The sequence below is a fragment of the Corvus moneduloides genome, chromosome 1 (genome assembly GCF_009650955.1).
Source record: "Corvus moneduloides isolate bCorMon1 chromosome 1, bCorMon1.pri, whole genome shotgun sequence".
NCBI lineage: Eukaryota > Metazoa > Chordata > Aves > Passeriformes > Corvidae > Corvus > Corvus moneduloides.
The window spans coordinates 122,424,431-122,712,788 of record NC_045476.1 but is presented as its reverse complement, the minus strand read 5'-3'; the positions used below and the strand labels follow the sequence as shown (position 1 = coordinate 122,712,788).

Below are 288,358 nucleotides of genomic sequence, written 5' to 3'. Positions count from 1 at the left end.
TGTTAAAAAACAAACAAACTAAAGGAACACAAGCAGAGAGGGGAAAAAGATCAGGAGGAAAATGTGTCCTTTGTGCACTGCAGCACAGTCAAAGCAAAACACACCCATGCTACCCCCTACTTTGTTGTTCACTTTTCATTTGTGCAGTGTCCAACAACTGAAAGCTGTCTCGCCGCTGGACTGGACACAGGGATGTGCCAGAGAATCCCTCTTGCTCCCATGGGTGGGATGTGAAGAATTCCTCTCTTCATAGCTGACATTCCTGCTGCACTGAGACAATAGCGTACAATTCTTGTCCAAACAATCCTAGATAGACACTGTGATTTTTCCTAATCATATAAATATGAGCATGTCCATTAGATATGAAGCTTCCTGGCCAAAACCTGTATTAAAAATGGAATATCCCATGCTTACCACCTGCAGTTAAGTGACATACTAAGAGTGTTCTTATCCTACCTTCCCAAGATTAATTATTCAAGACTGGGAAGGGGATTCAAATTCACACATAGCTATTCAAATAAATTGTACTTCTGAGAGAATCCAGAGTCAGTAATATGGTCAACTGCTCATTTCCCCTAATAGCAACTGGCACAAGTACTAAAGTCTGTGGTGGTGTGTATTGTACTTAAGCATAAGCCAGGTGCTTTACCATAAAGCCATAACATTTTACCAGCAGCTTTAGAATAGAGTGTCATTTTTTCTGACATGGTTGTGCTGCAGGGATGGGGTAGCAACAGAAAGCTCTGTGGTTGTTTGGGGTTTTTTTAGGTTATTAGTTGGAAATACAAGCATGAGTCAAAACTGAGTATGGGTCACAAACTGACAGGGTGCTGTTTCTGATCTGAAGACATTATTATAGATAGCTGAAAGCAAATTTCACTGTTATCACTGTCATCATTCTTAGGTGAGATTCTGGTGGAACCCAGTGCAGAGAAGTAGAGGAAGGAGATGGCTCTGATCTTCAGTTCCGGTTCTGTGTGTTAACAACCCACAAAAATGGAGATGTTTATGTTTGTGGCTCCAGAGCAAACCAAAATGAAAGAGAAGTCTTAACTGCAAAATTAGGGTTTGGGGGTTGGACAAATTCCCAATGCCTTGCCAGGCTGAGGTTGTCGATATCAGTGATTAATGTCCATCTGGGTGGTGAGACAGTGTCTAATCAGGGACAGCATCAGAGCTCTGCGTGCACTGAAAAAACACTGGGGTGTCAGACCTGTTTCATTGTGTGAAGTACTCACCCCTGATTAGGTTATGCTTTATTACACTCTTAAGATCTCAGCAATATTCTCCTTGTACCTTTGCTCACATGAAGCTTGCTCCTTTCTGTCCAGATTGCCCAAACAGAAAACCATTTCTTCTCTCAAGATTAATTAAAAGTGTCAGCTTTTCATTCTGTGGGGTTCATATATTTTATTCAGTTTTTAAAATCTTGTTCCTTTTTTTTTGCCCTGGAATCTGATGGAGGAAGTTTGGAATGACAGCATAGCAGATCCAATGTAGCTTGTACTCCGTGCAGAGCAAGGTTATCTTGCCGTTCAAAAGTAGACCTATGGAAAACAACAGGATTAATTGCTTTAAAAAGTAAATTTTCTTAAAGTAATTTAGTGATACTGTAGCCCATAAGTGAGAGGTTCTGGCTCCTCTACAGAGCTGCTCCTTTATGGAGCAGACAGAACTCTGTTGATCATGGCATACTCTTGAAACATTCCTTGAATTCGTGGGCTCATATCTCAGGTCTACTTACTGGTGATTCAGTCTTTCTGATTTTATATACACAAGATTCAACAGCTTCAGTCCCTCCATGAGGTCTTGGTTTCAACTATGCAGAATAGGAATAATTTTAGACTGCAGAAAATTTAGTGGTAATCAGATATAATTTTCCATTCAGTTTATCCAATTCCCATAGAAGAGACAAGACCCTCCAAATATTGGCTCTGCCTCTAACCACTTGTCCAAAAAGGAATTTGGATTCTGGGTGACTGGAAATATGTCAACAGATGTTATGCACAGATAAGAGTTCTATCTTCTGCAGGGAACATAAGCAGAGTATCCACGGGATAAGCTGTGGGAGCTATTTTACCATAAAAAGATAGATTTATCAGTGCCCACTTACAGACACTAGAACACATAAAAGGGTATTGATGAACAGTACAAGCTAATTTTCACAGAGCAGACATCATTTTTGTTCAGCATCTTTCTAGGCAAATCACTGGCTTTCGGCCAAGCAAATTTTTTTAAACACAAACAAAATGAAATCACTTACTGGAACAAAACTACTGAATCATTTTTGGTCACTTTCACCACTCAGTCCAATGTCCAGGCAACAAATGACTCCTTTTCCTGAGCTGGTCAGGACTATGAGATGCCAGACAAAGCCAGGTTCTGCAGAGCTATGTGAGAAGGGGAAGCCTTTAGCATACAATCTGTAGGTGAGGAGCTCACTGGGAAGTGGGGCTGGACCCTACCGAAGGCGAGGCTCTTTATTTATCTAATCTCTCATCAAAATACAAAACTTTAGATACAATGCAGAAACACACACCAAAGATAAACTAATGTTTTAAGAAACATTTACTTACCTAGTATATAAAAAAAAAATCTTTGCTCATTTTTTGCCTTTTTTTCTTTCTTTTTTTTAGGAAAACAAAATCAAAGGCTAGAGTGCAATGTAAGGAGTAGTGGTATGCAATACTATATGGTAAGCACATGTTCTTTACAGAAAACTTGGATGTGGCTTTAAAAAGCACAGCAGTTACAGCTTTACACCCCACAGAAGGCACGGTTGCCACACCATGACTGTGGATGGGTCTGAGCCGTTTGGTTTTTCCAGTCATGATTTCAAGGGTCAATATATAAAATCTCTGCCTTGTCTCCCTGTGTAATGAAAAAAAGACTTCTCTGGTGTTTTTGCTGTTCTTCCTCCTCCTTCCTAGTAAATTTACTAGTAATGTTACACCAAGCACGGATTTGATGTGGTAACCAAACTTCTATTAAAGAAAAAATTTGTATTGCTCATTTTATTTGGATTCAGAATTAGGCAGTTAAGGTGTTGCAAACAATCCTATGTGGCCACTAAAATTATTATATTGACAGTATATCAATAAAATTATTATAGTGATAGCAAATGCCCATCAACATGCAAATGTAAAAAAAAATGTGCCAATTGCATTTTTTCTTAAACACAGAAGTAATGCATATTAAGTTACTCTAGTGACCACATGGGAGTAGGTGATTCATGTAGGGAGAAGTGATTCATGGCTACATAGCACTTAAACTTCTTGCAGTTTCTCCTTTCTGTCTCTGTATGTTCACATTTGATTTTAAGGCTCTAGTTAACATTGTTTTGACTAAAAATCATCTAGCGTTTTCTATCTAGGTACAAACCCCTTTACATTAAAAAATGGTGCATTTAATAAAGAAAGAATGTAAGATCTTGTCTCTCACTTTTTATTTAAAGTGTTTTGCTTTTATTCCTCCTCAAAAACACAGAATACCTTCTTGCTGCAAATATCTCTGGACTACATGGGTAGTTTTTTGTAGATTGTAGAAATTTTTTTTGTAGATCATAGGTTTGCAGATTTTGTGAGCTCCTTCGCCACTAACTTGTGCATGAGCCTGCAAGCAGGAGCAGGTCAGGCAAGGTTCCAGGTGCTTCATCCACAGCACTGTCTTTCTAATGGAAATGTGGAGCAATGCATCATCAGGAGAGTTGATGAAAACTTAGATTTCTTTGTTCAGGCTCTGATGCACTCATTTAGTGTTGACAGTAGCTTTTAAGCTGGGTGTTTCTCCAAATACCTTCCATCAGTTGACCAGAATAGTGGTTTTGGTCCTGTCCCAGGAATGATCTCTCTTAAACAGATGGTGGTGGATCTGCAGGAGCAAGCAGCTCCTATACACACTTTCTCTCCAGTCAAAGGAAGGGGAAACAAGGAACAGCCATGATATGTTTCCAACCACAGCACTTGCTGCTTGCTATCATTACCACCATTACATGACTCAGTGCTGGTTCCAGGTTGCTCTGTAGATGGTATCACAGAGGCATCAGTGGGTGTTTCACTGGGGAGGCACTGATTGCACTGCTGATAATGAAGATCTGACCACTGCTTTCAATGTGATAGGGAAAAACAGATGCTCTGAAACAGAAATCAAATTCTTGTGATCACCTGTACATTTCTTCAGCTTCCACCTTCTTCTTTCGCATATCCCCTTTACATAAGCATTTTACAGACAGCTTTACCTGCATTTTGTTGTAGAACCATGTCATGCTTGCTGCTCCCCCTTTTCTGGTGCATGTGTGTGTGCTTTTGTTACTTGTATTGTATAAGGTGCCTTGGGATATTCGCATCCTGTGCATTGTGTGGCATTGTGTTGAATAGGAGGTACAGAAATTAAAAGCAGGTCTCCTCCTACCCACATATGCCTTTTCTTTGCAGGTTTTCCTGGAAGTTTTGTGCGGGGAGGGAAGGGAAGAGGTAAAATATGACTTGGCTGAGACTGCCGGATGCTGAATCAGCTGCGATTGCCTCACGTTTTCCTTTCTTTTAAAATAAGGGGTACAGTCTTCAAAAGTGCCCATCTGACTTCTCTACAGGCCTTACCCAGCCCATCACTTCTCAGTAAGTCACTTTTTGAAAATGGTGTATATGCCTCTAAATCACATGGGACTCTGGATAACATCTTTATAATGCCTTTCTCCTGGGTTAGAAATATGATGCTCTGGGATTACAAGGACCTGGTGCAGCTGTTGCAGGTTACCACAGTGCTCATGATCAGTCACACATAGTTTTCCCCTCCCAGAAATGTTCTTTGGAAAAACAGATGAGGCAGCCATCCTCATTAACTCAAAAAATGCACTACCTCCTAAACTCCAAACCACACAACATCTTAAAGCATAATTTTGTTCCGCTGCACTGCTTTGGTTAAAGGAGCTGATGCCTGAAGTGCTGGCTCCGTGCTGCTTGCACCTGCACACACTGGCACAGAGCACCTTGATGAGGCTGGTCAGCCACAGTGTGGTGATGCAAAAGTCAATGAATGGGGAAGCACTTCAGAAGAAGTAAACAAGGAGTGTGGCATCAAAATCCTAAAAGCCCCAGAGATGGCCATTTTCAGGAGGCTTACCCATCCTGAGGTTGCAGACAGATGAAATTAGGCATTGGTTAGAGGTTAATAGCAGCTCTCTGGATGTGTGTCATCTGTTTTTAGCAGGGGTCACTATTTTACTTCCACAGCATCCTTATCTTTATAAACAAAGGAGGAGTTTGATGTCTTTTAGATAAAGGACAAACAAGCCCATAGCATCCAGCCACATACATGGTGTTCATCTTTTCCAAGGCTGCTTCCCTGCTGTGCACTATCTCACACAGGTAAAGGTTCATCCAGTCTTGCCTGCTACTGTAACTGAATGCTTGAAACCCTGGCAAAAGAGCAGAGGAAAATGGAGCGTTAATAAGGGCTGTGCCTTCCAAGCTCTGCAAGAAAAAGGAACCTGACAAACAATGCCTTTGCATTCAAAGATGACAAAAGTAATTGTTAATTGCTTGTTTTTCTTTTTTTTCTCCTTTGTAGAAATGTGTATATATTCACCTATACATACAGCTAGCATTGAAGGTCTTGAGAGCTGGTTTTATACGCTTTCCTAAAGGTTATTAATTCTTCCTACACTGTTCCCAGTTAGATGGGGTACCTTATAATATAACTTCCTCATTAACATCAAGAGCTGTGATTATACAGTTGTGTTACCAAGGGCTTCAAAGACATGAAGCCTAAATATAATCTTACAGTACCTTGTTACAATACAAAGCACATCCTCTAATACATTTTTTTTTGTTTGCATAAAATGCAGCACAATAATGGTTCACTTGACCTTTGCCCCTCTGTATAGTTCATTTTAACATTGTTTGAGGAGCACAGAGTTTGCATTTTGCAGGGCACAGGTGCTCTGCCCCACACTGGAGGCTGAGGCTCAGCCAGGCAGTGTGGTGCACCACTGCTCCCCGCCAGCAGCTGGACTCAGGGGATTGCTTTTGTGGTCCACCAGGAATTTCCTGTGATAGAATATCAGAAACCTACTGGTGACTAGTAGGAGGTGACTTCACAGGGCAAAAGTTCTCTCCCTACAATAAACATTCTCAGCACCACTGTGGAGATTTCCTATGCAGACCTGACAGCCGCCAGCGCCTTGTCATCCCGACAGAGAATGGCTCAGGGAAGGCATCGTCCCTGTTTGCAAGCGCCTGCCACAGTAAAAGTGAAGCTGCACCCCCACTGCCATCTTATTAATGCCTCCTGAGAAAAGGGAGAAATCAAACTGCCCGTGCTATTTTTAAAAATGCCCAGAATATTGAATGAAAAGACTTTTACAAATATACAGATCCACAGTCAAAGACAGAATATACTGGTATCTATATAAACATACAGTCCATAGATAATATGTCTTGGTGTCTATAGGTACCATGATACACTTATTGTCCATATGTACCATCTATCCTGGTACCTGTAGGTACCATGGCACACATGTGGTCGGAAAGCTAAAACAACAATTGGGAAAACACTGTACTCTCTCTGTATAGGGTTGCTTGGGGAAAAAAAATCACAGGGATATTCATCCACCAGATCTCTTGCAGGGCACTGTCATTTGGAGGATCCAAGTAGTAAATCTGAGCCTGACATATTTCCCTTGGCTAACACTACTAAAAGGACTGTCAGGGGCACTAGATTTGTTTGGCTGGCTGAAATATCGTGCAACTGGGCAGACTGCAGTGAAGTTTAGAGACTGAAATAGCTTTGGGGAAACAATACATTAATTTCCTGTGGAAAATACATCTATTAAAATGGAGACTAGCCTTGGTTGAGTCCAACATGGTAAAAAAGTGTGCTGTAAAGCCTAGAAGAAAATATAGCTCAGTGTTGGCTTGGAAATAGGAAAGTGCTGGAAAGTATTGTTATCCTCAGAATCAGGACTGTGCAAATGTCCACCTTGGTAGAGGAGTAAGATAGAGCAAAGATTTCCAGAATATATCTTTAAGCTGTCTCACCAACTTCTCTACATGCTCGAGCACTTAGGAGCAAATCCTGTGGCCATGGTCTTCACCATGCACTTTCTGAGGTTTCCAGTCTGCTGGACAAAATTTGACTCAAAGCAATGCTGATTCATTCTGCTACTGAAATCTCATCATCATCTGGGGGCCATTTTCACAGGTGAGTCTTCATAAGGGCTGGATAGAACTCACCCATCTCACATCTCACTTGGCTCTGCATCTTTTGCATCAGGAAGAAGAAAAAAGGCAGCAAGAAATCTGTAGGAATGCTCAGCAACACTGGAGATGTTTGATGCTGCACTCCTTGTTTGCTGTTCCTGAAGTGCTTCTATACTCACTGGCATTTGCACAGAAATCACTGCCCAGCCTGGTCAGAGCAGCCCGTGCCTGTAGGCAGAGGTGTGAGGACTATGGGGTCAGCACTTCAGCTCCTCTAAGCATTGCAGTGGGGAGGGATCAAGCCCTGATTTTAAGAGTTGTTTCTTCTCTATGATCACATAAACTTTTCTTTTTCCCCAAGCCATGTACAAACTATAAACCAGTATGATTTCCATGAGAGCTCTGACCATTCCCCCTTGGAGGGACTAACTTGAAAAAATAACATCCACCTTACCCTGCAGCCTGTTAATGATGCACTGGGAGATGAGAGCAGTGTACTCACCAAACTTTTAGTGGCAAATAGATGTTTGTGCTGAAGGAAGACTAAATCCATCTGTCAGGTGGTTTTTTTTTTTGTGTTCAAGGCTGATATTTTTAGTCTCAGTGATTGGATTTCCAGTCAGTCACTGTGTACTCAGGAGGACGAAACCAGTTTGGTTAGCTTTTTTTCTGTTTCGCAGCAAGTAGAACACTGTATTCCATTTCTGTGGACCGTGACATCCCATGGCACATTAAAAGCCTTATTCAAACCACAAGACAGCCATATTTAACACTCAGCAGGAGACTCTAGGAAGAAGTATGAGGCCAGGGTTATTCTGACCCTGGACAGCTTGTCAAACTGGGAATTAGGAAGAAAGTTGAGGACATTCTCTACCAGTTCATGTGATACTGAAATAAATAAGTGGAAGATTGCCTCAGTAGGGAATTTCTTTATGTTACAAGAGCCTCTGCATAGAGGAAGGTTTAAATTCAGAAGGAATTGAACCTGCCCTTGTGCTTTTGTTCTAAGTCTCCATCCATTTTGAAAGCATCGCAAAACCTGTGGAAACATCAAGGGCAGTTCTGAAATAAGCAGGATTTTATTTTCCGGTCTACACCTGAACAGAGCAATTGAACAGTAAGATCTCAGCTGAGTTCATAAACCAGGTTCCCTGGTATCTGGGTACTTGTCTTCTAACCTGGGCCATATTTTGTATGCTGATCCTTAGTTTTCCCTCAAAACATAAGAAATTAATCAGATAGTTGGAGAGCTTGAGAAGTCCTTTATTAGTCTGCTCAGCATTTTATTCTGATTGATCTTTTCAAAGAAATGATGACAGAAATTTCTGCGTTCTGGGACAATAATCTGTATTTACTGAACTCTACAGCAAAAGTCGCAGGCATTGTTCATCACATAAATGCAGAGTACATCATATTTCCTATGCCTATCCAGTCTATCAGACTGGAGAGGGGTCTTATATATCACACTTATATCAGCAGCAGAAATACACTGCTCCCACTTTTTGTCATCCTCAAATTGGCCATTTTGTGCTTGGGTCCACAGAATAGCAAATTACTTGATTTTTGGGTGAAAAATATCCCTTTTCTGTAGGATATTTAGAGTATCATGTAATAAACAGGGACTGCACATCACAAAACTGGTTTTCCACAACACTTTGGTTATGGAAATGAACATGGAAATGCTGTGTATTTGTATTGCATCTGTTTTCCCAAGGACACTTGTTCCCATATTTGACTGCTTGGTGCTGTTTCCCCATACAGAAAATTAAGTCTCAGCATACCTTCAATTCTTCAATTTGCAAGCAGAGCACAAGAGGAATAAATTTACTCCCACCAAAGAGTAACTTCACAAGCAGGTCAGTGGGGGTGTTCAGAGAGTGATGTAGCTTAATGTAATTCTAAGCCTCTTGAAATCTGGTCCAAACAAACACATCATGCTTAATGAATACTTTCCATCACCGTTTAAATCTATTAAGAGAAAGAAAAGGTGCCTTTACAAGAGACCTTTGCTTTTTGTATTGCTAATACTTCTTTTCCTGGCAATCTTAAAGGGTTCACCACCACTTCATTATTTCAGTGTAATAAGAGTATTCATCTTACTCTTGCTGACTTACAGATATCCTCAAGGATTGCAGCTTTTAACACCAGGAAATGTAAAGGTAATATAATGGCAGCTTTCCCATTTACTAACCACTATCTTTCAAAACTCTCCTTTCCTTCCCCCCCCCCGCCAAAAGCTGTTGCTTCATTAATCCCCACGCATGACTGAAAGCGTTTAAAGCTTTCACGGGCAATTTATTACCAAAAAAAGGCTTCTGGGGGACATTTCCCACCGTTTTAAAGAGCTCGCTCTGCTGTGGTGCAAAACACTTTCTGAAGTATCCGTGCTTCGGAGCCCCCCCGAGACGTCCCGCCCCAAATCAGAGGCTTTTAATGCCGGAGCCCGGGGTGCCCGGGGGAACATCTCCACCCAGCGGCCGCTGCGCCGCTCTCCTTCTGCCGAGGGTTTGGATGTTCGTTTAGGGGAGAAAAAAACCCCAAACAAACACGCTTCAGCCTTAATTATAATTTCTTAAAAGGCAGTGGAGGTGATGGGTGTACCTCTCACTGTATAACTCCGCGTGCGTCTCCCTAGCGATAGCGACAGATGCTGCTGTACTCGCAAAGCCCTGCAGATCACCACTGTGACTGGCAAAGCTGTTCCGAGTGAATTAAACTCAACTTCAGTCCCGTGAATTGAATCTTTTCACGCTGCTTTGTATCAGTCTCCACTCTGCGCATGTTTTCACTTGCCATTTTCTACAGCAGATTTTGTTAATCAGTGTCAGAAAGAAACACACTTGACCACCTTACACACCAGTGGCAGAAACCCTACAGTGAAGCAAAACGTCTGCAAACTGGATACAGCTGCTGCTGCCTTATGTACTCCTGGCCCTTGCGGCTGTGGGAGACATCCAGCTCAGCCCCAGCCCTCACAGGGCAGCTGGCTGCTCCACTTCATTGGTGCTGGTGTTTGAGCAACAAGCATATTTTGGTGGCTAGATCCCCTTGGGAGATGCCAGGAACTACCAGCCAGTCTCTCTTGAGCAGTGAAACCTGCTGACCCTGCTAGCCCCATGCACAGCTCAGTTAGTTCCCTTCTTGGTTCGCACCAAGTCACCCCGGCAGGGGCATTCTCCCAGTTCCAGAGCTGAAAAGAAGCTGGTTCCTCTCACAAAGAAGACTGTTAGCAATGAAAGAAAGATATTTTTTAGGCAATTTGAAATTAGCCTTCATTTGCAACATCAGTTTAAGCAAAACATTATTATTTATGGTTGTCTGAGTAATCAATAAAAGTAACCACCAAGTCTTGCATGGCATAAGTTAGGAAGAAGAATAAATGTGCCTTTGACAGAAATTTAGGAAATTATCCTGTTAAGGAGAATCTTCTAGGCTGATAGCAGCTACCAATTAGAACTTTTATTCTCTGTATTGATTTGTGCTTTATACCTATCTGGCACTGACCAACAAAACATCTCCCTTGTTTAGAAGTGGCAAGTGGAAAAAAACCAACATAGCAGCAAAAGTGGAGGCAAAACTGGAACAAAGTAGCATGTAAAAAATCAACTTACAGAGCTGAATTAGTGATAAATACACTTGTAAAATTTTTGAAAATTTTAGGCCTGTTGATATGAAAGCAGAAGGTTATAGCTCTAAATTTTCCAATCTTAAAGGGCTGTTAAGTTTGTATAAATCACAGCACAACTGAAAGTAGTTCTTACTACTGTTACAAGCAGTATTATGACTGTAAAAATATTTGGGGGAAAAATGTTTCTATTTTACTTTTGATGGGATATTTTGTGGATTTGAGTTCACCCTTTCCCTCTCCAGCCAGTACCTTTGTGTGTAGATCTTTCCAACAGCACCAAGGGCAGCAGACATGTGCTCTCAACCATGGCTTATGAGCAGCACCCCTGCTAAAGCCTGGATTCTCCAGCTGAAGTCGGAGAGCCTATGTTTGCTTTCTGGTGAGGTGGTGTCTGCTGAGAGGAAAAGAATTCACTTTTAAGCTCCAGTCTATGGGGGACATGTTAGCCTCCACTCTCAGCTTTCTGCTTGTCTTCATGAGGCTTGTGGGACCTTTCCCTAATGCTTCTCCTCCTCTATAAAGCAGAGCTGAAACGTTTCAAAAGATTTCAAAAGAAATGTCGAGAGAGCCCAATGGATACACAGACAGGCAAGTGTGTGCTGTTGCTCAACACATTTTTCCTTAGGAAATCAGACTAAAACAGAGAAAAAGTTGACTGTAGCATTCCCTGAACCTGATTAAGGGAATCAGCTTCTGACTGTGTGTGGATATCATAAGAAGCCATCATATTCTAGAAATGTCAGCTGACACTATTGTTAACTACCAAAGCATATTTCCCCTGCCTCCCAGGTGGGCCTGCAGCAGAGAGCTCTGCTATCTAGTGAAGAAGTGGCTATGCCAGCATGGCCAGCTCTTGCTCTATCTGTGCCTTCCAAACATTGTGAGCAATGGAATACTAGTTATCGACCTCCCAGAAATTCTATAGACTGGCAGGCATCCAGGTCAAAGTTTTTACTTGAAAACTCTGTTAGATTATATCCAAGGATGATGTATTTTCAGCTACCAGGCTGAAGTTTGATGATATCAGTGGTTTATGTACACTGTGATTTCTACCAAAACAAAGAAGTAGCCAGGGAGTAGCTTGCTGATTGGATTTTGATTATCAGTCAAGGGGCAACAAGCTACAGTATTTTCATAGTAAATAAGGGACACATTTGTTTTCAGACTGGATGTGAAAAAATGCAAGATATGTAATCTAATCAAATGAACAAATTGGTAATCGGAATAGAAACGTGCCATGAGTCAGGATGACCTGTGTCCTGTGGGACTCTCAGTCATTTCTCTCATTTTTCTCCATGTCGTAACAACTTTTTCTTTCATAACAGACCTTTGACCTACTTATTTTAGTGAGCATTTTATGTTCATGTTAATAATTTGAATAAATTGATCAGACATACAAAAAGAAATTCATTCATTCTCCAATGATCACAAAAGTTCAATCATTATTTAACACTGTATAGTATACACTGTACAGTATAGCTTAATGCATGAACCTATACTTCACCATGATATCTTTATTTGGACTAGTTGATAAGATTTTATAGGAAAGTGGAACTAGGAATTTTCAAAAACTCCTGTTTCAAAAAGGAGTCAATAACACTATAGGCAGAAATTATCACAAACTGTTGACTTCTTCTGATAAAGAGTATTAGTGGACAGAGATACAAAGCAGTTTTTCAGTGTAGAATTATGTATTTCCTGGTGGTTTTCTGAAAAAAAAAAAAAAGCAACAAAAAAACCCTCAACAATAAACAATCTCAACACTGTAAATTCTTCTATCTAAGGTTTTATCAACTGGTATTCTTAGAACACAGCTGTGTAAAATACAAGGGAATGTGCAGTGGGGACACATCCTAAGTCACAAGAAGAAAAACTAAGATCAAATGGGTACATTGAGCTTTAACTTTCATTTAACTGTAACTTTGGCTGTAAAGGAAATTAGGAAATGCCATTGTACTTCATATTTGCAAGTGTATGATGAATTCAGTAAAATTGTCAGTAAAATACAGGCAAAATCCAAGTGAAGTGGTAGTCAAGCTTGTTATATAAAAGGGAAGTATTAGTAGCCGGATTCCTTGGATAGTAACAAGTATCACTAATGCTCTGGCAATTTTGAATACAATAAAATCAGAAGAGCCACAGAGCTACCTGCTTTACTTGTTGGCTCCTACATGACTGCAGGCAGAGTTCTGACGAAGGCCTGTGAGTCTGAAAGATCATTCTCTGCTTTAGTATGGTGGTCGTTGCTCTTACGAGCATGCAGAGCTAGGCCAGTGACTGTCCTGACTGGGTTTGATATTGCACAAAGAAAGGAAAGCCAATTTTTCTCCCCTTGCCATGTGGCAGCTGATAGTGGGGTGATAGCAGGAGAGTTCTGTCAGAGGAGGACTCTTCCAAAACCCTGTGTTAGGCCAGGAGGCAGGTCAACCCTTCAGCTCCCAATCCAGCCACAAAGCAGTTCAACTCAGAGATCTGGGGCAGGGGGACACAGGATACTCCCTATGCAGGTCACAGCACTGGAGAGAAGATGGGAGCACCTGCCTGGGTCACAGGGCTGTCTGTGTCAACCATCTCCGGGCTGGTACACTGCTGGAGGACTGTAGTCACCACATGGAACAGGTTTTGGGGGGAGTTTTGAGCACAGGGGATTGCTCTGAGTGGTTTTACTTGTGTCGTGGTTTAGCTCCAGCCAGCAGCCAAGCCCCACACAGCCACTCTCTCACTGCCCCAACCAGTGGGACTGGGGAGAGAGCTGGAAGGGTGGAAAAGGACTCATTAATAGGGAAAGTAAAGGCCATGCACACAGCAAAGCAAAACAAGGAATTAATTCACTGTTTCCCATGGGCAGGCAGGTGTGCAGCCATCTCCAGGACATCAGGGCCCCATCATGTGTAATGGTCACTTGGGAAGACAAACACTATCACCCAAAACATCCACTCTTCCTCCTTCTTCCCCCCACTTTATATACTGAACACCCCCAGCCTCCTCACCAGCGTGGCAGCACAAAAAGCAGAGAAGGCCTTGGTTCTGTGTAAGCCCTGCTCAGCAACAACAAAAACATCTCTGTATTATCATCACTGTGTTCAGCACAAACCCAAAACACAGCCCCTCACCAGCCACTGGGAAGAAAATTAACTCTATCCCAACCAAAACCAGCACACCTTGGCTCTGCCTGCATGTGTTCCCACATCTGTGCTGCTGAAGCTGCACACCACGTGTTATTTTGGAGCAGGTATATGGACCTGGATCTACCCTTGGGCACCTGCTACTTGGCTATTCCTGCTACCAGTGCAAGAGCACAGGACTGACAAAGACTGAGGCTCTGAGTAGGTTTTCCAGAGGTCACATCTACCAGTACATAGAGATGGAACTCTAACAAATACCCTGCTTCTTTTGTGCTTACTTATTTGATACTAGAGAGCTTTATTTTTCCCCTTTGCTCTGAACAAAGGCAGGAATCCTACACTTGTAATCTGAAATAATGAAAACAATTGGCTTAGCCTGACCAATTAACAAAACTTCCATTACATACCAAAAAAAAGAAAAAAAAAAAGAAGGGTCATTATTGTATACAGAATTCCTTATAAGCTCAAGGATCACCTTCAAGGCGTTCAGCTCTTCAGAATCCCCAATATTTCTTTCAAAATGAATAATTTGAAGTCTATTACTTAGGCGTGGTCAAAGCCATGTTTACCTGTTCTAAGGCTCTTGTTCAGATTAATTAATTAATTAAAATTAAGTTTAAAAGTCAGCTTTTGTGAATTTTAAAAATAATTATTCAAAGTGATTATGCAAATGAGCTACCCTATAATCTTGTTTGCGAGAGACACCAAAAATGGCTGCAAGCACAAGTGAGAAAACACAACTTTTGCCTCGGGCAAACAGTACTGGATGATGGTTTCGAGACATGGAATTGCAGCATCAGTTTTCAGAAAGGGAAAAAGAACTTCAGTGTATGTATGTGCTTGGGCAGTTTTGCTATTCTCATTCCTAGTGACACAGCACTTGGGAATATGCTATGCTTCTCTCCAGAGGCTAATCCTATCAACAAGAGTTAGCAGATGAAAAATCAGTGGATTTTGGAACACAGACCTTTTATTTATTCATGAGCTAATTAGAAACATGCAACAGATACAGAATCAGAGCTATACATAAAGTTCTGAGTGAGATATAAAAGATTATCTTGAAGAAAAAAGCTTGCCTTTTCCGTTCAACAACACAGGGCTTGTGCAAGTTCCTAGTTATTTCATTCAGGAAGAATCAAAGTTTCCTTTCAGGCACAGAAAAACATTGAGCTCTGACTCTTTGTATAGTCAAACACAGCGCTAGTAGCAAACAGATATGTTGTATCAACTTTATTTCCAATACTTCATTTAGAAGACAAGAGACATTTCAAAAACAAAATATTCCTCCAATCCCAAGGACTGGTCCAGGAATGCTTTTTTAGGGCTTTGGTAGAGGGCTTTGTGTGAAACCCATTAGCATGGGGAACCACTGAGACCCTCTGCAGTCTACTTTTGGAGTCAACACGAGAGATTACTCCTTTGGTTCATGTTGGGGGGCTGTTTTCCTAAATTTACCTAGCTTTTGGTAAAGGTCACAAGCAATTCTCATCAATATGTTATACCCTTGAAATGCTAATCTATGTAACCAAAGAAAAGTCAGAAGCATTCTGGAAGAGTCTTTTAGCTAGGTTTTACTCTTCCTCTTTAATATGCAGTTTGCTAAGGCCCAGAACTCAGAACGCTTCCAGCAGGATCTGCAATGATGATGGAACAGGTAGTGCTCTCCAGGTGGCAGCTTAATTGTAAGATGTCACCTCTGGTCAGCAGACATCTGTAGGAAGAATATTCTGCAACTCAGAGAATTTCCCACTACATTTGATTTTGGATTCTTCAATATAGAATAAGCAAAAATGATACGAATACTGCAGTTGGCCATGATTTTATAAAGGAAAAGCCAAAAAAGCATGATGTTCTGAACTTAGTGTTGATTGCAATCAGCCACCTTGGTCTGCTCAGTGCAGCTGGCATGAACAACTCCCAAGAGACTACACACAAAATCCTCTACAACATCAGCCGTGAACAAGCCTGCAAGGTAGCTGAACTCCATCTTCAGAGGAGAAGATAGAACTAGAAACAATGAAAACAAAGGCCAAAAACGATGATGAAATAAACTGACTATTCACTCTGAAGTTTAAACCTTCCAGACCTAGAAAACAGTGAGTCGTGACTGAACCAGAACACAGGGAATTCCCATAGGAATAAATGCGTCTGGTCACTAGGTGTCAGCCTTGCCTCTACCAGGAGGACACCGGACCTTCTCCCTGTCCCCACCAAGCAGATGCAACTCTCAGCTCTACAAACAGCCATAGCAGTCTCGTTAATTGGGGGAGAGTAGCAGATGGAGAAGGACGTTTGTGCGGGTTGCTTGTCTGCCTGGTAATATCGTATTTGTTACCCTCAGGTTTGGACGCTGGAAACAATGACAGATTTCTTTCATGCTGAGGAGATGTAACTGGATGTCAGCTGCAGAGACAGCAGAGAAATTATGCTCTCTAACAATGAAAATATCAGCAGGGTATAAGTAGTGAATGAGTAAGTGTTTTGCAAGCCTCACAGTATTTACTGTTTATCCTACAGCACCAGTTCCTGGAATAATGCCATCATATGAAAATGCTGGCTCCCACTTCTTAAATTTGCTTCTAGTCTTGCTGGATACAGGAACAATGCTTGGAAACAAGATCCCTGCAGAGCTGAAAACTCTAAGGACAACAAGGAAAACCTAAAATGTATTCTTTAAATAATTTCTTGAATACTTACAGTTCATAACAGTATAGTCAGCAAAACCAAAAAGTAATTAAACATGCAGCAGAGTTTCAGTGGTGTTGAAGTATACACATATGTTTCTGACTTTGGAATCTCTTCAGGCAGAGTTTCATACCTCGATTCTCATGTTCCCAAGTCTCCAAAATTATCTTTTCTTTTGCCCCAGCCAGCTATGCTACCACAGCTGTGTGTCAGTGCCCATGGTGGTCTGCTGCCATTGCAGTTTCCTAATACGCCGTACGCAAAGTCACTGAGCTCAGCCAAGAACAACCGGAATTGGGAAAACATGCAGTGGAATACATGCAGTTCTCAGAAGAGGCAGCAAAAATTACTTGAGAGCTTTTTGCCTTCCATTCTCTTCTTAGGTTCTCTTAATGGACAGACAAGCTTTCCCACATCAAAGACAAAATCAGAGCACCCCAGTGCTTCAACCCCCTCAGAGACATACGAATGAATGCAGAAAACTGAGCCAGGTAGAATTTTACTACACAATCACATCCTCACTATGGTAATTCATTTCATGATCATCCCACAGCAAACACCAGTCTTTAATGATGAACTTGGAAGGGCTGGAGCCTTCCAAAAACAACAATAACAACAAAACCCAACAACAAAGTCACAATTAGCCCAGACATTTTACCTAGAAGTCAGGATGGCAGCAACGTCACATCAGCCAAGTCCAACATAAAAACAGTAGAATAATATTTTGTCTGGAACAATCTCAAGCCTCGTACATGGCCCATACTCAGACTGCCTGCTGTAATAAGTGTGATGGCCTTGCCAAGAAAAAAAAGAAGAAAAAATGAGAAAAGAAAAAGAGGGGATAAATGACTGCGCACAAAAGACAAGCACATCAGTACCAAATCTGTGTTTTATGCAAACATCACAAGCTGTCAGAGTAGCTGTAGGGGTACCCTGTGAGACACACTGGATGCATCTTCTCAGATAGCAGTGAGACATCTGTGTTTAAGCATCTCAGTCACCTTCTCTAGCCATTACAAGCACCACTTGCTGAAGCAGACCCCTCAAGGGAGGCACCACCCTGCTCTCTCATTTTTTATTTTGCAAATGGAGGCCAATTTAATTTCTGTGCTTTGCTTATAGAGTAAACATATAGATTAGAACTAGCGCAAACATCAGCACATATTACACAAAGGGTCAAAGAAGGCAGGCCAGCAAATTTGAGTTGAAATATTAGTGCAGGGCTGGCAACTGGGAGTCATCCACCTTGAAAGTCAGAGGCTGCCAGGTGGGGATGTCACCAATTTCTGTATCCTGGAGAAGCTGCTGTCTCCAATAGTTTTAAAATAACACTGATTGCCAGCATATCACCTCTTGTGGCACCAATATATCCTCTAGGTTGCTTTTTTCACTAAATGATTAAAAAAGAATGCTTCTTTTCAAAGACAGATACAACCTAGTACATCAAGCCTCACAAGTTCCCAGTGGTGAGCTAAGCAATCCACACTGGTGATCCCGAGGAGAACTTCTGAAAACCGTCATTGAAAACAAAGAGTGCGATTCAGCTCCAGATGCTGAAGTTTTGGGTGCATACAAGAGTGCTGTGTTACAGCTCCTGTCAGTCAGTGGAGTCTGGAGTGTCACTGAATTGCTCAGATGTCTGCTCCAGGCTGAATGGCAATTCTCTAGGCTCTAGGTACTGACTCTACCGATCACATTACTACAAAGGGAGTGAAACTCCTATGAGAGGAGCTTGAAGTTTTGTCTACATGTGAGCAATAAAAATTTAGACTTGCATTAATTTTGAAATTAACACAATACCTCACTATATTAACTTTACAGGGAACTTGGATTCAATTTTTGAAGCACTGAACCACAGCTATGTTCAAGTAAAAATGCATCTCTCTTGTCAGATACCAAGTGAATTTATTTTCTTAATTTAAGGTACTCCACACTGGGAGCAAACTACAACAGCATCAGAAAAAACCCCTAGAGAACTAGTTTACTATAAATTTACGCATCAGCTTACTTTTCATAGACTGCTCTATGTCTACAAACTTCTAGCTATCATTACCTACCCAAGGAATAATAAATGGCAGATTTTCAGGCTAAATATACATTAATCTATCATTACCTGCCCAAGGAATAATAAATGGCAGATTTTCTGGCTAAATAGGAATTCATCAGCCCATATTTATAGACTAAAGCTCAGACAGGACAATCCTACCATGACACAGAATGAATCTTACAGAGGCTGGAGAAAAGTGCAAGGAGAGACAGATTTGGGCATTGGTGCATGGAATGTAAAATTTCCTATCCTTTCACATTGATATCTAGCATATGCAATTCTGATTTAAGTGCATAGGCACTCTTCTAGGAGTGTTCATTGACTGATAAACACCAAATCCAAGCCCATTGCTCAAAGGGCCCTCCAAGTTGCTTGGCATGTGGCTTGGAATCTACAAGGTTAACAAGTAAACAACATTGCTGTTGACATTTTTAACAACAAAAGCCAACACCAGTCCAGGAAACTCAAGCCAACCCCCCCCCCACCCCCCCATATAAACAGATGCAGGAATGATCAACACTTTTCCTGCTCCAGAGGCACATAAAACAACCAGATTTTCAAACTCAGAGTGGGCCAGACAGGATGACACTGTGAGAATGATTGAGCCCTGTAGTTCCCACCACTACAACGGGAAAGGTGAGAAGAGACCTTGGGAAGACGCATGTGCATCAGAGGGGATATTAAGCACAGGAGAACAGAACAGATCTGAGGGTAGTTTGCTTCCACTGAGAGACCATACTTCTTTAGACAATGCCATATATTTCAGCTACAAAAGACCAAGATGAGCCACCTGGGCAGGAGATAAAGGAGCTTAAAAAAGTTCATAATTTTGCTCTAATGGGCAAGAATCCTGTCACACTTGCACCTCTCTTTTCATAGATTAAACCAGAACATTAATTGTGAGTTATATAAAACTATTCCTGTCTGATCACCTTTTCAGAAAATTTTAAAACACAAAGCTGCATATAGAATATTAAACTGGACATTTTGGATATACAGAATATCTTTCTTATTTTAGATATATGTAAATATAACACTTAAATATTTAAAATATGGGACTTGTGCAACAATTTCAAATTACTTACAGAACTTGGGAGTGTTAAACAGTGCAAAATTAGTTTTGCATTAGCATTTAAGGTTTTAATATAGAAAATAAAATAGAAATAATGGTAGAAAATAATAAAATAGCAATGGGAAGCTATCTTCGTAATTGATCACTTTTATATGACTTCCTGGAGGACTAACATCAATTATGCTTCTATGTCAAAACAATGCTGGCACAGTGCCAGAGAAGATTCAGATCGGGGCCAGTGATTCATTAATTTATTCGTTTTTGGAAATCAGTGGATTGTACAGTCAACTTTAGACTGTTAAACACAAATTCCATATGAACTATAATGAAGCCAGGTTATCACTGTCATACATATGAGCAAAAGGGAAATTTAATTCACTGCATTTTGAGTCTGCAGCCAGCTACCTGTAAGTATAGCATGGACTGGCTGCAGTCAGTAGAGTCTGTTCCTAAGAAATAGGTGATTTCTAATTATCACAGTATGAAACAACAAAGTATGTACTTGTTTACAGGCCTTTATATTGATTGCAGTCTCACATCTGTAATCAGTTTTATCAAGTAATCATTCAGAAGTATGATGTTGCTGATAAAAATGGACATGGCTTTCAGTATTTTGTGACACAAATGTAAGTTCCTTTTCCTCAGCTACCTGATAATGCTTTTCCAGCTACAGCAGATTGGGCGCTTCTTGCTGTGTCACACATTGTTGCACATGAAAAACCTGTATCAAAACAGGATATCCAAGGCAATCCTTTATCTTATGAACATGAAAACATCATCCATATACCTAAGAAAGGAGAATGGCCTTAGATGCCAGCACAGACTTAGTCTTGCACCAGGAAGTCTGACATATAAACAACAGTCCTTTGGGACATTGTTTATTATGGGTTTATTAGAAACCTTGTCAATAACTTACTGGTGCTTTTGATAATTCTGTATTTGGTTGCTAGGAGACTTGTGTTCCTGATGAGATAAAGTGAACAGGAAATCCTCTATAGCCTTGTGACTTTTTGCACTAGTAAATAAAAATTCAAACAACTGATCTAAAATACTGGCTACTGTTAACAGAAGTGAGAAAAAAAGACAAGCATTGCATATTTTAAATAAAGGAATGCATAGCCCTTTTTTGCCCTCTCCAATTATAAGATGATAAAAGATCACCTTTATAAAGTAGAATGACCGGATTTTGTGGAACGTGGCTGTTTTGGCTCCAAGGTATTTGTACCGTTGTAGTATCAGAGCCAGGATACAGCTGCCTTGTGACTAAGACACCGTTCACTGAATAAGTGCTATCCAATCCCTCGACGTCACCAGACATCTGTTTCCTGTTTTCATTCTTTCTTTCACTGTTATCATTTTATCCAAGTTACCCTTTCACCTGAAAACCATTTAGAAACCTACAGAAACCAGCGCGTGCACGCGTGTGTGTATCAAAGAAGTTGATTTAGAAAAAAAATTGCTGAGAGCAATTTGTTCATTTTAATACAAAGAGCAGAAATGGAAACAAACTTGCCTTCCCCCGTCTTCTCCTCCCCAAAATACACAATGATACATAAACACTTTTGTCTTCTGGTCTTCACTAATATGACTAACTTCCTTCTTCACTTCCAGTTAAGTAGCTTTCCTGTTGAGTACCACCACCTCCACAAAATACAATTGTGAATTGATTCATAAAAACAGAAACATTATGGCACAAATAAGGGAAGGCAATAAATACTCTTCCCCCTCTCCAACTCCTTCCCAAATGGAGGCAGTAGTAATATTGTTATTGTAAAGTCATTGTAATAACAAAAACTTGAAAAAAAAAGAAAAAGAAAAAAGTACTGCTTGTCATTTAAGGTTCCAAACCAACAATCATCAGGATGCAGAACAGGATACATCTAAAGTGAGAAAGTTATTTACTTCACATTCAAGTTAACACCAACTGTACTTTTTTTGGCACACAGCATTATTCTTAACGTGCCAAAAAAGTGTTGGGCACCTTATAAAATATGAATGTTAATGCCACTAAAACAAAATTCCTGCTATTCATAGTCCAATTTTATATTGCTGTTGTTTTGCTATGTTTCACCTATACTTAAACTCCAAGCTGGGAGAATGACCATTACTGATAGCATTTAACACACATTAACAAGGAACAATAGAAGGTGAAGAGTAAATTGTCAAAATTTAATGACTTTCTATTCTTAATCTCTTGATTTCAGATTATTTAATCAGAGTGAGAAAACTTGTTTTATTTTTTTCTGTGATTACAGATGCTCATGTTAATTGATAAGGCAGGTTGTTGAGCAAAGGAAAAATCTGGGTTGGTTGACAAACATCAACGAAAATTCATCTGCTGCTTTTTATTATCTGAAAGAAAAGTAAGATTTTTCTTAAATCCTCCCCCATTGAGGTATACCAGCAAAATACAGATGTCATACGGGAGAAAGAGGAGTCTAGCACACAGAGGACGGTTTGGCAGCTACAGCAAACTCTAAGTAGCATTTCCAAAGGCACATGAAAATTGGAAAACAAGATGACTTCTCGTGTTCTGGTCGCCTGGACTGCTTCCTGCATTCTTATAATCAAATTATGACTATTTTAAAACCAAATTCAGCTTCAATTAAACCATGAAATTATGAAGCAGCTCATTAACTTCTGAGCAGTCAGAGCATGTTCTGATACATTATCTTGGCCTCCCCCGTCATCCTTCTTTAGTGTCTGGCTCATTGTCCCAAATGTCCAATCCTAAGCTTCCACACAAAACCTAGAATACTCTTGAATACTAATAACGCAGCACTCTGGAGAGACTGACAAAAGAAACCTTTGTTGGAAAATATTTTTCAAGACTTAATCAAGTTGATGTGATTAAAATGCTGTTTCCTATAAACACAATTTGTTCATAACTTTTCACAACATTTAAATTCATTTGTCCACTGTCACACATGCAACCTCTGATCAAGCTGAAAACTGAATCTTAACTGTGTACTTCACCCATCACATCCCCATCCTTCATAATCTGTCCTTCATTGACTCTGGATCCTGCTATGCAATTTTATTAATGAGATTACATTTGTGTCAGGACAAGTTTTAAATTATGTTTGAATAATAGAAGTCATTGAATTAAGACAGCTATCTTCCCCCCTCCCTCCAAATTTACATAGAAAGTTATTTTAAACTGCACACCCTGTCTTTCTCAATCGCATATGAAGAAGTAAGATAAAAAAATCAAGACCTCTCAGGCTCTGGTGCTATTAATGGCAATGGGAAAACCCAAGACATGGCTATGGAATTTGAGAAGTTAATGAAATCTTTTGTACTTTGTAATTTTTGGTTATTTTTATTTTTCCCCAACCAAAAATACCTCTTACAGCTATTCAATACACATTTGCTAGAACTTGTAATTTTATGCAATATGACTCTAAAACTAATTTTAGTTTTGTACAGTCATGTTTCTGATTTTAAATTGGGGGGGGGGTGAATATAAACTAATTATTAGGTCAAATAACTCTTTGGAATTATCCTCTAAAAATAAATGCAACACCAAAACCTTTTGTCTGAAACAATAACTGGCAAACCATTGGAAGAGAAAGTGCCCAGACGCACACTTTATGTCAGACTCCACATAGTTTTCAAATGTTAAGACTTTTGATACACTCTATTATGACAATAAAAAAGTTGAGAGCTACACCAGAAGATTACATGAAGAAAAATTTATGTGTTGTCTAATATAATAGGAGTCTTAAAAACAAACAAACACACACCACTTCTATCCATTATTTCATACCCAGGTGTTTCCTGTACACCTGCAGTTGTCTCCAGTCCTGAATTCATGAGCTATAGTATTTCAACAGACTCTCATCAGTTGGTTTTAGAATTTTCTTGTCTGCCAGGTTTACAATCCATCCTGGAGCAAGACCAAAAAATATCTGTCTGGGATCCTTGCGTGCACTCAACATCTTAAAGAGTTCATCTTTAGTTATGTCTGGTAAAACATAGCCATATTTCTTGGCAAGTTCCAGCCTGGCTTCTGCAACCTTAGAAGGATCTGCCAGGTACCCCCGATTCCTGGGATCTGTGTAGTACCGGACGAGGTCTTCAGGTGGGAGCATTCGCTTTGGGATAGGTTTGCCACGCAGGAAAAATACTACTGGCTTGCATAAAATTTCTGTGGGCAAACATGAGAGAAAATTAGTGACTGCACCTCATAATACAGATTTAAAAATATTAAATGACACCTTCTTATTTTCTACTAAATTAAGTACTACATTCATATCAAAAAGTATCAAACAAAAAAATCAAATCTCAAGAATATCCTTGTTCAGAATGAGACAGTGGTTTGCAAGTTTCACTTAACCAAACAACCAACTCTGCTTTAACTGGTATTTACAGCATCAGTCTAGAGGAGTTGATACTTGTAATACATTTAGAACACCTGCTTGGTAAAGATAACCATAACTAAGCTAGATGCTGCCATTTATTTAAAGGTCTATTTCCAAGTTGGAAGCAAAGCACTTGCATGGCTACTTACACAGTGTACCAACAAGTGCCAAATTTAGTGTTTCTATAAGTATTTTAATTGAAGTATCAATGGCACATGTACCTACTTAGTCCTTTGTGGGACTATCATCTCTTCCTCAAATTGTACTGATTTTGGCAAATTAAATTCCAGAATCTTTAAACTTTATTATTTTTATTATTTTCTGGAATGAAAAAAATCCCTTGTATCACTCCAGGGTAGCATATTTTGCACACTAAAAACATCTATTCCTCTTCTTCTCAGCCTCATTCACACATGAAAGCTGCATTATTGTCAATAAAAACTGCATGAATGAATGCTAAGCAGGATGCAGCCTCAAGCAAAGCAAAGCCTCATTCTTCAGTGAAAGTTCTGAAAACAATAGCCATTTTAACTGGAATGATTCTGAGCTTCTGTAACTTACTTCCTCACTTTAAGTGGAAAAGCATTTTAAATTAAAAATATAAACACCCACAGTATTTTTTAAATCTATTTTTTCCTGAGTTTTCTTAGTGCTATTAAACATGGGAAACAGAAGACAAAAATTCAGCTAAACACTATTTTTAGGTCCTCTATTTACAAAGCTATTCAGATTTCCTTAACTGGTTGATTGGTATACAACTACTGACGCTGGAAGGACTAAACAGGTGAATGGTTGAAAAAAGCCAAAACTGAGGATGCATTATCATTCATCATTGGGGGCTGGAATAAGATGATCTTTAAGGTCCCTCCCAACCCAAAGTATTCTATGACTCTGTAAATATACACGTAATTGGTTTTGAAGCTTTTATAAGTTGATGACTTTCTACTAGGAAATGTGTTAGAAACTTTGATTTGGATCATTTAATTTTGGCACATTAAAAAAAAAAGGCAGAAATTAAAAGAAGTTCTTACCCAAGCTCCTTGGGTCATAGAATGACGTTGTTACTACGCCTCCATTTTTTTCTATGGCTGCAATTGCTAATTCAGATGCCCTCTGCACTTCAATATTTACTTTTGCTGCAAAAATATCAGCACCCTGTAAATTTCAACACATATTACAATAACATTAAAGTGAGTATTTTAAGATATACATTTATTCTTCTCTGAAAACTTGTAAGGAACATTAAATCTTGCAAAATAATATAAATTGTCTGTTCCCTGCACCAAGATAGGTAACCAAATTGCCTTCAGTCACTTGGGTTGAATTAAAAAAACCTTTCCATTTCCAAAATATTCATACATTTCTTTCACTACATTTTAGCTTTCTGTTGTAAAATACTTCTTCAGCCTTTTGTTATGTGCTCCTTAACTCTCATTTTTGCAGCCCCTCAGGTATGAAAACATCCTCCTGAGTTGTTTCTTTTTTTGCTGACACACAGTGCCCTCTAGTGGATTTATGATCCACAAAAATTTCACAGCAAACTGATCTGGAGAATCAAAGATGCTTCCGAACTGCGGGAATGACAATCTGAAAGCCTGAAGTACTAAGTGTGCTGTCTGCATACCTCCTCCACCAGCTGGACACCGTAATCCCTCTTGAGAGGCTGCACTGTCACACCTCTGGCGTTAATGAGCTGAGTTAAGTCAATCGGCTGTGTGGGGTCAACTCTGCCCAAATCAATCAGGTACTGCAGCCTCTGAAGACTCAGAGGTTGGTACTGACGTCTGAAGCTGGGGAGAGAAAGACAAAAAAACCAAACACCTCAAACAAAACAATGAGAAATGTACAAAATTGAAGCTTTAATAGCAACTGGTCAATTGAGATATTCTGGTTTTTACCTACTCCTAAACTAAAAAAATACTAAGACACTACAGTGTCAGCATTTCTTGGCAAACCAACAAGATTGTAAATAACTACCACCTTCCAAGTGAAGCCAGCTTGGGGGCTTCACTGATAGACAGTCAAAAAACCAAACATCTCCTCCCATACAAACTTAGTCAAAGACTATCAGACAAACTCTGTACTTGCTCCTGCACAGCTTACATCCAACATTTTCTGATCCATTACCACTGTACCTGACCTCTCAGAAGTATTGAAAGGAATCTCCCTCAAAACACCATCAAGGAAGAGAAATATTGAGAAAATATGCATTAACCCACATCCCCAAAGGGAGCTGGAATCTCTTGTCAACAGCCATTGGCTTCAGCAGAACCTACTTTTGTGTTTTCTGAAGTTCTAACTTTACTGTACAAACCAATCCTTAGCACAGTTTTCTAATACCAGAGACTATTCCTGTCTATGCACACCATCAATGCTGATGCTCAAAACTTTCTCCTACAATCCATTTGATGGCTGCTATCAGAAGTCTCTGAGCAGCAACTGAAAAATTGGGAAGCAGCTGATCGCTGTCACTGGCAAGCCACTTACAGAATTTGTGCTGTCAGATAGTTCCCTACAGAGAAAAAGTTCAAGAAGTGGAGGCAGGAGGAGGAGTGAGGTGAAGGTAAACAGGCAGAGACATTGCTTGGTGTGCTCCCCCCTGCCCCAACAGCGTCACTCGAGGGCACTTACAGTGGTCACTACAGAAACATTTACAGTAGCCTGACACTTAAACTACACTGACATTGAAACTACAGAGCACTCTTTTTGTTTTCATATGCTGTCAGACGTTGTCAAAAACAGCAAGATCCTAATAATTTCTTGTCACTGCAGGAGGCTGGATTTTTTTCTGTTGGATATTTATGAACTTGTGACCACTATTAACATAAGATGCTGAGTGTCTGCATTCTAGAGCATTTCCTTTGCAGGACTGTGGATCTACACTGCTTTCAGCTATTGAAACTGCTTCTTGTTTACTCTTATAATAATTTAAGCAATCAAGAGGAAATAACAGTACCTGAAAATAGAATTTGAGTCACATTTCCAAACTATTAAGATTCAGAGAAAACTCTGTAACAACTGGGACAGGTCTGTAAGTCTACCACATGCATAAAGAATGGAAATATAAAAGTGCTCAGCTATTGAGGCAGTGGTATCAGGAAATGGAACATGAAATCAAGTCTAACAATTCACAAATACACATTAGTATTTTCATCCTTGAACTGTCTGCTCGGTGTAGGTTTTTGTTACTACTGCCTGTAGCAGCATTGTATGGACACAGAAGTTTTCAAGACCACATCTAAAAGCAACAAAATGGTTACTGACCCACCTAACACAAATGCTATCTGATGAAACAAGCCCGGCTTTAAAAAAACCCCAAACAAATAAAAAAAATTTAATCCAAATTTTTTAATTATCAATATAAGTGAAGGAAATTTGGAAAATGCTGACATACATCTCTCCAGGTGAGAACAGTGACTGGAGAAAAGACATGTTAGAAGAATAACCTTAAACATTAGAAAGGTGGGATAAAGACATGGCACAAACCAGTGCAATGTGCAAAAAGGACAAAAGTATTAAACAGGGCAGAATGCCCAAGGAGAACAATGGTGAAAGATGACTAAATGCCTCATCCAGCAGATTTGGTACTAAAGAGCTTGTTAGGATCCTAGGTGGAACAGGTGGGGCACAGATAGACAAAGACCACAGTGTCAGAATGCTGAAAAGGTACAACCATGAAGAGAAGCAGAATTGTTTGGATGGCAGCTTCTGGTGAATAAAGTGAGGAGAAACAACAAAGCAAGGCTTTGGATTACACCTCCATGCCTAACATCCTCACTCCTGTCACTGGGACTGTTCCCACTCAGTTCACTGGGTTATGAGGGAAAGAGAAAAACAAGCAGGAATGAAGGAATAGTTTCAGAGGAGAAATTCACTCAGCTGGAAGAGGAGGGTAGCCTGCTACACATGAAGGATTATGAAGAGAGTAAATAAGCAGATGTGCAAACCAGGAAATAATTAAAAGAATGATCTCACAAGAAATGGGAGATTCTTCTGGTAAAGTAGCTAACAACCTGAGAGAAATTTGGGACGCCGAACTTTTTTCAGTTAGGCCTGTTCTGGCATATTAGATTCTTGCTTCAGGAGAAGGATCAAGAAAAGCAGACAATTATTAATTTCCAAGTAAACGTGAAGAAACTTACCTATGTCCCTCATTAAATCCGTATTTTGGTATGGCCAGGTAAAATGGAGTTTGACCACCCTCAAAGCCTAATCGGGGGCGATTCCCTCTTTGTCTTTCTCCTTTGTGACCTCGGCCACACTTCCTACCTCCGTATCTTCCACGGCCACGTCTTCTTTCCTTCAAAACAAGCAATGATACATTTAGTCGACTACTTCAGAGACAAGTATCTATAAAACATTAGATTTTTGAGATATAAGCAATTGAGCGAAATGCTGATTCTTGAGGAAAAAACTATGTTATAGATCTTTTCTAGTGGAAAAACAGAAAAGCAGTTAATGGTTTTTGCAGAGCACAGCTTTAGGCTGGCACCACAAATAGTATGGGGACAAGTCAGCTTCCTTTGGTGGCAGGGATGGCCGTGTCTAACACAAAGCTGCACTTGAATTCTATACTATTTAGTAGCTCTAGGGAGTCTTGAGCACTTTTAGGAGAGTGCTGCTTGCTGTTCCCTTCTCCGTTCCTACGGTTTCAGCCTTTGAACCTCATCCCCCTGTTCAACATTCCCCCCAAATCCCCCCAGGGTTTCTCCCTGGTTTCTTGTCTTAATTTCTCTACCACTTTATAAGGAGACAGGTAACAGTTTTGTTTCCAAGAGACAGTAAAAAGAATGCTAGCTGGCATCACATGCCTTTTCCTCGTAAGCCTTCTGACCTTCCCTTTCCAAACATACTACTCCATCCCATTAACATGTGGAATGAAAAACCTTTTACTATTTCCCTCCAGCCCCACCAATGGACCTGAGGTTCAGCCAGCACCACTCATCAGCCAGTTCTCTGTGGGGATGGCCACACACATCGGCAACAAAGCACGCAAAGGGCAAGCACGGGGCCAACACACACAGCAGTGCCATCCACTCCTTTGCCTTTCCACGCCTATTCTGGCCAGGTCGCTCTCCTGGTCCTGCCAGGGTGATGTCCTTCCGACAGCCCTGGGGGCGAACCACGCCGGGACCGGGCGCGCCGGCTGCCTAGAGACAGTCCTGCCACCAGGGCCCCCCCGGCAGGCTGCAGGCACTCACCCGCTTTTTGGAGCCGGGGTTGGGCCTTAGGTTGGCCAGGCTGACCCTGGGCAGCGAGCGCAGCAGCTCCAGGGCCCGGTTCCCGCCGCTCCCGCTCATGGCCGCTCACTCTCAAGGGCGCCCGCGCCCGGCCACGGCGCTTTACGGCAGCCCCGTAAACCGCACCTCCCGCGCCTTCCCAGCAGTGTCGCGCAGCCACCGGCGGGGCGGGCCCGGTCTTTTAATGGTGCCGGAGCTCGGAATTCCAATGGTTGAGCAAAGGGCTCTCGCTACGCTTGGTTTCCCAGCACCTGCTGTTTTATTACAGAGCCAAGTGTTTCAAAGCCGAGTCCTTAAAACCAACAGGCTGCATCTAAACCCGAGTGGCCGGTGCTGCAGCCCGTGCCGGTACTGGAAATACCCATTACGGTCGGAGGCTGTCGAGGCTTAACCCCAGACAGCAACCAAGCTTCACGCAGGCTCGCTCCCCCACCAGTGGGACCGCGGAGAGAGCTGGAAGGATAAACAGCACAAAACTCGTGGCTTGAGATAAAGACAGATTAATAGGGAAAGCAAAAGCTGTGCACGCAAGCAAAGCAAAACAAGGAATTAATTCACTGCTTCCCATGGGCAGGCAGGTGTGCAGCCATCTCCAGTAGAGCAGGGCCCCATCATGTGTGATGGTTATTTGGGAAAACAAACGCCATCACTCCAAATGTGCCTCCTTCCTCCTTCTTCCCCCCACTTTACATACTGAACATGATGCCATCTGGTCTGGAATATCCCTTTGGTCAGCTGGGGTCACCTGTCCTGGCTCTGTCTCCTCTCACCCTGCCATGCACCCCCAGCCTCCTCACCAGCGTGGCAGCCCAAAAAGCAGAGAAGGCCTTGGCTGTGTGTGAGCCCTGCTCAGCAACAACGAAAACATCTCTGTGTTATCATCACTGTGTTCAGCACAAACCCAAAACACAGCCCCACACCGGACACTGTGGAGAAAATCACCAAGCCAAGACCAAGACCGAGACTTTCTTAGTACTGCTGCAGTACTTGATCACATGTGTTATTTCAGTCTTATAAATTTAAATGTGTACCTACTGGAAAACCATACAGCAGTTTCCATCAGTGTAGTGGTCTGGTGGGAAGGGTGTGCAGAGTGCAGACTTAAGTGCAGTGAAGAACTGAATTGTAGATGCTGCCATTGTGGAGTTACAGAGCAGAAAGGCCAGTTCCCATTGTGAAAGCTGATACTCCTTGGTGTAATACCCTGCTTTCCATCCGGAAACTTCTGTTTGACAATACCTTCTTCCATGTTGAATGTCAGCTTCAGATTGGAGAAGAGATCAGGCAGCAACTCTGCCAGCCCTGAGAGTAAATGGGGGTAAAATGAAAATCATGCTGCAGAAATCTGTGCGTTCCAGTATGAAATCTGTATAGCTTCTTACTCTCTTAAAAAAAAAAAAATTAAGAAAAATTACACTGTAACAATACACAAGATGCTGGTATAGACAAGCATCTTATTAAAGCCCATTTTAGCCTCTAGGGCAGGGGAAACAACATAATTTAGAGAATGCTTTGCCTTCTAAAACTCTCACTGCTTTAAACAGAAATTTCAAATCAGATAGAACAGTATCATACATATGACAGATATCTCACTCCGAAGAGACAGCCAATGTACCAGTTTTTGAAAGGTTCACAGCTCAGATGTTTTCAGCAATTTCTTCGGGATTCCTGAAGGTCAATTTCTTGAACACTTGCCTGTAACCAGCAGACTGCCCCATGCCCAATCCATGCAGAGCTCACATTGATCCAGTGCCCCCAGGGCCATGCTAGCAGCAACTGGGAATTCAAGTAAGATCATTCCATCTCTACTGACTAAAATATTAAAGTCTTGTTCTGTTTGTGAGCAGACTATTGACTTCTTAGGCTGGAGGTTCAGCAGCAGCTCACCTTAAGGAAGTGACATTTACGTGGTAAATAGCAGAGTAGAGAGGGAAAGCAAAATTTTATTCATGTCCCAAAAAGATGATCTAGAGCAGGAGTCAGGTTCAGTATACTTAATAAGCACCTGACATAATGTGAAGTTCCTAGTCTTTGAAGAACTTTTAATGCATAAACTTTTTTTTAATGTATTTTCTTAATGGACTTGAATTGGGCACAGTACATGAGGCAGGAGCACACGCTAAATTAGAGACAAATCAAATCAAAAAGAGCTACCTGTGAAGTAATCCAATTTTAGTAACAACAGGGATGCTCTGGTATAAATACCATGTATCAAAACATCATGGCAAAAGAGGATGTGTATTCAATGCTACACAATTGGCATAAAGGCTTTTCCAATAAATTTTATGCAGCCAATGCTGGTGATGTTGATGAGCAGAAGCTTTGTGAAAAATCGTCCCTGTTTGATATGGAACACAGCAGTGGGAAGGATGTGAAAGAAGTATAGTGTGCATTCAGCTGCTGTTGGAGCTGCCAAACAAGCATCCATGCCAGCCAGTTACCATCCGGCAAATACAATGAACATATTGATTTTCTGGGAGTAAATATCTGACAAAGATGTATGGAATAGAAGACAAAAAACAAAGTATTTCGTTTTGATAGACATGTGTTTGCCATACATATTCAGAGTTGATCTAAGTATTTGGAATGGACTGGAATGATCCAGTAACTTCAATCAGAGTGCCTGAAGAGCCTAACACATTTCAAAATGAGTAAGAATCAGTGACTTGTGAGCTGTAAGCCAGATTTAAATCGGTGGTGAAGCCATCTGATCCGATGAGGACAGATGAGCCCCGTCTAACTGTGCTGTTTGCTATATTTCTGCTGGTTTTCCTGCCTTCCCTTGACTTAGCCTTTTATATTTTACCTATTTAAGGACACCGTAATTTCCTTTCCCCCCCGGGCCTTATAGCACAGCACAAAGCGCCCGCCCGCCCGCGCCCCTCCCACCCGGCTCCCGCCGCCCTCCCGGGCCGCCTCCCCGCCGCTGGCCCGTGTCCCGCCGGCCGCCCCGCAGCCCGGTGTATGTGCGGCAACAACATGTCGGCTCCTCTCCCTGCCATCGTCCCGGCCGCCAGGAAGGCGACGGCCGCCGTGAGTGCGGGCGGGGGCGCGGGCAGGGAGCGCTGCCGCCCCGCTTTGTTGGCGCGGCGGGCGCGGGCGGGGAGCGAGGCGCGGGCGGGGAGCGCCGCCGGCTGAGGGGGATGGCGGGGGGCCCGTCTCGTTCCTTCCCTGCCAGAGGCGGGCCGGGCTCGGCACCTGGAAGGTCAGCGGTGCCCGCGGGGAGCGGCCGCTGATGGCGGCGGGGCCGGGGAGGGGAAGTGAGCGAAGCGGAGTTTTCTTGGGAGAAAGTGGTGCCGTGCTCCGAACTGTGCCTGACCTTGGGTGGGCGCCTGGGGCCCGTGGGCGAGGTGCGTTGGTTTGTTTAGTGATCCTAAACCGCTACCTTTGTTGTCTTTTTTTTTTGTTGTTGTTTTATTTCTCTCAGGTCATTTTTCTTCACGGATTAGGAGATACCGGGTGTGTATTCTGATTTGTTACATACTCAGTAGCTATTATACTTTCAAATATAATCTGCGTATTTTAAACATGTGAGCTGTTAAAATTTACTTAAGTTTATTTTGCCCTTTACTGAATGCAGCGGCCAGCAACAGATAAAACTTCATGTGTCCTGCAATGATGGTGACAACTATTTACTTAAAATTTTCCACCAAGTCCTCAAAAACTTTACTCATCTAATTTGGTCTGAATGTGATCTCTCTTTTGTTCTTGTGACAAATTTTGTAGGAAAAGAAGTCTGTGGTTTTCTGATCATTTGCTTTCCTGGGAGTGGGTTTCTGGTTATTCCTATGCTTGTTGAAATTTAGGGTTCTTTTTTATTCTAGACTTGTGGATTGTTGGTTTGCCAATAGGTGCAGTTAGTCCGTGGTTTCTTCATCAATATATGTTGTACTTACACTAAAATCCAGACCCCTATGATTTATCTAAGCAAACTCCAAAGTAGTCACCTAATGTCTACAGATTGCTGTCTGTGAATAAGGTCTTCAGACTCCAAGAAAACCCACCCAAATCAAATGTGAAATGGCCTGTTGCTTTGTTCCTGTTATTTCCATGTTTGAGGAGAAATGGAAAGAGTAGTAGGGAATTTCTGGGAGGCATTCTAGCTCTGGTGTGATGTTTCTGTTTGAAGCTTGTGTGTGCCCAGAAATAAGCATGCATTCATTAAAGGCATTGAATTAACAAGAGAGTGTTAAAGCCTTTTTAGTGGAAGACTTTAAATGAATTGGCACTTAGATACTGAAAATAAGTAGCATGAATGCTTTGTCTATTGTGCTCCCTTGTGGGCAAAATTACATAATATTTTTTAAGAACTTTTGTTACCTGGAGCTTGAATGTTCCCTCTCAGTTGAAACTTGCTATGTTTAAGATGTAATTTTTTCCAAAGAACTGACAAAACTTAGCTGTCAGAATTAAAACTTGCATAACCAGGGCATTTAGCAAGTTAAAAAAGAGTCAAGTCCATGCACTTGGCAGTATTCTACAAGTGGAGATTTTTGCTCTGATTTGTTGTGCTGACACAACGCCGTGTTTGCATTATCCCTCTTCCTTTCTGCTGCTAGAACGCAGCTGAGACAGCAGTACTGCCTGCATCTTGGCACCAAATGTTCAGCAAGTGATTGCAGAATCTTTTGAGCTTTTGGAATTTGAGTCCTTGCAAATCAGGTTGATGTTGGTTTTGGCAAGGGGTGAAAAGGAGAGACTTGCTCTTTACATAAGTTGTATTCCTTAGACAAGGTGGCATTTCCATTTCAGTGTCGGAGCTAATGCACAGCTTCAATCTTGCAAATGCACTGAGCGTACTGGAATGTCTGCATTTAACAAGACATGACACGTCTGTGGAAATACAGTGATATAGTTGTATTTCTTCTTCTAGTCTGCTGCAGATTAGATTAGATAGGCTGCCTTTGATGTACTGCTGTTTGGGGTTTTTTTAAATAAAACAGTAGTAGTGACCCAAAAAATTTTCTGAGGTGAATTTATTAACAATTTTATAACTTCCCTAGTTTAAACTGACCTGTTCCACTTCACATCAAGTTTTAAATTCATCACTTCAGTTTACTAAGTGTATTTCTCTTACTCTGGAATATGTCTAACAGAAGTTATGTTCTTTTTCTCTCTTAGCTCCTATATAAATGGCACTTAAAGACTGGTACATACTTGTCAAAATCTGAACAAAAGGTGCAACATAGAGAATTGTTCTAAGGAGCCTGCATTAATGTGCACATAATGTTGCTTTCCAAATTTGTCAAATTAGTCTTTATAGTAGGCTAAAAAGTGTTCCCAAATTCTTACGTAACTATTTTTTCTCAGTCATATTTCTCCTTTAGATTCTTATTTGACCTCCTGTGATACTGCAAATATCGTGCAAGTCATATTACCTGCAATTTGTTAATAATATATATAAAAAAACTGGTAAGAAGTAGGCTGAGATACACAGCCAGTGCTTCAAATGTCTGTGATACCAGTGTATTGGAAATGCCTTTAACTTTAGGTAACATACATTAACTTTTCAGGATGATATTAAAACTAAACCAAACATGCATTTATGGCTGGTCTGCTGTTGGTCTGATTAGTTCAGCTGTGTCACTGATGAATTTGTTAAAGACGTTTCCTGCTTAGAACCAAATTTCCAGTGTCTAATTCAGTGGGTGAGTTAGGAATACTAAATGATGAGAAAAATCAGGAAATGCAGGTGCTATTGAGTGTTCTGGAAAGCCATGTGCAGGCACGTGCAGTGGTTCTGCATGGGTTCAGATTTGGGTCAAGGTCAGTTCCTATCTAGATGAGGCTTGGAGTGAGTCTTTACATTATGCTCTCCAGTGTTCTGGTTTGGAGGAAGCTCATTAACTCACCTGCTGTGCAGATCTTGTGTTGTTGTGGACATTCATATACAGTATCTGCTTGAGATTAAAAAGCTGCTGCAATCTGGGGTGGTGTTCAGGACTGCCTGAATCCAAGAGCATTCAAGCTGAGCTGAAGTTAATAGGGCTGATTGATTAGGTGGGCTCCATGTGGAGGTAGCTTAGGTGTCAGTTTGCTACTGTCCCACATAGCAAATGTGGTTCACAGAGTGGCAAGTTGATTGTCAAAGAAGCTGTCTTAACTCTGCAGGAGCAGCACAGCAGCCTCTGAGCTGCCTGGAAGCAGGATACCTGTGTGCATCTGTTGTGGCACACAAATTAATAAAGCCAGACAGATACAGAGCAGGCTTTGCCTGGAGCCAAAGTGGTATTTCTGTAGCTGTGCCACAACTATGGCAGTCAAATTAGATCAAGTCTCCCTGACTGTATATATGTCACAAGCATTCAAGGGCTGAACAAACCTTCTAAGTTTCATATTACGTTCATAGCATACTGTGGTTGATGTAAACATTTTCTAGGCGTGTGTTTGTATTGATCTAATTCAGCATATTTCATGCTTGGTCCGTGCTGATACAGCAACACAGAAATAAGAGCTAAGCCACCACATAAATGCAATTGAATATATTTTTGTTAACAGGCACGGATGGTCAGAAGCACTTGCTGGTATCAAAAGCCCCCATGTGAAATACATTTGCCCACATGCGTAAGTTTGTAACTTTTCTTGTTTTACCTTTTACTGTAGAGTTGCATGTTAAGGCACTTGCAGCACTTGCACAGGTTATGAAGTCAAATTGTATTTGGCTATCTCTGCATTTCATTTTTTATATAAAAGCGCACTCTAAAATAATGTTGATGCTATTAAATGTTTCTTGTTTTTAGGAACTGCTGTGTGATTTACTTTGGGGCAAAACTGCATTTTTATTTGTATTTTGGTTTTGTTACTAATTCAGATTGAAAACATATTTGGAAAGTTTTATGTGCAAAATAATATTTTGACTTTTTTTCGCTGGGTTGTTTGTTCCTTGCTCCCCGCCCCCCCCCCCCAGTCTTTTGTTAAAAACAATTTTGTCAAAGAATATTGGTTTTGTGTTTTACTTACCATTACACATAATTTGTATTAGGTATATGTACTTAAACTTATGTGTATCTGTACAGTAGATTGTAACTTGCTGTAGATTACAAAGAAATTTAAAGATTGACAAGTTATTGATATTTTCAGCAAATAAAGCAATTTGAGCTGTCTTTGTGCAATGTGAGAAGTTAAAGACTTCTAGGCATGGTCAGGTATCAGTAAATAAGGCAGTAAGATCTATCTAGTATTTACTTGGCGGTAGAAAAACTAATAACGTATAATCTTAATTTATTCAGATTGTTTTTTGCTCCAGCCGTCTTGGCAGATGTGGAGCAGAGATGATAGGGAGAAAAGGAAGCAATGTTTTGGTGCATTACTGAGCTGTGATTTAGTCATTTGTTTTACCACATGGCCAAGCTTTGCCGAGCCATTCAAAAGGAGCTTAGCAATATCTGCTGTTTTCTTTGCTTGCCCTTTGTCTTCTTTCAGTCCTTCCCTGCAGAACTTATGCTGCTCAGTTCCTACAGATTAAAACTAAAGCCAGATTTGATCCATGGCATGATCCATTGAAGCTGCCTTAGTATGGCTGAAAAGATGCCACACAGCAGCAGAGGGGTGGGAAGGAGTCCAGCAGTGAAGGCAGGCACTGCCTAAGCAGATTCAGCTGTTGACAGAAACATGTGTGGCCAGGCTCCACCACGTGCTGCATTTGGCTGCTTCCTGCTGATGCTGCTGTATAAGGTGCCATAATCCACTGAACATGTGTGTGGAACTGTGATAAATAACTCCTACTGAGAAATAACTAAATTATGTATGTATATTAAAAATACCTGTATGGGATTTATGGACTCACACACACACATTTAAGGCAGCCCATTAATGTTTTGGTTGCTCTCCATAGAGAGTGGTAATTCAACCCTGAATATTAAATATGTTTGGGCTGGCAGGTTTCAACAGAGTTTCTTCAACAGATGCTGCAAAGCAGCTAATGTTAATTACTGCTTAAAAATAAGACAGAGTTAGGGGATATGTAATTTCATGACATTACTGCATCTGCATTATTGAATTTCAGTATATATCTTATGTCAGGAGTGTTCATTCTCATTTCTAGGCCAGTTATGCCAGTTTCTTTGAACATGAACATGTCTATGCCATCATGGTAAGTATTTGTTCAAATGCAGATGGTTCTAATCAAATTATATCTGAGGGTATGAACTCATTGTTCTTAATTTAAAATCATGAACAACCTGAGTGTCTGGTTTTAATCACATGCAAGTGTAAAAACCTTTTTGCTTTAGTTCTGTTCTTATAAAAGTACTGTCATGAGTACACTGTAATTATTCTTTTGTACCTGTGGTAGTGGTTATTCCTCAGGACTAATCTGTGTATCTTAGAACAAAATCCCATTTTATTTTACAGGTATGGTCTGTAGTATGCATTGTGTCTGTATTCATAGTCAGTAGAAGCAGAGACTTGGAGTGGAAATATTATTGCTACTAGTGAGTGATATTTGGTGGGTCAGTAGGATATGTAGAAACTGTTCTTTAGAACATCCATTCTGAATAGAGAACAAGAAGAATATGGTAGATTTCAATGATCTTAAACCAGTCTTCGGTTTTGTTGGGTTTTGGGCTTTTTTTTCCCCCTTAAAGTAACTTGTGTTTGCTTTTCTTGTATTTCTTCAAACCATATTTTAATGTTTACACGCAGCAGAATTCCTGCTAATATTTTTGAAGCAAATATCGCAACTGAGCTGCTTGATCTTCAGTAAGTTACAGAAAATGGCAAAACTCAGAAAAGCCTTGCTGGTTAGTCTTTTAAGCCACATTTGCAGATTGTCCTCTGTTTCTTGTAATCCATGGGTAGTTGGTACTAAACAATATGACAGCTAACATTTTTGTCTGGAAAACATCCAAATTTTACTATTTGTGTATTAAGGAAGTGGAATGGATGCTCTAATGAGTAATGCTCTTGTTGATGTTTTTGTAAGGTTTGATATCATTGGACTTTCTCCAGATTCACAGGAGGATGAAGCTGGGATCAAGCAGGCGGCAGAGAGTGGTATGCTTAGGAGTATTTTTTGTGTCTTAAAAGTACTTCTGGGTGTTCTTGAAAATGAGCTATCAATGTGAAACAGGTTTTCCAAAAGACATTATTTCTGGGGAAAAGAATATGTGTATATGGTATTATCCCTGACCAAAGTTTAGCTAGATGAGTTGTTTATTGTTTCTTTGTTTTTTAACTTTGTTAGTAAGTAGAGTAACTCACCAATATAAACACTTCATGGTCTGAAATATGGGAACAAATGTAGGGTTTTTTTAAGAGCTTTTGGGTAGTGCAACAGGTTAGAGCTGTATTAGCATTCAGTTGTGTTGCTTTTACTTGGAAGAGGATACCGTCTTCCCAGCACCGGGGCTTTTGTGAGACTTATTTGCTTGTTTTTCTCTTTGGAAATGATACAGTGGCACTGAAATTTCTGACTGTGCTCTAGATCTTTTGGTACTTTTAATGTATAGCAGCCTAGATTTTGCTTTCACTAACTTTCTGTTCATGCTAGGAAGAAGGCATCTTTCCTTGTCTGGGCTTTCTAGAGAATGGAGGGGATTTTAACTACTGGCCTTTATTTATGTTGCAGTTAAAGCACTGATAGATCAAGAAGTAAGAAACGGAATTCCTTCCAATCGAATTATTCTGGGAGGCTTTTCTCAGGTAAGGTATGGTTGGAAAGAACCATTGTCTTTTTTCTAGCAAAGTAACCTAGCTTTATTAGCTTGGAAACCCAGACACTTAACTTGAGATCAGCTGATGTTAGATGCCTCTAAAAATTTAAGGTGTCAATTTTCCTTTGCTTTAACAAATGAAGTTTTTTTGTTTTATGCAAAGAATTACTGTTCACTGGAAAATGAATATGCATGTGTAAAAAAGGTACTAAAACTAATAGTCTGTTTAAAATCTTTATGCACATAACCTACAAAGTTTTGCTTGAAAGTCTTGGTAGTATTTTTAATTGAATTTGGTAGGTATTTGGTGGTCTGGATTTATTTGGGAAATCTTTTCCTTCATACTTGTAAGGCATCTGTGGTAGGTAGGTTAGAGGATTAATTGGTTCGTATATCAACTCCCCAGTCTGCATGTAAATAAATTAAATACTAAAGTAGTGATAATACTGTTGTGAGTAATAGTCTGTTTGGGGTTTTTTGGACAGCTGTTAGTTACAGTAAATTTGCTGGCTTACTTCTGAATTGACTGCATGGACTTGGAGGAGAGGAGAAAAAGCAAAACATATGTTGTAAATAAACACTGTTTTTAGTGTTGTCTCTAAAGAAGAATAGATTGGAATAGAAAAAGACTTTTAAAGGAGAAATCAGAGATCTTGAAACACATTAAAAAGAACTTTACTGTCATTATTCTAATACTTATATCTTTATTTTAGGGGGGTGCTTTATCATTGTATACAGCTCTTACAACACATCAAAAATTAGCAGGCGTCATAGCCCTCAGCTGTTGGCTTCCTCTACGGGCCTCTTTTCCTCAGGTATTTGTTTCTTTCCTAAGATAATTTGCACTGGGAGAAGGAGTATATCTGAAGATGGCATCTTGTGCAGGAATTAGTGGTCATTGTTATTACCTGATGTTGACAGTTCTTTGATAACTTGGAAGTTTTTAAAATAAGGCCCTGAAATTTTAGATTTTGTTAAATAAGGAAAATGGAGAAACACTCAGTAGCAATTTCTGCTTAAAATGACAGTACTAGAAAGTATAAAGGATATAACAAATTTTCCTTGAAGATTAATTTTCTGTCTGCCATTTGTTCCATCTGCAAGGCACTGTCTTAGAGACTGGATGTTTGAGCAAAGTTTCAGGTTTTTTACTTGGCTAGAAATCATGACTTTCTGTTATAAAACTTTTTGCCAAATTTTATTTTCAGGTCTTTGAGCTTAATGTGTTGTCAGGTACAGAGTTTACTTCATTAGAAGCTTGCAGACTATGTACTGTACTTTTTTCCCCTCACAATTCAATTTTCTTTTCATGCCACAGGGTATAGTCCCATGGGATTATTTTGTTTCAAAGGTGTTAGCCTTATCTCCACTTAGTGTTTCTTTCTTCTCTTCTCCTGTCTAATTCCACACCTCCCAGGGCCCTATCAGTGGTGTCAACAAGGATATTGCTGTTCTTCAATGCCATGGGGACTGTGACCCTCTGGTTCCTTTAATGTTTGGTTCCCTCACTGTTGAGAAGCTTAAAAGTATGATAAATCCAGCCAACGTAACCTTCAAGACTTACTCTGGCCTGATGCATAGTTCGTCTCTTGAGGTAATTTTCTTAATACACTGTTTTAGCTGGGTATAGTTAATTCTTTTCCCTCAAAACATATTTATAGGCTTTGGGGAGGGGATTTAGTTTTTGTTAGTTTTGATCAGTTGGTTTTGGTTTTGTTTTGTTTTGTTTTTTTTTTCCAATAACAAGTCCTTCCTGCTACTTATTTTGGTGAGTAACTGAATTCTGGGCTAAAAAAGCATCCAGAGCAAAAGTTCATGTGACTAGTGAGAACTTCCTCATAAGATAGTACTTTGGGACTAGGCAACTTGGTCTATAAAAGGTTCTTTTTCCCCAAATTTTTATTATTTCCTTAGTAAAAAGAGAAAACAACTTAACCTGAGTTAAAAGACAGATTCTCATAGCATAAATCCAAGATGGTATTTTGGAGAGAAGAATCCTGGGAGCTCTGTGGGTGGAGACATTGAAGGAATACGTAGGGAGGGCTGACACTATGGAAGAGGCAGCCTCATAACCTGTATTTATGGTTGTGGCTCAGCACAGAGCTGAGCTGGTGTAATAACTTCCTGCTGCCAGAAAGGGGTGGACTCCCTCTGCTTGTGACCTTGTGGCCCTCACTTCCTCCTTGTACCGACTCTGGGGCAGATGAGAAACTTCCTTGAACCATTTCAACTTGCTAAAACAGCAAAAGCTGCTGGCTCCAGTGTTTGCAGCTGTAGGGAGCTGGAGCATCAAAACTCACCTAAATTAAGTGATAGGAGCGAGAAATCAAAGAGGAGGCGAAGAGCAGATTTGCCACTTGTTGGCAGCAGTTAATTTATTTTAATAAATATTTGTTAATTTGGATTATTGCGTCTTGTGGGAAATGTACCTTTGAACAACCTCTTTGCAACATTTACAGAGTTGTATTGCATTTAGGCTGTAATATTGCGGAGTTGTTACACAAATGTATTAGTAATGTGTTGTTTCTTACAACAGTGACTTTAAAAAAATGTTAACATGGGTTAGTTTCTCAGTCTAGTTTGCTGCATTGCTTTTCCTTAAGGAAGGAAACGTGGTGAAAATGAAGCGGAATGGTTAGGAGGAGGAGTTGCTGGCTTTTCATGCTGCTGCTAACTTGTAAAAGTTTAAAGTGTACACCAAGCTATGGCCTTAGCTACATTGAAACCCTGTACATAGTCAGCCTGGTGCTGTCAAGATCACTTGATTAATATGTATCTTGCCGGTTCAACTTCAGAGAGAAAGAAAAAGTAGTCTTTGCTTTTTTTCTTGTATTTTAGCCACTTCTGCATGCATAGTGCCTTGAAGTTATCAGCCTTGACTTGTGTGCAGAGTGGTAATCAAGTAACTAATTGCTCAATATTTCTAGCCCAGCTGCTCATTATAACTGAAATGTTAAAGCATGATTTAGTGTAGCTGATTATGTAGTAGTAGAGAACTTCAACTAATGCATACTTTTATTTCTAAACAGGAAATGATGGATGTAAAACAGTTCATAGACAAACATCTACCTCGCGTAGACTGAACTGATCTGTGAGAAGCCTTCTACATAAATACACCAGCATCAACTGTGGTAGAGTGTTCAATCTTTTCATATGCCTGATAAGAAACATTATTTCTATACCTGCAGTGTTACTACTGTGTTGCAAATTTATACTTACAATGAAGATTAAATAATACACATGTACAAGAAATGATAATCTTTTTAGTATTCATCACCCAGTGGTGGGAAGGATACGAATGAGGGAACTAGGTACCAATGACAGAATGTGACTGTTTCAAGATGTCTGATTTTTTTTTTCTTGATTGCAGAATTTTAAACTATTTGTACAAATAATAAAAAACTAAATTTAAGTGAGCAACATAGATGTGACCACTTTAGTTTTACTTGAGACGTGATTTGTTCTTAATACTCATTGAAAACATATGAAAACATTTATTTTATGTAATGAATGCATAAAGAACACGACCTAAAACACAGTGGGCATAAAGTACAGAACATGTAATGTAGTGGGCATATAATGGTAGAATAAATGCTACCAAGGATAAAGCTTTAAGGATTATATGTTAATTGTTTAACAGATAAGGAGGGTTGTTCTATAATGACTAGAAGTCAGCAAAGGTATTTCTTACATTTAAACCACCTCAATTTTAAACTGTTTATATAGGTAAATACTGTGGAAATTCTAAAGGGACTCATTCCTTATTAGACTGTTGTTTGTCACTTATTGTCTTTTTTCTTTTAAACTCATTGCAAATGTTGACTTGGAACAGAATTCTGAAGAAGTGCATAGGATTGATTCGAGTTTCATTAAAGAATTCTTGTTTTCGTACTGTATTTTCATCTTTTATTTTAGTTGTTGTAGTTTTCATTTGTTTGTGTTTCACATGAACTACAGGATATAGTTTTGAGTTTTTTCTGTCTGCTTTGGAGTAAATAACTGAAAATAGTGCAGCTTCTGTGTATTGTTGAACTCTCATCTGTAAAACACACATCAACTTATTTGAATTATTTTTTACTAGAAATAAAAGTGCAATTGGGATATAACTTAGGTAGATTTTAAATTGATGCTTTTAGATGATACTAAATAATACTTTGTCTTATTACATGTTGAGACTTGATTTTTTTTTTTTTCTGAATAGGAACAAAGCATTTTATTTTCAGATCTATCCTTCTGAATTTCCCTTGATCAGTATAGCCTAGGAATATGAAGACCTACCCTGGAAAAAAAAATTAAATTTACAAGATACAGAATGTTTCTTCTTTCAGAAGCTTAAAATCATAGAATGCACTGATTTACAGGAGTTGATGCACACTCAATAGCTTTTTTCAGTTAAGAGCTATAATTTACTGCTGGAGACAGCTGTTCTGTAGCGTTCAGAGCCTGTCACCACACTAGGAGTGTTTAAAATAATGCACTACACTTTTTACTGCATAATATGCTGCATAACAATGTTTTATCCTATAATATGCTTTCAGTCAAAGAATATTTCTATTTTGGATGTATCTGTCATGTCAGCACTGTGTTTCACACCTGCATTTAAGGTACTTTTCCTCTCCCAGGGATCCTCTTACGGTGTATGTGGATTTACATCAGGCATCACCAGTACAAATACATACAGGAGGAATTGCACCTTTATATTTCTCCTTTAACATTGCTGCTGCCAGAGATCTGACCTGTTTACCTAGTCTGAGTTACCAGTTTTCAGTGCTTTTTTTTTTAATGTGTTGCACTTCATTTTTAGCAAGCTGCTTTTCTAATCCAGTTTCTCTGGGTTATTAAACATCTCTTAACATGTAAAATTGAAAAGGAGGTTTTTTTCCTAAATGGTAATTAAACAGTTTTAGATATTCCATCTGTGTAGTTAAGAGAGCATTTTTATTAACTTTGAAGTTTAATTAGACATTTCTCTCAGTCACTCTCTTCTATAGATTGGCCAATTTGTCTTTCAGTTAATTTAGTTCACAGAAGAAACAATAATATTCTTATTGTAGTTGTGCCAAAGTTCTCTTGAGAAAACATTATGTCCTATCTTGGATTCATTTCCAAATTGTATTAGCTGATTTTGCAATTCTGCTGAATTGCTGTCTTGGTGAGCAAACTATATGTTATTTCTCTTAGTCTTTAGATTTATCTTCATTTCCCTGTTGTCTAAACAATTCCCTGAGTATTGGTGTGTTTCCAAAGTTCTCGCACAAGCTTCTAATTTTTCCTTCATTATTTTCATGTTCTGTTTGTAGATTTGTCGATAACGCTGTTCATCTGTCTTAACTTCTAATTGACTGTGTGCTCATTTCACATATTTTTCCTTTGGCAGGAATTAGTTTAAAAAAGTATTTCTAAGGTGTTAAAATGAGATCTGCCCTAGCTTCATTCTGTGTTAGCCTCATAACACTTTCTTCAGTTTGGTGAACTGTGTTTACAGCTTGTGGTCACTTTCTAGTACTTAGACACTCTAATCCAAGTCAGCTTCAACTGTCACTGTCATGATGTTTTCAGATGTTTTTCTAGAAATGGTTTTTATGTGTTAACTTTGTTCAAATATTCAGCTATCATAACAAGATTCTTTTTCATATTGTTGTTTTGCTGCTTGCTTTATCTACAATGAGCTGTGTTACCAAAGTAAATATAAGTAAATGTTTTGACTTACTTGGAATTTCTGTATTCTAGGAAGAATTCTCCTCATTATTTTTTTCTTCAGGAGTGTATGTTTATATTGTAGTTGGGGGTTCTTAAAGAGCGCAGAAGCTAGAGGAAACTTCAAGTCTGTCTCCTCCCATATTACACTGTGTATGTTGAGCTCCTGTCTTTTGTAACTTCCCAGCTGGTTTAAAAGCTTTGTGTATGATCTTGAAGCTGAACTTCTTCACCACCTGAAGTGATTTGATGCTGGGATTGTTGTTATAATGCGTGTATTTGAGGCTGAATAATAGCTCAGTCTGATGGGGGAGTTTTCATAGTATTCTATTAAAATGGAGAAGTTGGACTGTCAGTGTTCTAAATATGAATGTCCTGTCCTCAAAAACTAAAATTTGAAACTGTCCAATAATGTCTATTTTTTGTAATGTTAGACTTTCCACCAAAGGAGATGATGTCTATAAAACGTGTGAAAGCATTGATAAGAAAATACCTTGCTTGCAGATCAGTTTGTTTCAATGGGTATCTAACTCCCTAATGCATTCTTAATTTCAAAATGGTACTTAAATTTAACTGCAGTTTTGTACTGTCAGAAGTTGACTTCTTGTTAGACTGTGTTGCCCACTTTTCAATAAACATGTTGAATTACATATTATAAGCCAAATTTTCCAGCTATTCTTGAGGTAAAACTGTACTGGGGTCCATACTGTGATGAGGGCTGTATGATTCATCCTATCTTGTATAATTACAACACAGTAGATTGATAAAAGTACTGTACACTGTAAAACTGGTATTAGAACTATTAATTAAAACATGTTCTCTCTAATGGAGTATTCTGCACTTCATTGAAATCATTTGGATGCGTCTTTTATGTAGAGGTGCTATTTGGATTGATGGATGTGACTGAGGGCAAACTGTAAGATGTTAACAAAGCCATGTGTACAAGGCCTGTGTCTCTTGAATTTTATAAACAAGTGCTGAATGCTTACTCCTTGTGTTAAGAAGTATAAGTCATTTATATTTAATATAAACAGCTAAGATGTAATTTATTTTAATGATTTTGTTTATGATAAGAAATCTTAACTTTGGAAATTATTTCTGTAGTAGGGAAAATGTAAAACCTTTCCATTTTTAATCATTGTGAAATAAATTTCGATCAGCATTTGGGCAAGTATTAAAGACTTTTTCAATGCTTACCTGAAGGAAGTTGAGCTTTTACATGCTGTGAAACAGGCACGCTGGAGGCTCCTTGCAAATATATTGCATGGTAATATATGCATACAGAAGAACAATGATTTGTAGTTAGTGGAAAGAAATGAAAATCACTTACCAAGTTATGTTTTGCTACTTTGTTGAAAGAATCCTAAGTATGATTGGAAGGTGGTTTTCATATTCTGGGTTAATTTTATTTTAACTTGTTTTCTTGGAATTTGCAATAACTTTGAAAGATAGAAGAAATTAAGGTATTTTCCAGCAGAGTTATTCTAGGGCGCTGAAGAGCCAAAGTCTTCTCTGTATTGCTACACCTTTCTCTGGGGGTTTTGTGTTGTTGGAAAGGCTTTGAAGTTGATTAAGGTTTGGCATACACACCACTTAACAGATTTGTTAAAGAAACAATTTTCAGGTCGGGGTTACCTGTGCTATTTAATTTAATACTTGAGGGTGAACAGTGCTATACATAATGCAGGGCACTCTAGAGAAAATGTGGGATTATCTGGGAAGAGAGGGAGTGGGGTGTGCATGTGGTAAGGGCAGACTTCCCCCCTCAAGCAGCTTAAAGCAACTAAAAGGCCGCTTGGCTCCACAGGCTGCAGTGTCTAAAGTCAGCGTGGAGTACAGCGAGGAATTCCATGAATGTGTGGGAATGCATGATAGATGAAGTGCTCTATGTTAAGATGTTGTGGCACATCAAGAGTCTAAGAATAGCTAGTAACAATAAAGATGCAATATTACACAGGGTAGTCTGCCAGTTTATATTTCATGAAAAACATTTTGAGTGATGCTCAGTTTCTATTTACTTTCAGCCCTGGCATCCCTGATAAGGTAATTGTGAGGAGAAACATTGCCTGAAACTAGCATAGTAAAAAACCCCCAAGCAACACAATGTAATATTGTATTAAACTTTATCAGATATAATATGAGAACAGTGGTGTAAGTGAAGAACATGACTCAAGAAGTTTTCAGAATGTCTGTTGGTTAAATTGCAAATGTGGTTCTTTGAAGATTAATAGCTGTAGTACAGATTCCTCCTTCCTGCCCCCCCACCTCCTTTTTCTTCCTTTTCATCGCTTGCCACTCTCATTTTACCACCATTTGCTTTTGGGATAACAGGTTTTATTAATTCTCTTTGAGTTGAATGAGTGCCTTTCATATAGCTGATTAAAGTTGATTTAAACAAAGTACTTGTATAATTTAATGGACATCCACAAAGTGAACCAGTAGATAATGTTTTTCTTTTAGGACCAATTGCTAGAAAAGAGCAACCCATTGCATCCTTTTTTATCTGCAAAACTTAAAAGTTTCCAGCTGGTTTGCTGAGGTGTAGTGAACTTGCTTCAGGCATCTAAGTGGGAGGTTTAGCTTGTGTGGAGAAACTAGACTTCCCTTGTTTAGGGTTTGTTTTAAGGAGCTACTTCTACTTCTCTGTATTAGCAGATGGAGTCTGAATGTTCCTTGGTTGTGAATACAACCGAACTCTTAAAGTAGTTTGTGCTTGAAATAATTTGCTCCTCTGCAAAGGTTGGGGACCACTTGGCTGATTCAGCCCTGTTGAGATTCTGTTTTGGAAGATCTAAGATGTTGCACTCACGGCTCAAATAAAGAGTTAATAGCCATAACGTGACTCCATAAAACCTTTTGTAATGCTGTGAATGTTATATTTTGCACAGTTGTGTTAATACCTGATTAGAGGAGCTTTTTCCATACAGAATATCATTCCTGAAAATGTAGGCTTTAAAGTGCCTTGATAGCAGTTCAGAGATCCTTTACTACAAATTCTGTTGTAGTAAAACGTGCTACTGTTGCCCCTCATGGCCCAAATTTCTGAAGGTGCTGTCTCATGTCAAATGAGACTAGTCAGTAAAAATCATTATTTCATACATGCACCCTTTTAGGAGAGTCATCTCTACCTGCTAAGTCTTAGTATTGTAGAAGGTCCCATGGTCCAGCAAATGACAGGCTCTTGGGAGTTGGATACAGGCTTTCTACATGAGCAGGTGTGCAATACCCTTTAGAAAATGTTGCAAAGGAATGGTGAGGATGTGCCATAACAGGTAAGTGCAGGGCAACAAACAGTGTGTTATTTCTTCTTTCTAATGGGTTAATTTAGGAGAAAGATGCTAAACAGAAAGGAAAAGGTCAGGTAGGTCACTTTTCCCTGTTCTACTCTTCCTTGGACTTGCAGTGACGTGTTCTAGAAGAGATTGGTGCTGTACAAAGCTGCTTGATTTAGAACCAGCTAAAAGAGAGCAACTATGTGGAGTGCTGTGTGTTTCTTTTCAATAAAGACTTGCTGTCCCAAGGTTGATAGAGCAGCTGATGTAAAGAATCTGGTTTGCACTGGTTCAGTTAATTGATACCATTCTGGTATTGTAGCATACAATATCAATAATGTATTATGTTTTCTTTTAATGCATCTACTCGCAAAAAAAAAAAAAGGATAAGGATTGTTCTTTGAATTCCCTACTGAAATATTTCTCTGATGCTACTTTTTAAAGATTATATGTTAAATAAGTGTAGTGTGCTTTGCCTTTTATAAGGGTTGTGATGGGATTTAATTTACGGTTGTCAGTTTCTCACCTGATACATTTTGGATGCTAATAGATTTCATCTGCATTTTGAACTCTTTCCATGCATTTCCAATGAAGTCGGTGTTGAATTGTATTTTTAAAAGAAATTCTAGAAAAGTCTGGGTGACTATTCCAGAGCTTAAATACCTTTAAACTAACCAAACTGACTGATTCGAGATTTCTAGTTTTGTGATTGTGTTGTCCCTGACCTAACTTGCACCTACTGTAGAACCTGTACAAGCTTGTTAATCCTGTAGTGTAGCAATAGCTCTGAGCTGCCATCACCCAGTGCGTCGCTCTTATCATTGATGTGATTGTGGGCAAAAATGATGCTAAACTTCATTTGAGGTTAGCATCAGGTTAAATTCTGGTGTTTGATTATTACAGGTATTAGGTAACTAAATCTAGATAAAATGAAATTAAACCTGAACTGGCACGATCCCTTAAATATTGTGACAAGCAGCAGCATTTTATTTTTGTCTCCCCAAAAATCTGCTCCTGAATGAAAAGGTATTATTTTCCTTAAAAAATAATTTCTTTGTTCTTGTGGGGTTTTTTTGCCCCCTGTTGGGCAGAATAAATAAAAAAGCTGCAGACAAGGTTTCTGTATGCTTGTCCAGTTCATAGCCCAGATCTAACCTGGGGGAAGATCCTGTATAGGTCCCAAATAATTTTAATTGCTTCTAATATGTCTGTTTCTCTGCAGGCCTTACAGCTGACAATTGTGTGCATTGAGCAGGGTGTAGCAGTGCCCAAAACCCACCTGTCTTTATTTGGCTTCAAAACACAGGACAGTCTTGCGGCCCAATGCATTACAGACAAGTGTATTGACACTTCTTGCATGATGGCTTCCTTGAGTGTTGTTCAAGGAAAGGCCTGCCTTGCCTATTCTCCAAAAGGTACATATTTTGCAGTCCTCAGTTCACAACTGGGGCATCCACAGCATTCGACTGCTTCCTAATAATGCATTTATTAGTATAAGCACCCTCCTGGATCTCAGGAAGGAATAATGTTTCTGTAACCTTCAGATGTGCCTACTGTTTTTGTGAAGTAGACACTCCTGTTTATGGCAAAAATGGTTTCACGATGCTGTTCTCGACTAAAACTCGCAGTAACGTGGCATCTAGCTCAGTTGATAAACAGAATTCCATTAGTAATGATGTGTAAATGTCAATCTTTAGAAATGTGATATGTCCCATTGGAACACACAAGATTTAGACTAGATCTAAGAAGCACGGTAGCACCTCGCAGTGTGATGCTTGGCCAATGCCAAAGTTTGTCTCCTGCTCTGTTGTACTGACTCGGAACTTGTATCTTCCAAACTGACTCTGAAGTTGCGATTTGAAACCCTCATTCCATTTAATATAAAAGTAACCCTTAGGCTTCTTAAAAAAAAACCAAAAAAACCCCCGAAACCTCGAAACGTTTATATATATATATAAACCTTTTCTGTTAGAGGGGAGAGGGGCTTTTCCCCATCCCTTTGACGCTAATAAAAATCAAGTTCATTATTTTCATGTTCTGAGCCTCCTGCCAGCCGAAGAAAAGCTCGGTCGAAGGAAGGGGATTCCCGGCGACGTAGTTCGCGCTGTGTTAGCGCGGTACAAACAGGGGCAGCGTTAGCAGCACTGCTGAGAGAGGGAGAGGGTAAGAGGTTCACAGAATCGCAGAAGATCTGACTTAGAAGGGATCCACAAGGATCATGGAGTCCAACTCCTGGCCCCGCACCGAGCACCCCAAGAATCACACCATGGGACTGACGACCGTTGTCCATACGCTTCTTGCACTCGCTCAGACTTGGTGCAGTGCCCAGCGAAGGTTGTCAGAAGTCATACACCTGACTGTACTTTTGCTGGGTTTGGGGCTTTTTCGGGGGGAGCGCGCTGCCAGAACGGCCGCAGCCCCGCCCCTGCTCTCGGCGTGCGGCAGCGCTGCCTGGCTCCCGCGGCCGGCGCTCGACGCGCGCTGCCTGGCGCCGCCCGGGCCGCCGCCGCCATGGCCACGGAGGACGAGATCATCCGCATCGCCAAGAAGATGGACAAGATGGTGCAGAAGAAGAACGCGGTGAGCGCCGGGACGGGACGGGGCGGGAGGCGGATCGGCGGCGGTGCCGCGGGCCCCGGCCGGCCCTGCGCTCCCTCCTTCCAGCGGGCGCGGGGCCTGTCCCTTCCCGCCGCCGCGTTTCTCCGCTCTGCCCGGCGGCCTCGGCGCTTCCCTCGCCGCCCCGCGGGGCTGCGGCGCCTCCCCCTGCCCCGCCGCCAGAGCAGGGGGGCCGGCAGCCGGGTCTGCTCCCCGGCGGAGCGGCCCCGCCGCCCCCGCTCTAGAGCATTCGGCCGAGAGGAGGTTCCCGCCCGGACACCGGCCCTGGCTGGGAGCGGCTGCGCGCTCCGCTTCCTGCTCGCTGGAACCGCGGCGTTGGCCTTGCTCGGGGCTGTGGGGGAAAGCCTGCCCCCGAGGAGAGTGCCTGCGGAGATGGTCCCCTGTGCATGGGGCGTTGTCGCTTCTAGGCCTGAAAGCTAGAGTTTTAGGTGGGATGTAAAAACTAAGATATGAGTGAAGAGCCCAAACCCAGCTGCGGCAGGGCCAGAGTTGAGTGGGTAAACTTCACGAACAGATGGGGAATGTGAGCCTTTTTTCCTTCTTTTTTTTTTTTTTTTTTTTCTTTACCTGCAACATTTTTAATTGTGTTTATTAATCTGGAGAATAAATTGTGTCTCAGTTAGGTAGGATTCAGTTAGCTTAGCTCAAGTGTTCTTGTCGTGTATGCCCTTCATACAGAGCTCAGATAACATATGGTGTTTATATGATGCCTACAAACACATCAAAGTAAGTAAAATCAGAATGTAGAGCAACAGCCAGATAACTGATCATGGTTATGCATAAAACAGCATGCAAGTAAATTGTGAACTCTGTTTAGTACTTCTTTATCAGGTGGGCACATTGCTATTCTCTGGAAATTTGTGCTTGCATTTGTGATTGTTCTTCCTGCAAGGTACTATTATATACATAAAGTTGAGGGTTTTTTTCTATATGTTATGATGGTACATTAACAGTGATAGTTCAGAACGCAGCACTATGGAATTCCACTTCATAGATAAAGTATTTTTGTTATTGCTTATCACTGGGCAGTATAAAGAGCATTATTAATAATATTTACATATTTCTAGAAATACTGATTTTATTAAACCAATGAAATTTGTTTAGTTCAGAATACAAACAAATTCATTGCAAGTACACACAAGCCATGCTTCAGTTCTTGAGGTTTGAACTCTCGAATGATACTTGTGGCAGCAGGAACCTCGTCTGGAGGAAAGAGTTTTATGACCAGCATTCCTTAATTCCATATTTTTTGTCTTTGTTTTTATTTCTGTTCTCTGTGCTTTTAAGCACAAAAGCATTTGGTTTCTCACTTTCTCTAAAACTGAAGTAGGCTCTTTCCTACAAGGTGTTGAAAGGGTGAAAACTTACTGATTGAAATGCTTAAATATTATGGTCATGGGAATGACAAAGGGCAGCCAGCTCAGTTTTAAAAAGAATGACAGCTCTCAGATAATATGAGAACGACTGTTGATCCTGGGGAGTAGCAATATCAGGGATGCTGCAGGTGACCACAGGGTATTTCTCTGTGATCTGAGAGGCTTAGAAGTTTGGATAAAATTCCTAACAGCAGGTGAGAACATGTATTCACACTCTAGCATGTATAACCTAATTAACTTTCAGAGCTCTGGGGAGCAGTGACTTCTTTGGGGTCAGCATAGGTCTGGTGGCTGAGCACAGCAGGCACAGCTGGGCCAGGCTGTGCCTGGCTGGAGCCAGTGCTGGACCTTCATTTTCACCTCCATCCGAGGAGTGAGAGCATGGGACCACCAGAGGCAGTTGGGCTTTTGCGCTGTGTTGAAACAGAGCTCCTTCACTCCAGCTCCTTACTACACACAAGTGGCTCTGTTGTTGGTTTGATGTCTTCTCAATGAGCTGCCACTGTGGCCAAGAGTGGAAGTCTGACAGTTTGTCCAAGGCACATGTGTGTAGCATGATAAAAACTCTTACCTGTATCAAAGGAGAGGAGGTACAATGGTATTTAAACCAGGAGATGTCTCTGTGTTTTTCTTACTAGTCTTTGTTGTTTACAAGATATTTCTTTAATTGCACAAAGTGATTTCCTACCCAAGTCTGCTCTGCAGTTAAAATGCTAACTTTAGCAAAATTATTAAGGCAGTCTCTATGAAGAGGTACTTTATTGTCTCACAAAGATGAAGAAGAATTAGAAATGCATTCTTACACAAGTACCCACTGAATAATGATGCTCTTGACAACCTCTTGTGTTCCTTTCTCCATTTTTACTCATCAAGAACAGGTACTTGGTCTGTGTCTTTGAATGAGAATGATTTGATGAAACGCATCAATAATAAAGGAAAAAAAAGCTTTGATACTTGCTCACTCTGAAGCTGTCAAGAGTCAAATGACAAGAAATGTTTCATCTCTCATACAAAAGGCGACTCTGGCTTGTGGCAAAGCACTCTGTGGTGTTTCTTTTGATGAGTTGAAAGGGCAGGCCATGCAGACACTCTTTCTGAGTCAGTCTCTTGGTGATTTGCTTTGACTAAGGATTTAATTGTAGCTGTGCAAATTTTGTAACTATTTTAGTGAAATGATATATGCGGTTCTTCTGTTTTGAAGGAGGAAATAATATGATTTAGTATTTCATGCACTGTGGGAGACATATTTCTGCTGTTGCTTCAAACTAAAATAGGTATTACTTCTCCTTCAGAACTGTGAGTGGATTAAAACCTGTAGTGCCTTCCTTTGAGCTTTTGTAGTAAGCACACCTTACTTTCATTAAGCTGCTGTAATGAGTAGGTATGAAAACTAAGGCTGCACCCATGGATTAAAAAAATCAAGAATGCCTGAGTAAGTTTAGAGAAGAAAATAAAATTATCTGTGTTATTAAATCTATAGTCCTTTAAGTAGAACAGAATTATATCTGGATAGCTCTGCTGTCTTCAAAAATGTACTCCATTTTCTACTGCCTGAAGCACAGCTTTAAAATACGACTGTAGAATACCATTCTGTGGTGTTGTGATCTGACCAACAGAAAGAAGCTGAGAGGAGTAATCTACTGAATCTGTATGAAGCTGACTTCTGCTAATTTAAGTGACAAGGTAAATTGGAAGCCAACCAGCCTAGGAGAATGGGGCATTGCCTTTCATTTTGTATAAAATTATAGAAATGCCTTTAAAAGATTTCTAACAGTAGTCTTAATGGTTGGGGGTGTTTTTTGAGCACAGAAGTCTTCCATTAAGAATAAAAGTAATTACAGGTTGTACTGTGCAACTTCCACACTGATTTTGAGATACAGAGAGCATTTGACTTTATGCTAAGAAAAGTGGTTATGAAAAACTGTTTAGTTGGTATGAGTTTAAAACCAATTTAAATTTAATTTTAAAGCATCTAATTCTAGGTACACACTATAATTGATTAGAGAAGTATGAAGGCTTAGAAAGGATTAGTGCATTATAAATTTTGGTAATTTGTACAGAAACCAGCGCAAAATCTAGATAACATCTGTTAACCTGTTGTTTTTTGGTTAGGTTTGGTTTGGTTTTTTTTTTTCGTTTTTGTTTGTTTCTTTGTTTTGTTTATTTTGGGTTTTGTTTTGTTTGTGGGGAGGTTTTTTGGTTGTTTTTAAAATTTTTTTTTCTTTCTGTTATATTTTTTTTTTAATTGTTGCATGGTCCGTTAACCTATGTATCAAGTTACTAGTATTGGAAAACATTTACTTCTGGAATAATAAATTTGTTTTCACATGTACGGTTGAGAAGGGATATAACAGGCAAAGGAATTTTGACTAGACTGTATTTCTAAGATGAGATGAAGGGAGTGCTACTTTGCATTACAGTATTATTTTTGTGTTGAATTTGCAGACTACAGTAAGCTGTGTTTATTTTGAAATTACATGCTGTGTACAGTTTGCTAATAACTTAATTGGTGTGGAGGTAAGTCTTATCAGATTATATTTTTAAAAATGGCACATTGGCTTCTGTCATTAGTTTTGTTTTGGCTAAGAAAATTTTCTTGAATTTGATTTTGTTTTGTAGCAGTGAAGATAATTAACTTGCTTTATTTGGATCTGTGTTTGCACAGAAGAAACCACATTTATGGCTGTTGAGAGAAAAATATGGTTTAGTATGCCAACTCAATTTAGCACCTGAAAACATTGTGACATTTCTCAGTCTTGCATCATTCCTGCTAAAATTGTGTGGTTAAGACTGGAGAAGTTTTATATATCATGAATAAAAGTTAAATGAGGCTTTTGCTATCATGGCAAAATAGTAAAACTTTAGCTTTATATATTAATTGAATTTGTGTAAGGTGGGATTTGGTGAAATGTTTGGGTTTGGAGGCTTCTTTGAGTCAGAAGTGTTTGAAAAACAAAGGTTGTAGCAAACATTTGAAGGTGTCCAGAGCTGAGGGTTTTTGGATGTGACTCCAAAGTTCCACTTTCATTTTTCTCAACCTCCTGGTGGTTATTTTATCTTTAGTGGTTAAATTGTAAGACTGCAGATGTCGCAGAATATTTGAAGTTTCCTTGCAACAGGTGTCATATTAGAAGTTAATTAGGGAGAATTTGAAAAGCAAGCAAAATGCAAAATAAAATAGGATGAGTTGAGAGGTAAGGAAAGAAAAAGGAATCAAATTCCACAGATATGCAAGATGGAAATTTTGTGGGATTTATTTCCAAACCTCATGAATTTAAAAAAAAAAAAAAAAAAAAAGAAAATAAAAAGGCGGGAAGGTAATGAACTGAGCCTGAATAGAATGGCCTCTTGGATGCACAGGCAGTTGTTGCCTCCCTTCTGTTCATAGCTTCCAGGTTCAGCACCATGTGCACTTGGATAACGGCCAGATCATCTCAGCCTTTTGGGGATTTATGTAGTCTTACAGCCCACGTGCACAGTCAGAAGTGGCTGGTGCAGAGCTTTGCTGAAGTAGAGTTGGTAAATCATCAAGGTTGGAGAGGTTAAAGAGAATTACACAGCTCACATGTATGAAAACTTTTAAGTAAGGCCTACATTGCTAAAGAATGAGTTGTTAGAGTAGCTGGGTATAGACTTTGTTAATGCCTAATAGTACAGTCTCTGAACTTGACTCATCTATCTAGAAAGCTGCTAACACAGAATTAGTTAGTACCTTTCCTAACAGTCCTAGCAGGGGAAAAAGAAAAACCCATGATGTGTGGCTTTACCACATCACCACAAATACAGTTAAGAATGATGTCTATGTATGTTTTATATATATGTGTGCGTCATTGATGCAATGACTGCGGAGCTTCTCAGCTCCAAGTTCTTGTCCTAAAACTGTTGTGCTTGGTCTGAACTGAAAATTGTTGCTGTTTTCTGGATTGTTTCTGATGCTGTTAAGTGAAGTACCCTTGAAGATATGTGTTGGTTAAGTAGTATTTGACAGAACACTTTGACTGTCATTTGAGTTACATGGGGTAAAACTTCCCTAGTCTTTGAGTGAATACTTTGATTTCCAAGTTAAGGCCTGTAAATGCTTAGAGATTGTGAAGTGGAACATTCCTTGATCTAGTTCTGTGGGTAAATTGAGAACTGATGGTTTGAACCCAGTGTGTGACACTGAAGGCAGATAAGATTATGTTGTTGATATTATATTTGAAATTCCTGATTGCTACTAAGTTGACTTTTTTATTTTCTTTCTTTCTTTTAGGCTGGAGCTCTTGATTTGTTGAAGGAGCTTAAGAATATTCCCATGACCCTTGAGTTGTTACAGGTATGATTTTCTTACTGTTGTTATGTTGCAAATGTTAGCTCCATAATGATGAAGGTGGAGCCAGCAGATGTGAAAGAAGGTTGCACTATTAAAGTAGATTTGTAGGTTGAAAGTCCTTGGAAGCATTGTTTTTGTTATATGGCAGTCTAGTCTCACTTGAAGTGAGTGCCTGATTTAGGGCACTTAAGTATTTTCTTCCAGTTGCAAACTCTTAAAGCTTATCTTTCTGATTGAGAGTAGTGAATTTTGTCATGGACAGAGGAGAAGAGCTGCTTACAAATTTACTGTACATAGAATCTTACATTTTTACTCTAACACAAATGTGTGTTTCCTTCCTCCTGAAGGAAAATGCACCTGACTACAGCTGATGCCATTTTTTTTAATGAAGTTAGTTCCGGTTTTGCATTGTAAGTGAGGAGAAACATAGTTGATGCCTTTTAGGCAAGTTGTATTTGACACACACTCTGCATGTCCTCTCCCCCCACACTGAGTAGGGTATTTCTTAAGATAATTATACTCCACTTTTACTCTCCTGGGCTGGAGTGATGGAGTGGTACAGTCTTTCCCAGTTGCATGGATACTCACACTAATGTTGCTTAGATTTGCATCTCTAACAATATTTCCTATATTATTTGTAAATTCTTTCAAAAATTAAACTTGGTCAATTTTCCTTACATGTCAAGTTTCAGAGCTTGTCATGTAATTGATCAGTGAGCCACTCTTGTTCCAAAGTAACCAGATATTCCCTATCCATGAAAATTTTCAAATGGCAGAGTTAAATCTGAGACCTGAGTTGCTGTGGTAGCCACTTAAATTGGAGAAGACTGAAAAGTAACTTTTCTAAGGGGCATTAATGGTCACAGATAAAGAATTACCTATAAAGTTCAAATCTTAAAAGTGTCAGAAGCAATGACATTCTTGATTCATGCATCCTATATATTTGCAGAATGTACTTAATAAGTTATTACTAATCCTATTTCTGACAGAAAATAGAAATTTTAAGGTGTCACTTTCATGCATGAATGCTGATACAACTCTGACTTTGTCCTCTATGTATGACCTTCTTCTTTTAAAAGAAAACAAACTCAAAACCCCACAGAAAAAATATCCCCCACAAAACAAGAACAAAACCCAGAAAACCCCTCCGTTAACCTGATTCTGTGGAGTTTCTTTGTGCAGGTCTTAATGCAAATTACATTTTGCACTAAGTGTAATAATGTTCTTTTACCTTTGGAATTAAGAATCTCTCTGCAAGTGCTCTGGAAATTCAAGTACTTTGGGATATTCTTTCATAGGGCATTGACTGTACCTTAATTAGGAAGTTTTTAATAAATATCCATTGCTGTATTCAAAACAGTTCCACTGCATAAGATTGCATTTAGCAACATACTTGGATTCAATTTTACTTTTTTTTTTTCTTGAGAGTTTGATAAATATATAAAGTCTGACATAAACTTTCTTTGTTGGCATCCCAAATTTGCTTAAGCAATGGAGGACTCTGAGCAAGTGTTGAAATGTGAAGTAATCATACGCATTGGTCTGGCAGTGGATCATTAGTGTGCCAATGTCAAGAAAGGTAATGGTCATGAGGAAGTGGAAGCACTATCTTCCTTTACCTAGATCAAGAATTCTGACACATGTGTTTGAATTGATGAAATGCAGGACACAAGTGAACAGCATACTTCCATACCCTTTTTTAAGAAGTTTCGAAAGCTTGCTACATTGAGAAAAGCTTTGCTAGCTCTCTTATTCCTGTGTAATAAGAGAAGCGATGATTTTTCTTGTAACATCACTGCTACTTCAGCCTGAAATGACAAGGTCCTCTGACTAGTTTTACAGGTATGTGGAAGAGGAAGGTGAATATCATAGTCTGGACTCGTGCTGGTGTCTTGTGCCTTTCTTGGCACATTTTTTTTCACAGAAAGCTGAAGTGGTTACAGGCAGTAATACCACTGTGTTAGATCTAATGAGTTTTATGTAAGTAAGTTGATCCGTGCTCAGCTAGGCAGGGAGCCAGTAGGCTTCCTCACACATGATTTATCCCGTGGTCTGACTTGCAAATCTGTTTAGCAGCTTCACAGCATTAAAGGCATCGTGTCCCTCGTGCTAATTGTGGTTAGTGCACAGCCAAACAGTGAGTGAGTCAGGCTTTATTTTAACAAACAGGTTTTACAGGAAATTACACACACATGTGCAGAACTAGGCTGTGATGTGCAGCCCTTGTTAATGATTTCAGGGCAGTTCACTGGCAAGCTGTGGAGACCTGGGAACCCAGAGGTGGTTATTCTTCCGTGGTTGGTTTGGCTCTGCTTTGGTCTGAGTGTTCACCAGTTCTCTATCCTCACACACAGTTTAAAGTTGGTAGCACCTCTGCTTGCTTCAGTGGGTGCTCTTCCTCTCCAGCTATGTTCCTTACATTTTGCATTTGTTCTGGTTTAGAGAAGACTTGCTGCCACCATATGCTCTGCTTTGTGGTCAGTCATAGGTTACTTATGCTCGCTGCTGCTCACACCTACTGAGGGCTGCTGGCCAAAGCTTCAATGCTTCAGGGATGAAAACAGCTGTCTTACACTGTCTTTGACTGTCTTTACTCTGAAAGCAGGTGAAAAATGCTCTAGAATTTAACAAGGGGAAGAATGAAAGTACTGGAATTTTTCACTTAAAAACGGCAATCAGAAGAACAGCTCCCCAGGCAGGAAGACTGAAGAAATTTCAAATACTGCCAGCTGGTTTGTCATTAAAACATAGTCATTTTGAGAATATAACACTGATCTTTTGTGATTATCTGTGTCAGTTAGCAGGCAGATAAATTAGTGGATCACTACTTCCTCTCTTCAGGTAGACCTGATCCAGTGCTCTATAAAAGCAAACAAATGAGTTGTTTTTAGGTACTGCTTTAAGAAAGCTGGCAGTTCAGACAGTTCCCATAAACTGTCTTTCTTGTGTGATTAGAAAAATAAATTTTTCCAACTAGTTTCGTGTTTTCCTTGAGTTTTTGGATTTTACTTAGCTAAATAAGTCCGTGAGTTTGTGCGTTTTCCCTTTGCTGATGAGCATAGGCTGTTGTTATGCCCAGGTATTAATGGAGGGTTGGGTTTTTTGGTAGATACATTCTTCTCATCCAGATGTGGTATTTTATGGATTTTCAAGGGCATGTTATTCTTTATTGTCTGAACATAATTTTGAGATTTAAGTGTTCAAAATATCAGGAGAATTGGCTAGTACCATTAATCTGAGTGAACAGAGTCCGTCTTGGAACACTTTAGTAACAGGTGAGTAACCATCTGTTTTCTTTAATCCAAAATATGTGTTTAGAGCTGATGCTCAGGCCTGAGGTTATTTGATGTGTTTCCTTGGCTAAAATAGCTACGGATTATTTCAGTATGTTTCCAGTATTTAACACATCCATGGTGCCTCAGAAAGTGTTGTTTGGGTTGTAAGAAGTAATTAACAGGAACAAATCATACCCATTTTTAGCAAGCCACAAAGATTTAAATTTTCCTTTAAAGAAGAAGGAAATTTATGATGATCTGTAGCAAAAGTAAGTAGAATAGTTTATATTTAGTGAGTCCTGTAAATGGTAATGCAGCAAAACTAAGCATCCTAAGAACAAAGAATTCAGTCATCAGTCAAAATACAAAATGATAATAAAATCCTTATTTATACTGTTAAATGCTTTTCTCCTCTTGTGAAGCTAAAAGGGTGGAAATATTCTCTTTGTTGCATGAACACATTAGCCATAAATCTTTGAAAACGTTACTGTTGAGCTAAATTTATATCCCCATCTTCTGAGTCTTGAAAGGTGTGGATTGTAACTTACTCCCATATTCACTCTGTAGGTGGCAGTAGGGGCAAAGGCTTAAAGCTTGTCACCGCCTTGGCCTTTTCAGAGATAGGATAGCTCATTTTTAAAAATCGTAAACACAGAGAGTTCTGCTTCTATCTGAAGTCAGAACTCTCTGTGCTAAGGATTCTAAAGAATCTCAGTATCGCCAGAGTTTTTAGATACCTAAAACATGCCTGCTCCCAGCTGGTATTAAAGCTTTTTCCACAGCCACTAAATGGGAATTCTAAGAGTATGATGTCAGTGAAGAAGATAGTGAGCATCGTATAGTGCCGAAGTATAAATACAGTCTTTACCCCTTGTGCCCACCATCACTGCCCACCCATTCCCAAACCATTGTGATGAAGACAAATGGTAATACTGTTGTATTTCTTTCTAAAATGTCCATGTTGTTAAAATAATTTTTATAAAGGCTTGCAGTATTTTGTTCTGATAATCTCAAGAGAAAAGAAAATAAACCCACCAGAAAAGAAAAAAAGACCCTGTAAAAACTTACGTCAAAGTACAAATTTATATGTGTTCATTTGTTAAATTGTCTTTGTGTCACTTGTGATAATGTATATTTCTATTTCTTTTGCAGTCTACCAGAATTGGAATGTCAGTGAATGCAATACGCAAGCAAAGCACAGATGAAGAGGTTACATCTTTAGCAAAATCTCTTATCAAGTCTTGGAAGAAGCTGTTAGGTATGGCAACAGAAACGTCCCTGCTCTTGCATGTTTTAATTCTGTGTAGCCTTGATGCACATCCTTGACATGCCTTGCTTTGGACATATTTGTGCTCTTGTGTGAATGTTGAAACTTTCTACACTGATGTAATTGGTTTTACTCTTTGGCTGTCACTTGGCCATTACTGTGAGAGTATTTTATTGGGGCTGGCAGGCAGTAGGAAATCAGCTGCTCTGATGTGATTCATTTCTGAAGTCTCACTGCATGCAGTTGAGCTGGAGTGACTGTACTGTAGCACCAAGCACTAACAAGCCTCTTCTTGACTATTTTCTTTGTCAAATATAACAAGTACTCTGAAGAACTGCTGCAAAATCTCATGTGAGAGGGTGGAGGCTTTGAAGTTTGGTTATGAAGTGATTTGTGAAGAGAAAAAACCAACAAAAATTATGTTAAAATCTGTTAGCACTTACAGGTAGTGAGAAACAGAGCTGCACTTTCTAAAACCTTCATAATTTTAAACAGCTTACTAATTAGTGTCTTAATACTTTTTGTTTACTTTCCCTTAAAGCAATTAATACACTTAACAAAACCTTTCTGTTAGGGTTTTATTCAGGGGTATTTGGTAATACTTAATATATCTGAAAACGCTTACGTCTCAAACTGTGTCCAGATACATTTGTTCATATACTGTGGTGCACTCTATTTTGTTTCTTTGTATGTAAGTTTAGGTAAACTAAGGTTCTGAAGCTTAAAATTTAAAATAGAAAACAGTTTACATTATGATTTAAATATTTACCATTCTGTCTGGAAAAATGTGCTAAATACCAGGAGAGTGTTAGAGTCCCCTACCATTTAAATTCAGCCTCATTTTTATCAGTTGTGAAGTATTTTATCAGATACTTTATTACTGTCTTGTAAATGATACAGAAAATACTCTGTCTGTAGAAATGGACAGTTTGTGCATTTTAAGAACTTTAAACTTTGATGTTCTAGTAAGAAGCAACAGCCCCTACAGCAAACTTTTTAAAGTTTCCTTAAAGACTTTTAACCTACCTACTAGTAATACTAGTTTTAGTAAATTTATTAAGTTTAGCTAAAATTAGATAACGCTGAACATGCTGATAAAATACCTTTAAATTCATAATGACCTTTACAATAAAAGTAAATGCATATAAAGGATATTAATGTAGGATCTGATCAGAATTAAATGGTAAATAGTAAAAATAATATACTTTTTATTTTTTAACTTAAATGCAGAAGTCCAACTTTATTATATCAGGACATAAATGTGGTAAGATATGTAAGTGGAGAAATTGACTTGCATATTAGCATCAGTTACTCTAAAGACTTCCAAAAGTAGCTGCTGGATTGAGTGATTTAGCTCTCAAGTTATTAGAAGTTATTAGTCTAAGTTCTAAAAACAAAACCCTCTCAATATTTGGTGAGAGTTAATTTTTTATTTCTTGGAAGTTCAAATTTTTAATACTGCAATTTAGCTTAGACAACATAGTAGAGAAGATACTCTCATTTCCAACAGAATTCTCAGCGTTTGGGAGTGTGCTCAGATGCTGCTCTCTTTGGGGAGTGGGAGATCTGCCTGATTATTGCTGTGCTTTGACCAAAGGATTTGCCATTTGTTTGTTGAGATACTAAAAATAATTACCTCATTTTTTTAGCACTTGAGTACCTTAAGTCAGTCAAAATTGTCTTAATATGTTGTTACTTAAAGCTTACTGGTGTTTAAGTGTTCCAGCATTGTAAAACATGGGGAGTGTCCCTCCTCCTGGAGGGTTTTCATGCTGTAGAGGTCTGGGTAAGAATGTGGTTCCTGATGGGCATGGCAGGTCAATCTGGGTGTAGGCTGCTGCTGAAAGGAGCAGTCCTGACTTCCCTCCAGCCCTTTGCTCCCTCCTGTGTTACAACTAGTGCTGGAGTGGCTATCTAGAAGACCAAAGCTGGGAACTGGCCAGTTGGAAAGTAATTGTTTTGTTCATTTCTTCTGGCTTAAATTTCAATTATCATTTTTTGGTCCAGCCTGTTTGTGGTTACTGTTTCCTGCACAGGGATTGTAGCAGTAACAAACAGCTGGGGCAAGTGGACCTTCCCCTTTTGTAGCTTGCTAGTTTCAGATTGTTTTAACACAGCTGGGAGACTCTACCTAAGGTTTCTTGCATGAGGTAAAGTCAAACATGTGAGGAGCTGGAAAGCAAATAAGAAATATTTGGCATTTATCAGAACTGAATTCTTCTTGAGGCAGTGGGTATGTGACCTTCATTCATGTGCTAATTTTTGTTACAGGACAGATATTATTGTGTGTGCATTATTGTGCCAGCTCTAGTATAGTTGTAGTAATGCACTTACAACATAAAATCAAATTATTCCTGAAAATACAGTACTGCTTACATTCAAAACTTAGGTAGTTAAATTTTCATTGGTTGCAATGTAGATCTGATAATAAAGCATAGTAAGGCAAATGTTTTGCCTCTTTTATCACTGCTCAGAAATTCATTAGAATGTAAAGTTTCATAGCTGTGAAAGATAGGGTATAAGTATGGGTGGGAATCTTACAAAGTACTCTTATTCTGTTTTGTCATTAGTTTTGACTTTCTCGGAAGAATACGAAATACCGTATGTTGAGCTGCTTGAGAAATCAGTTTCGATTATGCTGTTTATAGTGCATGTAAAGTGGTATGGAGCAAAGATGGCAGCAGAAGCGGACAGCTGTTAATCGTACCAAGCATTGTACTCAGAGCTCTGAAGTCTTTGTGAGTTATTTTTATAAATGACATTTTGATTTAGGCAAGAATTGTTGACTGTTCAGGCTGCATGTAATGTTTCAGTTCAATGCTATCAGAGTTTAGTTTTTAGGAATGCATGGGAAACATGAGAACAAATCAAAGTGAGTTGTGAAGCACCAGATCTTTGTGGCTTGACTTGAGTCTTGCCAGGTTACCAATGTTTTTTTGGAGGGGTCGGAAGCTGTGCAGCAGAGGGGCTTGTGACCATTGTCTGAAGTGACTCACTGGGTGAGCCACAGTGCAAGGCCCCTTCAGATACTTTCTGAAAGTTAAAGCACACAGCAGAGATGGTCACAATTTGCACAACGAGCTAAATTCAGCTCTCAGAGTAAAATGCTGTTCAGTTATAACATGGGATTTACAAATAATTGTTTTGCCAAGTAGCTGAATATACAGAGTATGCTGTGCAGATAATGAATCTATGCATACTCATTTAGGTTGTCAGGAGTGTTTCTTACATTAGAAAAGTAACAAAAATTCCTTAAGGAATATAACCCTCATAACAAATAATTACTTGCAGAACTGAAGAGTATACAGCGAAAAAGAATGTCCAGACCTCTAAGTAAACTTTCCTCCAGTAACTTTATATACTGAACTAAAAATGCAGAATCACAACACAATATTCTTAACATTAAGTGATAATCTGTTGCTAGTATTGAAAACTAAAAGTGAGGCCACAAACATTTTGAAATTCCTATTTCAAAGAAGGGCATGCCTGAGTAATTTTATTTTAAAAGAATGTTTAAGCGTTAATAACACCAGTCAGGCATCACAGAAGTATTTTACTCAGATTACTTTGCTCACAAAATTCTTCATTATTTTGAATCTGGGTTTTATTCTCCTGGAGCAAGCAGGTACAGTCAGTCTAGGACTATCTTACAGGTACGTTAATGCTGTCACAGGGTGAAGTTGTTCAAGGATATCTCAAAACCTACTGGCTTTGCTCAAAAAAAGAAGTGTTCCTGGCAAAACAAGTTCTTAAATTAGAGTCTAATAGCGTTCAAAAATACTATTTACTATTGATAAGAAAAGTACATGTCTTGATAAGACGTCAAGCAGAATCAAGTGCAAAACCAATTTCAGTAGTTTCATTTTCATATCAAATATGAGCTGTGGAAATCACCTCCTGTCAAGTGTATATTTGGAACTGTTCATGTACTGTTAGTAGGTCTATAATTTGTTAAGCTAATCAGTGGAGAGAGAACACATGATAAATTATACCATGTAAGAGAAAAACATATATAGTGAATAAGTCCTTGTGTCATGGTCTTTTGTCACTGATGATAAAAAAAACCTTTAAAAATAGTAAACAGTTCATAATTCTGTTGTTTATTTAGGGATTTTTAGATATTCCTCCTCCCAGTGCTGCTACTGGAAAGAAACTTTACTGATCTTACCTTCATGCCTTACTACATCTTGTAGAGGAATTGCTGACAAGTGTAGTTGCTTGTGCATCTCAAGATTATTTGGTCAAAGTCAGGAAAATGGAGCCTAAATAATTATTAAATATTAAGGTTGTTGTTAAATTAGTAACTATGTCATTTGATACCTGTTGTCTTATCTCTTTCTTTTAACTTTTTTAAGCTGAATACTCAGAAAACTTTCCAGGTTCTGGTGGTGATTCATGAGTAGGTAACACATGATATCCTGCTAAATTAAATTTTCATATGATTCCAGGTAATAACTAGTCACCTCTCATTACCGTTTCTGAAAAAAAATTTATTTTAAAATTTTCTTAATTTAAAATTAGATTTATAGATTAATAACATTACATCTTTATATCTTCTAATTTTTTTCTTGTTACTAGCAAGTTGTTGCTACAAGCAATGTCTAGTGTTGTCTTGTAACCTAGTTAGAAAAATCTAGGAGAAAGCTGTTAATGGCTTCTAACATTCAGATTAGTTATGTTACCTGGCTGTATACATTAAAATTTTTGATTAGATAACTAAGTTAGATACAGTTAGATACTGTTATATCATGTTTGACCCTGGAGAGTTTTCACTGGAGAAGCTTCAAGTATCTTTCAAATTAATTGCAAGTTCCAGGTAGAAACTGCAGTGCAGTTGTTAAACTTTGAATGTCTTACTGCAATGGCTAATAGTCTATTCTTGTTACTAGCATATTCTTTGTATTTTAAAGAAGAAGTCTTAATATGAATTAGCTTCTCTTATTAAAAAACCAAAACTTTGAGATTTTATTTTATGGTCTCCTGAAGATGCAGTAGCTAAAACTGTGAAGTTACAGTTTTCAATCCTAAAACTGGTGACAATTTCCATTTGTTTCTGAAGAAAAAATCGGTAAGTTTGAATAGCTGTATGGAGTTGAAAAAGGAACTGCACAACTTGTAATTTATATTATATAAATATTTATAATGTTCTGTAGACTTCCTGAGGTGAATCACATTGGAATTTTTAAAGACATTTCACAGAAGGGCCATTTTTTTTCCACCTTATTTTGTTAGAATTTCTGTGGTCGTTCATAGTTCCCATTAGATGTCATTCTTCCTTTCTATTAGAGTCTGGCCATTGAATGTAAAATAAGGTAATTAGTAGGGACTTTTAATTTGTCAAGGATAATTTTTCTTTCCCCGGAGGATAGGTGAAATGCTGTCTAGCAGGCTGTTAATTGCACTCTGTTCTTTTGTCAATACCGTATTTCAATATAACAAGTTATCTTTATTAATGTTTGAGTCTAAAGATGGAAAGCACCTCTTCTAGTGCTTTCCAATTTATGATCCATAAAAGCAACTTAAACACTCAGGATGCTATTAACTTTATTTTCAGCTTTCTGAAACTAGATTAAGCAAAAACATCTATAAACTCTTAAGTGATTAAAGAAACTATAGTTTTGAAGACATACTTGCTGAAGATGTCCAGTCTCAGCTGCTCAAGTCTGACCTTGGTTTGAGACATCCTTGCATGGACTGGTCTGCAGCTATAGGAGGAGCTGTGCTTTTACCTCTGTGCCTTGTGTATGCCCTGTCCTTCATAAGGGAAAGAATCCACTGGGGTATTGGCAGGTGTTCTCAGGTGCCTGCCCTTGGAGAAGTGGTGCTGGGCTGAATGGAAGTGTTTGATAAAAGAAAACTGGGTGCCAGCTATAACCACTGTGGTGTATATGGTGCAAAATAAGCAGGAGATACATAGGTCAGACCTGAATTTGAAAACATGTGTGCCAGAAAAATGTGTAGGTAAATGGGCTGAAGCAGAGCTCCTGCTTTGCAGGACTTGAGCTGTACCCCAAGATACCTGTTTGATCTACTGGTTTGTCTTAAAGCCTCTGACAAAAATGATCATGTACTTAAAACACTGGGAAGGTAAAAGAGATTGCATGCATATTTAGAACATCTTTAAAGATTATATCATGTAATCAGTTGTTGCCATAGAGAGAGTGAGTATGCATGTTAAAAATGGGAGTTGTTTTCTTTCTCTTAGTGCACTTCAGTTGTCATAGCAAAGAACTTGTGTGATCCATTCAGTTTATAGGCTTGTTTGCTTTCTTAGTGAAATTACTTTTTATAATCAAAAGTTGTTAAATTGCTATCTTTGTTAGGAATATTTTTGAATAACATCTTCAGCTTATTGAAGACAATCAGCCTAAATGCATCATCTGTGTTTAATTATCTTTTTTACCTTAAATGAAGAAATTTTTCAAGGATTTAATACAACATTGCAACAATAAGTGAGCCCTTGAAGGCTGGGGGAGTAATCTGGAGAATTATCTTTTTGTGCTTTTCTGGTTCCTATACTATTTTGTGTGCATCTCTTTATAGATACAGCTGGAGACAGAATAGTAGATGGGTGCTTAGTCTGATCCAGTACTGGTGTCTCTGCTAAGATTTTTTAATAAAGTGATATTTGATTGGATAAATTCCTTAACTCACAGGTTAAGGAAAGTATCAAAATCATGTTCAGTTTATTGTTCCTATAAAGAGAAAGCCAGTACAGTTATTTTCTACTCTATAAAAATAAAATTAAAAAGCTCGAGTTTGAAGAAACCTGAATTTGTCTGTTACATACCACCAAGTTCCTCTGAGAAGCACAGAGATGGGCTTCCTCTGGAATTAAGGATACTTTTAGATATTTCAACAGGGATTTACACGCTTAGTTCAGGACATCTTTGTTGGCAAGACTGAGCCTTAACGGATTTCCCTCCTTTTCTTGTTCTGTTTTTGATTAATTTTAAAGTTTGTAATATATGCTTATTCTGATAATACAGTGTCTACAAATTTAGAAGTTTAATAGCAGCTTTATAAGGACTTGGAAATAGGAATTCACAAAATCTGTCAATCAGTGATGCCAGTCTCACAAGGCTTTCTCTGTAGGCAGTAGAAAGCCAGCCTTTCTAGAGAGCAAATCAAAGCAGGCACTCAATTTAGCCACTCTGAAATCCTCTTTACAATAGAAGGGTGTATCCATTCTTGCTATGCTAGAGTTAAATGTTGTGATTGCTCTTTTCCATAAAGACTTTTGTCTTTATTCTTTATAAAATCATTGTGAAATATAACCTGTATGTTGAATGGCAGATTCAAATATATTTAGACACTGAGACAAATAATTTAAGAGCTATCACAGAAAATACTGTCTGTGTGTCTGGAAAACTCCTTCAAAAATATGAAAATGACTTTCTATTTTGCCTACCATGGTATTTTCACAATATAATTAATAAGAATGGATGTATGTAGTAGGAACTTACATATATAAAGCATGGAAGACAAACTCCAGAGACTTGATGCAATACCTAAGGAGTTACTGCCTACCTAATGCAGGAGTGTTCGAAAAAATAAATCGTAAAAGTCTGTGTTTCTGTCATGTCTTCACTGCCAGTTTAAGCAGATGCTGGACTTGACTTGAAGGATCTGAAATGTTGTCATGTTTTCCATTTCCTGTGTTGGGAGGGTGTTGGGAAGTGGAATGTTATACTGCAAGAGAAGGTCAAAGCAGAGAGTGGGAGCTGATAGCATTTCCAACTGGTTCAGGAGAAATCATGGTATTTTACCACTGCTTTAAATCAGTTACTATTTCTGGGTAGAAGAGAGTTTCTCATGTTTTGTATTTCCAGATGGACCTTCAACTGATAAAGATTCTGAAGAAAAGAAAAAGGAGCCTGCATCTTCCTCACAAAACAGCCCTGAAGCCAGAGAAGAAAGGTGCTTAATTATTAATGGCTGTGCAAATAATCTCAGTCAGTATAAATTAACTTTAAACTATTTGGTCCAAATTTGTCACATTAGAGACAGCTTCCATGTTCTTTTCTGAAAGACAGAGTTGTACGAGAAAGAGTGTGTTATTAGGGAAGTAAACCGTGCTATTGTTGACATAGAAAAAAAAGAAAGACATAGGTCAAGATATGGCCAGACAAGTTTATTGTTTATTCCATCCGTTGGGTCTGTCAAATACTCTGTCCTGTCTCAGTACTAGCACCCAGCTTTGAGAACTGTAAAACAACTTTCAGTCTCTGCTTTGTGGTAATTGCATATGCTTCTTTAGTGTGTTAGCTTTTATGTTTAATAAACATGCTGCACTCTTTTTTGTAAACACAAAATATGTTACCAGAAAAAGAAGTCTACATTAATGTCACTGCAGGAGCTGAAGAACATTTACAAAAGAGTATTTGCAAGCCCACTTCTTCTATACATGTCTGAGTTTAGGGATCTCTTTTCAGCAGCCATTTTAAAATTGAAATTTAACCTCTAACTATATGTCCTGATGGAAGCTGAAAACTTGGTTTACAGTTTGCAAAACTAGGTAAATTGTGGGGGGTTTTTTGTGCCCATGGCACCTCTTCAATACAGTAAGCAGATTGAATGCAAGGCATTCACTGCAGAGTGAATGTTGGTGTGATGTATCGTCACTGTTTTTTAAAGTAAAGTTCCGTGGGAGGAAAAAAAAGATTTCATGTCAATGTAAAGAACTGAGAATTAAGGCTTATGTGCCACATAATGGAATGAAATACCTGCTGTGTCTCTATTGTGTGGAATACCCTGGTGAATAGTCTAAAGATGCTTTAAAATTGTATTGACTCTAAAGCTATAAATAGCTTTAAAAAGGTGGCCTGTGTTCTTATTTTGGAATACCATCAAATGGATATAGCAAAAGACCTGTATTTTGCCCAGAAACAAAGTTCTTTGAAGAAGGGGGAAAAAACATTAATATTGGTTTTCATTTTGCCTTTTTTTAGCAGTTCAAGTAGCAATTCCAGCAGCAGGAAGGAGGAGGGTAGTGCTCCTTCAAATTCTTTCATCCCTTCCTTTCCCCGGGCTCCAAGCACTTCAGACTCTGTACGAGTGAAATGTAGAGAAATGCTCTCTGCAGCTCTCAGAACAGGAGGTGAGCTTTGTAGACTATATTTTCAAGTTTAAATATTTCCTTCTTCTTTCTGTCTTTTCCACTCTACATTTTCTCCTGCCCCGTAGGGTAGAATAAACCCTGTTTGTGTCCATTTGCGTGTGTAGACCCATAAACCAGTTCACCCAAGGTGCCAGTAATGAGTAGCCTTGACAGCATGGGAATGTTTCAAAATGCATCTTCATTGCTGATGATTCAGGACATTTTGTGGCTCAGTTCATCTGATAGCTTGCCAACCGGGGATCTTCTTTTCAGGAAGGCTATTGCCTCTTTAAAGTTTTATTTAAATATTTTTGTAGAGGCTGCTATTTTTTTTTTTGTCTCAGTCTTTTTGACTGAGGGGGTGTGACTATATACAAGACTGCCTTTCTTACACCAGAGGTCCTGGAGACCTTCGGATTTTGAAGCTGCCTTACTGTTGTGATTTATTCTTGATGTTTCATCAAGATACTTGCAATAAGAGAGTCTTGCATTGCTCTTAACTTCGTGCCTTTTGGGTATCTGTAAATTCCTTGACTGTTGCGGGTTTTTTCTTTTTCTCTCTCATGCACACTTGGGTGTCTTTAAAATGACAAATTGAATGATATGCTAGATAAGGAGCAAACTGAAAGCTGCACTTTACAGAATTGCCTGATTTTTTTCTGGTGTGTCCTTCTCTTCTATCAAAATTGTGACCCAGCTCCTGTTTCTCTGTTCTTAGCTTAGTGTAACTTGGCCCAGTGTCAGTAGACTTCGGAATCATCCGTGTTTACTCCCTTCATTCTTTTATTCTTTCTTTTAATTCATATAAATTCAGGTATAGACAATAAGCAAAGCTGACTGAAGACCATGAATTTGTGATCATCTGGATATGTAGTTCACAGACTTCTTTTGGGACCAGACAGTCACATACAGCATCTTAGTATTCATAATTCTATGTAGTCTTAATTTTAGCTAGTTTTCCAAGAACCTTTTTTGCTATGTTGCTTTCGATAGCACATGTAAACTGATGACCCGTGAGTTAAAAAAATAAGGTTATTTTCTTGTTTTATGGCCTTTGGTATGAGATTGAAGGAGGAATGATGTTTGGATTACTCACTGAAGTACACCCATGTTGAAATGAGGAGGCAAGCACTGTATGTAATTTGTTCTTAAGCAGTCTTGGAAAGGCAGATGTCTTTGTGAGGCAGCATTTTGGTCAGAAACAGTAAACAGTTATCTTGAGACATTTTAGTTCAAGTGTTGCATTGTCTTCAAGACTGCTGTGGTCTATTTCTTCTAATTTATGTGTTTCGTGACACATCTCTGTTTTGCATTTTAAAAAATCTAGTAAGACAGTTTGTTACTTAATTACTATGTTTCTAATTAAATCTTTCTTTTCCCTGCATGCAGAATATTTATTTGCTTATTCTTGTATTGTGTGGACTAAAACAATTGATTAAACACAATATAAAATGTTTCCTTTTCATAATAGTCTGTTCTATGCGCAGGCTGTGGAGATGGGAGAGATGCCAAACCTATTGGAATATTCAAAGCTTTCTGTAGTAATGGTTTTTTATTTCTACTTGTGTTTACAACTAGGTGTCAGAACTTTTTTGATTTTTAAAGGTTTTTAACTCTTTTGAACTTCTGTTCTGCTTCCTTTCACTTATTTTTGTTCTTCCAAGTAATAAATTTTGAAAGGATAAGTATGCAGTAAATTAGAATTACCTATACAAAAAGAAAACTCACTGCAGGTGTTTTATAATTTTCTGAGTTTCAGAGTTCTGAAACTATAGGGATCTCAGGGATATAGAACACAGAGTGCCAGGTGCTAGTATTTTATTATTTGTTTTCATCAGATGATTACATTGCTATTGGTGCTGATGAAGAAGAGCTGGGTTCCCAGATTGAAGAAGATATCCTTTGTTGTATATCTGTGTGCTCTACCCAGGAGTGTTTTTAAAAAACGCAGATAATTTTCAAATGAATTAACTATTGAGTGTTTTTATATTTCATGTAAAACAAAAATGGTAAACTGTGTTCGATACATCAGTATCAGTATAAATTTAGTGTTTAAAAAAACAGCCCAACCTAAATGATTTGCCTTAAAATATGTAGGAATGCGTGTAGGTGAGTGCGTGTGGGTTCTTTTCGGCTCAATATGTTTTCCTTGCAGCAGCAATATTATATCTTACTGAAGCATTCTTACATAAAATTCTGGGCTCTTCTATGCTATTTAAAAATCCTTTCTTGTTAACAGTTAACAGGCTTCTTAATCATTTTCTAATGTCTTTATTTGATTTTCTACAAGTTTATTTCTAAGTGAATTCACAGTTTTCAAAAGGGTAGTTCTGGTAGCAGTGTTTGAATGGTTCTGGAACAGAGGTTTGGGCTTCTTTTTTTTAACGAAAAAATTGTGTTAGTGAGCTGTCATTGTTTGAATATTTGGTTCAGAAATGAATTAATTCTCAGAAATGAATTAATTTCAGTTGAGATCCTACTACCCAAAAATTCATATTTCACTGACCATGTACTAAGCTGTGATTAGGATTCAGAAGGTTGTGAATTCTGCTGTGTTGAACAGGAGCTGTTGGTTGGGGTGGGGGGAGGACTTGATGGACAGTGAAGTACATTGGTTTAGAAATTGCCCCCCAAAATGAATCTTTTCTAGTGCTCTGTTTTACTTGTTAATGTGTTACTCTATTTTACTTATCCATGTTTTGTTCCTTAATACAAAGCACCTATTTTTCAAGAATTAAAAAACACTGATATGAAATACAAAAATAGGGTACGAAGTAGGATAGCGAATCTCAAGGATGCAAAGAACCCTAACCTAAGGAAAAATGTATTATGTGGAAACATTCCTCCTGACAAGTTTGCCAAAATGACAGCAGAGGTAAGTAAAGCACAGGTCTTGAACTCTTTCCTTATTGGACTTACATCCTGGCCTGTATTTATTAGCTATAAAAGTAATTTATGTAAGCTGCCCATACTTCCAAAAGACTGTGCCTTTTTTGTAAAGTCAAATGAAAAATTAGATTTTATGGGAGAGAAAAATTAAAGCGTAGTTAAACATCGTTTCAGTTTTGTAGTTCTGCTTCTGTGTGTTGGATTCTTTCCCCTCAGATGAGGTATTAAAGGAGTGTCTTGGAGACTGAAGGAAATTAAAGCTATGGTCAACTAATGAAAATCATGGCTAACTTTATTGCAAAAGAAAGCTGTGGTGGGTTTTTTTGGTTGGTTGTTTTTTTAAATAGAGGCTGGTGAAAGAATGTGTAAAAAAAAGTAAATTGTACCTTCAGTATGTATTTTGATTTTCTTTGTTCTACATATTTATATACATATGCACAAGCATATATTTTGTCCTGTCCAGTGCCCATTCTTTGTTTGATTAAAGTTTTGGATTAAAATGTTAATGACTAAAACCCCCTTAGTGTTAAGATTACTTCTGAAGTGAAACAGCATTGATACAAGATTGGCATTCCACATCTGCATGGGGTGTTGAATAAAACTGTACTGAAAAAAAGGTAACAAATTGGTTTTGCTGTGTACACTTGATTGCTAGACATTGTGGAGATCTTGTGCACTAAAACTATGTTAAATGAAAAAGAAAATGGGTGATTCTGAACTCTTTATAGAAACTAAGTGTGTATGATTTCTGGTTACACATGGTAAATTATTGCTGTACTGTATTTATTGGTACAAATATGGAAGTTGTCAAAATAATGCAAATCTTTTCCTATGATAAATCCTATGTGGGTCAATGAAACAATTATCCTAGGATCTAACCTAGGGAGAGGATCTTTTTTGCATCTCTGGAGGACTTTTAAGTCCTCTACCTTGTCTCTCTTACATTTCTGAACTTCAGAAGTGCATTTGCATAGAAATGTTTCTAGATGTTTGACGTTGTAACTTGTTTTTCCCTGTGTTAAAAAAAAGAACATTTTAAACTTTTTGTAGCTTCTGTGCTGTGAAATATCCCAGCTTAAGTCTTGTAAAATTAAAAATGTGTAGAATTACATTGCCCTTCAACAGAGTTGTTGTTCATGGATTCTAAATAAAAAATTGTATTGGCTCACACAGTGTTAACTTGTTTTAAAGCTAAAACTCTCTAGTAAGCTCTGTCTGCTCTTTGTCCTTTGTAGGAAATGGCAAGTGATGAGCTGAAAGAAATGCGCAAAAATCTGACCAAAGAAGCTATCAGAGAGCACCAGATGGCTAAAACAGGAGGTACCCAAACTGATCTGTTTACATGTGGCAAGTGCAAAAAGAAGAACTGTACATACACCCAGGTGCGTGGTTATTCAGACTCCTTGTTTTCCTTTTCCGAAGCTTAAGTCCTATATATAAAGCTTGTCAGAGAAAAAAAATTGAAATTGCAAAATGAACTTTTAACAAAATGCTGACAAACTTCAAAATGTGAAGATAGCTGGATCTACTTAGTTGTGCTTATGTAAAGCAAGTTTGTTGTATTTATTTGCCAAAAACTTTATGTAGATCCAAGCTGAGTATCAGTACAGACTGAAACTTCAGTTTCTTTGCAATGCTGAATTTTTGCTAATTCTTCTTAATACATCTTATTCATAAAGGTTTTATGTGGAGGAGAGATAATGGTTTTAATGTGTGTAAACTTTGTTCTACAGAGGGACTAAATAGCAGAAAATAATACATATGTATATACACATGCACATTTTTAAATATATTGAATGTACCATTTGACTAACTCTAGACCCTGATCTATAGTCATTCCTACAACTGCAGAAAGGGGGCTTTAATTTGCTTAACAGTGCTTCAGGGAAGGTAATTTTCATCATAGGATCAGCTGCATTTATATTTTCTATTGCTTATCAGATGCTTTAAATAGCAAGCTGTTTTTCAGTCATGAGACTTTTAAGCCTTTGAATCAGTAAAGGTATGTGAAGCTGTACTGAACATTGTAGTTTTAGTGCAGAATCTGTTCCTAGGAATACGTGCACAGCTCCATGCAGAAGTTGGTATTTTAGTGCTACTAAATCTCTCAAAACCTAAGTTTATAATGGCTTTATAGCAAGGCAAAAAGCCCAGTTTCAGTTGATACATAAAGTTAACTTGTAGTTTTACGTGAATTTGTTTCCTTAATGTTAAACTGTGGTTGAAACAGTTACATTGAACACACACTAACAAAAGTTGAAGATACTAATTTTCCTTTTCCACTCTGGCTCTTGCCTTTGCCAAAGGTTCAAACCCGCAGTGCTGATGAACCCATGACAACGTTTGTTGTCTGTAATGAATGTGGAAACAGATGGAAGGTAAGACTGTGTTAGACTGCTCCGCACATTTGATAGCAGGCAGCCAGGCTCTGTGGTTAATTTTGGTTTGCAGTAAATGTGACAAATCACTTTCTGTTGACTTTTAGTTATTTCTTAACCCATTAATGGTATTACATGTTGAGATGGCAAAATTGCTTTAAATTAGAAATGTATTTTTGACTGAAGGTATGAGATCTCTCAAATAGGTTGGTGACAAAGGGGGAGAGAAGTAGGACTTAGTCCTTGCGACATTTAGTTACAATACTGCTTTGCCATATGAAGTGGTGACAAGCTAGTCACAGTGTTTTCTCTTTCTTCACCCAAAGTTCTTTTAACTGGTTTTAATCTCTTCTTTGGTGAGTGTAGTGGGCCTTTTTTAGCCCTTCTGTTACTGTTTTTTCTGGTTTTTGCTATTCTGAAAAGAAGAAGCAATAAAAAAGAGAGATGACTGCTGCTGTATTCCAGTGCCAGGATAAGTGTAGGGCAGTGATAACTTGATTGAATCTTTTTTTTAAGTTCGGGAAATAGGAATGTATAAAGCTTCTGAGAAATACTGGTAGTTCAGTAAAACGGAGAAACGCTAAAACAAGGCTTGTAAAATTTACAGTTTAAGATGTGATTGCATGCAGCAGGAAGCATGATAACCTCATTCTATTATTTTTCTGTGTTAAGAATGCTGCAGCTCTGCAGGGCCATGCCACAGTATACATTAAGAGTGCCACATAAAAAAAATATTTTATGCATCTTGGTTTACATAGCTTATTGCTGAATATTGTTCAAATATGTGCTCCGAGATATCTAGATAATGTATAAAGCTTAGAAATTGTTTGATGGAATTGTTTGTAGTACCTGGAAAAGTCTGTTTGTCCTTAAAACTTTCTGTAAGGTGGCAGTTACGGAAGTGTCTATATACAGATGCCTGAAGGAATGGTTACAATATAAGCAAATGCTTTAACTAGTAATTTCCATATCCTAAGTGTGGTGTTATATTTCTGTATCTTCTTGCAAAGATTTAGAACTAAGCTGTATGAAGATCTCATAAAAAATTCTTTTCTTTTGACAGTTCTGTTAAAAGAAGAAATTGTCAAGACATCTGGACCAGTATGAAAGAGGATTTTGTAATTAGCTTTAAAAACTAGGCTAAGCATCTAGCTTCCTGCAAATGGGAGGGTTTTTTGGTTTTTCTTTTCTTTTTATTTCAAAGCAGCATACATGCCTCAAGTTAGCCTTTGTTTTGACACAACCATCATTTCCTTAAATGCCTTCCTATAGCTGGTAGTCAGTAGGGCCAGGTTGCTCAATTGTATGGTGAATTCTAAAATATTTTTTCATTTTTATAAGTAAGTTGACATTAAACTTTTACCAGTTAAACATTTGGGTAATTGTCTTGGTTTTTTCTAACTATGTGAATAATGTACTGTGCTTTTTGTGGTCTGAAATATACACGCTCCTCCTGTGTGTATTTTGCCTCTCCACATTTGCTCGGATGTGAAAATGAAATTTGTTTCTCTCTGCTGTGCTCACTAGCTTTGCAAGCAAAAAAGGTATATAAGTTCCTCATAACATTAAACTCAGTTGTTAACTAAAACACAATTTAGTTAACTCTCTAGTTTGTATGTGCTCTTCCTGGACTCGGGCTAAATTTGCACTCATGGGGTTTGAATATTTATTAGTGGATATGACGACCTCTTTTGCAATGGTTGGTTAAGCTTGTTTATGTAACCAGCTTTGATCAATGCAATATATTTTATTGCCCAAAGCATGTATTTTACATTCTATCAGTAGGCATTATTTCTAAGAATGTCTTAAAATAGTTGGTTAAATCTGATTTGAGTGTTCTGTCTTGCTTAATGTGCTTGACAACCAGCTTGGGTTTAGACTTTGTAAAAAAGCAAAAGCATTGTGTTGTAGGCTATCCTAATAACACCAGCTAACCAATTCATTACATTAAACTGACTGGGGAGGTAATGCTATACTCCCTTCATTTAAATGGCATTGATTTTGTTCATTAAATGATTTGTGAGATGTAGGGTATCTGCTGTCAATCATAGACCTGCAAGTGGGAATAAATTATTAAAGTTATGATCTTTTTCCTATGAGAAATGATATAAATGCTGCTTTTTTAGAGTTTGCTTTTTAACAGTGTATGTTCAGAAATACTTGCAAATGTGTTTTCAAGGAAAAAAATGTCAACATCTTTAGAACAGATTAAATTCTTTCATTATATCTAATTTTATATTACTTTGTTGGAGTTTGGGGTTGAGGAGGTCTTTTCTGGCACTGTATAAATTATTCATGAGGGGATGGGAAGAATATGCGCAGCTCTTGGAGAATAAATTCCTTGAACGTAAAGGAAAACGAAGTTTTTCTATGTTGAATATTTTTTGTGTGATGGTGGCAACCGTAACAAATGAGCTGGAAATAGTATGATGACACTTGAACTTTGAGAGACAAGAACTGTTTAGTAAATAATTTATAGAGCAAGCTTTTTTAGTCAGCTTATGCATGGAAACGTGGCTTTTCTGCAAAAGGGAAAATATTATTAAAATAGAAGAAGTTTTGTTACAGACTGGTTTTTTTTAGGCAGAAAATTGCTTAGCATTTAAAGTTTCTTGCATAGCTTTTTATGTATAAACATTTCACTCAACTTATATTAATGCCCTTCAAAAAACATTCTTTTTTCCTACTAGCAGCATGGGTTAATTTTTAGCCTGTGAGTAAGTCCATTGGTAGGATTGCTTCCTAAGAGTTACTAAAAGATGTAAAATTAATTTGTTTTCAAGTTGTTGAGGACATCAAACTAATTACAGATGTTTACTATCAATTAGAGTGCTTTGTTTGGGAAACTTCCTAAAAGAACAAGTCCAAAACATTGTGTTAAAATTGATTACAAATTGGATGCCAAGTAGACCTAAATTTCTACAGCTGTTCACAAATATATACAGGGCAGGCACCGGTTGGTTTGCATAACCTTCCTCACTCTGTGTCCTTTAATCTTTGTGCCTAATTGTGACACTTAGGAGAAATATCTTTTGAGAAAATGTAGTAATTGTCTTTCTGTAGTCACCAGATTATATCTGGACTTTATTAATAAAGTACCAGAACTGTGGTAGCACTTTCTGTGATGCAGGTGTATCCAAGAAAGAGTTGAAATAAAATGTGCTTTCACTCACCTTATGGCTGAGTAGCAGCTTTCATCCTTCTCTGTTCTGCCCCCATGGTAAAAAGAATGGTTTCTTTTGCCCAGTGAAAGATGGGGTGCAAGAACTAGATCCAAAAATGCATCTATTCTATTCTTGCTTTATGTTGGTTACCCAAATCCAAAAATAAAACTTTCCAGTGCTGTTCTTTGGATGCACCTCTGTTCAACAGTTGCTGTGGGTTTCACAGCTCTCTGAAATTGCCCTCCTCTGTCGGAGAGGATGCAAAGGTGGGGCTGCGACTGTCTCTTATTTCTCCAGCTGGCTGGTTTGTCTACTGGTCTGCAGTTGTGCTATGACTGACCTAGTACCTTGGGATGTTTTATGTACTGAAACGTGTCAGCAGAACTGGTGATGAATCCCTCCCATTTAAGAATAGCAGGTTTGGTTATTACCTTTATGGACACTTGAATTCTCTCAGATGGAACAGCGTTGTCCTACAATTTAAGGTAGTTTGTACACTATTCTAATAGAAAGGGGAGGCCACATGCCTTTTAAAGTGTGTGTGTGTTTAGTTCTTTAAGGATCCAGTCTTCTCTAAGCAAGGCTAGAGGATTTTGCTGCTCAGAAAACACAACTTCTGGATCCTTCATTAGAAGACATTTTCTCATATATAATACATTTCCTCATATATTCTGTTATCTCGTTCAGGAGAAAGTATGAGTTTTAAAATACCTTGTACTGAATGGTTCTTTTTTACTGTCACTAAGCAGAAGGGAAATATGTGCCTAGTGATCTTGGCTTTTGTGAATCCAAGGAAGTGCCTAGTTTTTATCCAGAGTTCAGGATTCTGCTTGTGATCACATACATGAATTTTAAATTGAAACTCACGACCCTTACCAGACTAGACAGAACTTAATTCGTCAACATGAAGTCTTCATTCTGTAAAATGTGGTTGTATTACCTTTCAAACACATGCCTCTGGAAATAGATCTTGAAATAGTAGTCATTCATATAAACAAACCTGAGGAGTTTCACTTCTTTTAAGCACGATTTTATACAACTGTATATTAGCTTCTGTTTCACTAGATCATCACTACTCTTGAATTGTTTTACCATTTCAAAGGGTTTGGGATTAATTGAGTTACAATATTAGTATAGAAAATCTTTCATAATGTCATTGAAATGATACTCATACCTTTTATGGCAGAAGACACGTTCTTAAGTACTGCTTACAGCAAAGTTGTTTAAAAATTACTTAACATTGTGATATAATAGCCTTTCTCATCACTTTAACTTTTTTCTGATATCCTTTGTAATCAGAAACTGCCTAAGTACATGATGGTTGTGTGATGAATTTTAGTCTAACTTTATATGATACCACCCTTCAGAATATAGATATATGATTTTTTTCTCCATTTGTACTGTGCTAATGACTTTGGAATTTAAAGGTCACTGTAAAGCACAATATGTTGGCTGAAGGAGCCCATGCAATTTTAATAGTGCTTAGCAGGCTGGTGAAAAGAGCAGTCTTTAACAGTATGCATGTTCTGTGGGAGTTACTGCTTTATGATGTGCAGACATTGAAGGAAGAATGCCAGTGGACTGGAAAGTTGTTAGAGCTTAATGATATCCTGCAGTTCGATAAATGCCAAGGCAAACCAACCGTGCTCATTTGCAACCTAGGATAAATTGATTTTGTGATAATTTCTTACATGATTAAATAATATCTTATGTCAGTATGATTTTCTCCTGCTATTCGTGTAACAGCTTGTCTATGGAAACTTTTCCTTTTCAGTGCAATTTGCTTTTGCCCTGAGAAGTTTATGCACCATGAGCAAGTATACAGTAATGAAATGTAATTAAAAATTAGTCGTCTGTATAGGTGGGTTTTTGTTTTCTTCTTTCCACCACCCCTCCCCCCCATCTCCATGCCATCAATTAAATTCAGCATTAACCAGCCTCAAAATAGCAAGATACTTAGGGGAGTGGGTTGTTTGGGTTTTTAGGAGTTAACTCTCAGGATATCTAGGGATCAGCATTCTGCCATTGGTGGTGGGTATAAGCTTAGGTGTGAAGCATAGTATTAAGATTTGTTAAGATATTTCAGGAAAGAATGCACATTGCAAGTGTCAACATATTGTAATGCAGAAGTAAAATAAAAATTGCCTAGAGAATGCTAATTGCTTAGAAGTTGTGGCACATGGAAAATAAGCTTAGAAATTATTACTTTCTTCTTTTAATAATGTTAACCATAAAACCGCCCAAACCAATATAATTTTCTCTCCCCTCTAACTTCATATTTTTTCTTTCTTTTTCTTGTAGAATAGTAGAATATATTGTTTGATATAAATTATGAGTGTTTGGTCTGTCTTCCAGCTTTTAATGAAATATCTTTGCAGGGAAGAGAGATAAATTAAATCCTCCATTTTGTGAGATGACATGCTTCAAATTTTTTTTTTTGATGTGTGCATATGATCTTTCTACAAGCTGAATTTGACCTAGTTAAACTTAATTTGTCAACTTAGAGGTTTAGGGCACTCTCACCCACCCCAGTTATAACAAGTACAGCATCATATGTTTGACTGCAAGCTCCCATGAGTGCTGCCTTTTGAAGATACCTGGTTTGTTTTGTTGAAATTACTACTTACCTTGTAATACTTCATGTAAACTGAAATTGTATTGGTAGTGCTTTGGGTGTGTTAAATAGAAATTCAGCTGAGGTAACCAGCATTGATAGGTTTAGCAGTGGCAAACACTAACTGAACTGTGCCTTTAGTGATATATGGAAAGATTTGCTCTTAACTCAGTCATCCAGCACTGTGCTACAGGGGGCAAAAGCACTTGGATTTGTTCTCTCTAGTTTTTTTGGCTTACTTTTTTGTGCTGACATGTTGAATAGTGTTTTGTTGTTAGAAGGAAATGATGAAAACTGGTCATAGAATGATTTGGGTTGGAAGGTACCTTAACCTAGTACCAACCCCACTAGCAGAGACACATGCCACTAGACCATCCAACCTGGCCTTGAAGCAGCCCATAGCATTGGTAACTTACCATGTACTGGATCTTCTCCTGTGGTGCTGTGTAATGAAAAAAATCTAATCATTATGTGCTTCAAAATGTGAATGCAGTAAGGGGACAACATGTCTCCTGCCAAGTGCATTGAGGAAACAATTACACTGATCCCTGAAATTCTGTGTTGTTATTCCCATTTCCTTTTTTTAGAGAAAGTCCCCATTTTGTACTTTTCATAGTGCTGTAATTAGGCAAAGAGTAGGTTTTGGAAAGGTTACAGTACACATCACTGAACTATGCCTGTCTGGTTCTCCCTTCTACGGGTATTTTTTTTGTCCTGTTTTTCTTTTTCCAAACTATATGTGTCATTTGGCTCATTTAAATAAATACACAGGAAAAAAGTACAGTTCAGTGGAAATCCACTATAAACTCCAGAGTTTAATATAGTGGAATTGTAGTGAATCTTGTAATTTAAAAGAAAGAAGACATTAGAGTAACAGATCTACAGATAGTTTATGTGGATTCAACTTACTTTCGTCCTAGTTTTTCCTGTGATTACTGATTTTGAGATATGACCAGGAATTAAGTGTAATGGTTTGGGTATACTGTAAATGAACGTGGTTTATTACTGGATAGAGCTGGTGCTGTTGGACAGTCTGAAATAGTGCTGTACCAGAACACAAGTTTGATCTCCTGCTTTTATTAAGTAAATTGTGTGTGTATCTGTAATGGAAACCCTACAAGATCTGTCAGGGAATGGGAGAATTTAGTATTTACAAACCCAAGGTGGCTGAAACTACTGTCCTCTTGGGAGCAAGCAGTGAAGGGTTTTACATACACCTACTAAGGGAAGAGAAGAATATGTGAGAATTCTTGTGCTTTATTTTGGAATTTGAATGCCCAGACTTGTCTTCCTCTGAAGTAAATAATTTAATTTTATGAACATCAGTAAAGGGAACTTAATGCTTTCAGCAGATTCTAGTACTAAAATAACAATTCTTTACCAGAAGATCTTTTGTAGGCAGCATTATTTCAACCAGTAACTTTCATAAGATTGCCATCCTAATTTCCATTAGTGCACTATGTATGCAATAAATATACCAAAACAAGTGGAGTGTACCTATGCCAGGTATGATGGCACTGCCTAGAGTAACCCAGTATTGACAGTAAAATTTTTACTTTGGTCACAGTGTGGGTGGGGCAACTGGTTTGGTTTTCAAGAAAATTCTAACTCCACTTAAAAATCAATTTTAGTTTTCATTCTCAGTTGGTATTTGTACCTCAGACACAGGTTGTAATAGTTTTGTGTCTGAATTGTCTGCTGTGTTTGAAAAAAGACTGCATTTTTTGAACAACATTTCTTCTTCATTCTCTTAGTTTCCTTTTGCAAAATAACACTGAATTTGATCAGAAACTGTACTCAGCTGAATGTGTCAGAGCTTTGTGCGGATTTAAATTATTCAGTCTGTAGTAAAACTTGCCTGAGTTATTTTCAGGTAAATATCTGATTAATTCTAAATTCCCTGTGGATTTCTGTAGCCCAGAGTCCCGTCTGTTTTAAAATAAATACATTTAAGAAAAAATTCTATGCTTCAGTGGATTTTTCAGACAAGGACTGAAGCAAGTCCTTATAAATAGCAGAGTTCATAAACCGTGGGTAAGAGTCTCTGTGCATTAGGGTATAAATTTGAAGCTGTGCGTCATCAAAGGTGTGTTGTGAGGGTTCCAGCATATTTCGGTTTATAACTTCTCTTACTCTGGAGTCCAGACTGACCTGCGTATTAAAATAGAAAGTCATGTAAATAATAGTGGTGAATAGTACAGGTGGAGTCTTAGTTTTGCTTTATTGGTTGAAAAAGCTGTCGTCTTAACCATTTCAGCTGGTGTCCTCCAGGACTGTAAAAATTGCTAAATATACTTAGGCAAAAAATGATTCTGTTAGAATTTGAATGGAGTAATGTCTTGAGTATGGGTAGAGAAATGTCCTCACTGAGGTACCTTATTTGAACAACACTGTCTGCAATCCCATTATTACTGAGGCCTGAGAGACCAATGGGTTATTTCCAGACCAACCTCCTGCTCTGTAGTAGAGAACATTTATAATTTTTTGTGACAGTTCATTTCCTGGAGAGTTAGTGCTGTTGTAGAGACACTGAATTTGGAGTAAGAGTATGACGCAGGCCGACAATGTAACCTGGGAAGCTGTTGCTTAATCAAATTTCTGTTAAAAAGCAGGGTGAATTGATGTGAGCCACAGGTAGGGCTATATAATGATTCCATACAACATACAGGAATGTCTTTTTTTTTTTCCTGCAACTCTCTAGTGTCTGTAGACAGATATTAGTATTGCAGGAACAGACTGGGTAGATTTAAACAGCATTTTTATAAGTACATAAGTATAGCTGGCACTACAAAAAATTAAATTGCAGTTTTGCAAGGGGGTTGGAAGGTTTAAAATTCCAGCCTGCTTGGCAGGATTACATTCAAACTGAACTGAGGTGTCTTTGAAACCTGACATATTTGCTAACAGCAAAGTGACAAGTAGTTTTAAAAATTTTGGGGAAGTCATTGTGTTTGTTCTATGCTGTATTTTGTCAGCTGCTCTTTGAGCAATTTGTGCTTTAAAAATAACACTTTATTTGTGGTTACTGTGCTTTTGGAGAGATGCATACACCCACTTCTGAGTGTAAGGAAAAAAGGAACCGATTTGTTCAACAAATAAAATTTAAGTTGAGCAAGGATAACGTGACCAGCCATGTATTTGTGCCTCAAACTAAAAATTCCACATCAGCATGCCAGGGTAGCATAGAAAGAGCTTCCTTACAACCAATGAAAGCAGTTTTGACCATCTCGCCTCAATGATGAGTGCCTTCTTCCCCCAAATGTCTACTTCATAGCAGTGAAATGTGCATGTGGGAGAAGTTCTCCCTGAGTATTGCTGTAGCTTTAAACACGTGCTAGAGCTAACTGTGCAAAGCAACATCCAAGAATGTACTAGGGAAAGCAATATACCTCTTTTGGAGAAAGGATAGAAATGTAATCTTCATAAATTAGTCTTGCTTTTTCTTCAATGACGCTTTTGTTGGATTCTTGTTTTAGTTCCTCACAGGCCATCCAGAAAAGCATGTTTTCCTCGCTGAATTCTGTTCGTAGAAATTCACGGAAAGCATTTCTGCCAGCTGGAGTAAGCATCAACTTGTCAAATGATTGAGCCCAGGCATTCACTTCCTCGAGAGTAGGAGCAGGGCTTAAAGGAGGAAGAAGAGCAAAAGAAGAGAGGAATGAATGATTGTTACTGAAGCTGTTTGCAGCTGGCAGGAGGCATCCGCCATCACAATGGTACAGAATTGTAAGGTTCATGGGGTTCTGATTCCTCACTGGAACTACGCAAGTGCAGACTCTTGTAAACACATTTATAAGATGTTTTTTGAAAGTGTGCTTATCAAAAGCTCTGATGCAGGTGATTGCCTCTGCTTTGATGCAGAAATTGCAGTTTACTGCTCAAAGTAATTGCAACAAAGAAGTACCTCTGCAAAAGCTAGTAATTTTTTCTATCCCTAATATTCCTTATTAAATTATGGCCAAAAATTGAATGAAAATACATATAAAGAAGCAATGATTCAAACACTCTGAAAGGTACCCACCTGTATATTACCATTTTACAGGTGCTTTTACAGGTGCCTGTTTGAGCATTTCTGAAAAAACTGTTGCCTGACTCTTGGGAGGATCTAAGCTCCACTTTGTATTATTTTTGTAAGGCTGAGCACTGCCAGTTAGGCTCACTGCATACATGCTGGGTGGGAACAGGATGTATTTTCTAATTATTTCAGAAAAAAGGGAAACAGTTTACAATGCTGGTTTTAATTTGTCGTGTTATGAGAGTCAGGATGTACTTACATGCTGCATATAAATAAAGTAAAATATTATAGATCATTTGGTTCATTAGAAGGTAAAAAACCAGATGATTTGCAAAGTGAACGTAAATGACAAATAGATGAAAGTTATTTTCATATTTCAGGTAATTCACTGCAATTACTTAGTACGTTTTGTTGGGTTTGTTTCATTTTAGCTTGACAGAATACTTAATAAAGACCATACCTTTCCTCACAGTTTGGAATACCCTCTGCTTGGAGTTCATGAGATGTTCTCCTTGCTCTCTCTTCTTCTTGATTTCTAACAGTAAGACTGCAAAGCAGCAAACAAAATTTTAGTCAACTTGATAGAGAAAAAGTCTGAACATGCACCAGATGCTTTTCCTTCAGTACTAAAAAAAAATAAAATTCTAAAAGGACTGAAGCTACTGATAGGCACATTACCCATAGTTACATTCTGACCTTAATGTTAAAATTGTATAAACCTGGCAAACTTGAGTGTAGCTGAATGCTGTTTAATATTCTGTAATACAGATTTTCTACAGAAGGATCACAGTTCCATAGACTATCTCAAGTTGAAGGGACCCATAAGGATCATCAGGTCCAATTATATATATATATATATATATATATATGTATATGGGATATAAATGTATACATGCATACCCTTTGTGACATACCAAATCTATTCTCCATTGATGTCTGCACTGTGTATGCTCAGTGCAGTGTTTTAACTTAAGCTGGACCTGATGCACTGGTTTTATGCGAGTTAGATTTCAAGGTAGGTGGGTTTGGATTTGTTTGTTTGCATTTTTTTTCTCCTTGGCTATGATGAGGGCCGAGACTGTGGTTTGGAGCTGTGATACCATGTTACAGGAAGGCTGGAGTTCAGAAGCAGGACACAAGATTAAAGTGAGCTAGAGACTTCTGTATGTGATGTTGGAAGGGTTAGCATCTCTCAGAGGTCAGACGTAGATACAGCTAGATTGTGTGGTGATTGATTGCATCTTAGGAAATTGCTAATACATGCTTCAAAATGTGAGGTCTGGAGCACAAAGAGCAGATCTATCATTGCTGAGTATCATTTTGAGTATGTCTGGGTGGAAACACTTGTTTGTAGCATTACAAAAACAAAGTTTGCTGCAATCACTAGTGATTGCTGACAGCTTTTGATGTCCTGTGGAAGGGTAGCTGTTAACTCCTGCTTCTTTCATCAAATGTTAGTTAAGATCTCTCTAGTTTTTAAAAATTTCTTTTGTAGTTGTAGATGATTCATTTTCATTTGAAACTGGATTTGAAAATATAAATATTTCTTTTTAGGGAAAATGAACATTCCAGTTCATCCAGGCTATTGTAGCTTAGTGAGAAATGCATGTGCATACATGCATGCATTCATATAATCTGTCACGATACTTAAAATATGTCAGGAAGAAAAGGTCCCAGTGAATAACCTGTTATTTATATGAAATGGGCCCTCCAGCTGAAAAAAAGCAATACAGTCGCTGTAACTTCTAGGGTAATACCAAACTTAATTTCTTCATTTCTATCTTACCTTTCTTTCCTGCTAACGTTCTAAGTTTGCTGCCTTAATCCCTAAGAATCTCATTTATCTCCAGGAAGGTTTTTTGTTAAACCAGTGGATTTTTCTGCCTGTTTTGCATTCTAAACTCTTGGCCAAGTCTTATTTGCAGTCTTACTATTTACTGGGCATCTCCTTCTCCCTCTTTGTCTACTGTTAGTCCATAATCTGCAGGGACCTGCTTTTCTCTTTGCCATGGCAGTGCATGTGTTGAAGACAAAGGAAAGCTTTCGTATTGCTAAGATGGAGAGCAGACATTGCAAACACTTTTTTTCAGCAACATCTGAACCATATGTTCAAACCAATGAGCTATCTCAATTTACCTTTTCAGAAAAAAAGAAAAAAGTAACTAGTAATGTTAGTTCATTATTCTTTTGGGTTAAATAGGTCTCAAGCCTTTACTACCCTTTTTACCAGTGGTTCTGGCCTCTATTGAATATGTAAATGATATGTATTCCTCACACACAGACAGGAAGCGTCTGAGCTATTTTTGGATTGAAGAGAACCAACAGATCCAATAGAAAGGAATACAGTCTTCATAGGATAATGCACAGAAAAGGAAAAAGACCAAAGAAATAAAAACTTCCCTAATAGAACATGCCATGCCTCAGAAAATTGCTTACAGGCAGGCTCTTTCCCTAGAAATGTACAAGTAAACAATAAAGAGACTAGTGCAATACTGTATCCTCTCAGGATCTGGAAGAGTAACAGGCTGGAGGCTTGGGTTTGACTGTAGGAATGAACACAGGCTCTGAGCATCCAGCTGAGAGACTCATTTCAGTTCATTCTAAATCTACTATTAAGAGTATGCTGAATATTGGATGTTCAGCAGCTCAGCTGCATGACTCACAGAGACTGTTATTTTTATTCCTATTCATAATTTTTCTGTTCCAAGAGCTTGGGCTATTTTGAGGAAATGGTCTATGAATGGGGAATATAAATAGCTTAATTATGGGTTTTTTTGCATTTCTTGCTACTAGAAAACAATTGTTTAAAAAAAAAAATCAGAAATTATTTTAAAGCTGAAACAAGCTGCTCTGTTTCTGAGCCTGTATTGGTTTCCCAGATGATTCTGAAATGCAAATAGGAATTTTAAGCATCGTGAAATTTGGGTAGTTTCACATACCCTATTGGGTAAATTGGTTTCTTTGCATTGTTTGAATAGTGAGATTCACAGAAAACAAGCATCCTGGAAAATATCAGGTAAAATGGCAAAAAAAAAAAAAAAAGCACTTTATCAACAATTTAAAAGGTAAAATGCAAATTTTATGTACCATGACTCAGTAGATAAATGTATCTTATTTTTTCCTTTTATGGAAAACTGTGTTTGTGTAATACAGCTCTGGACTGAGCCACTTGCAATTGCACTGGACAGCTGCTGAAATGGCTTTGGAATTTGTATGGGATGCTTTAGATGCAATAGGTGGCAAACTGATCCTGAACAGGCAGAGTATTAATGTCTCTCTAAAGTCTTCCTTAGTTTACCTCTAAGCACCTGCTGAAAAGCTTGGTAGGATCAGAGCCAGAGTTCTTGGCATCTCACAGAAAAACCCAAACCTCCAAGCAACATTTTGTCCTTGCAAAATATTCACTATTTGTATTAGGGAGGGCAGAGTTTTGTGTGTCTTGGCTTCTGATGAACTGAGTACCAATAGCAAGGAATGATCAGTCTGCTCTTCCCTTGCCTTCTGATGGTGCTCTCCAAAGCATTTGCCGCAAGGTGCTGTTGGAAAACAACATTGGTGGAATAGATTCCTAGCCCAGGCTGTAAGGCTATAATGACTACTTCCTGTCACCTCAGTGGCAGGTTCGCTTGCTCTGAAGTGTTAATGTGGTAGATAGTGAACTTCCAAGAAGCATTCCACTTGTTGTCAGTGTTTTGGCTGAACTGCTATGGCTGATTAAGACTTTTTGTTTATTTGAATGCAGGTTCTACTCTCACCCATTAAGTAACACTTTGCCCCAAACAGGTACAGGGCTTTTGAGTATGGGAAGATTTACTTCAGTTTAGAATGAAATCATTTGGATCTGGAAGACCTGGTAAGAAAGTGAAGGCGAACACATCGTTAATTTAAGGAATCAAGTGATTACTTCTCTTTTGCTTTGATTGATAAATTTTCTTCCCTAACAGGAATGGGACTTTTGTAATGGGAGTTCTTCCAAATTTTTTCTGCTTAGCTCCTCATCTTTGCAAATACCGGCAGTGTTTAGAGTTTCTGGTCCCAATGATTATCTTCATACGAGTTGCAGGTGCCATGAGTTGGCAGTACTAATTAATGACAACAGATCCAGTTACCTTCAGGGGTAAAGAACAATGCTGAGCACCTGGTTATTCATTTTCTGACCTACAAATTCTTCCACCTTCTCCTAACTCCATTTAACACCTTCGGTCCTGCTTGTCAAGTCCCAAACCTAAATCTAAAGCTGTGACATATTCTGGTATTGCTTTCAGGTTTTAGTGGGAGCCTTGGTGAAGCTCAGTGCTGAGGAAACCCTGTCCAGCACAAAACAGACTTTACACAGTATTGACAAAAAAAGTGCAATAGAGATACTGTACAGATATTTCTTTTTAAATCTGTTATTTCAATGGCAGGGGAAACAAAGAGTACACTGGAGTAGAGGGTTGTGTCTGGTAGTAGAGCATAGCTATCTATTTGTGTCCCACATTCACAGAATTATACAAGTGTTTTCTTTGGCTTATGTTGTCCTGTACACGAGCTATGTGTTTCTTCCTTGCTATTCTGTTCCCCAGAGGCTTGAATGAGAGGGGTTACCATGAGCAGCTGCAGCAACAGCACCAACAAAAGCAGCAGGCATTGGACCCTCGATTTCCTGTGCTGAGCTGAGCCTGTGCAGCACCTGGGGTCTCCGGGGTTGTAGCCATCTGCCGTTTGCGTATCTCTGTCCTCTCTGATCCCATGGGCTGCAAGCAACAAAGGAAGGGGGAAGTAAGAAACATCTCTCTCTTTTTTCCCTTTTGTTTGCTTTAAAAGTCTTACCCAGAAGTGCTGAAGGCCACAGCCTCAAAGGAACTGAAAAGCTAGATGCCTGATTTTCCCCCATGGAAGTTCTTAGGTGTTGAATCCTTTGGAAGATTCACTCATTTAAGTGCTGTGATGGAAGGCAAAGGGCTAATGAATTCCTCACATGGGTGGGAATACAATGAGAAGGGAATGGTGATGCAGAGAACAAAAGTGAGGGGTCTTGGAGAGCTAGAGCTCTTGGCACAGAGGTATATAAGCCTAGGAGTTGAAAAGGGTTTCCTGAGGTTTTGACTTCAAGGCCATTCCTAAAGAAAATTATACAGAATAAAAGTTGTTAGGGCCCCCTTTTTTTTCTTTTCTTTAACTTGATTAGCCAGTGCACAGGCTTCATGATGCTTGAGTGAGACACCTGAGCTCTCCTGAAAATCTGGAGTATTGAGGATGTCTCAAACCTGCTGGTTCCCCTTGTAGCAAAAGGGGAAGGGCCAGTGCTCATTTCTCCATTGAAGGTCTGACTGCCACAGTTTTTAAAAACATTTTTCTTTGTGGTTCTGTGTAGATGAGGAGGAAACACACTACTAGATGACAATAATTACATGGTTTTCACTGAGTCTGCCAACTGAAGACAGCAGGAAACAATTTTTGGTGGCTTGTGAAAAAACTGGTTGGTATTTTTGTACAGCTGTAGGAAGCCTTTTTGGAGATGTCAATTCATCAACACCACTTATCTGCACAATCTGCAAAATGCAAAGTCCCCTTGAAGTCCCTGTTCCTTTCTGATCTGTGTCTGAGCTTCACATTTGCTCTACAGCACTTAATAATGCTCTCCCTCTTATGCTGAAAGTTGTGCCATATGTGACAGATGTCTTTTAGAGATGAAATGCTAGTTTGTACAAAGATGAGTATGTCTTTCTTCATTTTATTTGTATTTGATTTTTGGATACATAGCTAGTCATTCTGTGTCACGAGATCCCTTTGTGTGTGGGTTTGTTTCAGGTTCTTAAACCTTTTGAGAGGTTTACCATGACAATTGTAGGGGAATTAAAATTAGCTGCTACCAATTTTGAGTTCCTTTTTTTAAATCTATAATTTAATATCAGACTTAAACCTAATGAGATAAATACTTGGGGGTTAAAAGTTGCTTTACTTTCTAAAATGTTCATCCAGGTTTAGGAAATGCTGTTGTTTTAACTTGAGGTGGAATGTACAGATGGCATCATGGACTCGACAGAAGTGTCAGGAGAAAAAAGAAGGTTATTTTAGCAGAGTGCAGCATTACATTTCGCTGCACTTTGGCTACTGTGGTTTTTTTAATGTTGCATTTCTTTCTGTCTTATAGAGCTTAATAGTTTTTGTTTTTGTGAGAACCACCCACTCTCCCAAGAGATAAATGTATGACATGGTAGCAGAAGATGCACCTGTGTAGCAGGAGGAATCAAATACAAGAACAACAATACAGATAAAAACGGTAACCCAGTTTGAAACTCTGAAGACTCAATCGGACAAGCAATGCCTAAATGACAAGAAGTAGAAAATCAGAAAAATAACTTAGTTTCCAACCCCCCCCCCACCTTTCTTGTTTCAAAATGTGGAAGGATAACTGAAATGTAGAATGCATTTGTAGATTCAGATTTATTTTTGTCACCTTCAGCTTCACATTAATGGAATGAATAAGTATTAATTTCCTTCCAGATACCTATACTTTCTTAAATGAAGCATTTTCACATTTCATATATCTAACAGTATTTCAGGCTGCTTTGGACAGTAAACAATTATTATAGATTAGAAAAATGTAACTTGGATTCAGACACGTGCTGTTTATATATCATAATACATCCACTCTTACTTCTGAGATATTTTATGTTCACATATTCATATCTCTAATTCATATTAATAATGAGTTAGCCTGGGCTGAATACAATCCAGGGTCCATGTTATAGGATGGCAAGGTAGAGAGCTGAGCAGTGGTGCAGGTTATTCCAGAGCTGTAGGAACTCCTTTGGTGCACACAGTATTAAGACCCGTAGGACAAAACTGTGTCAGGCTAGTCAGCTTCACAGAACAAGCAGTGAGTCAGTGATCTATCCTAGCACTGTTTATCTAACTTCAGAAGAGCCTTGTTTGATGTATGTTGGTATCTTTCTGCTACTTCTAGTAAATCCAGAACTTCACTGTCGGGCGTGGAAGTTTTCCATCACACTTTGTGGCCTCTTGCTGCAACCACCAGAGCTGTGTAATGAGCCTTGCCAGGCAGTTGCTGGTTTGAGTTGTGCTGTGTGCAGGAATGGGTAGTAGATTTATCAATTACTCCAGTGAATTTTATTTGTAGGAATTAACAAAATTCCTTGCTCAGTTATAGTACAGCCCACATTAGCAATGTAAGCAATTGCTTGATTGATGTGTGGATCTGTGGGAATTGAGGTGGTTATTTTTTTGCCTTCAGTAGACTTCAGGCTCCTTCAGGGCAAAAAGGAGAGGGTGTTTTTAGACCTTGTAGTAAAAAGGTCTTCTATTCATATAATTTTGCAGTTGTTAATTTGGAACATGAGATTTCCAGACCTCTCTGAAGGTGCTATGAGAATGAAAAAATTGCATGAGAACCCTCTGTACTGGATGTTCTCTGCACTTTGAGAACTGGGGTTTGCCTTCTTTGTCCCCACCATCTGGAACAGTGATGTGCCTTGTTTGAAAATGGGTTAGAGAAGGAAACACAGAGGATTAGAAAACTGGAGATGGACTGCTATCTTTTACATATTTCCTGAGGAATCCAAAAGTACTTTTAGACTACTAATGGAATTATGTAAGATACCTTTAACCAAAGGACTTCAACCCCTACCATCTCATGCTCTATTTAAACTCAGACTGGGTACAGTTTTAGCCAATTGCTGGGTATAACATGAATAGTCAATAGGGTCTAATGTTGCTAATACTGAGTCACTGTGCGGAATCAAATCCTTGAACAGGTCAGTCAGTCAATGTCTAGATGTCAAGAGGGGTTTCTGTTGCACAGGTCCTCGTAGTGGTGGTGTTGGCTGGACCACAGGAGGCTCTGGGTTGCACGTTACTGCTCAGATCCTACACGTAGCTCTCTCATGTGCCTTGGGACCGCTCCAGCACATGCATGATCCATCCCTGGTGATTGTCTGGAGCTGCAAAACATCTTCTGCCTCCCTAAATTGTGTACATGAGTCTGCCCTGCATGATCATTTCTGCATCTGCAGAAAGTTTCTTCTGACTACAGACAAGTGGCTGGCCACTTACAAGTCTCCTCTGACTATCTGCAGTCTATGCAGAATTGGGTTGATTTTGTAGCTTTGGAGTCTCTGGATATTCTCCACCCTGGATGTTAATCAGCACATTGGAACATAAAGAAACTTGTCTAGGCACAGTGGGTCCTGCCTGGAGGAATGCACAGAACCATCCAAGTTCTGCATGGAGAGTGCCAATTAGTCAAATGCTTAAATGAGAAAGGGGAGTAGGAGTTGAGGTGATCAGCTTGTCTCCAGCTGGTTCACTGTTTCAAGTCAATCTAACATAGCATCTCTGCAGATGCCTAGGTGCATAGTTTCTGGATCTCCCAAGGAAAAGAGATGTCCTTCTCTGTGTAATGGTAACAAGAAATTTAGTCCATTATAAAATTGTCCTGAAATAGCAATGAAACAAAACCAGAGGAAAATTAATGGCACATGTTCTTGCTTCTTATTCCGCAAGATAGCATCTATGAATCATATAAAAAAGTATGTGTTCATATTATTGAATGCTAATAAGTAATTAAAAAAAAGGTCCAAGGATTTAAGCAAGCATCTGAGATGCTAGTTTTGGCAATAGTGGCAAAACCACTGTATGCCTTGAGTAATGTTGAGGTGGTGAAATAAGAATGTCTGCCATACCTTTTCCACTCCAAAGCATACCTATCTGACATTCAGATTATGAACCATTTCTCTATGTAACCTTATAAACACAAAGGAGTGTAAAGGTCAGGAGTGAAAATTATTTCCCTGGTTAGAAACACTTCAGGTGATATTTGGCTTAGTTGTAACATTTATAGTATTTGCTAATTTCTCAGCAGAAAGGTGGGCTACCAAGAAAAAAGCATTCCCAAAGGAGGAATATTTAAAATCTAAGCCACAAATGTCAATTTAAAAAACAAAACAAAACCCCAACCAAATTTTAAAAAAACCCCAAACCCAGGAATATGCAGAAGATTGTAGACAAAACTTTATACTTTTATCCCCACTTTATGCTAAAACACAGTGACATTTTCTCAGCTCAAAGTTCAAAGATTCTATTACTTAATTACTTAGACATAATGTTTCCTCCTTGTACACATTACAATCAGGCAGGTGTGCAAGCCTTCAGCTTCTCCTTGGGGCCAATTTGCATGGCCACAGCATGAAGCTTTCCCAGTAACTCCACAGCCTGAGAAGCGTTGTGCTGTAACACTGGCTGACAGCCACTTGGACTGAGTGCACAGATGTGGATCATATAGTCCAGTTATTTTACAGTAAATACTTCAGGCCTGATCCAAACTCCACTAAAGCAATGAAAGCCACCCCTTGGTGTCAGCAAGCTTTAGGTGAGGTTATGTAAGTCTCACAATTGCTGCTTTATCTTTGGTTCCTCCCAGCAGTGATAACCAGTGAGTTGGAAGAGATTCTGTTCTTATCTACTAATGTCATAAGAGGCTTGAAACTGGGGTCAAATTCCAAATAAATCTCTAAATCTATATTTTAACAATTCAGATATATTTGGGGCTGCAACAAACTCCCACTGAAGCCTGTGGCAGTTCATTGACAACTCAAATATGAACAGGAAATTTGATGCTCGTGCTTCTTCCTTTTCATTGACAAATGTGACAAGCAGGCTTTCTGCATCAAGCAGTGTGCTATTTTAGACAGAGAAGAATTCTAATATATGTTAATGAACTCGCCCACACATATGCACATGCTTTAGGCATAGTTGTCAGATTGCCCACTTAGTAGGTCCTCGAAAGTTATTTTCTATTATTGGGAGATTTGGCATATTGTAGTAGGGTGGCTGAAATGGTTGAGAGTTCGTGACTGCAAGACAGAGGTTAGCAGAAAGGAAGCTGGCAGCATATGGAATAAGCCAGCTTTTTATGTCACTGCTGTGCCCAAGTCTGTTAAAGGCTAAAGTGGATAAGGTTGCAAGTGAAAGTGTTATCATATAACTAAGAAATTTGGGACACTTATGTCAAATGGCCAGAAACAGAGTGCCTTTGCCTGTTTTGCTTAATTTTTTTTTTTTTCCAGAGGAGCAGCAGCTCAGAAGAGCCAAGTTCATCTATCCACCTTAAAGCATTGTTTTACATTTCAAAAGGAATGGCTGGAAGTGTATCACACCCACATAGTAACTGGTAATGGTGCCTTGATCATGTCACCTGTAACGGGTATTTTTCTACCAATGCCTTCGATGTCTTCTGCTCCTTTTCCTTTGGTGTTCAGTTCTGCCCAGTTGGCCACTGCAAAAAACTTCCTGCACTAAAGTCTTTCTCTGAGAAAAATCTGACTTTCTTGTTAAAAACCTAGTTACTTGGGGCTTCAGCGGGATTTTTGTGGGGTTTTTTTTGTTTGGTTGGTTTTTTGTTTGTTGTTTTGTTTTGTTTTGTTTTGTTTTTAGAGAGATGCCCTATATCCTCTGGAGAAAGAATTTTTAGTTTGGATTTTATCACAAGAGACTTCATTGAAAATGTTACTCTAATTTGTAATTAGCAGGGTCACTGTCATTATTTCTCCTGTAATAAGGGAAAGACATGAGAGAATTCTTTACCACTTTCATAGAAAAAGCAACCTGTTGTTTCCATCCAGCTGATTATGTGGATGCTGTGACAGTGGAGCAGTATGAATGTAAGTATGAATATAAGTATGGATATAACTTCATCCCATGCTGAGTCCTTCACAAACTAGGTCACTGCAAACTGCAATTAAGTTAAATCAGTGTCAAGATCTTGTCCTCTGCCCAGCACAAGCTGTCAGCATCCCTTGCCTTGTCTTCTGTGGCAGCTGGGGTCGGCCTGGGTGGAGGTATGTCAGTCACACTGACTGATCAGCTCTCTTGGAAGCAAAAAAACTCACAGTCTTCTCCAACCTTGGGATTTTTACCACTGCTTCAACCCTGCTTTTGCTGGCTCTGATGTCAGAGGAAGTACCTGCTTCTAGTTATTTTTATGCAGCTTGTTTTGAGAAACAATAAAATTTTAAAAAACCATTCATCCTAATATTTTACAAACCTCTCTACTATGCAGTGAAACTGGTGCCTGTAGCAGTTTACTCTGCTCACTCCCATTATCTCCTCCTGAGCGCTTGGTTGCATTGTGCTTAATTATGAATGGCCTCCAAAAAGCCCATTTTACTGTACTATGAAGTGACTCATATCACACAGAAGCTCTGACAACTCGCACTGGGTACTGGAGGCACATGGCGCTGTATTAGTCAGTGACTCATTTCACATTGTACTCGGTGCTGAGATCTGACTCATATTGAACTGTGTGAGAAGCTGACTGACATTGCCCTGGTCTGAAAGCTGGTTTGAATCGGGATGACTCACCCTGGAGTGCGTTACGCGGTGATTCACACACTGTTTCCTATTGATTCCGATTGTCGCGCTTCACTTCGGATTGTACTACACTGGCATCTGGCTGCTCTGCAGGGCAGGCACTGTGATAGCAACCCTCTGCCTGGGGAGCTCGGCTGTAGTGCCAGCCGGCAGTGTCAGCCAGGAGGAGTAGTACCAAAGTGAATTTAAGGCTGAAGGAGGGTCAGAGTTTGGCTCAGCACACATTCACGTTGGCCATGACACCTCCTGGGCTTCCTTGCTTCACCTGGCTCTGACAAGTTTTGAAAACAGCAAGTGAGGAGTAATGAACCTCTAGCTAAGAATCCTCTTCCTTCTGAATGCCAGATCTCCAGAGTATTTCCAAGACTTTGTCACTTTTCTTAGTGACAAAAAGATGGGATGAATTTCTCTAAGTGACTGAGTACTGATAGTTGCTTAAACGCTTCGAATTCATCAACGTCTGACCTGAGCTCCAAGAGACACAGGCACCCTATAGTCTGAAAACTCCTCCCTGGTATTTCAAGCTCAGTCCTCAGACATCACTACTCACTCTGAAATATGCTCACTGTTCTAAGCAAGGGGTAGCAGGTGTGTAACAGCTGAGGTGACGCTACCATGATTAAGTATTTGGGACCCAGAGTAAAGATACCAAAGTAGGTATTGGTGTGAGGAGTAGAAAAAAATTGAAGGGGAAATAAAGTAACAGTTCTCTTACCTTTGAACATTTTATAAAATGTAGTGCTAGTTTTACATTCAGTTGGCTCTGAGTTTAGAGAGACACTCCTAATTTTAGCACGACGTTCCTAATTTTAGGAACCACAACTAGGAATCTCCTAGCAGATACTGATTCTGGTGTTCTGTAATACAGCAGTGGTAGTGTTTACTGCTTCTGGTCCTGTAATACAGCAGTGGTAGTAGCTACCTCCACAGACCATAGCTCTGCAGAGTGCTGGCCCGGGTGCTGACATTCTGTGTGTGCAAGGAGACTCTTTGCTATTACGTCATAGCGACAAGTGCCCTAGGAAAAGTTGTCATTTTACATTTTTCAACAGCAAAAATGAAATAATCGAACGCTTGCATCAAGTAAATTACACCGGTATTAAATTACTGTAGGTTCTTACTGGAGTGTACAAGGATAATCTTATTTCACTTTCTGCATTTATGTCAGACTTTCGTTACCTGTTTTTTCTTACCCACTGACATTACCTAATGACAGAGCTCAGGAAGCTCAGGAAGCATCTCCTCTCAGGATGCTTGATGAGGCAGGCTGATACTGGAAGACTCTCTATGGAAGCGCTCGCCTGTTGCTGCTTATCTCCCTAACCTGGCAGGGAAGCCCCGGGCTCCGAGAACAGGCGCACCGCGGGATCCCCTTCACGGTGGGGCGGGGGCACGAATGCTGCCTTATCTTCGGTCGCACTCGTGAGACGAGGCAGAAGGGCCCCTGAGCGCATGGCGAGGTGTTACCTGCGCTGAGGCCGGGGAAGTGGCGCGGCCCGGGGTGCGATCCCGCCCCAGAGAGGGACCCTGACCCCGCTCGCCTAGCCGAGGTCAGCCGGGTGCTAACCGGGCTCTGCGCTGGGAGCCCCTGGGGAGGGACGTGGCGGTGCGAGCCCGAGCGCCGGGCGCTCCCGGCTTGCATCTCCCGACCCTCCGGGAGACCGGGGAAGCGCCTTTTTCGCCCAGTCCCTCCCATTCCTCCTGGGGAGGGCGGCCACAGCCGCTGTCCCGCCCCGGCCGCGGGGGACACCGCCGGCAGCGCCGACCGTCCCGTCCCGTCCCGTCCCGTCCCGTCCCGTCCCGCTGCACCCGGGGCGGCTCCAGCTGCGGCACGAGGGTCGTGGTTGCCGGCGACGAGTCCGCGCCTGCCCGGAGCGCGGGCTGTGGTGCCCGGCTGCTGCCGAGCGGGACCGAGCGCTACTTACGGTGTCGGCGGCGGGGCCCCCCTGGGCGTCCTCGCACGCTTCCCCTCCGGTCCCGGCGGGCTGGGCGACCGGGAACGGTGGCTCGCCAGCCCCACGCATGCGCCCGACCCCCGCGGGCTCGTCTCACGGTGCGGCCGCGGGTGGGTTCGCTCGCCGTGGCCGGAGCCGGAGGGAGCGAGGCCGGCAGCCCGCGCTCCCCGCCCCCGCACGGCCCGACGGGGTGGGCTGGCGCCGGGCCGCCCCTGGCGAGGCGAACACCGGGGACCGCTACGGCTCAGGGCCGGTTCACAAAGGGATTAAATGCGGCAGCGCCCGCACCGCGGCGGCGGACCGGGGAAGGCGCGGGGGGAGCCATGGGACCGGCGCCGCAGGGAGAAATGCCGGAGAGACCGGCGTGAGAGCGTGTGAGTGGAGCGTGTGTGAGAAGTGCGTGCGTGTGTGTGTGTGTGTGTGTGCGCTGATGGGAGGGAGTGGGAAGGGCTTGGAGAGGCGGCTGTGCCGCCGCGGGGCTCCGTACTGGTGCTTCAGTGTTCACGGACGCCTTAGAGGAGAGCCGGGCTTGTCAACGCAGCTCTGGAACACGCTCGCATTTTTAGCAACTGCAGGGATACACGTCTTCCCTCCCCTAGCCGCCTCCTGTCTTCCAGCGGCGCAGGGCTCGCCGCCGCCCGGCTCTCTCGGGCTCGCTCTCCCGTTCAGCGGGGCAGGTGTGACACGGCTGCGGCAGCCGCGCAGCGCGGCTCCGGGCAAGGCGTGTGCCGGGGGCCGCCGGGCTGGGCGCTCACCCCGCTCCTCCGGGCTGACCCTCAGCAGCGGCGCCCTTAGAAACACCGCCACGTTTAAGGGATTCTCTCACCGATAATGATCTGCCGCCTCCACCCCACGGCAGTCCCAGACGTCGTCTGCCGGGGCAAGGGTTAACGGGACAACTGCGGCTGGCTAGTGCCTCCGCCGTTCCCGAGCAGACCGACCCTGTCTTCCCGTGAAATCCAGACTGAACGGATGCGTGAACGCTCTGGGCGTTCCCGGTTCCCGGTTCCCGGAGCTGGGCACGCGGTTGCCGTCGGGGCTGTTCCCTTCCCACCCGCGCACCGGGTGCGGAGCAGGGCGGCTGCAGGAGCCGCCTTGCTGGAGCCAGCGGACCCGGGAGCGCTGGGGATGGCAGGTGGGGACGGGCGGGCTTCGCCCGTGGCACCCGGGAGCTTTGCCGCGGGAGCTCGCCCTGCGCCCCCGAGATTCCCACGCCGGTGCCGGCTGAGGGCACGTGGGCGGACTTCTGTGCGGGGAGTAGGAGGAGGAGAAGGAGGTGGACGCGGCCCCACGAGCGGTACTCACGGTGCTGGGAGGCTCGGGGGCAGCGCGGGGCTGCGGCGGCGCGGCTGCGTGGCACGCCGGGCATCTCCGGCGCTCCGGGGGGAGGCGGCTGGGCGGCGGCGGGGCCGGGGCGGGGGCCGGAGGCGGCTCAGCCCAGCGGCCCCGCAGCAGGGCGGCGAGCGGGCAGCGGGCGGGCGCCCCGCTCCCGGCCAGCAATGCCGCCAAGCCCGCGGGACAGAAGCGGGGCTCCGGGGCGTCTCGACGGGGCGCCGAGACGAAGCGCGGGCAAGGCTGGCGGGCAGGGAGCTGCGGTCGCAGGAAGGGGCTGGAGAGCAGAGCTGACAGCGAGGCGAGGAGCCTGGCAGGCCTCGGAGTCTGCGGCGAGCGGGGGAGGTGTGGGAGCGGAGGGACGGGGCGGGAAGAGAGAAAGAGAGAGAGAGAAACACAAAGTGAGCATCACCGAGGGAGCAGGCGGGGACCCCGCACAGCCCAGCAGTGCTAAGATGAGGGTTGGAGTGGCGGCAGCCGTGAACCCATACCGACTGCCCTCGCACCACCTCTTGCCCCCATGTACGCTCTGTCTTTAACTTTTCAGAGCCGGTCCTTTAAGTGAGGGCTGGAGGACGCCTCTCGTACCCCGCCAGTGCCCATTGGGGTTCGGGGCTGGCCATAGTGACAGAGGAGCACGGGGACGAATTTAGCCACTTACAACCTACACCGAAGAGCACCCCCGGAAAATCCCCACCCGAAAAGCCAGCCGCAGACGACGGACGGAGCTGCAGCGGCGGCGAGGAGCGGAGAGCAGAGCCACTGCCGCCCGGACCTGTCCAGGGTCCTGAACCTGGCCCGCCGCCCCCCGCCGTGGCCTGGAAGCTCGGCGGGCCGGCCGCGGTCTGCGGGCGTCAGGGAAGTGTGACATTGCCCTTCCTTGCTGAATGCCATTGTCCTGCAAAGAAGGAGCCACCTTGATGGAGCATGGACCCCGAGCAGGAGCGGAAAAAATCACCGCTCTGCTTCCCTTTTCTCTAGCAATGATTTCTACCTGTTTTTGTTTGGGGCTTCACTATTTCATCAAGGTTCAGCCCACTCCAAAACACTGTCCCTATTTCTGGCCTACAACCAGATATCAAAGAGACAGAGAGGAGCCTACACAGTGTGAAGAAAGCCCTTCCCACAGTGATGGCACTGCCCCTGAAGGCCAAAGGCACTGCTACAGCAATGGGAGAACACAGCTGTGGTACCATTGATGCCAGGGGAAGGTGCTCGTTAGAGCTGAAACCAGCGGGGAAAGCTGCCATTCTTACACAGAAGGAGAGCTTGCTGTTGCTTAGCAGCAGAGAGTTCCCCTAGGTCTGTTTGGAGAGGTGAACTACCGCAGAAACTGGACAATGTTCCCAGGAGAGCAGAAAAACCAGAAAGGTTGATTCTCACCCCACAACCCCACTCTGAGTATTGCTCCTGCCCGGTGGCAAGGAGCCTTCTGCAAATCTCTGCCCTTTTGGTTGTGGCAGAAAGCATAGAACTGATGCTGAACAGATTTCCGTGCCAAACTACAATTGCCAAGGCCCAGACAGGACCTATGGTGTTACAGGTTTGACAAGTAGGATTAAATGACACTGCCTCACTCTCTGGCAGAGAAAAGGGAACAAAGTCTCAGTAAGTGTACTGAGATGGTTGTTTATGTGGCTTAAGACCAAGCCCAAAACATCTGTTAACACCACTGGCCTTTGAATTCAGCTCTTGGTCACTCTACCAGGAGAGGCAGTCACTTCTCAGACTGGTGAGTAAGTGTGACTCCCCTAAGACCTCTCTAGACTACAGTCCCAGGTGGCTTTCTAAATCTTAGCAGGAATGCTTGATCAAGTTCAGGTTTAAAATGCTGGCAGAGTGTAATCCCTTTGGAAGGTATGTTCTTGCTCCATCATCCTTTCCATTTGTCTCAGGAGAGTCATGATCTGTTGTTCCTGCCCATGGCAGGGGGTTTGGAATGAGATGATCTTTAAGGTCCCTTCCAACGCAAACCATTCTATGGTTCTAACTAACACCTTATTAAAGAAGGCTATCTTTTTTTCAAAATCCATGATGCATAGTGATGGCGGGTAGTATTGTATAAAAATATGGTATTTATGCTCCCTAGCATAAATGCTGTTGGATAAACAAAGCCACCATAGCTAACTATCTTCCAGTGACTGGTGTTGTAGGCAACTGTGTCTCGCTCTGCAGGCAGGTACCTCTGCATCACTGCATGTGTACACAACCACATCCTGAAACAGCTGAATGGTGTGGAGGCATAAAGTCCTCTCAAAACTGTTAACATAGTCATCTTCTTCTCCTTCCTCCCTGAATGATGGATGCAGGCTGATGTTCAGCTGCATAACACAGAACTGCATAAACAAGGGCTTGGACTTTGACAAAATGGGGTTTAGAGTTGAGACAGCTGAGAGACACAGACTGAAACCCTTTCTGTCTCTAAAGGAATGTGAGCATACAGTTCTCATGCATGAAAGAAATTCCCTCAATCATCAGAGCAGCTTGCTCTGCATGTGTCTCTGTGACCTTACTCTTGGTCCCCTCTATTGCTCTACTTTGTTCAGGTTAAGTCAGCTTCACTGGGACAGAGAGAAAGCAAAATGTCAATCTAGCAAGGCATGGGAGTGTTTCATCTTGCTCTTGTTTCTCTTTCAAAAAATACATTATGGAAAATTGAGAGCTTACACATGAACTGTGTATTTAATATAATTATCCCATATAGTGACACCTTTTTTTTGTAACATACAAGGTAAATAATAAATCAGGACCCGGTTTCCATATTGATATTATCTACCAGTATATCAGGCAGTAGAAAACCAACCTCCACCCTTTACTGGACTTTCCTGAAGATTTGTCATTCGACTACATAAGCTCTTGATAAACTTTTAGAAGGAAATTCTATCCAGCATGCAGTAGTTTTCTTTTATTCTAGATCAGAACGGGATGGTTTTATATGAGGGTTGCTACTTAATATTGGCCCTTTATATGTTTCTTAGACTCCACTCTCCTTTCTGCAAACTTGTTCAGTTAACATGTTTTCCTAATTTTGCCTTTGTGGAAATGAAGAAATCTGTTATTGTTTTTATTTATTTTATTTTTTAGTGAAAACTTGTATGGCACCTTTTTTTTTTCTTTTAAATTTGTTCTCACTGTTCAGAACAGGTGATAAGAAAGATAATACAGAACATGTATCTGCATTACAATAACATTGTATTCCATCATTCCTGCAGTCACATGTCAGTGAGTGACATAATGCACATTATCAGCTCTTTTGGGGCCTGTTTGGCTTTAAGGTGTGAAGGCTGAATGCTGGTCTCATACCTGAACTTCTGCTCCCTGCCCAAGGAGAGGTCATACACATTTGTATGGCAGCTTTTGTGTGCTAGTCTATTTCAGTGTTTCCTGCTCCCTTAAATTGTTACAAAGAGAGTTTCTAGACCATTGAATGGAGCTGATTCATAGCAAATTAGGGAGCAATTCAAACAGAGAGTAAGAAGCCACATTTTACCTTTTTCGTTGACATTAAAGTGCACTTGTTACAAATCATTTTGAAGACTGATAGACTTTTCTGGGAAAGGAGATATTTTCAGAAGGAGAATGAGTTTCCAGGGACTTCAGCTGAACTTCAATTTTCTTTATAAGTCAGTATTCTAGCAGCATTCTAGTATTTGCTTTCTCTTATCCCTTAATAAAAACTAAAAATGTAAAAAGAAAAACAAAATAAAAAATGCATTTAAATACCCATATTCTGAAGTGAACATAATACCAGTGATATTATGGGAAAGAGCTTTGCTCAGCTTTTAAATATATTTGTATTTTCTCAACATCAATTCCTTACAGGCATAAGTCACTTTTCTTCATGGATCTATTAGTAGTTGGTTTCAAATAGGAAATATAGGTTCAATGTTGATGGGAGGAAGAATAAAATGGAATCATCATCAACACTGGTAGTGGTGCGTTAATTAACCAGTAGAAATTATTTTGTGTAGGCCAAAGTGTGAAAGTCCCACTGTCATGTCATTCATGCAGTCACAGGGTGTCTCTCAGCTTTCTGCTGGAGGATTTGGTTTCCTCAGGATCTGATGCTAAAATCTGTGATTGCATTACATCAGGGCTTGAAACGTTATCAGAATGGTTAGACTTAGATGATTTAGATCTCAGTGAAGGCACAATTTTTTGCAGTTGGTGGCTCTGCATAGTGCTTTGATAATTATTTCACCACTGTAAGGTCATTTTCTAGGGTGATGTATTTTCTCAGGGTTGTCCAGTTCCATATGTATGTTTTGACAAAACCCTTAGCTTCAGTATTTATATCAGTTAGTGTCTGCTCCAAAGCTGCAGGAAGCCTCTGCTGTCTCCACTCACAACTCTGTTTCTTTTCCACTCCTACATATCACATCTTTGTTACTTCTAAGGCAGAGGAAACTTGGGGAAGTAACATTTGAGATGGAATTCAATATTAGAAATAAAGATATGTTCTCCAGTAATAGCACTGAATGCTGGGTTTCAGAGCATCAGAGTCAGCTCAGTGATGGTTCTACTCCCCATTCTGGCCCAGTCCAGCTGATGGGTGCAGGTTCTGTGGAGTTTGTGAGCCCTCAGACAGTGCTCTGTGGCCCAACTCATGTGCTTCAAATCCTTGATGATACAGAGTTTCTGGCAGATTGGCAGACTACCCAGGAAAGCTGGTGGCTTGTGCAGAGAAGGTCTGCAATGTGACACATACAAAAAATGAAATCTTTGCTGAAGTGCAAATGCACTAAGAAACTGTCATTCATTTAATTTGTCATGTTTGGCATATTGAATCTTCACTATATTCTCTAACCCTCTCACCTGATGTATGACATTAAATAATTAAAAATATAATGCCAGCTACATTTTGTTTTAAACCATGAGGCTAGCATCCATCTCTAATTCTATCCTGTTTTTTTTTTTTTTTTTTTTTCCCATAAACCTTTGAATTATTTGGAATCATTAAAAATCCTTACAGGTCAGGCTTGACTTAAAAAGAAAAATCTCTTCCATCACGACCATGTTCTGTTAGTGTATGTGCCAGCAACATGACAGACCCTATAGCAAATGTCTAGTCAAAAGGCTGACCAGAAAAAGATTCGCTTCTACATACAAAAATCGTGAGTTTCCCGACGATGGAGGAAGCAGCTCAGGAACGCTCATTACAAGCTTCCAGAAGGTGTCACTGTGCACCTACAATTTGAATTGCGAACCTCAACATCTAAAGGTAAGTGCCAAAGCACTAGTCTTCCTTGCGCTATTAGGCCTCCTCTTCTCTGCCCATATGGAAATTAAATGATCGACTGGAGAAAAAGATTTATCTTTTTTCATGATAGGAAAAGTAAAAATATCTTCATAGTATCACTGTCACTCAAGAGGTACCTGTCCAACCATGACCTGCAGAAGTATTCCTGATATTCTGGGTCACACATAATCTAATTATTACACAGGATCCTTACCACACGTGCTTGCTAGGTAATAAATATAGTTAAATTAAAGAAGAAATCAAAACTGCCGTGACTGCAATTTTTAGGTCTTATAGAGCAGTTTGTAGTTACATTCCAGAGCTGATTCAGACAGGAAGATTAACAGGGCAATTTGGAACCAATGTTCCTGAGCAGATTGAGCTTTCAGAGCAGTTGAGTAGTTCAAAGTGAGTCTGAAAGCCTGGTTGCACAACGTGGCTGCACAGTAACATTCCAGCTTGACAAGACTCCTGAGGAAGACACTGTGATTTCTGCCATTAATTTTCATCAGGTTTTGGACCTTATAAATTATGGATCAATTGGAAAATTATGCAGCCATGTTAAAAGCCTGATGGGAGAAAATACAACTCATTTATAGGATGTGGTGGAGAACATGAAAGGAGAAATGCATTATAATTCCTTTGAAAAAGAAGAACAAAAGAATAAAGAGCAGGCAATGAGAGACTGCTGAAGAGTATGAGGTTAAAGGGCAGTATCAATGAGAATGTTGCAGGCTGGTGCTGCCATGAAGAGAAAACTCTGTATTTGTCCCATTGCAAACTAGATTGCACTGGTGACCAGGAATATTTATCCAGCACCCTTAAAAAGACATATGAATGATGATGAGAGGAAAAGGAGCTGATTTGATAAGAATGACAGTGAGGAGAAGGTGTGAACATACTTTGCAAAAGGGAAAGCTTCAGGTGTTATATCTCTCAGTGTACTGATTTATCAGTGGTACCAAACAAATACTCTTTTAAAGAGGTCGGGTTATCTCTGTTATGTAGAAGTGAGTACCCCTGTGGAAGTGAGTAGAAAGGCCTGGAGTCTCCTTGAAGAATCTGTTACGAACTTTTATTTCAGAGGTGCCTTATGTGATTTTGCCCCTGTAGAAGTATCTGCCTAGATTAGAAACACTAATTACAGACAGCCCAAGTCACTGGCTGAATGTCCTGCTTGCTTTAGGCTTAGAAGCAGCATTACAAATGGTATCAGTTCCCAGGTCTCCCTTGACACCACAGATACCAAGTTACAAGTTAAAGACAGAGGATCTGAAGTAGACAAAGAAATAAAGAAACAAACAAAAAACCCCCAAACAAACAACAACCAACCAAACAAGTCAATAAAAACAACAACAAAAAAAACCCCAACAAAAAACCAACTCAGAGTTACTGAGCTTCTGTGGGAGGCACTTGATGTGTTCCCGTGAAACCACATTTCTCCTGTTTGATGTACAGACAGACTGACACTCCATTCTGCAGGCTGGGCTTTTCCTCTGGCCACTCCAGGGCTGTCTATCATGTTTCCACTGCACTTCACTGTGGATCCTAGAACTGTCCTGAGAGAGGGAGAACAGCACTCCAGATGCAAAGAATTTTGGACATACCTATTTTCGTATTCCATCATTGTTCAAATCAACTCACTGACAAGGCCATACTTGAGGCTTGTTTCCCTCTGTTACACTACTGCTTGAAAGACCATGTTCTCCCCCTAGGCACAAAAAAATGTCCCTTCCAACCTCCTTTCTGCAGTTCATTTCAAACATATCTCCTGACTAAATACAGAAAAGACAAAGTGGGATGGAAATGGTTCTGTGCCTAACCTCTTCCTCTGATCTGTAACACTTCTAACTTACTACTCCTGATAATCTGGAAAGACTGGTAAGAACCTGTTTAAAGTGTGCCTCCTTAGAACCCAGTGGGATAAAAGAGAGCATAGCTTTTTTATCAGTCTGAAACAATATTATAACCAGAGCATGCTACTGTTTTCCAGGAAAATCATTCAAGAAGATGCCATTCTTGTACTGAAATGAAGCACATGCATTTATCTGCACAGAGTCTGTATGAACAGAATAAATGCAGTGAAGTGAGGAAGACTAGTCTGTCATCAAAATAGCTACCACCTTTCAGAATCAAACATTTCAGTGAACACTAGGTTATGCTAGTTGGAAGAAACGTCCTTGGCTTTTAAGGGCTGTGACTCACTTTGTCATTCTTATGACTGGAAAACTATTCCATGACAAACCATTCAGAAGATCTGGATGTAAACTGAGAAACAGCCTTTAACCCTCTTATTTAGAGCCCATATTCAAGATAAATGTTATAGATCACCCATGTATTACTATGCAGAATTCTGGGTAATGTAAATCAGCAAATGGAGCAAGAATTTGCAAATGAAAAAACAGCACAAAAGGTCAGAGAGGAGTAACTGAGCAGCTTCTCCAGCACAGTCTGAGCACCTCTGCAAATCTGAGCACAAGTTCCAGGTACCAAAAGGCACAAAGGGTGTGAGTGCCAAAGCTTACCTGGGATATTAAACTATAGGATTAGCAAGGAATCCCTAAAAGGAGATTTTCTTCCCCAAAGACATCTCTCTCTTAAGAATCCTTGTGTTTGAACAAATTAATTTGGTAATAAAAAGAGCATGGATTTTACGAAATGAAGCACTGCAATGCAAGAAAATTAATACTTTAAAATGTTATAATCTGCCTGTCTCTAATAATAAATTGTTACAAAATTCAAGAACAAATAATTCATCCTATTTCAGTTTAAGCCTGACCCACTGTTTTTGCTCTTAACTTGATTACTCTCAAAGGAATCAGTGAAGTCAATAGAACAGTAAGAACGGTTTTCTTCTTTATTTAGTCCTAAAGTAAATTGCACAAAATGTCGCAGCTACTTCCTGAAATTAAGCTGTGTTCACAACTGGAACCAAATGCATAAGAAAACAAAGTTGAGCCTTTCCCCTTTTTTTGTATGAGTTCCTCAGCATAGACCTGACATCTCTAGGCTCCTGAAAATAATTTCTTCCTTCTTGTGAGAGTAATTAAGGGCTTGCTACAGTGATCCAGAAAAAATGATGTGACATTTTGTGAAACAATCAGCTGCTGCTCGGCAGGTATCCTGATTTATTGTAGCCTGTTCTTAACTTTAACAGTTGATATGGTATTTTAGATCAGCTTTATTTTGAGAATGACACTAAAAGTATAATACTGAAGGCAATAAGACTCCTGAGCTGTTTCTAACCATGTAAGGTGGTAGAATAAATATCTGTTAGGTTAAAGATCTCAACATCTAATTTCCGGAAAGTTTTGGAATCAGCATTAGGACAGGGAGGAGCTTTGGGAAAGGCCAAGCCTTCTGAGACATCCAGAACTGCCAGTAAGCAGGCATAGACCTGCTGCAAGCCAGGCTTCACCAGTTCACCTGCTCGCAGATCCTTGCCATTTCCCAAGTGTTACCCCTCAGCCCATGTTTTGGATGAGTCTGATAGAAAAATAATGTTCTGCCTGTCTCAATTTTAAATTTTAATGCTTGTGAAGAAACATACAATTACTTATATTGTACATAAACAAGGTGTTTTCATCCCCCATGTGATCTCTGGGAGAAGAGTGATGGTCTCTCCCTTGCATTTCCTGGCTTGCAAGGGCTTTGGCTTTGATCTCCTCTCAGAAGGATGCACCTAGCTGTCAGCTAGCAACATGGAGCTGGGCTTTGAAATTAAGATATTTGTGATAGGATTCTGATCTCTTTTTGCATTCTGTCTTGACTGGTTGAAGCTGCTTTATGAAAATAAGCAAATAGATGGGAGTAGAAAACTGTCCTGTTATTGCACAGAAGAGGCCAGCAAATGTAGGACTGAGTAAGTATTAAAAGGCTTGAAATAAACATTTATTTTCCTGTAGAGTCTTAGAAATTTTTGTGGAAAGAAATTCCCATGGAAAAGCATGTGTGGAAATCATGAGTTTTGTGTCTTTGCACCACTCATGGGAAATGCATCTTGGGTAGGATGCACTGCATACAAACGGGCAAGGAGAAGGAGTAAATTACTCTTCATGCTCACAGTACATACAGCAAGGAGTAATGAACTTAAAGAGCAGGCAGGGATATTTAGGCTGATCCTTGCAGCAGATGTCAGATGACACTTTCAAAATCCCACCCAGAACCACCTTTGATAATCTTAGATCATAGAATGATTTGGGTTGGAAGAGACCTTAAAAATCATCTATTTCCAACCCCCCACACCCTATGAACAGGGACACCTGCCACTAGACCAAGTTTCTTAGAGCTCCATCCAGCCTGGCCTTGAACGCTTCCAGGGATGGGGCATCCACAGCCTCTCCAGGCAACCTGTTCCAGTGCTTCACCACCCTCACATCTTTGTATCTGGTCTAAACCCTACTCTCTTTCAGTTTCAGGCCATTTCCCCTTGTCCCGTCACTCCATGCCCTTGTAAAAAGTCCCTCTCCAGATTTTTTGTGGGCCCCTTTTAGGTACTGGAAGTCAGCACTAAGATCTCCCTGGAACCTTTTTTTCTCCAGGCAGAACAACCCCAAATCTCTTAGCCTGTCTTTATAGGAGAGCTATTCCAGCCCTCTGATTACCATGATACTGCACCCCAAATCATTCTCCTGGTCACTGGAAGGATTTGCTAATCTGGTACTTCAGGAATCCTCTAGCTCTCAGAAATCCCTGAGAAATATGAGCTGAAAAAACCCCATACACCAATTCCTCTTTAAATTAGACATGAGGTGTATTGGAAATAAATCAGAGTACTGTGGGAATGCTGTGCTTGGGTGATCTCTAACACACCATGGCACCCAGGCTGAACTGTAAGGCAGAGCAACACCAATTGCATTATGCTGGGCTGGTGATGCAGAAAGGTATGTGAGTTTTATTTTGTCTTTTACTGGAGGTAATTTACTTTCATCAGTTTAGGTGTGCGAGTTATATCATGGAGTGAGAGATATATCATGGAGTTAAGGTAAATTCCTTCTGACTCCCAGACACCCAAACTAGATGATCTTTTAAAAAGGTCTTTCAGAGAAATGTTGCTTTTCCCAATGTCCTTTATCCAAATTGTTAATTCTTACTGGTGAAAGGATATAGTAAATTAATTTATTTGTAAATCTGCAGTTACCCATATCTTAAATGAGTTGATTTAGATTTAGGCTGAGTAGGTTATTTATCAATCAGCATGACATTTTGTTCCACTTAAAGAAGGTTATTGTATATTAATAAAAACAATCCCTGTAATTCAGGTCAGTCTAGGATTGTTTTGCTGAAAAATTTCCAGAACTAGTGTAAAAGCACTTTGCCTTTTGGTTTTCATATTCATTAAATTCTTTCTGACAGTAATATCTTAATCAGCCCAGGAACCTGCATTTTTCCCGTTTCAAAGGTGCACAGGTGAAAAGAAAGCTTTAGGACTATTTCGATAGTAAAACACGTAAATCACTAAATTAGAAAAACATTATTGCAAATTAGTAAAAATTATCTATGAGGACTAGAAAATTTGCACACCATTAATATGCAAGTAGCGCACCCATTAATGTGTAGTGCATTATTATTTTCGCCACTTTTACAAAAGAATGCCCTCTGATTACTGTCTATGCAGCTATTATTGGCTCATAGACAATGCTGAGCAATACAGCCAACTATTCTCTGACAAGTGTTTCTGCATGCAAAAAAAAAAAAAAGAATTTATGAATTAAAAATATTATTATGCCATATAAGTACACAACAGTTTAAAAAGAAAGACTCTTTGAAGAGCTCTTTGTTTCAAAGAAGAGTTGAGATTGGAAGGGGTCCTCTGCATATTGTCTAGTTCTGCCTCCTGCTCCTCAGGCTTCCTAGATCTGTGCTGAGCAGGATTTGGATTCCTCTGAGGATGGAGACTTCAAAATCTCTCTAGGCAACCTGTCCCACCACCCCCACAGTAAAAACCCACAACTTTTTCTGTCTGATAGAATAGTTCTTGCTTAAGCCACATTCATCTGTTCTTACTTTCACGCATAATACTAAGGATTAAAAGATAATGTTTTAAAAGGAGTTATATTTAATAGTTTGAGCTGCTCGGAGCAGACTGGTTTACTGTGGACGTCTGGAGGAAATATGGGAAGAAAACCCCAAACCCAACATGAAAGGTCTCTGCAAGGCTGCCCAGGCGTAGCCAGCAAGTGGTGAAAATGAGTCCCATCCACTGACAAAAGCCAAGCCAGTGGCTCACTGCGTGTCTTTCAAGGCTAGGTCTGCTGAAGGGTGCCCCATCACAGCACACTGTGCTCCTCCACTGCTCCCAGCAGGACCCACAGAGCTGAATCGGCCTCTCCTGGCCACCTGTTCCCAGTTTATATACTGGGCATGACACCCTATGGTATGGAATGTCCCTTTGGCCAGTTTGGGTCAGTTCTCCTGGCCCTGCTCCCTCCCAGCTTTTTGTGCACCTGCTCACAGACAGAACATGGCAAATGGAAAAGTCCTTGACTTAGGGCAAACAGTGCTTAGCAACATCTAAAACTTCAGTTTGTTAGTAATGTTAGTCTCGTATTGAATCCAAAACACAGCTCTGTACCAGCTACTAGGAAGAAAATTAAGTTTATTACAGCCAAAACCAAGACAACAGTGCAGGTCTCATAAGGACTGATACAGTCTGTAAAAATGTGCAGGAGTAGCCCTTTCTTAACTAGTGAAAGCACTTCAGGGACAGGATATACTACTGTTATAAAGGATACATGTCCAGAAAACAAAATTAACCACGAGAGAACATCACAGAGAGATAATGTTCTCCAGCTTGTCCTAGAAATAATTTTCCTTATGTTTAAAACTAAGTGCATATGATTTTACCTCTTATCTTAATCTATAACTATTTGGCAAAAAACCCACTCTTTTCCCTATCAAACAGTATACTGTATCATCAGTGTTGTCACTATGACTAGTTGCTCATAATTCAGTGGTCCTAAATGCCCCATAACACTCCTGTATCTCTCCCAGAATTCTGTCTCCCTTTGCTCCTGAATAAAACAGAGCATGAAACATGTCTCAAATTTTACATCTGTCATGTAAGAATAACTATTTTGGCATAGACAAAGAATGCTGGCTCCATCTGAAAGTGGTTCAACCCACAGCCATACAGTTTGCATCCTCTGCCCATCTCAAACCTATGAGTTAGATAAAATGTGACTGTAAAATTATGTTTCAGCCTGTTTAACTACGCACACCTGTTCAGAAGAACAGAAGGAGTGTGCTCTTGGTATAAGCTACTGCTTGGTTTGTTCTCAACACCCTCTGACAGTCACAAGCTTTCAGACATACAAATGCTACCATGACTAAGTATGAAAAACATACTGCACCAAATAAACACTCTTGACGTGAAAATGTGCTTGGTAGGGATTATATCGACTGAAAAGAGTGAGTATGTTTACTAATATCAGGACTTTTCCTACTCTTATGAAAGATGAAGACAACATCTGACTTCAGAGGGACTGTTAAGAGTAATAGCAATTAATAACTGACAGCACTCATCAGCTGAAGACACTGGAGTACTTGGATAAAAGCAGTGCAATTATTTAACTGGCATGTCTTTGCAAATCACAACTTTTATGATTTTTGACCTTTCTGGAGTTGTTTGTGAATGGATTCCTATTTTATCAAAGAAATTATGATTCAAAGCAGTTGCCAAATAATTTAGGTGAGCTATGCATGGTCATGAGTGACTTTCACATTACAAGCAGTTCACAGAATAATGTTGGACATCTCCAGGCAGAGCTGAGATCAGCTAGATGAAGGATAAAGGATGCCACACTTCCCTGGGGCTGCTCCTTCAGACAGTATGCTTGAGGCCATTTCCATTTTTGCCTGGTCCCCTACAGAGAATTCAAATGGATAGGACTTGGCAAGCAGAAAATCCATGCTGGTATAACCAGGGTATCACAGTGCCTTAGCCTACAGGTTATTGTTTAAGGAGTATTAATACTTGCTCTCTGCCTCTCCTTGGCACATGCCTTCTCATTTAACACTATGCTTTTCTTTGCCTCTCTGCTCCATGCCCTGTGGTAGAAAGAAAGCCCTTACAGGTGAGGCAAAGGTCAGCAGAAGCTGTAAAGTATTCTGCTTGAATCCTAGGAACAACAGGGATTCAACAACCTTCTGCTCCCTCAGAGAAGGTGAGCTGGAAGCAAAGGGATCCCCCATCCCACCCCCTCTACTTGAGCAAGGCAAGCTGAACATAGAGACAAATTCAAGAAAGATCCAGATCATAAAACAGAATCACAGCAAGGTGGAGGTCAGCTCCTCAGATCAGATTTAAGATCAGCTCCCACAACCACCCTGCAAGCCCACACTGACAGGGAACAGCCAAGGTCAAGCCAGGAAGTCAGCCCAGGGTGGGAGGCTCCACCACATGTCTGTCACTTGACTGGAGACCATCACTCCTTCAGGCTCAGGTCAAGAGAGCAGGCCCTTGGGGATAAACTTAAATAGGGCTGCTGGGTCCATGGGTGAGGGTGGAGGCCCCAGCTGAGGCTGGTTAGGGCCACCAAGACTTATTAGTGCCCTCAGAGCCCTAACACTGCTTTCCTATCTGCACTTCCCCAGTCACTGTCTGTAGGCATATTATTCATGTAAACCCAAATCTGGGAACTATATGCTTAGGAATCATAATTATGTTATAGAAATGAAACAGGTTCTATCCAGGTGTAATCTGGACATGAATTAAATATGGCAGCTCTGCAGAGAACATTCTCACCCTCTTCTGAGGAAGGGATAGCAATAAACTCTGTGGAACAGGACTTTTGGCTAAATTTTGTCCATAGGAAAAAAACTGTGATATATTTGAAACCTTGCACTATCTCCCTATGTAGTGTAATGTTTCTGGGGTATTTTATTTTGTTTACTTGCAAAAAGCTCCTTGGAAGCACACATGAGTGTGTCTGTGTTAGCTCTGGGTTAAGAAAGTCCTTGTATCTTTGTGTTGATACTGGTAAAAAGCAGTTTATTCACTTTTGCTTTTTAACACTTTTATAAATCAAGATGCATATATGCCGGAGGGAAAGGCTTTTTAAGCAATGTAAATGGATATTGGAAACAAACAACTTGTTGAGTTAATTTAAATGTCATGAAGAGAATTTAAGAGGCCTTTAAGCTCTGCCTACCACTTTTCAAAAACATTTCTCCTGTAATTTGGTTTCTCTTTGAAAGAACATTCAAGAAAAAATAAGCCTAAACATTCATTTGTTAAAATATTTAGGTGTTTTGTTTTGTTTGGGTTTTGTTTGTTTGTTTGTTTTGTTTTTGTTTTTTGGTTTTGGTTGGTTGGGTTTTTTTATTGAAAAATTTATTTGATATTTTGGCTTTTTTACTCTTTGGCATGTTGAATTAGATGTCAACTTGCTCTCAGAAGCAGCCACTGATCACATTGTGAAATATCAAATTCAAAATCTCATCTAAAGTGGAAGGGAACATGGGAATTAATGAGAACTGCGGAATCAGTCTGATCAAGGACCCTGTCAGTCACACAAATTACAGGTCTAAGAACATAATCTCCCTATAGCAACCAGTGCCACATATAGAAATGTTTTACCAAAAGAACATGAACTTTCTGTACACTTCAGTGCCACCAGGAATTATTTAAAAAAAAAAAAAAAGTTTTAATGTGATCTCCTCCATTCTGGACATGTAAGTGATAACCTGGTCTTGAACCTTGTGAACTCCAAGTTATTTTCCTAAATACTACTAGGAAATCATGTAAACCCTCTGTGCCATGGTTCCCTATCAATAAAAGGGAAAGGCATTTCCCTCCCATGTAAAGTAAAGGCTGCAATTTATTTTGGTTCCCCAGCCTTAGGGCTGTAGACACTTCTAGGTGGGTAAGTTTTCTAACTTTCTATCATTAACACAATCCTTGTAGACTCATTAACTACAGTAACATTGCTTACATTACATATGTGAAAGGATCATTTGCTGATACGGTTTAGGAAGTTTTGGAGACATGTTCCCCCAGAGAATGCAGCCTCATACCTGAGCTTCCATATCACAGCAATTTCAACTCAGCTGAGCTCAGGAAGTGGCTACAGAGCATCTCCTGGGCAGTCCCTGCAGGCTGTCTCTGGTACCAGAGATGAGAGCCACACCAGCAGAGCTGCAGCATTTAGAAATAAAAGCACTAAACTGTTGGGGAAGATGAAACAGGAAAGCCTTATAAATATGATTGCCTGACAAAAGATTTTGGGAATATGAAAACTACAGGCAACATCGAAATGAAAGCCATTTTTGAAATACCAAGTCTTAGTTACTGAACAACTGGAAAACAATGGTATGGCCGACTGAAGGTAATCCCCTCTTGATGGAACAATACCCTCTGCTTGCAGGCAGGTCCAAGGGTCAGAGCAGACCCTACTAGCTCAGCAGAAGGGGTCCAAAGAGTAGTTTTTAGAAGTTAAGATGTAACACTCTATGGTAATATAAGAACTCTTATAGGCTGTATGTAAATGCTATAGGATTTGTATCTTGTATTAGATTGGTTAGTGACAATTAGAATATTCAGTACAGAAGATGATTTATTGTATTGTAACCAGGACTTCATCACTTCTACTTCTTCTTCACTCTCATTCCTCTCTCTCTCTCTCTCTCTTTACTTACCTGCTTACTCTCTTGCTCTCCTGGGCCTGCTCCAAGCTGAGTCTGGCAGCTCTAAGCAGTACCCCTGTACCCCCGCCCTTTGCAATAAACCGCCTGTGTTCCAAGATCTGACTTCAGAGATCTCTCGTCTCCGTCCGTCCCGACCGTCCAAGCCACCCAAGCTCCCACACTAAACAAAGCACATGGGACAGATAGCAAGCAGGAGAAGGGAAGTTGCTGTTAAAGGAACTGCGGCAGTAGCTGGCTCTGAACCTTCCAGTAGCATTTATGTCCCTCTGTAGATAAAACCTTTGCAGTATAGAGAGAGAAGTTGTCCTCTGTGAGGTTGCTGACTCAGTCCTGTGCACCATGTTCTCAGAGACTCAGCAACAAACTACAAATTTAGGTGATGACTGCAAGAGCAATTAGCAAGCTGAAGGGAACAATTCACCTGGAGTGAATTAAAGGATGGCTAAATGAGAAATAACTGGGGACATGAGTTATGAAGAATTCAGTATCTGGGTTTCAGAAACTATGACTGTCAATGGTTAACTTCAGGAGCCACTGGGCCTGTGAAAAAAACCCTTTTGCCTTCAAGAGGGTCAGAAAGTCCCCAGGCTCATGTGCCATAACAAGCTAGATAACAAGACAGAACGACACGAAATTCTGAATAGAGTGTACTTTGTTCATTATCAGAAACAGTTTTCTGATAGTATCAAAGCAGGCTGAGCATTTCCTCTCAGCAAAACCAATGAAAGTCATTTAGGATTTCTGATGAGTGTATTCCTATAATTCAGATGAAATGCCCTCTTGGAAATGAATATGCTTTGGCTAAGGAAATTGAGAGGTCAATTCTTGCTTTAACTTGAATCTTTGTAAGGCAGATGTGGAATTGGGAATGGCTTCTTCCCCTGTCTTGGCTTTCACCAACCCTGCCAATGAACTCAACTGCATGCCTGCAGCCCCTTTCTACACTGGTTCTAAGTTGAAAAAAGACAACTTTTGTGGTTCCAAGAGTGCAGGACTTTGCTATGACATTGTTTTCCCTATCATGCACCAGGGTGCACCACTTTTGCCCCAAAGCTTTAATAAGATACAGTTTCTTGCATTTGTCTCTCTTGCTGTGCTGCATAGGAGTGTGCTTCTCCCCATAAATAATATCAGTTCACCCCTCAGGCAGTTTTCAGGCTTTTGAAAAAATCTACAAGATACAAGGCTGTTGTTTTTAATTGAGGAATACTCTACAGGTTCACTAAAGCAGATTTACTGTAACTTCCTAATGAACTTCAGTATTATGCTGTGTTTGATTTCTTTGGCATATCTTCTTTTGTCAACTATCAATAAAAACCATCTGACATAGTATCAGTAAAAACTGCAGACTTCTTCAGTGTCTAAACACCATGAAGCAACATATTTTCCCTCACCCTTTTAGTAATGGATTAGCTTCACAAAACATGAATAATTTTTGTGAGTTAGATGGATGTGTTTAATACGTTCTTTGAAAGCAAAAGACAGTGGGAAGGCGGATCACCACCTCCTTTGTCACTGTGGTTGCAGCACACTGAGGAACAGAGGGCAGGGGATGAGGCTCAGAAATAAATGAAAACTAAGTGAATAGTGATATCTTGGTGATAAACTTATGGATATTATTCATGACATTAATGTTTTGTTTCTCCTCCTTTCCATATACACCCTTTCACCCCCTCCTACAGGACATTTGAATAACCAATCCTGCATTTTTTTTCTTACCTTGAAAATCCACTGTGCAGCTTTAATATCTGCTTCATCTTCATTCTGGAGGTTCTCCTTTGCTTGACAGTTGTCTGCATGGTAGCTGTGAGTCCTGAAGTAGAGCACAACTTGCCTCCACATTGAGAAATAAAAAGGCTGTTCCTGAATCAAATTTTACGATGAACTTTCTTGGAAAAGCACCACTTATACTTAATGATGAAACTAAACCAAATCCCAGACATTGGGCTGAATGATAACAACATAAAGATTGCTTGTCCTTACACCAATGGACAAATGTCCGGGCCTCTTGCAGCTTGCCAGTTCTTCCTGCAGCCTCCACAGTTCTGGAGACAAACAGGATTATCTGCCCTCAGATAACTGCAGTGTCTCATCCCCTCAGCATGTGCCAGCTTAGAGATTAGATTTACAACTTTGTAGGTTTTAGTAAATTGCAAGGGAGAAAGACAAGCACATAGTGGTTGAACATGTCAGAGAAACAAGCTGTAGCAACCATTGAGATACTTGTTATCATCTCAGAGTGAATGTATTTCATTTACAACTTGAAAGAAGAAGGAACTCAGCATGCAGTTATACTCTGCAGGCAGCAGGAAATGGAGATGTCTGTCTTAGGTCAGTGGTACCTGTCAATCACATGCTTTTCCTCACTGGCTGAACAGATGGCCTGCTGGTAACCCTTGCAGTGCCAGTGAAAACAGCAGACGAGCCGCAGCCATGCCTCAGGATAGAGACACATGAACTATAAAGACTAAGGCTCCAGGTAGATTATTAATAGATTATTTCTCCTAGCTATATAGAGGGCTGCCAGGTTTTTGCCAACATTCACTTGCTAATGTTTACATCTTTTTTCAAGTTGAAAAATACGTCTAACCCAACAATTTTTTTTCTACCAAGAGTCCAAAGTTTTGACAACTCAGCATTGTAGATACAAGGTAGATCTAACACATCTGCCCACACAGTACCTCTTGTGAGAAGAGCTGTCTTGGTCACATTTCTGTCCTTTTTTCAGAGAAATCCAGTAAATGCTGAGGAGAAAAACTATGAACAATGAGGCTTGATGAGGTGGATTGCACTAGAAGTCATTGTACAGTAAGCTCCGGCACAGAAAGCTGTAGCGTAAGCTCCAGCAATAAGTTGACTTTGGCAGAGTTGCTTACCATCAGCAGCACTGGGCAGCTCAGCATTTCCTTTTTTTTTATTTCTTATTTTTATTAAACATTTTTTATTTTAACCCAGAGATGAGCTTTTCTTCACCTGGTACTGTTGTGATTTCTGAGAGAAGAGCACTCCTTCTACATTTCCTTCTGCACGTGGACTCCCTTGTACAGATAAAAGCTGTTGGCACAAAGCAAAAGAGACTGATGGTGAGAGAAGGAGATGCTGTAGGCTCAAAGAGTGGCTGGAGACTCGGAGACTCTTCAGCTTTCAATACAGAAGTGCATGTTCATGAGACACTTGTCCCTCCTCCCTAAAGTAATACACTCTACTATTTTAACCCCAGATGCATTATTTCTCAAGGCTACAAACAGTATTGCACTGGCCTTTCTGTTTCTCTTTTTGCTCAGTCCTTGACTTCCAATTTTCTGGCATTACAGCATTTTTCTACTATACTAGGGGGAAAAATAGAATATGTATTTATTACAATAAAATGTTAGTTTATTTTTCTTTCAAAAAGACCACTCCTATTGCAGATAAGTTGTGTGTTGTTCCTTCCCTGAGCATGTAAAACCTAATTTCAAAGAGGTGGTGGAGCAATCAGAAGGTTGCCTGTTATAACATATGCACAACTATGGCATATTAGCTTTGCCAGATCCTTTGGGCCAGAATATGATTAATTTAAAAGAAAAAATGATCCAAGTTCAATGACCTAGAAGTCACGTAAGTCCATACTGGCTGCAGGAAGCAGGAGTTACTTGTTAAAAAAGATACTCACAAAATAATGTTCTCCCATCATGACACACACAATAAAACAAAGATAAAATAAGAGGAGAAAACAAAGACAGATGAAGCAGTAAAAATCCAGTTCACAATGGGCCAATCTTGCTATAATTACTCAGGAAAAACATCTAGTGAAGTGCTCCACATCTCCTCATATTGAAAAATCACTTCTGTTTCCATGCAAGAAGGCATCTTCCATAACCCTCCACAATTAAACAGGAGAGAAAAAAAATCTACTCTTTAACATTTTTTGAATTAGAGAAGTGTGTTCATTTTCCTAACCTTCTAAGCATGTTTTGCTTGGATAAACTTTCAAAGCATTTTCTTCTACACATGTTAAATACTTGTGCAGACAGGCAGGAGCTAGGTGATATACAGAATGCTGAAAGGTTAAATAGCAGGTGTGCAAAACACTTCTGTAATTTGGAGAATATGTGATAGACAATGATACATTGTTCTTATTACAAAAAAGAAAGGAGAACAGAAAAACACTCTCAAGATCCAGCTGTCTGTAGTTTTAGTGTGAGGGTGACTCATCTGCATTAATTTTCTAGTATTAAACTATTGAGCATTCTTATTCTTTGTGATCCAGGAAACTGATGACTTTTATTCCTGCATGCTGATGTGCTTTTCACTTTTCACTCTGTTTCACACATCAATAAAGTCATCTAAACATAGCAACTTCAAGTGAAGTTGCATTGCCAGAAGTTAATGGGCAAGCACTGATGCGCACCAATGACCAAAAATAGCTAAATAAGAACAGCTTAGCGCACCTGACTCCTAAAGGATAGATGCTTTCCAAAAAATAGGCACACAGCACTTTTACAGTCATTACCTTTAGCTAGATCCAGAGAACCAACCAGCATGAATAAGGCACCATGGGATGCTCCAAACTGATGACACAGGATGGGTTTGTACTTAGTTTGTAATTAGTTGCTGAGAATTGCCTCTTGCTGTTGTAGTGGCACACAAGACAGGCTCCTGTAATGACTATACAATGTTTTCCTTTCTCAAAGCTTTCCCTTGCAATGCAATGAAGTTCCTTCACACAGAGAGTGCCTCATGGCACTCGCACTGGTGCAAATTTTCAGCTGTGCCCAAGTGTTTGAAGATGGGGGACAAGAGCACATGTGAGTCTTGGTAGCTTACCCACCATCCTCTGACAAGGTGGTTCACAATTCCACTGTGCACTTGTCAAAGGAGTAACACTGTCACCAGTAAAGTTTTCACTACACCATTTACCTCCTTTCTCAAACATTTCTGAGTGTGCTGAACAGAACGGACTCCAACCAGACGCTTTTTGCACTCTGTTGAAGACTCTTCTGTACTGTGAAAGCTGCTAATTTCTTTCTACCCTCTGCTGTATGTATCTCACTCATGAGCTGTGAATCAGTGCACAGGTCTCCCTTTTAAAGCCCAGGAAAGTTGTTCACCACACCTTACACACCTTGTGTATACACATGAAGAACCCTGCAGAGGTGAGACATGACTGTCCCTTACTGAGCTATAGGGACTCTTTGTTAATGTTTTGCATTTATTCCATTTCATGGCATAGAAGAGTATGTAAATAAAATAGATCTTTATATAGGTATATTCAGGAACAATGTCTTATTTGCAATCTTTAACATGGTACATTGGGTTTACTAATTTGATTCCTCTGCTAGAGGTTCTATTACCTTGCTTGGCACAGATGTTGTGCTTTCATAGTTCCTTAAATACCCCCTGGAATTCATGTTAAAAAAAAAAAAACAAAAAGTAATTCCTATTACAATTATTTCTCCCCTCTTTGCCTTTCTGCTAATTCAGTAGTTGCATACTTTCAACGATTGTGCCTCACTCCAAGGTTACATAAAGTTATAGGGAAATATTTTTTACTGTAGTCTGGGAAATGAATAGTAAAGCCAGAGTCTGCAATTTATGATGAACTCAACGTGCCAAATCATACCTTTCAAAATTTCTTTTCTATAGACAAATGACTATCCCGCTGTAGTATCAAAATTTTGACTGCAAATAGCAATCCATCTTCTTTTAGCCAAACTCCAGGCTGAATGGATGGTGCTAGACTCTTGCAGGTAGTGGAATTAGGCAAAAAAAGTCTGCTATAAAAAAAAGACCACTGACAACCTAATGCATATTCCAAACAAGAGATCACATTGGGCACCAAATTGAACCCATGAACTTATTATTCCCTGCTTACAGCAAGGCACTGAAATAATATTGGAAGCAGGAGCCACAAGTGAGAGAACCACAGTCCTGTGCATACCTGTGCTCAGGTTCAGACAGAGTACTGTGGTACTCTTCAGTTAAGCCAGAAGTGTGCTAAAGGGCTGGGAGAAATATGCTGGGCAAAGTAGACTACAGCTTTTTGGATGATTTCCATGAAATAGGTGTTTCGTGGCAGAAGAAATGGCTTTGCATGCCTAAGAAAGAATTCAGGACATGACCCTGCTAGACATAGGAGCACATGGTAGGGAGCAACTCTGTGTCTTAAAACTGGCAGCTGGAAATGCACATTAAGAGGTGCTGATCCAATTTCCAAGGGTTTACCTAAACTATTGAACTGAGCTTGGAAGGGTGAAGATGGAAGAATACCATACCTGGCCTAGGTAAGAGAACACACGAAGTCATAAGTGTTTTCAGTGCTGGGACAGTTTGAGGTTGGAGCAGAAGTACCACTGGGGACAACTGAGGAAGTTTCACAGAAGCAAAGCCTGATGTGCCTCTAGCTAGACGAGGGCTGAATGGTAGCTTGTAGGATCACTGTACAGGCCTTTGAAGCCTTCTTGTGATTTAACCCCAGCTGGCAACTAAGCACCAAGCTGCTGCTGGCTCACTTCCCCCCATGGAATGGACAGAAATGGAAGAGTAAAAGTGAGAAAACTCATGGTTTGAGGTAAAGACAGTTTCATAGGGAAAGCAAAAGCTGCTCATGCAAGCAAAGCAAAACAAGGAATTAAGTCACCACTTCCCTTTGGCATGAAGGTGTTCAGCCATCCCCAGGAAAGTCGGGCTCCATCATGCACAACAGGTACTTGGGAAAACAAACACTATCAATCCAAGTATCTCCCTTTCTTTCTTCTTCCTCCGGCTCTATATGCTGAGCATGATGCCATATGGTGTGGGATATCCCCTTGGTCAGTTGGGGTCACCTGTCCTGGCTGTGTCTTGCCCAAAGTCCTTGTGCACCCTCAGCCTGCTCACTGGTGGAGTGGAGTGAGAAGCAGAAGAGGCCTTGGCACTGTGCAAGTCCTGCTCAGCCGTAATGAAAACATCCCTGTTTCCAGCACAAATCAAAACATATCAAAACTCACATTAGCCACCTTAAAGAAAACTAATTAAATCCCAGCCAAAACCAGCACATACCTTCATTATGCAAATTGCATTTTAAAAGCTTCAAACCTTGTTCTGTTCATCTTGCAAGATCTTTGGCTTTGGTTTCTTTCTAAAATGGGTAGAGCCATATGTATCATCATCAGTAATGTGATTTGAAACAACTGTGGAAAAGGTGAATATGTTTATTCCAGATGCCTGATGCTGGATTCAAAGGGAGTGGCAAGTGAGGCATGCCATAAACAGGCAGAGCAGAAGCAGGAAATACTGAATGCCAGAGGACAGAAATTACAAACACTTTTTTAAAAGAGGAACTGGTTAACATAAGGCCAAATTCTAACTCTCAGCTATGAAGCAAAAATCATATTCAAATAAACTTTCAAAGTAACAGATTTTTATTCAAAATTGTGTGGAGATTTCTATGCTAGAGATCAGGAGTTGTGCCAGCATTTCTTATCACTGTAAGTAAGCAATGTGCAAGAACAAACATTTGTTAGATTAAATCTTCAAATCTCACATGTTTGGTAATCCACAGAATCACATTAATGGATGTATTTATTACAGACTAGATGACACAGAGTGTGCACAAGGCTTAGGGAGCTTTCTTCTGATGAAGCATAAAGAAATGCAAATGCTCTTACTTGAACTGTACCTGGGATTTTTGCTTGTGTTACGAAGAAATCAACAGTTTTTTTGTGGTATGAAGGAAGACCCATTTTAAGAGAAAAATTCCATGGAGGAAATATAAATCGGTGGCACAGTAACGACAACTGTCCGTGATTTAAAAAAACCTCCTCCTATTGAGATACTGGCTAGGCATAATTTAAAGAACAGTGTACCCTCTAAATGGAAAATACAGAGTCTAGAAAAATTAAGTTAGCAGTAGACCAGCTCTAAGCCAGCTCTACATTGGCTGTCTTGATCTGCTCACACAAAACCCTGATTATTTTTGTTTTCTTCTTATATGTTAGCAGAATGACTTATCAGGATCATTTCTGGCACTTCAGCACAGCATGACTGGAAAACCTCACTCAGCAACTGAATGCAATGAGGTATTTTTTTATCAGAAACATGGAAGTTTAAGCCCGTAGGTTCTGAAACACTTGGGCTTTTAGTCTAAAGCTTCCTGCACCTTTTGCCTGCAGAGGCAAAGCGCAATGTATATAAGATACTTTCTAAAAAACAAAGGAGTTGTGCAGGGTGTATTTTCCATTGAGATACGACTTGGGAGGAAGTAAATGGTGTGACCCTGATGCCCACCCTGGAGCTGTGACACAACAGACTGAGGGCTGGCACAGCACAGCACAGCCACCACAGGCAGCCAGGCACAGGGGCCCAGGAACGCCTGCCTGCTTCACAGTTGCAGGAAAGAGCAACCTCTGCATTTCCACTGCAGCATGGGAGGCAGAAAGCAAGAAAATGCTGGGTCCTGGAAAAACAATGCAGAGCTCAAGGAGGCATTTCAGCGCCAGGCCCACTGCCCGCTATCTCCCCAGCCCTTTGACCTCCCATGGCTCCCGCCCGAGCTCGGCGGCCCCTCACCCGTGTGGGGGGCAGGGCAGAGGCCCAGGGATCTTCCCGGGAACCAGGAGGAGCTCGTCCTGGGGGGCAGCGCCGAGGGGACCCTCTCAGCCCTTCCCAGCCAGACTCGCGCCGTCTCTTTGGAAACGCTGAGCCACTTCTTGTAGCCAATAGCACAGGTGGGAACCTGTGGGCACATGCTTTAGCCTGTCTTCCCAGGACGGGATTAGATCCCCTGTATAAAATCATATACTTATACACGGGTCTTCCATGTGGATCAGGGCAACCCCAAGAACAAATATAGGCTGGGCAGAGAATGGGTTGAGGGCAGCTCTGAGGCGAAGGACTTGGGGGTGTTGGTTGACAAGAAGATCAACATGACCCAGCAGTGTGCACTCACAGCCCAGAAAGCCAACCCTGTCCTGGGCTGCACCTACGGGGGGTTGGAATCAAACTATCTTAAAGGTCTCTTCCAACCCAACCTATCGTACAGCTCTATGATATGTATAGGTATATAAACGTGTATATTTATGCGCTCTAAATACGCGTATACGGCTACGCCGGCACAGCCCCGCAGTCCCACGGCGGGAGGCGGGCAGGCGCGGGCGGGGCGGGCTGTCCCGCGCAGGCCGCCGTCGCGCTCACGTGAACGGCGTCACATGACAGCGGCAGCGCCGGGGCCGTCGGGTGCGCGGTGCTGTCCGGGGGTGCCCGCGGCCTCCTCTCGCTCTTTTTCCTCCTCTCACTCCCTCTCTGCGCGGCCCCCACCGCCTGCGCGCCCCTGCGGTGAGTGGGAGCTGCCCCGGGCCCTGGCGGGGTGGGTCCTGGGGTCAGGATGTGCTGCCGCACGGGGTCTCACGGGGGCTTTGGCGGGCCCGGGGGGTGCAGACGGCTCCGCTGCTTCCCCGAGGGTCTGGGCTCTGCCGGGCCCCTCGGGAGGCGGCCGTGCCGGTGAGCCTGTGCAGGGAGCGGCAGGACCGTGCCTGGTCTACCCCTGTCCCAGGCGCCTGTCGCCTTCGGCGTAACTGCAGCTCCTGAAACCGCTGTTACCTACTCTGCCCTCGGGCGGTGTTTAAAGGGCTCTGGGTGGGTCAGTAAGAGCCTGGAAACCTTCAGTGGTCATTGAAGGACATAGTGATGCCGTCTGTGTGCGTGTCTGCTCATAGAAGTGGTTTCAAAGTGAGGACATTTTTCCTGCTCTGTTTGCCCAGGATAGTTCCTCATTTTTTTTCTTCCTTTTGTTAGAGCTGTGTTTTCCTTTAGTCATACAAGCGAGGTGTGCTTGCCAGGCATGGGCCTGAATGTGCCAGTTTGCTCTTGCTTTCTCTGTAAGGAGGGCCAGAACAGTCCAGAAATAGGCTGCATGGAGAGGCTGGGTGCAGTTTAGGTTGTAAGGAACTCCAGCTCTAGCTGGGTCTGAAGTCTCTGCAAACACACTTCTTGTTTTGGCATCAAAGTCGGGTGGAGATTAAAACCATAAAGGAAGGGGAAAGAAGTGGTGAAGGTCACTGACTGGTTATGTGATATATCCTGATGAAGAGCAGCTGTTCATATTTATTTTTCAGTTTGCTTTCTGTACACTAATGATCTTGGTTTTCTTGTTAGTCTGTGTAGCATGGTTTTAATTTATATACATCTGGGTTTTTCTCCTGAAGTTGTAGTTCGCATGTTTCTAATACTCTTAGACAAATTCCTGAAGTAAATCAGTCCTAATGTGTGTGGCGGGGGGGGGGGGGGGGGGGGGGGGTGGGTAGGGAAGATATGCCCTGAATTTTAACCCTGGAAACATGATTTGGAAAGAAGACAGCTTCTCTTATCTGTACAGCTACTTGGATGTTGCAGAAGAGCCACTTGAATTCAAATAACTTAATTTCATTGTTTAAGGATTCACAAGACTGGGAATTATTTAGTAACGGTTTATGTCTTTTATTTTAGCGAACTTGTGATTGGTTACAGTTGAGTGTGTAGGTATGGCTTATTTTTGTTTGTTTCCAATAAGCCACATTTTAAATGCTTTATAAAACTTTGATTTTTCAGAAACTGCCTAGTACAGTGTTAATAAATGGGACACCTGGAAACAGATTTTTCTTTTTATTTCTTTAAACTGTTGAACAAATACTCTGCTGTTTAATAAGAGGTCTCAAGTCTGACTTGCATTTCTAGGTACATTTTAATTATCAGTCAAGATGGATATCCGAGGTGCTGTAGATGCTGCTGTCCCAACAAACATCATTGCTGCCAAAGCTGCTGAAGTTCGGGCAAACAAAGTAAACTGGCAGTCGTATCTCCAGTAAGTAAAAACTTTCCACATTCTTTTCCCCTCTTAAGTGTTAGACAGAGTGGAGCATTACGTTGCAGTGGAGGATGTTCTGTCTGTGTGGAAGTAGTTGGGAAATGTCTATGTTAAATGTGGAAAATTTTCTGCAGTCTTTTTACCAGAAGGGGAACTCTACTTTTGTCAACTGAATGCTGTAATAGCAAATAGTATAGGTTTGCACAAATGTGTGGTAAAACTGTCTGGGTTTTTTCCTCATAATTCAAACACCGGTCTCAGTTGTAGCCTTATTAGAGGACTGCTGAATTAAGAAGAGTTTACAGTAATCGTTGTCTTAAGTGTAGGTATGATATGTCTATTGCTGAAGTGCTTTTTGTGGGAATACAAATTGTGCTAGCAAAACTGGAGTAGTAGTCCAGGAAAATAAGCTGTATGTTAAGTAAAGGAAGAATAATTCTGGAGGACAGCTGAAACAAGTAAATTGGGGAGCAGGCTGAAACAAATACTTCAGTCTGGGGAAAGCTGTGCTGCTGTTCCAGGCAAGTTTAGAGTTTCCTTTGGCATGGATATGATGGCACTAGGAGAAGCAAGAGAAGTATTGTCCTAAGAGGACATAGGGACAAGCTAAGGAAAAGGTTTATGGGCGAGGTAGGTAAAGGGAACAAGAAGCAGACTTTCACTAGTCAGTGTATAGTGTGGTTCTCAGTGGCTTTGCAAGCAAAAGAGAAAGGCTGGGGTGGTAACCTGACAGTGGCAGCTCCCAAGCACTTTTCAAACAATATAAGGGGCTTTTGCTGTTACTTTGTGCCCTCTTATCTGATAGGAAGTGTGTCCCAAGGATACCTGAACAGCTGTTCCTGTGCTGTCCTAGTGACAGTGAACAGCTTGTTTGCACTTACTCAGGATGAAAGTGGGAGTACAGTTGTTCACTGTTCATGGAAGCGAATATGAGAGTCTTTCACTGCTTCTCTAGTGGTTCTGTAGGGCTGGTGAGAAAAATCTGTTGCTTTTGTTAATATAGGGGATGGTTCTATTTGAAAAGGAGTTGCATTTATGTAGTATTATTTGTTTGACTATGTGGTCTGCTGTTAAAAAATGTCATTCATTCTTGGGATTATCTTTCTCTGGTGGAATATAAGAAACAGGGAGTTTTGTTTGTAAATGTGGCAGCAAATTTTTTATATAACTTCTTTTGACCAGAAGGCAGGGTTCTTTTTCAGATTTTACCTGTAGAATTTGACTTTGTTTTGTTCTGGAATCTATGAAAGTGGAATATTTCCTCTCTTTGAATTAGCTAGGATTTGGAGGCTACTGTAGTGCACCTGGCTTGTTGCTTGTGATCCTGTGAGAGGAGGAGTGAGACTTTTTGATGCTTGGTGCCCTTTGTATGTCAATAACAGTGTGCTCTCTTTACTGCTCTGAAATAAATGTCATCTTTTTGTCTTGTATTTACTGGTAACAGCCTGGCTGTCTGGCTAAGTTGGTTTCAAGGATTGACTTAAATGGTTCCAGAGGGATTGTGGAACATCTTGAAGATAACTAGTTCTTTGGCTGATGAGGTTCCTTATAATTAATGATTGGAAAACATCAACAGAACTTTTGGTGCTTCCAAAGGAAGTAAACTCATACCTTGTTTAGGACATGTCCTTTTTACAATGGACAGGTTTGGATGTGATGGTGTCTTTGACCTGCCTCTAACAGGTGCATCAAAGAAAGTAGTTTCCACTCATTTAATAATGTGTTTCATTCCAGAAATGAATCAATATAGCTGCACTGACCGACTTTCCAAGAAATCCCTTAAAGCTCAGCCTCAGAGTGGTTTGGTTTGGTCTGGTTTGTAGAGCAGAAAGAAAATCAAGTGCTTGGAAGGACAGTTCTCTTTTGAGCTCCTTATTCTGGCAGTCTGTGCACTTATTGTGGTAAATTTGCATATAAATATATGAAGGCATTACTTCAAGTCATCAGATGTTTTTAAATTAGAGGAAATATTTTTGTTTTCCCTAAGTTAACACAGCAACTCAGGTGTGACATAATTTATGCTCCTTCAACTAGAGATAGTATTTATATAGTTGAAGAAACTATAGATAGTACCTATGTAGTTGAAGTTAAAGAACTTCACAAGAAATTCTGATGAAATTTCTTTCCCCTCTGGCTGTGGCAGTTGCATGTGTATAATGGTGCTTTAAAGATTGCATCACTTGCTATGGCATTGGAGTTCGGGTCACACAGAAGGGCATTCTGAAGTTTTTTCCTGCTTTCTCTGTCCTTCAGTGAAAAAGCAAAATGGCTTACTAGTAGTTGGTCAGACTTCACTAGCCTGACTTTTCTTGTAGAGGCAATTCAAGCTGAAGATTAACTGACATAGTGTTTATTCCACCTCTGAAGGTTGTCACTGTAAACTAAATATCAAACTACACTAACACACAACTGCTGACTTCTGATGTTTTTTCTGTATACTGTTGGTGTAAAAGGGAAATACTTAGATATGACAATTGTATATATTATCAGCTTGCCAGTGTGTTCACTGCTCCTTACAAAACTCGGCTGTAGAAAAAGATAATTTGTTTTCTGGTGCTAAAATTTATCCTTTCTTTGTATTGGATTCCAGCTAGGGTCTGTGTCTGAGGGAGAAGAAAGTAACAAAGCTTGCAACAGTGGAAGGTGACTTGTAGGTCTGCCTGTGTTCTGGAAACTAAATGTAGTTGAGGTCATTAGTTCTGTATGGACTTCGCTGCCTTTGGATCTTGAGACTTGCAGCAGTTTAGAGGTGCTGATGCCCTCTGTGAGTTGAAAATGCAGTTGCTGTTGTACACTGTGTGATTGCTTTCAGCATTTGCCTCAGGGTGTTGGAATGCCAGGTGTGTTGGCTTGCTTGAAGCAGATTTTGTTTGGGTTGGCTTTCTTAGGGTAATAAATGAGTTCTATGAAAAAATGAACTAGTTTCAGAGTTTAACTTGCATCTTACTGCACTGTAGGTTTTCTAGATACACAGCATTTGACAATACTTTTTATTTAATCAGGTGAGATATCTGGTGGATGATTTGTACACAGTTTCCTGTGTGTTTTCAAATACTTCACATGCATGTTTGTGAATTCTGATGCTAAAATTTATATTCTATTTTCCTGGGGTGGAAAAACCTTCTAAAGCAGGTTAAATATCTCAGACTTTAAAAGTCAGTCTTGTCTTAGAGGAAATATAGAAGTTTCTTAATTTGTAGCATGTGGGGGGGTGGTTTTCTGGGTTTTTTGTTGTTTGTTTGGTTTTTTTTTTAATCTGGTTGAGTTTTGTAGAGTACGTTCAGTCCGTTTTACTGTTTTAATTTTGTAGTGCTAAAACTGTTGAGCAGTTAGATAAATTTACTGTCTCTAGGTACATGCAAATTACCGTAGATATCTGGATAAAAGAAATTATGCCTCGACATGATGGCTTCATATGAGCTTCGTATTTGCTGCAGATGTAGTCATTTTTTTATATTAAAAACCCAAAACAAGGTAAAAACCAAACAAAAATACCCTAACCTCCAGAGTGTCTTTTGTTAAATCATTCAAAAAAACAAACAAAAAAGGAACAGGAGTTGCTGGAGGAAATGCATAATTAAAGAAGGAATCACAAGCTTCTGAATCATATTGAGAGGTCAGGAGGATTTAAAAATTGTGGTCTTGCAAATTCATGCTTTCTAAATCTTAGAGTTTCAGTTTTGTCTCCTCTAGCGAGTGCTCTCAAAGGCAGGTCCTGGTATCTCAGGCATAGAGCTTTGAAAGGCACTTACAGGGTTCTTGACCTAAACCTGATATGCTCAGACAGGACAAAAAAAAAAGGGGAAATTCATATGTTGAGATAAAGATACTTTAATAGGACAGAAAAGGAAGGGGAAAAAAAGAATAAAGAATTCATACTAGATCTAGAACACAGAATTGTACCAGCTATTGGGAAGAATATTAACCATCCCAGCTGAAACCAAGACACAGCTGAAGCTCAAAGTGACTTCTGTCTTGGCAAAAGACTGTAGACACATCCTGGAAAATAACAAATTAAATGGGTGCTAGGAAGAGGGATGGAGGGAGGCTTTGGTTACTTGTTTGCTAGAGGGTGCAGGGAAATTTCTGTTGCTTTCAACAGGGGATGAGGAAAATGTGTAATAGCATCATGGGACACAGTATCAACTGTCTGAGGCTGCTCTGCACTTTCTCATGTTTTTTGGTTGGTTTTTCTTCTCTCTGTGCCACTGGTTAAGGTTTACTGTATAATCAGTTATTTCAATTTTAAAATGAGGTGAATGGAAATAGATGCATTTGAAATTACTAAAAACTATTAATCAGATGTATGAGTTCCTTCATAAAATATTAAAAGCTTGTTGAAAAAGCTGTCAGATCCCTTGTAATGTTTTGTATGGGTTGGAAGATGTCTTTTTGAATGGTGATAACAAAGCAATAAAGAGTAAATCTTAATGTCTTTTTTTTCTCATAGCAATATCAATCCCCACATCTTTTTTTCTTTTTTTCCTGTGGCCTAATGTAGGATGAAAGCGAAAGCTTGAAAGCTTTTTTCCTTTTCAGTTGGCAGACCTCTTCTAATAGCTTGAGTGTAAAGAAGCATCTGTCTTCATGGGCTGAGGCTTTCTCCAACATTAAAGCTGAAAATTAAGGGTTCATCTTATGTCATCTTTGAAGTGTTTCATAAATGGCAATATTCTTATAAACAAGCAGCTTATCTGGTTACTTTTGTATCAGTATTGGTGCCTTTTCCTGGTCTTAAAATCAAGAGGCATACACGGTTAGAAGGGGAAAAGGGATTTTACCTTGGTATTTATTTTTAAGGATCCTTAGGTGTACACGTCCAGGTCATATGCATCGAGATGCACTCCGCCGAGTCTTTCCCTGTGTCTCTGTGTCTCTCCTCCTCTCCTTGTCCTCCCAACATTGGGTATAACATTATAGGCTTTGCTAATTAGCATATCTATCAAAGATTCCCCAATGAGAAGCTCAAATGAGCCCCCCCTCCCCAAGGAATCTTCCCCTGGATGGTTCTATCTTGGTTTACAGAATATGTTCTGGAGAGGACCTTGGGGTCTGGGGCACACTGATCCCCAGCTACGAAGCTTCTAAAATGTTTAGTCTCTTAGCTTAACAAACAAGTCCAAGAATGTAGGCAAAAAGCACTAGGAATACAGAAGCTGTAAAAAGGTATAACAGGGGTAAAAAAAGAAAAGGCAAAAATCTTCATGGCATCAGTATGACCCATTAGTCCCTGGCTTGGTCAGCATTATTTGAAACAAAAGAGACCTCCCCTTACGAGTCTTTAAATGTGGTATTTGTGGCAGATGAATTGTCCACATCTTTCCGTAACTATTCAAATTCATCCTTAATAGGCAAGAAAGAACCTAGGTCAGTCTAAAAGGCATGGTAGCAGCATGGTCATCATTGGCTAATCACATATCATTCATTTATAACTAGTTAAGTTTTAGCAGAAGTTGGGCAAGGACTACCCTACCACTGGCTTTATGAATCTTGAATCTAATAAATCTTGATTGCCTTTCCTCAGTGCATATGAAGATATCTCTAACTAAGCAGTGGGAATACCGGAATAGCACACATGGCACTGGACTACTTCTGTTCTTTGCTTGCATAGTAAATAGGTAAAAGATGGCTCTGTGATGAGGCCAAACTCAAGACATAATCATTTAAATAAGAGGAAAGAAAAGAGCACACTGTAGGTCTTATTTCTCTATTTCAAGAATCCAGGTGATCCAGTTAAAAAAATAAGTGAACACTTCCTGTAAAATTTACAATGATTTTAATGTAATCTCTAGTCATGGAACATCTGAAAACTGACCTTGAATGTGGAAGAGGTGGGTGAAGAGTCCATGCTACATAGCTTTGCAAAGTGGAAGAGGCATTTCATTCAGTGGAAATGTTAAGAGGAGATTAATCTTGGAAGTAACTGAAGCAGGAATATCTAGTGCTTTCATCCCCTGTGACTTTTGTATAGATGAAGCCCTCCTGGTATTACCTAGTAAAGCTAGTCACCTATTAAAATCTTGGATATGTTTAGGACTACTTGATTTAAAATTACTTTTCTTACCTGAAGAGTACCTGACTATACTATTTGGACAAGTTTTTTATTTCTTGTGATGTGAAGTTTTGTATTATAAAAAAACCCCAGTAGTTTTCTGCAAGTTTTCTGCAAGTCTGACTCTTCAGCTGCATCAACAGCTTTCTGAAATAGCACTGATGATGGCAGTAACTACTTGAATATTAAGTTGAAGAGAACATTGAGTAGACATATGGTGGCTTATAGATGTCCATAGCAGTTCACTATATCAAGCCCCCTTGCTATGTGTTTGGATGAACTTGCATGCATATCAGTTTTTAAACTGCCAGGAAAAACTCAAAATGTAATTAGTGAAAGCTAAAAATAAATTAGGAACCATGATCTCTGTTCTCCCTACAATTTTCTTCAGTGCTTATGGCAAACTTAAAGTAACAATTAATTTTGGTTTTCGGCACTTATTTCTTGGTTGGATTAGACTGTTATTCATGTTATGTATTACAATTTTGGCATAACATGATAGCTGTACGTATTTCAGTTCTTACCATTGACATTGCATTCAGCCCCTGGAAGTTTAAAAACTGTTTAGAGAATGTTGTTCAGAGGCGATGCATAGGGAAGACTTTTGAGAGATTATTCCACCATTAGTTTTAAATTCTTTTACATGAGACCCTTTGTGGAAAGGAGCCCTTTACATTTGTTGTGGGATACAGCATTGGTAAAGTGATATGGTTGATACTGTATCCCCTCTACTCTGCCCTTGCAAGACCCCACCTGAAATGTTGCATTCAGCTCTGGGGTCCTCAGCACAAGAAAGACATGAAACTGTTGGAGCAGGTCCAGAGGAGGGCCACAAACATGGTCAGAGGACTGGAGCACCTCTCTTGCAAAAACAGGCTGAGAGAGCTGGGGCTGTTCAGCCTGGAGAAGAGAAGGCTTTGGGGAGACCTTCCAGCACTTTAACAGCACTTACGAAAAGCAGGGAGAGAGACTTTTTGTACGAGCATATAGTGACAGAACGAAGGGCAGTGGTTTTAAACTGAAACAACAGGTTTAGATTAGATGTTAAGAAGAAATTCTGCATTGTAAGGTTGGTGACGCAGTGGAACAGGTTGCCCAGAGAGTTGTGGCTGCTTTATCCTTTGAGGTGTTCAAGGCCACGTTGGATTGGGCCCTGAGCAATCTGATCTTGTAAGTGACATCCCTGCCCATGGCTGAGGGGTTGGAGTCAGATGACCTTCAAGGTTGCTTCCAAACCAAACCATTTTATGATTCTATGATAGCTCAAGATGAAGAAAACAAGGTTTGTATGGTGGGTTGACATTCACTGGTCACCAGGTGCCCATCAGGACAGGACACACTTGTTCCATCAAAAGAACAGGGGAAAATACATGAGAAGAAGCTCTGGGGCTGAGGTGTAAGGATAGGGAGATCACTGACCGCTTACCATCATGGGCAAAACAGGCTCGCTCTACTTGGTGAAATGAAATTAATTTATTGCTGATAAATTGAGTAGGTTAATGAAAAATAGGAAAAAATCTAAAAACCACCCCTTACCCTCTCCCTTCTTCCCAGGCTCAACTTCATTCCAACTTCTCTGCCTCCTTGTTTTGAGTTGGTGTAGGGGAATGAGGTGTGGAGACTGTGGTCAGTTCATAACAGTCTCTGCTGTTCCTCTCTTCCCCTGCTTCATCCTGAGGTGTCTAATCCATGAGTTATGCTCATTCACAAACTCATGCAGCATGGATCCTTTCTGCAGATTCCAGTCTTTCAGGGATGGCCTGCTCCAGCATACATCACCCTTGAGGTCACAGGTCCTGCAAGAAAACTGCAGTCCATGCAGGTTTCCTGTAAGGCACATCTTCCTGCTCTGGCATGGGGGTCTTCTGTGTACTGTGGGTGGATCTCTGCTCCGCCTAGGACCTCCATGGGCTGCAGGGGGACAGCTGCCTCACCGTGGTCTTCACCACAGGCTGCAGGGGAATCTTTGCTCTAGCACGTGAATAACCTCATCTCCCTCCTTGTGCGCTGGTCTGGCAGTCTGCAGAATTGTTTCTTCCACATATTCTCAGTCCTCTCTCATGGCTGCTGTTGCACGGCAGTTCTTATTCCTTAAATATGTTATCACAGAGGTGCTGCTGTCATTACTGAGTGGCTCAGGTTTGGCCAGCAGTGGGTCTGTCCTGGAGCTGGCTGGAACTGGCTCTGTCTGACATGGGGACCACTTCTGGGGTCTTCTCATAGGAGCCACCCAAGCAGTCCCCTTCTAACAAAGCCTTGCCATGTGAACTCAGTACAGTTATTTCCAATTTACTGTTCAAGTTACTTACGGTTTCATGTTTTGTTTTTCAGAGGTCAGATGATTTCAGGTGAAGACTGTGAATTTATTCAAAGATTTGAACAGAAAAGAAATCCAGAAGAAAAACAGGAGTTGTTGCAAACAGAAGGCAACCAAGTAACTTTCTTTTAATGAAGTTTCTTTTGGGGAGGATGGAAATTTTCGTACCAACTCTTACTTTATTGTTGGCTGTATACAGTTAAGGTGTTGTGAAATAAGTATAAAGCTTTCTATTGTGATTCTTTTATTTTTCCTTAGATATAGGTTGGAAGTTATTTTGTTATTTTTAAAACCTACTAAATAATTGTTAAATGTCATCTGACTTCGACTCTGTTGTGAGACAAGCTAGCTCAAGTCTTTCCTCATCCCAGTTTGCTTAATCATGCACACTTGTACTTGAGTCACTTTTTTTTTTTGAGCTTTTTTCTTTATAGTTTATTGATGACAGCTGCTACCAGTAAGATTGGTGCTTATTAGCTAAGCAATTCTAATTTAGTTACAGCATTGAATCCACTGTCTGCTAAGGTGGATTCAGTTAGACATGGGTGTCTTGTGTCATTTTAGGCATGGTAAGATATGAGACCTCTGCATTGGACAGAGCTGATTCAGGACTGAATCAGGCTTTTGCCCTTAAAGGAGTACAGGCAGGATGCCCAAAGACACTTTAATGATATTTGAATCAGTAGAATCTCACCCTGAGGTTCTAGCACAGAGTATCAGACATCCAGAGGATTGGGGGGAGGCAGGGAGGAAGGGGACGAGTAGATGCATTCAACACACAAAAATTTCTATCAGTTTTTTCTACTTCAATTTTAGGCTGTTCTCTGTTTTGGTTTTGTATTTCTTTTCTCTCCAAATTGTACTGTGTTACTGTTATGTACCGGTTCAGAGTTTCCATAGTAACAGAAACATATGTGGTATGCCTTACATGTCACTATATAATTACGATGTAGCAGTTCAGAGTTCCATTTTCTCTCAGTTTTAGTTGAATGTGGTGAAGGAGAAGGAGGAAGTGTAAAAAGTAATGTAACTATTTCAGCCTGTTGCTGAAATGGTGATATTCTTCAAAGATGAACAAAGATTTCTCTATAAGGTATATAGTAAGTGAACAGAGGAGTAACCTGTCTTCCTCCCTCCCATTCAAGTTGCTGAAACTTTTTTTGTACTATGTCTGACTTAGTTGCTGTTCTGTCAATTTACTTGATCTTCTCACTACGATAAAAAAAAAATGATGCTGAGGGAGACTTTTCTAATCTGACTTTCAACAAAGCAGGTTGGTGGCTTTCCCTAGCAAGTACGTATTTAATTTGAAAGCCATAAAAGAATTTGTAAAGGGTAACAACCAATGTGACAGAAAATTATCTTTGTAAGATAATGTCAAATTTATTCATCTCTTACTGTAAATGAATAAGATGTTGGGATGCTCAATGCTTATGTAAGACAACTGTGAATTAATAAGGTCCTGTTTTATATTATCAAAAGGAATGAAGACAATTGCTAATATTCATTTTAATGTCTCTCTTATTTTTCTAGTGTGCTAAAACATTTATAAACTTGATGACTCACATCTCCAAGGAACAGACTGTTCAGTACATTCTGACTATGGTTGATGATATGCTGCAAGTAGGTCAATAATCTGTATTATTTTTAAGTCTTTAAATGCATGCTTGAATGTTTCCTTAGTGTAATTCACGTATCTTCAGGTGTTTGTCATACTGTGTTAAAAATATTCTATTAAATTTTCAGATCTTGTCTTCAGAGATTAAATGTTAGACCTAAAGTTGTAAGGGTAACTTCGTCTTGTAGTATGTTCGAATTCTGGTAATAAAATGAAATTGTATGCTTGTCTGTTGGTTCTCAACCATGTTTAATGCAAAACTTGGATGTTAAGGCTAGTGTTGCATAGTGGTTTCATTTTATGTGATCTTAATTTGCAGAATTTTTTTCTAAATACTTTTTATATTTGATATATTGGCTTATGTTGTGGTAGACTTGTCAGTGCTAGATTAATGGTTGGGTTTGGTGATCTTAAAGGTCTTTCCCAATCTAAATGATTCTAAGATTCTGTGACTTGTGACCTCAGCCTTTTCCTGTGGTATAGGGAGGATATGACTTCACACTTGAGGTTGTTGAAGCTTTTCTTATGAAGGTGTTAATTTGGCCACCCTCAGCAAGAAGGTGTCGTTTCTGCAGCTTTAGGTTTCCATCATAGGTTGTTTAGGACAACATGTTCTGAAATTCTGCATGGTTTAATTATAAACCAGGAACTTCTTATTCAATGTAACATAGAGCTCTTTGTAGCTGTGGACAACAGTGGCTTATAAGAGTAGGCTATTAAACTTGGTCTCAGGACTGCTGAGCTGACTGGGACAATTCAGGAGGAGGCTTTACTGAATCAGATAGTCCCACTTTTATGTTTCCTTGCTCTGAAGTAGGCTGAGAGAAGGCATTTGGAGTGATGTAACAAGATGGGTTGAGTTGTGTGAGGCTTTTTCTTAGTGTTCACATAAACTATCTGTGTTTGATAGTTTCTCTTCTCCTATTTTATGTTATATTGGTGCAAGGTTACACTGAAATGTGTCTAGTGCTATTGGTTTAGGATATTGCCATAGGAGGTGAACAATGTGAGTTCTAATTCCAGCTCTGACTATTCAGTATTTCAACAGGCAAGTTGAAAACTGTGAACCTCTCCATGCAAACATATATATATGTTTGTATAACATGGGGACCATGGTGTTCTTTAAGGTGCCTGTCTGCGCATTAGGAGCCTTAAGTGAGTGCCCTGACATGTAGGATAACAGGATAATAGCTAGTGGTGGCGGCACCAATTCATTCATCTGTAGCTTGGTCACTTTTTCTCTTCTAGTTTTACTTTTTTTCAAGTGTGACACAAACATCAAGAAGCAGAGAAGATGAAAATGAGCCTCAGAGTCATTCCTTGATTAGGACACTCAGTTGGGAATACCTTGTATTGGTTGACACATTGGATGACAAACTTTGGCTCAGTGTGTGAGGACTCTGTTTATTACAGCTACTTTTGTGAGGAATGGGTCTTGCTTTCTGTGCATCAGCGGCCAGCAAAGTCATCATTTCACTTCCCCTTTTTCAGGACTTCTTGTGAGTGTTCGTAGGTCTTGTTTTGCTAATGTGCTTTGGGATTAGCACATAGTCTGCAGTTACAGTATGACAGCTGATATAATCTCCTGTGGTGTGGAATTAGTACCCCACAGGTAATGCTTTCACTGGCCCACTCTTGAACAGATGGAATAGTTCTTGGTAGTCACAGAAACCTCTCTTTTGCTGTGTTGTTTCTGTCATAAGTGGTTAGATGTATGTGTTTTCTTGACTTTATGACATGGCTGTATTTTGGGCCTTACCCTGCCCCAGAAGTGGCATGTATGGAATTCTTAATGTTAAACATAATGGCTTTAAATTATTCAGGCTTTATAGTGACACAGGAGAATAGAGATGTTGGTGGACACTATATATTTGCTTTTGTTTGAAGTTGAATGCATGTTTCACTTTAGAAATTCTGCTTCAGTATCCAAAAAGCTGCACTGACTTTTGCAATGCTCTGTGTGTGTGCATGATTCAGGGATGTCTTGCTGCTGGCATAGAGGGCTTGTGTGCAGGCATCCACATGGCATTATCTCAGTTTCCTAACCTGTGACATCTCTACTCAACAAGGCTGAAACGGGACTTCTGTTTTGTTTTGGTCATGATCTGGGCATGGAACATACTGCCAGTGGTACCTTATGAACCCCGGCTGCACGTTTTTAAGGTCTAAGATTTTTGTCAGAGAGCAGCACAGTGGCCAGTAAAGGTGAGACTGTGAGTTTAGGGCAGGGTCTCTGCAGACTGCCTGGGCACAAGAACAGTATCATAGAATTGTAGAATGGTTTGAGTTGGAAGGGGACCTTGAAGGTCATCTGGTTCCAGCGCCCCTGCTGTGGGCAGGGACACCTTCGGCTAGATCAGGTTGCTCAAAGCCCCATCCAACCTGTTCTTGAAGAGCTCCAGGGATGGGGCATCCCCAACTTCCCTGTGCAACCTGTTCCAGTGCCTCACAATCTTTTCCTAATATCCAAACCTATTCCCAGTTTGAAGCCATTCCCCCTTGTCCTGTCAATACATGCTCATGTAAATAGTCTTGCCCCATTTTTCCTGTAGTGAATATGAAGTCTCCAGTCTTTGACTCATCTTAATTCAGTACATTCAAAGATTTTAAGCGAGAAATTATTCAAGGACATGGCCTGTCATAGTGCCATTGACTCTGTGTAAAATTTGCCTTGAGAAAGTATGTTTGCTGCAGTTTCATGAGAGAAATAATAGCTGAGTTTGATAGCTGAAACTTCGAGAAACTATCACAGGTAGCAGTATCCAGCTTTTGTCTGATTATGACTGACTGTGGTTATTCTATCATCTTTCTGTGCTTCTCTTGTGAGGTGGTAAAAATTATGTCAACTGTGTTTTGAGCTCACCAAAAGCCCACTTGGGTGTGTAGGATTGTTCCAGCAGTTGTACTTACTGGTTTTATGACCTTTCTAAGAGATTTCTTTTGAATGCTGGCAAATGTGAAATTAGCGTGGTGTTTACCGTCTAAGATTATTGTCATTCTGCTTACTTCTGAAGGTGGAGAGTGTTAGCATCCTTGAGGAAACATTTCTTATTCTCTTCATCTGATAAATTCTTGGAACAATTTCTTGGGATTAGTGACCTTGTCACACTGCACAGTCTGTTACTTATGAAATCTTTAAGAATCTACACTGTAGCTGGTGCAGGTAGCAGTACCACCCGAGTGACCTTCATTATGCTTCTTCAGAAATGACAGCTGCTAAATTATTCAACTGTTGATGTGAGAGAGCTTCAGAATTTTCTTTTTGTCAGTGTAGTCAGTAGCTTCCTAGGAAGGTGCAACACTACATATTCCAGGGCCGTGGGGAGTTTTCCACTCCTTCCCTTCTGTCTTGATCCTGTACCTTAGCAGCAAACCAGATGAGTCTTCTGACTGACAGCATGCTAAAGTTATTTCAGCATTTCTGCTTCCAGACTTGTCTGTCTCCTTAGTTATGTTGTAAATTGAACTCATAGATCTGCTAAGTTTTGATCTATTTTAGCCAGACTGTTTAGCACAAGCAGATGCTAACTGATTTATTTGATCGAACTGCCGTTTCTCATCAAACAGGCCCTCACAGAGTAAAAGCTTTCCACCAAAGGCTATGTGTTCCTGAGATCTTACTTTTTTATTTATTTCATAGTTTGAACAACAAACTTTGAAAACATTTCTGGGTGCTTTTTTACACATGCCATGTAGAGAATGGGTCACTGTAAGGGTTATAACTGGCAGATTACTGGTGACATCTGAGCTTCCCCAGTCACTGATCAGGGCAGCAGTTTGCATCCCATGTGGTACAGTACTGTTGTGGTTTAACCCCAGCTGGCGGCTAAGCACCGCACAGCCACTCACTCACTCATCCAGCAGTGGGATGGGGAAGAGAATTGGAAGAGTAAAAGTGAGAAAACTTGTGTTTTGAGGTAAAGACCGTTACTTTCAAGGAAGGGTTGGTTGAAGTTCTAAGGTTTAGTAAGATGCCACTGTTTGGATCATGGATGCATTCAGGTCATCTTGTGCTTAATGGATCATATTCCAACAAGGAGGCTTGCCTAGCTGGTTCTTGGTCCCTAGAGTTAATAATAGGGTGCAGAACTGATGGAGAAAAGCCTTTCTGTCTAGGGGAGTTTGAAAATTAAAATGTCTGGATAGTGGAGACTGAGATACTACCCTTTTGTTTCTCATTTGCCTTCCTTGAAACGAGTTGTGTACTTGGTCGCAGTAGTTTAACCTCAATGGGGAGATCTCTTCAGAAGGAAAGCTTCCAATCCACCAGATTGGAAAGCATATGGAAATCCTTGAGGAAAAGCAAGAATTCAAATGCTAGATTTTTCTGGGAGACTGTCCGTCTATATTCTAGCCTATTAGGAAACAGCAGAGCTTTTCTTTTGCCTTTATGATTGTATGGCCTATTCTCTGGCCTGCTATAAGGAGAACTGTAATAGCTGCTTTATATAGTGATTATTAGGGGAAATACTTAAAAAGGCTCAGGTAGTTGTGGTCTCTTGTGGCTCAGGGTAGGAGCCCTGGAGAACAGACCTCTGGTGAGTGTGTGCTCTTTTAGATATGCAGGTTGCCTGAGATAACTGCTGAATCAGTTGCAGCCTCATCTGAGAGAGAAGATGAGAGGAATGGAAAGGCTAATTTACACCCCCAAGGTTTCACTTGTAGCAGAAGTTGAACAACAGGCTCTTGCATGGAAGTAAAAGTATGTTGAAAACTTTGTATGGACTTCAATCAAGCATAATTGATTGGATGAAAAGTAGTGTTCCTCTTAAAAAATTACAGTATTTAGCTTGTTTCTCATTTGCCTTACTCCACTTGCATGTTCAAAAGAATATATTTCTTTTTGCTCAAGCAGTTATTGGAGTACTGAGATACAACTGAGGATTCAAGGTTTGTTTCCTCCGCCCCAAATCTCCAACCTTAATATTGGAGTGCTGAAATGAACTGTATCCACAAGTAATTGTCTAACTGAAAAATTTCCATGGGCTCTCACAAGCTAGGATACACTCTGATAATTTATGCCAACATAACAAGGAGCAAATAACTGCTCTATGTTGAATGCTTTTAGAAGTCTGTCATCTCTTCCTCTCTCTCAATTTTTACAGGAAAATCATCAGCGTGTTTGCATCTTCTTTGATTATGCAAAACGTGGTAAAAACACTGCATGGTCCTATTTTCTGCCGATGTTGAATCGACAAGATCTCTTCACTGTGCATATGGTAAGTTCTGAATGAACCTGTCCCTGAAGATGGTAGAGAAAAATGCTGGTTCTATTTTTCTTCAGGAGATTTTGGAATTTGAAGCTAAACTTCTGCCTGGACTGGAAAGTTTTCCTCTTATAGGTTAGACGGGTCATTCTTAATACAAGCTTTGCCTAACCACATTTTAAAAAGCAAAGTTACATTGTTTATTGACATTGGTTTATTTCTGGGAGATTAGGGCAGATTTAAAAAATTCAGAAAAGCAGGGATTTTAGAATTAATAAGTACAGTAAAACATACTGGAAAAACGTTTATCACAGCTGCCAGTCAATGCTGTACAAATACTAGAATTTAAGTTCTCATCTTGTGCAGTGGAAATGTCTGCCTCGATGAACCTTATTTTCTCATGTGCTCAGATTACCAGCTGACTCACTGAAAGTGTAGAGTGAGAAACAGAGAAGTGCTTGATGTTGTGCAGGTGCTGCTCAGCAGCAGCTAGAACATTGGTATGTTACTAGCACTGTTTTGGACACCAGTCTAAACCACAGCATCATATGGAATGCTCTGAAGAAAACTAAGTCCATCCCAGCCAAACCCAATACACCCATGTGCAGTTTGTGGTTTCTGCTATGCTTTACTAGTGTTTGCTGCTCCTGTATATGGAGTAACTTTTCTGGAATCCTAATATTCTTCTGTCATCAGTGGTGAGAACTGGCCATTTCATCTCAGCAGGTTTTTTTTCTTGTGGGGCAAAAATGTGATTTTATTACTGTAAATTCCTAGTGGAGACCACAGTTTCCAACAATGAAAGTTACATTATGGCTTGAGGAAGAGAAAACCACGCCGCTATGGATTATTCTTCACTGTATATGTTTGTGCTGGCATGATACGGTAGAGCCAAATCAGAGGCTCAAACTACAAACCCACACACCTGGCCTGCATTAGGCTGCAGTGGCAGAAGGGGTGCAAGGATTCCAGGACACTGAGCAAGCCATGCTGTTTGCCCTGGGATGTGGCCAGTGCAACTGTGTTTGGGGCTGTACTGCAATTTGAACAGTGTGCTGACATGTTCTCAAGAAAAATGTCAGGCTTGATTTATTTATTTATTTAATTAATTAATTTTTTAATCTAATCGGTTGACTGCATGGATGTGAATCCTGTTTCTTGGTGTAGCTGAGGGAGGAGGTGGCTAGGGGTTTTTTTTGGTCAGTGTGGTTTATTTTGTGGTTTTTTTGGTGGTAATACTACTGAAGACCCATCCTGCAAAACTGCAGTTTGAGCAGTCAAATATTGTGACTGCCCAAATATGCAGGTAAAGCATAACTTTTAGACCCTTGCAGTACAAACTATTTAATCTCCGTGGAATGGTGGCTTTTAAATGTATGGTATAGAAATTTTGATGGTCAGCATTTCTCTACTCAGATTTGTGTTATTCAGATATTGTTTTATTTACGTACTGCAGAAATATACAAATAATTTAACAAGTCACGAAGAATCTCATGTGAAGTGAATCCACCTTGAGTGGATCCACTAGATTTGCTGCCTTATTACACCTTTTAGTACTGTGCATGTTTTTTAAAAGCACTTGAATGTTTTCAAAACCAAGTTTTAGGATTGTCTTATTTTTGTTGGGTTTATTTTATTTTCCTCTTTACTATGCGCACTGGAAGGCTTTTGATACCCCATCATTACATCTGCTTAAGCAGATACAAGTACTCATCCTCTGTGTAGGCTCAAATTCTGCTGAGCATAAATGGTCTCTCATTCAGGGGCCAGGTAGCAGTTTTAACTCAGAAGCACGGTTGACTAGAGAGCTAGTATCTCGTGTTTTAAAGCTTGAGGGATTTTATGGGCTTGTTTAATTCAGAAGGGGATTGGACACATTTTGGTGTAGAGATTGTTGTTCCAGGCTCACACTAGTAATCCCTCAAGAAATCAGTGGTGGTGGTGCTGCACATGTGAATGCAGTAAGGTGAAGGGTGGCTGGAATAGTGTCTTCACTGCATCATGGAACTGTGTGCACGCAAGTGAATCCCTGCTTCAGTAAAATCTTGGTTACACTGCCTGTTTGTATATAAGCTGACTCAAATGCTTTTGGATATAAGCTTCAGGCTGCAACATAAATTTACTTCAATTATAATTTGGAAAGACTGATGTAGAAATAAACTTGTTTTAAGTATTCTTGGGTCATAGGCATCATGAAAATTCTTAACCTGACCACGTTTTTATTCCCCAACTTCATTCTTAAATTCTACCTTCCATTTTGTTTTCCTGCTCTTCTTTTTCTGGGCTTGAAGCTTCTCCCTTCTTGTAGATGACTTCCTTCAGTTTAAGTACAAAAAACCTTCAATACTCTCTTATCATTTGTATTGGCACAAGTGCTTAAATCAAGCCTGCATGTGTTAGGCCATCAAGTGTCTTGCTTTTGATTGATTTCTGACTGTAGCGGTGTCATACAGCAGTAGCCCATCGACGGCTTCCCTCCAACTCCTTCTGAGTTCTTTACTGGTGCCTTGTGAGCTTCAACAGCTACAGGTAACTGATAACATCATGAAAATAAATGAGTTACTGGAAGTAGAAGCAGCAGAAAGCTGAACAGAAAAAACATTACTGGGCATGAAGAGTCCCCTACATAGAAAACAGGTAGATTTCTGCAAGGGACTGTCTTTCATCTAAACTTGGTTTCCAAAGTTTACAGGACTTCTCACTGAGTTCTGAAATTGCTGTGTTTAAAAACATCTGTTTATTGTATTCTCTTTCAGGCAGCAAGAATTATTGCCAAACTGGCTGCTTGGGGGAGGGAGCTTATGGAAGGCAGTGACTTGAATTACTATTTCAACTGGATTAAAACTCAGCTTAGTTCACAGGTAAAAAGCTGCTTTTGTTTAAACTTTACAGTAACTTTGGAAACTTTTTTCAAGAATATGAATGTATAAATGTGCAAACAAGAGGTATATTTTTGGTTTTGTTTTTTTAAAAGGCAATTTTATTTTGTCATTTTTAAAGCTAAGTGTTCTTTATTCAAACACTTAGTTTTTAACTTGGTAGTTTAATGTTTTACTCTAGTCCTTGAAATGTAAATTAATGATAAAGCTTTTTGCTTTTTCTGTTAGTTAACAGTTTTTTTTCTTTTGGACACTGAGAAAATACGACATAAGGTTTTTCTTGTCTTGCTTCTATTGTTTGGGTTATCAGAGCTTTTTGCTGCAAGAAAAATCACATGGCAGCAGAAATTGAATTTCAAAACCTTTTCCCAGTTTACTGTAGTACAAAGCTTTTGCTTTTAGTCCTGTCTCTTGAAACTGAATAAATTCTGACTTATTTGGACAATGTTTTTATGGCATTAGCTCAGTATGAACCACTTCTGGCTTATCCTTCAAAGATGAATCATTCTCCCTTGTATTCATTTTTGGACATTTTTCCTTCAAAACACAGTGATTTGTCACTCATTCTCTTAGTGTTGTAGTAGAAGTGGATTCTGGAGAGCCGAGAAACGTTCAGTACGTTTAGTAATGGTATATTTTTCATAGTTTTCTAAACTGGGCTTATTAAAAAGGAGTTTTATTTTTTCCCTTTGGAAGGAGAATCTTAAAGTTGGAATTTCCTTCAGAAAGATGCAAGAGTACAGGTTGCAGATGCTAAGATAAATAAATACCTTGAGTTAATCCACACTTAAATAATTAAAAATTAAGTGTTGCTATACCAGAATCAGCTCCAAGCATCTTGTTCTAGACAAGAAGTGTGTGTGTGAAATAAATACAATATATTGCAATAATATATTAAGCAGGAAAAATATCTAATGGATTCTAAATTTTTTTTTCTTATGATTAGACGGGTTGGAGAACTGAAAGAAACTTGGTAACAACTGTTCCTTAAGGGTGAAAAGCAACTCTGATTTTAAACTTTTATTTTATCTTTTCCTAGAAACTACGTGGTACAGGAGGTTCTGTGGATACAGGAGCAGTCTCCACAAGTGATGTGAGTTTATCTTTGAAATCTGTCAATCTGCTGTTTTTGGGCAGGTGATATCCACTCCTCGGATTAAGGTGCAGATCTCTTCTGGTGCCGGTGATAAGAAGTACTTGGAATCAGAACGGTACAACAGAGTGCCAGGTGATGGCGCCAAGAAACAAAAGTATTTTTAAACACTGATTTCACATAGAACGTTGGCAGTGGAAGTGTATATTTTACAAGGTAGTTTGTCTTGTTGAAGCTGTAGATATCAACTAAGATTCTCTTTGTTGACACTTGAACAAATCATACAAAATTAATTTAATATTCAACAGTTCTGAGCCCCTGACTTGGTGATCTTAGAAGTCTTTTCCAGCCCAAATGATTTTATGATTCAGTACTGTCTGTTTACCACTGAGGTGTTGGACTTGTAGAAGAAACCTGAAACTGAGAAGCTTTTGGCTGTTGTGCTGTGCAGGACTTAGAAAAGGGCACATCAGATACTAAAGCTGATGTTGCCCCTAAACCACTGTAGCATGAAATCGCAAGAGTGCTTTCAAAGCTGTAAGCTTTTCATATTTGAATAGCTTGAATTCACAGGAAAATAGTGTCCTTTTTGCATCAATATTTTTTTTTAGTATTGAATTTCATGTAGCTATAATAGCTGCCGAGCTTCGAGATGAACTGTGGCAGTATAAGAAATGCAAATGATCATCCTAACTGGATTTTCTGTGGTGGTGTGGCATGATGAGGAAGTTTATCATAGTTCTTGAATCTGGAGTGGAATTCAGTTTGGTGTTTTGTTCCTTTTGCAGCCTGAAAGTGGTCACAGTTTCTCAGAAGACTTAACTTGGGATTTGTTCTTCTTGTAAATGTAGTCATGGCTTCAAAGTGTTAGCTTCCTTTAGAGGAGAGCCTCTTAAATTACCCTGTCTGGGGATTAAAGTAGAAAAGAGGCAAGACTCTTGTGCACAACTGTGGGTGTAAAACAATGGGCTGAGCATGGAAGTTGAAGTATTTCAGTATTTCATGTGCAGATCTGTGTGCCACTGTGTTAGGTTTTGTTAGACTGGCAGCCCTCTTACAGCCATAAAAGAGTAAATAGTTGCACAGTACACACCACCACTTACTGTGGAGCTGTGAGCTCCTCTGGCTTGCTCAGAAATCTGTATTCATTGCACTGTGGCATTGCACAAATGTGCTGTGCCACGGCAGGGTCCCAGAGCAGCAGAGCTGAGAGTGCAGATATGTTCTAGGATAATTAAGCTGGGTAAGTATTGTCTTAACTTCATTAGTGTTCAGATTTCAGATCTAGCTTATGCAGGATTTTCAAGCAAGCCCTGGCTAATTTCAGAATAAATTAGAGATGCAGTTGTAGCATTTTATACAGGAAATGAGAGCTGGAATCTATTACGAAATTTCAATTATAATAGTGTTGGAAGACAATGCTTTTATGACAGACTCTTTAAAAAGAAAACTCCAAGTTCAATAGTACATGGGTTGCTGATGCAGATAAATGAATGCATTATTTGGGGTGGGAGAGCTGTCTGTGTGTTTATAGCTGTTTTATTTGCACGGGGTGTGCAAATGAATACTTTCTCAGGGAAATTGATGTTCTAGATGATTTGAGCCCAGATGCACAGACTTAGTTTTTACATAAAGGACTTAAATCTCTCATGAGAGACAAAGAATGAGTTACTCTTTATTTTCAGTTCTGTTTATTGCCTCCTCTCTTTTCATATGGGATTGCCTAACTTCTTTACTTCATTAAATGTTTGAAAGGTTGATCTTGTATTATGTGAGAGAGCTACTATGAGACTTTCAAGGAAAAGGCTTATAGGGAGGAAGAAAGCAAACAGCATTTTATCAGCAGCACATCTGATTAATGTATGATTAGTATTAGTGAAGGTAATGCTGACAATTGACTAAGAAGAGAGAAAAACAGGTTCTGGCAAATATATTCAAACAGAAGACAGCTTTCATTCATAGATACTGAAGGAAGGCACGTTCAAATGTTCTGATGTAAAGTGGTATCACTTGCATAACACTTCTTTAATATTCAGAACTCTTCTCCTTTTATGCCAGTAAAGCCTAATTTGGAAAACTGTACTTCAGCACTTACTACCTGACTCTTCTTGCAAGAAGTGATGTGTTGTTCTTTTCACCCAGAGTTCCCAGTATGTGCAGTGTGTTGCTGGATGTCTGCAGCTGATGCTCAGGGTCAATGAATACCGCTTTGCATGGGTAGAAGCAGATGGAGTCAATTGGTGAGCATCTATTTCCATTTATATGGATATACTTGCACTTACAGTAGTGCATACCCCAGTGACCATTTTTTTGAATGGAACTCTCTTGTGGTAGGGAGGTGTTCTGTGAGTACAAAAGAGATTTGTTTTCAAACATTAGCACAGTCAAATAGACAAATGAAACTTGCACTGTTGAGGCTTTAATTCCTGTTCAAGAAGAACTGTTTAAGTATGTATCTGAACAGTTATATAACAATTTGTATTCAGCTGAAGATGTTCTGTTTATTATTTAATAGGAAAAGACTAATGAAATGAGTTTCTGCTAATCATCCTAGTCTTTTGAGTTTGGAGTTTCTCTGTCTGAAAACATTAGTGAAAGGAGAAACATTTTCTAGAGCTATGACCAATTTTTTTCCACGTCTGGCTTCAAGTAGGTCATTCTTTTATCCAATTCTCCTAATAAATACATTTGCGTTAGGCTAAGATCTTGGCACTAATCTTATTTAAAAAATGCTTGCCTATAAATCATATTTCTGCCATCCATGCCTCTATTGGGGATGGTTGGTACATGATTTGCACTTTAATGGCAGATACCCCTTTACACTGAAATGGAGAAAAGTCAGAATTACTAGTGAAGTAAAATTTCAAGTGATGTTCATATGTGTCAAGATGATACTACTGAAACCAAGGAAGCTTTTAAATCAAGTATTAAAGCATTACAATAAGCCTGTGTTTCACCATGTTTGAACTGGTCTTAAACTTGGTAAGAATGATTTTTGAATGTAGATTCTGTTTAAAATTTTAAATTGAGCTAGCTATTTCAGAATGGACCTGTAAATTGCTTACTAAATTTTCAAAACTTCAGCTTAGCAAACCTTCTGCATGATGTCTTCTTGGAGATCTTGTGATACTATTTTTTTTCTACAGTACTTTGTATATTCGTATCTGTGATGATTTTCTGAGTACTCACTGTTAAATAATGAATACTTCAGCTCATTTCAGACACTCCTTGGACAAGTACAATTAAGGAAAGAAGTTCAATTTGTGTAGATTTGTTCTGTTTATTCCTTCTTAACTCTGAAGGAGCAGCTGTGTGTTTCTCTGTTTCTTCTAGAAGGACAAATAATGCTTTAAACATGCCAGTAGAAAAACCGTCTTGGTGCACCAGAAGATGGATACTGTACCACATCAGTTCACATGGGAAAAGCTGCTTTATGGCTCTAAGGCTAAGGAGAAAAAAACCATATCTTTAAAAGATGGCTTTCTGAACAAGCTGCTTGTACAGTGATAAATAGTCATGCAGATTACTGTGAAGTGTGTGTCGTGTATGCTCATCCTCAGCAGCTCTTTCCAATGAGTTCCTGTTACCATTTCTTTTAGTGTTTCAGATTGGAGCAATGCAACCAGTGTAATCATTATTTAAAAATTAAATGTGCGCTATGTCAATTTTCTTAGCATCATGGGCGTCTTGAGCAACAAATGCGGTTTTCAGCTCCAGTATCAGATGATTTTCTCTGTGTGGCTGCTGGCATTTAGCCCTCAAATGTGTGAATATCTTCGTCGGTACAATATTGTTCCCGTGCTGTCAGATATTCTTCAGGAATCTGTCAAAGAGAAAGTAACCAGAATCATCCTTGCAGCATTTCGGGTATGTATCTGTTGACTGCAGTCATGCTGTGCTTCTCTCACATATTCCTAGGTCTCAAAATGTTGCTGATGCACAGCTGTTTCTGGTGGACCATATCAATAAGCTGATTGGAAGCTTAATTCTCTGGGGTTTTTTTGGTTTTTCTTTTTGTAAACTTGAGTTTTGCTACAGGTAATAGACGTGCTATTACTAGTAATAGATATCTGTTATTCAATGCCTTCTTAAAATAAGGTTGCCTAAAAAAAACAATGTTAACACAGGCACTAATGGTTTCTCTTTCTTAATTCAAGATTCTTTTTCCTACTGGTACTACTGTAAAACCCTGGAGCTACTGATAGCTGATAAATCTTACCTTATGAAGCTTTAATTAACAAAATATTATTTTGAATACATATGTTTGTCCCACTGAGAAATTATTTTTATCTACAAGTCCAAAAATCTTTTCTTGGTGGATCTGTAAACACAGATGAGAATACCCATATAGGAGTGATTGACTGACTTACTGTGTCTGCATTACCTGCAAATCACTGGTCCTATTTAAGATAATTAGGAATAACGGAGTACCTAGGCTTGATGTTTTCACTGTGACAGTACCATTTTGTGTTCATGGATGCTACTAGTTTTATGTGCTTGCATGTCAAGTCTTGTGAATAATACAGCATGCTATAACGACTTGTAGTCCTGTTTTAAAGCAACACTTGGTATCCTGAGAAGGAAATGTAGGTCTTGGAAGCTGTTGGTTTTCCTGGATGTGGACTGTGCTCCAATAGTAAATGTTTCAAGCAAATCAGAATGGGGAGAGGGAAATTGTTGCTTACTGACTTACTGATTAGCAATGATAAGCTGTGTGAAGGTGCTTACTCTGTGTCTCTATCTGAAAACATCTGCCACTGAAAGATTTCTGGATAAGGCAGATCATAAGAATCTGCTGTTTGTCTTGTTGAAGGAGTACAGTGGTATGAGATGTTCAGTAGGAGCTATTCTTACAATATATTCTTACTACTCTTACTCTGTAGATATTGTGTTCTTAAAGATCTTAATGTTAGGATTAAGCAGGGACATACAGCAAGACAGACTGGAAAAAAAAATTAAAAAGAGAAAAAGCTGAGAAGCTCAGCAGTCTATATCCAATTTCTTCCTATTCTGAGGTCATAAAAAGTAGGAGAAATAATTGCTAGTTCTTAGATTTACTGTGTTTTGCAGTAGGCAAAAGAGGAAGCAAAAATGAAGCTAAGATTTTTAAATAAAGGCTAAGAAAGAATAAGGTGTTTCTGTTACAGGCTATGGGGAGTGTAACTTAGCTGTTGCCTTTCTCCAACGTTAAGGACTTATGTTGGCATGAAGATGAGTTGTTAACTGGCAGCCAGGAACATAACAGATTAGAAATTAGACATCAGAGTTGTGAGTTCTGAAGCAAAATTAAAATAGGTAGCAGAGGCAAAATAGTCCTTTTCTTGTGTGTGATGCCACAGTGTCAGTTTAGGGGGGGGGGGGGGAGGGAATTGCATGAAAGACTAGGCTTGATGATTCCCCAGATCTGTCTGTGCATTACTGAAGGTGCTCCGTGAGTCTTGGCAACTTGGATGTCTTCTCTACTACTTGATCTCTCCTAATTTTACGTATTTCACCTTTTTGTCAATTTAATTGCCTGAGGTATATAACTGCAAAATAATTTTTTCTATCAAGCAACAAGTATTGGGCACTCCTGTCTCTTTGAATCTACTACTTTCTCTACCTAATATTTTATCCCCTCATTTTCACGCTTTTATTGCCTTCTACGTCTGTTTCCTACCTAGAACTGGTTTTACACCTTAAGACTTCAGTTTTTATTACTGAACAGTTTACTGATCCATTCTGTATAGTCATGTGTTTGTGTTTTTACTTTGTTAACATATCCTTTCAAATTTACTATGAAAAGCTTGAGTATCTCACTGCTGTATGAGATAGATAATAATATTTGGAGTAACTTCCACATCTGCTTGCAATGATCTTAACTAGGAGTTCTTCGGGAGCTTTATCTACCTGCTCCTTGAACCTGTTGAATTTTCTTATGTAAGATTCATTATTTGTTCATTTACTGTCATTAGCTGTTTTAACTCTAAGTAAATTAGCATTACTTTCTGTGAATTACCTTTTAGTTCTCTTACTGAAATAGGAACTGGGGGTGGCTTTTTTTTGCATGTTAAAGCTAATTGTATATGGGCATTAAAACCAGTAATATGACTTATTTTTAGTTTGCAAGTTTTAAAATTGATTTGCAGTGTTCTGCCTCAGTAACTAATAGGATGTCTGATATCTAAGAAACCTTAAGTGTAATAGCTGTGTGACGAGAGTGATGCAGTCAAATTCCTTCTGTATAGTTTCACTGCTTATTTCTGGTAGATGTTAAGTCTTATTTACATGAACACATGTTCTGTTTGTTAAGGACTTTGTTTTTTATATGAGATTCGTGTTTCCAGCTTTATCAAAAAGTGCAGGCGGCCAGCTCTGATTGAAAAACATAATTGAAAGCTGATTAAATTGGGTAGAAATGTAATGAATAAATGACATTGGAACTTGACTATTGCATTCTGTGCTTGTAATTCCAATCTTACCAACAAGCTTCTGTTTGAATAAAAATGTCTAGTTGGAATGTTCCCAAACTTGAAAAGAGCTGATCTAATCCAGATGGTAACTTTGAACTGGAAATAAGATTTCAGGTTATTTTTTGTTAAGGCTCTTTGCTTTATGCTATTGCTGCACAGAAAGCTAACATGATAATCCAAGATAAAAGTAGTTGTTTATGGTGGAGATTCTGGTATTTGGGATATAAACCTGCCCTTTTTCTTTGAATAGTCTTTGTAGTCACCTCAATTTCATGTGGAAAATATTCTAAACAGGTGGATTAGTACTTTGTAGTATTGAAGAGAGAGATTATTTCAGGAAGTGGTCGATTTTGTCGTGTACTAAATTTAAAAGTTCCGGTAAGAATTTCTTAAAAATACTGCTTTGTTTCTAAGTAGTCTGTTCTTAAACAAAATACATACATCTTTACTTCCCTAGAATTTGTTAGAGAAATCTACTGAGAGAGAAACTCGCCAAGAATATGCTCTTGCCATGATTCAGTGTAAAGTTTTAAAGCAGCTAGAGAATTTGGATCAGCAGAAATATGATGATGAAGACATCAGTGAAGATATCAAATTTCTACTGGACAAGCTTGGTGAGAGTGTGCAGGACCTTAGGTATGCTTTGCAGTCTGCACTTAAAAATGCAGTTATATGAATGTTGGTAGAACTTTTTTATTTTTTAAGGCTAAAATACTTACAGAATTGTGATATGTAAATGCTATTTAGTAAGATAAAGCATACCGAGATGTCCTGGTTGTTAGTTTCCTATTGTCTGTCAGTATTTAGAGGCTAAATAGAAAATAAATCTTCACTTATGTATGTGATCTTTGTAACTGATAATTTGTTAAAGGACTTGTAAAGGCTTTGACTTAAAGGATTTCCAGTCAAAACTGAAGACTACCTGATCAGAATAAGTTCTACTGTCCAGATTAACTCAAGTTTTTGCTAGTGTTTACCTAGTTCTTGCTCTTGTGCCTAAATTAAAATGCATATTGTAGGTAGTGTCAAAGGTTTAAGTGGATGGAAGGTAAAGACTGGAATTCTTGGTTGAGGAAGGCAAAACATAAAAACCCAGCAAAAAAGCAAATTAAATTCCAAAATGTTGCATTTGTGTGGCTTAGGTTTTTCCTTTTTTTTTTTTTTTTTCTGGGAATAGTGTTTGGGCTGGATAGAGAGGTATGGCTGGAAACAATTTTTTCTTCTTCCCTCGCATGCATTTTCTTACTTATAAAATGTTGAGACAGGAAACAATTCTCATACTCTGCAGAGCACTGACTTCCAAATACATCATAGCAATTTGAGCTCCATCTTTATTAGGGACAGGCTTGGGCATATGGTTCAATGTGTTCATAGAAGCTTGGCCAATATCTCATTTAGGTCTTATGTTGCAGCTCCTTTGATGAATACAGTTCTGAGCTCAAGTCAGGAAGACTGGAGTGGAGTCCTGTGCACAAGTCTGAGAAGTTTTGGCGGGAGAATGCTGTAAGACTAAATGAGAAGAATTATGAACTACTGAAGTGAGTCTTCAAGTCTTGAATCACATGATTTTTTAATACTTTCTGTGTTTACATGAAGCTGAATCTATCGTAGGTTTTACATTTTAACACAACGTAGTGTCAAGAATGAAAGCAAGTCAAAACATCCTGCTTATTTTAGAATGCCTAGTTTTTTCTGTTCAAAAGCAGAATTGTTTATTTGCTGGTCAGAATGTATTGATGATAGAGGGAATATCTCCAGCTTAACTTGCATGCAGGTTTGATTTGATTAGAAGTGTTTTTACTATATCTTAATCTTAGTTTGGTATTGTGTGGTGGTGTTGATTTGAGTAATGAACTCCTGTCTTGGATATTTGGGAGTTGAAAGTTGTGGTACTATTCCATTGAAAATTTGACTCAGTGCATTATGTTGCAATCTGTCTCTTTTGTGTTGGGACTAGGTTTGGAGTACATAGATTGTTAGATGAAGTGAATCTGAAGCTCATATTTTCTTTTGCAGTCAAGGAGTGGCGTATGAAACTGTTCTGAAATGATGCCTGGCTCTTAGTAGTCTCATGTTCATTGTCATTAACTGATAATAAATACATGGTGTTCTTTCAGTTCAGTGCTTGCTTCTAAGTGCCAGATCTAACAGAAATCAGGAGGTTGAGTGGAGCATGTGAGATGTTAGAAGGAATGGCAAGAGCAAGGTGATCCTGAGCTTTATGTGCATGTCGACTGCCATGACACCTCACCAAAAGTCTGATAAATTCTTCCCTGAGGGCATATTGCTGAATATGTAGGATTATACTTAACTATTTTAGATGCTGAAACTGCAGCATGAAGTTCATGTTGAAGCTTAGTATTTCCTGTAGGGATTACAATGTTTTGCTGTATTTATTTCTTCTTGTTCTGGGACTTAATTTATTGTGCTTGTGCTGCTACAGAGACAGTGATCTTCAATAGTTCTTTTAACACACCCGAACTCTCAAAAAAACCCCCCAAAAACTCAACACCACAACACCAAACCAAACAAACCAACCTACAAAAAAACCACCCACCCTCTGCCACAACATGATGTGGAGATTCTTGCATCTCAGAACTTCGTTTTTTGCATTGTAAGGCATTTGACAGACAACACTTGCTTTAAGCCATATAAATTTATTTTCTTTATCTGCCTGTTTATTAGTTTTCTAAATCTAATACTCTTACACTGCTGTTAAACAGAATTGTTTTTGTGCCTTCTGCTACTATTGCCTACTTTGATGGTGGACTTGTATTTTGTTTAACAATATTGTATAGATCTTTGGTGTCATCTGATTAGTGTTATGGTTCAAGTTCCTGCTTCCTCTTTGTGTTGAAAGGTTCTTTTCATTTGAGAAGTGCTTTTTCTGTCACTTTCTGGCTTCTAGGGAGGCAGTGGCTGTGGTAATTTAATTTTACCAGGATGTCCTTTTTTTAATTCCAGTTGAATTTTTCAGCTTGTTTCTGACTTTCTCTGATTAGAACACATTTTTCATCTCACTAGGTATAGAAGAATCTAATTTTCCAGTGATCTGTATGTTTAACCTTTTCAACTGTGCCTAACCTTCATAATCTGTGTCATTTCCCCCCCTTCTCACTACTGGCTAGAGAACAGTGTTACTTTGCAGCTGTTTTCCACTAAAAGGTAGTTTAACTACTTAATTAAAATGCAGACAGTTGAGAAGCGGTTTTCTACTTCTTACAGCTCTGTGTTTCTGTGCATGCTAAGAAAATAACATGTGGCACTGAGGTAATTTACAATCAGTATAGTTTTCATCTTCTTTGTCTTTGAGTTCAGACAGAACTGCTTTTTAATGCAGCTTATCTAGAACTCAGAACTGTTGGTCTTGAAGCCAAAGTATAAAAAAAAGGAGAGATTTTGTAATCCTTGGTTATAGGTATTTGTGCATGTACCTTGCTAAACTGACTCTAGTGAATACTTTAAATAATTCTGTTAATTAGGGCAGGTTGTTGGTTCATTAAGTACAACTGCATGTTTGGAAAAGTTTCTAGCTTTACTTTTGGGTGACTTGTAAAGCATTTTTATGCTTATGGGCTTTGTTATTTTAAGTTATTACTGATTAAAACCCCCTCACAGGTAAGAAAACAAAAACAAAAAAAATAAAAACCAACCCAAAACCTGGACTTGATTGTTTCAAATTCTTTCCTAGAATCCTGACAAAACTTCTGGAGGTTTCTGATGATCCACAGGTGCTGGCTGTAGCTGCTCATGACGTGGGAGAATATGTACGGCACTATCCCCGTGGGAAACGGTAGGAAAATGCCAGTATGTTGTTATTCTAGAGAGTACCTGGAGTATGTACTATGCCTGTGGCTTTTTTTTGCTTATTTATACTTAAAATATGCTACAAAGGGACTGCAGGTTATGCTTAAGTTTTATTCACTGGGAAGGTGAGAAAGCACAAACTAGATCAGATGAGAAAACGCAAACTGGATCTTTGACTTAATGTATTTCAGTGTCTCTTAACTTTGAAGGGAACCAGTGTTTAGAGCAAGTATTGAATACAATGTTTAGACTAAAGCAGAAGCCAGGCACCAGAAGAAATTGAAAGAACTACCAAGAGTTTAATCAACATACAATTTTGCCTCTCTGTTGTGACTAACTGGACTGTAATTATTGGACTTAGGGTAGACATGGACTATTCCAACGATGATAAAGACTCTTTCGTGACTTAAGACTACAGAGAAGTTTTTTCCACAAACAGTTGCTATTGTCATTTCAGTGATGCACAGATTCGGTTGTCACTCTGCCATTTAAGCATGTTTTAGCTACACAGATACACATTTTGGTGAAAGTGTTCATGTTCATTATAAACCCAAATCCTGTTGAAATCCACACAGACATTGCTATATTTCCTGCTTTTTAAAACCTGCTAGCAAAGATGTTTACTGAATAATTGCACCTCTGAGGCAGAGACCACTGAAGCAGAAAGAAGCCTTTGGTTTTTGCAGGAATCTGGCTCATCACTCACACTGGGGGACATGTGACTTAATTTTTGTAGCAAAGAAGAGGTCTGTTCCTGGTTTCTGGTCAGGGTTTAATGGATGTCATGGTTTAACCCCAGCTGGCAATTCAGGTCCATACAGCCACTTGCTCTCTCCCCACAGCAGAATGGGGGAGAAATAGAAGAAAAGTGAGAAAATTTGTGGTTTGAGATAAAGACAATTTAATAGGTAAAGCAAAACAGGGAATTAATTCACTGCTTCCCACGAGCAGGCAGGTGTTCAGCCATCCCAGGGAAAGCAGGGCTCCATCATGCATAATGGGTACTTGGAAAGATAAACACCATGGCTTTCAATGATCCCCCCTTCCTTCTTCTTCTTCCAGTTTTATATGCTGAGCATGATGCCATATGGTATAGAATATCCCTTTGGTCAACTGGGGTGAGCTGCAATGGCTGTGTCCTGTCCCAAGTCTTCGTGCAGCCCCAGCCCCCTTGCTGGTGGGGTGAGGAGCAGAAAAGGCCATGATGCAGTGCAAGTGCTGCTCAGCAATGATGAAATCAACAGTGGTTTTAGTACAAAGAGGAAAATTAACTACCTCAGCTAAAACCAGCTCAATAGATGAGAATGGCCTTCTAGCCTTGCTGGGAATTTCATGAACACTTCTTGTGTAGACTGCTGTCTTGACAGCAGTAGAATCATGGACAACACACTGAAACTTCAGGCTGTACATATGCTAGGAAGACTTGTTGATTCCAGAAATACTCACAGCCCTTATAGTCTTGTCAGCTGCTTGAACTGAAATGGTATTTGGAAGAGAGGCAAGATATCCTTCAGTAAGGTGGAAACTAATAGTGCTGCCTGCAAATGGCAAAGCTAGAGGACTGACTAATACTGGTTGTTCTTGCTTTAAGCTGCTCTTTGTATGGAATCATTTTATTATGTGTTTGCTTTAATCTTTAAACAGCTTGCATGCATTTACCTGAATGTTTAGGCTAGTATGGCCATGCAGTTGCTGGACCAAAGCTATTGGTGGAAAACAGGACCTGTAGCTGGAAAATGTATAGCTCTTAGGACCACAGCTCCACTCAGCTCCCAGGCTGTTAAGCCCATTCAGCAATGTGCCAGACTTCAAAAGGAGTGGTCATCAGCAAATAAGAAGTGTCCTCAATACTGTTCTAACCCACGTTCTTACCTCAAATTCTTACCTCAAATTCTTACACTTTAGCTGCTGCTTGCAGACTTGGCTTATTTAGCTTTCTGTTCCAATGAACAAACTGAAATGCCTCAATCTCTTTCTTCTAAAGAATTTCTTTTGTAATCCAGTGTATTCTTACCAAATATGACTTCAGCAATTTTGGAACTAACTAAAACCTTAAAATACCTATGGATTATGTGTCAGTTCCAGCATAATAGTCCATTTCTTATGTTTTTTGATACAGAGTCGTGTACTTCTCCCATGCGTGGTCGGTATTTCACACTCTGATTGTATGACTCACTTTAAGAATGGATACTGTTTCTTGGTTTAGAAGAGTAGAAGAATTCAGGTGTCAAAAGAATACTTTTGTTTCCATTAAGCGTTTATTGTCAACTCTTAACTGGATCATCGTTTAGCCTTTGAAGGTTGCGGAGATGAAGTGGAACCTAAAACTACTTGACTTTACTTGCTGCACACAGCAGAGACCTAGAGTTACACCTCTGGCTAATCTTTCCCTCTGTCTGACAAAAGAAAATGTTTGTTAAACTAAGACTGCGTTTTTGCATGGCTGTTCTCTAACGCTTAAGTAATTATAAGTTGCTTTTAAAATTACACATTGTGGACCAAATTGTCAAGACAATAGCACTGTGAGCTTCTCGTGAGGCTCACCAAGATGCATTTTCTGAAAGTGTAACTGCAGAAATAAAGTATGGCTAGCCAGATCACTGTGGAAAGCCGAATTAATTCCGCTTTTGTAAGAGTTTTATCTTTGCTAGTCAATTTTTCCCAGTTTTCTAATACTTAAACTTAAAGGCAAGTTCTGTGGTATTTCATTCCCCATACGAGAAATATTACAGCCCATGGTTTTATGCTTATAAACAGAAAATTCACAAAAATAAAGCAAAGCGATCTAAAAACACTATTAAGCAAAGAGAGAAAACTAGAGAAGATAGGATTCGAACTCAAAACCCCAGGGTTTATAAACTGTGGCTGGAAATAGGTTTCAAGCCTCCCAGCCGCAGTGCCACCTGCCTGTGTGCCAAAGGGTGTTGGCTGGATACAAGCTAGCAACAAACCAACAGAGGGAAAATTAAATTCCTTGGAACTCTCACACAAGTTCCCTGACAAGCTCTCACGAGCTGCCAAGCTAACAAAAAGGGGAAACACCAAATGAAATCCCCCCTCCCCTCCCGGACTCTTCCGAGTCCCTAAACAAACTGTAAGAGATCTCTTAACACCCAACCCAGGTGCCAACAGAATACCACCTTTATTCATTTACTCACGTGCCTCTGTGCTGGATCTGGAGAGTCTTCTGGACTCTTGGGGCTTCTCTGCCTCCTGGACTGCTGCAACTGCCCCCCCGGTGCTGGCAAGGAGGGGGAGCTGAGTTGGATCTTTCTGAGTCCCAGAGGATTTTCAGAAGCCTCGTTGTCCTATCTGGGGTGCCAAAGAACTGATGCCTGAAGAGGCCTCCTAGAAACAGAGACTAGACAGGAGTAAGGGAATAAAAGTAGGTATTTATTTGAAAGGCCTTCAAAGGTACACCCTGGGGAGCCAGAGGCTTTTGCCAAGATGAACCCCAAGATGGATGACAGGTCACGAGTTCTTCACACTTTTATAAGTTTGGTTCATTTGCATATCAGGGTTAATTCTCCAATTAAAGCTTCAGTTTAATGATGTAATTCCCATCAGCTTATCCCCCCTCTCAAAGGCTTTTGGTTTATACTTTTTGAACCTAGGACAGTCTGGGTGTCCTTGAAGAGCAGGCCCAGAGAGGCTTTGTTATGTTTACCTAGCACAAGAGAGCAGAAATTAACAGGCTACAAGAAACTTCAGAGTTACACACCAAGCAGTACAGAATATGAAAAATATAAGTTAAAACCTAAGGCATCAGTGCTGGTGCTTCCTGTCACTGAAAATAAAGGCAGGCCTCCAGCACACCTTCCATGTGGCCCAAGGGTTATTGCTATGTACTACCAACACTTTGAATTTCTTGAATGCTAGGAACGTGGGCTTTGTGTTTGACATGTAGAAAAGATGGAGACCTAGAGCCATTCTCTTCCCTAGCTTATGATTTAGAAAAAAAACTTGCATTCCCTTTTTCACCCTGGCCTGCTTTCAGATATGTAGTGTGGATTTTATATTTGTTTTCTGCTATAACAGTCTAAATTGTACTCCTTTGTCTTTATCTTGTGTCTTCTTTCTCCCTTTAAATGGGTCGTGTTAAAACGTGGATCTTAAGCATCCAGAAACTTTTTTGAAATGCCACTCTCTTGGCTTAGTGCAGTGGTGTAATGGGGAACAGTCACTGCAGATGATGTGCACACATAACTTATGTTCCACTGGGCTCTATTACTGCTGTAAAGTAAGCAGCAGTTGAGGAGAGAGGAAACTAAATGTAGTGTTTTGGACAAATTTGGAACTTGCAGGAATAGGATTCACTGCGAACCTTCTTCACTGTTTAGACCTTTGGGTTGAAAACCCATGGCTGGGAAGTGATTTGTACCTGTAGGCAGCATTATGCAAGAATGATAATGCTGTTCTTTGACTCTTCATGTTCTCAGCCATAATTTCAGTGATGTATTGTCATCTAAAAGAGCCTATTACCATTTGTGATTATAGGCTTTTAGCTTTTCATTTTGGTTCTTGCATTCTTCCAGCATAAGGAAACTTTTGAGTTTAATGCCTTTTTCACATCCTTTCAATTCCTGAAAATCCATTGTTTTAAGTCAGTCCTATAATAAAGACAAAAATACAGTATTTCATACTCTTGCCTTTGTGTGCAGTGGTTTTATATTTAACTCATTAAAAATGTGAGGCAGTATAAGGCAGGCATAAAGGTTTTTTGAATCTGTTACATTACTAATAACGTCTTGAATTCTTGGCAAGGATTTTCCAGCTTGAAACAATTGCATTTTTCTGAATCCATTCCTGCTTTATGAAACAAATGTTTTAATATTATTGGGAAATAATATTCCCTCTGGTCTTAAGGATGGTTTTAACTGAGTTATAAAGTGAAATTGAAAATTCTTTTTTTCATCTCCATGCTGTCTTTATACCTGTTCTGCAAAAATCCATTATGTTGTGCAGCAGCAATGCATTAATCTGGCTATGAAAAGAGCAGTACTACATGCAGATAGCTCATGCAAGCTTAGAATGGCAGGACAGCATTAAGTTAAGCCTAAAGCAAGTGATAGTGTCTTCACAGAATTCTATGTTTAACTACTAAGTGACCTGTGAGAGAACTGATGTGAAACAAACATGTAAGTCAGTGAGTAAATCAGCTTATATATTCCTTGCAAATTCTCTCCAAACTTACTGTTATGATAGGCTGAAATGCTGCGTGTGAAGTCATCTGGATGGTGGTATTTTTTCAGGTTTTAAGTGTGTTGCCTTCCACTGTTTTTATTAAGAAATAATATATTCATGACATGCAATACAGGGTTTCATCAGTATTTCATAGGGGATTTGGTATAGCTGTTAAAAAGCTATGGCTGACTCTGGTGGTGAAGTTTGTAGTGAAGGATGCAGCTGAAGCATATACTGTTCTGGGAATTGTACCTTAACAGCCAGTTCTGCATCTTGTGCAGGAATAGCTATAGCTCTAGTACAGTTTGAATGTCAAAAAACACTATATGTATGAGGTGGGTGATTTAATAGGTGTTGGTGTGATTACAACCATTTTTCTATATTAGACAGTGCCAGAAGAGATTGGGGTTTTATTCTTGCAAAGAATGGAGTGACCTGGTTATGATCCATTTATGGGGGGGAGGGCACTACCTCTCCTACCTAATAATTGATAATGCTATACCCTGCCAACCCTTTTAGAGAGATGGATAAAGTAAACAATCCTCTCTGAAAAGGGTTCTTTTCTTGATTATTTATTTCAAAGTCGCAAACAGGAGTCCAGTAGAAACACTTTCTGATGTTGCTAATTCTTAAAAAAAAATTTTTTTAAAAAATCAGTAGTTAATAGGAGATGTTACAAATATAGATTATGTCAGATGAGATGTGTATCTTGGGAAATAAATACTTTAATAAAATAAATATGAATATAATTTAAACTTGCCTTGACTGTGAAGAGGTTGGATAGGATAGCTACCCAGAATTTAAAGTAGTCCAAAACGTTAAAAAACTTGCTCCTCTCCTGTTTTTCAGAGTGATTGAACAACTTGGTGGTAAGCAGCTGGTCATGAACCACATGCATCACGAAGACCAGCAAGTTCGTTATAATGCACTACTGGCTGTGCAGAAGCTGATGGTTCACAATTGGTATGTGAAGATTATTTAACTTGCTGCTAACAGTGTGAAATCTTTGGTGTGGAGAGAGGATTCAAGACCGTAGATTTCTTTTAGGGGAAAAATAACATTTTTATGTGGTAAGACAGCAGTTTTTAAACAACAGATCAGTATTATGCTGATGGTAAGAACTTAGTAGTTCTGTGTATTTTGGAAGCAGTTGAATTGAGTAGCTTTACCTTACATGGTTGAATGTTTTACAAGTAATTCACTTGAACAATGTATTTTAGCTTAGGATGGGTATTAGGAAAAGGTTTTTCACCCAGAGGGTGGTTGAGCACTGGAACAGGCTCCTCAGGAGAGTGGTCACAGCACCAGCCTGACAGAGTTCAAGAAGTGTTTGGACGATGCTCTCAGACAAATGGTGTGGCTCTTGGGCTTGCCCTGTGCAGGGCCAGGAGCTGGACTCGATGATTCTTGTGGCTCCTTATCCAACTCAGGATATTCTATAATGATTCTATGAATTTATTGGAACTGCTTGTGGAATAGCAGAAGTCCATGTGCCAGTTGGTTAGATGAAGTTGCGAGTCACATGCTGGTACCTCTTTCATCAATCACTGAGAATAGGATTTGAATTGAGGTGTTTCTTTCAATGTTTGTTGAGTAGTTCTGTAATAACCCTGAAGTCTTGGCAAGTTCTGCCACAGAACTTGCTGGTGGGTGATGCTGCCTTTCCAACAGAACACACAACCCTATAGGGAAGCATTGAAGGGCTGAAGCTCTGACAAACTTCAGCTTTCACGGAGCCACGTTGTATAAGTTGCCAGACTAATTAGGAATGCTAAGCATGAAGCATGGAGAGTTAAGAAAACTAATTAGGAGCTTTTAATCTGATTATTAATTTTGAGCATATTTTAATTTTGAGCTCATATTTTCATTTTGGCATTGCCTTAAAGGAAGATAAAATACAGCAATACATCTGAGAATATTGGAACATAAGTGTTGGGATACAAAAAACTAATTTAATTTTGAATTTAAACAACCTTTTATTTCTGACAAGCTTAGTGCTTGGACATATCTATAACTTCTGTCAGTTTTCTCTCCTATGACAGAATGTGATCTTTTTGAAAGGCTGAGTAGGGATGATGCCAGCAGTGTGAAAGTGGTAGGGGAACAAGGTCTACCAAGCACCTTCTGAAAGGTTAAGTCACCTCCTTGCTTGTCAACTCAACAGGCTGGTTGAGTTGACAAAAAGCTCCCACTGTCTCTCTCTGCAGTGTGTCTTAGGTAAAACAAAGCTAATTTTCTCCCTTTCCTTCTGAAGAATATGGGTTTTAAGGTTTTAACTCTCATGCACGTTACATTCATTTTATCATACTCTCTCCCTCTCACATACTGTGGGAACCTTCTATAACAGAGAAACACATGTTTAAATACCCTACTATGAAAAATCCAGCTAATACTCTCAACCTGTAAGGAGCACTTTGATAAATAACATGGAATTTCTGAGTGTGTGGAGACTAAATGCATGGTCATATGCAATCTAATTTTTGGTCATTATTGTATATTATGCTCTACCCTGCTTCTCAGTTTAATACATTTCTTTTCTCACTATGCTGTTCTGATATATTTGAAACATTGAGTATCACAAACCAGCTGTAACTAAATAGAGATTACAGCATGGAAAGTTTAGCTACTGATAGTGCCTTCTGCAGTAGGGACAGGTTTTATTTCATGTGTGTTCTGATGTCTTCAAAATCTGCTAGTAAGACCTTTGGTCTTTCTCCAGCACAAACCTCACTGGTACAAAAAGTTTCCTGAATGCCAAACCTGGCTTTTTCTCACTTTCAGTGTGAGAATCCTACTTGCAAAAACATCTGGTCTTCTAGGTTTGCTTTGGTTTTTTAATGGTATGAACGTTTCTGTGCCTGCTTTTCACAGTTTGTGAACCTTTAGGCTTGAGCCTGAGAGGGAGATGGCAAAACTGCCTAGTTTCAGCTCTTCAGAGGTGTCAGTAAAAAGGATCTGTGTAAGTTAATGCCACTTCCAGATTCATACTATCATCTCTGTAGGGAGTGTTTTCTTGTTTAATTCATAGTGGAACAAGCTTCTGGACCACGTTGTCCTTGGCTCCTATTTGCCAAAGTAATGTTCCCCCTGGCATGGACTTACAGCTTAAGCTAAGGAAATGACACACTGTATGTGGGATGCTAGATCTGTCTTTGTGTAGATCTGGCTTTTGATGAGTGTCAGGAGCTCTTCTGTTTCATTGCTGTCTCTTCTCATCACACAAGTTGAGTCCCCTGATGGCTGCACACTGTGGTTTAAGTGCCCACTTACTAAGCTTTGCTTTGTTATAAGGTGCAACTTGGAGGTTTTGCTTACCTTGCTCTTCAAAGCTGGGGAAACAATAAACGTTTTTCCTCTTGCTTCCACTTATTCTGGTATTAGAGTTACTTCACTCAAAGCAATTGTGTTTTTTTCCTTGAATTTAATTGGCACAGAACAGCTCAGCATTACTGTCTGTGACACGTGTGACAGGTAGTCAGGCTTTCCCTGAAGGCTGACTGAGAGAGGGATTAGAAAATAAAGCTTTGCTCTGCCACACTGAGGCTTGGTGCAAGTGCTGTGCCTGGAGCCAGCACAGTAAGCAAAACTTGTGGTCCTTGAGTTGAGGGAGTGCCATGAGGCAGCTGAAGTGGCATTCTGCCTAAAACACAGCTGTATCATTCGACTGTTAACTCAACTTAGAGACAATTAACTCCTAAGTAATTTGAGCAGTTCATTACAGGCTGCTCAACTGGCTTTCCCTTAGGGGTTTTAAAGTCAGGGGTAAATGGGGGGAAATCAGATTGACAGGCATTCTCGTAAATGGTGAAGCTGTGTTGGCAAAAGCAGTAACTGCTGTCAGCTTTTCAGATGAGATAAGTTCAAGTGAAATATTCCAGATACATTTGCATGTTAAATGATCATGCACTTGATGAAGCGAGGAGCAAAATTATCTTTTTAGCATCACTTACTGCCTATACATGGGAATTAATCCTGAGTTTCAATCTGACTTTAACTGTGTTAGTCATGGCATCCCCTGCTGATAGTAAGAACTTGTGTAGTGGGTTGACCCTGGGTCGACACACCCACCAAAGCAGCTCTATTGCTCCCCTCCATGGCTGGACAGGGGAGAGAAAACCCAACGAAGGATTCCTGAGCTGAGATAAGGACCAGGAGATACCACTCACCAAATACTGTCACAGGCAAAACAGGCTCCAGTTAGAGATATTAACTGAACTTATTACTAACAAAACCAGGGCAGGATAATGAGAAGTAATTAAGAGATTAAAAACACCTTCTCTCCACCTCTCCCTCCTTCCCAGCTCTACCTCCTCCCCCAGGGGCACAGGGAGACAGAATGGGGGTTATGGCCAGTTCATCAGACATTGTTTTCTCCCACTGGTTAGGGAGAGGAGTCCTTCCCCTGCTCCATGATGGGGTCCCTACCATGGGAGATAGTTCTCCATTAACTTCTCCAACGTGAGTCCATCCCACAGGCAACAGCTCTCCTGAAACTACTGCAGTGTGGGTCGCTCTTCTGAGGGGTGCAGTCCTTCAAGGACAGGCTGCTCCAGCGTGGGTCCCTCCACAGAGTCACAAGTCCTACCAGGAAACCTGCAACGGTGTGGGTTCCTCTCTCCATGGGTCTGCAGGTCCCTGTCAGGACCCAGCTCCAGCACAGGCTTCCCGTGGGGTCACAACCTCTTCTCAGACATGCACCTGCTCAGGCATGGGGCTCCTGACCTCCTCCTTGATACCAACAGGAAGAGTATGAGTGTGTTGGCAGGTGCTAAACAGTGGGAGTTAGGATGTATCACTTAAGCATGATCAAGTGTAGTATGGAAGTGGAATTCATAAACAGCATACTGAATGAAGCAACAAATGGGACAAGCTTTGAATATGCAACAGGTTCATACATGATTTTCTAAATGCACATCCCAGACAAAATTACTTGCTTTCCATCTTTTAAAATGAGGAGTTCTGCAGAGAGAGAGTGAAAAATCTGAAACTGCCCACGATATGCAATATGCTATATTTAGAAACTGTTATTCTATGGATAGCTTCTGTACAATGCCTGCATTTGGGACTGAGAAGTGAAAGGTGTAGTGATAGTTACCTGGCAGCCACGAAGTTTGCACCCACCCCCACTCCTTATTTTTTCCCCCATCCCAACACTGAAGTGTGTGCTTAATAGAGTAGTAGGCTTAAATCTAGGGAACAATACCTACAGGACAGTGACCTCCATTATACTTATTTATCCTGGTTCTTAGCCTTCATCATCGATACAATTCCATTGCAGTAGTTAACAGAAATTAACAAAGTGAAAAGTTTCAGAAGATAGTGTCTCTGATAAAAGTCAATATTTTTTAAGAGAACACTTCCTAGCTAGAATGAGACAAGTTAGGCAAAAATCCAATTAGTTGCAGGCATAGTTTATACCTAGTGGAGTGTTCCATCTTTTTATTTGCACATAAATATGTATTCTTGAAAAGCTTCATTCCATATAGGTGTAGGGGCTGTGGTTTTTATTGGGCATGTGCTCTCTGGGATTCACACTGTGCTCATGTTTCTGTCATGAGATCTGTACTCTTTGCAAAATATTTCTAGAGCTTGTATTAGCATGGAAAATATCAGACATTCTGCTCAGTTTGCATTTTCTTTTCTCAAAGAAATTGCTCATTTTCATGAACTATGCTGAAAAACATGTCACCAAAGAAGTAACTATTTGATGATTTACTTCTGGTTAGTGTTCTTTAAAAATTTGATTTCCTGATAGGAAAATTCAGTTTGACACTATTTATATTGGTCATTCTTACATATAAAATTCTTAAGTGTTGTAAGCAACAAAATTCTTTGTGGTAACTAAATCTTCTGATTAAATATAAAACCATTTTCAAACCACATTGCATGGTTTAGTCAAATGGGTTTTTTAAATTCAAGGAATGGCTCTGCGTAAATGTTAGCTCATAGTGCATCTTATATGTGAAAAATGGCTTGTGCTTTGTCTCCCTAATAGAAAGGCACATATTGAATTGGATTTCACAGTCTATTTTCTTTTAAAATCAAATGCTTAAGTAACAGCTGTGTTATAAGAGCTCATTGATCTGCTGTTTCTTCATAGCTTGTATGTGAAGTTGTGAACTGGGAGTCTAGAATAACCCTTTCAAAAGAAATTGAACAAAACTGGGGAAACTGCTGAGGGGAAAGGAGGTTCTTGCAGTGTCTCAGTTTGAAGACTCATGTTAATGCTGCATTTCATGTCATAAGGAGGGCTTTAAACCATGCTATGAGTAATGCTTTCAGTAATCAGGAGATAATCTGTAGATTGTCTATTAATATTATTGCATTCAGCTGAAGACAAGACTCCCTTTGGAAACACAAAGCACTTTTCATGTAATGTTCATAATCCTTCTGTACAACCATTCAGACTGTTTAGTTTTAATGTGCACATCAGAATGCTGAGCATCTCTTTACTGTGAATAATTAAGTGGAAACAATGTCCTAGATTTTGTTTCTCTTAACAGTTGGCTTTCATTCTATTTGTTTGTATGAAGTGGAATCTGTTAAACTAAATATTGAGAATTGCAGAGATCTTTGCAGTATCTCTTCTGTCTTGAGATTCACAGACACATTTATAGGTCAAGGAGATACATGGTGAAAATCACCATTGTTCCACTGAAAAAGATAATTTACAAAAATAGTACTGTCCCTGTCCAGCTCTGTGGGGTCCCGCGTGCCCCCACAGACGCACGGGTGGGTTCAGTGTTACAGTCGGTAGCAGGGAGTCGAGAAGGGCCTTTGCCTGCGTTCCAGCAGGAGCATTCACTGCTGCTACACTGTCAAAGGGTGCAGAGGCAAATAGGAACATGACCCCGAAGCTCAGAGTTTTATCTGGGGGTGGGGAAAAGGCGGGACTAGGGAACGGGGGGGCAATGGGGAAGCCCTGGGGGAGTGACGAGGGGTAGAGGCTGACAGCCAACCAGGGAATCCAAACTGGGGTAGATTCACATAACAGAACAAGCATCCTGGGAGAAGCCTTTTTGGTCACCCTAATATAAAGTGGTTCTTGTGGTACTAGGGACTTGTCTTACTGAGGACTCTCTGTCCCTTTGTTGGGGTTTCAGTTTAGTCTTAGTTTTTTTTTTCTGTTAAAGGAATTTTCTCCCATATGCATGTTGCTAGGGGACAAATAGCTGTACTTAAGAAAGACAAAAAGGGGGGTGGGGTGGGCCTGGCTACTCCTTTGTCTACACCTGGGTGTGGGGTCAGTTCGCTCTGAGCGTCCGGAGAGAAAAGCTGCAGAGAAAGGAGCTGCTGCTTCTTTCTTTTTGGCCGTTCTTTCTTCCTGCTGGAAACAACGCCGGGACCCCAAAAGCCGGTTTCCCTGCCCTGCTGGAGACCGGGCTGTGGCTGCCCTGCCCCGCTGCTGCTTCGAGCTTTTGCTACGCTGTAGCCCTGCTCGCCCTGCCTGCCTGGGCCTCCGTGGGGTTCTCCCATCTGGATACATCTCGCCTGCCACCCGGGATTTGCGTTCGTCCCTGCCGCTCCAGCCTGCCGTTCCAGCCTGCCGTTCCAGCCTGCCGCTCCAGCCTGCTGTTCCTGAGAGCCCGGGATCGGCTGCCCAGGGGTTTGTGAAGCCTTTGTTCCATCCCTTCCCGGGATCCCAGGGCACCGGTGCCGCGTGCTCCCCGAGCTCGCTCCGGAGCGCCCCCTGCAGCCGCGGGGGAACCATCGCACCTGCCCTGCTCACCGGGAGCCGCCAGCGCCCCTGCCGGCTGCGAGCGGAACTGCACCCGAGGGGAAAGGGCCCGACAGCCGAGAAGGCTGGCACTGGGTTTGTGATTGCTGTTACTGCCATAATTGTTGTTGTTTTGTTTGACTGGTTATATACATATATATATATATATATATATATATAGTAAAGAACTGTTATTCCTATTTCCCACATCTTCGCCTAAAGGCCCTTGATTTCAAAATATAATAACTTAGAGGGAAAAGGGGTTATATCTGCCACTTCAAGGGGGGGCTTCTGCCTTCCTTAGCAGACACCTGTCTTTCAAAACCGAGACACCCTTGTAATGTATGTTCACCAGCCACCACAATTAAAATCTTCATTTTGATGCATTAGAGACCCAAACTGTTTGGTTGAAGTGGCTTTGATTCTGTTGTGTACATTTGTTTCTTTGTTTTTGTTGGTGGTTTGTGATGACTTACCTTCAAAACTACTTATGGTAGGCATTGGTATAATAGACACATATTTTATAATCTCTAATACCTTTTTTTTTAGTTGAAATACTTAATAGTGCATTAATCCACTGAGTCAAAGAAGAAAATTGTGTTCAGGAAACTAATGACAAAAGAGAGCAGCAGTTCTCTAGTGGTAGCACTCCAGCTTTGGCAGTCTTCCCAGCCCAGCTCTCTAGGAAGATGTCTCTTTGTTTTTTACTTTACTGCTTTCATAACTGTTCTATTTCTGCTTACTTCTGTGAAGAACATGATAATGAGGAGCATGTAATGTGTATGTATATATTTTAATATATATTATATATATAAAAGTTATATAAAATATGCAGTGGTATAACTTTGGATACAGCAGTAAGACATGCTAATATTACATTTCAGGAACCAAATATTAATACCACTGTGGGTTTGATTTGAGCCTGGCTTATTTTCTTTCCTGGCTTCTGTGACTGTGGCTCTGTGGTGAGGCAAATGCAGCTGTGGTGGCCCCTGTAGAGCTCCACCTGCCTTTCTCACAGCCACCACTGATGTTAATGTGACACTGAAATAACCATGTTCAAGGGAGCTTATTTGTAGAAAGCAATGCACTGCAATTTACTTGAGAGTTAAATGAACAGAAAGTACTGTCTCACCAGAATACCTTGAGTGCCTCGTGAGAAAGGCAGGCATACACAGCTGGAATGGGCTAAAGGGTGGGTATCCCAGCTTTGTCTCCCACTGGATTAGATGGAGACTACACAGATGGTTGCAACCAAGTCTTGGTGTTGCCACTTCATGTGTACAGCACAAAGGTTCCAGGGATGGTTAATCTGTGGCGTGTTACACTTATGAGACAATGTTTTCAAGGGTTAGTTTAGCCTGCTTAGAATTGGGAATACATCAGTTGTGTAATTCAAATACCATTTTTAAAGCCACAATAAATTACTAAAATAGGTCCCTCTCTCTCTCTACAGTCTAATAACTTCTCTCCAGGTTACTAGACCTCTAGCAGAGATTCAACATAAAGCTGGCAAAACTGATCAACTTGTTCAAACTATTCTCTCTGCTGCCTGTCCTGTGAACTTGTTTAACTATTTATCATATCTTTATGATTTTTCTGTAGACAGTGTATGTTGGCAATGTCTTTTGAGTGTGTTGAAGTAAGTGGCAGACTTTTTGCCATACCTTTATTATACTTCTTTCATAATGGGAAGGATTTCTTTAGAACTGACTTTTCAATTTCATTTTCCAAAGAATGGGACTCTTGGCTTATTTTTAGATAGAGAAAATAAAATCAATGTTTTTATTTTGGTTTTTGCCAAAGAAAAGCATTCTGTCTCTTGGGTACCTCAGTCTGCTGAAACAAGCTAGAAATTGCAGATATTCAAGACTATAAAATATTTTTTGATAACTTGGTTCTTCAAGAAATAGGATACAAGAGTTAAATGTTAGAAAAGAAAAAAAATATGAAAATTTTTCACTTCCTTTCTTCTATGCTTCATCTACTTTTCTTCCTTTGCCTGTTAAAAAAGTAATTTTCAGTGTTCTTTAAAGGACAGGCAAATCTGACTGCACTGGAATTGGGAGTATAACACTGGAAGTAGTACCACTTAAGCTTCAAAGCTTGTTTCTTTTAACACATGGCCTCTGGGGATCTGTTGTATGTATCTGATAACCTTCCTTTCTATCACAGACTGTTGTTGACAATGATCTTCTAATATATGGTATATATTAGTATAAAATTTGTAGATAGTGTCTTGTGCCAGTTTGCAATTATCTCCTTATTCCATGCTCGCTGAGTTTAGGGGCTTCCGTGTTGGATCAGTTCCGTGTGCCTTTTCCTAAATAAACTTTAAGCTTTTACTGCAATTATGACATTTAAGTGTATCGCGGCTTCAAGGTGTCAGTGTCTCTCGTGAGAAACAGAACCAATTAAATTAAACAAAATGAAGAAAAATTGGAATAAGAATTTGAGAACAAATGAATTCATGTATTCACCTCTAAGCTTTCTTTTCTTCTTGGAAAAAGTGCTTTGGAAACAGCAGAAAATGTGTGTTTAAAAAGAGACCCAAAAAAAAGGGGAAATTTCTAGTGTGAAAGGAATCTCACTTGGTTATTTCAATAAGAATGAAAAGATTAATTTACAAATGGAAATTACTTATGCTTCACCATCAGACTTTGGAGTGACCAGGAAGGTGAAAATGTGTGGTGTTTCAAGTCTTGTTGATCTGAGCTTTAATTGAGAAATGGAAGATTTTACAGTTAGTCTCAAAAGTGATGTACTGCAGTTGCATGTTTGAAGCTTTTCTGTAGTGCAGAGGTAACTTTTTTTGCTCTTGTAGATTTATACTGTATCAATTGTTTCATGTTCGAATGCTGTTATCTGTAAATGCAAAATTGTTTGCGCTAGCTTCATCTGCTTTTAATAAGGATGGTTTTATGTTGAAGGAAGTGAGAGGATGGCTAAACCTGACCTTTTTATAAAGGCCTTTCTGTTAACAGTGTGAGGAAAATGGTTTAAAATACCTTGTAGTTGTCCAATTCATGGGCTTATAGCTTGCAGTTAAAAAAAAGTAAGTCTAATACCTCATTACTTTCCATTGTAGCGTGCATCACAAACCTCTCAGATGCTATTTTGAATATTTTATTAAATTATTTATTATCTTGGTGATGAGAACCATCCTTTCATCTTACATGCTCATATAGTGCAATGCGTTGAATGCTTGCATTCTTACAGGTGACTTTAATTTTGTGAGGTAAATAGTAATTTTAAAATCCCAGTTTTCACTTCAGATTTAACTAAGTACCAGTCAGCATAAATGAAAAGTCTTAGACCCTTAATTTGTAACAGCATGGGGATGGACACTTATGTCCAACTTAGGAGTGAAGTTTGGAGCTTACAGTGCTTCTTAACCTCCTAATGTGATGAAATACCAATATTTATAAAATATATTTGAATCTTGTCATTCTTTTAGTATGTGTTTTAGCAGAGGGAGAACAGGCTCCTACTTAACATTTTGAAGCAGGTCCAGAGGAGAACTATGAAGATGACTTAGAGGGATGGAACATCTATTCTGTGAGGAAAAGATCTGAGTTGGAGTTGTTAAGCCTGGACAAGAGAAGGCTCTGGGGAGGTGTTAGAGCACCTTACAGTACCTAAAGGAGACCTACAGGAAAGCTGGAGAGGGACTTCTCACAAGGCCAGGGGATGATGTCTGTAAAATAAAACAGGGCTGGTTTATATTAGATACCAGAAAGAAATTATTTCCTGTGAGGGTGGTGAGATGCTGGAAGAGGTTTCCTGGACAAGCTGTGGATGCCCCAATCTTGGGAGTGTTCAAGGCCAGGTTGGATGGGGCTCTGAGCAACCTGGTCTAGCTGAAGGTGTCCCTGCCCATGGCAGAGGGTTCGGAACTAGATGATTTCTAAGGTCCCTTCCAACCCAAACCATTCTATGACTCCATGTTCATCTGATCTGGACCGTGCAAGAACTTGTCCTGGGTTAACCAGTGACATTCAAATGGAAGTGATAAGCAAACAGAAAAGTAACTGATCCTTCTAACAGCTTGTAATGCAAGGTTTTTGCATTTCAGTGTTCCTTGGTGGTGGCTAAAGAGGTGATGGGGTAGGAACACTATGGGATTTTCACTTGAGTTTGCAGCATGAGAATATAGAGATGTAACTGCAGGTACTCATTCAATATAGGGAAATGGGATGAGAACTTTTCCTTGACCACGGACTTAAACCTCACACATACAAAAGGTTTTGTAGGGAAGATACTGTTCTACCTACTGTAGAAGTTGAATATGTCTATGAAGGCACTAAGTACCTACAAAATATGGTACTGCTCTGCCTTCTTGGAGATTTTTGCTGACTACACTACACTCTGGTGGGATTTTTAGAAAGCCTTGGTTATGCATCTGAAACAGTGTAAGCTTTGCAATAGTTGTAGTGTTATGGGTTATGAGCTTGATTGATTTTCCTTCTTCAAAGTAGTGGTGTGGGAATTTCATATTCAGTATGGTTCATCTGTGCTTTAAGAATAGATGATGTTGTGGGTTTGTGATACGATGAGCAGAGCCATTAATGCAACAAGTGTCAATTACTTTCAAGGCTGGATGTCAGAGAAGAAATACTAGAGTCAGTACATGCACATAGGCATGAAACAAATGAAAAAAAAAGACAGCCAAAAACATTGAGGGAGCAGAAAGAGGCTTGGTGAGCATGGAAGCTCTTCCGTAATTGCTGGCTGTGTTTTTGGATGACTGTCAAATTTTGTTTTGGTGGTACAGTTTTGAGTCCTGCCAAACCACAAGAGAGCAGCTCATTTCCTTCTTTGCCGTCAGGAGTCTCTGCTTTGAGTGGTAAACTGCCTGTTATGAGCAAGAGTTGTATCTATTAAGTGGAGCCCAAGCATTAAAATACTGTGATTTTACAGCAACACCTGATGAAGCTGTAAATGAAGGTGCTAAATCATAACATATAGTTCAGTATACAAATTATGTGTTATTTTCTTTGCTAGTGGTGTTTGAAATTAATGTTTTATAGGAATTTTAGCTTTTCTGGATGCTTAATGTTAAAACTGAGAAAAGTGGTGTTGGGTGGTGCTAAACTTCATTGTGCAATAGGAATTGCAATGTGTAAGGAATAACTGTTCAACAGGACACGAAGCTGAAAACTAGGTTTTGAAATGTGCAAAAAACCTGATCTTTTAAATTTATTTTTTTAATAAAGCAAAAGCACATAGTCTTAAGTTAGGTGGGGGTTTTTTGAGACTTCTTTGTGCACATCATTCCTCTGAGATGCTTCTATTGCTTAACCTATGTAGGTTGAAATATCTGTGTAGTGAAAAAGCACAGTACTAAGTGTATGATCAGCAGTAGAAAAAAAAGGCCTACATTTCATGAGTCCTGAAACCTCTTTCACTTGATACAGTGGTACAATTACTGTATTTTCTGTGACAAGCAGCAACCCAGGTACTATTATTAAAGACCTCTTTCAGCTTTTTTTTGTGGTTCTGTGAAGTGTTGATCTTCTTTCACAAGAGAGACTGAAGGATTGAAACATGCAGAGGAACCATGCTGTATTTTTCCATGGAATTTATGTTACCGTTGCTCAGGGCAAGTGCTAGTAATCTGGGGAGTGTTCCAGTGTTGAGAGGAGACAGAGAAACTAAGTGCACTTCAAAGTGCAGGTGAGGAAAACACTAAAGAAAATATTGGTGTACAGTGAGCCTGGATTGATTATCTCTTCATTTTCTCAACTTGAGTATGTAGTTATTTAGTCAGCGTTGGTTTTGCTTGCCTATGGGTTGTATTGCCAGTATGTCATACGTGTTACTTGTGCTCCTGCAGCTGGGTTATGGGAAGGGATGCTTTTAAATGTTTTGCCACAGCTTCTAAAATATGTATTCAACAAGCAAAATCTGTGTGCTTCATGGCTGTTCTGTATCCATTGTGAGGGCTTCTAAATGTTCCCATTGGGCTCTTCCCTTTTTCTAGACAGCTTTGTTGATGTTTGATTTGTACTTTATTTTCATAGGGCAGATGATGGATATCTAAAGCTCAGCTACTGTCATTGTCACTCCAGTTGACTATTGACTGTAGACATTATTTGAAGGATTAATTCTGAACTTAAAGCTTTCCTCTTCTTTGTCAACTTGGTAATTCCCACCATTATCCTGTTCCCCACTCTCCAGAACATTTCTCAATCTAATTTTTTGTTGTGTTCCAGGGAATACCTTGGGAAGCAGTTGCAGTCAGAACAACCTCAAACGGCCACCGCACGGAGCTAAACACTTCTGTCCGTTCATGCAGTTCATGCTTACAACTGCAGTACGTTTGTCTTAAAATTAATACAGAGGAAATCCTGAAATCACTTGTTCTTTGTCTGCTATGGGTGCATGAACATTTCAACTTTCCTCTAGTGTTGTTGGCTTACTAAAAATTTGCTTGTTGAACTAGTTCTGCTGATTATGCCTATTAGCTTCTTGTTCTGTTCTGAATGTATATGAAGAAATGTGGCTAATATATTGCATTTGTTTTATGTATTTATTCTCATAATAAAGAATATTATTAAAGGATATCCCTTCCATAATGGATATTATAATTAGCCTAGAAAAATTGTTCTCTTCTTTTAGTGGGTTATCGGTGTTGTCACTTTCCAAGGAAAGCAAGTAGTCCCCTTATGTCTCAGACAAATTAATAAAGCTTTGACTTAGTGTTTCATAAGAAGTGCAATAGCCTAAGAAATACTGATTATCAGCAGTAAAATATATACCAAGTCTCAAAATAGTGTTAAAATTGTGTATAAAAACAAATGTATGGGTGGGTTTTTGCGGGGGTAGGGTAATTGTCTTGTTAGAAACTACATTAAAAAGATCTGGAAATGAGAAGAGGAAAAGAAAATGAACGCTCCTCCATCAGTGAAAACATACACTCAAGGTTATTAGTCCAGCTGTATAACACCAGTGTTAAGGCTGTAGATCAGAGATCAAGTTGAGTGCAGGTTTTTTTTTTTTTTAAATGTGCACTAACTGCTGAACTTGGAATTTCATGGAGGTTTTGGTTATTGAAAATACTTGTAAATGTTAGGGTTCTGGTTTCATTCTAAAATCGATTGTATTTCTTTTATATTAAGCCAGATAATTTGGCTATCAATATTTTCTGTGTTTTGTAGCTTCTGACAGTATAAGATATGTAATCATCAATAAATCTAAGATGATCTTGGTTCAGCATATGAAAGCAGTTTTGTTGCATAGATAGAAGCCTGGCTCCAGGCACTTACAACACCAAGCAGTTAATATTCTTGTGATTCATTATTAGAATTAAAAGAAAAAAAAAAGAGTGAACATAACTCAATCCTTAATCTTGCCAGCAGTCATTTGAGGTGCAAGTCTCTGAGGAAACTTAGAGTACTTTGTCATCAAGTGAAAAGACAAATTGGGAAAACTTTCCTTATCCAGCCTGAATTTTCGTTATATGTAATTAAAATTTGACCACTGTTGCAATGGAGAGAGAAGAGAGTTAGACGACTACAGGTTGATGATTTCTTGGTCTGCTTAATTAAAATTGGATTGTGTAGCTTAATGACTTTTGCTTACTTTTGCATATAGAAGGCAAAGGCTTTGATATTGCAGTCAGTATCATGAGGAGAGATGCTGAAGCCTGAAAAGAATTAACCCTCACTCTAACTAAAGTCAGTTTATCTGAGTAGATCTTAACTCAGCGCTGCATATTCCCACAGTGATGGAGGATACTGGTGGTGTGGGAAGCAGCTGGAAGAACAAGGGTGCACCTACATTGCCCTTCTTATCTTGGGTCAGTTGAAAGTTCTTGAAATGTATCTGAGTCCTCACTGCATTTTACACTTCAATTTACATTGCATGGTGGTGTCCATGCATGCATGGGGTTCTTCTCCAACAAAGCTAAAGCTCAGGATGTACATCCTGCGTGTCTAGGCTACGTGGCAAGTGTTCCATCTACTGGACCATTTACAGTTTTCTTTGAAGTATGGCCTTTAGAAATGCATGCAGAGTGGAAGCTGGATTCTTAGCACCAAGTGTCTTGCTCTACAAGTCAGCTTTTCATGTCACACTTGTCGATGTAAGCAGGGCCTAAGACTGCTGTAAATGATTGGTCCTTTGGTTACAGCTGTATTGTTGGGTCCAAGAACTGTGATGTGGCATTAATGGGGAAGGATCCCAGCTTCAAAACCAAGTGTGTTGTTTCCTTTTCCAATGGGAACACTAAAGTACTGCTTGGTAAGGAGATCTGGGGTTGAAGTGTAGGAGTAAACACAATGAATGCTACCACTGGCAACTGCTTCAATTTCTGGAGGAGCTAGAAATAACCACAATTTGTATTGTGAAACAAAATTGCTTACAGTTGTTGTCCTGAAACATCTGAGTATTATTTCCATGGATTATACAAATAAATTCTCCTCTCCTGCTTTGCTAGTATTAGCCTGTGCATAATTTAATTCTTCATCATGTGGTCTGTTTCTAAGCTGTGTGATACCTGGCATTCTCTGACATTTAGTTACCTCCTTCTGTCCAACAGCTTTCTAATTAAAGGAATGGTCCTGATGTTTTACTTATATCCCTGTATGTTGTTGATGCCCTGGTGCCCTTGATACCTGAAAGCCTGAAAGCCCTGAGCTTTCCAGCTGCCAATGGTAACATTCGGGTGGCTCACAGGTTGGATCTGAGTGAGTTCCTGCCAACGATTGTATCTAAAGAAGCCTGGAAACCTGCAGGGGCGGGTGTTACGGTGAACATTGCTGTGCAGCCAGTAATTTGGACTGAAGTTGCCAGAGCTGAGATTTCTGCAGGGGTTGGAGTGCTCATGGTGTCCTAGAGGTGCTGGGGAATCTTGGCATAGCAGGGAGCAGCAGAGCAGTTTCCAGATGCAGGTTCTTCATCTCCCACCCCATGGCTGGCCTATACTTGTTGGTAGTGAAAGGCCTTAATCCACAGTCCCAGCAGAGAAAAGAGGACAGAGCTGTTGAGCTCTTAACCTTTGGAATCAGGAAAATCAACCAAAAGTTTTTGTTGAATTTTAACTAATGCACAAAACTTTCTTGTCTCACAAGTTTAGCTTAGCGTTAGCTTTTGCTACCGGGCGTTGTTTTTACTATTCCCCTGTTCGCATTGCTCGCTTTACTCACTCAGCCTCATTCTCCCAAAATCTAGCATGGTACAGGCAGGCAGATGCCATGGTGGCAGATTGGGTGCTTCAAGGCTGTGTGATGACAGTGTGGGCAGAGCTCAGTGTTAGGAAGAGAAGTGTGTGCCAGCAGCTTCCTTTGTTCCCTCTGGTGACATGAAGATTTAGAGATGGCTGGAGATGACCTGCCATGGACCAAATGACTAACTTGCTCCTAAAGTGAGGAGATACAGCCACCATCTTCCAAATTAGGGTAATCAGTCTTCTCTTTATGAAATTCACCATTTCCCTAACTTTTGATTTCACTCTTAAGTTTCACCCAACAATAAATGGAATTTAATTTTCCTGTAATTAAGGTAACAGAGCCTTTGAAATCCTTATATAAACTGACAATTTTAAGTTTTGCCTTTGAGATTCCTTTCACTTTCCTGGTTAAATTATTTTCTTTGCACTTTGGTCTGAAATCTGAATGGGAAATGAATTTGAGTACGTTTTTAAGATACAGCAACTGTGAAAAGAATTTAAACCTGTAACAATTCTGTGTAGGAGGGATGCATGATGAAGTACTGACACTTAGAAGGCAGGAAAATGCCTTTAATCATGTGCTTACTGGATGTTTATTATTCCCATAAGCTGTTTGAGATCTTAAGGGCTGCAGTCAGATGAAGAGGAGGCCAGATTTTGCTCTTGGCCAGTGTGAGATACTCTGCTGGAAACAAACTGGGGCTGAGCAGGAGATGGGCTGCCCAGGCCCTGGGTGTACCACACTGCCTCACACCTCTCTTCATTATCTCATCTGAGCTTCAAAAATACCTTTGGGCACCTGCATGAACAAATGAAGATGATCAGTAATTTCTAATACTTACTGCTGGGTCAATATTTTTTCAAGAATATGACATGCTGGTTTTAGTCCAGTAAGTGACAAGGACTCAGAAGGAAATTGGTTGACCCATCTCTGTACAAAAGCTTTTGGTTTTCCCTTTGTCAGCTTCTGCAGAATAGTTGGGAGTTGTCTTTGAACCACATGTTGTCAGAGCTGAGAGGAGAGCTCATGCTCTCATTATGACCAGGTATGTTATTAATTGTATTTGTTTTCTCTTAGACTCCAAAATTATTATTAAAAAATCTGAACTGCTGTTAAGATTTTCAAATGGCCAAGGGTATCATCATTCAAATAGCACAGAAAGCAGCAGCAACCTGTCTTGCAAATATTAGGTACTGCATTTAGGGAGTTACTTCAGAAGTCTTTACCTTGACGTGTGTGTATTTCATTGGCAGCTGGTTCTGAGATGCATGAGACACTGCTAAACACAAATTGTGCTAAAAACAATGTGCCAGTATCCTTTGTTTCAGAATGTTTTTCATGACCTGCCCCATGGCCTTACTGATGCTTTTAACCTAAATTACTGTGTAGGAAGGAGCCTAATAAATAAAAAAAAAAAATAAAAGGAATAATGACTGATTGTTTTGCAGTGTTTTGTTTCTGTTTCTTGGTTATATCCAAGATAATTTCTCTACTACGGGAAAGTAATTTTAATTTGAGGCAAGACTGGGAAAAGAAAACAAAAAATCTGTCTTCATATAAAAGTGGACAGAAAGGCTATATACATATATATATATATTTATATATATATATATATAGACTTGATAATATCACAGATTTTCCCAGAAGTGCACGTTTTCCCCCTCTGTGTGAAAACTAAATCTGCAAAAGGGAAAAGTTAAATTTTTCGTGAGTCAGCTTTGGTGCCCTTCTGGGCATATTCATAATATAATTTTTTCAAGGCTCTTCAGTTTGCCACATCTGCATTCTGTGCAGAGACAAACTGTCAAGTTGAAAATAACTCAGTGTCATTCATTAACTATTTTTAAAAGGCTGCATGTATCCAGCTCTGCCAAGAAAGGGCAAAGAAATTGGACAACTGATTTCGGTTAAAACCAATCGATCTGGAAATCACAGAACTGCTACAATATCAGACTATTTTATAGGAAGAAAACGTAACAAATTGTGGACTTAAAGGTCATCATTCTCTAGGCAATTTCATGTGGTTCAGGTGTAGGTGGCTAAAATGCAGCTTTGGATTATGAGTGTGTCAATGTGGGGATCATGGCAACAGCTTTTTTTTTTCCTGCTAGAATATCACAGGCTATCTTAATCTTTTGAGATTTGCAAAGATTACAATGCATTTACAAAGAATCACTTTATCTGGCTTCCCCAGCTGGTGCACTTGAAAGGAGCTGGTCCTTTCCTATGCAAGTGTCTGGGCAGGAGACCACTGGTGAAATACTAAAATCATCTGGGATGTCTTTGGTGAAGTCCTTTTACGGGAAGTGCATAAATTGTACCTTCTGTTGTGTGTCTGAATGTCACACCTCAAAATTTCAGTCCTTAGGTGTCATCTAGTTCTTTCTATATTATATCCTAAATTCTCTTAGAATTGGTAGAATTTCACAATTTAAAAATATTTTGTTGCTATGTCAAGCAGATGATGGATGATACTGAGAATAAGGGAAATGTTTTAGAAAAAAAATAGTTACTTTCCTTTGTTAAGAAAGGGCTATTTATGCCTCTTCTATCTTGTTGTATTTTACCTGTTTTTCTTATACATTCCAGTTCAAATTCTGTCAAATACTGTTTCTAAAGAAAGAGTCAAGATTTTTATCCTATTGCTCTTTATCTGTTTTCTTTTTCTTTTCCCCTTCCCCCCCCCACTTAGATACATTAAATGTCCTGAATTTTATCACACCTGCTTCATATGCACTGTGCTGATTTCTTTTCTTCTAAGAAATCTGGAATGGGATAAAGTCTTTCCTTAAAGAGAATGCATTAAGCTTCCTAGATTTTGTGTCTATGGAAGTTCCAGCTTTCTTATCCAAATAGCCTCTAACCTGGGGCAAGCATCATGACTTTGACTGCCCTGCAGGGACTAGGCACTGTAATTTCTTTGTGTTAGTCTGTTTATCCTGTCATGCCTCTGTGCCCTTTCTGCATATGAAAGGAATTCTGTTGATTTCTGGAGTCTTCCTTTTATGGTCTTCATTTTCTAATCTGCTGTAGTAATTGATAACTTTCATGAACTCTTGTGATGTTGCAAGTCAGCATGGGGGACAAGTGGTGGATCATTCCATCAAACCACTGACATATTTTTTCATCTTCTGTTCTCCCTCCTGTGTCGCTGCTCTCAACGCAGTCTGAATTTCCCATTAGCTGGTTCATTGCATGCAAAACAACTGTATACAACTGAGGACTTTCATCTCCCGTACTGGGATGACTTCTGGTCTACTCTGGCCTTCCTTTCTGTTACATAATCTCTGGTGTGTTTTATGAACATTTGGGTTTCTGAGTTTGTATTTTGAGGAGACAGAGATGTTTTTTTTCTGGAACAATGGGGATGCAAACACATATCTGTTGCTGGCTGTGAGACTACAGCCTAAACTTTTGTTGTAGGTAGATATGTCTAGTCACAGTTTTTAAAAAGGTTAAAAAAGCCAGTTCATAAAGACCTTTTTCATGCACTGCTTGTAATAGATGTATTTTGCTTTCACTCTGGTCACATCTCACAAGATCCAGGCTCTGCAGTATCAGCAGCATGATACTTGAAATTTAATCTGTATGCCCTGAATTCAGTAGCCTGACAGAGTTAGATAATTATTATCAATTTAAAATAAAATTCTGAAATAAATAGCAACAAAAATAATAAAAAGGTAACTTTTTTCTCATCAGTTTCCTATTTACCATAAATTAGTAACAGTGAAGTGTAAAACACTTTTTGAGAAACACTGAAGGAACTCCACTGCAGCTTGTTTAGGTATGCTAATGACTTACACAAAAGGAAGTTAAATGTTAGTCTTTGTCAATGTAGACTGCTCTGTGTCATCTAACTCTCCCACTGGTAAGTGTCTCAAGCCATATTTAATTTGAAATATCTGTGATGCAACATCTCTACCTGTTTGCTTTTCCCTTGTCTCCAGCTGAGGATGCTCGTCAGGTAAAGGGGTGTCAAAAGAGCTCGGCAAGTGGAGGATCTCAAGCTGTCCTTCAGCTGTCAAAAGCTGGTATGGCCTTGTAAGAGGTGTACAATAATTAATGCTGTTGACTTTTCCCTCTCTCTGTGGACAGATAGCTACCACCTGGCTTGCCTTAGGAAAACAATCGAACAAACCCAACTCCTCGGGGACATGTGCTGAGGCTTCTGTGCAGCGCACACGTTGCTGTTTCACTGTCCCCCTGAACATGGCTGGGTTAACTGGCTGGTTCAGTGCTGTGTCTGGATACAAGTGCCAGCTCCAAGGACAGGGAGGAAGCACTTAACCTTCTGGCTCTCTGGATGCCTGGCAAAGCACCAAAAGGAGTCTCATGGCTTGTGCTGAATGTATTTCATTGCTGCCAATTTGCTCCCTTCTCTAAGCAGACCTGCAGCTTCATTTTTCTCTCTTCCACCATGTCTGCAGGAAAACCTAGTCCCCCTGAGGCATAAACACCAAGCAAGCCAAGGGAGGTAGTATTTTCTGCTCGTGCAATTATGGCTAAAAAGCTCCATGCAGCTTTTCCAGGGGTGAGAATATTATTTGTGCTTCCTTCAAAGCTACTATTTTTCAGTCTTGATTATATTTTTTTCTATTATGTGAAGCTGTTAGAAATTGCAGATAACACTTGTCATTTTGTGAAGTGGTAGGTAAGCTATTACCAACTGAAGTGCCTGTGAAGTGAGGTAAATAGTCAGACCTGATCAAATGATACTTCTGAGACTTACTCAAAGGGCCAGTAATGGTCTTGTGGCATTCTACCTTTAGGCTGACATGTGTGCCGTGCCCGAGAGGGCATCATTCACCAAAGTGGGGCAGGAAGAGCTGGGTGGGTTGTGCAGCTAAAAATACTTGGCAGCAAAAAATCTGTGCAGCTAAAGGATTCTGCTCTGTTCCTGTAGCCTGGCTGGGGAACTGCAGCAGGGAGACACGGCCTGGAGGATCCTTGGTAATAACCCAGGTCCAGGTGATGGAGAGGTTTGGGCAGTGTGAGGGGGTACTAGGGGGAAATGGGCAGCTGCCTCTAGCTTCTATCTGGATTCCTGTTTCGGTAAGTTCAGCTTTCCTAAGCCCCATCATTCTGGTTTTGTTCCTGGCATTGGTCTTTGACAAATTAAAGTGATGCCTTATATACCTGAAGTATGTAGTCATTTTTGTTTTGCTTTCAGAGGGCCTCCTCATGGATGACCAAAGGCTAAAACCTTTAACGGTTTTGTTGACTTTTCTGAGCTGTAAGAACCTTTGCTGCCAGGTCAGGTAGTACCTCATCTGTCCATTGAAAGTACCTTTTAGCTGTTGTATTTTAAATACGACAATTGTCATGAAAGGCCCTTACAATGGGGTCTGCATAAAGCTTCTCTAAATGTTTGGGAATTTGCTTCTAATAAACATTACTTTAGCTGAAATGCATGCCCTTCGCCTAGCGTTTTAGAAAATGAGTGTCTGGTGAGTAGTAAATGGTGACCAAAGTAGAGGAGAGTGCTTTTTCTCAGCACAACTTTGCAGTAAAGGAGTTAAAACTAAAGATTGCAACATTATCAGGAGCTCCTGCATAGCAAAAATAACTTAGTGATGCTGCTTAATTAAAGCAGTGCTTGGGAATGCTGTTTAATCATCACTGTTTTAGCCCGGGATGTGTAATAAGCCAAGGAGGTTAAACAAAAGCAATCTGTGTTCTGATACAATTTGTCATGGAAACAGCTGGGTTTACGGCAGGGGAAATGAGCAGGCTCCACAGCTAACTTGCTGTGCAGCCTCCCTCCCAAGGGATGGCATCAGGAGGTAACTGGTTTATCCTGAACAAGAAGGTTTTCATGAGAAGAGCCCAGCTCATTTAGCAGACACCATAAGCAGTGCAGGGCATCTCTTGGTCACCCCGTGCTCCCCAGACTGCTATGGCAGCTTGAGCAGGGCGCCAGAGAGGGATCTGCTGTGTTTAGCTGCTCTGCTGCATTGCTCTACCATAAAAGTGATTCCTGATTTCATCCCTTTGAAAGACTACTGCAGTAATCTGGTTTCCCTGGGCAGATCCTTGCAGAGGCCTCTCCTGAACTGGAGGATCCCAGTGCAAGTGTCTGTGTGCGAGGTGATGGTGCAGCAAGGAATGGAGGATGGGAGGGCTCTGAAGCAAAGCTACTCCCCCCTTTCTCCATTCATTTTTCCTAGGGCTTAACCAGTAACCCTGAAGGACTGTGAATGCTGGAATTTGTGGAAGCAGAGCATTGTCTTGTGAAGGTAAGAGAGGTTCATGAAAGATCAGCAAAGGCCTGGCTTGTTGGTTCTGGGTGCCCATTCTCAGAGAATGAAATATCATCTGCCTTTGTCTTAGTGTCAATTCTTTCTCCTTCCTGTTGAGAGACTGGGCCAGAAACCCACTCCTCTGGTGGCTTTAAACCTTCCTGCTTCCAGATCCACTGAAGCTATGGTAAGGATCACAGAATCACAGGACAGCTGGGGTTTGAAGTGACATCTGAAGACCAAGTCCAAGTCCCCTGCTAAAGCAGGTTCATTTAGAGCAGGTTACACAGGAACACATCCAAGTGGGTTTTGAATATCACCAGAGGAATCTCCACAACTTCTCTGGGCAGCTTGTTCCAGTGCTGTCTTACTCCAAATAAGGAAGCTTTTCCTCATATTCAGATGAAACTTCCTGCATTTCAGTTTGTGTCCTCATCCTGGGTATTATAACTTATTATTGTGCTGGTATTTTCCTACAGCTGCTGAAACTTTGGTGACAGCAACTCCCTCCCAGACACCTCCTGTAGTAATTTACAGAGAAATTGCTTAGAAACACTGTTCTCTCTGTTTCTAATAGATCCTGACAATATTGCAAACTCTGCTTTCCTCCTTGAGTCAGAATGCAAAAATTAAGAGCCCCCGACTTGGTGTGTTAGAGGTGTCAGAACGTCCTGACACGAACCTCACATCCATGTTAGAAAGAACTGGTTTATGAGACATGACTCTATGTCTGTTATTTATAATGGAGCTGATGCCTCCTCCCAGAAAGAAAATTCTTAAGCATGAAGGCAGGAGTCATGAGGTGGTGTGAAGCTGCCGCCTCAATTACCACACAGATATGCTAAGTGTTTATTGCCTTTGCCAGGTCAGACCCCTGGCTGGCTGGGAAAGGTTGCAATATTAGATCTACATTTAAAAATGCCTTAATTGTTTACTCACACAACTATTTTTTGTTTGCTTCTGTAGGAGAGCAAAGCAGCTTTTGTTAATGTGGTGTTTCATCATTATCTTGTGACTGAATCTGCTGGCTTGTCTTTATTTCACACAAAAAGAACCATCCTGTGATACAACAATACACTTGAGTACTATTATCTGAATTTGGTTTTTTTCTTGCATCTGCAGAACTCAGTGGTCAAATATGTCAATCTTCACTTCCCTCTTAACCATCCTGAGTCATTCAGGTATTATTTACTATTCTTTAGTCCATTCCCATGGCAATGTTCTTTAGAAGATAATAGGGGAAGCCACTTCTGTTGTTCAAATTCCATTCCCACAAAGCTGTTTTCCCTCTTTGAGTAGTTTCTTTTTGATCTAAGTGCAAGGATGTTCTGTTCACATCACACAGGTATTCTTGTTTCATCAGTGCCATCGCAGTGACCCCATAATGTATGTCGTGCATAGCAAGATGAAGATATGAAGGGAAGATCTGTAGCATTAAGTAGGTGTTCAATCAGACATAACTTTGTGCTATCCTATTAATCTGATGGTCCTTGAGGAAAGAGTCACTGCCTTTCCTGTGCTGACCCATTTCACATCAGTATTTGGGTTCTACCTGTCCTGCCCCATTTCTATCATTCATTCTCTTTGTCCTTCACTGGCTGATAACTCAAAATATGGGCCAACATAATCTAAATCTTGGCTGCTGTGAGTGACCCCATCTGCATTCCTGAGGAATATAACTAGTATGATTCTATAAAAGCTTTTAAGGCTTTGGAAAATCTTTGTATGTAAGGGTAATGTTCTTTTTAAAAAAAGTATCTGTGTAGGTATGTTTTCCTGATTTTGATAGCAGAGAGGATGAAGCTTTCCCGCTTTCTCTAGTTCTGGAGCTAAGGAGAGGATAACTTCTGCTTTTGCTTGCAAGACTTAGAAGTCTTCTAATATCTTTTCCTGAAATGCAGGACTGTTTTTGCATGTGTGTAGCTACATAACTAGCTCTACTTAAGAGGATTTGCAGTCTTCTTCCTGAGCTGATTTGCTTTGAGGTGTTTCCAAAGTTTAACATGGTGATTGTTACTGCAGTGGGATTTTTCCTTATTTTTGTACTTTTAAAATATTTGTTTAAGTGATGAGCTGTTAGTGATTTGTTTACCTTAAATAAATTGTTTAATAATGGTATTGGTAACTACTCTGAGCATGTTATAATCTCTCCTGCACATTTGCCTTAAAAAGAGATAATTATTATCTGTTGAATTAATGATGCAAATGCAAGGCTCTGAATTTGGGGTTGGAGGGTCCCCATTTCTAAATCAGTATCTTTGGGTGGTTGTAGTTTGTATCCAGCTCCAAGTGGACAGTGAAGCTGATGCTGGAAACAACTGTCTCTTGATGCATGACATTGTCTTACATTGGAAATTAAATACTGAGGCAGAGAATGGGACAAAATAGTCTGAGCACTTGTTACAGACACAGAAAACAGGTCAAACCTGATCCAGCGAATTAGCTACACAGGATGGATCTACTCCAGCAGAGCAAATGGAGATACTTCCCAAGAACTCTGTGCTAGTGGTCACAACACCCAGCTGGGGAGAGCTACCTGGTTTCAAACTGATAGCTCAAATTAGGTAGATGAGGTATTTGTGGGTATTTGCAACCAGAATGAGTAGTCAAACCACTACTTTGAGGCCTGGAGATTTTTTCATTTAGACTTCATAAAAAGCTTAAATGCTTTGCAGACTTAATGGGAAGTCTCCCTAAATAGAATGGAAATTAAATCAAGCCAAAATTTATTTCTTCTTATATGCCAATATAAATTAATCCACTTAACACCTGGATTGGAGATGGCTTTCATGCACACAGAGGAGATGATACAATATTGTCTTGATTTTTAATGTAGCAGTTTATTGTTTCTCTCTAAAATTCAATGTAAAATATAATCCACTTGGATGAAAGCAGTGTTGAGTGGGCAACTGCAGAATTTGTTTGATTTATTGAGATGAAGTTTGCTCATAAAATGCCTTATGAGCAGGTTGTGATTCCATCAGGGTGGTTTGTTCTTTAATTTATTTGACATAATTTTCTGTTTAGAACTGGATTTTGTTATTGTTTCCAGCAGTTATGTGATTAACTGATGCAATCAGTTTGATCTAGGTAAGCAGCTGTAATTACGTAAGTCAAAACCTATCACTTGATGTATCTTGACTGGAGGAAAACAGCTTTTTTTATTAAGACAAAAAGTGGAGGCCATGGGATAGGGAGAAGAATTTGATGCTTGGGAAGCAACAGTAAATGAACAGGATCAGGAAATTTTTCTTGACCTAAGTGGTATCTAAAATGCCAATCCCAGATACAATAACCTATTTCTATATCTGTTCTGAGTTCAGGTGTGAAATGAAATCTTCTTTAGAAAACGACTTATATTGCAGCAGTTTCTGCCTCCCCTGATGGGGCTGTTGCCCTTTTTGCTTGGCATTGAGCACACTGACAGCATCTCCTGTGTCTGCCTGGAAGAGGGCCCCTCATCCCTCATGTGCTGCATTAGCTGCAGAGCCTTGGTGTTTAGAAGTTGAGCACTATTATTTATAATTAGAACTTGAGCATGTGCAGTGGGCTGTTTAGCCACAAAAAAAATTGTGGTCTCATTCAAGACAGTTGTTTACTACTCAGCCTCTTTCTTTGGGTGTGTAGAATGCTGGAGAGGATGAATTACCAGCAGTCATGGACAGTGACAGGTGTTAATTTGTCAAATTAGTTTGGTGGGGGACAAATCTCAGCATAAGAAGAGAAGAAGACCCATTCAGATTGTTGGGGTCCCTCCCCTGCCATGGAGCCCTGGGAGAGGGGCCCTGAGGGCACAGACACGGGGCTTCCCTGTCCCTGCTCAGCCTCGTTCCCATCGGTTGGTTTGTGTTCCCTGCGCGGGCAGAAGGACCCTTGGTCCCGTGACTGGAACAGTTCCTCGGCAGAGCTGCGGCCATGCGGCTGGAGAAATAAACACCTCTGAAACATCTAGCAAGAATCTGTCTGTCCATATATATTTCCTTTCCACGGGACTCCTGGTTTGATATATGCGTGTTGCAGGATCCCCACTGCAACAAATGGTAGAGAATGCGGGCAGAACGATCCCCGATCCCTAAGCGACTGATTTGTGTGAGTAAACCCTGGAAACTTTGGATTCCTCTTCTTGGTTTTGCTTTGCTATTCCATATCTAAACTATGGAGGAACCGTGGGAAGACTCTTGGCTCTCAGAGCCGCATATGGACATTTATCTTAAACTTAAAATGATTCTTGAACAACGATTTGTAAATTTTAGCTTGATTCAAGCTCAAAAAGAACTGAAACACTTCCTGGCATGGTTGTTTAAGAACTTTTTCTATGTTTCTTGGGATTTAATTATTACCAAGGGCTTCTGGAAAACCGTTTGGACACAGTTAATACTGGAGTCAAAATATATGCCGATGGAAGAATATTTTCGTGAATATTATTTAGTTACCGAGACTGTTGAGCAATGTCAGCTGTGTCCTGGCGAAGGGAAGCCTGGCGCAGGGACCGTGCGGCCCAGGCCACGTGCACCGAGCGCTCTGCGAGCAGCAGCGAGGCAGTTCCCACATGCGGGCGGAGCCACGCGAGCCGCAGTGTCGGTGGCGGAGCGAGGCGCGGCGGGACCCGGCGGTGCCCGCCCGGCCCCGTGCAGCGCGTGGTGGAGCGAGCCCCGTGAACGCCCGACCGAGAGGGGCGGTGCGCGGGCGGTGGCTGGCGGCGGTGGCGGTGGAACGGAGCCGCGCCCAGCCGAGACACGCGCTGGAGCAGGGCGCGGAGGGGTCGTCGCCCGGGGGCCTGGCCGAGACGTGGGTGCAGCGCCTGGCGTCGGCAGCGAAGCTGCGACCAGACGAGGCGACGCACGGAGAACTGAGCGGCGCGGCCCGGCCCGGCCCGCGCAGCCCCGAACGCGACCCCGGGAAGAGCGCGCAGGCACCAGCAGCTCCGACAATTCCAACACGGGAGCGACCAAAGGAGAGAGCAAAGACGCAGCGAGACAGAAAACAGCAGCCACTCGGAAAAAGGAAAAGATCATAGTAACTAAGATCTTAGGGATAGTAAAATGGTATAATGTTAAGCAAAATTATGGTTTTATAACAAGGTGTGACAACCAGCAAGACATATTCGTGCATAGAACTGCTATTAAAAAGAATAACCCTGAAAAATGCATCCCAAGCTTGGGAGATGGAGAGGTGGTGGAATTTAAAATTATACGAGGTAGAAAAGGGTTACAAGCATCGCAGGTCACTGGGCCTGATGGTGTTCCTGTAAAAGGCAGTATATATGCAAAAAATCGTAGTCATGTTAGACAGTATCTCTATTGTAAAACCCCCCTACAGTCTCCCTTTCCTAATCCCACCTTTCCCTTTTACCCTATGTCCTATTACCCCCAGTGTATTCCCAATCCGTTTTTTCACCCATGGTTTCCCTCACAAAACCATGCTTTTGCCAATTGTTTCCCCAAAAATCCCTTTCCAATGCCGAGTGGGGGATGAAAAGGGGGAGGGAAGAAGTTAAACCCTCTCCTGCCTCAGTTTCCCCACAAAGCATGCTCAGAGAGTTCTGTCTCCCTTCTGTCAGCCCTAAGATGTTCCACAGAATCTGATTGGACATTTAAAGACTCAGGAGGGTGGCTTGTTTTGTCTTCAAACTGCTCTTGTAATGTTTATCCAGTTGTTTTCATTCTCCTTTTATTAAAATAAAACGGGTGAGGTGGTGGGGTCCCTCCCCTGCCATGGAGCCCTGGGAGAGGGGCCCTGAGGGCACAGACACGGGGCTTCCCTGTCCCTGCTCAGCCTCGTTCCCATTGGTTGGTTTGTGTTCCCTGCGCGGGCAGAAGGACCCTTGGTCCCGTGACTGGAACAGTTCCTGGGCAGAGCTCCGGCCATGCGGCTGGAGAAATAAACATCTCTGAAACATCTAGCAAGAATCTGTCTGTCCATATATATTTCCTTTCCACGGGACTCTTGGTTTGATATATGCGTGTTGCAGGATCCCCACTGCAACATCAGATAATTTTTGGTTACTGCACACTTTTCCATGTGAGTAGCTGTCTGGCTCTTTGTGGAAAAGGCATCAGGTCTGCATTTGTGGCCATGAGGTTACAGTAATCCATAAGCAGAAATCCTTACTATACTTTCTTGCAAATTTGCAAGGTGTTTCACCTTTTAGATTGCAAAACAGCAGCTTCTCCTTTATTTTGTGGTACTTTACTGTGATTGAGTCCTAACAGATGGACTTGGATGCTCAGCTCCTGAATTTTTTTGTGAGAGTTCATGAACTGAGCAAAGCCAACAGAGCGAATCACAGAATGACTTGGGTTGGAAGGGACTTCTAAAGATCATCTGGTTCAAGCTCCCTGCCATGGCTGGCAGGGACATTTTCCACTAGACCAGGTTACTGAAAACTCTGTGAAAACTTCCAGGTATGGAGCATCCACAGCTTCTCTGGGAAACATCCCACTCAGGTGCCCCACTAACCAATACATCTGCATTAACCACCCCACTCCTTCCCATCCTTGCTACAGGACACAGATATAATTCCCTTACTATATGGAAAACCCCCTTAAAATGTCTGTAAAATGTCCACAAATATTTACAAGGCGTCAATAAAGTCTCCCTGGAGCCTTTGGCATTTTTGATTTCAGAATTTCTGTGGTATTTAGTGGCCTGAATTGTACAAATAGGGGAATAAGGGTTTTGCTAGGGGTCTGCAGTGTCTTTTCCATGTCTTGCTTATCCCATCTTTCTGGGGGTATATTGGCATGATATGATATAATGTATGGTTTGGAAAGGGAGAAAGCTCTGGCTGCCCAAGAAAATGGGTGTCTGCAGCATCCTAAATCCTCATGTTCTCTGAAAGGGCTGTTGCAGCAGAGCTCTGGTTTGGCTGCAGAGAGACTAACATCTATGGAAACAGCAGGTGTTTTTCACTGGCTGAGGAACAACTATTTAAAACAAGGCAGGTAATTGCATGTAAGAGCTAAGGTCAAAAGGAGAACTGAATCCTCTGAACAGCTCTTTAGTGGTGGCTTCATTTGTGTCTGTACAATGAGCTGGATAATCTGCTATGTACTGGGGGATGGTTTTGGTTTGGGTAATTTTTAACATTTTTTTTTTTAAGGCTGAAGCCATATTCTGTCTGAATGTCTCTTGACATGTAGAAAATCACTAATAGCAAAGGTGAAATCAATGACTTTCCATGGAGTCTGAGCAATATAATTCTTATTTAGTCTCCAAAAGTCATCCCTGGTTTTCTGTTTTAGAAAGTTCTGGTTCTTCAGTTTATTCATTTGCTTATTAAAATGAGATGTTTATAATAAAAAAATTCAGAATTACAAAGTTCCCTATAACTCTTCACAGAATTACATTTTTTATGCTCTGTATGATGGGAAGTCCAGTGTTACAGAATAATGTTTATTTTGCTGTGTTTCCAGTGCTTTTGAAACCAGTGATTTATGTTTTGTGGTTTTTTATCATTTTCTATTACAAATGAACACTCTAAAGCTTGAACTTTGTTCTCTGAAAGCTGGAAGTGCTCTGGAAATGCTAGCTGGCAGAAGTTTGCTGAAACACTACCACTTTGTTACTCATTTTGAAGTACAGAGGAAAAACATGCTGGCACATGAATTTTACCTGGTCAGGTCTCAAATATTCTGTTTAGTTCAATGAGAGAATAAGAATAACAAGTAATTTATTTTTTCTTAGTTAAATTCTGCTGAAAATGCAGAACAGTGATTAATGAACCACCTGAAAATTTAGAATACTAGGTTTATGCAAAGAAGTTAGTTTGGTTTTTTTTTTTTTTTGTTTGTTTCCTGTTAAATGGTAGAAAAAAGGGAGAGAAAAAACCTGAAAGAACTATTTAATGGGAAATTTAAAGATATGCTCACTATATGCATTTTGAAAGATAATTTATGATCTAAATTTCAGAGTGAAGTAAGCAAGCATGTGAAGACCACCATGAACTTCAAGCTAAAGAATCTTGTTATGTTTGATCATTATTTGGAAAATAAAAATATTATTTTCTCTGTTTTATGCCATACTTTTCCAGCATGGTTTATATCTTATTTAACACTAGAGCAAGGGTCACCACTTCTTTGCTATGTCTTAATTTCTGTCTTCAAACTCCTCTTCAAAATGCAGTTACCCAAAACAGGTCTCTAATGTTCTCCTAACAGTTTATCTGCTCCAAATACCTGAGAGAAGATATTCTTCAGTTTCTAGCTAGCACTGCTCTGTATGAAAGGCTCATGTGTTCTTGATATATACACATTTATACGTTTGTGTATATAAATATATATATTCAGATGTAATATGGCACTACACAAAAGACCACAGAGACTGAATTGGACTGAAGTAAACAAAAGAATTTTGTTGGTATAAAACCAAACAAATGAGACATTAACATAAAGGCTGTAACAACGAAGGCATAGCAAAAATCCAGGAATACAGGATGTAGGAACCCAGAGTGCTGAGAATATTTCTCTGCCTGTTTTTAAGGGTTCTTACCCCCCTGAACAACACTGTTTTAGCCTCAAACCTTGGAAAAAATTACCAACAGTCAGACAAGAACTAGAAAATACAGTGGTGTGAATTAGGTGATAGACTACTATGTGAGATTGTCACAGGGTGAAAAATTTAGAGGTTTTGGACTTCTCTTTGTAGTAAATAGATAAGAGTAAAAAATATCAAAATGGAGGATTGTCGTTGTTCTCTAAACCTTCTTCTCCTTCTTCTGCTACTCCATATCCTGCAGTAAAAGTAGTTTGGAATGATTGGATAGAATATTCCGCAGTTCCTGGCCGTGTTACTGAATAATTGGTAGGAAAGTGAAAATAATGTACGTTTTTAGTAACTATTGGTTAAAATATCTTTAAAAGGCTGTGTAAATCTTGATAATTCGTCTCATTCCTACTTTTCTTCCTTCTGTGCTGTACCTGGGTCATGCTAGTGGCTCTGTTCCTCTGATAAGACTTAATAAACAACTGTCTGGAAGCATTGAAACTCAAGGAAAAGTCTCGGTTTATCTTTGAAACTCCTTGCAAGGACTTTCAGCAAATTCTCTCCCATCAGGAGAGACTTGATTTATGGCACGGTACAGTGTCACAGGAGAACTCCAAAAGGGTAGAGACAAGATGCTGTAGGAAGCTGCAACTATTTTATATAGTGGTGGCAGTAATGCCTGGGAGATGCTCTGTTTCCAAACTGAGCTCTTCCTGTGCAAGCGTAGGAAGTGGTGGCTGGTGGCGTGGCAGGGCTTTAACCCTTGAGCCATGGCCAAGGGGAGCCTGCTGGGGACGTGTGGGGGTGGGCTTGGTGACTGAACTGATGAAGGTGCCAAAAGCATTTGCAGAGCACATCCCCACCTGCTTGTGGAACAGCCCTTCCCAGTAGAACAGGAGGGTGTGGTTCCTCTCCAGGAGATGCACCTGACACAGCTGTGTGTGCACAGGGCTGGTGTTAGACACATAATGTGCTGAGTTTGCATCGTATCCTTTCATGCCACATCAACTGTTCATGTCTTTTTTGGCTTCTGCACTGAAGCCTGTGGGTGCTGTGCTTGTTGCCTGTGTGCTTGGAGGGAGGCTGTGGCAAAAGAGTGCTGGAAGGTGAGTGTTTGCTTCCAGCTGCAGCAGAGCAGATGCCGGGTGCTAGGCAGCAGCACAAGAGGGTTACAGCTCTGTGCTGCCTGTGCCTGCCTCTTGCTGCGGGTCAGTGTCTCTGAGGGGATAAAAACAGGTTCCCTCGGCTCTTCTCTGCCTGGAGTCTGAACTCCAGGGTTCCCAGAGCACTGTGAGAAGCAGAGGCAGCAGAAACTGGTATCACAGATAGGATGACAATCCACATTCATGTTTTTTTTCAAATTTACAGAGGCATCATTTCTCATTTCCTTGCTTTACATGGTCTCTAAATTGTGTGGAAATGAGAGCACGAAAACGTATTGTCTCTTTCATAAGCTCAGGTTGGAAGAAACATCCATGACATCTGAACAATAGTACTTCAAAGGAGAGGTTTAACAAATGCCTACGGGGCTGCTCTCCATGGATGCAGGAGGAGAGGGCATAATGAGATTTGTGGGCTTTTTAAATGATGGAAGGTGTGTTTGCAATTGAGCAACTGCCAATTATTTAAAAGATGAAAAGTAGGCATATTAATAAAATTGAAACTTGAAAAAAAGACAACAGGGGAATTGAGATTTAAAGAGATTTTGGCTTTCTCTGTTCAATAATGGTTGGTTGGGCTTTGTAAGGTGACAACAGTAACAGGATCACGATTCTTTTGCTTAATAAGTGGATGCAAGCAAAGCATCTTCAGGTCGTTTTTGTGGATAACAGCACTAAAATTATGTGCATGATGAATTGAACCTAAAAGCATAGCAATTTTTTTGGCCAATTTAGTTACAGGTGGTTTGGAATAATTTAAACCCCCTATCCCTGTGGCACTTACAGCTGATAAGCATTATGTTAAATTTACATGGACAAATCCTCAGGGGCTGTAAGCCATGAGATTTAGATAATAGCTTTATAAGCACGCACTGTGCAGAGTGTCTGCCAGGGTACAATGAAGAGTGAGCTTGTGAAACCCAATCAGTGAAAATGCAATAGTTTCAAAGAAAGTTTTCTGATTATCTGTTCATCTTAGACTTGTTTTTAAAATGAGGAAAAAAATGCTATCACTGAGATTTTTTTTTTTTTAGTCTGGTTTTGCGAAGTGCAGGAGGTATTTAGGAAACCAGCTCTCATGGTCTCATGTCTGGCACAGAACAAAGCTGGAGTTAATAAAATGAGTTGTATGAGAAATCGTCTGGTGGCATTGCTGGATTGTACCACTCCCTCTTATGGTTCTTCTGTCACATAAAAATGTGTATGTATGCAGTTTGGAGGAAGAATATCGGTTATAAATATTTAGTTGGGTTATGGTTGGGAGAGTTCTCTGTTCTTAGTGCTACTCTGAGGAATAAGCAGGTCCATTAGGAAGGCATCAGCCAACCTCACCATGTTTGTAACAGGCCAGAGGGTAAAATTAATCCTTGTGCAGAAGGTTGGCATATCGGTCTTGGTGGTATTAACAGCCATGGGAGAAAGAGAATAGCAGTAAATTAGTTTGGCAGAAATCCTTTGCTTTCCTGGCAGGACTCAAGAGGGAAATACACACCTTCATGCTAGATAACAGGCTGAACACTTGAGTTTGTTGGAAAGCTAAATCAATAAATATTTGTAACTCGCTGCCAAAGCACTAAATATCTCTGTGGGTATTTTGAGCCTGTTCTTCAGACAAATAGCTCTGGGAAGATGACTGTGCTACAAGTGACTTGGGACATTATTTATCTAGGGGCTCCTGGCAGGATTTGGAAAATTATGTTGTGAGAGTTGTCATCAGTTTTTCTTCTGGGAAGCAAATCTTTTTGTCAGTGAACTTTGATCTGTTGTAGGATCAGCCTGCTTGGAGAAGTTACAGTGTCGTAAGTAAAATGTGACTTTATGACTCTTTTAGTGACTTGTTTTATTCCCATCATGCTGGGATACCTTTCCAGCACATTACTGGCTGGCTGCAGGAGTAGTGCAGAGAGGAAGAGCATGGGACTGTGAGGAAGGCTGCTCTTGATGAGCATTTGGAAGAGCAGGCAATCTCAGAAAGCCAGGGAAGAGGGGAAGGGCAAGCTAAACTTGGTAATATCCTGGAGTGCTTTACCAGTATCCAATAAAGTTCAGGAGGTTCTGGAGGGGTTTGTTTTTTTTTTTTTTCTGTTTGCACCAAGATCTGTACTAATCTTCAGGTTTAATTGGTTTTGCATGAATTTGTCCAGAGCCCTTTTGAACCCAAGTCTTCATAATTACAGAGTTCTGTGATGAAATCCCGCAGTATAACCACATCTTGGGCAAAGAAACTCTGTTTTATTTCCTCCCAGTCCCTGTATGTTCAGACCTCCTGGAGCCATCTCTATGTCAGTGTGTGGCAGAGACACCGACAGGTAGTCTCCACACAGCCCAGTAAAACATATCAAGAAGACAAAATTACTCCTGGGAGCAAGAAATTCTATAGGCATTCAAACTCATTTTCTAGAGGTTTGTTCTTCCTATTTTACCTTCAACCTGTTAGGATATAGTCAGAAAGCAATTGCACATTTACTCTTGCTGTCCTTTTGTGAGAATAAATGCAGCAACACAAAGATACTTTTTTGTGTCTCTTTTCAGCTGTGAAAGGTCTTGAGAGAAAATAGTGATTCAGATTCACCCTCAATAAAGGCAGAGTTTTGTATATTGGAAGTCAAGGAAAGATTTCTTGGACTCTTCAACAAAAAATGGTCTTGAACTCTCTGTCCTCTTAGACAGCAGGATGACAAAGCATCAATCCAAGGATGAGTTGGATTCTTGGTGCCATTTTCTTCATACACTGCGTTGTTACTCCTGGATTTTCAAAAATACATTTTCAGAAGGGTCTTGAGCTGAATTATGGGACTAATAACTCAATGCATAATTTGCAGTATACTTGCCAATATTTCATTAGTATTTTTTCCTGAAGCTCATTTTTAGCTGCAAATGTCTACAAGCACACACAGAGTAATGTTGGCTCCTATAAAAGTGAAATCCAGTAGAGTCATGATAAAATTTACCTCCACACAAGTAATACTTCGAGGATTTTTTTAAATTGATTTTTAAAACATTTAGTCTGAGTGCCACTATCTGTGACAGAATATTTAAATAATGCAGTAGCAGAAAAAGATAAGCAATGGCCATAAAAAGAGCAGTGGCCCAGTTGGAGGGATTAAAGCAGTATTATGCCACTAAACCTAGGAAAAAGAAAAATACCTAAATTTTCATCTCAAAAGCTGAGGTAAAAGGATGACTTTCAGTACCAAAACTGGTAATTTTTTGTAGAGACTGTTCTGTTTATAGAGCTTCTTTTTTAATTGAAGAAGCCTCAGTTCAGTTACTTCTAGTGGCAGACCAAAAGTTCTAAAAAGGATCTCCTCTGAGCCTGCCTGAGACCTGGAGCTGTCTGAACTCATCCCATCACTGGTGGCACCAAAGGAACAGGAACAGCCACCCAAGGCACGGGTGAGTCCAGTGTTGCCAAGTCCTCTTGTGCAGCATTCCCTGAGGCAGCTCAGGTGGCAGCAGGTGCTGATGTTTGGGTGGTTGAATCAAGCTGTAAATCAGTGCATGGGAGGTGCTTGGTGACAAGAGTATAGGAAGCCAAAGTACCTGTGAGAACAGCAGACAATTTGGCTGAAGTGAAAGTGGTCTGCCTTGGAGGTCTTGCTGTGTCTAAACATCAGTAAACAAGTGAACCAGAGTGTGATCCCTAATCAGGACAGGAGCTAGGGGGTGGTGATGGTGTAACCTCACCTGTATTCTTGTGTCTTTGGACACTCTCCTCATGAGGAGTCTGTCCTTTCTACAGAATTTCTGATTCTGCTCTGTGACACTGTTGCAGGAAAATACCTAATAGAAGTGAGAAGGATTTAATCCATTGTTGTAGTGAAAGTTTCTCTGGTCAACTTTGAACCAAGCTGCTTATGAAATGCTGCTCTGAAGCTGGGAGCGATCAGAAGTCTGTGATGTCATCCTGTGGATAAGCAAGCTTGCTGGTTTCAGATTATTCTATACTTGGAAGGAACCTACAACTATTTTTTTTCCCCCCATTACAGTCTTTTAGTCCTTTTTTCATCCATGCAAACAGTTTTTTGAACTTTGAGAATAGTCCTCTGTGCATTAAAATGTATTTGCTGCTGAAATGTTAAATCAAACATCAGCTTGAATACTTTTAAAGGTCAGAGTTACTGAAGCAAAATACACACTGCATACACCTTTTTTAACTGTTTTTTTCTTTTTTTTTTATTTAAATGGAATCTTGCAGAGTATACACAATGCTGCCATTAAAATGTGTAAGGGGAAATGTAATTTTGTCCTACAGGAATTAACAAGCATGATGATGTTTGCATCTTCCATTTACAATTCATAGATGATTAAGAACACTTGAAAACTGGTAATGATATTTTCTTAGGAAGAGCCCAAGACAATTAGTAATTCACTTTTTTGGTATTTTCTCCATCACTCTGAGGCCCCAGGGTAAAGTGCTTTGGTGGCTTAAATGAAAGATGAGGTCTGGGGAGTGCAATTCTGCAACCGGGGCTGCATGACGCTGCAGCTGAGGGATTGCAGCTCGTGAGGCTCGAAAGAAATACTCTGGCTGCTACAGCAATAAAGCATATTAAACATACCATGTTAGATAAGAAGGAATGTTCTGTAGACATGCTTTATTATCTTGGAGTTGGACTGTGATGAACCTTGTGAGTCCTTTCCAGCTCAGGATGTTCTATGATATTCTATTAGGATGATTCTGTTTTCAGTTGTACCTGGTTGCCTGGCTGTAGTTAATGTGTTAAATCCACCCTTAATGATTCTCTTCTGGCTCTAGGTGTAAATGCTTGGAATATTTACAATAGTCCTAAGCAACAGCAAGCCAGTAGAATTGGATGGAATTTGGCACTGGTGATTTTCGATGTACTGGGTTCTTGTGTATTCAGGATAGAGAATTGCACACTCAAAAGAAAAAACTGACTCATTAATAACATCAGAGATGTAAACGTCCTAAGTATTGCTGCTCCAGGTGATGGATATAAAGCCTGAGAGAGGACCAGAGAATTTAAAAGCTTTATCTTGGGGTCAGGTCTTGGCTGCTTAGGCGGGCATTCAGCCTTTCAGCACGGATGGCTGCTTCTCCCTGCTGGAGTCCAAGTGTCCTTAGAGTTTTGGTGCATAAGTTGACCATGGTCACATTAAAACCAGGGAGGGTTATTTGTTCTATTCAATGACTGTTAACTCCTACCTCATCAATTTTAGGACTGACTTCTCCATTCATCAATCCTATGCATATTATATCACACAGATTTTTTCTTCTTCTTCTTTTACCTTATTTGCTAATATAAGGCAGAGGTGATGGTGTAATTATTTCTGTCAAGGTAATTATTTTAAAACTTAGTTTCATAAACAGCACTTACTAAATTTTTCATCTGCAGCAAATGAAATTAAAAATCTAATCTTTCCCACACTCAGGAGGGAGAGGATTATTCTAACTTGCATAAGTATATATTACAATAACAACGACAAAAAAAAGGACAAAAATTGCAATTCAATGTAGATTAATATTTGAAAAGCATTACTTTTTTTTCTCAAAAGGATGAACTCAGCCTATGGTGGTACAGGATCATTCACTCTCAAAGATTACTCCAGATTAGCAGAAACTGTCCATCAGAGTTGAGTCCTGCAAAGCGCTGGATGTCTTCTGTCTCTTTGTCACTCCTTTTGCAAGAAGTGCTCAGCACCTGATGGACTTTAATCAAGTTGTTTGTAATTAAGGGCTTGGATCTCCATCCCACAAGTCGTTTAGTCATTTGCCTCCTTTTATACTTGAAGCAGACACTAGGTTTATGAATATAAAAGAACAAGTGCTTGACCCATACCTACAGGAAGATGCATGTTTTTATATTAGCCCCCAACTGTGCAACCCCATAAGTCTTTTTTTGAACTAATATTATTTTTTGTGTCTGTCATTAACACCCTTATGCTCTGGATCAAAATAATAAAAAAAAGCCACACTGAAAGCCACAGACAGGTGGTGCCATAAACAACTGAGTTATAATTTATTAATTTGACAGATTATCATCCAGACAGGGCCCAAGTCTGTAATTAGAAGTTCTGCAGTGTAAGCCTCTGTTAACAGCAGAACATGGCTGTACATGCAGTAATTGAGGAAAAAGGGTGTGAAAGTCATCTGTGAGGATGCTGGTGGAGGCAGTCAGGAGGAAGAATACCATTTGTTTCTGCAGCTGTGAGGTTGCTCATTCATCAGCACATTTTCATTGTCTGAAAACACAGAAATGACGCTTTCAAATCCGAGTGCCTCTCTGACTCTTCAACAGACTGTTCTGCACAGTCTGATGCTATGGATGATGCATGGATGTATAAAGACTGATGTGATTTGCATGTTTTGGATGTGACTGTGAATGGCAGGACCAGTTAACAGAAATTAACTGCGTGTGTTTTTAAATGGAGAGCTGAAACACTGGGAACGCTTTTGCAAAATACTCGTATACTTTACATGCAAAATCCTTTCTGAAATTTACTGAAATTTTGATGATTTAAAATCATGTCACTGAAAGGAGAATACTGTACAGCAGACTTAGAAACAAGAATCATTTGTCACCATGCTAAAATTCATTAACATGATGGAGTGCTACAATCTGGACAACATCAAATTATTGTAATTAACATTTCTGTGATGCAATTAGACAGGAAAAACTGAGCCTCTGGTTTGCCAATTTTTCTGCATTTTTATTCATTTTTCCTAGTGGCTGAGACCCTCCAGTTCCTGTGAATGTCCACTGCGGCTGAACACCCCCCACATGTGTTTATGCAATAACTTAAAGTTACATAAAGTCAAAAAGGATATGCCCAAACTGCTACAATTCATGCACCAAAATTTGTGAGTGGAGATCCACAGTCCTCTTGTTGCTGACACCCTTGTGTTTCATGGGGCTGCAATATGAGCCATGTGAAATGCCTTTTCCCCCTCCTCTGGGTTCTGCATAATTGCTCTGCTGTAGGCAGTAAAAAGGGGAGGTCATCTGAAAACTTTGTGGTGCGTGACTGTGGGCTAGCAGCTTTCCTTGGGGTATTGTAAAGGAACTGAACCCCTCAGTGCTGGGCAGCATGGGGGCCTGGACTCTCCTCATGCCCTGTGGCCATGTACCAGAGTCTCAGGGTCATGAATAGACATTTCAAACCCATTCACTGTGAAAAACATATGGGGTGAGGTGTAATGCACAAAGCAAAAACATTTCAGTTCCAGTTAGGCCCAGATTAAAATCTATAATATTAGAGAGTTGCTGAGAGCACATGGCTTTTCTTGGTGACAGGGGGACAGCTTGCCTTTTACCATGAACATGTATTGTTAAATGAGGAAGATATCTCTTGCTTTCTTTTTCAGAGTAGGTTTTGCTGAGCAAAACCATCCTGAAAAGCTGAATAGTGCAAACCACAGCTGCTGTGGCTGAAGCCAAAGCAGCTCATATGGGAAGGAAGCATAGGATGTTTTAGAAAAATGAGGGCTTCTTGTAGCATTTTATTCATGATTAAGAACTAGCTTGGAGAGAAGAGTAAATGGGGTGGTGCTGATGGGGAAAGGGGTATAATGCAATTGCAGAATGTTAGCAGACAATTTGGACACCTTTATTAAGGCCATGGTATACCCTCCTCCTTCTCAGGAGGTTATGTACACACATGCCACAGTCTTGATTAACCTTGATGATATTTTGCCTCCTTGGCATCAAGCCTGAAGAGGAGCATTGTGAGGGGGCTTGAGATGTGCCTTAATCCCTCATGAGCCACTGCTGTTTGAGCAAGCTGCATGTCCTGCCCATCAGCACAGCACAGCTGGGTGTGCTGTGCCCATGCACACCTCATGTTTCTGCAAGCTGCCAGGGTGCTGGTGTGGGCTGGGCACTCAGCCTGGTGCTGCAGCCCCAGAGACCCCAGGGCAGAGGTCAGCCCTCCACAGGAGAGTGTGGTGGTCACCTCTTTAACACCCACTCTCCAATAGTTGTGACATGGAGAAGTCTTCAACTGACATGCACCCATAACCCACAAACCACATCCCTCAGGCCTCCTCTCATGGAGGAGGAGAGGTAGATAAACACAAGGATAAACTGCAGGAAAAGGACTTTGCTGATCTTTAAAAAATCTCAGTGTTCTTGGAGCTGCGTGTTTGTCAGACTTTTAAAGATCTTTAGCAGAGGAATGGGTAGGCAGTAAGATTAGGGTATTCACAAGGTTCCCAGCAGCTTCTGTCAAAATAAACATTACTTTGTTAGCAGAACAAGCTACAATGCCTATGTATTGTACAGAAGCATCACTGTATTTTTCTGGCATATTGCAACAGCTTTGGGATTAGAAAAGCGCCGTAATCATTTAATCACAAAATGTGTGAATTACGATGAATAGGTTTTGTTTTCAAAAAAAGCCTAAGTGATTTTTGGATATAAATTTACTCCTCTAGTGGCTTAGGTATTAGAATGATAGAATCATTAGGGTTGGAAAGGACCTCCAAGATCATCAAGTCCAACCTTTGACCAAATACCACCTTGTCAACTAAACCATGGCACTAAGTGTCACCTCCAAGTATTTCTTGAACACTTCCGGCGATGGTGACTCCACCACCTCCCCGGGCAGTCCATTCCAATCCTTAACAAACCCCTTCTGTGAGTAAATTCTTCCTGATTTCCAACCTGAGCCTCCCCTGGGTGCAACTTGAAGCTGTGTTCTCTCATCCTGTCGCTGGTTTCCTGGGAGAAGAGGCTGACCCTCAGCTTGCTACAACCTCCCTTCAGATAGTGGTAGAGATTGATAAGGTCTCCCTAGGCCTTCTCTTCTCCAGGATAAATAACCCCAGTTCCCTCAGCTGCTTCTCACAGGACTTACTCTCTAGGTCCTAAAAAGAAATGTGAAGTTTCTTTGGAAATCAGTGGTATTTAGGCTCTAAAGCTACTTATATGCATTAAAACTATATTCAGTGATTTGACAGATAAGAAATTTATGGATAAACTATAATTCTGAGTTAAACAGGATTTCAGGCTGATTTTAAGATTATTCTAAAGTGGTCCTTAAATCTAATAAGATAGATAAGTTTATCATTGCACCTATCATTGTCTTAATATATTTACATTAGCGTTCATTTTTAACACCTCTTTTAGGCTGTTCCAGTATTCTTAATAAAGAATTAGATACGATCTAACTGTGTACTGTCCACACCATGCACACCTACATATACATACATACCATTCCACTTCACTAGCTGCTTTTACTATTGTGTGAAAAAGCTTCTTTACTTTCTAGAAATGAAATCTGTTCTCATTCTTCACAGGAATGAGCCCTTCCCCTTCCTAGGAAAATGATGGAGCTGCTAACGCAGAGCTTGCTTGGGATGTGGGTATCTCTGTTAAAGGCCTTCTTTTAGATCAGGTATGTAAAACTATTTCTCACAGCCCTGGCTAATGCTTTAATCATGGGGACATTCTCAGGATCTTGTTCAGGCAACAGGAGCACAAACTTGTGTGGCAGGCTCCCCCATAACCAGTTCAGATTGCTGGTTTCTCAGGCTTGGACCCTACTTGTTATGTTGTTTTATTATCTGCAGAAATTACTTGTGGAACAATGCAGAGCTTCCCTGCAGAGAAGTGAGAAGTTTTGTCCTTGCCTTTACAGCACTGTTGCATTTTTCCTCCCCATACCTTCACCTCATAAGTGAACATAAGTGAACATTGCTCAACAACAGGGGTCTAAGAGATGTAGCTGTAATACCAGGGGCCTCGTGGCCAACCAATTAGATGCTGCTGTTGCATTTGTGCTATGATTGCAGTCCCAGCTGAGGGGCAGAGCCAGTGTGATTGTTAAACCAGGTCTGACTTGCTTGTGCAGCCCAATCTCATGTAAAAGCAAATGTTCTTCTCCCACTTACAAAAAAGTGGGTCCTGGAATGTACTTTCTGGGACTGCAAGACTGTATGCACATGTCCTTTAGATCCCCAAACCAGTGGATTTGGCACTTCTTGGACAGAAGGAAAATCTTTCTCCATTCTGCTTGACTTTGAGCAAGGAACTGATTTCAGATCTGCCTCCTTTTGAAATGTGCCAGCCACAGAACTCCTGAATACTCTGCAATGAGCCTTTCAGTCTCTTCTGCAACAATACCCCACTGTGCAACAGGTATGTGAACACAAATCTGCCATTTCCAAGGTGAGTGCTTCAGGCTTTTGAGTGGACCATTTTCATCCTTGAAATATTTCATGGCAATATGGGAAGGGGTGCTCTAATTTAGAAAAGACAAGGTGCTATTTCATATGAAATATGTTTGTCTTAATAAATTTAAGATTGAAATGAGAAGAATTAATATAATGGCAATATAATATTTGAATATTCCAGTAACACCTCTGTATGTTCTGAACCATTAACTTTCATGATAGATTGCAAAGATAATACTTTCATAGACAAAGAAGTGGAATTTAAAATGTAATTCTAAATTACATTGTGGGGTTCTAAGTTAAAGGAAGTCAAACTCAATGGCTTTTCAGACCTTTATTTCATTATTAAGCAGAAAAAGCTTCTAAATGTTTTTCATACCAACTAAAGCATTCAGAGTTCAGCAAGCCCAATGACCACAGGGAGTTACGCTTGTGAGCATTTCTTGCATATGAATGAATGGCTGGTGAGGAAATTTGACAGTAGTTAATATTTCAGTGGTGTTTATAATTTTTTTTTTATTAGCATTCCAAGAGGAATTAGAAATACAATTAATTTTGCTGTGCTGCTGAAGGGTTAGTTCATCAAAATTAAGTGATGGGAGAGCTACCCAGCTCTGAAGCCATGCAGCCATTCTCATTAGGGCTTGTTTCTCCTCTCCATCAAGGTGGTTCTGCCTGATGCCTGGCTGTCATCTCAGCTGCCTATCTGGAAAGCTGTCTTGCAAACATTTTATTTTGACAGCATGTCAACAATTCTTAGGAAGATTTCTCAAAAAAACTGCTACCACAGAGTTTGAAATGGGTTTTAACTGCTGGATAGACATTCAAGGGTGGGGAAGAGTGGGAAGGTATAGATCTAAAGGTGATTGGCAGCTGGAAACACCGGAGTGATCGAGTCTGGCTTTGCTGTACAACAGCTGGGATCTACCTTGTGTACTAATAAGTAATTTTTAGGCTACTTATGATGCAAATGAAGATAAGTTCAAGAGATACAGTCTTGTCATAAAGTGCAAGTGCTTTTATTCTGGTAGAATTCAGGAACTAGAAATTCTTATAGAAACAGAAGCTTTTGAAGCCCTTATTGAAAGTTATAAACTTCAGTTTAACTAAATTATTAGATGATAATGCCAATAAACTTATCTTTATGTGAGGGAACAAAGAAAACCAAACATAAAGATTCTGAATTATATTGTTAGGAAGAATCATTGAGGGAAATGTAAGCTTGAGTTTGAGATTACTGAATCACAGTACTTCGTTCCCTGAACAAAATGAGGTAACAGGAAGGAGAAAGAAATATGTTTAAAACTATGACTAAATAGCCTGCTCAAGTAGGAAGAGATTATGTGATCTCAGCAAATATCTTAACAAAAGTGGTGACACCAGCCCATTGAAATCAAGGCTTGTAAATAGCATCTTGTTGGAACTCAAACAGGAGAACAAAGGTGAAAAAAACTGAAGAGCATGAGCCTGGAGATGAACAAATATAACCAGATGTACATTTTGTAGGGACTGGCCTGCAAAAAAGCCTGCTGGAAAACTGCATCACCATTGGAGTAAGTGCCATCAGTCATGTGAGATGATTTCTTCACATCAGCTTTTTTTTTACCAAAGAGATTGATGAACTCTATTCTGCAAGTTGGAGGCACAGACTGAGGTCTGCTGGTGCAGAACAGAGGCCATGAGGTAAGTATAGAAATATATATTTTTATTTTCCTCTTCATCAAGGCTGGATGCTGGATTTTCTATACTGATAGTACCTTTTCCTCATGGGAGTGACAGCTTTATCTTCTAGCACTAGGTGAAAGTGTTCTGAATTTTTGCATTATGCTGGCTGTGAATCAGCCAATTTTGTATTTCAAGAAAACCTTGCTTGGTGCTCACTGGAGATGTTTTAGCACCCAAGTTGTGCATTCACTCTCTTCTGCTTCCTAAGCTTGGAAAAATCCTATATGCCTGTGTTTCCTTGGTATCTAGAAAGCACATAAAATTTCCTCACAAGTCTCTTTCTTACTCATGCCAGCAGGATCATTTTACAGTGGGATGAAATGTGTAAGGAGGTTATTGAATTTCATCCTGACTATTGCAAGCTACACTCATATAAGACAAAAGAGTTGAGAAAATATGTAGGTTTGACCATTTCCTTTGTCTTGCAGCTATGAGACTTTGCTGTAGGTTGTGCCTGTTGTGTGTGCTTGGATTGTGCTTCCCACCCCACCACTTATTCACAGTGTTCAACTCCAGTGCTGAACTCTGGGACCTCCTTTGTTTGGGTGTTCTTACATGAGAGCTAGAGCTTCCGTATGTGAAGGACATCCTGGATATCTAAAAGCTTGGGTATCTAGCCCCAAGGCATCCAAAAGAACAGAGAAAATGGGACTTTTAAAGCAAGAGGTAGAATGACGAATATTCAGTTCCTCTCTGTACTTGTTTCATCCAGGAGATCCCATAAAGGTGATGCTGTATGACAGTTTCACTACACTGAACCTCCTTTTTGCTTGAAAAACTAATTTTGTGAGAAATGTAACTGGAAAGTGGATTTATGACTTCTCCTTCGTATCTTAATTTCCTTGCATTAATTGGAAGCTGCTATATGGAATGTATTTGGGGTCCTTATTGCAGATGCCCTGAGCTTATCTTGTATGAGGAGTAGGCAATTTCTCTTGTACTTTTTCCGAGTTCTTTTCATGAAAATACTAGAAGTTTTGATAGTATTTTGGGCCTGGAATAAATTCCTTAAAATTCAGCTATTTAGTTTTACATTACTGAGTTTTACATTACTGAGTTTTACATTTGCTGAGTTTTTAGGTTGTATAATTTTTCAGAAAACTTGGAAAGGACCTGCCCTCCCCCCCAAAAAAACCCCCAAATCCCACACCCCTCCATCTACTAATTTATTATCCATGAGTAAATGGCTTCTGATTTCAGTGTCATGAGGGAACAAACTCTAGCAGGCTCAAGAGAAATGGCACAGTGAACTTGCATCTAGCTTCGATCAGTGATTTTCTCTTGTAGCTGATGACCCTTTCTTTTTCCCTCTGTGAAAAGACTAAATCAGAAGAGGGTAACAGGGAATTCAGAGGCTATTTGCAATACTTTCCACCTTTTCTTCTTCTTGTTAATGACTTCTATGTCCTAAACAGTTTTTTAAAGGTGCCCTCAGCTGTTTGGCCTCTGAATCATGAATCTGAACCAGTGGAAGAACGCAAGAATCTTTTACAAACTCTAAGGTGTGATGTAGGAAAAGGCTGCAACTTTTTAAACTGTTGCTGTTTCAGAGCAGTAAGGGAAATATAATTTAAAATTTCTTAGGTACTTTATAGATTCATAAAACTTCTTGAAAGCTATGCCTAAAATTTAGTTATTCACAATACATTTTTGTCACATCTGAATACTTAAGGTAGATGAATATAATACAAAGTCATCTGTGTTGAAATGCTGTACTACATGTTTCATGTATTTGTAATGCTTTTAAATACACAATAAATATTGCTATTTAAAATGGGATTGTTTTATCAAGGCTTAACGTTTTGGCTGCAATTTTCTTTGGCCCAGGCTTTGCTCTGGGCAGCCATTTCAAGCAGAAGAGCCATGTGTGACTTTTCAGCTTACTTTCTATTGAGTTTGCAATAAACTGCAGCCTGCTGCAAAATCCTCAGGAGAAGAGTGGCACAGCCTTATTGTTTTAAGTCTTCCCTTTATTTTATCATCTAATGTTCACCTACTCTAACGCTTTCTGCTCTACTGGCTCAGAGCAAAGGCACCAAGTTAATGTTACTGCAACTTTTGGGGCTTGCTGGGTGCCAGGTAGATTAGCTGTGTGGGGAGTAAAAATTGCAGAGACATTTCCCATGGCTTTGCAAAGAACATGCACATTTAGCCTGCAATCCTAATGGTGTAAAGGGCAGGCATTTGCTTTGCTCTGTTTTCCAAGCCTGTTTACAGCTAGGATGCTGCCACAGAGCAGCTGCCTTGTGGTTTTCACTTGATGCCATGCTGACATTACGTGTTTTTCTTTTCGAACATTCTCCAGCTTTTCCAGCCTGAGAACTATGCAGTCTGCCAATCAGGCTCTCATGGTATTGAAAAGGGCAGTGGGGAAAACTTGATTGCTTGCTCTCTATCATCAACCCTCATCCTTTTTCCCAGAATTTTCTATTTTTGGTGGAATAACACCTTTTATTTGACCTCATATGAAGTGCTTTGTTTTGCTGGCCTTGCTCTGTGTGCTGGTTCTTGAGTTCCACTTCTGTGGTACTGAATTCTTCACCAAGCAGACATTCCAAAAAGTCAAAATATTCTTCTCAGAGTATGCAATTGCATTCTGAGATGTCCAGAACTCAGTGAAATATTTAACATTGTGTGTGAACTGTTTTTCTGCAGTGTTAAAACCTTTCCTGAAGGGATTGTGCTAAAGAAGTGTGTCATGGCCAAGGAAAACCCACAAGTGTGAGTGATCCAGGTGGTGGGAGCCAAGCACCAGAGTACAAGTGTTTAACTAAGAAGCTCTCAGGGTATTCTTGTTTCTGAAAGACAAACATAATACTGGTACTAACATGACTTGATCTCACTTCTAGCACTGATAGCTCAGTTGCTTGAAACCTCTAAGTTTTCTTTGCTGTAAAGTCAAAAATGTTTTCTTAGAGCATCATGAATTAACACCCTCCTGCATTTTTCAGTTTATTCTTTCTTCAGAAAGTTGATCAAACATTAATTTGACTCCACAAGTAAAGCAATCACTATAGTATTGAAAATAAACTTCTCAGTTGTCTTTAAGTTTGAAACTGGAAAACAAATGAGCATAGAACAAGTTTATCTTTTGCAAAGCTAAAACACTGGTAACTTTCCAGAGCAGTAACAAACTATAAAGATTTTTTGACAGGAGAAGAAATCTAATTTGTTCATTTCAGTGGGTAACTCTTCCCTGCATTCTTGGTTTGTTCAGTTTCATTTTTCATCTATTTCTGCCATGCTGTTTCTTGCTGAAAGCATTCTTTTGTCTGAGGTATCACCCTTAAGTAGCTTGTGGACCTACTATTAAGCATTAAAAACATGCTGGGAGAATTCTCCTTTTTCAAGAGTGTTCAGGGTGTTTTTCTGTGGTATGTAATGTTTAGCTTTTCAGGTTTAAGAACAAGGGTCAGCAATCTTCTGCCAAAATACTTGCAATCTATTTTGGTCTCAATTGCATCAGGGGTTGGCAGTTAAGCATAGTTTTCTGCTCAGGCCCTTTTAGCCAGAGTGAATTTCAGAATAGTGATATTCTTATAGCCTGAGGGTATTTTCAGTCCAGACAACTTCAAAAACTCCTCTGAAAAGACTGCAAAACTTTAGTAAAACCAACCCCAACCTAAAAAGCCCAAACATCCTGATAGTCTCATGTAGGTATGCCAGAACAGGGTAAGCAGAAAGAAAATAATGATATAAGGGTAATCCTAATGAAGGTTCAAAATTCATCCTTGTTTTCTTTTACTGTAAATGAAAATCCTTATGCTGTCAGAGCATGGGACAGCAGCTGGGCTATCTCTTCGAGAAATCAGGTGGTGCTTCAGCTTCCAGAAAACTGAGAAAAAGTGGTTTTGGGCACTCTTTTTCCATGTCCTTGATGACAGTTGGAAAGCAGAAACTTTGCCACGCTAGGCCATGCATGACTACAGGATTTCCTTCTGCAAGTCATTGTCTGGTTGCTATGAAAGGATGTGACTGCATGGCAATGGTCTGCACTAGTTCTTGTCCATAACCTTAAATAAGTTGACTTTCTTCAATGAAATCGAACAAAGGGGCCATTAGTGTTTCAAAGTGGTGAGGTAGCATGGGCAGGGCGGCTCGGCACTGATTGCTTAAAGCACTTCCCTTTCATACCTGAGGCGTCCTGTCTTCCCCTGTAACAATGGCTTTTCTGGATAGGCAAGCCCTCATTCCCTGCTGCAGAGATGGCTGAGCTGAGCATCTTTAGGAGGTCTGGACTCACCTCACTGATGAGAACTGGGAATGAAATCAGAAAGAGCTGCTTCTGCATGGGTGTTAAATTTTGTGAGTCTTTCAGCTGTCTCTGAAAAGTGTTTTATGTGCTGGGTACCTCAGTCTGTGCCTCCAAACTTTACCCTTTCCCAGTCTTCCCTGCTTCCCAAGACTCTGACATAACATTGAAAACACCCAACAAGTCCTCTCTCCTAGGCCTGCTGTGGGAACTCTTCCATCTTTCATCTTATTGGATTTTTTTTTTTTTTTATTATTTTTGAGGGTAAAAAATGCTTGCGTTTAACTTCAAGTAGGTCAGACTTTGTTCACTGTCAGAAGTACTTCTGCCTTACCTTGTGACTGCTGTATATTATCCTAATGGATATTGTGGTGTTGTGCATTGCCTGAAGCTCTTCTATCTTGGCCATCATTTGCATCATTATAGTGCCTTTCTTTTGTAGCTATTTTATTGCTGCTGAAAAACGGAGATGTGGGACAGTGGCTGAAAAGCCAGTTGCATTCAGATCTCTTGATGAGTGTCTGACTTCAATTTTGTGGCTTAAAAAGAAAATCATTGTAATCTGGTAGTGAACTGAGCTTCCCTGAATTGCACTGTGATCATCTTAACACAGAAGCATAGTCCATGTTCTCAGTACAGTTACAAATAAGGGCCAGAAAGCAGAAGATAGCTTGTTTTAAAAGTCTGTGAGCTATGCGGGACAACAAGGCAACTGATAAATAAAGTTCTGGTTTTCCCCTCTCAGATCCTCTGTCCTCACAACAACAGCAAAAACCCCCACTCGTTCCTCTAAAATGAATCTGGAATAGAAGATGGAAATGATCTTTCATCTCAAAATTGTGAAAGGGCTTTGAAAGCTTGCATTAAAGTCCCTGTTGTGTCTCTGACTTACCAGGTTGTAAAGGCAGCTCTCCAGTCTTCTATATCAAAGTCTTAGAAAAGTAAATCATTAGGCCTTCCTTCCCTGCTCCAAAAAAGTGTTCAAACACACTGAGGGAGTCAGTCCTAAAGTTTCATCTGTACACCCTTGATCCTGACGTGACTGGCTGTTTAATGTTAACAAAAGGTTACTACGGTTTTAATTTTTGGAGGAAACTGAACTTGTCAAGATATTTTGAACCTTTTTTCTTCCCAGTTTGGTCAGAAAATGTCTTTCAAAGGGCTTGTTCCCATATCTCTGTAGAACAGAATAGTTTTTATTACACTTGCTCTTAAAGGCCTCTAAAGTTCAACCTGGAAATCATGGTCAGATTCAGAAGAAATTTACTTACCCCAGAATAACAAATAAGACAGTGAGTTGGTGCATTTGCTGTACTAGCAGCCAGTGCCTTGGGCTTTTGGGGCAGAAGAGAGGGCTGGATGTGGGTGTTATTTCAACATGGGTATTTTGTTTTCAACTCACTATGCTGGTGGAGACAATACTGGTTAGATCCTGTTCCAGATTGGACTGTCCCCTTGGGCTGATTATGTCTGTTTGCTCTGAAAGGCAGTACATGGACCATCCTGCACTGCTCTGGGGTGATGTTTTCAGCACTTCCTAACATGGGTAAGTGACTTGTAGTCACTTTTGGTTTCATGCCTGGATGTCTGCTGTGGGCCTGTTCTCATACAGCAGTGTGGTACGTCCCCTTCTCACCTGTTCCTTTAGTCACACTCTGACAAAATCTCCTTTTATCAATATTTTCCTAAGCTTTCAGTTAGTTTTCATCCCTCCCTACAGTGTAAAGTTGAGGATTTCTCTAGGCTTTAGATATATTGTCATCCTGGTTTAGCTGGGATACAGTTAGCTTTCTTCCTAGAAGCTGGTACAGTGCTGGATGTACCAATGGTTTAATTGTTGTTAAGCAGGGCTTACTCTAAGTTAAGGACTTTCCAGATTCCCATGCTCTGCTGGTGAGCAGGTGCACAGGAAGCCAGGAGGGAGGATGGTTGGGACAGCTGACCTCAACTGGCCAGATGGATGTTCCATACCAGAGAATGTCATGCTCAGTGTATAAACTGGGGGAAGTTGACCAGGAGGGGACAATCCCTGCTCAGATGTTGAGTGATCGTACTGGGGGTCACTTGTCTGACTTAGGTTTTATCCCTCTCTCTCCCTCTCTCTCTTTGTAGTCCCCCTTTTCATTACTCTCCTTCTCCTCCTTCTTCTCCTTCTTTCGTCTTCTTCTTCCGCCTCTTCTTTTTCTTCTTCTCATTTATTTCAATCACTAAACCACTCCTATCCTGACCCATGGTTTCTACCTGTTTTCAATTCTCCTCCCCATCCTATCAAGGCTGGGGTGGAGAGTAAATGAGTGGCTGCACAGTATTTAGCTTCCAGCTGAGGATAAACCATGACAATTACATTCAGAGAGATAATACTAGCTCCATGACAAAACCAGCTTTTACAGTCTCAGAGGAGCTGAGTGCATCAACCTAGGAAGGCAGCTGTGGCACTACAGGAGGAGAATACACCCAGGCAGATGGCCTATCCATCCCCAAAGTTGCAAAGTGACATGTGCCAGCAGCCTGCACACCTAGCAGAGGTCAGGGCTTGCCACAGGTGCATTTATGCTGTTTGCGTACCAGTTACAAGCTCAGAAATAAGACTCCCAGATCTCACAGAGCTGCCCCAAGTCATTCAGCTCCTTAGCATGAATGAAACCATCTCAATTTTGGCAAAATTCTCTCTGCTTATTTCCTCAGTCAACAGCTTTTATTTCTGCTTCCTTTTTCCTTTCAGTTTGTCTTGAATGCCATGGGTGTAAAGACCTGCTGGTTAAGACAGCCATGTGCAATTTTTTTTTAAACTGGTTTATTGTTTTTCTTTCTGTTGGAGTTTTAGGAGCTCTCCTGGTTTGGTTTTTTTTCTGTTAAAGGAATTTTCCCCATACATGTTGCTAGGTACTTAAGAAAAACAAAAGAGCTGGCTATGGGGGTGGGGTGTTTCTGGCTACTCTTGTTTCACCTGGGTGTGCGGACAGTCGGTCCCTGGCCTTTGGATGGAGAGGGAGGCTGTTTCGTCGGCTGCTTTTCCTTCTGCCAGAGAAACCCCAAGATCCCAAGCCCGCCTTCCCTGCCCCGCAGGGAGCCGGGCCGTGGCCGCCCTGCCCCCGCGGTTTCTTCAAGCCTTTGCTGCGTTGTAGCCCTGCTCGCCCTGCCTGCCCCGACCTCCAGGGGGTTCCCACCGCGGCTCCGCAGTTTGGATATATCTCATCTGCCACCCGGGATTTGTGCTCATCCCCGCTGTTCCAGCCTGTTGTTCCTGACGGTCCGGCCGGACACTGGGATCGGCTGCCCAGGGGTTTGTGAAGCCTTTGTTCCATCCCTTCCCGGGATCCCAGGGCACCAGTGCCGCGTGCTCCCCGAGCTCGCTCCGGAGCGCCCCCTGCAGCCGCGGGGGAACCATCGCACCTGCCCTGCTCACTGGGAGCCGCCAGCGCCCCTGCCGGCTGCGAGCGGAACTGCACCCGAGGGGAAAGGGCCCGACAGCCGAGAAGGCTGGCACTGGGTTTGTGATTGTTTGCTGTTACTGCCGTAGTTATTGCTGTTTGTTTGACTGGTTATACACATATAGATATATAATAGTAAAGAACTGTTATTCCTATTTCCCACATCTCTGCCTAAAAGCCCCTTGATTTCAAAATTATAATAACTCGGAGGGAAGGGCTGTCGCATCTGCCATTCCAAGGGAGGCTCCTGCCTTCCTTAGCAGACACCTGTCTTTCAAACCAAGACACTTTCTTTGAAGAAAGATGACAGAAAACTTATGTAAAGTATGAGGTTTTCATAAAGCCAGAACTGAACACTGTTACACTTTTGGAAGCTTGGAATACAAAGAATGCCGTACTGAGAAAAAATAAAGGGACAGTGTCTACTGACTGTAAGAGGGTGGGTTTAGATGAGATATAAAATACTGTGAGGGTGGTAAGACACTGGAACAGGTTGCCCAGAGAAACTGTGGATACCCCATTCCCGGAAGTGTTCAAAGCCAGATTGGATGGAGCTCTGAACAGTCTGGTCTAGTGGAAGGTGTCCCAGCTCACAGCAAGTCAGGTGAAACTAGAGGATCATTAAGGTTCCTTCCAACCCAAACCATTCTGTGGTTCTTTGAAATGCTGCAAGCCCATCTAAAATCTACTGTTGACCCTCTACCCCTCTCATGAAACACAGGCAAAACTTCATAGAACAAACATCACTAAAACTGTGTCCTTAGAAAACTTTGCTGTTTACGTAAACACGTTTTTAAAGACATGCTTCAGACAGTAATAAGAGGTTGCAGTGTGTGTCAGAACATAGAATAATCCTGTTTTAATTATAGGAGGCAGTTCTTCATTACTGAGTGCTCAAAGAGAAGGGTAAAAGAAATTCCATGCTGTTATAATTAAAGGGAATATAAAATTAAAAACCACCTACATAATCAGAAGTTTGATTTAATAGCAAGCGAAATATTTTGTTCTTTACAAAATTGAAAGACTGAAGTACCAGAAATGAAACAATGGTGTTCTGTAAAGAATCAACATGTGCAGAGGCAATATGAATGGATATTCCTGTGTTTTTGATGTTCCTGTTAATCCTGCTTTTCCCTTTCCTTTTGCTTTTCCTTTAACTATATTACTTGCACTTTGTGGTCAAAAGGATCTGGGGTTGAATTACTTCAACAGCCAAGTCATAAGTTACACTTAGCTCCTGGGAAGTAGGGGACAACTTGCAGAAATTATGTCAAGTTTCTGTTCATTGCCTTTAGAATGTGAGAGGGACAGTTTATGCAAACAGTGCTTTTATTTAATTGAAATATTGCTTTTACTAATGTGTTTTCCTGTTTCTGCAGATAAAGCATTGGCTGTTCATGTGCATAGTGCACCACTCTGTCTGAATGTCCTACTTTTAGAAAAAAGAATATTAGTCCTTCAGATTACAAAGTACACATTGCTGTTTAAGTATTTCTTAAACTGGATTGTTTTTTAATGTTTTGATTAGATCTTATTCTTCAGATTCCAGTAAAAGTTTTCCCATCACTTATTAGAATAACACTGACCTAGATATGGTTCAGAACTTTGATTGGTGTCATTGCACGCAGGTGTACAGGGATATTGAAGGACCAAATAATTTTTTTTTTAAACTTAAAGCAACTGAGCAGAAGTTCTGGCAAGGAAAATGATACTGCTTTGCCATCCAAGTTGTTTTTTACTATTCCTTTTTCTAGAAACATTTATAGGAACTTACAACCAACTGCAGAGTTGGGGGCTTGGTGTGTCTGGTCTTGAATAGATTGTTTCAGGAGAAATTTATCTGGAAGTTAAATTAGACTGCTTATAGATCACTTGTGTCTGACTTTACTTATTTTAAATATAAATAAAACCTTTCCTACACAAACTTTGCACAACAGACCTTGTGGTAAAAAATATTATCAACGTGAAAATACACCTGCAGCTTAGTTTCATCCAGCCAAACTTCTGTAGCACATTTCCTGCCCTCAAAACAATTTTGTCATCCTGTTCACCAAAAAAAGCAGGTATGCTGAGGAGAAACCCTTATCATTTTACTTAAACACGTAACTATGGGACCCAGAAGTCTTCCTGGAGACAATGTAGATAATCTCAATTTTGATATTTTTGATGTTGAATGATCAGATCTGAAAACCATAATGTTTTTGTCTGAATTTTTTTGTGTGGAGTTATTGTTATTGTTGCTTTTATTATCTTTAATTTTCATTCAACCTCCCCAAGGTTAGCTTGTCCCTCTGTTCTGTCAAATAACTCTGGCACTCAGATAAGTGTCAAAATGGGGCGGGGATGGCGGAGGGACTACCTTTACATGACATTTTTTAGGGTTTCTAGTAGGGGCAGGCTGACAAAATTTCTTCTCCATTGGATACTCTCAGCTGAGGACACTGGATACTGAAGTGTATCCACTGAAGGATTTGGTTCCCATCCCTCTTCTCCACCAGGCTGAGCATCTTATACACAGAAAATGACTCCTGGTTTGGGTGTATCACAGCTGTAGCTGAGCAGGTGCTTGGCAATCTGCAAAACCTTGTTTATAGTTCAAGTTGCCTAAAATCAAGAAAGCTGTGCATTTTCTCCTACTGTTCCTTACATGATGATGGAAATAAAATAGACAAAACCCCACTCTTTTATTTTGTGGGGAAAAGTATTTTTTCAAAATTCTTGGGAAAACTTGGGCACTTTAAGTAAAGACAAACCAACCCAAAGTGAAAGCAAATGTTCGTTTAATTTTGTGTTCTCCATACAGCTGATGGAGAACACAAATCCCTGTTGAGGAACTCAGACTGGCTCAATTATGCTTTCCTACCAAATTGCCCTTTTTCTTGCTGGTAGAAGAAAAGAAAGAACATGAATGGATCCGGGCCAAAATCAGTGTTTAAATTCTTCCAGGAAAACTGTTTTAATTCAAAAAGTTGAAAGAGGTTTTGAAAAAAGTCTGATAAGACTTGATGTGTTTGTGTGACAAATGTAACCTAATTGACCAAAATTCTCTATTTTAGAATCATAGAATCATTTGAGTCGGAAGGGATCTTAAAGATAAATATCTTCTCTTCCCAAACCCCCTGACATGGGCAAGGGCACCTTTCACCAGACCAGTTCTATTGCTCAGAGCTCCATCCAGCCTGGCCTTGAATGCCTCCAGGGATGCGAGGCAGAATAATCTTTGACCTTCTTTCAGAAAGATATTGGAAGTTAGGATGACATGAGAGTTTTCCCCTTCCTCTAAATACCAACTGTGTGAATTATTAGTAATGTGAAAGATCAGTCTGCATGTCTGGTACTCTTATTACTTCTAAGAGTGTTCCTGCATAGCAATTATTTTATTAATTGATTTACAAATGCTTTGTGTTTTGGGACCTGTATTTTGAGTAGCAGAGAAAATCAATCTGTTGGCAGCACGCTGTCAAGTTGATCTATTTTGTTGCATTAACCTAAAAGACTACTTTAAATGAGCTGGCTGCGATTGCTGGCAGGTATCGAAACAGAGCTGGGTGCTTTTTGTGTACAAAAGAAGGAGACCCTGCAGGCTATGAAGGACTTCAAGCTCTGTCCTTGGCCCCTGTGATGAGTGAATGTTGTTGACTTCTGTAGCTCTGGAGACTCCAAGGCAAAGCTTGCTTGAGAGCAGAGCTGTTTGCACCACGGAACATCTGACCAGGGAACTAACAAGTCAATAGGGTACAAGGGTAAAATAAACTTCATTAGTAAGTAGCTTTATAATGGAATAAGTCTCTGCCCTTTGTGTGATATTAAGCTTATTCCAAGAAAATCTCCTTGAATTTAAACAAACAGCAAAGGATTTACCTGCGTATGCTTTTCCTCCGTCTTACACTGCTATAGTGTGCTACAGGGCCACATTCTCTGGTGGCTTGGACCCTCTTCAAACAAAATGTGTGTAAAACCATCAGGCTGCACTAAAGCATCTTACATTTTGTGAATTTGATCTATCAGCCAAACTTAGCTTGATGTTTAGACCAAAAAAATCTGAAATTTAAGATGGGTTATTGGTTTCTTCTTGTTTTCTCAGCCAGGTTAATTCTGTTATGCACCAGAATTCTCTCCCAGTTCTGATTTTAAATTGGGTCAGAGTACCTACAAGTGCAGGATAACATTGTGGTGTCTATGCAATAGACAGGGATAATGTCTCAGTACACCCCAAGCTGCTGGCTTGTACAGAAGTGGTGTACAAAATTAGATCAAGATAAACTAGTGTAGCCTGGAGCTGGATCTGATAAACCCTGTCTTGAACTAGGTAACCAGCAATGAAGAATCAGAGCAGGAGACTTCTGGATTTCATCTCCACTTTTTGCTGTCCCTATCCCAACTTTTATATCTGGTTTTCCATAAATAATGGCACTGATATCTGGTGATCTGGGTTTTAGGTACTGAACTCCCTTTGACTACCCTGAAGATGGCTGATAGGATTTTGTCTTGACTTGTTTTTTTGATCCTAAATTTTGGCATGGCTTTGAATCTTAGCAGTATAATCTGTCCTCTGGTACACATAATTCTATAGCAAGAGATTTCATGCATTGCATTGGTTTTCCTTTTTTTCTTGATAAGTTTACCAGCTTATTACTGGGTAATTTTAACTGGGTTACTGGGATTTGAGAATGATTTGCATTGATGAGATGGACAGCAGTCAGAATATGGATATGATATGTGCAGTATTTTGGCTAGTAGACAGGACAGGGCTCTGATGAAAGGCTTAAGCTAGATGGATGTGATTTACCAAGAATCTAATAGGATCTTACTCTAAATATGTTATTAACATTTTTCATTTTTATTTGAAAGACATGGAGATAGTTGCATCTTGATGAAAAGTTAGACTTGTTCATGTTTTCTTATACCTTTCTGTCAAATTTTCTGTATTGTCTTTGTACACACACAGGGTTATTTTTCCTGTACAAATCACGCCCTTGTAAATTTTAGTAATGATCATATGAATAAAGGAGTTGCTTTACCATTAGCTTGGAGAAAATAATATGCTGCCTTCATCTTAAGATTATGAGAGAGTTAAGTGTATGAAGGAAAATTATATGCTTCCACATTAATAAAGGAAGCTCTTAAAAGCCCAGAACTGTCCAGTGCTGAACAGGAACGCAGTTAAGAGAAGAAATTGTACATGGACAGGAACTGCAAAGCTTATAATCAGCAGCTAACTAGTGACTTTCCTACACAGGATATTTTTGGGTGGAGAGAAAACTGTAAAATGAGAGATGAATGTTGACTTCTGACAATATTCCCTTCAAAAGGAAACAGTGGAGATGGCTAGAGACATAAAAACTGGAAATAAGATTTTGTATTTGTAAAAAAGGGGTATTCATACTCACCAAAAAGAGATACGAACAAGAGCTGGGTGTTTCAAATCCTGCTTCTGCCTGTAACCTAAGTCTGGAAGATATCCTGCTTTATGTCTTCCAGTGGAAAGGTTACCACCACTAGATCATTCCCACCATCTCTCTGCCTAGCATTCAAGCAGGAGGAATTCAGCCTGGGAAGTGTTAGGAGCCTGGCATAGTGCTATAAAGGCTGTATTGGAGTGGCATGTCTCACATTTTGGTGCTGCCATGCTCAAAATCCTGACTGCAGGCAAAGAAGAATGACATCTACATAAAAGTAAGCCAAGAATTAATTTATTTTTTACATACATACACGCCCCCCCCCCCCCCCCCCCCTTGTTTTTTATCCCTTTTCCTGGGGTTATGCTCACCCTTCAGGGTCCAGAGGTTGGTGGCTTGACCCTGGGGTTCGGTGTGTGAAAAAGTGTTACAGCAGGTCATATTTTTCTGGAGGAATATGGTGTTTGTGTTGCTGGTTTCCTCTCCCACAGCTAAACTCCACCTTGGGGAATGGCCTCCTTGTCCTCCTAGAAGCAATCTTAGAAAGCAGAATTCTCACTAAGATACTAAAAATTATTGCCTATTTTGCATATGTGTTTCAAACCCTTAATCTGACAGGGAGGTTGCTGGCCCAGTGTGTCAGCTCTGTGAGAGAGTATTGTGCCCACCAGACACAATAGGTGTGGGAGAGGGGTGGGTCTTGTATCAGTCAGGCATTTGCCATATTTTACATCTGGCTTAGTAACAGCAGCTTCAGCTGATGGGGCTTGAAAGTCACAGACAGGGAGGCACCCTGCAGCTGTGCACTGTCTGCAGAGCCACTCTGCTCCCTGTGCTGCAGCTGCACAGGACTGATGAGGATCTAATTAAGGAGCTGAGCTCCCAGACTGCTGATGCTTATCTGGCTGTATACCCACTCCCAATCCCTCTCTCCTTGAACAAAGGGAGGGCTGAGAGAACAGTCTTGGAGTTGTAGTTTTTTACTTAGATGTTATTTTCCATATTGTCAGAGTGACTCCCAATTATAAATATATAAAATTGTGCATACACATACACATATGTATGTATAAAACCTCTCTTATTTTCTTTCTGTTAATCTGACATCAAGCTGGAAAACAGCGACTTTCACTAAAAGTTATACTGGAGATAAATAAATTTTCAAAGACTTTCAGAGCGCCTAAGACTAATACTGGAAAGCACCCAAATGTGGTTGCTGCTTTCATCCTACAGACTTTGGTAGGAGTTGAATGTCTTGTCTATGAACGTGCCTGTTAAAGAATATGACCAGTCATGTGAGTTGCTGAATCTGCACTGCAGTTGGATCATTTCCACTGGCCACTATGAATCATGCAGGCTTTGGCTATGCTTTCCTGCTTGTTGTCTTTATGGACAGTGGTTGCAGCCAGAGGGATTTAGTCACTGACATGATTCAAATTAATTTTCTCGTGTTTAGGCTAAAGATAACTCATGCGTTGGGAGATCTTGGTGTGATCTAAAATCCCAAGTAAGTTGTATCTAGGGGTTGCAGCACACACTGTGAGCAAATTTCTGGGTAGAGGGTCCAAAACTGGTATTAGAAACTGTTAAAATGCAAAATTCTTAATACAGTTTTTATTGAGTTGTATTTCAAGGGGTTTATAATTGTAGTTCTGACATTTGTTGCTGAGATTAGCAGTAATCTTTCCTTCCTCTTTTTGTATAGCTTACTAGTACAATCCTCATAAAGTCTGTAATGCTTTTGTTAAATTTGTTGGTGAGGTGGCACAGTACAAATAATTAATCCAGGGAGAAAAAAGGGTTTAATGTTTCCTTCCCTATTTACAAAACCACATTTTCTCTGTGTAATACAACTTCATTGGCAGGAGGCACACCAGATACTGAATCCACTTGTGAAGACAGTCCCTGTCCTCCAGGTTCAACTGTCGTGAATGCTCAAGCAGGAGTAATTAGTTGTGACTAGTTGCTGAAGTCTTTGTATTCAGAATCTTTAGCTTGCTCATATCATCTGTGTATCAAGAATTGTTCTAAAAATTCTTTTGCAATCAATGTGTCTTTGTTGTTGTATATTTAAAAGCATTTCTGTGAGGCCTTAAATTTCAGGATAAATTTCTCAACTCTGTGTGCAGTCATACGAAAAAAGTAATCGAAATATATTTTTTAAATGTATGATGATACCCCTCCAACAGTGTAAGGACACAGGAGCAACTCTCCACAACCAGGTATGTTTTGTCACAGCTCTTGTTTAGTAGAGGAAGTTACTTTGCAGTTAACAAGGGTGTAATAATTTCTAGTAAGCTGGTTGCTCTGATCTAATTTCTCTGATGATCACTGATGATTCACAAGGCAGTTTTCCCAATTTTCAAAGGAGAGAAAAATCCTTCACCGTGCTGATGCTCTCAGGGTTCAGATGCACAGTCAGATAATCTGACTGTTTTAACACACTTTTTCATCATTGAATCTTGGGTCTAATGAAAGTGATATGCTCAGCCTTTCTTGGTATCTAAGTGAAAGTTCTTCCAACTGTTGTTTTAGGGGGGCATAATTATTGAATACTTAAAACTTAGGTACTATTTTGACACTGTAAGGCACTCAAGGCACTTCTGTTTATTTTAGGGGGACACAATTGTTGAATCATTAAAGCTTAAGGAAATAATGTGATATTTTAAGGGAAAAGTTATAGTTGTCCTGAGAAAACAGAAAGAAATGAAGTACGTCCATACATGTGTGAATATGAAAGCAATATCCAATTTAACTTCAGATACCAACAGCACAAGCATCTTGCTGCTAACTACAGCTTTTCTGTATTAAAACCTTATGGTGGCATATGCTACTTCAACACTTTAAATACAGAACAGTCTGTTGGGAAAGCCTCTGTCTTTGATATATGTAATGTGTTCGAGCTGTATGAGAACACTCAGTCCTTGCAATGACCAGATGAAATTATTATTATAATCATCATTCTTTTAATTATTATTATCATCATTTTCATAATCATTATTATCACACAGTAATTGTGTGAGGACTCCTGTTTCAAACAAGTGTAGGGGAAGTGAATTGTGCAAGGCCACTAGGACGGCAATTAAAATGAGAATTCCTACCAACAATTGCTGCATTGTGTGATTGCCTTGAGTCCTGTTCTGATGCACAGAGCTATTCAGGCTGGTGCTGAATGGCTGTGAGTAGGAGCTGCCAGCCCATATCTGGATACTGCAGTAACACACCATATTGTCTCCTCTTCCAAGGACCTCATCAAAATGGCACATATGGAATTGCAGAAATATGTTTGACAGTACATATTTTCTGATGTTTATCAGTAAATTAGAAAGGATTAGCAAAAGATACCTAAAATAAGAGTAGTGCAAAAATGATCCTGAGAGGGATGTTTTGCTGGTTGCTCTTCCTCTGATCTGTCTGTCTTTACTCAGGTGCCTGCTCAGACTCTTTTGAATAGGTAGGACCCTATTAGTTCAAGAGCTAATCACCGCAGAAATAATGAATGAGGTCTGTGAGAGCATGACAATACATTTTCCTTTCATCATAAAAAAGCCCCAAATTTTTCTGACAAGATTCAAGGTTCTTCAGTATGGAGTCCGTTTTTCCGTTTTTTCTTTTCTTTGTTGTCATTGTTTTTACAAAGTATATAAAGTTTATGTTTTCTTATGGGACAGAAAGGAGAGTAGACTACCAAATTCTTCAAATTAAATTGTAAAATTTCCACTGTAACATAGGTTTTGTAGCAGTCTTCCATGAACATTCGTGCTTACACAGATATAGACTGTTACCCCACTAAGGGTGGTAGCTCTGTGGAAATGGATGATATTCAGCACAGCAGGGGATGGTCTCCCTTCAGCTCTTCCTTTCACACCAAAAACCTAGAGTTATCTAAATGGTACCAAAGAGTCCATACTTTTTAACTGGTGAAATGTGTGACATAGAGGATGTTTTTGTGGAAATGTTGGACTAGAAACTGTCAGCTTGTCTGTTTGCAGCATCAGAGAAATAGCTGTAAGGAACAGTTTTATATTCTGTTTTTTATATCTTTATTGGAAAGAAGTATTCCATATACTGGAAAAAGAAATAAGATGCATTGAACGAATTATTTGCTTGATTATGATTAATATATCATTATTGTGCTTTCTGGGCCAAGGCTTTAGCTAGATCTTCTGTATGTCTCTATTTCAGTTATTAAAATCTGCATCCACCAATAATTACATCTCCCAGCATTTACATTTGAAACACAGCCTGGACAAAACTGATGCATGCAACTAGAAGGGCCACAGGAGGTTGCTTGTCTGCCATTAGTATTCAAACATTAGCATTTTCAAGATGAGAGACTTTTACTGCGCAGTGGTAACAGACACGTAATCTTGTGTTTGTACTTCATCTTGTATACTTATGACTGCTTTTATTATTGACCCAAGTATACAAGCAAAAGCTGTATAAAGGGAAAATGTCTTAATGCTCAATGCAGTGCTTGTTCTACACAAAGCAGTGACCAGGTGACAGGAAGGGAACAGGCTATTTTTGAAACAAAGAAGCGTCAAAATTATCTAAAGGATTTTAATATTGAATAGGTAGATCATCAAATCCTTCTTAATAGTCATAGAATCCTTCCTGGTCAGAGGAGGCTTCAGGAAGATCTAAGTGCAAACAGTCTCACTGGAGCTTAATCTTTCAACAGGTCAAAGGATAGTAAAGCAGATGCTGAATATAAGAAGGAAAATAATCTCCCTTCCTCAGCGCAACATCTGCTCCTTTTTATTTGCCAGAGGCTGCTACAGTGCTGCTTCCCAGAGTTAATAAAATGAGATAAATAAATTGAAAAAGTTCACTGCTATTTTTTCAAATATATATATTTTATACAATTAAAACTGTATGTGAGTGACATCCTGGGAAGAAATTTCTGAGGGCATATTTATACAGAGGCTCTAATTTAAGAGTTCCTGCATAAAACCTTGTTTGCAAAGATGAATGTGAGTGGTCAGCAGAAAAGTAGGTGGATAAGGAGAAGAACAGATAACACACAACAGTTTAAAAGAAAACTTCTTGATGAACTAACTCCTTGAATTAACTGTTTTTAGTGAGGATTCCATAAAATGATGGTTTCTAAGGAATTTTTTCTTTCTCTGGCCAGGGAATCTTCACCAATTCCAGATAACAAAACCTGGAGGGGACTTGTACAGTGGTAATACTAAAGAGTGAGCACTTGTACTGTGTTAGTACACTGGAGGCCTCTAGAAAAGATGTAGATGGGAGGTTGCTGTAGTTTTCCTTATTCATAGCATTGGAGGTGAAGGAAAATGAAGGAGTGAGTTGAACTGGGAAAACAGGGAATTCAGTAACAGGTTACTGGATTATAATGAAACTGAGATATGCAGCAACTCTGAATGCTGATTCCATGCATCTTTCTAGAAAAAAAGTTTTTAGATGTACATATATGCTTATATATAAACCTCCTAAATATATAATAAACTATTTATTTGTTATTAGTATATCATTTACACATATTACTTATATAAAAATTATCTTACACTTTGAGTGTCTGTGTATACATATGTCTTTCTATCTAAATGCATGAAAGTGTAATTGAGGAATAACCTCCACAATTTGTACTACTTGAATAAATTTGGGAGGTAAAGTAGGAAAGCTAATGATGCTCTTTCTGGCAAAGAAACATGAGACTCAATAGAAATAAGGACACGAGCTAGTAACAAACATACTTTTGTTTATTGCTCACTAACCTCCTGGGTTTACTGCAGCCACAGATACAATATTTCTAGGGAAACAGCAGCATTTTCCAGCCCCACCTGGTCTGTGCTGTAATGTGTCAGAACAGAAAGCCTTCCCTTCCCCTTCCTCTTCCCTTCTTCTTCCCCTTACCCTTCCCCCTCTCCTAAACCACGGTAACAGTATTAAAACAAAATTAAACAGAGCTCTCTTTAGCCATAGTCCCTTAAAATAGCAATAGTATTTGTAGATGTGTACCTTCCTCCAGAAAGGTTCCTCTGGAAACCATGAACCCCATCTGGGTTGAAGTATTGATTCAGTGTATTTGATCCTATTAGAGAAAAAGTCTGTTTTGGGAAAATGACCAGTCCCTGTTCACGAAATAGTGCTATACAATTCCTCCTTTTATTGCTTTCAATTTCTCTCCCAGAAGTTTCCAGTTCTTACTGAGATGGGATAATGCAATGGCCAGACACTGGTCACTGAGTCTTTACACTATTTTTTCCTGCAGTTGCATCTGATCATGGAGTGTCTTTGGTTATTAACCTGAAATCAGAAACGTGCATGTACAGCTGGCCAGACTGGGAATTAATCCATGGATAGCAACAATCTCTCTCAGTGCCACTTTCCATTTTATGTGGCCTTTGTGTAGTCTTGTTCAAGATGGGAAGGAACAGATTTATTCAAAAATATGGAATAAAATGCAAATCTTGAGCTTCTTCCAGAACATGGTTGCAAAGAAGCTGGGCTGTGTGGGGAAGACTACTCAGCCTTCCCTTGAAACCCAGGGCCTGCCAGACAGCTACGAGACTAACTGGTGAGATGCAAAGAATCGATACAACTCAAAAGGGAACTGTTGACCCTAAATGCCCTTTTTTCAAACTACCACTAGATGGATGCAAGGTCTGCTGAGACCAGTGATGACTAGATAAAATCATGACAAGATGGTTGAGGAAATATCCAACCAGATGCCAGACCAGTGATCATCCAGAAAAGCCCAAGTCATGGTGGGTCAAGGCTGGGAAGGTTCCTTCAGTCACCCTCCACAACATGCCCAAGGGAGAGAAGCAGCAGACACTGACCCTGGAAGGCGAAGTTGTCCTGAGTCAGTCATCCTCCATCACTGGCATGGGTACATTCTGCAGCCACCACCAGGGTGGTGGGCCCAAGCAGGACTTCCCAAGTGCTGCCCCATGGAGCTGGTGATGGCAGGAATGGTGGTGGCTGTGTGCCAACAGGAAAGCTGGTGAGTGCACTTGGTGTTTGCATGGCTGCATGTGCCGTTTTCACAGTAGGTCACACAATCGTTTGTGTGGCAAAAGACCTCCCCTTCACCTACACCAAACTCCCCTGCTCAGTCTGCCCCTTCATATGCAGGAGTCTGAAAAACATGCATGTGGGATGAATAATGCATTTATGAAAGGAAATTTGGGTGGCATTTTGTGCTTTGCCACAGTTTAAAAGGGAGTATTCATCAGCAGTAAAAGGGGACAAGCTCACTGATATCCTCGAGTGGCACATCAGACTTTTGTGTTTGACCAGGGCAGCTGGTGTACAGCATGGCCAAGAGCTGGGCCCCACCATGTGGCAAATGGTGACTGTGATCCCTGTTCTTCAGTGTTGCCCTAGTTCTCCGTAGAGAAAACCACTGCAGTGCAGAATGGCTTGGAGCTGGGCAAGGGACAGGAGCTGGAGCTGGGCAAGGACAGGAGGACACTTGCTTCCACTCCAAGTGGAGGCTGAGCAAGAAGTCCATTGTATGGGGAGAAGACTGCTGTAAGCTCTGTGGATCACCTGATATTCAGAATTTGATGCTTTGCTCAGTTTGGACTAAGTATTTCTGTAAAATAGCCTTGGAAATCTGTTTGTCCTAAAGCAAATGCATTTTATTTATTGAGCAGGTTCTATACAAGATGATGTTTTTACAGTAGCATTGATTTTTCCAGATTCCAGTTTAGATTCTCAGATAGAATAAATCACTGCCACTTTGAAGGAGCTACCTATACTAAAGCTTCTCTTGCTTTCAAATGAGCAACTTCAATTTACACGGGCTCTCAAACCGTCCTAAGAAGTTACGATTCTCAGGGATATTAATATAAATTTAGTTGAATGCTGTGCATGCTCTTATGAGTGAGAGGAATGATTTAATTACCTTATTTCCTCCCTTTCACCAGTCTTCTGACTAGAAGCAAGCAGAAAGAATTCTGCAGAAGTGATATTTGAGACCTATGTCTCAAATTGAATGTGGTGTTCAGTAATAATAATGGTGGAAGCAATGGCTTGTAATTAATTTTGCTCTGTGTGAGTGGGTGTGGAGTTTTAGAAGGAAACCCTGAGAAAAGATAAAACCCATTTTTGCAAGAGGAATCTGCTTCTTGGGAATTTACAGACCAATATATTTAATGTTTGGAAGGCTATAACTTCTGCTTTATTCACTCACGTGGTAGGTTAAGAAAGAAAAGTGCTTCAGCTGAATCTGCTATGTGATAAGGGAAACAATCTTGGTATTTATGTTCCAAGCTCTGTTCCAGTTTTGGGACATCAAGACTTCTTAAGGACTATTATACTCAGAACACAGTTTTTAGCTTTTCAGACAAAATCCTTTTATGTTGATCCTTTCTCCTGCACTTCTGGCTGGGAGGCTCTTCACCTATTAGTTAAAGGCACTTCTGAACTCCAGGAATGCAGGCTTTACAAGGAAGATGAGTGAAAGACTTTGACACATTTCATTGTCAAGAACCCGTTCTATGTGTCCTCCTTATTTCTCAAAGAACTTTGCTGTTACTTGAATCTGGCCCTGTGGTCTACGAACCCAGAATGAACTCAACAATATATGAACATTTTTATGTGTAAGCCTATCTTGGATATGTAACTGCTTGAAGCTGTATCTGTGGGTGAGAATAAAACAACCAATTTTCCAAAAATAACAGCTTATCAAATATTAGTAATGAATTCTAAGTCACACACTGTGCCTACCAGAATGAGAAAATTTAATTTATGTTGACAGAGCTACAGTAATGGAGATCCTTATCCAACAGGGAATTGACCCAACTTTCTTCCTTTTCCTGAAGCCCATTTGAATAGTCACAGCCCAAGAAGGCACCTCAATACCCTGTGATCAGGCTGTTGGTGGAGAACTGGAGCTCCTGAAAATGTTAAGGGCTGATGCTGCACAAAGCTCTGCTTGGCCCGGGGCAGATGGACTCACAATGGATTCAGGTGCCTGGATTGGCAGTGTGGTTGCCTGCAGCCTGCCTTACCTCCTGTGAACCTCTGTGCGGTCCTACAAGCCCCTGTGCAGGACATGGGGAAAATCTGTTTTCTGTGGTCAACTAAAAGCGTTAACTTTACCTAGTTTCTGAGGAGAAGGCAGAAAGATGCAGCAGAAATTCATACAAAACACATTCACACTGACACAGGGTCTAAGCACCTGCTTTATGTAACTGTGTGCTGAGGTGGCACAGCTGCAGTGATAGCTGTAGCTCATATGACAGTTCCATAGGCTCCAAACACACTTGGTTAATTTAAAACCCCTTTGCTCTCTGAACTGTTGCATTAGCTGTATTATGGCAGTACTTTACACTCAAGACATGTGGAAGACGACAGAATGATAGTCCTAGACTGTGGAGTCTGCTAACTTAAAGAAGGTGCAGGAAGAAACCAGCCAAGGTTCCTTTTTTATTTTTATCTATGTCTATATATCTATATCTGTATAAACTTAAGTCAGAGCTGGAATGTACAGATTGTTGGGAAATACTCTGGTAGAAAAATAACATCCACAGGAGTGACAATATGCAAAAGGCATTTAAATCAGAAGAATAACTCAGTGCTACCTAGGCAGGTTGGACCAGAAGACAAAACACTCTAAGATCGCATTTAAGTTGAAAAAATGCAAATGGGGGTGGAAGGGAGGTTGGAAAGTTCCATACGAAGCACACACCTTGAAAAACATCATGTAAAAAAATCTCAGTGTCACAGTGGGCAGCAGTTTCACTATAGGTGGTGACATTCTTAACCCTTTGTAATACTGTGATACTTAATTATGACAAATTATACAAATGCAAAGGAAAACCAGACAGGTTTCTGCTGATCTAAAGGTACAGGAAAATACAATCACGGGATACAGATGTTTCTTCTGCTTAACAGATCTGCAAATGCAGTACGCTTGACACTTTAAAAAGAATATTTTTAGGAAACAAGAAGGAAGAAAGGACAAATTTGCAAGTAAAAACCATCTTCATTATTACATGTTCAGCTAGGCCAGAAGTGGGACTCGATGATCCTGAGGGGTCCCTTCCAACTCTGCAAATTCTATGATTCTCAAACTTTATGGTAGTAGGTTTATTTCAGTTAAAATTGGATTGATTCTTCTGAAGGTAAAAATGCAAATGCCATTTGTAATTTGACTGCTTATACACTGCATTATCTGTAATGCTTTTGATGATTATTTTAATTTAAGCCACAATGTTTTAGCTTTCCCTGAGTCTCAGATGCTTGTAACGGCAGCACAGACGTACAATTAGAGATATGAAATGCCTGCTTCAGAAAGAATGTCTCTTCTCTTTATGGATATTTTTCTCCTGAGTCTTAGAAACCTGGGGTGCCTGGGCAAAGAGCAGTAAATTGATATTTTGGCTCCAGGGAAGCAACATTTCCAGTGTACAGGAATTAGGCCAGAGATGCTGTGCTCATTAATTTGGCCCTTGGGATGTCTTGAGTCTGTGGGAGGAAACTTCTCCAGGCACCAAGGAAAGCCACAGAGCAGTTCCAGACTGGATCCCATTGGTTTCACCATTATATGTGGGTGTAAATAAGAGTGGTAAGCTGTTTACCACGAAAAGAAAAAACGTATGTTTAATCTCAAAAGAGCTTAAATGCAATATGGTGGAAATTGCATTGTTCAGGCTTCTAAAATCAGAGCAGTGATATATTACAGAGAATTATCCTGCCTGAGGAACTTTGTTGGGTGGATGGATTACTGCTTGATCAATTTTGCAACTAAAAGGGCAGTTGTTCAGAATAAATGCAGGTTCTACGCTACAAAGGAAAAACTTGAGTGGTACTGAAATAAACCAATCCAAATTGGAGCTGCAGAGTTTTATTATAATAGTAACATTGGAGATGCTCGGATATACAAATTATATAGCAAGGGTGAAGCTGAGTGATGAGAGACGCCACTCTATTCCAAGGAACTCATCATGCTTACAGCACTGTGATACCAGTTTGCTCTTTTAACAGAGAGAGGAAAAGCCTTGTGACTGAGCATTTGGAATGAGAACTCTGCTTGACATTAAATTTTGACATATACAGCCAGAGCTGCTGACTTATAAAGCCCCAAATGTGGTGTGCTTATTTTAAGAGGAACTGAAGCTATGTGTGGGCATGGATGTTCATTTCTCTGCTTTAGTCCAGTATCCAGGGATCAGTTTTGGCAGGTTTGTTCTCCGCAGGCTGACAGGGACCTTTAAAGGGGGATGTTGGTGTGATGCACTCTCTTCTGAAGCTTGGGAACTGGCAAGGTCATGTTGCTAGAGGCTTTTTTTGAAGGAAAGATCTGGACATGAGCAGCAGTATTCTCTAGAGCTGTGGTAGGCGCTAGCTTGGAGGACTGGAATACCTGATGATACCTAATCACCACTGGCACAGGGAAACTTACATTACCCCAGTTATGTTTACAGAGTTTGCACAAATTTACAGAATGTATAAACTATGTGTATGCACTATCATGGGATCAGGCCTCTCATCACTATATAGTCCTTTCAAAATTTATTAGGAGCAGAAAATAGCTACTGCTCTGCTGTGAAACCAGGAGGTACCCAGGTGTTTCAACAGCAATTGACTGAAACAGTCACTGACCCCTTTAACCAGTGATCTGATATTTTCTTTGATGAATTCCTTTTGGCCAAAAATAACTGTTATTCTTGTAGTGCTGTTGTTGATTCTGCTGTCGTACTTCACAGACAGCTGCAGATGCAAGCAAAGCTATTTTCTTTTTCCTTTAATTTGCTGTGGAAAAATGGCAATTTAAAGACTAAAACACCAGCAGTAGAAACAGCCTAACTACTCCATAGGGTTCAGACTGACATTTCTTTTTATTCTGTTTCTCAGCAGTCTTTTATGATTGCTGAGTTGTAATACTGATCTCCCATGGAGTGTTGGTCACTTTTCTCTCTTTTTTGTCTGCATGTGTATTTTATTGTTTTAAAGCCATGAACACTTATATGGCCTAGCTCAATGTAAATAGTCTCATGTGAAAACCTAGGTCTGTTTAGTTTGATCTTTCTCTTTTTGTGACATCTGGAAGATGCAGTTATTCAGGCAAGAAAACTCAGGAAAAAACTTTCCACCAGAAAAGGCCTAGCATGTACAACTGTGGTGTGCCAAACCCTAGAGGCTGGTGGGATGGTTGGGCTCAGAGGTTGGTGGTTGATGGGGTGTATTCTTCCTGGAGGCTGGTGAGAAGCAAAGCATCACAGGGGTCTGTCCTGGGACCTTTGTATCTTTGTCAGTCACCTGGAGGATGCAACATTGCACACTCATCAAGTGAGCAGATGGCACCAAACTGATGGGACCAGCCCATATGCTCCAAGGCAGGGAGCTTCCTGGACAGGCTGGAGGAACAGGCCAACAGGAAACTTGTGAAATTCAGTAAAGTCAAATTACTGACTGTCAAAGTCCAGGAAGGAATAATGAATGTCAGCAAGGTGTGACAGGCGTGGACTGGTTGGGCAGCAGCCCTGCTGAAGAGGCTCTGGGGGCTGTGGCAGACCCGGAGTGGCACATGAACCCAGCTTGTCCTGTTGGAAAGAAGGGCCATGGCATCTTGGGTGGTATCAACAGCATCACACCCACATAACCAGAGCCCCTTGCACTCAGCTATCTTGAGATCACATCAAAATTATTCATTCAATTTCAAGTCAGTCAACCAAAAAAAAAAGAGAAAAAGACATCAGTCAACTGGAGCAGGATCAACAAAAGGCTGTTGTGGTGGTCAGGGACTGGAGCACTCACCTCATGAGGAAAGGCTGGGGGATGGGGTCTTTTTCAGCCTGGATTGGAGACAGCTTTGGAGGCACCTAAGAGCAGACCCCAGATACCTGTGGAGAGTTCGTTGAGAAGGGGGAGCCAGGCTCTTCACAACAGTGTGTGGTGGGAGGACAGGATACAACAGGCACACACTGAAAGAAGGGAAGTTTAGGCTACATGCACATTTTCTCCGAGTGACAGTCAGACAGTGTCACAGGCACAGTTGTACTGTTCACATCCTTGGGGCTTTTCAAGACCTGACTGGATTAAGCCCTAAGCAGTCTGGCTGACCTCAGAGCTCAGCCTAGTTCAAGCAGGTGGCTGGATCCCTGCAGATCCTTCTAATCTGAATTCTCCTGTGATTTTCTGCAGAGGTGGTGTCTGTCACACAACCTGCAAACTAAATGGAGACCAAAGATAACTGCAGAGAAACATAAGAAATGCCAAAAATCTATAAAACAATCTTGATTAGTGGAATCCAACAGCTTTGGCATCCAGTGGTTATACTGTTTTGGAAATATAGACTAAATGTGAAGTGTGTCAAAAATTGTGGTAATTGTGATTGTGGGCCATAAAAACTGTGAATAGCCTTTTCTTAATAAAACTCTCTCAAGCCAGTCCTGTCTGAAGAGGTGTTGACTATAAATACTGGTGCCTCCAATATATAGGGATGACTTCTTATCTGAAAGAGGTCAGGGAGAAAAATGAGTCGCAGGTACTTTCTTGGGAGCTTGCTGCTTTCAGGGACCAGGAGAAAAACTCAGCACAGAATATTCGTATATATTTCAGTTCACCTTTTCCTTGATATATTTTATTTTATTTTTTAATGCAGATCAAACTGGATTCCTTAGCATAATGATTACAAATTTGCATTACTCTCTGCTTCTGGATTTTTTTTTCCTATGTCTGGGTTTTCTAGTCTACTGGACTCTGATTTATGTGATATGTTCAGAATTATGCTTCCTATATCAGCAATGACTGCATACAGCCTACAATCTGACCCCTGTAAACTGTTTATAGGATGCTTTAAAAATCACGGATTATTTATTTGTATATATGGTATTCACATACGCAAAAGTTTGTCCATCTATTTAGTCAAATTATTTTTTTTTTAGGAGGATTAACATTTATGCTCTTTCTGTTAAACTCTCAGTCAACATTTCCCTTTAAAATGGTGGGAATAATTTCTCATCCTTATTATCTCATTGCTTGTCATCTGTCTCTCTCCAAACATATTCTGCACTTCCTCAAGCAGCAAGTGCAAAAGATGTGCCCAAATTTGTTAACAGGAACTCTTTTGCCTGTGTGAAATGTATTTGATGTCATAAAGATCAACTGACATGTTTAATTCATACTGCAAGGTTTTAATCTGCTCATTTGACCCTTCTGATATACTGCCAATAGCACTGGTGCTTGAATAATGAATTTCATGTGTTCTAAGCACTAAACTGATTTACAGACTTCACAGTGGGTTTTAAACAGTGTCATGTCATTCAAGTGGTACTGAAAGAGAACGATGAATTGTTATGGAAGAAAATGATAAATATTGCCTCTAGCAAATGTCAGATACTGAGGCAAATACTTTGCAAGATTGATGAAATGTTTCTCTCTCTTCCAAAAAGTGTAAAAAGAACTCTTAAGTACCTTTTTATGAATCTTCATCTTCTTTTCTCATATTCTCATATATGCACTGGAGTCTGATGCGTCCCAAAGTTTGGGCCTAAGGTGAACTGATATTCAAATAGAGTGGGAAAGATGCAATCAAGTCTATGGGACTGTGTTTATGCGGCAGGATTTTGGTATGGGGGGAGGCAGCAGGGATGGTCTCCCTGAGAAGAGCTTAGGAGCTGCTCCCATGTCAGTAAAATCCAGTTCTAGTGAGATCCCACATGGACCCATCACTGCCTAGAGCTGCACCCATCAGCTGCTGTTGCTTCTGGAAAAGATATTGAAGGCTAAAAAATGCTGTGCAGCAACTCTGAGAGAGAAGTGAGAATATCTGAGAGATACAGCTCTGCAGACACCGAGGGGTGTAGAGGGGAATAGGAGGTGCTCCAGGTGCTGGAGCAGAGATTTCCCTGCAGCCTGTGGTAGAGACTATGGTGAGGCAGCTGTCTCCCTGCAGCCCAGCAAGAGCCCAGCAGAGCACAGCAGAGCAGATATCCTTACTGCAGCAGGTGGATATGTCCCTGGCAGACCATGGAGAGCCCACACAGGAGCAGGTTTTCTGGCAGGAACTGCAGTCCTTCATAAGTAATCTCCTTGTTCTTACCTCAACCCACTAGCTTTTCCATGTTATTTTCTCCCCCTGTGCTGCTGAGGATGGGGAGTGAGAGAGCAGCTGGGTGAGCACCTGGCATTCAGCAAAGATCAACCCACCACAAAGATGCATGACATAAAGATGCTGTATAAGAATCAGTTGGGGTAAAGAACAGAAAAAAATTTAGAAAATAAACCTAATTTCAACAGGGTTCTGAAATGAGGAATTCCTGATCTGCGCAAGGTTAGAAGCGAGTGGATGTTGAATAGAAGATGAATGTGTATTTGATTTGTTCACCTTTCTTCCTAACTGTGGAGATAGGTACTTGTTATAGTTGGTAAATTAAAGTAAAATAAAGCAATGAGAGGCCACAGGCTTTGTAGATTTATAAGTATCCCAAGATCAGAGCGAAGAGAGGTTTTGCCACACAGCCCATGCAACTTCTTTTCACCCAGCATTGAAGTGAACTTGAATTTATTTTACAATTGTCCAGGTCTGAGCAAATGCATGTTTGTATGCTATTTAATTTTATGTATTTAATCTGTATGCTAATAATTTAATGCTACTTAATTCAGCCTTAACCTGTCATTGTGAAATGGAGGAATATTGCTGCCTTTCCCTTAGCAAATGTGATGCCCAACAGGACTTGTTCAACATTACGAAGAAATTTGTGTCCAAGATTAAACTGGAACCTGAACTCCTGCAGTATCCCACAGCTGTAATGATGGTGTTGAGCTGCTCTTGGCACCAGCTCACACCAATCATAATGAATAAAGCTATATTGGTATTTTCACTACATCTCTCTCTTGAATGTGTTCCCTGCATGAAGCAGAAATCCTGAAGGTAATAACAAAAGAGTTCATCTCCTTCAAAATCTCCATGGTAATGCATATGCACAGGAGGGAGAGTTGCACAGATAAAGCCAAGTCAAAACCAAGCAATCTTCCCTTTGTCTCTTTTGGCTCTTCTGTGCCCAGCCTGGGAATCTTCCCACACTGAAAATTTAAATAAGTAAATTTCAACCACGGTAATTCAAGATAAAAATCCTCGGTAATCTGAAAAGTGCAGCACAAAAGAGGTTTTAAAAATTGATTTTAAAAATTTAAATCCATTTTTATAGTTTTACATTTGCATATTTATCTTTATGTTTACATATACATACACACAGACATGCCCATGTATATACATGGACAATATTATGTGTTTTCAGAAGTTATGTGACACTGTCGCAGATCAAAAATACTTTAACCAACGTTTGTCCTTCAACAAATATGTTCTAAAAATAGTGTCTGTTTACCAATAACATTTAAAATAGCATTTTGATACGAGAATCAAGATTAAAAATACTATAAAAAATTTCATAATACTTCGATGAGAATTAAGGATCTTTGAGCTGAAACATGTTTTTTTGGTGTTCATTACAAATAAGGATGGGCTTTACAAGATGTATGATGTCCGTCATGCTCTATGATTTTTTTCCTGCTGTTTGGATTGAATGAGCGCTGTTATAAGGTTCTGTGACAAATATTAAATCAGGCATTTTTTCAAACTGAAATTGATTTGTATAGTATACAAACTGGAAATTTTTATACATTTTGAAGGACAAGTTAATCTTCAATGTGGGCTTAATTTTTGAAATTTCAAGAATAAACAAAATGTCAGAACACAGCTTGGCTAGCTTTGGAAACATCTGTAAAATGATAATAGCACTGCCATAAATACATATTGTCCTGGACCAATACTGGACCAATGTCTTACCTGTTTTATGTGAAGAAGTTGTGGTTGAGAGAGTTCTGGTTTTTAATGTAAACCAGAAGATCGTAACTGACATTATTGGCGGTAAGGTGTAAAAACACTGAAAAAATATACAAACTGTCTTAAAAGTCTTGTTCTCACTCACATGGATTTTCTTTTTTGATACCTGCCAAGATTTGTAACATTGGTGGTTTCTGTAGCTTGGTCTTTGTGGCATATGGAAGTAAATGTCTCACTTGTGTTCCCTGAAGGAGCACAGGGCTGAGGCAGTGCCTGGTCCTGGGAAGTGCTGGCAGGGGTCTCGCTGACCACAGTGAGGGAAGACATGCTCCAGCACATGAAATCTTCAACACACTAACAGCAAGGGAATTAAAGCTCCTGCTGGCATTACACAATAAAGTGGTCAAAATTTTACAGCCCTTGTGTGTTTGAATACATCTATCTATTATTTTTTCAATGCAGGTGCAAAACATTTTTATTTCAAGTCCAGATGTACAACCAGCTCAATGTTGAAGAATAGTGTGAGGCTTGTTGGTGCTGCAGACTTTGTTTACAAGGTTAAAAAGCATAGCTGGGGAATATCAAAGGGAAAACATTTATGCAGTCTCTCCAAAGAACACTTCCCTGAAGCTCTTGTGGCTGCTTGAGAAACCACAGCCTGGTTTCCTCATACCCTTTCATTTTTAGTAGGCTGAGGGAGTGGCAGAAGTGACAGACTATGACCGACAATTTTGGGTACAATCAGGATTTAGTGAGGCCAGGATCTCAACCTGAGACCTTCTTACAAGGAAGAAAACATTACTAAGATAAAACACTTTATTAAAGCATATTAAAAAGTGCCTTATCCTTGCCCTAGATAATGGCAGTTGTATGGAAACAAATTAACTGTTTTCAATTACCAGGGGTTTTTTGCTCAGAAATTCACTGTGCTAGAAAACCCAGGATCTTGTAGGGGAAACCTTGATTGATGAAATAGCCTTTTGATGATGTTTGAAAGCATGACTGTTCTGATCCAACAAAGCCACAGTGTCACGTCAAAGAAATACTGGCCAAACTAAAGAAGTTATGTGTACCCACGGTTGAAGGAGATTATGGACTGATGAATCTCACTGTACAAGGTAAGATAGTGCTACAGCTGTCTCCAGAAGATGTGGTAAAAACTTTAGAATTACTGAAATATAAGCAGTGCTAACGGTTTGGTCTAAAAAATGTTTATTTCTGGAATGGAATAAAATGAAAAAAGAATTTCTGGAATGGAATAAAAAAAGAGCATAAAATCCTTCTCTTCTTCTAGGTGGTGATGTTGAGTCTCCAAGGTGCAGGGGGTTAGAAAACTGCCTTTTTATTTCTAAATTGATGTGTATTTTATTGAGACACAGTAAACATGAAAATCAATGATGCCACTCTTGCAGCACCCTGTGAATACAATGAGAGGAAACAACTATGGAGGTATTTTATATTTTTTATCTCCTAGGGACAAAAATAATTTTAATTTAAAATTTTATTTTTTTACACTGAAGTGTAGCTATGTACTGCACAGTGGAAAACTAAAATGTTACAACAATTTCAAAGTAAATTTTGGACATAAAGATGAATTTTTAGGAAAAATAAACAGAAACAAGAAAGAAAGCTCCATGCTGTGGCATAAGGGTGAAATTTAACCTAGTAATCCCAGTCATCTTTAGGAGGTCAGGAGACCCTTATTCATTCTCTCTAGACAGAATATAATCCAACCAAGACAGGATAAAAAATAGCTGTCTGTGAAACTCCAATAAATTTTTTATATTCCTGTAGGACTATAATCTCCTTAGAGCAAAGGTTCTGAACCTTTTGTATGTAATACTGGAGTCTAACATATACCAAATCGATGATGGATTTCTCGGGGGGGGAAGATTTCAGGTTTCAGTAATTTTTCCCTTTGTATTTAAGAACAACTTTAATATCATTCTAAAGAATGGCATTAGGAGAGTCTGTAGGCATGAAGCACTTGTCTAATTTAATGGTACAAACCATGTGGTCGTTAATTGGCTATTAACATTCTAAAGGAAGCAAAGAACAAAGCCTGCTTACATGACTATAAACTAATTTATTTATCAAGACCTAATAGCAGTCCCAAAAGTTATGAAGCATTTTATGGACCTCCTAGCTACTGAAGTGTAGTTAAGTCAAATATTCTTCGGAGTAGTTAAGTCAAACATTCTTCGGAGTTTGGAGATACTGCAACATGTATCAGACAACGAGGCTCGTGGAAAAGAAATATCTATGGACTGATTCTTGGTAGATATTTCAGAGATGTTTATTTCTCCCGCCGCATGGCCGGGGCTCTGCCGAGGAACTGAGGCAATCACGGGACCCGAGGGTCCTTGCCTGTGCAGGGGAGCACAAAACAACCAATGGGGAACGAGGCTGACCAGGGCCAGGGAAACCCCGTGTGTCCCGCCCGGGGCCGCTCTCCCAGGACCCCGGGGACAGCACACAGGTGGGACTAAGGAATGGGAGCCAATGGGGAAACTCTGGGGGAGTGGTGAGGGGCAAGGGCCGATGGGGGGGAACCTGGAGTGGAGAACTTTCTAGGGCATGGGACATATAAGGTAACAAAGGGGCGGAGAGGCCAACGGCCAACCAGGGAAGCAGAGCTGGGGTTACATTAACATAACAAAGCTAAGCATCCTGGGGGAAGCCTTTCTTGTCACCCTAACCTGGAAGAATCACTGGTCTTAGGGGCTGTCCTACCACCGGACTCTCTTTGTTCCTTGTAGCACTGGCTCAGCAGCCATCATGGTGGTCAAGCACTCAGTGCAGTGGCTGTCTTGGCTGTGGGTGCTGAAAGCGGGAATGACCATGAGTCCTTACGTGCCTTGAGCCTACTATGGCACTTTTGCATTTTAGGAGATGGGCATCAGCATTTACAACTCATTTGGAGCTAAAATTGAAGAATTATTTAATTCCTCTGTGTCAGGGAAGCATTGTCTCAATGACTTTGTGACCCTATATTGTACAGAAACAGAGTGTGCTAAGACAATATAATGAGCTTCCTTGCGGTTTGTATAAGGACAGCAATATGGACTGTTGTGAATATCAAATGCTTCTTATTGCATTTCTCTTTTAATTGAAAATTTACGATGTGGAAGACAGGTTAGCACAAAGTAATTTTGGATGTTCCTGTGACATAAATTTCAGAGAAAAGATCCAAAATATCAGAGACATCTTGATTAAAAAAATTTAAAAAGCAGTAGGATGAATTCACACTAGCTGGAAATGATATAGTGGATAGGTGGGTTAGACAGAAGGAATGCTCCTGTCATTTATCTGATTGGCTCTAATTTGTCCTTACCACTAAGTGCAGCAAAAGGAGTTTGTGGGTAGAGATGGGTATTCTTCATTTTCCTGTTTCCGATCCAGTAATTAGGGCCATGATATATCAGATGCCAAAAGGCTACTTCTACGCATAAGGTTGCTAAAAGGTTTGTTCTACCCACTTTAAGTCAGCATTATTCCCCACGCCAGAAATATCTTTAGGCTGCTGGACTGGACCAAACTTTCCTCCTGCCCAACTCATGGGCATCTCATGGGAATCCCTGTTTTGAATCTCCTGAGCTGTGTTCCTGCCCCACATGTGGGCAAGTGGACAGGACCGTGACCAGTGCTGGTCACAGCAAAGGCTTCTCTCTGAGGTCTCCAGTTTTCTGGGACCCCCAGGTGACCACATCTAGTAGAGCTGTGAGAAATTTCCAGGCTCTCCAATCCAGCTACTTGGATACTTCAATCCGGTTGCTTGGAACCAAGCAGATTTGTTGCATCAGGATAGGATACGTCTGACAATTTACTTTTCAGAATATTTTATAAGTTTTATTTCCTATTTATTTTTTTTTCTTTTGCCCTTTAGAAAGAAAAATTTCAGTGCAAGTCAGTCAAAGTTCTTGAGGATTATTCCATTTCCCCTGTGATTCAAGAATACCCCAAGATTTCTGCCTGCTTTTGAAATGAGTTTTTTAAAAGACCTCCAATCTATACTCATTTCCATAACTAGGAAAATTCTCTAGCTAATGTAGTATGTTGCTAATTACAGTTTTATCAGTGCTGGACAAATCAAAAACAATAATCTACTTTTGCCAAAATTATTTCTCTGTTTCAAATCCTCTCTTCCTGTTTCCTACTGAGCTTGAAAATTGATTTTACAAACAAAGTAAGTATGTATAATTTTTTATAAAGGATCTTTTTCAAGCCTGTCAGAGATTTAGTAAAGTATGATAAATGTACCTAAAGTAAAAAGTAGGATGTAAGCTTAGTCCAAATACTGCCAATCCTATCAGTTGTAGAAATACAAAGAATCAAAAATAATTTAGTAGGAAGGAAAAAAACTTCAACTTATATTTTAGAAAACAAATCCATGATGTTGGTTACTTAGGGTTTTAAAGAGGAGGCAAATATAAAATAATTGTTGAATCAAAAGCAATCAACATCATGCTGCTTTATGAAAATATGACAAAGGCATGACCTTTCCTTTGGGTAGGTAGTGTTTCCAATAGTTGGCTCCTCTTTTTTCAATTTTAGCTTCAAATTGAGGTAAAGCCAATGGTCTGGTAATTGCACAGTTCTTAACATAGTAAAAATTGGCATTTTAAATGGGCTGTGACTGACCTACTCATAAAATGGGTGCAAATGCAAATGATCACTGTATGCTTAGTGGCTGCCAAGGACATGTCATACTTTGCTTATGATATTCAGCTGCTTTCATGACAGCAGAATGGCCACCAGCTTTAGCACGTCCTTGTCAGCCTTTACCTAGGATGAAACAGCTTTGCAGTCTCTGGGGTTCCAGTGCAACAGCACAGTCCTCCAACACTGTTGGCAGAAAGCTTTATGAAAAAATGAATTCACACTTCTCTCAGTTGTGTCTTCTTATTGCCGAGGCAGTATCATACCAGCAGATTCAGAGAGGGAGCAGTAAGGTAATGAAGGTGGAGGAGCCTTTTGCTTTTTTTTTGGTCCAGGCATGTGTGTGACAGAATTGCAGAAAATTTGCACTTCCCAAAGCAGTAGGTCCAGGTGAAGAGCAGGAGATACTTCCTGACTCTCCCCAAAACTGAGCCTTGTTGGCTCATTAGTGGAAAACCACTAATTTCTACTCCATCAATAAATGAAGCAGCATTTCATATGTTTTGGCACTCCGTGAGCTGTTGGATGTCACAAAAGGTGAATGTATCCTTGTGTGTGTGTGGTGACACCTTTGACTAATTTCTCCAGGCTTTGTCCATGTAGGTCATTTTAATCTGTAGACATAAAAAAAATATTTAACCTACCTCCTTGATTTCCACATGCAGTTTTTAAGCCAACCACCACCTTTGTAAATGTTAACCCAGCCAGCAGATAACTAGTGATACAACACACTTATCAAGGTATGATAGGCTCTGCAAATTCAATATCTTTCGTTGGTAGCTTAAGTGTTAGTCCAAGTAAGAAACTGACAGAGAAATCAGTTGATATATGTTCAAGTAGATACATACCCCAGTAGCTTGCTTTTACGTAAATGAAAATTTTGTCCCCAGAAATGTCTGTGTGGTAATCTTCTGTCATTAAAATGGAGGAAATGCTCCTCATTCTTCTTTCTCATCTATTTCAAAGCACTCAGCTACGTGTCATAGACCATCACTTATTTCCCAACCACAGAGACCAAAAGTATTCTCATCATTGTGATTCCTGTTCCTGTTAACCAATCTTCTTCTGGAAGAAAATAATGCATTTATTTCTAAACCCCTGGTATTTTCAATACTCAATGGTTATTTTCTGCCTAATTTTGGCCTTTTCACCCTGAGTCAGCATCTCTGTTTCTTCACTAAATGTGCATTGGTTGTTCTTCAATGCCCTTGCCTTATTTCAATGTAGTTGCAATAGCTGAGGAGAGTTCTTTCTTTAGTAACCACAAATGGGGCTTGGGTACAGAAACGCCTCTTTTCCTGATAAATATTTTAATTTTTATGAATAATACTTGTGGGTTTTTTCCTTTCTTCTGGAAACTGTTTTTTCTAAACAAATTGTTGTTTATACAGGTCTTTCCTGATTACAGGTAGCAAGTTTTAATCTTATAAACCTTGGATAATATATTTGATTTATGTTGAACAAGTAGGTTTCTTTATTAAACTAGACTTAGACAGCATAAAAATGATAAGATTATAGAATGGTTTGGGTTGGAAGGCATCTCTAAATATCACCTAATCCAAACCTCTTGCTGTGTGTGGCAGGAACCTCTTTTGCTAGACTAGGCTTGCTCAAAGGCCTGTCCAACCTGGCCTTGAACACTTCCAGCAACGGGACATCCACAGGTTCTCTGGGCAGCTTGTTCCAGTGTCTTACCACCTCTACCATAAGAATTCCTTCCAGTGTAAACCTACTCTCAGTTTAAAACTGTTTGTCTTTGTATTGTCTTTACAAGTTCTGCTGAAAAGCCTTCCTCTTTCCTATAAGTCCCCTTTAAGCACGATGAATTTCTCTGTCGGTTTCTTATTTGGATTAATGTTTAAGCTACTCATGACACAGTGAAGTCTCCTTGGAGCCTTTTCTTCTCCAGACTGAACAACCTCAACCCCCTCAGGCTTTCTTTGTAGAGACCAACGTTCCAGTCCTCTGAAAATTTTCTTGATCTCCTTTGAACCTGACCTAACAGGTCCATGTCTTGTAAAAAAAATTCTTTATGGACTTGCTGTCACATATAGTTATTTTTTGTTGACGTTTTTCCTTGTATAGAGCTCATCTGCAAAGATTTATTCTGTTGTTGTTGTTTTTTCTTTTTTGATTTGGTTTTTTGTGGTTTTTCTTTTTCTTATATACAAAAAATAGATTAGAGAGTCATTCATGGAAGATAGTTCCTTCCTTCTTCTGTTGTTACAATCCAGATCTCCAATGCATTCCACTATAGGGACTAATTTTTATGCATCACATTTATCCTGAAACAGGAGAAATTTCTATGCATCTTTAACTTCTCTGAGGCCAGTTCCTACTTATAAAAACCTCAGCTTCATTGGAGTGGAGGGTCAGATAACAGTGTTTTCAGAATCCTATCTTCTTTTATTCTCCAGCCTTAGGAAACTGGTCAGTTTTGAAGGCATGCCATGACTGACAGGGTGATCTTGTGCTACATACAGAATGCTTACAGTTCAGTAGGTATCAAATTGCATCGCCTGTTTTTAGGTAAAATTAAGAAAACAAAATGTTACCTCTATCTTTCTTTCTGTCTCTTTTAATGGCTTTCAAAGTTACTGGCCAATTTTTACACAGTTTGTCAAAGGAATAATCAAAGGTACTTAATTCATGAGATGCATTTAGTGAAGTTGAGTGGTTGGATGGCAAAGAGACCATGTATTAGGAGCTCCATATGAGGCAGAGGCTAAAGAAGAAGGTTTAAAAAAGGACAGGAATTGCCTCTAGGACAGCTGATTTTATTTTTTAAGCATTTATGAATTCTTAAAGGTCTCCATGGTGATCACTGACCTGGCTTGCTTTAGATTAGTTCTCTGGGGCACAGTGCACTGTTTTATTATTTATATCAGGAAAGTAGAAACCAACAGAAGTGATGTACACCTAATTCCTTCCAAAAAAAGTACACTTAAAAATGTACTATATGATGAAGTGGTTTATAAATTTGTGTTTTCCAAATGCCAGTTTGAGCACCACTTGTCCACTAGAAAAAGTGCATTTTGACAATCTCTTACTGTCTCTAGGTCTGCATTGAGTGGTTCTCTGGGAATAGCGTGCTGATTAATTCAGGAACAACATATTCTTCTGCATTTTTCTCTAGACTGGAAGCATATAATCTCTGCAAAACATATATAAACTAGATAGAATGTATATAAACTAGACAGACTGTATATAAACTAGGTAGACTATTATGTTGGTTTATAGCTTTGCATTCTAGAGTAACCATGAAGGTCGTGCTGGAATCATAGCAAAAGCAATGTTTGTTACTTATACATTTTTTCTAATATTAAAAAAGGGACATGATATCCATCATTGGTCCCTCTTTCAAATATTAAATACTTTATTTAATTATGTTCATAATCAAAACAAGCTGGAAAAAAAATGCTTTCATACTAAATGACTGTTATTTTTCTTAGACATTTATTCATGGTAATTTTATGTAGGTTTAATTAGAAGCACTCAAATGACAGCATAACTGTCCTTTAAAGTAGGTTTTTTTTATTATTATTTAAGAGGAAAGAGGCAGTTCAACAAATTATTCTTATAAAAGCAGATGCAAGGTTTTCCACATAAGAGCTAGATAGAAATCTGTTTAGAGATTTTTAAAGAAGGCAGGATATACAGTTAGGAAGAATTCAGTGTAGAAAATTTCCATCTTTGATGTACCCAAAATTTCCTTTACTATGTTTTCTAAAACCCATAAGCATTGTAAATGTAAGATACAGTCATAATGGCGAAGAAATCAATGGTTGTTACTCTGTAACTATTCTGGAAAATGCTCAGGATTTTCCCTCTATTTTTACTTTAGCTTTTACTTCCTCAAACTTATAGCTAGTCCTATTGGAAGTACCTGGGTGGTTTGTGAGACAGTATCTGTTTTTTTTATAAACACATTTTTGGATCAAAGACTACAGGGTTTTGAAGGGAGAGGACTAGAAGGGAAAGGCAGGGAAATGGGGAATAAGCCTTCAACCCAAGGTAGCTCTTCTGCTGTTTTGAGCACATCTTTGTTTTTCTGATTCCAAAAAAGAAGTTAATTTCACAGTGGTGGAGCTGAAGGTGTTCATGAGCAACAAATGTTTATCAGCTGATGGTCCTGCCTGAGTCTGCTCTTGTGGCTCTAGAAGGTTCCCCAATATCAGACTACAGAACAGCAGGTAACAAAGGAGTCTAACAAAATGACCTCACCAGCTGCAGTGCTGAGTACCTGCAGACATCAAGCAATAAAATCACAGAACTTCAGAGGATCTGGGGTTTTTTTCAAGTCTAACTCCAATTTATTTGAGTAGTTTACTTCAAAGCATTTTTTTAAAATAAACTTAATAAATATGATTGTAAAGGAGATTAATTTTCATATCCACCTTTTAATGAGGTGGAAAATAAGTAATTTTATGGTATTTCCTATAGACTTCTGAAGTAAAAAGGCAACACAATGGAAAGCATGAACATAATGATTGAATGTTTTTGCTTGGAAGAAGTCCTGCTGAACATGGCTTGTAGAAGAAAAGCATGAGCAGTAAAACAGACCATAAAATGGTAGTAGTAGTAATTGCTTGTACTAGTAATTCCCTGTAGTCTGACTTGGAGAGCCTTGAGACTTGTGCTTGCTGCAGGTCAGACAAATCAAAGCTTCTGAATGTTACTGTTTTGTGGCTGGATTTTGGAAAAATATGGCATGATATCGCTCAAATCCTTGTCTTTTCAGCTGCTTTTATTCTGTGTCACTCAATGATTTGTGTGCTGATGGGATATGCTATGGAAAAAAATGTTAAAGTGGAAAAATGTGAAAGTGGAAAGGTAGAAAAAACTATTCAAGTGCTCAGAATTATGTTTACTGTCTCTGTTCAGAAGCTAAAAATTAATCACAGACTATTTTCTTAGACTGGACTCTCACTACAGACCTTATAATAAAAAATCTTTTTTTCCCCCATGTATTTTCTGCAGTTATTATGTCTTAGTCTAAAGACAGCAGGCAATCAGCCATCTGCTTTTCTTCATCTATGCCTCTTTCTTTGTCCTGTCTCCCCAGCCTCATAATATTCCTCTCTGACCTTTCCCTCTGTGTATCTTTTTCTTTTCTTCTTCACCAATTTGTCTCAAAATCAATAAAGGCTGAAAATTAGCATGAAGGAAAAAAATACAAGCAGATCCAGTATTAAAAGTTGTCTAAAAACTGAAAAATAATGTCTCAGAGAGGACAACATTTGAGCAACTCCTCCTGCTGAGGCAGTAACTTAAAAGCTGATTTGAAACCTTCTGGGAATAGCCCTCCAGCAGGGAATATGGGAAGGGGCATGTTGGAGATGGAGATCACTCATTTTTGTCCAGGGATTGCTGATGATGCCTTTATGTTGGCTGCTGTGGGGCAAGGAAGTTGGGGCCACAATCCTTTGCTTGTTTTGCTGAACTTGGTGATTTGGCAAAGTGACTTAATCCCAACAACTACTTGTAGCCATCTAAGCCATTGGGAACATTTTTCAAAGGAAGCATATTTTCTTAATGTTTAATCTGTTTTTCTAGTTTTCAGTGGAAATAGATTTAGGACAGGGTAGGTTAAGCAAGCTTTTCAAATATTATTCATTCTGGAAGTGTTCTTCTTTTTAGTCAGGCATAACCTGTGTTTTTTGAGTTTGATGATTTTTAACTACTGACAATTTGACTTTACATGAAAAGAGGAATGATAGTGTTGGTAAAACTATACAACTCTCAGAAGATGTTCAATATCACCTACCATTTTCATTTTTTTATATAACTGTCTTTATACTGCTTAAATGAAATATTTGATGGGTGTAGAACAACTTTTTTTTTAATTAAGGAAGAGTCACTAAGTTCATCAGGATAGAACGAATTTGATCCTTCAGGAGATAAAAAGTCTAAATTTGAACCAGACAAACTATCCTATTTTATCTCACACTGCATGCTCTAAACATCTCTATGTAATAGATTACATAGATATGTCTCAAAAGGCAAATACACATATAGTAGAAATTAAGTTTGGATCTCACAGTGAAAAGATCAGTAGTTATGTGTTCAGAATGTAGTTGCAGCAGATTTGATTGAAAAGGAAATATGTCTTTCCTCTTGAGTGAAAAATTATAAAAGACAAAAGTAAAAAATATTGTTTAAAAAATTCCTGGAAAAAGTTTAATACCTTAATTCCTTTTCTGGAGGGATGTCCATGTATAGTATTTTAGAAGCAAAAATACATACATCTTCTATGGAGCCAAGAATTAATGGAATAAAATACTTTGGAGCCATTTCTGAAATCTGTTTTAATATCTAATAGAATTTTAAAGCCCCCCAAATTGAATCCTCCCCAAGAGGAGGAAATTATAGCTTGACAGATATATCTCATATCTATTGTGGTCACACCTATAGACAAATTTGTGTCAGAATTAAATGAACCATTGGAACAGGCTCCCAAGGAAGCGGTAGAATCACCATCCCAGGAAGTGCTTAAAAAATGTGTAGATGTGGTTCTTAGGGATTGGTTTAATGATGGATCTGGTAGTATTAGGTTAATGGTTGGATTTAAAGATCTCAGAGGTCTTTTCCAAACTTATTGGTCCTATGATCTATGATTTTCTCTCCTTTCTTATTTGTTCTTTTTCTTATTTCTTATTGTTGTACTGAAAAGATCATAATGCTAAACCACTCTGAAGATCCATGTACCAATTCATACTTCCTAAAAGATCTTTTTCAAACCTCAAAGATGTACAAAATCTTAGCATAATAAGATCATGTGCAGTTCATTTACCTTCTGGATACATAATTATGATTCAAACTGTGTAAGTAGCGTGTACCCCAAAAATCCATTTGTGCATTACACTAAAGCAAGATGGGGCAATCACAGAGAGAAAGCAGTAGCTGTGAGTATATGTGGTTAATAGGTTCAAAAATGTTGAACCTGGATTCTTTTTCAGAAGCACCTTCTCTCCAGGAGGAATTATTAACATGGAAATGGTAAAGTTTTACTTACCCTTTCAAGTGACAGAATATGTAAAAGAACAATAGTCTGCAAAATAATAAATAAAACATGTTCAGTTTGTTAAAATAAGTTTCTGCAGAAATAATGTCTGTAGAAAGCTCATATGATTTACACAAGGTTACTATTTCACCTGATTATCACCATCTTATTGCCTTAGATGTGCAGAAATAGTTGAGTTGCAACAGTTTATCATTAAATATTTACTCTATTTCTTTACAATCTTTTCCCTAATATGTATTTGTCTGGTAAAATATACTCAGCCATGGAGTAAACTAGCAGCTATGGAGCAGGAATTGCAGGGGGAATGGGTGACCAGGAAAACCAGCAGTTTGAATGGAGAGCTAACAAGTCAAGGCAAACCACAGGTGCATAATAGCAGTGTCAGCTCAAACACACCACGGGTCTCAGATTAATCACAGTGCCAAGGCTCTCTCAGTCAAACCACCAGCAGGTAAATTGCACAGCAAAGGCTTATCAGAGCCGAGTTACTAAGAAGCTTCCATGGCAACATCCCTGAAGAAGGATCTTCATGTAAAACCTGGTGTGCCTGCACGAAGCACTTCCAGGAGAAGTGGGACTGATTTTGTTCATGGGGTTTGGCTCAACAGCAGGGATGCCCATGAACTCTGAACAGACCTCATTACTTTGTTACTATGGACATTCAACATAAGAGAAAATCTAATTATAGGAAGAGCCTATCTGCTTCTTCCCCCCATGACGCTATAGAAACCCAGGGATGTAACTCTTTGCAGCAGCCTTAGGATCATTCCATTTTTTTTTCAGAGGCAACAAAGGTACAAGATCAGGGTCCTCAAATGGTTCATTGTTCTATTGTCCTGGCTACATACAAAATTTAGAGTGTCTTTTCTCCTGTAGAATAGCTCCTGTCTCTTTCCTTCTCTTCAGTTCCTAGAAGCTGGTCCTATTTTTCAGTATTACTACTAATGGAGGGAAAGTTAATTGCGAGAGGTATCCTTCATTGTTATGAAAAATATAAAGAAGAATACCTCATCGTGATCCTTTGCACTCAGTAGACCTGTCTATATAACCCAGAGACTCATTTTCTTGGAATGAGAATTCATCCCTGGAAATGTCTAAGGTGATCTCTGAAACTCTCTTCCGAGATGACACGTACTCTGTGGTTTCTGAAACGATACAGTGTGGGTCACTGAGAGGCAGCATCAGGAGGTTTCAGCATTTTCAGTTCTGAAATAAATATTTTACTCCTGTTGCACTCACATGACTATTCCAGAACAGTAGGACATAATTTTCCTTGAATATGTTTTTCTTTATGACTTTTAGCCTCTAATGTAACAATTTTAACCTCATAATTAGTAAAATTATCTTTCTAGAGGACCCATAATTTTGTCTGAATTTATTGCTGATTAGCTGAAACAATAAATTTTATCTGAATAGTTTTTGACACTTTCCTAACTCTTCATTATTTTAAGAGGTGGATCAAGCATTCTACAAGCATCATGTGACTTTAAAGTATACAATATCCCATAAACACTTGGTAAAAATCAAGGTAAAAATAAATCAAAATCAACAATCAAAAGTTCAGATTTGAATGACCTAAATAAGGCACTCAGATTCACACCTAAAAATATAGTGCGATGATTTTATCATTTACATTGAAATATTTAAGTTTTATTACTAGAATGTACAGGTTAACTTGCTATTGGAAATTTAAATGTGAGTATTCTGGATAAAATGAAAAACATTAGTGGTGGAACAGGCTCACTTGGTCCGCATGTGGGAGATCAAGACAGTTATAGTTTCTGGTTTGGAGCAAGGAGGTGAGCCTGGGCTTTCCACATGTCTAGCAAGAGTTTTGGTTAATAGACTAGAGCAGCAATGTGTCTTTCTCTGAATCCTTGTTTATCTACAATGGACTGGCTCCAAGAGAAAAGGCTAAAGCCTAGAAGTGCCATTTGCCAGCCTCAGCTGCTGGAGCTCCCTTTCTCTCTCAGTCTCCCTGTAAGTGTGTATGCATCCATTTTCCATCTTCCGTAGTAAAAATGTGCCACTTAAATAAATGGCTATTTTGTTCAGGAATGAGTTATTTGCAGATCTTAGAACCATAGAATACTTTGATTTCAAGAGACCTTTAAAGGCCATCTAGTCCAATCCACTGCAATGAGCAGGGACATTCTGAACTAGATCAGGGTGCTCAGAGCCCTGTCCAACCTGACCTTGAATGTTTTCAGGAATGAGGCATTTATTGCCTCTCTGGGCAACATGTTTTTTTCTGGCTTGATAAAAACCTGCTATACAAGACAGAGTCTTTGCCAGCTGATCACAGGGCAGTCTCAGGGAATTTGTTTGTTTTTTGTGCAAAATTCCTTAGTGGTGCACCTTATAAAAAGTGTTTACATTCTGATAAACTTTAGGCATAACATCTGTTTTAATTATGAAGCAGATTTTCTTAGAAACTGTATATCTGCACAAGAAACTGGCTGTTGGGTTCAGTTCTTCTAAGGTGAATATTTCCTAGGAGAGTTTCTGTAGGATGAAAATGAAACCATGAGTTCATGCCAGGAACAAGACTGGCTATATCCATGTCTTGTGTTTTCTAAAGATAACCAGTGATTTTTCTTTCTTTTTGGCCATAGGAATTAAGCATTTCTATGCATGTTTAATGCATTGTCCTGCAATAGTCTTCAAGGATTAACCCCAAATTATTTCATTTTCTTTAACAGCCGTCTGTGTAAGATGCCTGACTGGCCAACTCTCTCTACTGGTAGGAAGCAGCAGTTTCTGTCACTGTGCGGCAGAGCAAGGATGAAGTCTCAGGCAGTAAAGACACATGTGTCTTCACTTAAGTCATACTGTTGAAACAGTGAAAATAAAGCCATTGGGCAATAAAATGCTTTCTATTCTTGAGATTTCAAAGGATCTTTGCATTTACTAAAAAAATCCTTTGGTATGTAGAGCAATTACCAACCTAAAGCAATTAGTAATCTTCTTTCACCACAATTGAAAAGTACTTTGGAAAATTAGCTGGTATGAGATTCTAGTTTATTAAAAGAAAAAGGGACTGCCTTAGTGCCATTTACTTTATGAATATGCTGGCAATTTGTAATAATAGGCAGTTATACTATCAGTAAAAGAGGTGAAATCAGAAAAAAGGACAAGACAAGCCAGCTATGTGGCATACTTCAGTGTAATGACTAAGTCTTTGATGATTTGCTTTGTTGTCCTGCCAAGTTGTTATTTCTCACTTAATATTTCTTTTTGATGCCACTTGGTTGCAATGATGCTTAGTCAACACTTCATCCTTCTGTACGTTTTGTTCAGCTTGGGTTGCTCTTGCATTTTTCTCTTATACTTCTATTGATTTTCTTTTCCTTCCCCTCCTCCTTGTCTTTTAGAAATGAAATTTTTAGCCTGGTATTTTTATTCCACGAGCAGCATCACTGAATTTAGTGGTTCTACACACATTAAGTAATGACAATAAAATTTGACTTAGTATTTTATGTGTCCCACTAAGTACCTTCCTAAGTGGAGCCTGAGTTTTCCAGCTTTATGCCCAACTCAGCTTTAAGCAATTGACAAATTGTTCCCAGGCTAGTTTTCTGCTTGGATTGCTTATTTTAAAAAAATGTCTCAAAAGGAGCACTTCCATATGCTGCCAAACATTGGCAGGAGTTTTCAGATTCATTTTCACACTTTGTAATCTACAGTTTAGTAACAGCATCAAACAAGACAGTGTAAAATGGCCATTTGTCCTCTTTGTGACATTTATACATGAGCTTAAATGTTGTTTTTTACTTTATCAAACATGCTGAAGCAAATGACTGCAAAAGGCTTAAAATGTGTACCTTGCTGTTGCTTGACACTGCTAAGTAGTTGTGAGCATGGCTGCTCACAGATTGGAGAATTTACTCTGCTGAGTAAATCTGGCTGGATGGCCAGGTCCAGAGAGTGGTGGTGAATGGAGTTACATCCAGCTGGTGGCTGGTCCCAAGTCATGCTCCCCAGGGCTCAGTTTTGGGAACACTCCTGTTTAATATCTTTATCATTGATCTGGAAGAGGGGATCAAGTCCATCCTCTGTCAGTTTGCAGCTGACAACAAGGTGGACAGGAGTGTTAATCTGCTGGAGGGTAGGAAGGCTCTGCAGAGGGATCTGGACAGGCTGGATCTGTGAGCTGAGGCCGGTTGTCTGAGGTTCAAAAAAGTGTAGTGCTGGGTCCTGCACTTGGGTCACAACAATCCCAGGCAGTGCTACAGGCTTAGGGACAAGTGCCTGGGAAGCTGCCTAGCAGAAAGTGACCTGAGGGTGCTGGTTGACAGCTGGCTGAACATGAGCCAGCCTGTGCCCAGGTGGCCAAGAAGGCCAATGGCATCCTGGCCTGTAGCAGAAATAGTGTGACCAGCAGGATCAGTGACCATCCCCCTGTAAGCGGCACTGGAATCCTGTGTTCAGTTTTGGGCCCCTCACTACAAGAAAGATACTGCGGTGCTGGAGGGTGTCCAGAGAAGGGCAGTGGAGGTGGTGAAGTGGGTGAGGGAGCTGGGGTTGTTAAGCCTGAAGAAAAGAAGGCTGAGAGGAGACCTTATCCTTCCCTACTACTACCCAAGATGGGGCTGTATCCAGGTGGGAGTCAGTATTGTTATAAATAAAGTATGTAATTCGTGCTATTATATATAAAACTGAAATGTAATTAGACCCTACAGAGACCGAGTTTCTAAATCCCTGCACCAGCCTGGTTGAGAGAAAAATTTCACAACACTAAAAGTATTTCTTTCACAATAAGTGAGGATTCCACCTAGGTGGGGTTGGATCTTATCACCAGGACATTTGCACCATGACGACTTGATCACCACACTCTGATATCTACATCGCATCTGATAAGGAATCGGACATTCCGGGAACTAAGAATAACTATTCCAGGAGCCAGAGATGGCCCATGCATCAGCAGAAATAGCCCACTCATCACCCAGGATGGACAATTCATCAGACCCAGGAAAGGCTTTGTGCAGCCCAACTCCGGGACAAGAAAACTTCATGAATACGAGAAGAATAGAATTAATTCAGACTCTGCCCAAAAACTGTGTAAGAAGGGACCAGCCAAAGCAGCAGTGGTGAACTTGGGAGGTCGGATGCGATAGACATCAGACCTATGCCTGTTCACCCAGCTCTGACCCCGGGCTCGGGGCTGCTTTTCTCGATCGTGGCTTTTGAAACCGATATTTCGGTCGCATAATAAACGTCATTTCTTTATAAATTTTGATTGGGCAATTTTGTTTATATTAGTATCTTCTCCCAAGTAACAAATGACAGGATCCGAGGAAATTCCCTCAAGCTGCACAAGAGGAGGTTTAGTGGGATATTACAAAAAGTTTCTAAAGGGTTTTCAAACACTGCAACAGACTGCACAGAGAAGTGGTGGGGTCACTATCCCCCCTCACATACAGTTCTTTCCATGTGTGCTCTGGCTAAATGGGCTTTCTGGACAGTTTGACAATTTTTGGGCTTCACCCTGACCCTTGAGTCAGACTTTGAGCTGGCCAGTTCTTAGCCCTTTTTTTGGTGTGACTTAAATAAGCCCAAATAACCTCAAGTAATTGAGGGTTTGTTTTGTGAGCATTAGTGGTAGATGTTTAAGTAAGGTCACTTCCATCCTCCTGCACTGGGGCAAAGTGTGGCATCCATGCCTTGTTTTACTTGTCACTCCCCTCTAGTTAGCATCACTTTTACTGCACTGTTCTGCAAATCTAGGTTCTCTATAGCATTCACTGAGTGACTAATAGGACTTGATTAGCTGGGAAAAGGAAAGGGGGAACGACTAAGTGGGGTTTAGCCTTCCCCACTCCATCCTGGAGTCAGCAGCCACTGTCTCAGAGTCAGCAGAGACTGGTTTAGTCAGCTGGTGCAGGCACAACCCTTATTCAGAGAGCTAAATTCACCCCTCTTTCACCACAGCACTTGTCTTTAAGCCATTAATTATGTATGAATGAGGGTGCCAGGCAGGAGGCAGAGGAGGTGGGAGGGGCAAGGTTTAGGGCCTGTGTGGAAAATTTACTCTTCTCTAGCTTCAGCTACATCATTTTTTGGTCTTAATTCTGCCAGGCACTAGAATAAGTCAACAAACAATTCTAAGTCAGAAGCAAAGAAGATTAAGATTTAGGTATCATTGGCATGTAATCAACACAGTTCTTACCCTTCATGGAAATGAATCGTCCTTTTTTTCTTGTTAAAAAGGTAAAGAGAAGACTCTGCAGGATCTTGAGCTCTTTGAGGAAGTCAGTACTTATCCCACACAATCTATTGGGATCATCTTAAAAAGAAATGACCAGGCTAATCTTAAAGTGGCTTCTATTTATTCCCATAAAACTTATTAATGGCATGATCATCATCTCCTGTCTCAGAACCGAAGCTGTGTGGAAGTTCAAGACGTGTTAGCTGATCCCCATTCCCTTCCTGGAACAGGGTAACCACCCACTGGCAGAACTGTGCTTCCACATGCTGGGAAGCCAACTTGCCATGAAAGATGATTAACTGATAATGCCCACAGGAGAGGTAGTTGTAAATAATAGTTAGAGAGATGTAATTTTTTTGTTCTGTCATTGTTGCTTTTTGTTTGGTTAGTATGTGTGACTTTTTTGTTTGTTTAATTGGTGTTTTTTGTTAAAAATACCTGTATCAGATGAGCTGGTTTGTAGATCAGATATCTGTATCTTTATACAGATATCTGAAGAACACCACGATTTTCTCTTTTAAAGAGAAGTCTTGGAAGTTGTTCTGAAGCTCACATTCATCTGCTTTCAGCATCCTTTTGTTTTCTCTGGAGTCGGAGCTCTAGCCTGCTCCAGAAAAGTGAGAAGTTATAAAACTTCCAGCTGAGAATCTTGATGAAATGAAATGCAGGGAAGATGGCAAAGTGGTGACCTGTTTTGACAACTCTGCCTCTGCTCCAGGGTCCTGGCATGTATGCCATGGCCAGCTGTGACAGAAGTGCTGCTGCAGGGAGGCAGGGTGACAGCAGAGCAAGGCAGATGGCCTCCTGCTGGGATCTTCTGAACTCCTTAATCCCAGCCACTGACCTCCTCATTGCCAGTTAGCTCTTCTCTGTGCAACTCCCTTCTTTTTTAAAGTCCTAGGGTCAGAAACCTTTCAAGACCTGCCCCAGTCCCTCCCTGCAGCTGGCAGTTTCAGGGTGGCTGGTCTTTTCATAACCACCCAGGGACTTTTCTGTGGAAGGAAGACATGTTTTGGGACAGAAGCTATCCCAGTGCTCAGCACTTCATTGGGTTGGTTTCTGAAGGTGGCAGTGGAGATCTGTACCAGTAATTTTTTAAAAAAAGTAACATGAACTTCTGTTATCTACAAATAAAAATAAAGCACAAGTTTTATGCTGAATGTTTAGTCCGCTGTGAACAAAATATATGTATAAAAGCTGTTTAAGTAGCATTGTATATACCTTCTCATCTTTTCCCCCTTCCTCTCCCTTTCAGGTCTTTGAAGAGCATAAACCACACACCATTTCCCGAGAGCTGTGTTCACACAGGGAGCTAACATTTCTGGATGCAGAGAGACAAGAGAACTTTGTTTCCCTGGCAACTGGAGCCAACAGAAAGTGTTTCCAGCATCTCCTACCTTTACACAGGCTCACTATCATCGTAGCCTTTGGTCAATCACGTAGTAAAAACAAATATTATCTGAAAAAGCGTCTTGATAGTGTGCTCCACTTAACTCATGTGGACTCTTCTCCAGCCTCTAGAATAGAAGGTGATCTCTGCAAATAATCCTGTTCCAAAGTATCCAGTGTTACAGTTTATGGCTGAACCTCAAGGCTTGTCCTATCCTGCACATTTGACTGAAACCCATAAAGTGTCATGGTTCCCTGGAAAACAATGTCAGGAGCTAAACAGCTGTCACTCCAAGCCTGTGTGTGCTGGGATGATGGAGCTGGCTCTGTGCTGCAGCATGGTGAGCAGCCGGCACGGTGCTGCACCGAGTCGTGCCAGTGATTCAATGTGCTTCATTCCTGCCTCTGAGTCAGGGCTGAATTAATGTCCCACCACACTGTTAAGGTTTTAAAGTGCTGTGCTGATGGGGGCAGCTCTTTAGCTTTTGGCAAGAAAAAAGACAGTGCTGAAGCCCTTCCTACCTTCTGTTGTTAAATATCTCATATTTCCCTCCCCCCGAGTTTCTTATTCATTCAAATAATTTCACTAGGGTTGCAAAAGAAAACACTTTACAGATACCAAATTCACAGTTTATGGTTGCCCTTCCACTCATACTTAGCAATACTGTGTAGCTGATTTTTGATTGAGGCAGAGAGCCTGGGGAAAATAAAAGTTTGTGTAAATGCACATGTTGTAGTTCCTAGGTATCAGGCAGTTGAACGTGATATTTTTTTCACTTTTGAGGGCTGGAATTTACAACTTAAACAATTTTCTATAATTATAGAATTTGATATATAGTTTTGTATTCTTAATTTAAAAAGTCCAAGTGATTTCTGTAGTATTTCCCAGAGTCCAGTGAGGTGAACACTACTGGTCTAAAGTATTATAGCAAAAAAATCAGGGGGCATGTAAGCCACATGTTTGTGAGAACATTACTGGAGGAAAATTGCAGCTGCATGGTGAGACTATGTTTTTTTTGTGCTGTCTTTCTTCTTTAAATATTTCCTTGCTTTCCTTTGAAAGCAGGGCCTTCTGTCTGGTGTCAGTCCTTAGAGGGAACAGGGATTTTCTTCCCCTTTTAGAAGTTTCTGCTCCCTGTGTAGCAGTTGCAGAGTGACAAAATGATTGCTCTTAAGAGCTAAATTACCATGGAGTGCTAAAATATTGCTATCTTAAATCTCTCTTGAATATTTTAATTCCAGGATATGGAGAAGTCTGGGAAAGATGCTAACAAGGAGTTGAAAATCACCAGTAAAGTTATTTATGAGAAGATATAGCAACAGTAGTTCCCTTCAGTACATAGGCAGGAGATTGTGGATTGCAGAGGATAAAAACAGAATTGAAGTATATTTTATGTTAGGATGTCACTTCATCTTCAAAAAAAGATAACTGCTCAGGTTTGTGTCCCTGACTCAGGAACATTTTCGTCACATATTTGTTATTTTGCATTTTTATCCATCATCATTAAACGTGAAACTTTTAGACAGCTCTACACACATGGTGGTGAGCAGTTACTGAACTTCTGGAGAAAACAGTGACCACAGTCAAAGCCATTATCCCATTTGAACAAGACTGTTCCTCTAAGAGAGGGGGTTCTGTACCTTTTAAGCCTCCCACATGACTTCTCACTCAGAGCTGACATAATTTATTCTCTTGATTATAGGTTTAGAAAAAAATTGTTTCAGAGTAGAAAACTCAGCCTGATCACAGACACTCAACAAGAGGAGCATGAAGTAAACTTTTAAGATTGGAAATGCTTGAAGGAAACCCACAGCCTGTCTTCCTCTCCAGGGACTGGTTTTCCTGCTGCACACTTTGAGATGCAGCCAGTCTGGCTGTTCCCAGCCTCTTCCAAAGGAGTAGGAATAACTCAGGGTCTTGCCTCTTCTGTCCCAATTTGCCATTTAGAGACTCCTGGTGGGGATTTCAAGGTCTGTGTGCAAATTCAGGGATACTAGAACACACATATTGGTGCTTTACCAACTCCTGCTTGAGGGAATATATTAGAGATAAGCCCTGAGGGATGTGATTTCTGTACACATCATCTCCCTGTTTCTGGCTGCAGCTGGGAGAATGGAGCTCTGACAGTGCTATAGGGAATTCTTGGCTTCTCACATGGTGTGGGACAGACTGAAAAAAACTACGTAGTTATCTGGGTGCCCCTCTCTTCTTTGGTAGCCAGCTTCTGATTTTCTTGGAAGTTGCAGGTGCAAAGGAGCAGGGGCAGAGCTACCCAGTGAGAAATGTTTTGGACACACAATTGTGGAATTGAGGCATGAAAGAGCTGATGGACCAGGTAAGGCATCTAAATTTAAAATTCCTCTTTTATTCAGTGTCTACTAGTCTGAAATCCTGTGAGATTCTATAGGGCAAAGAGCATCATTGCTTGAGGCCTGGCAGTGCAGGGGAATTGAGGGAAGACAACTTGGAAAAGTGTATTAAAATAAGCATTCATTCATAGCAGAACTTATTTCTTGCTTTTCTTTTAATTTATCTGCATCTCAGTGTTTAGAAAGAAGTCATGTGAGCTTCCGAGCTGCAGGGACAGAGACAGTGGAGAACGTGTGCATCAGTGCAGAGTGCTGCTGGAGCCCTGGCAGAGCGAGAGGGAGGCAGAGGGAGCCTGAGACAGAAAAGGCGAAGTGGTGGGAGCTGGAACAGCAGCAACTGCTGCTGCTACACGGTGCAGCTGGTGCCCGGGAACCGGTTCTGCTGCCAGCACGCCTCTCCGAGGGCGCAGGTGCCTCACATTCGAAAGTCCTAGGTGGTCAGTGGCATTTCCAGGAGCCAAGCACAGCTGCTTTATTCTTTTCTTTTCCTGCAAAGAGCACCTGTTTGAGGACTCCGCTTCTTTTCCTGGACTGAAAGAGGTATTTTTTTGTCACTAATGTGTCTTTTCTATAAAAGCAGGTATGGGATCAGGAAAGAATAACTCAGAGCAGGATGTTAAGGCAGGTGTGCAGAGAGGTGGTGGGTTTCTCTGTCTCCTTCCCCTTTATAGCAGAGCTTAGGTAACGAGGAGCCGCTGTTAGGATACAGTTTGACTTAAAATACGAAAGATGGGAAAGACAGGGTTAAAGTGTGGGGGTGGATCTGAGCTGTTCCCATCTGGCTTGCTTCACTATGCAACCTTTGAAAGTGGAGGAAAACTTCCCTTGTGCACTTGGAGAAGCAGCATTATATAGCAAGATGTAAAACTTGCAAGAATTTAGTATGAATGTGATTTGCTTAAATCTCTGCTTGGCAAATTACAGTTCCCATCACAGCAGAGCTCCCCTTAACACCTACAAGTTTTAGAGGTCTTAATGTTCTGTGGCTGTGAAAATACTTCTTTCTCTCTCTTCCCTCTTTCCAGCATACTTGCCTCCTGCTGTGTGCACCCTCCTCCTGGTCTCCCTCCTGCCTGTGGGGACTGTACCCCTATGGATGCTCCCATACAGATTTTCCGTGAGGAGCCAGACTCCACCTGCTCCCCAGGGCCCTGCCGACCCCCCAGCACCAGCAGCAGCTGGCTCCCAGGCTGGGCAGACTATGACAGCAATGCCACTGGGGCCTTTGGGGATGGCCAGCACAACCACACCAGCATCTCCCCCGCCATTCCCATCATCATCACTGCTGTCTACTCTGTAGTCTTCGTTGTCGGCTTGGTGGGAAACTCCCTGGTCATGTTTGTCATCATAAGGTAAGAGGTTTTGGGTGCTGGTTGGAAGAGGTGCAAAAGACTGTCTCTAAGTTTGGCAGGGTAGGGGAGTGGGTGGTTTTTGGAAGCTCTGCTGTGAGGAACTGGAAAAAATCACCTGAAATGACCCAAATTGCTGTCTTGTTTGTCACAGTGGTTTGCCTGGACTTGTGTTAGAGACAGAAGGGACAAGCTGGTTAAATGTGATAAATCCTGCAGCCCGAGGGAAAGCGCTTTGTGCCTGCAGCTGCGTTCACTGGCTGCCCTCTAGGGATGAGATGCTGTTGGCGTCCGAGGGAAAAAGGCTTGCGTGAAAGAAGCAAACTTCTACAAGGCAGCTTTTATTTCCACTGAGGAGACCCCGAGGGACAGCTCATGTATCCAGTCATGTGGACACTGATACATTGCTGTCTTGGCACCTAATGTTTTGTTTAACAAGGAGAGAAAGCCAGGAGATTATAAAGATATGAGGAATGGCTTAATGTAAAGCAAGGGATGTTTTTCTCTGTTTAGCAGTTTTCAACTCCAGTTGTTGGTGTTGGATTGAAGAAAGCAGAGAAGGTGCTGAAATACCTTTTAAATTGTTTTTCAGGAAAGAGGAGAAAGCTCTGTGTCTGTGTTAGTGAATGTTTTAACTAAGCCACTTAGTGAAATGCACTGATACTTATGCTTGCACTTACACATTTGCATTGGTGTATATTTTAGCTTGCACTGTGCTTCCTCTGTCTTTTTGTCTTTTTCATTTGCAATCTATAGGCTTGCTTGGACAGTGCAGTTCAGCAGGGTGATAATGAGCAGTCCAGGGCACTGAAATCATGCAACTCCAATTGGGACTCTTTCTCCACAGCCCGTTTGAATTCTGATAATATTTCTGGAAAAAAATCCCAGGACTGTGGATTATTCATTATTCCAATGAAATCAGCTTGTACATGGCAAAAATGGAGGTATTGGAAGGGATTCTCTTTAGTAAAGCACGCATGATAAGGGTCAAGCAATTGCAGGATGCTGAAGTAACTGTCAGCCCTGATGTAAGGGGAAGTTAAGAGAACTGAAGTTGTTGATGAGGTACTTCAAAAAGATGAGTTATAATCAGGTGAATACTCCTGAATAATGAAAATAAAATTCCATTTAATAGTCAGTGCAATAAAGAAAGGTGCCTCTGGCCAGTTTAGAACAAGTGGTTGGCTCCAGTTTTGTGATGGTGTGATTTTTATACCCTTGCCTGCCCTTTTGATCTTCATTCAGGGTAGAGATTTAATTTCTTTTTGTATTTCTCCTTCAAGAAAACAGACTCCATACTTGACAGTCACACAGCTGCAAAGGCAGAGATTTTCTAAGCCAGTAGTCAGTAACAAAGTCAGCTCATAAACTGGCCTGGGCAGTGGAAATAAATCCAAACTTAACCCTAAAAGTTAGCATGGATGGATTACACTGGTGCATATGTATTTGCTTTTTTTTCTCCTTCTGCTACCTGCCTAAGACTATTTTTGTGAGGCTCTAGATAGTTATGGCTCACTTTCCTACTAGTTCCTACAGGTTCCTACTAGTTCCTTTTTTGAGGAAAGCCAAGGGAAGTTTGTGGGAGAAGATGGTAAGGGAGAGGCAGATCCTGTCCCCTTGCCATCTCACAATACCTCTCCTCCAGCTACCACAACTCTAAAAGGGGATGGGAACATACTGTGGCTCTTCTTCACCTTCCAGCTGAGTACAGGCTTTGTCTGAGGCCCTTTGCTGCCATTTCTCAGCTCTGAATTCCAGATCTGCCCTCCTCCTCCTAACCCCCTCTGGACAGGCAGGCAAGGCAGGCACGACTCCTTCTCCCTTTGCTCATTTAAACATTGTCTAATGTTGTTAGAACAGTTCAGTTGGAATTATTACAATAATCATCCACCCCAACTGCCTGACACTCCAGGCCTGACACGGGCTCACCTTTTGGGTGACAAAAAAGAAGACCCCCTGTGTTCTGAGACTTTCAGTCAAAATGTTGAAGTGTCAATGCTGTGGTAGGTTTAGGAGACTCCAAAGTCTTGCGATGTCTCAGAAACAGGCTCAAATTCAGCCTTAGCCTGTGGTGTAGGCAGACCTTGTCCAATTCCTTGCTTTGATACCACTACAGGACTGGTTTTGCTACTTCTGCTCTGAGGGCTGCTAAAGAAGCTCATGGAGACCAGTGAGTCAGCACCTCAGTAGCTTATGTGTAGAGTTCTGGGTGAATGAAATCTCTTACAGGTCTGGTGGGGTGTTTTTCTGCTGAGAGGGAAAACTCAGAGTTTCCTCAGAGGGAAAAATAACAGGAGAATGTCACTTCAACCACATGTACAAACTCCTGACAGAAAAGTAGCAGAGTTTGGTACAGCTCCTGTGAGGAGAGATTTGTGTTGAAATCTGACTGGGAATGGTCCTTCAGTGCAATGTTGACAGCATGGCCTCTTAAACTATTTATAAGACCTGGATTCTTCTCTTGGTTGTACTATCAGGCCTCAACACTGTCTTGGGGTGACTTTGTGATGTGTAACCCCTCTTGCTGCCCCATGCCCAGAAATTAACTTTGTGCCTTTCTGTGCCTTTAAACTGAGCCTGAGAGGGGGGAGGAAAACCTGAGTAAAACTTCTTCTGAGCAGTTTGCAGCTTGTTCAAGGTCACACAGAGATAGAGATTTTTTTTTCAGCTGCGGCATCAGAGTGAGAGTGGGGAAGGCACCTCGCTTGCTTTTGGCCAGTTTTTTCAGCTCCTTTTTCTTTCTCTGGAGAGAGAGATGGAGAGTTGAACTTACGTTATTCCTGGGACTTTGTTTTTTCTTTTTTTTCCTCTGCTGGATGGTTTCAACATCAGAATACATCAGGAGGAATTTCCACCACCCTGGAGATGGGCCCACCACCTCATCCCAGCTCCAAGGAGGGCGAGAGAGATCTATGGAAGGACTCTGAAATTTTCCCAGGTTTCTCTCAGCAGAGCAAGAGGTTTTATTATTTAGCATTATTATCCCTTTCCTGTGTGTTTGTTAGATAAATAGTTTTTATCTCTTTCACTTTCCTTTGAGGAAAATTTATTTTTCCCCGAACCTGGTGGGGGAGGGATGGTTGTAACCTGCCTTCTCTCAGAGGATATATTTCTAAATTTGGCCAAACTGGAACAAATTTTAGTGGCGCCCGATGTGTGGCTCGAAGGAAAGTGAAAAGCATGTGCTAATTACATTTTGGTTTGAGTTTACTTATTCTGTGTTGGGATAAAATAGTCACCATGTTGGTTGAATTTATAACATTTCTCTGGCTTGAGAACAAACACTTTTTCCTGTCCTGACAAGGTCGCTTCATGGTTTCCTCATATGTAAAATGGAGATGCTGGCATTCACTGTCTTTAAACACACAGCAACAATTAGATTTAAAAGCCAAAGTTTAATCACTAAAACTTGTAACAGAGCAAGACCAGGTCTACTGTAAGCACCCATGGCTCCTCAGACACACACAGAGTGCTCATTTTTAATGTGCAGAAAAAGCTCTGTGTTAAATGTACAGTGGATTGGTACTCTGTTCCTGCCCATGGTGGTCGGCTCTCCCAGTGTGGGTGGTTTGCAGGAACCGTCCCTGTGTTTGGGTCAGCTGTGCAGCACATGCACCATCCCAAGGGGCTCTGCTGTCAGCCAGCAGACAGCTGAGTGGATGGACAGTCCATGCTGAGCCATGTCACATGGGATGTAATGCTCTCCTGTGGCTGCTGCTTTTTCCTGATGAGAGAGTAAGAGAGAAATCACATTGCCTCTTGCACTGCTGGGAAATACAAGCACTGTGTGGGAAGCACAATCCTCCCCTATGGAGGAGGAGGAGGAGGGGAGCCATGAAATGGGTTTGCAGATACCAGGTAAAGTTATCTGACCTCACCTGAGGAAAGTCCTAGAGCTGTGTGGTTCTTTGCTTGACCAGAATTTACCTCAACCCCAAACCTTTTCTTTTGAGATTAGCTTTTCCTCTGAGGTCTTAGAAGATATTCCTGGAGGTAAAATAGTTGGCTGAAGGGGATAAAAAAACCTATTTGTCCTTGGAAGCAAGAAGGCTTTTTTCTCCATTCCCCTACCCTCGTGACTTTTTTCTTTAAAATTTAGTGCTGGCTTTAAACAAAATGGTAGTTTCTTATGACAGCTGCAGGGAAGAAAAATCTCCAGACTAAAGTTACAGCTTTAACTATAGATTTGCACTTAGCAAAACCAGAAACATACTCTGGTAAAACTCTGGGAGATGCTCTCTCTTACCCTCTCCAGAAGCACTTTTGCTATGTATTTATCTTACCCTCATTGTTCCTGAAGTAACTTCCTGAGACCAGCTCATATCAACAGGATCCTAAAGAGCCAATCTTGTATTTTTTTTAAAATTGTCTTTCAAGCTTCCAGTGAACTGAATAATTTTCTACATTCAAGAATTTTAAAGAAGAGGTTGTGTCACAGATATGTAAATTGATTCCTAAGGGAAAAGAGAAACCTTATAATCCTCTGCTTAGTCTAATGTTGAAGAAAAAGTTTAATCAGGAATACATTTTTTGTTCTTATATTCATTGAGCTGAACAGTGTCTCACATAACAGGAAGAGTGTATTAAGAAATGTAATATAAAATTGACTCCTTTCCAGATTGTTTTTAATATTTCTTCATCATTCATTCCAAACAAGAATGAAAATGCATTTTTTAAGAAGTACAACAATGAAATAATTCAATGCATAGGTTTAAATTAATAATAGATTTTGATACCATCAAAAGATTACTTGTTAAATTGCTTTAAATTATTGTTCTAATTTTATTAAATTATATTTGGAAAGAATATTGTTCTGAAATGAAAATTTAAGCTTCAGAAGAGTCGACCTAACTGGATTACCTGTTCCCTATTGCTGGCAGTTTGTATGATTTCATTCTTTTATAAAATCAAGTGTTTGGCTGCTAAAGGCAAAGGCTGAACTGTACTATACTTTGTGAAGTTTATGACTTTTAACCTTTCTTGTGCTAATCAAAAATCTGACACCTTACTACTACCAGTAGAGAGGCATCAAATGGATTGATAGCAATTCACCACAGATTTCAAACACAATTTAGCCCTACCTCACTGAATGGAGATAATTTTGATAAGTTCTGCAGCGTTAGTTCAAACGTGACATAATTTCCATCCCAACTTTGAAGACTGATCATTACGAAAAGCTTTTACAGATGGCACAAAGAGGAAGGCAACAGGAAACATGAAAGAGGAGAGGCTTTTAAAAGAGTATTGATAGTTTGACAAGCACAGACCATTTAAACAAAATGTTACTATTTCCAATCTTTTAAAACCCAGCTAGACAGTGACTAAGTGAGGCCTGGGATTTATAAGCTGACAAGAAACCTGACTTACGGTCATGCTGTGATAAGAAGAGATGATACTGAAAGGCAGGGAGAGCAGAGGAAAGGCTTGAAAGGAATATTTACTACAGACAGTATTAAAGAGAGGCTTATAGTGAGTAATGTGTTTGGCTTCTGGAAAGTAATTTGGTATCCGTCCAGACATTTCCGCTGGGCTAACAGCCAGGTAATCATTTAGTTCAGAGAAAGGCATAACTGGAATCAGTGTCTGGAAGCAAGATGAATTACAGAGAATCTTTTTGAACTGGAACAAAGTGAAAACTTAGAAGAACTTTCCAGTTTGGCTGCTGGCAGAAAGATTCAGATAATTTGCCTGTTGTTAGACGGGACAGTGGTGGGTAGCTCATGATCCTGGATGAAGCATAGGGAGGGTGCACAGTGGTGCTGGGGAAGGCAGACTGGCTAAGCCCTTCTGGTGAAGATGATGAAATGAGAGAAGAGTGGTAACACTTCATTTAGTTTTTTTCTGAGAGAGGATTTTTGATTTGCTGAAAGGGTGTTGTGAAAGGAAATCCTTAACTGGGCAATTTGGATTGCCTGGGACACATTAAGGACAAGGGAAGATAATCTTCCTCTCTTGCCCACTCTCACTGTCTGTTCAAACTGTAATTAATTGGTCCCTTTCAGTTAAATTCTCTGAAACAGATGGGTTCCCAAGAAGAGTTTTGATTCCATTTACATATTTCTTTCTGAAGAAAAAGCATCCAGCTACACTTTACTTCCAGGAACTATACTTCAGGTCTCCATTTTGGTCCTCCCATCTCTAAATATGAGATAATTCTTGCAAAGTGTGGAATCTGTGCTCTTCTCCTCAAGGGAGACTTTGTTCTTTGCTTATTGTTATTTTCTTTTGTGAATTTAGAGAGATATGAGGAAAAGGCAGTAGGAATATAATTTTGTCTACAGACAGGCATAAGTGCACAAACTGAATTAGCTGGGGGGAGAGGGTGTGCACAGATGCAACAAGGATATTAGAAGAGGGATGTCTGACCATGCTGGCATTCCACAAAATGTAAAAAGTATATAAATCAAGAATACGTAAAGGTGCACAGCACTTTTTAAAGAAAGTGCACAAAAATGAAAATTATTTAAGATATTGGTTGAAATTAATACTGGATTTTGATAACATCAAAAGATTACTTGTTAATTTGCTTTAAATTGACGTGATTCTATTGGGAAGTTGACATGCCAGGCTGTGAATTATCTTTGAAATATTTATTTCACCCAAAGCTAGAGGGTTCAACTCTCATTAGATTCACCTTTTAATCCCCATGGAAGTGAAAATTAATTTTAGGCAGTTTGCTGTTTTCAGTTTTGAGGCATCATTTTCAATGAAATCTCTGTGTTCCCTGCAAGAGTATAAGAAGACAATTCTATTCAGTGTACAAATGTCTGCAAATACGTGGTAAGAAAGTGAATAGAACCTTCCTGTTTTCTCCACTTGTATCAATCCCCCTTTGTAACATGCTGCTGCTCATCTCTGCTCCAAAAGTCATCAATGCAATAAGAGTGAATGTCACATAGATCATGCTCCCAAACTTAGCTGTGCTGCACGTGGAACACAGAGGATTTTATACTCGCTAAATGCACTTCCCACTGCATTGCTGGTAGTCCAGCCACTGTGGCTACTTTTGGGCAACTGGCAAAAGCCTCCTTGAGTAGTGACAGATGGAAAGCTGTATGGTAGGATCAGTTCAGACAATCTATTCAATGTTCATTTAGTGTCCACACTCAGAAAAGTTTTTTTACCATGCTGCTGGATGATGGACTGCATCAGGACTCACTGTTAGACACACCTTTTAGAATGACTGGTTTGCTAAAGTGCAGAGGAGAAGAATATTTTCACTTATGGAAGCTACAAGCTGTGCTCTTCTGTTGACTGTGACTTAAAGTTTTCTGCATTTCACTTGAATCATCTGCTATGGGAATGTGTGTGTTCAGGAGGTCTGTGCTCTGGGCTTCCCTGAAGCGGGTGAGGAAAACAGATAAATGGATGGAGTCCAGAGAAAGCCTGCAAGCTGCCTCCTAAGAAGGACTGATGACTTTTCCTGAGCTGGCTCACTACTGATATGTGCATTTGTTGTCTTACCACATAATCCTATACCTGCTATAGAGCCAAGTCCCTTGTCTCTCATTCAACTTTATTACAGGAGTGTTGACCAGAGATTTGGGTCTCCACACATCTGAGTGTGTAGTTGTCCTATTAAACACTCTCAGCTGTGTCAGTTGTTATTCATCCCTGTGGCAAAAATGGAGACCAGCTGCCTTGTTTTGGGAACAAGAGTGATACCCATACCCCAAGACCCGAGTGAGTGGTTTCTGAGTTCTTTCCTTTTTTCTGTCCTGCAGAAACATCTAGAGGAAGCAAACATTCAATAACAATTGTCTGCTTCCAACAAGGAAAGTAGGACCCTGAGAAATCTTTTCCTGGAGGAGCTATTATCTCTGTTTCCTCGAGCAATGAGTTTTTTTCTCTTTGCCAGGCAGTGTGTGTCCTACTCAATTCCTTCTCCCATAAACCCATGGGAAGCACTTTGCCAAGGGAGCCCACATCCTTTATTAAAAAAACCCCAAACATTTCCAAGAGAAAAGAACAACAGGAAAGGTGGATGTTACCAGAGACAGAGATTCAATACTCACTAGAGCAATGTCCTTGTGGCAAGTAAGAAGGATTAGGATGGTCTAACACCCTGGGAACTCCCCACAGAATGACTCGTCACTGGGAAACATCTGAAGCAGCATGAAGTTTATCAAGGGATAGAATAAGTTGCTTGACAAGTTCAGTATTTATTTCTACTTACCAGCAGTGAGCAAAAAAAAATCAGGTACGTAGTCTGAGCTAATTGTCCAGGCTCTTTAATAATATTATTAGACATAATGGTTTTAGATAAAGTACCAATTTAGTGAAATTCCGCATTCTCACTGATTCATTTTAAGCCACAGTGGATCACAGCACCTTGACCTCTGAGCTCTGCTGCTAAAGTCACAGAAGCAAAAATTTCACAGAATTTTTTTTAACATTTTATAGTTTCTTCAAAGAGAGGCTCTTGAGTTCACATAAAAATATTAAAAGCCTTTATCATAGAAGGAGAAAAATTAGTTCATTTTCGTTAAGTAGTGTGAATTTTTCTTTCACTTTGACCAGGATATATGTAGACTTGAACTAATTCAGAGCCTGATTCTTTAGGTCAGGAAAAAAAATGCTTCCACATCCAACCTAAATCCGCAAGATCTTGTTCAGGCTCAGTTTATGGCTAGTGCAGAGAAGTAATGGTGGTGGAAAATTGTAAGGATTTTAATTATACCTTTTGACATTCACATAGATCATGCTCCCTGATGGGAGAATAAAAGACAAAATCATGCTTTTCTTTTTTGAGCTGCTTTAAAATAGGTATCTTTGGATGATTATAAGTAAAGAGGTTCCACTTTAGGATATAATTTTGTAGACAACAATTTTTTGTCAGGTCCAAAAGGGTTTGGTGTTTAAGACAGGCAACCTTTAAATATGTGCAGTAGCTGTTTTCCTGTATTTAAAGCAATAGAGAGGTCCTCTCTATTGCTAAAATGTGGCAGTTCAAAACATGATAACGTCATATAACCCAATACAAAAATGAAAATTGCAGCATATTAATTTTTGTATTCTTTAAATGACCTTAGACTTCATTTCATATTGGCATAAGACTTTTGCGTTGGATTATGAATATCCAAGAGAGAGCTGAGCCAAACCTTTGACATGATATGGGCTTGCAATAGATCCTCCTGGACCGTTTTTTGGTTTTTTCTTCCTGTTCTGATGCAGTATTATACTCAGTGTACTCGAAATATAGTCTTGAGATTTACAGCTTTCCTGACTAAGCTTTTCAGCTGCTTGATCTCCATATACTTCATTCAGAGGAACCTAGTGGAACAGAGCCTGCGTCCTGCTGATAGGTGTTTTTGTAATTTGCTTTAGATGTGCTTTAGCTTTCATTTTCATTCACTTACCCAGGTATCTGTGAAAAATCTGTGTTTGCTATTCCTCATTGCATTTTATGCTTTTGTACTTTCCCTCTGCAACTGGAGGTTGGTGTAGTATATTTGTTAGTTTTGCTCCCTTCCCCATCCCTCATTTCACACTGCAGGGAACATTTCATCACTTCATCCTACTACAGCTACATGAAAAACTCTGACCAGAGCCTCTTTCTTATCTTTTATCATCTTTTCTAATGTTAGAGTGTACTTTAGTATCACACTCCTTTCCTCAGCTTGAGATAATAACTTTAAGGGGCTCAACTAGCAGATTTTTTCCTGAAAGCACACCAGATCCTTAGTAGCACGTTTCCCTCATCTGTTCCCACAATTTCATTGGTAACGTAGGCTGGAGGTGTGATTTCTTCTTATTTACTGTCTTAAAAGCTTGTGCAAATTATTTTCCACTCCAGAGGGAAAAGAACAGTAATGATGAGTCGACTGAGAAACAGGGGGAAATTTCTAGGGGTCAGTCTAAAGTCAGTCTCAAAGAACTTTCAATTTTTGGAAGGTGAATGATGCCTAATAGTTTTGAGAGTTTTACTTTTGACACATAAGTAGACATAATTTAAAACTTGCTCCTTGCAAACTTTCATCATACACCCATCCAAAAAAAACCCAAACCCCATCTAAATGAAAGAGTTGTTTCATCTTGACCATTTTTCTGCAGCTTTGATATATCTTCCAGTTTTTAGTCTACAGAGGCTTGAGGCCTGCTTATAGCTTTACAAGCAGTCTTGAGATCCACCAGCTTAAGGGATCAGAGGTTTTTCTGCCACTTGAAATTAGATTCTAGCACCTGGTTTAAAAGAGGGACTTCTATTCCTATGTAGTATTAGAAAAGTTGCCATTCTCTTAAGAAGTCCCAGTATTTAACAAATGATTTTCTAGACATGGGATTTCCCATGAGCAGTTTATACAGCCATGGTTTATAAATATTATAATAGTCTTTGAAACTTGTACCTCAGACACTAAGAAAATGTTTGTCATTAATTACCACTGTGCCATCTATGCTGTAATGATGGTCAGGTTTACCCTATCTGTCCTGCTAAAGTACTTAAAGGAGATATAAATATTTTAACTTAAATGAATTCAGATATTTGATCAAGAATTTTAATTTTGCAAAGGAAGACAAGATTCCCTTACACAAGCACTGTTTTGATTGTTTGTTCAAGTGAATGGAGAGTACAGTGGGAAAAACCCAGACCACAAAAAAATATTTCCTTCTATGCGGTGGTGCAATAGAATGAGTTGTAGGAAAGCAGGCAAATCCCTCATCTTGTGGACTTTATCAGGGTCTGCTTGAAAGCATCTGACAGCAACAGCAGTCACTCCATTCCTTTATCTGGACTTTTAATTAAACCTGCAAGCACATATCTTCAGAGGCATGAAGGCATTTAATAATTTTTAGGTGTTTAATTAAAAACATTCAAAGGAGTTTGGATGATTGAGCCCAGATTTTCAGAGGCATTTCTCAATTTTATAAACTTCTAAATGAAGTTTATAAACTTCTAAATGACTTAATCTATACTGCCTAATAACTTTAAGGACCAATACCTCATTTATACAGAAGCCAATGTTTCCAGGCAAAAGTAATCAAACTCCTTATGTTACCAGAGTGAGATCAATGAGTTTTAAGGTTGCATCAGTCAAATGTGCTTGGATTTAGCATTGCTCAGGTTGCCAGTGCACCCTTCATCCCTGAGTCAGGTATGCATGATTCCTCTGCAGTGCCTGGGAGAATTGATTGCTAAATGAGATATTTGTTGGAGCTGTATTTATTTGTCTTCCACCTTCTTGTTCAAAGTCTGTCAGAAGGGGTCAGGTGCCTATCCTGGTGCATAATAAATGGTGCAGGGAGGCATGCGGGGTCTGTGAACCGTGGTAGATTTGGGCAAGGCCAGCTAGTCATGGGACTGCCACGCTGGTGAGCTGTGGGATGGACTAGATGCACACCAGGCAAGGTTATCAAAGCAAGGATTGCTATGTGCAAATCTATCCCTGAAATGAGGCAAATCTTTCACAAAGGGGACAAAATGGCATGCTGTGGGTTTTTCTTTACCCTATTAAACTTTCATTCCCATATACAGCTTTGACTTGGTTACATTGGAAGTTGTCTAAATGCTGATGCTGGAATGACTATATTTCTTTTGACCTGTGAATGCTAAGACACCCTTCCTGTTGGATCAGTAGTAATGGTAAAACTAATTTTCTTTTATGTGCATGTGTTGCATAGTCCAAAAAATTGCTCAATTTACATACAGAACATAAACCGTGCATACACAGAGAACATGCTTTATATTGCAGCTTCAAAAAACTGGGTTTTGAAGATGCCTAAAAAGCTAGCTCTATTTTACAGCACTTCTTTCCTGTTCTTCCACTGGAAGGCTAGGGAGGAGGAAAAGAGAAAGAGATACTGGGAAAATATGGTATATACAGTTGTAATGGCACACACATAAAATAATTGAATTAAGGTTGCAAGGAATGGGAAATGTGAGATATAAAGACTTTCAGAAATTTGCTTTTTCAAGGCTAATAAAATCTTCGATATTTTTCCCCTGTTTTCTGATTTCCTTAAAGGAAAAAAGGTCAAACTAATTCTTCTATATTTTGAAAGCAACTTTTTTCTGTCCAAACCCTTGGTGAAATTTTTAAAGATCTACAGGAATAATGATTCAGAAGAATGATTACTTGTGTCACCTCTGCATGTCAAAGGCCATTACATTTCATTTGAATGCTCCTGTGTCGAATCTCATAACTTGTATTTGACTGAAGCAGACCCTTTGCACAGCAGCAAACCTTGATTTGAAGGAATGAATGGATGGAAAAATTACCACTTTCTTTTTCCCAGTAATCATCACCTTAGCTGTTAGGAAATAAACTGTCGTTGTTTCTAAGCTGAGTTTGTCTCTCTTAAGAGTTTTACATATTTGTTCTTGTTATGCTTTCCTTTGTAGTCTTAAAGAACTCTTCAGTACCTGCTATTTTCTCCCTGTGAGGGTCTTCAGACACTGTAATCGAGTCACCTCTTGGTGTTCTTTTTCATAAACTAAACATGCTGAGCTCTTTAAGTTAGTCAAAGAAAGAATTTTCTCCAGTCCCTTCATTTATTTTTTGGTGCTTTTTATGCAACCATTCCAACTTTCCATAGTCTTTTTTTTTGCAATGTGAACAAGACAGCAATTCCAAATATCATCAGTGATGTCCATAGAAGCAAAATTGTCCTTCTACTGTTCTATTTCATTTAATGGAAATTAGTCCACTTTAGCAGAGATTTTTGAGTGTTCAGTGAACTTTTGTTCAGTCTTACAGCTGAGATACACTTGGAGATAATATTTTTTCTTCTTCTTTTTTTAGCCAGGAGAGATTTTTTTGTCTGTTAGTATGTCTTATATTTGCTTTTTCTAGCCATAAAGATTTGTATTTGTGTTTGAACAGTGCCTTAAGGGCTATAATGGGATCTACAGGACAGACTGCCCCCCTCTGCTGGGGGGTCTGTTGAGGAGATTGATCCAGTGGGGGGGCAGAAGCCCAGCTCTGACTGATGGGTTGGTACGTGGGTGAGAAGGATGTACTGTCTCTTCCCTTGCAGTTTTTTCCCCTGTGCTTCAAACCACCATTTGGCTTTATTTCCTTGATAAGTCTTAATTAGAGTGTTTTAGAAAAAACAATGATATTTTTTAACATTTCATATTGGTCATAAAATGAAATTTCTTCCCACTTTTTATTTAATATCTAATTTACGTATTGGGCACAATTTGACAGCACTGCTCAATTTCTTTTTAAAATTTTTTTTATTCTACGCATTGAAGTTTTAGAGGCAAATAGACACATTGCCCTACGTGTTCATGGCCTAAACTGGCTGAATCTTATATTTCCACTGTAAATTATTAGTGACATATAGCAAAATGTAGCTACATGTGTTACTGTGTGTGTTACATGTACACATTCTAGTTCGGACACACAGTCAAAATACGGGGCTGCAGCAGTTTTGAGAAAGAAAATCTCTTTAAATCCAATGATAAATTAACAGCAATGAGAAAACACAAGGGTTGAGGGGAAGAATGTCAGAAAGGAGTGTTAGGTATATTCCATGTTAGCAGGCCCTCCATCATCCTTTGTGCTCATCACAGAGACAGAAGCAGTCCTCCACAGGCTGTGTCCCCAAAACTGTCATTAGGGCCCAACAAAGCAGGGTGTCATCTCCAGAAACAGATCCTATTTTTCATTGTAGGCTGAGGTTCCTACCAGCTGGACAAAACCAGGGCTTGCTTTTGATGAAATTAAAGGATGCAGAAGAAAAATACTGCTCTGACAATTTTTTCCCCACTGTGGTATCCTGCTTAAACAATATTAATCTTTTACATTATCAGTCATAAAAGAGAGGATGGGTAAAAGCTGATGATAAGAAAGGAGAAGAAATTGGCAAGGGAGGAACAAGGAAGGGAAATGACTAAAACTTGTATCAGCTGGCACTGTGGTGAATTCAAGGAAGACAAACTATCATATAAGAAGCAATCTGGCCCAGCAGACATAGCAATTAGCTTGGAATCTTACTAGAGAATGGGATAACAGTTTCTTCCACAAAGCGAACCCAGAAATCTCACAATCACTGACCGATAGCTACAAGAAAAAGAAACAAAAACCATTTTGATCTCTTCCAAATTTAACAGTGATATTTTCTTGTAGCAGGATTTGAGAAAATAGTATTGAAATCAGCATTTGTCTAATTAGATAAAATGTATTTATATGCCTGGTTTGCCTGTGGTAAATAGCTCTAACTGCTAACATAGGTGCTGAGAGACTGAATAAAGTGTGTTCACTTTCATCCCAAGGGTCTTGCATTTGTGTACATTTCTATCACAGATGAGAAAAGACATAAAACCCCCCATCTATGGCAAAGCCTGACTGATAAACTGTTACATATCTAAATGGGCTTACCTTTTTTTCTGCAGGTACACGAAGATGAAGACAGCGACCAACATCTACATCTTCAACCTGGCTATGGCAGATGCACTTGTCACCACGACCATGCCTTTCCAAAGCACCGAGTACCTGATGAACTCCTGGCCCTTTGGTGATGTGCTGTGTAAAGTAGTGATCTCTATTGACTACTATAACATGTTTACCAGCATCTTCACACTCACCATGATGAGTGTCGATCGATACATTGCCGTGTGTCACCCTGTGAAGGCTCTGGACTTCCGTACACCTCTCAAAGCAAAGATAATCAATATCTGTATCTGGCTGCTGTCCTCATCTGTTGGTATATCAGCAATAGTTCTTGGAGGTACCAAAGTCAGGGAAGGTGAGTGTGAGCATTCAAAATTCAGTCTTTTTATTCCTCAACTGACAATAAAATGTAATGTCAAATATTGATCAAACCTTATTTATTCCTTCTTCAAAGTATATCTAAATTCCTGACATTTTGAAATGTATTGTGGAACATCACAGTACAACATATAAATCATTTAAGCTCAGATGCCCGTGCCAAAAGAACAAAATGCACTTTGGAGCTCTGTCTGTGCTAGAATGAGACCATCAAAAACTTCTAGCAGGCAGCAAGGGAAAATAATCAGGAATTTAAACACAATGGATGAATCCAGGATTAGTTCACGGTGAAACTCGAAATGTGGGCTTAAGGCTCTTTTTTGTAGGTGTTGTGAGAGTAGTTCTGACCAAGTCCCAGGAACAGAAACTAGAATTCTTAGGAATTTCACAGAACTTGAAGGCATGGTGAAGAAAGGAAAAGTCAGTAGCTGAAGAGAGAAAATGAAAATAAATTACATATGGCAGTATCTCAAGATTTGTTTAAAAAAGGATGAGAATGTGTATGGAAACCTGGGAGAGCTGAGAATAAGTATTGTCAAAGGAAACTGAAATTCAGGCCACGGCAGGGAAACAGCTACAAGAACACAAAGTCACTGAAAACTCTATGCAGACCATGCATAGGCTTTGCTTGAAATTTTTATTCCATGAAGGACTGTGGATTTAGCCCCTATAGCTAAACTTATTACCCTGCTATGGGGTTAATCTGAGTTTGAGATCTTCCTTGAGAAGGAAGGGGGAGAAGCATTTTCACACAAATGTACTTCATACCCACAGGCCTAAGTGCAGTGCAGGGGCATCTATCTCAGTGTCTTCAAAAGGCTGGAGACTTCTAATGGTGTCCTTGGGTTGGTGTCATCCCCTTACTGGATGTCTTGATAAAATACAAGGCATTTCTTTGGCAGGAGTCTTGTTTGAGATGTAAACAACCTTTTGAAAAATTATCTATAATTTCCTGCACTATCAACCTTTTCTATTTAGAATAATTTCACTCCTCTCGAGACAAATGTTTACCTAAGGACACAGTTTCATCTGGCAGAGACAATAAATGCTGTATGTTAAGCTGTTTGACATAGATCAATGTGAAAAATCATTTCAGTAATAGCTGCTCAAGGGCTAATAGATTCGGCTGAAGATATATAGGTTTTTTTCTTGCTGTTGGTCTTCTGTTGTGTAGGTGACAGAAAAGTCCTCTGGAAACTCTTCTTTCAGTGCTTTGGGGGATCACGTGTCCTGGTCTGCAGTGCAGTAACTCTTCTCCCCAGTAAAGTTTTGACAGGCTCTATAAAACAATGTCTAGCTGGGGAAACATTAACTTCAGGCATATTTGGGAAGAATGTCTCGCTACATACAAGATCCTGAAGGCCATGGAACATTGGCTCAGACAGGTGTTTTGTTGGAGTATGCTCAACTAACAGAATGTTCCTGTCATTCACTGTCAGCAGCACATTTCGATCAGGGGGGTCCTCTGAGGCCAGCAATGATTAAATGCCTTTTCCACGCCATGTAGCAGGCAGCCTTTTTTTTGCTTATGAAACAGAGACTGGTAATACAGAACACAGCTGGGCTAAATGAGGTTGGAAATATTGGCAACTGCTTGTCAGCTGCTACTGTTCCTCCCTGCTCAACTGATCTAAGGTCTCTCTTGAGCATTTAGTGTCAATTACCTTGTCTGGTGTGTTCATGAATTGCGCTGATAAACGCTGAAGTGGAAAGGTGAGGATGCTCCCTTTGCCTGACAGCTGGACCTCAGGCCTGAAACTTTATGTTATGTGGGTCACAACAGTTGCTGTTTATATGCTTCAGGGCCTCTGCTGGAGTCAGATTTAAGCAACAACTGAACAGAAAATGGAAAGTGATTATATTTAAAGTTCCCTCACCGTGCTCAGTTAATCCATTTTGTTATCACAGCTCAGAATTGCTCCCAGGTGTGTCCTTTTGGATACATTTTTACTGCAGAATAAATTTTACATCTGTGTAAATTTTTCTGCTCCAACCTTAACGGAGCTCTTCTTGCTGAAGAATTGTTCAGCTAGAAAAAAAATAAAGGAATAAAATTATCTACTCATATTGACAGTAAGGATGTGAAGGCTATGAAAGTGACACAATCAATATTATATATCTAATATATATGTTTCCTATGCCAAGAGTAAAATTAATCTTAAATGGTAGTTTATCAAACACATTATAAAACAGATTTACACCAAAATACCATATAGAATACAGTGTTTTTCCTTAAATATATTAATGTATTTGAAATATTTGCCTTTCAAAGTGGAAAATGTCAGTATGAAATCCTAAATTTATGACACTATACAGGTTTCTGCACCTTCTCAGGCAGTAAAAATAAAACATAAATTGGATTTTATTCTGTTCCACTTCCAAAGTTTCAGAAAATTAATATAGTATTGTGCATTACAACCAGAATTTCTATTGATTGTTTCCTGGTTGTAAACTGGGAAAATGTAAATGGATTCCATAAAGTACTATGCTATGGCATTACATACATCAAGTACAATACATGAATATTAATGAATTTAGAATAAGATTTTCCGTAGAAAATAAACTGCAATGAGATGTAAGATAATAAATTTGTATTTGATAATTTGAAATGCTAAAATAACATTGCCAACCACAAATTATAGCAAAATATAGTGAGGATGACCTAATAATTTTGATAAATATGTGAAATTATGTCAGTAGATTTGAAGAGGCCATTTCCTCTGGGAGTGGGTTTCAGTGAGTAGTTGGATGTGGTCTGGAGCAGCCATCCATGATCACTCATTTTTATCCAGACCCACACATCTGGAGGCAGTTTTACTAGTTTAGTTAATACAGCTGCATCCTGATTTTATTGCTGCTGCTAAGTCATGATCTACTACAAATAACAGTAATATTTGACACGAAATCTTTGAAGATGATTGTTGGCATTTCTAGAATTAAATTTAATAAAAGCAACTATGCTTGTGAAAACCTACATCACAAAGGATTTAGATAAGTTCACTGAGTGTCAAGGCCTGTCAAGCCATACTTGTGCTGTCATCTGAGTATCCTGCATCAGCCTTGAAAAATGTCTTTTCAATTTTCAGCTTTCGGAATAATACATATTATTTAAAATAAAACCTCAAAGTATTTAGCTTTTTTAGCTTTAAACTTGTTCTATTAAAATGTTTCCGTATTCAATATTACGCAGTAACAGCTTTCTGGTATCTAACCATGGAAATGTCTGTATGGCACTATAATGCTAACTTTTTCCCTAATTGTTTTTCTAAACAAATTCTCTTCAATATATTTTTGATTTGTGAAACATTTTTATAGCAGGAAAATATGGCCTGATTGTTTTTTTTTCTGTCTTGTCCTGATGGAGACAGATATGAAAAAGTGATGCACGGGAGTATTTTGAATCATTCCACTCTTAGATCTGAATTGATGAAAGACAATAATAATTTGTAGAGGAATGAAAAACTCAGTAGGGAAAATGATAAAAAAATCCAAAGAACACTGCATTACTGTACAGGATAAAATCTAAGCTGCATTTCAGAGTGAAAAATCCCTGTGTAACTCTGACTTATCTTCAGTAGAGTTGATCTGCTGATAGTAGTTGTAAATTTACCTCTTCTCTTGCCTTTTAATTTATCTTATTACTTGTTTTCCCATATGTTTTATATGCTGGAAGGCTCCAATGAGGTCAGCAAATGAAGCCTCAAATATTTCATTCCTTAGCTGCCTCCCGTCAGATGAAATATTTCTGTTAAATACATTCAGGCGACAGCCTGTGGCTCTGAATCCTGGCATGGGCAATGGGAAAGGGAGGGAGCTCATCTCTGTGGCCCACATCCTGCAGTCTCTGCACAGGCTGCATTTTCAATGGCATGATCTGCAAAAAGAGTAGCTTCATTTTGGCTCCATGCACACGTGTCTTTTATTTGCTTCTGTTTAATAGAAAAGAAGCTGTTGAGTTTTTCTGAATGCAAGCATTTATGTGTACTCTAATTGTGCTGTAAAAGGCACATGGGAAAAGACGATTACATTATTATCATATATTGGCAAAATTTTCCTACTATCAAAACCTCCTTCAGCTTTTACCATTCATGTTATCAAAAATCTTTCTCCACTCACAGACAAAAACATACGTAGTTTGATAATAATGGTGAGGTTTCTACTTCACTGAAGGTGGTAATCAGTCTGGTTTTAAATTTCAGTGTGATTCAAATGGAAACAACTTTACAGATTTTGTTTTTGTGCTCTGCTTTTTTAGATTCTCCCATGGGGAAGAAATTTCATAAAATATTTTGCATTTAAAAAAGCCCAAACCTCAGTAATTTCTAGAGACAGCTGAATAAAACCAGTTTCAATGGTAACTGAAAGCTTCCTTGGAGTGATTTAATGATAACTCCATTTATTAATATTGCAGTACATGCTAATCACTTTTCCTAGATTATGCTATGATAATTATATTGTTTAGAATATCTAGTAACAAACCAATTTTCTTCTTGCTTCCTTCATTCCTAGATACTGCTAGCACTGAATGCTCCTTGCAGTTTCCAGACAGAGATTATGTGTGGTGGGACATCTTCATGAAAATCTGTGTCTTTGTCTTTGCATTTGTTATCCCAGTTCTCATTATAATTGTTTGCTATACTCTGATGATTCTGCGCCTGAAAAGCGTACGGCTTCTCTCAGGGTCTCGAGAAAAAGATCGAAACCTGCGTCGCATCACCAGGTTGGTTCTTGTGGTTGTGGCAGTTTTTATTGTCTGCTGGACTCCTATCCACATTTTTGTGCTGGTTGAAGCCTTAGGGGACGTGTCCCACAGTACTGCTGCCATATCCAGCTATTACTTCTGCATTGCTTTGGGTTACACCAACAGCAGCCTCAATCCAATCCTTTATGCATTTTTGGATGAAAACTTCAAGAGGTGCTTCAAGGACTTCTGCTTCCCCTTCAAGATGAGGATGGAGAGGCAGAGCACCAGCAGAGTCACAAACACTGTGCAAGACCCAGCTTATATGAGGGAGGCAGGTGGGGCAAACAAACCTGTATGACTAGTCGTGGAAATGTCATCTTACTGTCCTCAGGAGAGAGAGGAGTCCAATGACCTAGGACTGACGCAGATTACCACTGCAGTTTGAACTCAACTCACCCAAACAGACATTTCTGGAATATTTCAGAAATCCCAGCAGTTTGGACTAAAGCAAGTTTATTATCGATAAATGAGACCCTACTGAAAATAAGCTCAAATGAAAAGGACCTGGATGGTGGTCAGGTTTTGGCACTGTGTTTGTTGTAATTGAGCCAGCACTAAAACACACTTTTGCAGAGCACCACCAGGTGATTCTGGATGAGAATAGTTCTGGCTCTTCTTGTTACAATATGTAACATTGTATTAAGCAACGTTTGGTCATAAAACTGAGTTATACCAGAAACTTCTGTTCCAACAGTGATTTCCTCTGAAGTATGGAGTTTGACAACTTGATCCTCTTTTACAGTGAAGAGTGTTAGGTTTCTGTGAACAATGACAGAGCTATAATCAATATTGTCCTCAATTAATATATCTGTAACCGTTGTCTGTGCTGTGAAAATCCAATTTAAGCATGACCTACCTACACACCAAAGTGATTTTATTGTGTCTGTGTATGGTGAAGCCTTTTGGCATTCAAAAAGTTTGGAATTTAAGGAGAATTGTTAGCACATGTTTAATGACCTGTGTGTAATGTTTTCAATGTGTGATTTTCCAAGGTGATTGTTTCTATTTTGAGTCTGAATAATATAATATGCATTTTCAGAGTGTATATTGAACAAGAGGCTAGAAAACCTCAAATGCTTCACTTGTTACAAAATTGATGAAAAGTGTGTTACATTCATTACATAGAGGAAACACTCTTATGTGTAACTTGTTTTCCTGGACAATTTGTAAGCAGACTGGAATAAATATTTGACAAATTAGAAACTAGTGAAGTAGCACATGAACTAACTGGATTGACACAAAGGAAATTAAATATTAGTGGATGCTTTAATGGCTTTTGACTGAAAAATCTCCTGTTTTATTGATGCTGATACATTTTCTTTGACATGGTCCTCTGAATTCAATAATTTTTTTCTGTTTTGCTGTGAAGATGGAGGTATCAAGGCACAGCTAAATAAACTACTAGCTTGCTGAAGGTAAGTTTATGGTAAAACTGAGCCTGACTTCCAGTCTGTAGTCTTTTGTCTTCCTGTTGTTTTATATTACTACTGCCACTACTTCTGTTGCTGAAATTCGGTGGAATGCTCTCATTATCTTCATCCTGAACAGATACACCATATATGTTCTTGTTAATTTTGCTCTTAATACGAAAGAATGAGTAAGGTGGGTGCCTTCATTTCATGGCAAATTTTCTCAGAAACACAATCTGATTTGGTCCTATTAGACCAAAAATACTTAATGCACACCAGTATAAATAATGAGTTTTTTCTTGAACTAGCTGACAATCCAGTTCCTGTGGAAGTGCTGTAGAAATTCAGCCTTCTGCAGGACTTCCCCCTACTTTGTTGTTAACACAGTCATGTATGTCAAATATTTTTGATATCAGGTTGATAAAAGCAGTTGTTGAAATATTCAAGATAACTCTTTCTGGACAAATCTAGCACTTTCTGATTGTTTCTGTATGACAAATGAAAAGCTGACCTCAGAATGCTTGCTTTACCTGGGGAAATAAATGTTGGTCACACAACTGACGAGTGAGTCTCACCTCCTAGACTTTCTGTCATTCCTTCATCTTTTTTAATGTGCATTCTCCTTTCTAAATTAAGTCCTGACCTTTAAATGGTCACAAAAAGAGAATGTTTAAGGTAAAAGTTGAAAATCCAAGGTATTTATCAAGTTAGGAGCAAGTGAAATGGGAAAGAGCTTGAATCTAATGAACTATTTTCATTCAAAATAACCTGTGTTCTTGTTCATGACTTACCATTTGCATATGTATATCTGTGCTTGAATAGCGTTATTGTTCTACACATTATGTGCAATGCTCTGCATTGTAATGAAAAATAAATGTTCTTAATTTGCAAAAAGGAGGTTTCTAATAATATTTTTTTTGGTTTTATGTTATTAGTAAGGAGATCATCATGTCTATCACAGCGGAAGGAAAGTATAACATCCTAACAATTAAGCTTGCAAAGTGGTGTAAGAACGTGTCCTAAAGGTTTATTTCTATCATGAAACATTAACAGCCAAATTAGTCTGAATACAGTAAAAAGATGTCTTGGAAGTTTTCTTGTCAAATTCAGCACACTTCTCTGAACAACAGCAGGAAACCGGCCAAGATATATTTAACACATGAGAAAGTATATTAAAAATAATACTACAGTTTTGCTCACAGAATCTGATTCTAGATGATTAAGTTCCCATTGTAAAGCACTTCACTTTCTTTGTAACTCCAGGCCAGTGACTTGCCCTCTCTCTTGTGCTGGCTCCAGGAGGCAGCGAGAGGTGAAGGCAGCGTAGGAGCTGCCTGGCCCAGGAGTAGGTCTGGGTGGGGAATGGGGCAGCAGGGACAGGGAGTGCTGTCCCCTGAGTCCTGGAGGAAGGCAACATGGGGCAGACATTTGCAGGCAGCCTGGGAGTCAGTTGTACTTGCTGAAACCGCTCTCACCTTCCCTCTGTTTTGGAGGTTCCAAAAATTCAATACTGCAAAAAACGTGGTCATGGACCTGCTTGTGGGGTTAAATTCCAATCAGCTAGTGTGGATAGTTAGTATGTCTCCTTCTGTGTTTCCTGCTTCTTTTAACTGAGAAATCTTTTATTTGGGAAATATACCTGCTGTTCTGGTTCAGGACAGACCAACACACGACAGAGAAATTATGCTCAAATGCTGAGCAATCCCAAGTTTACTTAACGAGCAATATCACAACATGACGAGAAATTTAGAGGAAAATTGAAAATGAAATTTTTGTCCTGTGAAAGACAAAGGGAAAATGCACTGATTTGAGCCAGAATTCCTCTTGGTTCTGGTAAATTAATGTAGTCTTTGCAAGGAAGGCAGGGAGATTTTGCTGGGATTTTTTTTTTCCCTAATTGCTTATCAATTCTTAATCAAACATAATCATTGTAAATCTGGCTGTTTTCTTTCCATTGAAGTTTTTTCTTCCGAAAAATAAGTGGATTCAGCAAAATTGATGAAGTTTGTGATAACTTATGTAATCTGTCAAATAAAAAAATTAATTGTGCCCAGATAATTTTTAACTGTCTCTCACAGGTGTGTAGTACAGTATAGTGAGTACATCTATTCGTTGCCAAAGTGATAGACTGAAAGGTATTTCTACTGCCTTAATCAAAGTATTTGGCCTTGGGTTTTTCTTCATGTTGGACTGCATGTGTCTTGGGAACTGCTACCGCATAAAGCACTGACATGCAAGGTGGAATGATCTCAGACTGCAGATTTCGATCACTTTGTGAAAAATGTTTGACGTCCAACTGTGTGGCTAATGCCAGAGAGCGTGCAAGCCCTGGGAGCTGCTTGCTGGAGGGAAGCAGTTGAGAGCAGGAGCTGCTTCTCCTTCTGTTTTGGGTAAAACCTGTCACTCACTGTGTGCAAGGACTGCTCAGCTTTAGGTTACACCACTGTGGTTTAACCCCAGCTGGCGACAAAGAACTAAGGGGTCGCTTTCTCATTGCCCATTCCCGCCCCACCAAAAAACTTGTGAGTTAACAACAGTTTAATAATGGAAACAAAGTAAATATACTGATATTAATAGTAATGCTAGTACTATTAGTAATAAAGAGGAGATAGAAAAATAAAACCCAAGATAGACACCTGATGCCCAATACAGTCGCTCTCCACACCAGCCTGATGCCCAGCCCAACCCACACAGTGCCTGGCTCCTCCTGGTTTGTACACTGAGCAGGACATCCTGTGGTATGGAACATCTCTTTGGCAAGATTGGGTCAGATGTTCTGGCTGTGCTCCCTCCTGGCTTCTTGTGCACCTGCCTGCTGGCAGAGCATGGGAAACTGGAAAGTCTTTGACTCAGGGTAAGCCTTGCTTAGCAGCAACTAAAACATCAGTGTGTTATTAACATATTCTCTTACTAAATCCGAAACACAGCACTCTACCTGCTGCTAGGAAGAAAATTAACAATAACCCAGCTGAAACCAGGACAACCATTTCTGGAAAATAATCATGGAAATTAGCAGCCTGTTCAGTCTGCTTTCCCTCCAATGTTGCTTCTTAGTTAGCAGCAAATACAAGCTCTCTTATTCAGTTTCCAAGTCTGTTAATACCAATGGCAACATCTCAGATGGGCTTAGGGATCTTCAGAAGGGAAATACCCATCTCCTTCATAAGTAAACAAGCCCTGGGGCAGACTGATGGCTGTAGGAACCTAGGTTGCTACTTCCCTGCTAAGAGGAATATCAAAAGTACCTAAATACTTGCTGCTTTGTACTCCACTATAAAGTTGCAGCAAACCCTGTAGTAAACCACTTGGAGGTGTTAGTGTCTATGAGTGATTTAATGGTGTGAGGGCTTGATAGTGGGCACACAGCATGAGAAATTCCTATTGACAGTGGCAGCAGTTGCTTAGAAAAAGAGTATAAAAGCTAGGAGACATGAAAAACAGGGGTTGTGAGCACATGTGTACCTATGTATGGGTCTACAAGATGTCTTTTTGCTTTTAATTTATAAACCCTGATTTTATATATTTTTACAAATATATATATTATAAAACAACCAATCTCTCTTCAAAGTAGCTGAAATGTGCTCTAAGGGCTTTGAAAACACACACAGTTTAGAGAGCCTCGATGTATGGAGATAAAGTAGACAAGATAGGTACTGAAGTGCAAAAGATTTGGCAGAGTGGGAGAAAGGTGCAAGGTAAAAGGAGAGTTTGGAAACTACTCTGAAATACTGCAGATTTTCTTGGTAGAGGCCATCATATCCTGGAAGAAAAGTACTTATTACTGCTGATGCATTTTCTTCCAAAATGTCTCTCATTAAAGCAAATACTTAGCTGTCTGTCTCCGACACAGCCACTGTAATTTTTAACATGCTTTCCTGTACAAGAAGGTTTTCAGAAAGCAACACCAGGACGCAGTCTTGAAAGCAGTCTGATGACAGACCTGCAACTAAATCTTGCTCTTCAGTTAATGTTTAGTATGGGCAAGAAATCTGTTGACTATATTTATCTTCTATTTCTAGAAATCTGAACACAGCTTTGAAAGTCTGCATCTGTTGGACAAATATTTGATTGATCAGTGAAAATACCCTTGTACTATGAAGTGGTAATGTACTTGGCAAAAGCACCGTTAATTAGCCCTGGGAATGGCAGGATGCATTTTAGGGATATGTACCTCCTTCTGTCTTCCCTGAATAAGATTTTTTTATGGCCAAAAATGCCGTAATTGAAAAATGTCTTTATTCAGCTGAAAACTAGCATTAATATGCTGCCATTTGTAGCAGGTAGGCTGGTATTTTATGCTCTTGGAGCACTTTTTTCCTCAGTCTGATGATATTTCTTATCTCTGTTTTGTGTCATGGTGCAAGAAGTGTCTGGAGTGGACAGTTCCTGCATAGAAATTAGGTTTACTTAGTGTATCTTTCCCCCCTCTTCTTTCAAATCCTGCTTGAGTCTTCTTCTTTGCCAAAAAACAAAAAGACAGAAATTATGTAGGGATAAAACTGTTATCTGTAAATCCATATTATGTTTTTTCTTCTGTTTTTTTTTCTTCCATTTGATTAACTCCTATATGTGCCTAAAACTCAGAGATTACCTCCAGCTATATGACTCACATTAAAATATGGTGCTTTTGCCTTATGGGAGCTGTCAGGTGCTACAATTCTGCCCCATATGTAAGTGTGCACATACAGTGCTCCCTGGTATGGAGTTTCTCTTTTCTTGTCTGATGGCAAAATGACATTTATCTACTCTACTGCACATTGTTGTTGGTTCTCAGTTGTGTTTCTGCATTTTAAGAGTGTTTTGTTGCTGGTTGTGCCATAACCCAGATGTCCATACAAATCGAATCCTCAGAGTGGCAGCCATAAAAGTGAGAAGTAATAATAATATAATAATAATAATAATAATAATAGGATCACCTAAAACTTTAATATTTTTTTTCACAAAACGAGACATTAGAGTCATTTCATTCACTTAATGAAAATAAAAGCATGTACTGCCTCTGGGATCAGGGGGAGAACAGAAGTCTTCTCATCCCAGGAGAACACTTCAGTTATGGCCATGGGCTTTATTTGGTTTTATAGAGTGGAAAACAAAAACTTTTCCACATAAAACTGCAATTTCCACATTCAACAAACCTTCTGTAACACAGAAGAGTTTCCACATACATTTTCACAGTGCTTTCAGCTGAGCATTTGATACAAATTTGAACCTTATGTAGTTGGACTCAGATCAGGATTTGAGCATGATGTATGTGTAGTGCTCTGTCCCCAAGTTAGTGCTTTTACTACAATGCTATTTTCATCTGCTTGAACACCAAATGGTAGCAGCTGCAACTGCACTTGATGTTGAAGCCCAAGAAGCTTGTGAGAGAGGTTTTCAGGCCACAGCTGTCAGGCAAAAGCATGAGCTAAGCAAGGAGTTGCTTGGCTTTGGCACAGGCTTGGCAGAAGCAAAGCAAAAATTTGGATATGTATAGGCCTACAGGTTTCTGTAGTATTAAATGGCAGCTGGGCAAAACAAAGTGTGCTACTGCCATAAAAACTTCTGTTAAATTCTACCTATCCTTTAAAGAACAGCAGACCTTTCTCTCCACAGGCTTTATGCTAAGATTAATTGCTCTATGTGTGACAGAAACCACATTTCTGATTTCACTCTGATAGATGAATTTCAAACAGAAAATAAAATACAGTTAAGTCACATAGACCTAATGATAACCCCATCAAGATCACAGCAGCAACTCGAATCCCATTAGCATCAGATGAGTAATATATAGCTCTTTTAATGAACTTACATGCTTAACTCTTCATACCAGTTCTGGCCTGGAGGAAGCAAATTTGGAATCCTACATATGACATGTACGTAATGTGCCAGAGTAGGTTCCCTCATACAACCACTGCACAACATGTGTAACATTTTTTTTTGTTTCTTAATTGGTATAGGAAAAGGTAGAAAGGTTTTAAAGAGTGATATTTCTCATTTATGTGGCTTAAAAAAATTGGACAAGCATTATGTTGTTCTGTAGCAAGCATTTCTCATTATCTTAGTCTGATTTGATTGGTAATATGATTAATTCCCTTGAGTCAAGTCTGTTTTGCCCATGCCAGTAATTGCTGAGTGAGCTCTCACAGTCCTTATCTTGACCCAGAAGCCTTTTGCTATATTTTATCTGCCCTACCCAGCAGAGGACAAGAGTGATAGAGCAGCTTTGATTGGCTGGTAACCAGCCAGGTTCAATCCACCACAGGACACTTGGCTGTTTGCCAGCTAAAGCATCATGTGTTTGGGAGCATGTGCCATGTCAGAAGATGCTATAGGAAAGTTTGGAGCAGGCCATGGACTTTGCATATTTCTTCTGTTGATGTATATCCGCTATTTGCTAGACTTCTTTCTTTTTTTTTTTCCAGAAGAAAACACAAAATATGTTTTATTTTAACTCTACCACCTACTCTTATTGCTCTTAAAGGCTTGCAAAAAACTCAGGCAGGGCCTAGAGAGTGATTTTTTTAAAGTGATTGCTTGGGGAAAGAGGTCTTCATGAGATGAGCATTGAAGGAGTTTCCTTCCCCCCTACAAACAAGAAACAGGGGTCAAAATCTGTCAGTGAGAAAAATATTTATGGATTACTATGATATTAGCAGCTTTTTATGAATTTGTGAGCTGCCTCGTGTCTTGATTTGATATGAACATTTCACACATCCTGGATGTTTTAGCCTTGCAGGAACTCTCTGAGTCATTGCTTTAACAAATGGAGGAAAGGAATGGAAATTTACCACTTAGCAGGGAAGGAGTTGGGAGCTGGGGAAAGTTTCCTTGTTTATTAATAGAGCTGATCTGAATATGGATTTCCTTTCAGATAAACATTATGATGGATGGAGGGGAAAAAAAGAGGATAGGAAAACACAGTATTTTTTTCTTTTTTTTCTAGGGGAAAATGGCATCTTTCTGGTGACCTAACATACTGGTACCCGGCCTCTGAGAAGAGGAATCCATCCTTGGTGTGCCTTTGGAAACCTCAGTATTACCTCTTAAAAGATATATCTGAAAACCATTCAATCTAGCCTCTGAGGAATCACAATATTATTTGCAAGGACAGAGAAGAGCACATATATTAGCAGGGTGAGATAACCAGTCTTTTCCCTGTTGGTGTTTTCCATAAATAGCACCCAAACTGCAAACTGAATGCACTACTACTAAGAAATTTCTGCTTTATGGTGTTAGTCTGGTATGAATTTGCCAGATGGTTCCTTCCTTACCTTCTGGCTGCACTTGCAGCCCAGAAAGCCAACTATCCAAGGCTACATGAAGACAGTGGACAGCAGGTTGGGGGAGGTGATTCTCCCCTCTCCCCCACCTGGTGTGCTGCATCCCACTCTGGGGTCCCCAGTATAAGAAGGATGTGGACCTGTTGGAGCGACTCCAGAGGAGGGTCATGGCAATGATCAGAGGGCTGGAGCACCTCTCCTACGAGGACAGGTTGAGACAGTTGGGGCTGTTCAACCTGGGGAAGAGAAGGCTCTGAGGCAGCCTTCCAGTACCTGAAGTCAACCTACTAGAGAGCTGGATGGGGAATATTGCAAGGACATGGGGAACGGCTACTGAAAGAGAGTAGGTTTATGCTAGTTACTGGCAAGAAGTTCTTTGTGGGGGTGGTGAGGGACTGGACCAGGTTGCCCAGAGAAGCTGTGGATGCCCTATCCCTGGGAGTGCTCAAGGCCAGGTTGGATGGGGCTTTGAGCAACCTGGTCTAGTGGAAGATGTCTCTGCCCATGGCAGAGGGGTTGGAATGAGACAGTCTTTAAGGTCCCTCCCAATTCAAACCATTCTATGATCCTATGTTTCTATGACCTTAAAGAAGGATTCATATGGGAATAAAGGAATTTTTCCTTAAGTGGTCTTAGATTCCTTTCATCTGGATTGTTATTTGTAAACCTTGCATATATTCCTAACATATCCTGTGCTCTCAGTGTGAAGGCTCTTCAGATCTGTTTTCCTCAGTATGTGTTCTTGCTGTAGTTGCCGCTTCTAGAAAACTATTATCTGATATCAGGCTTCAAAATGCACCCGGTGTTGAAAGTCAGTGAGAAATTAGGAGGTTAAATGTGATGTTTGATATGTATGATGGGTTCAGAAGTGTGGCAATTTTCCCTCTACAGAGTCATTTGTCACTGCCTCTGTGGCAGAAAGACATTGATCTTACTAGAGCAACACTCCAATATGACACGGTGAATCCTACAAACTTTTGTGGCTTTTGATGAAATCTTTTCCAGTTCAGCATTCTTCATTGTGCCCAGGGGAGACAAATACACTTTTATAGTAAGGTGAATTTCCTTGTAGATATGCAGAAAAAGGCTGATAAAAAAGGGCTTCGACTGGGAGCTATATCCAGAATTTTCCAACTTAATAAACAAGTTAAACTGGATGCTTTAGACCTTCCTGCAAATTCCCTCAGCACTTTCTCCCTTGTCAGCTAATCTCTTCCCTTCCTTCTCTCTCAAACAGATACACATTTCTGTTTGTTTCCACTCTACACAGATGAGCTCTATGCGGTGAAACCAAGCCTTGCATTAAGCCTGTACCTAAATGCTGCACTTGTTTTTCACGTCTGATAAATATTCTCTTTCTGATTTTCAATTTTCTGGTTGACAGCTTGCCAGAAACATTCTTCACTGAAAACTAGCTTATTGCTAATTTTGACAGCTGACAGAAAAAGTTCCTGCCTATGCTTTTATTTTTGTAAACAGCAAACAGAGCTCACCATTTCTCAGTAATTAGCATACAATGATGCCCTAGGATGCAACCGTGAGAGTTGTACTCATGACTGGGAAGTATTGTTTTGTCAAAACTGAAATTCTTTGTCAATGCCTTTGCTCTAATAAAACTTTTCCATGGGAGGTTTCTTAGGGTGAATTTTTAGTGAAAACAAATGCAACAACCTCCTGAAGGGCTGATGTTCAGGTGCTTTGTACTTACCAGGGATGAGTAAGAGGAGGAGACAGAGTTTAGTATGGCTGTAAAGGGGTGTTCAGGGACTGTAACGTGGATCTCCCATGTTCTAGATAGTG

The 288,358-nt window shown here is 39.9% G+C and overlaps 6 protein-coding genes and 1 long non-coding RNA gene across 12 annotated transcripts; 5 read left to right on the top strand and 2 right to left on the bottom strand.

Moving 5' to 3' along the window:
* Positions 1–21,212: 21,212 nt before the first annotated feature.
* On the bottom strand, positions 21,213–29,465 carry MRPL15 (mitochondrial ribosomal protein L15). Its single transcript, XM_032125302.1, has 5 exons — positions 29,322–29,465; positions 28,263–28,420; positions 25,745–25,910; positions 25,152–25,275; positions 21,213–23,906 (listed from the first exon to the last, which is right to left on the bottom strand). Exons 1-5 carry the CDS (start codon positions 29,418–29,420, stop codon positions 23,569–23,571), a joined length of 885 nt encoding a protein of 294 aa, XP_031981193.1. The 5' UTR covers positions 29,421–29,465; the 3' UTR covers positions 21,213–23,568.
* A 2,784-nt stretch (positions 29,466–32,249) lies between these two features.
* On the top strand, positions 32,250–45,872 carry LYPLA1 (lysophospholipase 1). 2 transcript variants are annotated; one of them, XM_032125278.1, is made up of 9 exons: positions 32,250–32,393; positions 32,788–32,819; positions 35,859–35,924; positions 37,405–37,452; positions 38,284–38,354; positions 38,929–39,002; positions 39,727–39,828; positions 40,431–40,607; positions 42,043–45,872. In XM_032125278.1, exons 1-9 carry the CDS (start codon positions 32,325–32,327, stop codon positions 42,094–42,096), a joined length of 693 nt encoding a protein of 230 aa, XP_031981169.1. In that variant the 5' UTR covers positions 32,250–32,324; the 3' UTR covers positions 42,097–45,872. The 2 variants fall into 2 exon arrangements, with proteins under 2 accessions (XP_031981169.1, XP_031981177.1); XM_032125286.1 differs by lacking the exons at positions 32,250–32,393; positions 32,788–32,819 and adding an exon at positions 32,588–32,710.
* A 4,554-nt stretch (positions 45,873–50,426) lies between these two features.
* Positions 50,427–76,788, top strand: TCEA1 (transcription elongation factor A1). Of its 3 annotated transcripts, none has more exons than XM_032125236.1 (10): positions 50,427–50,562; positions 56,227–56,289; positions 60,714–60,819; positions 68,661–68,748; positions 69,783–69,928; positions 71,767–71,823; positions 72,649–72,803; positions 74,053–74,199; positions 75,124–75,195; positions 76,259–76,788. In XM_032125236.1, exons 1-10 carry the CDS (start codon positions 50,494–50,496, stop codon positions 76,265–76,267), a joined length of 912 nt encoding a protein of 303 aa, XP_031981127.1. In that variant the 5' UTR covers positions 50,427–50,493; the 3' UTR covers positions 76,268–76,788. The 3 variants fall into 3 exon arrangements, with proteins under 3 accessions (XP_031981127.1, XP_031981117.1, XP_031981120.1); XM_032125229.1 differs by having other exon boundaries at positions 50,455–50,562; positions 69,780–69,928; XM_032125226.1 differs by lacking the exon at positions 76,259–76,788 and having other exon boundaries at positions 50,454–50,562; positions 69,780–69,928; positions 75,124–75,210.
* LOC116451639 lies at positions 50,675–55,292 on the top strand. Its single transcript, XR_004243262.1, has 2 exons — positions 50,675–53,657; positions 54,420–55,292. It is a non-coding gene; the product is annotated as an uncharacterized LOC116451639 (long non-coding RNA).
* Positions 76,789–81,437: 4,649 nt separating the features above from the next.
* Positions 81,438–117,595, bottom strand: RGS20 (regulator of G protein signaling 20). 3 transcript variants are annotated; one of them, XM_032125248.1, is made up of 5 exons: positions 117,254–117,595; positions 89,576–89,724; positions 85,449–85,535; positions 84,363–84,597; positions 81,438–83,124 (listed from the first exon to the last, which is right to left on the bottom strand). In XM_032125248.1, the coding sequence occupies exons 1-5, from the start codon at positions 117,374–117,376 to the stop codon at positions 82,936–82,938; spliced, it is 783 nt and encodes a 260-aa protein (XP_031981139.1). In that variant the 5' UTR covers positions 117,377–117,595; the 3' UTR covers positions 81,438–82,935. The 3 variants fall into 3 exon arrangements, with proteins under 3 accessions (XP_031981139.1, XP_031981155.1, XP_031981147.1); XM_032125264.1 differs by lacking the exon at positions 117,254–117,595 and adding an exon at positions 99,622–99,718; XM_032125256.1 differs by lacking the exon at positions 117,254–117,595 and adding an exon at positions 98,287–98,850.
* Positions 117,596–124,673: 7,078 nt separating this feature from the next.
* On the top strand, positions 124,674–177,103 carry ATP6V1H (ATPase H+ transporting V1 subunit H). Its single transcript, XM_032125216.1, has 14 exons — positions 124,674–124,828; positions 126,206–126,332; positions 134,719–134,821; positions 136,238–136,327; positions 141,428–141,541; positions 144,286–144,390; positions 145,448–145,501; positions 147,644–147,741; positions 149,176–149,368; positions 152,411–152,589; positions 153,366–153,491; positions 155,645–155,746; positions 161,794–161,907; positions 174,877–177,103. Exons 2-14 carry the CDS (start codon positions 126,229–126,231, stop codon positions 174,935–174,937), a joined length of 1,443 nt encoding a protein of 480 aa, XP_031981107.1. The 5' UTR covers positions 124,674–124,828; positions 126,206–126,228; the 3' UTR covers positions 174,938–177,103.
* Positions 177,104–202,990: 25,887 nt separating this feature from the next.
* OPRK1 (opioid receptor kappa 1) lies at positions 202,991–280,190 on the top strand. Its single transcript, XM_032125206.1, has 8 exons — positions 202,991–203,077; positions 203,636–203,820; positions 205,362–205,538; positions 254,577–257,046; positions 257,256–257,620; positions 258,106–258,432; positions 272,768–273,120; positions 277,653–280,190. The coding sequence occupies exons 6-8, from the start codon at positions 258,173–258,175 to the stop codon at positions 278,183–278,185; spliced, it is 1,146 nt and encodes a 381-aa protein (XP_031981097.1). The 5' UTR covers positions 202,991–203,077; positions 203,636–203,820; positions 205,362–205,538; positions 254,577–257,046; positions 257,256–257,620; positions 258,106–258,172; the 3' UTR covers positions 278,186–280,190.
* Positions 280,191–288,358: the final 8,168 nt, after the last annotated feature.

Bases quoted from the DNA above. Each gene is read 5' to 3' on its own strand.
- MRPL15 (XM_032125302.1), bottom strand. From the start codon at position 29,420: ATGAGCGGGAGCGGCGGGAACCGGGCCCTGGAGCTGCTGCGCTCGCTG. The intron at 25,911-28,262 runs GTAAGTTTCTTC...TTCTCTCCCCAG, and splicing joins GGATTTAATGAGGGACATAG to CTTCAGACGTCAGTACCAAC. The intron at 23,907-25,151 runs GTAAGAACTTCT...GTTTGCCCACAG, and splicing joins CTATGACCCAAGGAGCTTGG to AAATTTTATGCAAGCCAGTA.
- LYPLA1 (XM_032125278.1), top strand. From the start codon at position 32,325: ATGTGCGGCAACAACATGTCGGCTCCTCTCCCTGCCATCGTCCCGGCC. The intron at 38,355-38,928 runs GTATGCTTAGGA...TTTATGTTGCAG, and splicing joins CAAGCAGGCGGCAGAGAGTG to TTAAAGCACTGATAGATCAA. The intron at 39,003-39,726 runs GTAAGGTATGGT...TCTTTATTTTAG, and splicing joins TTCTGGGAGGCTTTTCTCAG to GGGGGTGCTTTATCATTGTA.
- TCEA1 (XM_032125226.1), top strand. From the start codon at position 50,494: ATGGCCACGGAGGACGAGATCATCCGCATCGCCAAGAAGATGGACAAG. The intron at 56,290-60,713 runs GTATGATTTTCT...TTTCTTTTGCAG, and splicing joins TGACCCTTGAGTTGTTACAG to TCTACCAGAATTGGAATGTC. The intron at 74,200-75,123 runs GTGCGTGGTTAT...CCTTTGCCAAAG, and splicing joins AGAACTGTACATACACCCAG to GTTCAAACCCGCAGTGCTGA.
- RGS20 (XM_032125248.1), bottom strand. From the start codon at position 117,376: ATGTGGAGGCAAGTTGTGCTCTACTTCAGGACTCACAGCTACCATGCA. The intron at 89,725-117,253 runs GTAAGAAAAAAA...TGTTGCTTGCAG, and splicing joins CTGCACAGTGGATTTTCAAG to CCCATGGGATCAGAGAGGAC. The intron at 85,536-89,575 runs GTAACCCCTCTC...GCTGCTTTGCAG, and splicing joins TGTTGCTGCAGCTGCTCATG to TCTTACTGTTAGAAATCAAG.
- ATP6V1H (XM_032125216.1), top strand. From the start codon at position 126,229: ATGGATATCCGAGGTGCTGTAGATGCTGCTGTCCCAACAAACATCATT. The intron at 153,492-155,644 runs GTGAGTCTTCAA...ATTCTTTCCTAG, and splicing joins AAGAATTATGAACTACTGAA to AATCCTGACAAAACTTCTGG. The intron at 155,747-161,793 runs GTAGGAAAATGC...CCTGTTTTTCAG, and splicing joins CACTATCCCCGTGGGAAACG to AGTGATTGAACAACTTGGTG.
- OPRK1 (XM_032125206.1), top strand. From the start codon at position 258,173: ATGGATGCTCCCATACAGATTTTCCGTGAGGAGCCAGACTCCACCTGC. The intron at 258,433-272,767 runs GTAAGAGGTTTT...TTTTTTCTGCAG, and splicing joins GTCATGTTTGTCATCATAAG to GTACACGAAGATGAAGACAG. The intron at 273,121-277,652 runs GTGAGTGTGAGC...CTTCATTCCTAG, and splicing joins AGGTACCAAAGTCAGGGAAG to ATACTGCTAGCACTGAATGC.